Consider the following 213186-nt stretch of genomic DNA (forward strand, 5'->3'; position numbering starts at 1 on the left):
AAAAACTGTTAGTTCCAAAAATGCAAGCACTGCTGTGATAGATGAAGGCTGCAATATGGTAGAGAAGTTAAGATTCATTTGTGTCAAAGCAAATGGCTGGCCAGCAGCACACGGCTGTACAAACAAGTCCTTTGATCTCCAGCCCTGACATGAAAGAAGTTTGCCCTTCGGGAGTCCACTGGGTTATAAAACTAGTTAACAGGTTTTTGCTTAGAAAATACAGCTGGTTTATGACGGGGTCATAAAGCTAGTTTTCAAGGGGGACCGAAGAGCCAAAAAGAGATAATGAAACTGGGATCAAAGTGTCTTAGGCAAATCGGAGAGATAGGAACAAGGAAGATGACAAAAACCAGATGTATGGACCTTTGTGACACCAGGGTCTGAAGAAAGCACTGAGTTCAGAGATCTTCACACTAGATCACACACACACACACACACACACACACACACACACACACACACACACACACACATAATGATAATGAGTTGTACCTTTTCTATTGGTTAAGTGTCAGAGAAAGAGGAGGAGAGAGACACCTATGCAGAAGGGTATTTAATGTCATGCAACAATTGTAAGAACGAGTATTCTGTTTGTCCTGTACCTGGGACCAGACTCCCTGCATATTTCAATAAACCTAACAACTGACTGAAGAAAAGGACTCTGTGCAGTTTCTTGAATCTACTTACTCACCATCCTCTTTTTTAAGTTACATCAGTAAGAATAAGAAAAATTCGAAGCTGCATAGGTTGAAGCGTAAACACCCCATTTCAGCTACAGATCCAACTGGAACCATAATCAGAGGCAACTGCTAAAAAAAAGATGCCTAGAAAAATTTTAAACAAACTGTTTTATAACGTATTAATGCATTTTCTTAATTTATCTGTGTATGGCTTTATAATTAAGTTTTAACATGTTCACTGAGTTTAAGAATTTAATGTTAAAATATGTAACATAATGCAGTCAGTGTGATACCTCGAAAAAAATGCTGAGCCAATAAAAAAGAACCTTGTAGAACACAAGCATGGTTGTGTACTGCAGTAGTTCAAAGTAACAATGCAGTTAAAATGGAAGGCTAATTTTGAATGCCTACCCCATTACCATTAAAGATTGTACAGTATTTATCGAAATTACTCATGACTTCAAGGTAATGTTGCATTTTACCCTCTGAAAATACATTTTACTCCTAACCATTAGGCTACACTGTCTCCTGTTTATACTTTATACTTGTACAATACTTTCTCTGGTGCAGAGTAACAGGAACGTCAGCTGTACTGTAGGTGGGAAATGTACATTGTTGGGAGTGAAATATTTTATGACCAACTAGCATAAAGCCTTTTCTTGAATATACATATTTAAAGAAAATAAGTGTGCTATTAATCTACTTATGTTGCACTTATGTCCATGTCATAAATCAATATTTAGCGTAACAGAACAGATTGTGTAGCATTTTTGTTTAGTTTAATACAGTATACTGACCTGCTCATCTGCTTACATGGTAATTTAGATTTGAATGGTGAGGTGATTTTAGATTGAATTGATTTCAGAAAATAAGGTGCCATCTAGTGTTCAACTCTCAATAAAAGAAATATATATATTGCACTTCAAAAGGGTATCTAGGCAAATACTAAGTTAATAAATAGTATGTCACAAGGAAAGGTTAACATAATTAAATCTCTTCATCGGGGACAATTAATGAGTGAGGGGAATTTAACTGAAGTACAAAATAATATTTGTATAGATAATATTCATAAATATGAACATCAAACCATTCCACACTGATTGTCTTTGAACCCTTTAAAAACTCAACACAACGTATTGAAACCAGTATATTATATTATTCGATAGAATAGTATTTTGAATGGCTCTTACTATTTTAGCTGCCCTATGTGCTACCATTGTATTGCTATTTAATATCAATTGGAAAGGATATTAATATGTAAAAAAGTGTCAGGGGATTTTTAAAATGGAAAGACCATGGCAACCATTTAAACTCACTCAAGGGAAGAAAGAAAACCTGTTCTGGTGAGGAGTCTCTCTGAATTTGTAAATTCAGTAGCAGTAATTAAAAAAAAGAAAAAGAAAAGATCCACATCTGATATTATTATTTATTTATTTATTAGCAGACACCCTTATCCAGGGCAACTTACAATTGTTACAAGATATCACATTATTTTTACATACAATTACATTATTTTTTTACACATTATTTTTACATACAATAACCCATTTAACAGTTGGGTTTTTACTGGAGCAATCTAGGAAAAGTACCTTGCTCAAGGGTACAGCAGCAGTGTCCCCACCTGGGATTGAACCCACGACCCTCCGGTCAAGAGTCCAGAGCCCTAACCACTACTCCACACTGCTGCCTAAAAACAATAAACAGCATTTTATTTTGCCAGTTCATGTTTGTTGAAATTGACAGAGTCGTTTCTAGAGTAAGTGCATGCACTGTAAATGTACTACTAGAGAATGTAAATTCCTTGCCGATCCAATGTTTGTCCTTAAGGGGTCAGTCTGTACTTGTATAAAAATCTCTGCATGTAAGACTACTATGGTTCAATGAAAAGGGTTAGGGTTGACTTTTGAGTTTATTTTAATTAATTCAGTACCACTACTGTACTAGTTGTTTGGACCTCTATTTTAAGCAGATTTTATGTCAAAGTCTTATGAAAACTAATTCAGTGCTTTCACTAGACTGCATGTACTAATACACAGCACAGGACAACAACATGGGGGTCAGTTTTAATTCTCTGATAGAGGGGTTTTCAGTCAGGGGCACGTCTATGTATACGGTTATGAGGGTCATAGGGGATACGCAGGACGACTCAAATGCAAAAATAAAAATGAAAGTCAAAATAAGTAATCTTGAATTGATTTTTTTTAACAGTATTATATATAATCTGTAAACCACTGTGCATAAATATGTAATTTTTGTTTAGCAGCGAAAAGTTTACAGTCTGTGGTTTCAAAATTATCATTCACCTGTACGCATGCGTGATTTAGATTGAGCTTTCTGCTCTGATATTAGGCATTGTTACATTTTAATAACAGCAATAGCAGCTGGTTGAATGGTTTCCAGTGTTTGATAGAGTATATCCAGATAATCCTGTGTATCGTTTCTCGAGTCAAAAATATATAAAAGTCTTACTTGCAAAAGAAAAACGATGGAAGAAAACACATAGCGCAGATTATTTTGGAATATTTACAATCACTTTGCCGAATACAAAGCGAATACAAGTGTTCTGATTCTGTGCATCCAAAGACTTGTAATTCAGAGTTTTAAGACTTACTGTTTGGTATTCTGTCCTAAACCAGCAGTCTGTCAGTCCCAAACTGTTGTGCCATAAATTATATTAAATCAATGGGAAAAATTATTCTGCCTTATATTGCAACTATGGTACTGTACAGTAGAGTGAAAATGGTAAAGGGGTACTTGAGCTGAAACCTTCAGACAGAAGGCAAAATAAATAAATAAAAAAAAGGTTGAAAACCACTGATCTAAACAGCGGTGGATCTTAATACTGCCACTCTTGAACTCCTTTTGCCCCAGGGGTGATTTATCAACCTGCTATTTAACATTACAGCTCATTTAAAAACAATCCAAGGAGTCGATATGGATCACTTGAGAGTGGTATATCACTACCTCAGCACAGGTGAATATCCTGAAAAAGCCACCAAAGAAGAGAAGAGGGGTATCAGAAAGAAAGCCAGTACATTTGTTTTGAAAGGTAAAAAAAATAGAGAAATATTGAAAATTAATATTAATACATTATAAGTTATGGAAGCCGTCCTGTATTTTTGAAGATGTACATAGACATTTAAATAAATGATAAACGTGTGTGTGTGTAATATATATATGTAATATATAGGGTGGCCACATGTACAGCAGCAGCAGGGATGTAGTGACTGTGGACTGTTTACCATCGCAAACAGCCTCACACTCTGCATGGGTGGAGATCCAGGTAAGTTATGATTAAAAGCAAATGCGTGATCATCTTTTTTCTTGTTTTGTAGATGGATCTCTTACTCCTTTCCCGACCTGTGAGAGAACCCCATACAGGATTGCACTGGAGCTGATGGTGGAATGCGGGAGGTGTGGTGAATGGTTCCATGGCCAGTGTGAAGATCTACAGCCAGATGACCTCATAAGTATGCAGGAGTGTATGTGCTCCATTTTCAGAGTTACACACATGGGTAAGTATGGTAAGTAAAGGCGTAACAGATTTATTTTATTTTTTTACTGTATATGGTTTTTTGTACATATTATACTAACACTCCAATGTGGTAATGCCTGTCAAGCAACATTACCATAATTTACAGCTATTTACATGTGTATTGTTAATAAGACTCTTTGTCTTCAGTGTTTATTTGAGCGCACAAACTACTTATTTTGAAGAATTTATTTTTTTCAGCAGACCCTGATTCTGTATTGATACCTTTTTATTTGGAGAAATATTGCAGATGCTTTTGCACTTTCATTTTTAATTGGTATGGTAGTCTTAGTTTCTGAGCTACTGAATTATTGCCTGACTTGAGTATTTCCAGGGCAGAGATATCAAAAGTAAACTGGATGTCAGTTCTAACACCAACCTTGTTTAATGTAGTTATATTGAACCAGCTGGGGAGGGGCTGATTCACTGTATTGAAGTGAAATTGTGCCAAATAAGGTGGGTGTAACATGATATAAAAGTACAGTAGATGTAATTCTGAAGTAATAAACAACTTCACATTTTACATGTACATGTTTCAGACATTAATGCTTCAATTTCAAATTCGATTTCCATTCCTATTTACTGATATTAGACAATGACATACTATAAAAGTTAAGAGTATGAAATGTCCATATGATTTACTGATAACACGTCACTATAAATTGGTAATGTCATTTTTAGACAGGCAACCTCTTTAAAGTCCTTCTTTTTTTGTGGGTTATGTGAGAAGGCATTTTAAAGTTCTGTTAAACCTGCTCCTAACACCCCACTCCATAGGTCAGGACCTTGACGTGGTGAGGGGGCTTTTTACCAAACCTGACTTGCAGTATAGTGTTTTGTTTTTTTTCACTAATGCTTACGCATTAAGTTATGCATTGTACTTGTTTTATTGTGAAGAATACAGAAAATAAAGTTTGCTACATTTTTCAACATGTGCCTTTTTTGTGAATGTCTTTCTGGTTCGGACAACTACACCTGATACACAACTCACTAAAATGATTAAGTGCAGATTTCTGCTCGCCATGCAGTGCTCTGTTAAGGGTTCCCCAGCACTAAGACTGGACAACTCTGACCTACATTCACTTCTACTCTAGCATTTACACAAATCTGACATCCTGTATGCTTCATTAGTTAAGAGCCTGAATTATACACACTAAAGTCAGGGACAATATGTAGTGGTTAACAATCATATTGCTTCTAGTTCCAAATTTGTACTTTTGAGTGTTTGAAGTTATGGAAGAAACATTCTTATTTTATAGCATATGATATAATTTGGCTTCATACATATTTAACAAATGCATATACAGTATTACCGATAACAAAGGAACAACAACCAATCTGCAGACCTGCTTTGAGAAATGACAGGCTCCATTCCAGGATGAAGCCAATGATCTGACAAACAGTGTAGGAAGTGGCAACACATACCATGAGGGTGTATTACTTTATTTTTTAATGACAAGTTATATGGTTAAACTAAAAGAAATTTGTTTGCAGATTTTGTGCAAGACCATGCATGAATAATGCTAAAGATTAAATCTTTTGACCTGTTCATTCCTTTAATTTATGACATTCCCTAAATATTTCTCACAATATACACTGAAGCTACTGTATAACCTATATTAATCATACTGCCTTATTGGTGTAAATAACAATATTTGTTGATCACAAACTTATTGGCACATTTTCAATTAAAGTCTGTGTAAGTTAAGGTTAGTCTTAATTGAGCTAGTCACTTAACACTATTCATCAATTAGAAACCACTACTTATCAATTTAGCAATATTATAAAAAAAAAAAAACACACACACACACAGAAACTGAAGCAAAGTAGTTTGTGCACTCAGCACAGCATGGTCAAAACAAAGGAGTTGGATCCAGATGTGAGAAAAGCACTTGTTACAGAAACTACTACAGTAGCAGGGGAATCGATATAGAGCGTTGTGGGGAAAAAATCGTAATACAAAAATCCACAATTATCAAGTATTTGAAGACTAATTCAACTGAAAGGATGGAAAGAAATGGACGTCCCAGGAAAAGTACGACTATGGCATAAAGAATTGTTTGAGCTGCTCGCAAAAATCCACCATTAACAGCCAAGGATTTAAAGAAACATCTGGTATAGCAGTGTATGAAATAACTATACAAAGTCATCTAAACACAAAAGGCTTATACGCGACCTTAATGGTAACCACATTTCACAACAATAAAAAAAAAAAATTTGAATGATCTTTAGTTAAGGGTGTCAATGATTTTGTCTGCAACTGTATGTGTAATCATGACAACTCCCTGATTGTGATAAGTATAGCAAGACTATAAACATCAACATGACTACCCACAAATGTGTAGAAATTATTACCAGACTATACATCTAACTTATTGTTTGTTATAAACATTTTTTTTATTTGAAAAGTTACAATTGTAATATAACGTTTGCGTTACAGTTGTGATCATTTAAGCTGTTCAACGTTATTATTATTATTTATTATTATTATTATTATTATTATTATTATTATTATTATTAGTATTTATTAGTATATATATATGTATGTGTGTGTGTAAACAATATTTAATGTATTTTATATTTCCTGTAAAAGCTCTTATGTAATCACGTAAAGAGCAATCAAATAAAATACAACCATTTATGATACAAAAAACATTCTTAAATATTAAAAATAAATATAATAATAATACGAATAAATGTAAAAAAAAAACACGCAAACGTAATTTTCAGTAAAACAAGAGCAATCAAATAAAATACAACCATTTATGATACAAAAAAACACTGATACAAAAAAATAAATATAATAGGAATAAATGCCAATAAAAAAGCAAACGCAACTTTCAGTAAGTAAAATGCCAATGTTTTACCCTATCCTCTCCGCATCACGAAACCTAATCGTCACGTGACTCGTACGGTAATATGTCACATGACTCGGGGGAGGGACAAATTTGGCAGGGGGCGAAATTTGCCATGACACCGGCACCTCTTCAGCAAGAAAGTTAAAAATGTCCGTTTTGCAAGTTCTTGCCTGCGCTAAACAGGGACATTTAATTGCTTTACCATTTCAGCTACGTACCATAAAGCTGGGGTTCCAAAACTGTGTTCCAGAGGTGGGCCGCGACACAGTCCCGGGTGGGCCGTGGGAGCAATGGCATTCTTATGTATTGTTTTATTATCAATAGCGAAAAGCAGGCGTCGGCAAGGCATTGGCGGACTATCAATCAAAGCAGAAATGCACAAATCAAAGCTAACAGATTGCCTACCTGTAGGCGGGATGTAGAGCGAGAGCTCTGACAATAGGCCAGTGTTAAGGTCATGTGATCGCTCTGCTAGCAGATGTAAAAAGTGTGTTCAGTATTAATAAAATTACAATATGTCAAATCTGCTACCAAATAATATGTTTTGCAAAGTATACAGAAAGAAAAAAGGCAGCTACAGGAGTTTGAATGCATTTGTACCGGGGCTCAGTTTTGAGGTGCTGGAATGGGTTTTTCTTTTTTCTTTTGTAGAAATGTTTTCATTTTGCACTTGATAACATTCTTAAAAATTCAATTGATGCCTATGATGAATACATTTTTGTGACTAATTAGCTACTAACATTTAAAATATTGAGTACTTTGATGTAGGTTTCAATATTAACTACATCAAGTTATTAATCAAACTGATAAGTCTTGTTACATACCAGTAATTGATTTTGGATATACTGCTATTTTATTGATTACTGGCTCGTTCAGAGTCGTCTTAAAATAACGCTAGAATATGTTTTGTTGGAAAATAATAATACAAAAAAAAGTTTTTTGACGGATTCAAATTTCGCTGCAGATGGATTTATTTTCATAAGTTTTTTTTTTGTTAAGCGGCGCAGCTCCGCTCCAATTTTTTTGGGGGGGGAGGGGTGGGATGTTGCAAGCCAACTGAATGTGATTTTGCAAGTTGTATTTGGTTGTACAGAGTATTGGCTCTCATTTCCTTCTGTATTGTGCACGTTTGTCTTTTGTGCATGACTCAGTGTTCAGAAATTAGGATTTAAGAATTATGTTTTTGTGCACGTTTTATTGGTTTTACTCAAAAATGATTCCTGTTCAGGTATTTATGAATGGGAATAATAAGACACATGCACTTTCTTGTTTGATGACCAAGAAAAATAACTGCATTTCTAAAAATTTCAGTTATATAAAGGTAAAGGTAAAAATTTCATTTTAAAGGTTTGATAAAAACATCTGTTTAGTTTTGTCAATTTATTTTATTTACTAATTTTTTAATTTATTAATATTTACTATTTTTTTTTCACTTCACTACTGTCCCAAACTTTCTCCATTTGGACAATATGGCTCTGACTGTGGTTCGGTGGAGCCCCAAAGCCTTAGAAATGGCTTTGTAACCCTTTCCAGACTGATAGGCATCAACAACATTTTTTCCGGAGGTCTTCAGGAATTTCTTTTGTTCGTGGCATGATGTGCCTCTAGAACCTGTGTGCTGACAACTTCACTCTGACGGTAAGGGCCAAAGTTAGTCAGATTTATATTGGGCAGGGCTGGCCCAAATCAGGCCTGGTTGTTAACCAAAGTACTCAAACAGCTGACCCTAATTATCCCTTTAATTGGGTTGAGTTAAATGGGGGGGGGGGGGAGGCAATAACTTTTTCACACCTGAAGATTGCATGTTTGATTACCTTGCACACCAAACAAATGAAAGAAGCACCAAACTTTAGTGTCATTTTTTTTTTTTCTCAGACTCCCTCTATATACTACTACAACCCACAAAAAAATCTGACCAAATACGATGTGAAAAATGTGCAAAAATGCAGAAAATCAGACAGGGCAAATACTTTTTCATGGCACTGTATTTGCAGGAGCTACTGACTGCATATCTTCTAAATCGCACTTTTAGTTCACAGGAAGCGGGCTGCTGGTTATTCCTAGGGTCAATAAAACTAACACGGGAGGTAGGACTTTTTCTTTTAGAGCTCCTAAACTATGGAATGCTCTGCCTTTGTTCATCAGGGAAGCTGTGACAGTTACAATATTTAACCCTTTGTGGTCCTATGCCGGACCAGGTCCGACATTACAATTTTTCCTTTCCCGGTCCGATGTCAGACCTCTGTCAGACATCATCAAAAAGACGCCAAACATAGGTCCCTAGTCGTTTTTTTCTCCAGAAAATGCCTAGAAAAGCTTTCAATGGCCGAGTGAGGCCGATAGAAGCTGAAAAAAAAATAAGGCGGACCTGAGCAATATGCAAATTCCCTTCACCACAGACATAACACGGACATAAACAAACAAGATAGCTGCTTCTGTATCCAGCACTAAAAGAATATCGCAGACATTTGCCAAGCTTTTTTGAGATGTTATAGTAATAAAGTAATTACTTTGATAGCATTATTGAGCAGTTTGGTGATAAAACGTGATTTATCAATATGCACTACTATTATTATTATTATTATTATTTATTTCTTAGCAGACGCCCTTATCCAGGGCGACTTACAATTGTTATAAGATATCACATTATTTTTACATACAATTACCCATTTATACAGTTGGGTTTTTACTGGAGCAATCTAGGTAAAGTACCTTGCTCAAGGGTACAACAGCAGTGTCCCCCACTGGGGATTGAACCCACAACCCTCTGGTCAAGAGTCCAGAGCCCTAACCACTACTCCACACTGCTGCTATGAAGAGATATGTGATACATTTTTATCTTAGTGGGTTTTAATGTAACTTATTTGCTACTTTTTTAATTTGTTATTTGAATGTGTTTTTATTTGTGGCAGATAATATGTCTGGGAACTTCTAGTTTTCATGTATTGTGTTTTTACTTATGTACTGTACAGTGCTTTGTGATACTTCGGTATGAAAAGTGCTATATAAATGTAATAAATAAATAAATAAACTCTCAAATCATATCTAGCTGGCATTCAATACCACTATCATCTCTCATATATCTCGTCCCCTCCTCTCTCATCTATCCCTGTTGTTCACCTTTTCTTAAGGGGGTGGTGATGAGTGGCCCCATCTTTCCTGCCACAACTCCTCCAACCCTTCCGATCCTCTGTTCATCAATGCTAACCATGATATCATAACGCAAAATTGTTGTTCTACTCATCTTCCTCTCTCATTTCTAAAGCCTCAATTCTATTCCCCTCATTCCTTTCATATAGATGTGGCAGCTAAAGTTAATGTTAACCAGTTCCTTATGAAGAAAATGGATCTTACATTTGTTCTTCACTTCCTGATATTTATTTGGTCCAACAGAATATTGCTAGTATGCCCGGAGTGAGGGCCATCTCTTTGCCGGGACCATTCAAAGGTATGCCCGCTGAGTGGATGAGAAATTGTCACTAATTATCCTGTGTTTCTTTTACTAACCCTTATTTGTATTGGTGCCGCAGATGTGGGGAGCTGGTGGCCCTCTTTTGAGGGCAAGTGACGATCACTTCCCAACCTTAGGCCCAGCTGAGCTGGCCTTGACCTCCAAGAGGAAGTTTCTCTGAGAGCCAGAGGGGACACCCAGCCAAATCTATTTTAACAATCTCCCTATCATTCCATGTTCCCCCTTGGGAGGGCCAGGGGGGAAACCTGTATTCTCTACTAATAACCTGCTTTCATCTATACCAGTGTTCCTCTCTTGCCCCTTTGTATGTTCATTTCATTCTCTCTTTTAGAATTCCTGTCGCCCCACGTGGCTCTGTCTCAGAGGTCTGGCTGTCCGATCTCCAGAAGCGTAGGCGTTCATTGTTAGTCGGGGCGACTTCTAGTCTTCTCAATTGTATCATCTATCACGCTCTTCATTTTTCCAATGGGGAAAGTAACGTTTACTTCCCAGCCTTGGACGATCGGTTCGGTCTCACCTCTGTGAGGGTCGGTTCTCTGTGAGCCAAGGGGAAACCATGTAATCTTTCTAAAATCACAAGCACATAATTCCTATTTCAAGTCCCAGGGTTTACTCCTTGCAGCCCTTGCTCCTGTTCTGTGAATTGGTCATCCAATATTAAGCCTAATAGGGGTCTGTGAAATCAATTGAGTCCATCTTTAACCCCAAAATTAATAAAATCTCCCATTGAACCTTTCATAAATGCATGTGATTTAAAAAAAGGTTTGTGATAAATTAAAAAAAAATGGTTCTGTAATTACCTCTTTTTAAATTTTTAAAGCTATCTTGTTAAATTCTGTTTGCAATTTCTGCTGAAACCTTTTTTTCCCTGATTATGCTTTTGTTTTTACTATCAGTAAAAGCAATACATCCAGAATATTGATATCATAATTACTGCAGCTGTTTCTTCCATACCTGTCTCAACAAAATATTTGATCTGGTTTCTGGAGGTTGGGTGTCTCTTTGATGGCCTGGTAAGGCCTATAGATTGCTGTGAAAGAGGTTTGATTTATTCCTAAAAAATAAAAAAATCGTCTTCAGGTAAAGTCAATCAAACAGTTTATTCAGGAATCAAAAATGCAAACAGGAACAAAGCAAATCCAATGCGATATACATCAGTGATCTGACACACAGGCCTCAGTCAATGGTGTTCTGAGCTGGCATCAGTGTAGATTTACTGAGCCAAGCTGAGCTTTCTTGGTATCAGAAATGTTGGCTTTCTTATGAGCCGGCATGGCACAGAGATCTTAGTTTCTGAGCTGGCATCAGTGTAGATGTTAATTTCTGAGCCGCCATCACTGTAGATGTTAGCTGAGCCAAAAAATTACTTCGTACAGGACAGATATACAGCTAGCTTACGTAATTTCCTTGACCAAATTTGGTCTTATTTCCCTAGCATGATGCATGGTGTGAGACAAAGCACACTGAAAGTTAACATTTGCGTTTCTTCTTCACTTTACCAATGTTAGCAGAAACCCAGATAACAAGAAGTTACATTTAAGAACAGGCAGCATACCCATGCATCACAAGGTTGAACAGTAAGGCTGGTGATTGCAAACTGCTGATGTGAACCAGTTATGTACAGTGTGGCAGAGCAGGGCTCTGCCCTTAGAAATACTGGCAGAGAAGGAGTTAAATTCTCCTCCCTGCCCAGATTGATTGCTTCAGGTGGGAGCAATCAACTAATTAATTATTCAATTAAGGACTGAGCCACCTGGCATAAAAGGAGGCTTCAGCCTCCCATTAGGGGAGAGTTCTGGAAGGAGCAGGAACCAGTGTTTTGTGTGTGCTGTTTTTCTGTTGGTTTGTGTTTGAATCCAGTGAAGGCAATGCCCAGCCTGGAAATCTTTATTTTTGTAAGTTTTGCTTTTTGTTTTGTGTTTATTTTATGTTTAAAACATTTGTTTGGCCCTTGTGCCTATTTATTTGATTATTTTTGTTTATTAAAAAGCTTTATTTTGAACTTTATACTGTCTCTGAGTCTCACCCTCTGCTAATCCTGTCACATACAGATTAATTTTTTAAGCGATTATTAATGCTGTGTTGATTCAGAGCTTACAGTAAACACAGGAAAATCACACAATGTTTACAGATTCAATGAGTTTTCACTTCATTTAAATGGGAAGCATAAGTAACGGGTTGTATAATGAAAAGGAACAAAGGCTGATGAAACAATAAGAGCTTGTGCAATTTAACTGGAACAATGTGTACACTGCCCCACACAAGGTGCGTGGTTATCAAAAAAAGCCTACATGTTCCAGTTGTATAGTGTGTTATTAAAGCATTATGGTACGAGAGGGCGTGGGTTACCATGGATATTGTCATTGCTTGGTGCAAACAACCAAGCAGTGACAATATACATGGTAACCCACACCCTCAAGTACCTTAATGCTTTTATTAAATGGATTTACTAATGTAAATATAAATAAATACAAGAGAAATAGATCGTTTCTGAAGATTTATTAAGAAATTTGAAGGATAACCTTCTGCAACAGGAAATAGTTCCTATGATTTATTGTTACTCAGGTAAGATTTTTCTTTTGAGTTGCAATTTTGTGTTCATAGACATTGAATTGAATGTTGCCGTTAACTGTATAATTCTTATAATGATTGTCAATTGTTGCAGAAGGGGGCGTTCAAGTGCAGGAAGGGGGTTTGCTTTCATCTGATCTTATTTTTTTGTTTGGCGATGCTGTGGAGTTTTCCTCCGTCAAGATGTTGCTCCAGCGCTTTCAATTTTCTAACGACGGTTCCCAATAACACTGCAGGGAGCTCTCCGATCTGTGACCATTGACGGACATAATTTCTCTCGCTTACAGTTTCGGACTATGCCATAAAACTATAAACGGATATTATGTAGCTCTTCTTTTGTTAGTTGTGTGAATTCAGTATGTAATATTTTTTTTTTCAGACAGCCAGTCATTAAAGCATTTAACAGCCCAACTGGTTTGTTTGGTGGTGTTCATTTCATTTCTAGTTTTTCCTAGCACATCAATGTTAGAGTTCTGTACCTCAGCGTGACGGTTTCACTTTCTTTTCTTCGCTTTCGGGAGACTTGCAAATATGAGCCGATGAAGCTTCTATTTCTACCCATTTATTGATTGTCATCGGTGCAAACAGCTCAAAAGTGATGCCTTCTGTGGTATATTCCATGACTGCCAGGTATCTTGACAGGTGTTTTTTTTTTGTTCTTTTTGTTTTTTTTTTTGTTTGTTTTTTTTTTACCGTTATTTCAATAGGCGCAGTGATACAGTAGTGCCACGAGTCTAGTGATTTACCCAACAGTTACTATACCGGTGATTATATCACGGCTTAGAACCACTGATTGGCCAATCGGCATGCAGCATTATAACAATCCGTTTTATATTATACATACCGTGACACTTACCTAAATTTATAACATGTCACTTTTAACAAAAATTAGAACCAGTTTTAATAAAATCCTTACAGCTGTGTTGTTTAGATAAGTGTAGCAATCTTCACCGTATCATCCTTGTGCCCTGCCTAAACCATGAAGGGTAAATAAACCTCTGTGAATTAGAACACGCAGACTATGATCATTAAAGCGTTTCTTATATTGCAGTAAAAACACACAATTAGCATGCCACAGTTGTTTTATTGGAGAACCTTAAATGCAAATTTGCTAACAAATGGGTGATGTTGACAAACCGTGAAGCAACAATGTTGTTTCCTTGATTGTTTTATAACCCATTTATGGCTGAAACTTCTTGTTCATTCAGATGGAAGAACAATACATTTCTTGCTGAACATAACCTAGTTAATATACTGTACATTGACAATTGTAAAACAAATTAGTGATAGTAGGATTAGGGCTTATCAAAGACCAAATATACATTTTTTGGACAAAAAGTTAGCGAATGGCCTTAAAAGCCGACAATGTGTAGCTCCAAGAACGTTTTGAGTGGCAAAAACGATCTTGTCCAGTGATGAAGGGTTCTATGATTTGAACCATTGTATCAGGTCTCTTGTTGCATACATCTGCTGGTTCAATCCATCAAGACCCGAATTGTGTTTTCTAATGGTGGTTTTACGAGAGAGATGGTCTTGATGGAAATGTTGCTCAGGTCAATTCAGTCAGTGTGTTGAGGGATGAGTGGGTTGCACTGGCACCCACTATCATGCTGCTTATGATCCTCTTGCCTTCCCTTGATTGTTGTTGAATTGTTGCACACAACTCTAACGGAGCTAATGTGTCTCGTGGATCACATGATACCGTACATACATTTATTGCAGAATAGGGGATTAATATAACAACAGTACAGACTAAACAAGAAAACATTGAGATTGATGTTCTTATTGATTAAATGCATACCTGTAAGAGTTTTCAGCAATACATGCTGAAAACATTAACTTGAAGTTATGAAACATGGTAATAACGATAAACTACATAGGGAGCCTGCTATATAAGGGACAGTTTAAGTATGACTAAACATGTTTTATGTTTTTTTAATGTCTCTGAAGTTAAGAAGATCTCTGTAATGAGGTAGTTACTTTAGTGGATAGCTTTCTAAGACTAAGACAGAAGAATAATAAAACCAGTGGCATTTACAGGAATCATGCTTTTATATTTCACACTAGGATTTATTTTGTCTTTGCTGCCGGATTTAAAAAAAAATTGTGATCTTTAATCAATTCCGAATAATGACATGGTGAGCATTCCCAAAGAAAATCATGGCACCAAGTTTGACCTTACTTTTTTAATATAGTATTCAGTCCTTATTGCGAAACCTAAGGTGGTTTAATAAAAAATAAACCTGGAATTTCCCTATTTAAGTAGATTAATTTAGTGGAATCATAATATTTTCTTTTATGATATACAAGTTAATACTGTATGTATAGTTATGTTTCCACAATGCTTACTTGTGCAGTGCTGGCTCTCTTTGTGGCTGTGTCTGCTATTTCCACATTCACAATCCCTCCACTTTGTGAGTCTGTGACAGAGAGAAGGAATCTGAGCTGCAAATCTCCCTCCCGACCAGAAAGGGCGGGTCGACTCGATGGTAGGTGGCAACCAGAAGTCGGACATTTTGGAGGAAGCGCATAGCTGCGAGATTGCTAAACAACTCCATTGTGGTCAGCTGCGGGGCAGGCAGCGATTGGATAGACCATGGCGCCGGGCTGATTGCAGGGAGGAGTTTGGCAGTATAAAGGGGAGCTATGTGAATACGGCCCCTTACGCTGAACGGATTAACAAGCCAGAGTGCTGTGTTGTTTTGTTTTTGTCTTATTTTGCAGATGAGGATTAGGTCGGGAGCTGCCACCATGGAGCCAGCACAAACCCCTGAGCACTACCCTCACGGACACACACCACCATCCCCTGTTTGGAGAGCAGTTTCGTGCATGGAGGATTGGAATTGGAGCGTGTGGTTTTTCTGTTCGGGACTGTAACCCCCCAATACCATAGTTGGTAGAGGGGCGGATTTATTGTTTTATTGTTTAAAATACACACTGACATTTTATAAAGTTAAATACTGTCTGGACATTCACTTGTTATCACCCGCCCCACTCACATCCTGTCACAGGGTCCAAACCATGGCCTCTATGCTCCTAAACACAGGCCTTACCAGTTTGACAAAACAGAAAACCACATTAAAACCAAGCTTGGACAGTTATCATAGTGTGTGTCACACTCCTTTGGCTTGGATTCCTTCCTGCAGTCACTTTGACTGCATATATTTCTGGCTCAAATCTAATTCATACCCAGGCTGGCCCTTTTCCTTAGACATTAATTAACTCCATGAGGACCTTTTTGTTATTTGGTCAGATATTGTTGTTTCTGTTTTGCTGTTATAGCAATCTCATTGTCAAAATGACTGTATCTATCAATCTTCAGAGTCAGTAACTGAACACAGAGAGCACAAATGTACTGGCACAAATACATGGCCGTGTTTTAATAACGGTGTCTCATCTATTAACTTCCTGCCGCTTCTGCCACATGTCTTGGTTTTAAATACAGGAAACACATTGAGTTATCCGTGGACTAGCCAAGTGGATTTTGATACAAATTGTGAGAAAAATTATTAAATTTCACTGCTGGAACAACCGGAATAAGGTCTCTCAGAATGATTGTAAACATCATAAAAAGGCAAGAGAAAGGTAAAAACATTAACACAATGACAATAGAAATGACATACGTTTTAAATGTTAAAAATCTGTCAGGTTAATTGGGATAGTGGACATGGGGTGCCTGGATACAACATTTAGGGCCATATTCACAAATGCTTTATCACATTAATTGTTTTTTGCAAGTTTTGTGACATTAGCAGTTTGTTTTTCCTTTTACAACTAATTCTTAGCACTCTGATGAATTTTCAGCAAAGGTCATCCCAAAATATCACTAAGTATGTTGGCGATGCAGTGGATCAGATGCTTTAGCGCAAAGGTGCTACATTTATTATTCTTTGAAATTTCCACACAAAAAAATGATTGACCTCACTGATTATGTAGGCAAGCACAATAAAAAAGACTGAGTACAATCATAATAGCATGCTTCTCATCTAGTGAGAGTCTTTGCAAGTTTGTGTGGTACTAAACTGAATAACATATTGCAATAGCTGATCCCTCATTAACAGCCCATAATCATTTACTGTGATCAATTCACATACAAATACCAAAGTTACAATATCTAACCGGGCTTATTACCCACGGCTGTTACCACTCAGCAGATTCAGAGGTGTGTGTTCTAGTAAGTTGTTACACATCCCTGTCACCTCCGTTAAACCACATGCTTCTGAAAATACTATTTTACGTCTGGCTTTATTTAATGTTCGATCTCAAATAAAGCACCCCTGATCAGTGAATTTATCACACACTATAACCTTGATATTTTTAACCGAAACTTGATCGAGGCTTCTCCTCTAAATTACTCTTTTCTTCAGAGTGCTCGTCTTACTGGTCAGGGAGGTGGACTTGCCACATTCTTCCGCACTGAACTTAAAATCAAACAAGAAATCTTGAAGGGATATTCATCCTTTGAATTACTAATGCTAATTATTGATAACAAATTACCTGTTCTTATTCAATTGTATATCGTCCACCCAAGTCTAATTTACTTTTTTTGACTGAATTTAGTGATTTATTTATTTATTTTAAACATCTATACTGTCTGTTCTTTTATTGGGTGATTTTACTATCCATGTGGACATTGATACTGATTCTAATGGTTCAAAATTTTTGAAGCCATTGGTTTCTCTAAATTATATACAGCGTGTTAGAGGTCCTACTCATAATCGTGGGCATACTTTAGCTCTAGTGATTTCTTGTGGTTTGGATGTTCAAAATATAGTAACTTCTGACCTTTCTATTTCTGATCATCTTGCAATTCATTTTGAGATTAAACTACCCTTAATTGTAAAGAGCCAGGCTCGTATAATAAAACTCGGGTAGTTAACTCATTAACAGCTACAAAGTTTTGTGAGGCTTTTAATTTATTGCCAGTTGCTCAGGCTGTATCATTAAATGAGTTAGTTGACACCTATAACACCTCCATGACTAACATTTTTGATACTATAGCTCCAGTTAAAACACAGAGGGTGTTTTCCAAAAGAAGCACTCCATGGTTTAATGATTTTACTCAGAAACTGAAATGTGATGCTCGTAAATTGGAACGCAGATGGAAGAATTCTGAACAGCATGTTCATTATCTTGCGTGGAAAAGCCACCAAGTTAAATATAAGAAGGCTTTGTCCCAGGCTAGATCTTTACTATTCTAACCTGATTGAAAAAAATAATAATAATCCTAGATTTCTTTTTGAATCTGTAGATAAATTAGTAAATCCACCTTCTATTATTTCTACCTCTAATATTCGTTCAATTTTCAGTTGCCCTGAGTTTTTAAAATTATTTCAAAATAAAATTCTTGACATTAGAGATCTGATCTTACAAACTCCTTCTATTATTGACCTTTCTACCTACTTTGAATTAACTAGACCTGATAAAGTTAAGATGGAGGCTTTCTCGTTGGTTACTTTGCAAGAGCTGACAGCGTTAGTTAGGCATATGAGACCAACCACTTGTGCCCTTGATCCTATTTCTACTAAACTATTAAAATATGTATTTAATGTTGCTAATAAAAGCATTTTATCAATTTTAAATTAATCTGATTTGTCAGAGGTTGTCTGTGGTGTTCCTCAGGGTTCTATTTTAGGTCCCCTGTTGTTTTCATTATATATGTTGCCATTAGGTGATATTATCAGCAGGCATGGAGTGAATTTCCATTGTTACGCAGATGATACTCAGCTGTACTTGTCTTTCAATCCAGACAATCCGGGGCGCTATTAGCTGCTTGCTTTGCGGACATAAAGTGTTGGATGTCACAGAAATTTCTTTTGTTGAATTCTGATAAAACGGAGGTCATGCTTGTGGGTTCACAGCACCAATTAGAAAATGTTGATTTAAATAAAATAGATCTTAGCAGCCTTTCCTCATAACTAAAACTTGAAGCAAGAAATTTGGGGGTCATTTTTGATCCCGTTCTATCATTTGAGTCCTGTTCTATCATAGGAAAATTACTAAAGCATCTTTTTTATCATTTGAGAAAAATAGCTAAACTTCATTCTATTATTTCTGTATCTGATGCTGAGAGGCTAATGCATGCCTTTGTTTCATCGAGAATCGACTATTGTAATGCACTTTTTTCTGGGATTCCAAAGTATTTGGTGTCTCGTTTGCAGCTGATTCAGAATGCTGCTGCAAGAATTCTAACTAAAACCAGAAAAGCTGAACATTTTACTCTTGTTTGGCCTCCTTACACTGGCTTCCTGTGCAGTTTCAAATTGATTTTAAGATTTTATTTTTAACTTATAAAGCCCTTAATGGATTAGCACCCAGTTATTTACAAGAGCTGTTGATCCCATACAATCCTAAGCGGAATCTTAGATCTCAGGATGCAGGGCTCTTGGTTATTCCAAGGGCAAATACAAATAGTATGGGAGGAAAGGCCTTTTCTGATAAGGCACCTACATTATGGAATGCTCTGCCTTTTTTTGTCAGAGAAGCTAGGAGTCTAGCTGTTTTTAAGTCAAGATTGAAGAGGTATTTATATACAGGTGCTATATAAATGAAATAAATACAATAAATAAATAAATGATGGACCCAGATTCAGTTAAAATGTGTTTGCCCACTGACGATGGGAAGGAGAATGTAGAGATGGGAGCCCAGCTAACAAGATTTAAGTTTTGCAGGTATCAGGCTTTTAAAGACTGTCACCCACACCTGTGAGCAGAAACTGACTTACTGAGAGCAGAAACAGACCCAAGACTGTCACAGCTACTGGAAGCAGGCTGATCTTTGGGATACAAATTGAAAATTTGTGAAACTGCAACAAATATTGTAATGACTGTAATGTATTTTAAAGAATATACAAACATTAGAAAATATTATTAGCAGATCTGTGTAAGGCCTGTGAGATGGAGTTTATTGCATTGAAGGTCAGGCTGACCTGCTGAAAGTTCCAAACCTCCCTTATCAGGCAAAAGCATATTTTTTAATTAGACTCAGAGTCTCAAAACATTCTGATCCAGCAAGAGCAGAATGGTAGAATCTATGGAGCACAGTTAAAATATGCTAGAAGCAATCGAACTAGGTTTGATTATAGTAAGAAAAAGCAAAGGCTGTCTTAAAACCCGCTTTGACTGGATTTTGTATGAACAGTGAAGAAGGTCAGACAGTTCAGTCACTATAACACTTATTACATTTTAAAACTTCAAATTAAATGAGTCTGTGTGATTTTCTTTATTATTAAAAAGTCATCTGGATACGTTGCAAGCCCAGTGCACGAACAATCCACTACAGGAGTTTTAAACATCTTATGTCCTCCTGAACGTCTCCCCTGAGTTTAAGAGTGTGCTCAGAGCATATACATAAATAAAAAGAGTACGTTGCGAAAAATTCTTGACAGTCTATTGCTTTAAAAAGTTTAAAATTCTGTTAGCCTAAGAAGTTTCACACAATTAAATCTCTTTTTTATGACAAATGTTTATTGCATCTGGATTTACAATTCAGTGACAGTGACACCAACAGCATCTAAATCTTTAGGACTTTGAATTTGTACAGAGCAACATTTAATCACACTTTTAGTGATGTGTTTACTGTTTGTGTTAGTAGAACTTTATGAAGTAATTGAAAAACATCACACTCCACCTCAGCAATGAACAACAGTCGTAAACCCACAAGCTACTAACCTTCGAGTCATTATCTTGTCAAAACTTTGAAATAGTTCATAGTGGATTTTGGCATTCATGATCAATTGAATCGTTATACATACAACATTTTATGTTGGTTTCAGAAAGTTGTGACATTTTTTTACTTTACAATTCTAAATTATAACTATCAAGTTCATGAGCATATCAGTAAAACCATGCACATTTTAAATTTAAAGCATATTTTAAAAAATGTTTTATTGGTATACAGATTCTTCTGCTACACTGAACTTTTTCTGTCTGAAGCGGTTATGATGGGTTATCTATAGAGGGCAGAGTGTAGCAGGGGACAGGAGTCTCATTAAACTGTTGAGACTGTTGTTTGCTTCTTTCACAACAGCATAGGTAAGTTAATTAGTATCATATTCAATCTTATTCATTAAAAAAGTTTGAGCTTTGAGAATAGGGCTCATGCATTTTATTTTGATAACCTCAACATAAATCTATTCCTATTTATTTATAGTAGCCTCCAGTATATTGTACATTTTTGTAGGTACTATTGACAACACTTTAAGTGCTTGTGACAGGATTGAAAGGAGTCCCTGTTGTAATTCGCCCTCCCGACCACCGGCAGCGCTGTGTAGGGTTGACCGTGATTGGGTCAGGAGGCTGAACTCTGACCATACAGGAAGTTCCGGGTCAGGCGGCCATCTTGGCCCAAGGTGGGACCATGTGGCCGTCAGGTCCCATCATTGCAATCAGCTGTGCTGTTCTCATCGATTGGCTGACGTGAGGCAGCGTGCTGATTGCAGGGGTGGGACTTGGCAGTATTTAAGCAGTATGGTTTTGCCATTCGGCCCCCCTGTCCTGAACTGAAAACACGTGCTGTGCTTTGTTGTTGTTTTGTTTTATCAAACTGCTGTAATTCGCAGAAGCTTGAAACTTAAGGGACTTTGGTGGATTGCCGCAGTGGAGGAAACCCAGGACAAGCCAGTAATCCGTGGAAGGGGGCCAGGAGGCGGTGAGAGGAAACCCACTGCAGGAGCACAGAGAAACCCAGTGCTTCCTTTATTGTTGTGTGTAACGGGACGTTTTTGTTTATTCTTTTTATTTGAAACCTGAGTTTACCATCGCTGGTATTCCAGGTGGTTTTCTTGTTTATTTTCTGGAATACTGGACTGTTCTATTTTTGTTTGTTAAAATAAAATCCTGCCTGTACCGTTGATGGTACAGGGCTCCAAGGACTAAACGACACTTCCGGCTCCTGTGTGCTGTCATTTCTGGTCCTTCCCTAAAGCTCCACCCACTACCCTCCCACAGTGCTGTATTAAATAATGTTTTGTTAAGGGTTGTTCATTAAGGGCAGCAGTGTGGAGTAGTGGTTGGGCTCTGGACTCTTGACCGGAGGGTTGAGGGTTCAATCCCAAGTGGGAGACACTGCTGCTGTACCCTTGAGCAAGGTACTTTACCTAGATTGCTCCAGTAAAAACCCAACTGTATAAATGGGTAATTGTATGTAAAAATAATGTGATATCTTGTAACAATTGTAAGTCGCCCTGGATAAGGGTGTCTGCTAAGAAATAAATAATAATAATAATTAAAGCCCTTTTGATTAATGAAATCAATCCTGCAGTTCTTGAAAGCTATTTAAAACTGTTTTAGGAGAGTTTTTTTCCTCAAAACACTGTTAAACACTCTTAAAAAATAGTTCTAAAAAGCATTCCTTAAAACATTCAATAGTTTTGTCAATAGGGTATACCATAAGACTGATGCTTTCTTTTGATTATAAAATTAAATAGTCTCTTTTTTCCATTCAAAATCTATAAATGAAGACACTATAGTGTAGGTGTATTGAAGACACAATCATCTACATGCTTTATAGAAATTTGAATAAAGATCCAGTAAGGTACAAAAAGTGGTTCAAATTTGTTTTATTTAATATAATCTATAGACTTACTATATTTCTTTCTTTCTTAACCTTTGTTTAATGTGTATATAAAATATGTTAACACATACCCTAGAGGGGCAGGGTCCACAGGAATGACATGTGGTTACATTTATTGTGATTCAGGTACTAAGGCAGCAATTGTATTCCCTCCCACACCAAGTACCATTCAGCTGCACAGGAAAGTGCATCGCAAAGGTTGCATGAACACTGGTGCTATCCGCAAGCTCTTGAATCAGCAGAAATCAGCCATCGAGGGCTGCCATCACGGCTCCTGTCTTAAGAATAATTTTCTCTGTGGAGAACAAACCAAGAGCCCAGGATGGGGAAGAAATCCAAGAAAGGATGCAATTTTAAAAGCTGTTTTAAGAAGAACTGGCTTCTTATCACAACGGTGGTTGCTGTGATTTTAGGTAAGCCTTTTGTTTTCAGCATGCAGTGCATTAAAGATGCGCTATTGTCTCACACATGCTGTGGAGATGGCTCTGTTTTCTTATATCCATCATGGTTTATTACTGCAGTGAGGCAAGGGCCCCTCAGCATCTCCCTGCATTGAAAGCCAGGCTGTGTGATTAAAGGGAATGAATGTCTGAATGGGTTTGTTCAGCTGTTCCGCACTAAGCAAGGGGGGCTGAATCAGAAAGCAGCATGAATCTAATACGAGCTTTAGACTCCGCTGACAATCTGTTTACATCAATGATCCATCCATCCTGATCCTATTAAACACTGCTGGAATTAAAATGTAGTAACATCAGTAGTTGTACATTACAGGCACAAAGGCGCAATTCTATCTATCTATCTATCTAGCTATCTAGCTATCTAGCTATCTAGCTATCTATCTATCTATCTATCTAGCTAGCTATCTATCTAGCTAGAGCCTGTTTACTGTACCTGATACAATTAACAGACAGGGGGTCAGAAATATTTTTAAAGGAAAGAAAATAAGGAGTATTACAATTATAATTAAGTTTAGGACATTATATCTTCTACTAATGGGTTTTAGGGTATATAGATGTATTTATATCTTACTCATGAATATGGAACAGTCTTTGACAATTGCATCTGTCAAATAATTGCTTATACCATACACACCTTAAAGCCGCAGTAGAATTTAATTTAAAAAAAAAACAAAAAAAAACTGTTGCAGACTTATTACTCCGGTACAAAAGACCATAATAATAATAATAATAATAATAATAATAATAATAATAAACTTTGCAAATGTTATTACCAATTATGTAGTCATTTAGTCTGGAAATGTGAGTCATTTCATTTAGAGTTTTAGATAAAAGAAAAGTGTCAAAGGTCGTTTTTTGTGGGTTAAATAACTACGTAAACTTTTTACTTATGTTTCAGTTTTGGTTTAATAGTTACTTTAATTTAAACTATCACAATGCCAATTCAATTCATTAAAACAAAAAATCCTGTATCAAATGTATATTATCTTTAGAACAGTTGTATGTATAATATTCAAACATCACACAGCATTATCTCGTATTTGTGTTGTATTGAGTCTAATGCATAGAGACGCCTGGGCAAATAGTAAATTATATTGTCAGTTTATGTTTGTTTCATGTTAGGCATCTACCACTATAAAATCTGTGACAAATGCTACTTAAAATAAGTAAAATCTTTTTTTGTTATTATTTTATTTTATTAATTTTATTTTTTTATTTTTTTTATTTTTACTTTCAGGAGAGGATCACAGTAATGGTAACACAATGTATTTGTACAGATCTTCCGCACTGGTACATTAGCAAACGGGAGTCATTGAAATTGATTACCAGTGGGTATCGGTTCAAATCATTGCACTACCATCAAAATAATAAAATCATAAAATGTTACAATAAAACGAGAGCTGCAATAGTTTGAGCCAACAGATGATGTTTACCACCTACCACTGCCCTCCGTCAGCCAGTTTGTGACCACTGTAGGTCTTCTTATTTCCATTCTCAGATGTGGCCACATTGACTCCAATCTAAATTACATGCTCTGGCAATGTTAGCTCTCCAGTTTTAACACATGTATCCACAAAATAGGTGCAAAGAAAGCTTGGGACACTTAGGTGCCTAGTATATTTGAGAGGAGGTGCTTCAGCAGTTTGAGATAGAGAAAAGAATGCAAAAGAGTAGGAAGGCCAGGAAGTTAAACCAAACTGTTTTAAAAAAGGTTATGCTTCACAATGATCAGAGTTAATGTTTAACAAGATTAGGCATTGATTATAATTGTAACTACTGTACAGTGAGAAAAAACACTGCTTCCATTTACAAGTAAACAATTGTGTCATACTTGGCATGTGATACTTTACTCTTCACCTTACAAAAGACTGTCTTAGCAGTATGCAATTACATGAGTGTATAGTATAGGGTAGCAAGGCAAAGGAAAACATGGAAACAGACCTAGTAAACAGAAAGAACTTTCTGTGCAACAGGAAACACACTTTGTGAAATTGCAACACAAGTGAATGCAAGTAAACAATATGGTTGTCTTTCCAAGCCAAGTACCCCAAATCACACATACTGGATTTCAAAAGTCTGTTTAGCCAGTCAGATGTTTGCTCTCCATAGTGGCGACCAGTCACAATATAAAATGCTTCTAGATGCATGCGGCATCTGTCACGCACAACCAAACCGATCCAAACATTTAAGTGCTTGTAAATAACACAGGCAGACAGGAATCAATAGCAGCCATCACGGAACTTGCTCTGCGTACTGTGTATCCCAATATTTTTTCTGCAAACTCATCACAGCTCCCTCTTACACATAAGCTGTTTCAGTTTGAATCAGCAATAATAGTGTTACTTGTATTGTAACGCTTGAAATGTTTTTGCTTACGATTGTAAGTCGCCCTGGATAAGGGCGTCTCCTAAGAAATAAAAAATAATAATAATAATAATAATAGTTCTACAGTAAGCTGACATGATCAGTCGTGGATACAAAGTATTATGATAGCTACTGTATATTTTGCAAATGTTCATGTATTGAGTGAACCTCTTAAGTGCTGCTCAGGTTAATCAAAGGAAACATTTGCATTGTTGTAACGTGTCTTTGATGGTGTTGTGGTCTATTTAGTTTTAAGCTTGGGTTCCATTTCCTACTTTATTTTCACATACAAGTCAGATGCTAGTTGTGTGTCTGTATTTACATTTCAGCACTTTTGTGTTGTAGAGCTGTACGTGCATTTAATTCAGTCTTAATGGCATCATGTCTGCAAGCATAGATTCCCCTCCCAGTGTCATCATCCAACTGAACTTGAAGAGTGGCATCACAAACACAATGTCGTAAATGTACAATGTCAGAAGTAGAACTGCTAATAATACAGTAGTGGTTGAAGCTGTCCCCGGTAACCACAAAAAATATTATGACAAGTGCAATAACTTCACACAGTGACAATAAATGTCTTTCACGTGCATGTATTTTGGTATAATATAGTATCACTCATACTGTAGATCAATCCATATTTTTTTAAAATGTTATTTACAGTAATGTAACTAAAACCAGATAATTTATATATATATATATATATATATATATATATATATATATATATATATATATATATATATACTGTATATATATGTACAGTAAGCATACCTCAGTCTAAAAAATAAAATATACATATATAACCAAAGCAGCGTACACACACTCATATATTTAAAACAACATTAATGCAATTATAGTAAAACATATATTACTTTGTAGACAAACTCATATGTAGTAAAGGCTGTGAAGTATTTTTAAAACCAAAGTTAATTCTCTCTCTCTTTTTTTTTTTTTTTTTTAAGGTATTGGATTGGGTGTCCTAGTCCGTGAATATGCCAAACTCTCAACCCTGGACAAGTTCTACTTTGGATTTCCTGGAGAGATATTAATGCGAATGCTAAAATTAATCATCTTGCCTCTTATCATATCCAGCATGATTACAGGTAATTGAAAATCTAACCAAGCATAAAACAAGATACTGATTAAATAACATTGGTGGCAGGTGGAATAGATCATTTTATTTTATTTTATTTTATTTTTTTACTTGAATTATGGTCAGTTTTACTTATGGTTTAAGATCAAGGCCAATGGTTGTTAAAATTAATTGTATACCAAAATAAATATATCTCTTAGCTATCTTTCACTCTAAGCTTTTTTGGTAATATCTTCAAAATGTTATTCATGTATAACATTTTTCTGTAATCAATTATTGGTAGACAATACGTAAAGCTCAAGATCAACATTTAATTTTGTCCCAAAAATAAGGTTCAACTGGACTTTTGACTTGCTCTAATTTATACTTTGAATCACTAGATTAAATTTAAAAAAAAATAAAGTTCTGGTTAAGAGAATGGAAATTAGCAGAACCAAATACAGTTTGAGTGAACTAATGGCTTGTGGGTCAACCAAATATATCCAGCGTAGCCTAAGAAAGGAATGTCAACATCTTATCATTTACAATACAATGTTACACCAAATTCCTTTATTGGTTTTACCTAAATGTTCATATCATGTTTGTATCTTGGTCTGCTGCCTCCAGAGAGAACATCATTAATTTTGCCTTTATCTACAGGAGTGGCTGCTTTAGATTCATCAGTTTCTGGCAAAATCGGGTTACGTGCTGTTGTCTATTACTTCTCAACAACAATCATCGCTGTTATCCTAGGTAAGCAATGGTTTTATCCTTCAAAGTATTTCCTACCACAACCTCCCAATAAAATGAGAAAATCCTCCACACCCAGTAATGCAAACACAACTATGAACTGAAAGAAACAAATCAACTACTCTCTGAAAATATCCAGTACAATAACATAATGATAATGAACAATTAAGGTTTGCTTGTGTTTCAGAAAGGAGCAAGTTACCTGCAATAGACACACACACAGCACACAGCACACACCTCACTAAATCATCATTGATATACTTTCCTTGTCTTTATAAACTACTACTGTGACATCTGTATTGAGTATCCAATGTTGATATTAATTTTTTAATGTACCAGGGTTAATACTATGAAGTATGTGTGTTTTATATTATTATAAATTATATCTTTGGAGAATTTCTTGAACAATGACCACAATCATGTTCAATAAAGATTGTTGAGGCACCCATGTTAACAATTGTATTTTTAAGTTTGGCATGTAACTTTGTTTGATCTCATTTCAGGAATTGTGTTAGTGATGACCATTAAACCTGGCATGTCTCAAAATGCAGCTGACATTGACAGAACTGGCTCGACTCCAGAGGTTAACACAGTGGATGCCTTGTTGGACCTAATCAGGTATTAACTGTTTTTTATAACTAGGTATTGAGCTTTCAATTGATTATTTCTGAGGAGCGCTTAAAACACTGTAATAAATCACTCATCTTTTAAAAGTAAGTATTTGTTTTGAACTGTCTCAGGTTCTTCATTGAAAAATCATGAAACCTGTTAACTGTGTAGCAGTTATTGTTTTGAGATTCAGGTTTTATTAGGGAGCTCCCCTAAATCCCTTGTTTAGAGAGATACAGGGTATTAATGCTTGTGACAGGGTAGCCGTCTGCCGTGTGGGTTCGTGCATTCGCTGCTGAGTGACAGACAGGAGATCGAGACAGAGGTTGAAGTTGATACACCCCACAGGCGAACAGGATTTATTTACATATCATGTCAACACACTGAACAGCTCAAATGACACTACCAGCAATGGTAGCGCACGAAGCACATACAACACAGTGTATGAAAACTTTGGTAGGATCTACAATATCTGAACTAATCTTTTCTGTTCAATAAACTAACGATGCTGAAGAGGCTGATCATGGTGGATAAATGGATAGGGCGGCTATATGACAGGTGGATACGTGATGGATTACTGTATATATTACTTGTTATGACACACATGCATCAACATATGAAATTAACAGAATAAGTAACATAACAGTAATAGGCGAGTGTATGTTAATAAACTATAATAATAAAGTAACAGACAAACTAACGTTAATAAACAAACTGTCAAACTAAATTAACACAGCACCCCTACACACGTTAAAAAATGCAGCAGCAGCTCTAGATTAATTACGAATACATGTACAGGAGCAATATTCAAGACAGAATGGTTAAGCAACTCACCAAAACGGAAAACATCAAATTGCTCTGCAACTTGTGTCTGACTGAAGATTTTTTTCAAGAGCTTGAACAATTTCCAACTTTGTATTGCAAGAGAAACAGCGGCGCATTTCACCATTTGTTTACATGCCATTTTGTAGCGATGAGGTGCACTCGTGGAAATCAGAATACAAAACGAGGCATTGGTAAATAACGGTGGTTCTGGAAACATTAAATAAACCAATCAGTGTTCCTCAAGACACTCTCACAATGACAAGTCAAAACTGAAAAGATTGAATAAACCATTTGAATTTAAGTTTGATGATGATGAGTTATCAGGTTACAAAACAGTACTGTATTGGAGCCATAAAGATGTTCTTTTAAGTGAAGTTCCTGTTCCTTCAGGCGGAGCATTTACAATAGGAAAAATCAGTTTCACCACAAGGGTGCTCTCTTAGTCAAAGTGTTCTCTTAGGAGGTTTTCCTATACGCAGAGACTACTGTATATTGTAATGTAACAGGACCAGACACTGCCCAGAAATGTACTTCAAAATTAAATAAATAATCAAAGAATTAAGGAGGCGAAATTTGTAACCACGGACCTGCCATACAGTGTCTCACCCTGGGCGTCACACAGTGGAAACAACAGTTGGACAAGCCTGGTTCCCTACTTTTTCTTATCAGGATGCTTGACCAGAGTTGATGCCTCTATGCCTTGACCTGCTGTTTTTCAAAGCCCACTCCTCTGTTCTAAAACTGACCACACCCAAATGGCTCCATTATTATCCTTTACTAACTCCTGCGTCTTCTGACTGATGTCATAGCCCAGCCACCTATAGAGCTGTTGTATTGTGATTGTAATTTAAAAAAAAGACTAATTTATATAAATAAAGCAACAAACAATGCCATGGTTGAGTTAGCATTGAATTATATTGCGGCAGTGTCAAGAAGGACACAAGGCAAGGTTTCAAGACTAAACATTTTATTTGTTTTAGCTTCAATTATTGCTTAACAATGCTGCTGTCAGCCACATCTCACACTTCTACTAGTCGGCTGTTTCTCTCTTTAGCTCCTTTTCTTCGTTCTGTTCTCCTTCTTTCAGTCCGACCCTGGTATCCAGCTCCCACTCCCTTTTATAGGGGAGCTGGAGGGAGGCAGTACCCGCTCCAGCCAATCCAGCGCTAGATACCTCACCTGGCTGGAAAGTCCCAGGCTGGCAGCTGTGGGGAAATTCCCCAGGCCAATGATCCAAAGAACGTTCTCTCATTCACTCCAGCGTGCTGACCATGCCCCCGATCCGCAGGGCGTCCACTTCCTGGTTGGTGACAATCAGTCAGCGTGCTGGCCCCGCCCCTCTCTTCAGCCTACCTCAGGACCTGCCGTTACAATATATTGAGGGCTTTTGGTTTTCTGTGTTTTCGTCGTGTTTAACTTTCCTTTTAAAATGACTCTGAGCACTGTTTAATATGTTTTGGTTTCTGAATTAAAACTGAGAAATGTGTTAATTGTGAAATTAATTCATACAGGACAGGTGTAAAGTAAGACAAAAGCACCGAAAAAAAGAAACCCTACGTGTGTGTGTGTGTGTGTGTGTGCAAGTGCGTGCGTGCGCATGTGTGTGTGTGTGTGTGTATGTGAGCGTGCGTGTGGGGGTGCATGTGTGTGTGTGTAACTCTCAACATGGAGGAGAGGGACAAGGTCTCTGAAAAATTAGAGGTAGTCTGTTTTTATTTATTTTTTAAAGAAAAAACCTTCCAACTGAATGTACATTTAAAAATCTACAAAAGCAGTACAGATCTAAAGGTCAGTCTATTAATTTTCCCAAAAAACACTGCACAATACTACACTCATACGGAGAGGCACTCTTGGTTACCAGAGGCGCTGGAACAATTTTTATAGTAGGGGTGCTGAAAGACATTGAACAAAACCGTAACCCCTGTATATGGTGGAAACCATGCAAAGTCAGGGGTGCTGCCGCACCCCCAGCACCCTTGTTGGTTACGACACCTGAAAGCTAAACAAAACAGCACTTTAATTCCTTTATTGCAGTCCCGATCGATCTGTCCTTGCTCCCCCGTTGCCAGCTGGTTACAAGCCGGTTTCGTCCCGCTAGCTTGCGGTTGCTTTTTATCCCTCTCTGCCAGCTTCAACCCCAGGCCGCTCCTGCTCCTCCCCAGTTGAGCTGTTCCTCTTGGGGCTTCCAGCCCGGCGGTTGAGGTGATGAGAAAACTGTCCTGGTCTCTGCAGTTGTACTGGACCGTCACCTCTCCCTCTTCTCAGCAGCAAAAAACAAGGAGGAGCTGAAATCCAAACACAAGGTGTATGGATACTACGATTAGAATTGGCTACTGACGGTTTTCTCCTTCAGCAGGCAATGGCAAAACAATATAATTTACTTTGCTGTACGCGGTACAAATAGCACACATGCCAGTAGCCCTGGCTCTTCAAATCACTTGTTGATCTGATCAGACATTAATGGTCACAACACTACTTGCTTCCTTTCGTTACATGTTTTACACATAAATGACAGTCCAACACAATAATACTTCCCATGTGTTTACTGCTCCTGTTACCGGTCTGGTGTTCTGTCTTCCTGGCGGGTATCACTCCTACCCCTCGGGTTCCTAAACGAGCTGCTTGTGTTGCTCTCGTAGTTGCTCCATGCTTCTTTCCTTTTTCTCCCGTTGCTTTTTTGCTGTGTTGTTTGCTGTTGTGGGTTTTCTTTTGAACTGCAGGCTGCGTCCTCCGGCTTGGCAATCTCCTGGATACCACCTCCAACCCTTTTTATAGGGCTGCCTATTACCAGTGGCGGGCTCAATTTACAAGGCCAGGTGCCTGTGATTAAACTCTAAAGAAGCTCGGGGCAATCACTTTGGTGACAATGAACTTATTTGTTATATTTGCAATGAAAAACAGGGGGATGGACTTGGGGTCGAATGCACCAACGTGGATTAAATAAAACTCTAGTTTAATGCTAAACTAGGGTTAGTTGATCTGGGGTTATGTTTAATCACAGTTACATTGCACCACACAAATTTTAACCAGGATCAGTAAATCTTGGATAAAGAAGGTAATGCTAGATTTCTGATTAGCAATCAGTCATTATATGTATACACCGTATTTAGCAAATATAAACGTAAAAGCAAATGTAAACAAAAAGAGTTCAAGCATAAGAAAACATTACAGTCTATTCATTTTACTCATTTATACTATTTCTCTGCTCAGATAATGTTTTAAATTAATAATCAAAAAGCAACAACATAGGCCCCACATGCAGCCTGCGGCTTTCCTGCAATCCTTAACCCGACCGGGTTGCCCTGCATTCATTCCGAATTAACTGTAAGAATAGCTTTGCTTTACTTTAAAATATTTATTTTAGTGCGAAAGTGTTTATTGGCTACCTAAAGTGGCAAATTCTAATATATTTATTTCATTGTCCTTAATTGTGATGTTTCAAGCAAAAAAGCTACAAAGTTATGGAAAGTATTAATTTATTGGAGATGATAAATTTGGAATGAGCATTAATTTAAGGCCGCTCAAGTTTGTTATTTATCAACACCTGTACATGCAGGGGTTAATTTGTAAACAAAAAGGTACCGATTCTTATCATTAAGGAAGGGATAGCATTTCTTCTGCCATATTCCACCGTGATTTACAGTAGCTTCCATATAATGCGCTTCAAGTTCTCCTCTGCTCGTGGCTTGTTTCATGCCTTATTGCTTGTGTCAGTAGCTGCCTGCTGACCTTTGCCTAGCCCTGTTTTAGTATAAAATTCAGATTTAAACAATACCAGCAGTGGGCCAACTAATCTGATGAACAGGAGCGATAAGCACTATTTTTTTTTTTTTTTTTTTTTGGTGTTTCGTCATTTGGGTTGTGAAAAAAATATATAGTATATTTTCTTACCCATTGATCTCACATGCTAAAATATATTGTTACAGAACACTTGTGTCATTCAATTCATGGAATAGAATTTTTTTTTAAAAATATGTTATGTACATAGAGTTTTCCAACTAAAAAAACTTTTTTTTCATACGGTTCATTGCAAATTGTATAATTCTCACCTGGTAGACAAAAAGGTACAGGATCTAGGATCCGCTGCAATCACATAACATGCGACATACTATTTTTATTGTTTCCAAAAAATGTACGTTTGTAATTGTACAACATGATATATAAACATGACATAGAACTTTTGTCTCAATTTCTTTTCGCCTTTATTCAAATGTACAATATTCCTCATCGTTGTAAAATTCAAATGGATTCAGTCTGTCTAATTTTTCTTCGTGGAATTCTTTGCTGTAACTCAATCCAGTTGACGTATGCTGCCATTATGTTCAAGTTTAAACCACCTCCAAGGCAGGTTTAAATTGTATCCATCTTTCACATTTAAACGTGGGTTAAAATTAGTGGTGCAATGTGATTCTGTTTAAATCTTTTATGTTTAAATGTTTCATCTTGGATTAAGTTTAAACAGGTATTACGTATAAAAGCTGGTTTAAAGTTTTGTGCAACATGGTTCAAATATAATCCTTGATTTAATCTGGGTTAGTGGTTAATCCACATTGGTGCATTCAACCCTTGGGGATCGAACTGTTATTTAATGCGTATGTTTGATAAGTGTGATTGTAAGGTGAAACATCATGACATCACAGTTCTTAAACGGGCGATTTCATTTTTACTTAGAAAAACATTTTTATAAATTATTACCCATCTGCAAAATCCCCCCCCCCCCCCCCAAAAAAAAAAAAAAAAAATCCTGGCTACACTACTGGGTTGATCCATCTGGTAAAATGACAAGTTGTAATTGAAGTAATTTCTAAATTGATTCTACAAAATCAAGTTCAAATTTGCTTCTGGAAGTGCTCCAAAACGGCTCAGAATGCATCGCATGCAAGCTTTGGGGGCCTGGGCAGCACCCAGACTCCCAGCCAAAAGATTGGGTTTGCCCCAAGAGTTTTAGTCAAAATGATCATTGGCCACTTTCAACCATGTGTACAGTACATTTAAAGAAATAGTTTCTGCAGTAAATATTTCATTCTTTTTTTAAGGAACATGTTTCCAGAAAATCTTGTTCAGGCTTGTTTTCAACAGGTAAGGTATTTATTTGTTAGTGCATGTATGGGATGGGTTAGTTAAAAATCAATGATTTACAGTCATTGTAAATGCTGTATAAAAATAAGAATACTTTTTTAAAATTGACCTTATTTTGAATACCAATAATAAAAAGAGCCAATTTGAGCAATGTAACAAAATGAGCAACACCAAGGTCAATGTACAGTATGGTCCTAGAGAAAAACAAATAACTGCCTTGAACATAAACCTGTAGACCTTGCGTGTAGAAGGTTCTTGTGATTTTTATTGGATTTAGAGAATGTTCAACAAAAGTTTGGTATAGATCATTCAAATAAGTAAAAAAAAAGTATTGTGGTTCTTAAGGCCTCTGTTTATCAAGGTGTTTGACACAGTGTTTTGTACGGCTTTCACCTACAGTACAAAACAATGCGTGAAGAATTAAAATCTGAACCTGTAGTAAACTCAACTGCCATGTCACCTGTGACGGTTGTCATGACAACTGCTTTACAAGAGGTAAGATTTATTTATTGTTTGATTTATTTATTTAATTTGAAGCTCTCGATAATTATTAAACACCAAATGGTCTCTGGATTAGCTTTATAATGGATAATGATACATATCTTTATAGCAGTACTTAGCTAACCAAGGGTTTACAATCCAATGTCTTACCTCTTATTAGCGAGAACAACCTGATCATTGCTCCCATAAACTGTTCATTTTTGTTAATGTTTTCTTTACATTATTTTGGGATATGCAGATTTTAGGGACACCACACATTAGCTTCCGGATTTTTACACTCACTTTTTCCTGATACCATGACTTCCTTTGGTAATCAAAAATGTCTGTAGTCTGAACAGAAGGGTCTCATCTCACTCTGATAGAACAATCGAGACTAAAAGAGTGAAGCAGACACAGGAAATAATACACAGTTATAAAATAAATAAATGAATACAGCAAAGAACAAAACGATATTCAGCACAAAGTTAGAGCTCAGAATTAATCTGAGGCCTTGTTTATCACTTATTTAAAGTGAATAGACAATATACACATATATTATAATCATAGTCTAGCTGAACCTTATTTAATTCACTAATGCATGTTTCTTTAATCACTTTTCTTATTACAGTATAACTTAGTTTTAGGTTAGTCCTAAACAGACATCTCTTAAACATATTTGGGTCCATTCAATTGATCTAAACAGTGATACTCTTAATACTTGTCCTTTAACTAACTCAATAGGACCCATTCATTTTACAGATGGAAATGCATTGAAGAGACTCACATGCACCATTTGTCATCATGATCTTGGTTCTCAAATTTGAATTATCTTACTGGTGGTATTTTGATCTGGCACTCTTTAGAAAAATGTAATAGACCATGTTACGTACCATGGCATCTCTCAAATATTACAATACATGCTTTCTTTAAAAAAAAAAAAATCTAATCTTTAAATTATTATTTACTGCTACACATCGTTATGTTGTTCAATTTTAACTTTGCAGAATATAACCAAGAACTATAAAATAGTGGGCCTGTATTCAGATGGAATTAACGTGTTGGGACTCATCGTTTTCTGTCTCGTCTTTGGGATTGTTATCGGTCAAATGGGAGAGAAAGGGCGTGTTCTGGTGGACTTTTTTGATGCAATAAACGAGGCCACCATGAAAATAGTACAGATCATCATGTGGTAGGTGGACTCAAACAGATTGGGAACTCTGCAGCAAACAAATTTTTTAATAAATACCATGTTTTATACAGTATATCTTTTTTTGCATACTATCTTAAACTACCTCTGTTACCACCCATCTTTCTTAACTCCTCTAACTTTTAATATGTGTTCATAGTTACATGCCGATTGGAATATTCTTCCTAATTGCTGCCAAGATAATTGAAGTTGAAGACTGGGATATCTTCCGGAAGCTAGGGATGTACATGGTGACTGTGTTGACCGGGTATGTAACTTACAATGTTAATGTGTTCTAGAAAATGCAGTATTTTTACAGAGTTACAGAGTCTACCCCCCACCCCCCTCACCCATAAACAAGACAAGGCATTTTCAGTAAAGATTAAGAGCACTACACCCAATAAATCACTAATCTGAACAGAGTCCAACTGGATCAGATAAGTCTACTGTAATGCAAACTCTGAGAGTAGCTGGAATTGGCTGAAGATACAATTAAAACTCCCACACATTTACTTCTGAACTGCCTGTGACACAGATCCAAAATGATCTGTCAGGTGTGTTTTGGGGAAGAGGGGTAAATGGATTCTAAATGTGTATTTAATCATACTATCTTTGCTCTCTTTAGCAATAAGCTAAGATAATGAGTGCTGTTAAGTAGTGACTGTAGATTTGTCAAACTTGCAAACCACCAGTAACCGCTTTCTTAATTATGACGAGTAATTCCTCTCTTAATTAACCTTACAATAGTGATGGTAACAGCAACTGCCATGCAGCTTTCGTTCAGCCCCATTTCAGTGCTGTTATCATAGTTTGGGATTGCATTCTGATTCATCCTAATGCTTCCTTTAATGTTACTTCAATTGTTCAGTCCTAATATGTATTACAGTCACATTGGCTCTTCTCTATGCTCCACATTATGTCGGCTTAAAGTCATTACTGTCAGCCTATGGTTTATTTTATTGCCGGGTTAAATGTATTATGGACCTCAAACACATATGAAAAAATGTGTGATTGGGCCATGCAGATAAATAACTTCATTTAATTTGAGATGTTCTTTGAAAATTGTGCTTATAATAATAATTTAAAAAAAAAAAATCATTGACAGCACAAATCTAAAATGATTAGGCAATTTTTTAGCCACTTAAAATGAAATGCTAGCAGTAAATAAGTCAATACTGTACTAATTACATGCATTTTTTGCTGTAGTTGTTATCAAAGTGAATTTTTTCAATACTGTTACATGTACTTTTTTCCCCCCATCAGGCTCGCAATTCATGCCATTGTTTGCCTTCCACTGTTATATTTCATAATTGTGAGGAAAAATCCATTAACATTTGCCATGGGGATGGCTCAGGCACTACTGACAGCTCTCATGATCTCCTCCAGGTAAGCTGGAACAAATTGGAATTGTTATGTATCTTGTGCTGTATTTTGATGCTCACGTTTTTATCATTTGGGGAAAATTTCAAAGTTAAGGCCCATGTTAACCAGAAAAAAAGGCTGAGAACGATGCTTTTACCTTCTCAATTTGATTGACCATTTCTTGGCTTTAGCTGGTTTAGAATGCTGCTGCCAATGGCTTACTCACACTTTCATATCTCAACATCACTTCAGTGCTTAAATCTTTGCCTTGGATTCCTGGGAGTTTTAGAATTGATTTTAAAGTTATGCTTATTTTTGTATTATTATTATATGTTTTTTTTTTATTATTATTACAGTTCCCACTTGTTTGAATTATAGTGGCAGTTTATTTAGTAGCATATAGCAGTGGTGTGCAAAGTGGGGGGCGCGGATAGTTATAAAGGGGGACGCGACTATGACTAAAGAGGCAATTCTGTAAAAATGTAAGTGTTTTTTTTTTTAAAGGATAGAACATTTTCAATAAATACATAAATGACAGCTAATTAGTCCAAGTTATTACCTTTCAAGTGAGCCGTTGACGGTCACTCTAGGGCTTGTAGAACCAGAGAAATGATGTTTGAAGTGGCGAGTGTCAGTGAAACTGCAGTGAACAGAGACAAAATGGCCGCTTCCATGTATGTGGCGCCAAGTGTAAAAAATAAAGCACTAATATTTTAACAGTGTTTTTCCCAGATTTAATGTAAATCATGTATTTAACCAAAAAAAGTTCTGGTTTAGCTTAATACATAAATGTTAACAAATACATTCTTAAAAGTTTCGAAATGTGTACATTTTTTTGGCATTGCAGTATGCAGAGGAGGCGGGGAAGCGGAGACATTGTCTCTCGGAGAGTAAGGGCAGCTCTGCAGCATACAATGCCAAATCAAACGCTTCAATGGGCTCATTTAGCTTCAGATTTAGCTGGCAAAATAAATATTTATTTTGTGAAAACCCAGATTTATTTTTTCAGATTTAATTGCAGAGATATGTTAGGTAAATATTGAATTGCCAAGTGTAAAAAAAAAAGATTTATAGACTGGTTTAAAATGTTGAATTTATGATCTTCGTTTTCAACATTTATAAATTATATCTGAAAGTACAATTTTGAAAACTTGTAAGAATGTTTGTTTGGACCTTTTGTGGGTAAATCTAGAAGAACAATACACGATTTACATTAAATCCAGAAAACAAACACCTGTTAAAATATAAAGTGTTGGGGCGGGGGTATGAAATATATGCTAATGTAGCGGCTGCCGTGATTAGGGCAAGGGAAATTTAAGAGGTATGACACATGCCCGGTTTTTGGGATGGAACCGCATAACAGTCTCTTGTTTTGATTGGTCCTTGTCTGTCACAGGAATATGACATCAACACGAGTGGGAAAGCTTGGAGGCGAGAGAGAGAGAGAGAGAGAGAGAGAGAGAGAGAGAGAGAATTTTGCTGTACTAATATAACAAACTATGGGTGATTATTACTTTATATAAATTATCATGTTATGCACAAATGTAAGAATTGGCTTTCTGTGGTGATCTACTTTTTTCTATCCTGACCACTATTACAGTTTTGTTACAGGATGCATAAGATTATCTGTAATGTAATCACAGTTTTACATATAAACTGCTCTTTCTCAGAATTTGGGACGTTATCTGAAAACCAAATCGGCCCAGAATTTGGTTCGTAGCTTGAGAACAGTGGTTATCTATATGTACAATTGTGATTACATTAGCGATAAAATGTAATAATGGGCAGGATATATTTCCAATTAAAATAAATCACGCAAACGATTATAGATATATGCTATTAGAAAGAAAAAAGTATATCATCACAGAAAACCTATTCTTACATTCGTGCATAACATGATAATTTATATAAAGTAATAATCACCCCTAGTTTGTTATATTAGTACAGCAAAATACCACATTATATTTGAATTTAAAGATTCTGGAAAGCAGATCTCTGTCTGTCTCTCTCTCTCTCTCTGATCGCAATGTTAGCGTTTCCATTTTTATAGAGCTTCTTAACTAGTCATTGCAAAAAGGGAGCTACAACCTACATTCTACGTGGTCCTAGTGTCCCACATGCCCCCCCCCGATAGTTTTTGGTACTGTATGAAAGTGATTTGGTGATGCTGGCCATTTATATTTAGCAGTGTCTCATTACCTGAATTTTGCCCTGCTCTGGTGTTCTTAGGCAAAGCTTATGACGTTGTTGAAAGTACTAGGCCAGTGTTTTACTTCAGGATTTATGTTTGAGTAATATAAATGAATGCAAGCGGGCCAGCTTTACTCCTCTGTAGTCCCATTTGAAAAATGGTAAATGCCAAATCGCGACAGTGTTTCTTGGTATAGTTTCTTATTGTATACTTTATTAAATACTTTAATTTAAACCTGTATTCCACAGTTCAGCAACTTTGCCTGTGACTTTCCGATGTGCGGAAGAAAACAACCGGGTAGACAAGAGGATCACACGCTTTGTGTTACCGGTGGGGGCCACAATCAACATGGATGGAACAGCGCTCTATGAAGCAGTGGCTGCCATATTTATTGCACAACTTAATAATTATGCACTGGATATTGGCCAGATTGTAACTATCAGGTAAGGGATCAAACATTAGTTAAGTCAGGGGAATATAGTCAGACCATAAGATGCCTGCATTTGAATTTGGCCAGAAATTCTTCCAGCACCAGCATTGTTGCAAGAGGAAGCTTGATATAGGACCAATGATTTATGACTCTCTAAAATACCAGTTTGAAAATATATTGCTGCAATAAGGACAACACGGGATACAGTAAAGGTACTGTTTCTTGTAAAAACTGCAGGGTGTAACACTTCTGTGTACCACAGCACTGCAATCCCTCTTTATACCATGCAGGATAATTGTTTATTGAGTATTCTGGACATTATATTATTATTATTATTATTATTATTATTATTATTATTATTATTATTATTATTATTATTATTATTAATCAATAGTTAATGCATAATTTCTTCAGCCAACAAATTTAACAAAAAAACACATTTACTAACCATGGGATGGGGTTAACTCAAAATGCCACCACCCACCAAACAGACGTGCTGTGAACTATTCACTATTTATTTAGTTTATTTTGTTACCATTGTGCTTGTTTTGGTTACAGTATAACAGCAACAGCAGCTAGCATTGGAGCAGCAGGAGTCCCCCAGGCTGGTTTGGTTACCATGGTGATTGTCTTGTCTGCAGTGGGATTACCAGCTAACGATGTCACACTAATCATAGCAGTGGATTGGCTGCTGTAAGTCAAACCTTTTTTTTTACCACAACAACATTGCACTTACATGAACCTTTCAACCAGATCCTCTGAAAGCACTGAACACATTTTAGCAGAGCAAATATGATTAAAACCTAGTAGTTTAAAATTAATAAGAGACATCAGCAGCCTACAAGTATGTATATATGATACTGCAGTAGCATTTTGCTGTTTCATCTTGCATCTTTTATTAACACTTCCAGCATACCGTAGTTAGTTTTTTATTCTGTGAAGAAGCAATATTTTGGACAACGTTGTGCATGTGAAATATTGTGGTTAACTAATGCTACACCTTTCATCAGTGAAGAGTTATGCAAAAGTGTTCAACATTTACATTCAGGACTGTCTTGAGTAAATACAACAGAAAGCACCGTTTCATGTATATATTTCATAATATTTAGCTATTTAAAGTTAATTCACTCCCTTAAGGCAAGAAAGAAATACCTTTTCAAGAGATATGTTTTTAAACAAGATTTAAAAATAGGAACAGACACTCCTTGTCTGACCAAAGGTGGTTAGTCAGTAGGCTAGGGGCTAGGTAAGAGAATGCCCTTTTGCCCCTGGTACGCATTTTAAACCTTGGATATCACAGAAAACTGGCATCCTGTGAGTATAGTGAATGGCCAGGGATATATGGCGACAAGTCCCAGTTAAGTTAGTTCAACCTAGTTACAAGCAGCTGCAGGGAGACTTAAGAATTGAAGTGGCTCTGTCAGGATTGTGCTGTCTACTATGATATCACAAGGTTCATATCCTTTCAGGGATCGGTTTCGGACCATGATAAACGTGCTGGGTGATGCATATGGAGCAGGTATCGTGGAGAAGCTCTCCAAGAAGGAGCTGGAAAGGATGGACCTCTCATCTGGTGTGGATGTTGTCAACCCTTTTGCTCTGGAACCAGCCCTAACAGACGAGGAGGAACATGAGAAAAGGTCCTATATAAACGGGGGCTTTATGGTGGATAAAGCTGACTCTGTTTCATTCACAGAGACATCTCAGTTTTAGTGAAAAGCAAGTCAAAGTGATTTAGGATTTATACATATAAAAGGAAACCGGCACCAAGATGCTAATGTTATTATTGTTTTTCATATTTGGCAGTAATCAACTTTAATTTCAGTGCCACCATGTGGGAGGATTATAAATATGACTGAATGTAAAACAGCCCCAGGATCCTTCAGTAGATGTATTATTATATATATATTTTTTAAAGGGATGTGAATAAAATGTAATGCACTGTGCGTTTGTGCCAAAAAATGTAGGGGGTTTCAGCAGACACCAATGCTGTAAATACAGGTCCAAAATGTCTAACTCTGTTGAAATTCAAATTAGATGATAGCTGAGATATAACTGTAGGTTTGTGGTCATCTGTCTGACAGGAACAAGGAGGACCACATAAACTTTTCAGAAACCCTGATTCGGATAGGAGCTCAACTAGCGAATAGATGTGAAACGTTTCATGTTTCATTTACAATCCGATGAGCCTCACATCTTGTGAATACAATTGTAACTGTTTTCACCACCTTCGATATACACTCTCCTCTGATATTCCCTTTCTGCATAGTATAGTGTGCCAAAAATATGGATAATTTCAAAATAGAAAGTTTTTGGTGTTCGTTATACTCAAACTATACACCCAAATCTGACCGGAAGCCTGCATTTCTTCTCTTCTGTAAAACAGATTACGAATGAGTTATAATGAGATAGTATTAGTCATTTGCATAATTACCCCCCCCCCCCCCCCGTTTGATTAATTGGACATAACAAATGCAACATAAATATGCTGTTTATGGTGAGGATATTTAAAATGTGATGCTGTCCAAATAAAAATAGATACCTTGAAGTATAAAATACAGAAACATATAACCCAAAAATCATCAACAAAGGGAGGGACCTATGATAATATTGCTAGTTCTAATAATATGCAGGTGTTTTTTTTTCTTTTCTTTTGCAGTACTCCTCCTTTAAGTGACTAAGGTCCTTGACCGATTGTGATGTCACCATTTTCTCAAGCAGGTGATGTCAACCATACCAATATTGTGAATAAAGTAGGGTGAAAACTCAATATGGTATGGTTGATGTTATGAATGTGATTTGTTTATGATGGGTCATGGAATATTTGTAGTTGGATTTGCTAAAGTCTCATCAGCAGTCTATAATTATGTACAAATGATACTGCAGTAACATTTTGCTTTTTCATCTTGCAGACCTACAACCACACTAGGTATACTGAATGTTGTTTGTACAGAACTAAGCATATAATTGGACAAAACAGTTGTCAGACATTTCATTAACACTTGCAGCATAGTTCTTTTTTTATTCTGTGAAGAAGCAATATTTTAGATAATGTTGTGCATGTGAAATATTGTGGTTAAATTGTGGTTAACTAATGCTACACCTTTCATCAGTGAATAGTTATTCAAAAGTGTTCAACATTTACATTCAGGACTGTCTTGAGTAAATACAACAGAAAGCACCGTTTCATGTATATATTTCATAATATTTATAGTATCTGATGTCATTCTTTTAAAATGTGGACACTCCTGAAAGCATAACCTAATCATAATTTTTGAGCGGTTTTGGGATCTGTAAAAAATAATGTGCCAAATTAATGTAAAACATTTTAGATCTTGTTCTGCTCAGTATATTTTTTAAATAAAGCACATAAATACTACGGAACAGTAATTATAAATGTGTATATTTGGTTTGTAAAATAATAACTGACTGAAAAAATGAGCCCTGTAATAAACCATAGAAAATACCACAAACTGATGTTCTGTCTTCTTCATTTAAACACACCTCTATCCAGTGGCCCACAAGCAGTTGTTCAAATATAAAGATGAAACAAACAATCTTCTGCTACTTCAAGCCCCATGTGCAGCAAGACATATCCCTCCTATTCCGTTTGTATTCATAAATCCATACACAGATTTAGAAACTATTTTTTGGCTGACAAGTATCAGCTTCTTTGCTTTCATTTGTCTTGTGAGACTAAAAGTCTTTTTCTGATTATAAAGTTTTTATTGAAGACCATTTTTCTCACTGTCTTTCAAGTGTAAATCACTACTTTCTAGCAGGACATGTGCAATTTTCTGGAAAGATGACTTTGGTCCACTTCAAACAATCCAGCCATAATTTTCATTTAATACCCCACTAGATACAAACCTTAAGATGCTTCAAGGTCAGGCTGCCTGATCTTGGCCAGAAAGCGGCAACGGCCCAACAGCTTTGATTAGTATTAATCATTTTTACACAATAACTTTAGCCATATCTGCTTGGTTTATCACAGCAATAATGTATAGCGAAGGGAATAGAGTTGTCTCCCAGAATGGCTGAGAACAGCTTTATTTTGTATCATTATACAAACTATCCATTAAATATTCCAAAGGGGGTTCAGTTACTTTCTCATCTCATTTTATTTTAGTTAATGCACAAAAATGTAGTGATCTATATATTGTCTCAAAATGTTAACACTGCTACTAAAAGTAAGTCAATAAGAAAAAAATAACAATCTGAATAATCTTAATTAGCTTAATTTTCACTTTTTTTATTTTTGGGACAAGGGGTTCCATTTTTTGCTCTTTGGCCATAAATAATTAACTGAAAGTTCACAACCTTACTCCATATTATCAGTTTTTCTTTTTTTCTTGTTAGCTGTTAATGGGCATATGTGAGACTAATTAATTGGCAAAGAATAATTGCTGTAAACCCATATATTACACAACGGAGCATGCTTCCAGAAACATATTTTGAGTGAAAAAAGGAAACGTGAAAAAAAAAAAAGTTATATGATAATATGGTGAGTGAAATAATAATTGCAAGTTATTCTACAGAGATATGGGAGTGGGAATAAGTAAAGCACATTCAAGTTTGACTTCCTGCTATGGCCTTTGCAGCCAGTGTATCAGAAGCAGCCAAGCGAGCGAGGCCCAACGCACCAAGCAATTCTGAATGTAGCGTTGCGGTTTCATTATTTCAGTGTTGTAGAGTATAATTAGGGATAAACAATCACACATTAATCAAAGTGATATGCATTGAATCTATAAATTATAATAATTAAGTAATAAGTATAAACGTCAGGATGTGAAACAGATCAAAATTTCATATTTGACTAGTTTATAAAAAACTAATAAAAAGCTTAGAATAAACAATGACAAATATATAAATATGCATACAATATTTTGTTATGTCTAATCGTATTATACTTATTACAGAAATTGAGGAGGGAAAAAAGGTTTTGTGCTACTGTGTCTTTGTAACCTCCAAATAAATATAAAAAATAATATAGCATTTATAGTGTTACACTTATAAGACAAATTAATTTACTTTAACATAATCATTTAATTAATATATTTTGGTCTGTTGTAAAAAAAAAACAAAAAAAAAAACACATTACCCTTTTAAAATGACTCCTACATGTTTTACTGCACTGGGGAAACTGCTCAGTCGCTGCCTTCCACTTTTGACAGGTGGTTTACAGTGAGAGATGGTCTTTTTAGAGGCACTTATTGTACAACCAAGTTGGCTTTTTGCTATTTTAACAAAACCATGTTGCACACGTTCACTTTTTTTATTAACAGTGATGCTATTTTAATATAATCTTTTTTTTTTTTAACTATTGAAACTCAAAGTTAGTTCAGCATCAACAGTAAATCCATGATTAGTTGATTTTTGCACATTGAAAGGCTTTTTTTTTAATGGTTTCAGATATCTTTAAGTTAGGTTAAAATTGATTAATAGAATTAATTTGAGTTTTTTTCTATTTAAATTTATGACAGTGGGGTGGGAGGTGGTGGGGGCCCCCAGCCAAATTTCTCTCGACCGGCCTCATTGTCACCTTTCTAAAGAAAGGTCTGCTTGCACATTTCTGAGAAAAAGACAGCAAGCGCAATTTTTACACAGGAATGTGATCAACACTGGATACGTTCTCAGCATCCTAATTAAGATATATTAAGTTGTGAAGTACTATTGAAATGCAAGGCTTTTCACATTCAATTGAAACAATATTAACCAACAGGTTTAAAGAATCTCTAAACTGCACATTTGCATTTTTTAAAGCATACTTTCTGGGATATAACATACTTTTGAGATTCATATATGCATATTGGAATATTCTACTGGTATGTGTGGAGAAACCCCTATTTGCATTCCATAACCACACAAATGAGTTTGAGAGGCAGGTTAACACATAAAAGCTTGTTAAAAATCTTGAATGCTGTTATGTTTAGAATTTGAATACTGATTTTAAAATGTGAATTGGCTGTGTCATTTTATTGCATTCAATACAATATTATTTAGTCGTTTTTCTACTAAATCAAATAGAAAATGTGCTATGTTCAGCAATATCCATTTGGCTCCTTTAACAATAAATTATTTAATAAGCATGGAGTTTCAATACAGTTTTGCAGAGACAGCAATTCCTACCATACACACGAGTATAAATTATAATTATCGTACAGTTATTGTGCTCTTGGGGACAAATCAAGTTATATGTTATACAAATCAAATGAATATGAAATACAATGCAAGGTATAAATTCACTGTATGACTTCCACTCGCCATCATCTCAATTAAGCTTTGTTGCAATGCCGTACTGATGTTTAACATTAGCAACACATACTAGCCAACAACCTGTGTGAGAAATATACTAGCTTTTCCTGTGTTTGTGGTGTGTCACAACACATGGCACATTATGCCCTGGTATAATTTTGTCTATCACTGAAATTATTTGATGTACTGTAATGCTTATTTTTTAACACATATCAACTGTGACAGCCAAGATATTTGTGTTTTAATTCAAAGCATTAATGTGCAGTAAACTGGCTTTTCTATATTACTGGGAAGTACTGGCAGAAGATAAATATTTACTGACATAAAAAATATAATTTTAGCATTTGGGTTATTAGAGTAACCAGATGGGTGCTTGCCTAACACAGCGATTCAAACCAATTTGCACAAACAAATGATTATGTTCTTATATCTACTTAGTGGCTGAATTTTGGGATGTTTTGGGGGAATGGTTATTATAACAATCTGAAACTGTTTGGGTCCCCCACCATTATGGCGTTATATATCAATCCAACAAGGCATTACAGTAGAAGTTACAGTGAAAGTCTTCAAATATTTCATATTACGTTATTTGCAATGGTCCTTGCTAAGATATAATTATCAGTAATGATGGACTGTTTTGATTAATAGCAAAACTTAAATAAGTCAACAAATTACATCATTCAATAACCATTTGGTGGACTACCAATTACATTGTATAGTTTAGTAGTACTCGGTATTGTATCACAATAAATATCAAGAAGTATCAAGATTCATTGATACACAATTAATTGTTTTACCCCTAACCACATAGGGACTCAAAGCATGAATATAGACCTGTTCCATTACAATTTGTACTATTTCAACCATGAAAACAAGAACAATATTTTTCAAAAAAGAACATGATTTTAATGAACTAATTACATGAAACACACAGTTATAAATGGTGACATTAACACACAGACAAAATTTGAAAACAATATAAAAAGGATTCACCTCTGTCACTCCAATTCTTAAAGCCAATATACAAATATTGTAGTTCCACGTTACAGTTTACTGCAGTAAACATTTACAAGGGTATTTGGTATCAGTGTAACAGACTGCAAAAAATACTCACTAATGGCTTTTTGGGATGAAATCCCTATTTTTCCATACATTTGCAATTTATAAGTGGGTTGTAAAGCATGTAATGTATTTTCTTAACAACACTAAATCACAGAATCATTTGTTAAGTACTGTGATATGTTACAAATATATTTTTTCGTAATATCAAGCTGAGTCATTGTTGTTACCACAATGCAATACTGCTGAGAGGCTTGACAGTCTGTGTCTGATGAGAAGTGTCTGTCAGTGCAATAATTCATATGCACTTTTCATATCTTAATTTGGCTCCAAATACATTTTAAATTCAAAACGCCGTTATTTATTTTCATTCCAACCTTTTAGCTGTTATTGAGGTAGCAGTTCAAATCAATGCTGTAGCAAGACTAATTGCAGGAGTTACTGTTGCAGAGAAATATTTCTTAATTTGTTTTAATTTTATTTCAATGTACCCTCCTGCCAAGTTACAGCTGATACGGTTTCCATTTCCACAACATATGGTGTATGCGGCTCTTGTGTTTTTAATAGTATTCTATCCTGTACTATATAAAGCAAATTTACTTTTTTGTATTAGTCGATATAAACATATACAAACCGAAATCATATAAATTGAAAATTTGTAATCTATAACACAACAGATACTTCTTACTTTTTCCACATTTTCCAATTAACAAAACATTTCCATATTTGATTAGCTTTTTGTAGAATCAATGCAGTATTTTATTAAACAGTAATTGGACTACAATTGCATCATTTTCTTGATAGCTGATAATGCAGGATTACATTTTCTTATCCAATGGTTCTTCCATTCCAAGTTTTTCCTGCAAGATTCGAAAAATCTGCATATTTATGAATCTATTATGTTAATCTTTTTCTTACTGCTTAATTTGAACAATAGGTTGGAAATGTTAGGGTCAGGTCATAACATACTTATGGAAATAGCAGTGTTACTAATGCATGGATTAGTTTTTTTTTTGTTTGTTTTGTTTTTTGTTAACAGAGCGGAATACATGATACACAAAGATATTAAGTTCCTATTAAAAGCTGTACAAAACATAATTCATTTTCTATATATTTGCAAAATCAGGAAAACTGATTCCATACTGAAGTCCTGCGATGCCATTACATTTATCTTTGGCTTCCTGGCTAAATGATAAAATAGTAGATTTGCTTCTGGGGCATCCTAATTTACATTATCTCATGTGCACAAAAACACTAAATATCATGCAATTTTATAACATGTTTCACGATAATTCAGGACAAACTCTTGAGTAGTTAAAAATGGATTGTACAGCACACAAGATAAAAAGGGCAAAAAAGTTTGTCTTTACCTTATGAACCTTAATATCTGTTTTCCATTGAGACGTTGAAAGGGGATATTGACCTCCTTTCAAGGACTTCAGCTACCTCAGATTCTGTAGCCCCCTAGAAAATGTGAGCATATTAAAGCCATGTTTTAAACCACAAGTTCATACAGTACAATTAAAATATTGAGAATAGGGGATCTACTCAATTGATCTAAACAGTGGAGGATCTAAATAACCCCATTGTTTAAATATTACATGTTTACTTACTTATAAGAACATAAGAACATAAGAAAGTTTACAAACGAGAGGAGGCCATTCAGCCCATCTTGCTCGTTTGGTTGTTAGTAGCTTATTGATCCCAGAATCTCATCAAGCAGCTTCTTGAAGGATCCCAGGGTGTCAGCTTCAACAACATTACTGGGTAGTTGGTTCCAGACCCTCACAGTTCTCTGTGACTGACAGAGACTGACACACACTGTTAGAGATGTTGTTATTTTTACAATGATTTAAAACGACAGTGGTGTTTAGATGTGCTGCCCTTTATAATAACTGAACACAATAACATGAACTTATAATTCATAACATTTTACTTTATACTGTAACATTAAAATAATCTTTTGTGTCAAAAACACAGAGTTTCTTCCAAATGTGAATTGCTGCATTACTAACTGAATAGCAGACTCAAGTGTGAGTTAATATTATATTTTGTGCTCACTATTTAGTTAAAAATCTAATGGGAAGATTGCATTCTGTCTGACTCCATATCCCTACATCAAACTCCTCTCAGTGATACTTACAAAGGAAAGACGCTGTCTAGCACTGTGGGTTGTTAGAAGATTTCTAACTCTGTCATGGATTGATTCCCAGGTATTGTTAGAGTCTGAATTGAACCTGCACAGTAAAACAGAATGTATTAACTCATTATTAACTCAACTGCTGCAAGCAATTAGAACATTTTAAAGTGTAGCTATTCTTTGGGCACAGTTTGTAATATGTTACTACAATCAAAAAGGGCAAGTAAGATACTTTCATTATTTATGTGCCCATAAATGACAGAACTGCATGAATGAAAAATGTATACACACTAATTAAAATATTGTGTAATGTGCAATATTTCACAACCAATTATAGTGCTGGAACAAATATCAGAATATTCAAACTAACATTTCTTAACATGTATTCGAAAGCATACATCCATGTCGGTGTCAGTTGACAGTTGATAGACATTAGAAATATGTATCACAATGTGTTTTGCCTTGCACCGGTTAACCACTTTCCCAGAATTTGCGCAACAGTTTTTAAAATTGCAATTGAAATATAACTCTGTTTGATGTGTAGGACTAATAAAAAAAATAGGATCAACACAGCTGCTCTTTACCCTCTATTTAAAAAGTTTTAGCCAGCAATACGTAAACAGACCAGATTAGGTTGCTTCCACACAGTGATCTCTACCTTAAACCACAGATGCTCAGATGCAGGTAAGTCACTCAGAAATGCCTCATGCTTTAAAACACTGGCCCAACTTGAAAGAAATGTTTTGTTACGTGGAATGTAATAAATGAGAACTAAAACAGTGAGTTTCTTTTCATTCTCCAACACCCCCTTTTCCAAGTTTATTTTATTTCAAGAGTTTATTTAACTTGACTGTATTCACTTGCTTGTTCAGCTAAACAAGGAATAAGTAAATCGCAGTAATGGCAGTATTACTTTATGGAAATGTGTCTATGTCCAATTTTTTGCCTGAAATACACACAAGAAAAATCTGTTAAATTTAAACTACTACATGTAATCCTTTGTTTTGTAGTCAATTCAGTTGGATAAAGTAAGATCTGCACAACCTATTCTTACTTCTGGTATATATATATATATATATATATATATATATATATATATATATATATATATATATATATATATATATATATATACAGACGTGCTCAAATTTGTTGGTACCCTTACAGCTCATTGAAATAATGCTTCATTCCTCCTGATAAGTGATGAAATTAAAAGCTATTTTATCATGTATACTTGCATGCCTTTGGTATGTCATAGAATAAAGCAAAGAAGCTGTGAAAAGAGATGAATTATTGCTTATTCTACAAAGATATTCTAAAATGGCATGGACACATTTGTTGGTACCCCTTAGAAAAGATAATAAATAACTGGATTATAGTGATATTTAAAACTAATTAGTTTCTTTAATTAGTATCACACGTCTCCAATCTGTAATCATGTCTGTATCAGTCATTCAGCCTATTTAAATGGAGAAAAGTAGTCACTGTGCTGTTTGGTATCATTGTGTGCACCACACTGAACATGGACCAGAGAAAGCAAAGGAGAGAGTTGTCTGAGGAGATCAGAAACAAAATAATAGACAAGCATGGTAAAGGTAAAGGCTACAAGACCATCTCCAAGCAGCTTGATGTTCCTGTGACAACAGTTGCAAATATTATTAAGAAGTTTAAGGTCCATGGAACTGTAGCCAACCTCCCTGGGCGCGGCTGCAAGAGGAAAATCGACCCCAGATTGAACAGAAGGATAGTGCGATTGGTAGAAAAAGAACCAAGGATAACTGCCAAAGAGATACAAGCTGAACTCCAAGGTGAAGGTATGTCAGTTTGTGATCGCACCATCCGTCGCTTTTTGAGCGAAAGTGGGCTCCATGGAAGAACACCCAGGAGGACTCCACTTTTGAAAGAAAAACATAAAAAAGCCAGACTGGAATTTGCTAAAATGCATATTGACAAGCCACAATCCTTCTGGGAGAATGTCCTTTGGACAGATGAGTCAAAACTGGAGCTTTTTGGCAAGTCACATCAGCTCTATGTTCACAGACGAAAAAATGAAGCTTTCAAAGAAAAGAACACCATACCTACAGTGAAACATGGAGGAGGCTCGGTTATGTTTTGGGGCTGCTTTGCTGCGCCTGGCACAGGGTGCCTTGAATCTGTGCAGGGCACAATGAAATCTCAAGACTATCAAGGCATTCTGGAGCGAAACGTACTGTCCAGTGTCAGAAAGCTCTGTCTCAGTCGCAGGTCATGGGTCCTCCAACAGGATAATGACCCAAAACACACAGCTAAAAGCACCCAAGAATGGATAAGAACAAAACATTGGACTATTCTGAAGTGGCCTTCTATAAGTCCTGATCTGAATCCTATCGAACATCTATGGAAAGAGCTAAAACTTGCAGTCTGGAGAAGGCACCCATCAAACCTGAGACAGCTGGAGCAGTTTGCTCAGGAAGAGTGGGCCAAACTACCTGTTAACAGGTGCAGAAGTCTCATTGAGAGCTACAGAAAACATTTGATTGCAGTGATTGCCTCTAAAGGTTGTGCAACAAAATATTAGGTTAGCGGTCCCATCATTTTTGTCCATGCCATTTTCATTTGTTTTCTTATTTACAATATTATGTTGAATAAAAAATCAAAAGCAAAGTCTGATTTCTATTAAATATGGAATAAACAATGGTGGATGCCAATTACTTTTGTCAGTTTCAAGTTATTTCAGAGAAAATTGTGCATTCTTTGTTTTTTGTGGAGCGGTACCAACAAATTTGAGCATGTCTGTATATATATATATATTTAATACTTAATACTGTGTTACATGTAATGGATTTAATTACGTCTCGCAAATGATCAAATATTTCAATACTGAATTTTTAATGGATATGCGAACATGAAAATCCATGTTCGTCTCAGAATTAACCAATTATAAATAATGCCACGTCCAACAATACTTCAGACCTGATGTTGATTAACATTATATCTAAACCATAGCACTTTTCATTTTATTCTTGAATAACTCAAAATTTGGTAGGGGACAACATTAACATGGGAAATTATTCTCCTTTATTTTGTGATGAAGTATGCTCAGCTTGCTTAAGGCTAAAAGTCCAATAAGGAAACTTGGATTAATTATCCTTACAACACAATCTGGAGAAAATGATCTCCAATGACATTGAGAAACAGATAATTCAACATTTTATAATAACCTATTCCATGAAAGTGACTGAATCACTCATAAAAGAAGGCTAGCATACTTGACTTTTATGTGTATCTTACATGAAGAAAACAAAAGAGGCAAGAGGCTATCTCTGTAATTTTTCTGAAAGCTACAAAGAGTATTTTCCCTTCAGTTTGAATAGCTGGTTGCCTAGATGTGAAGTACATGATGCAAATGAACAATAACTCCTTCATCATCAATCAAATTGTATTCACAGTATCAACAGTGGGAAAACCAAATATAAAGACAGCTTTCCGACTTGACCTACCTTTGCTTTAGAGGTGACCGGTTCAGTATTGGGCTTGGTGATCGCAACAGCATTGAGGCAGAGGTGGGGGATCTCATGTGGTTTCTCAGGGCCAAGCTTGAATTTGTATTCAGTGTGTAATTAACCAGATCATCTGTATCCGTAGATGCCAGACCATCAGCATCCTGGGTGCCCCTAACACTGATCTCCTGTAAACAATAGTTATTATTTAACAAGCATCAAACGTGGCATGTACAGTATGTGAGCAAGGCTTAGTTTTTTTTCAGTGTGGTTTTGTTCATAAAGTTTAACTTATATATATATATTTTTTTTTTTTTACATTGTAAAAATACTAAGATCTTTGCTGATTTGACAATAATGGATCAAGCCACTGAAGATAAGTTTCAAAACAATGCAATATGCTAGTTTATTATGGAACTTAGGGCAGAAAAGTTACAAATAACATCTCCATTAAGGAATATCTGAGAATTGAAAATAAAAGTAACAGCAGTCTGATGAAATCAATTAGATACTAATGCTCTACTTGATACTTTTTATGCTTGAAACCTTTTATTTAATAATTAAAAAGGCATAAATAAAAGGTCATAAAAGTAAAAACAAACAAACAAACAAAAGCATACCACAGCATTCTTTTGTCTGTGACTTCCAAAAGAGATATCTAAAAATAAAAGACACAAATATTAAAAGATCCATAACTATTCTGCCAGTCCTACATTAAGCAACTCACTACCTCCCAACTTAAAGCACTGGTGATAAACTCATGACTTTTATAACAGGCTACATAAAAAAATGTAAAAATGACAATTACTATAGATATTTGAAATTCAAGTATTTTAACATAATTTGAGATTTTCAAAGGTAAACTTGATAATGTAGTACACTAGAATAAATACCTGTTTAATACTGCTCCAGAAAACTGAAATCAAGTCACAGTCTCCTGATTGAAAATAGAACCCATTAAGTAGTACAGTAGAATGAAATGTTATTGTGGCGGGGTGCCCTGCCCATGTGCGTATTTTTGGGTTATATGCTGTATGTGGTGTGTATGTATTGGTGTGGGTTATCACGGGTGATTTAAAATATATAGTTGTATTTAGGCACAGGGATTACACAGATAAAGTGTGTATTGCTATGTGGGCACAGGGATTGCACAAATTAGTTCACGTGCTGGGATTCAAGCGAATTATTAATTAGTAATTGAGTCCCAGCACAGCTGTATATATAAATACACGGATCACTCACTCCGGGTTAGGTTTTCGGTGAGGAGAGAACAACAGAGAAAGTAGGGAGTAAACTTTAAAACTGAAAGTAAACAATTGCTACTCATGCTGGCTTTAAACCACTTGTTCGATTTAGTGTTCACGTTGCTTGTGTTTTGTCTGTTTGGATTGGCCAACGTGCCGTTTTGTTGTTCAGTCTTATGTTTTCTGTTTAAACCTTTTTATTTTACAATTACCCCAGCACTGCTGTCTGTGTCCACTGTCTTCCTGGTCTGACATCACCCATCCTCAAATCAGGAAGGATTCCTTTTTTTTTTTCTTTCTAAAAGTGTTTTTTTTTGTGAAGAAAAAGTGTTTTTTTGCTGAAGAGGGCAAAAAGGAGTGTTTAAAAAAGAAGTGTTTAAAAGAAACTTGCATGCGGTGTGTTCAGGCACAGGGTGGTATTCTGCCCGCTCCAAGAGGAAGAGGAGCGGCCTGCCCAAAGACCAAAGAAGGGGAAGAAGCCAGTGCCAGCTCCAGAGCCCCCACAACAGCAGCCGGAGGAAGTGTTTCCCGGGTGCCAGACCTGTGCTAAGCCTGGGCATTCCACCACGTGGTGCTACTTGTATCCCCCCTTTCAGCCACCGTAGTTGTGCCACATCTGCGGGGGTAGGCACTATGTGGCCAACTGCTCTGTCCACCACGAGGGGGAGGAGAAAGGAAGAGTGGGAGGCCCCGCATCAGTCCCCAGCGAAAATAGGAGAGTTGCACCAGTCCCCAGCGGCCGAAGGAGAGCCGCACCAGTCGCTAGTGACTGAAGGAGAGCTGTATCAGTCCCCAGCGACCGAAGTAATGCCGCACCAGTCCCCAGTGATAGAAGAAGACTACCAGCTGCTCTCGCCTCCACCGTTAGGGGGAGACTACCTGTTGCTCCCACCTTCGCCGCCAGGGGAAGACTGCCCGCTGCTCTCGCCTCCGCTGCCAGGGGAAGACTACCTGCTGCTCTTGCCTCTGCCACCAGGGGAAGATTACTTGCTGCACCCACCTCCGCCGCCATGCGAAGACTACTTGCTGCTCCTGCCTCCGTCGCCATGGGAAGACTTGCTGCTCCCACCTCCGCCGCCATGGGAGGACTACCTGCAGCTCCCACCTCCACCACCAGAGGAGGTGAAGCTACCTCTCCAGGATCAGCTCCCTCAATCGCCTCCCAAGAGCCTGTAAAGCCTGCCCCACCTAGGGCTGCCGAGCCTGCACCGCTTAGGGCTGCCGAGCCAGCATTGCCTAGGGCTGCCGAACCTGCAACACCCGGGAAGGCTAGTTGGTCATCGCCATAAAGCTGTCCACCTTTCTGCTGCCGGCGCTGCCACTGGCAGCATGTCCACTGCCACCTGCATTTGCTGGAGGAGCCAGCCTTGGTGCTGTCAGCACATCCGCTGACAGCATTGCCGTTGTCAGCCTTGCTGATGCTTTTAAGGGGGAGATGAACTTTAAGGCCATGTGTGCTGCGCACAAGGGGGGAGATATGTGGCAGGTTGCCCTGTCCCTGTGTGTATTTTTGTGTTATATGATGTATGTGGTGTATATGTGTTGGTGCACAGAGTGAGGGTTATCACAGGTGATTTAAAATATATAGTTGTGTAACAAATACACTCAGCTGTAGTATATTTTTACTCTGTTCCCACTCCTCTTCCAGATCAACAGTAACCACAAGACTATAACCACACCCTTTGCTTTATCACATTGTATTTAGGCACGGGGATTGCACAGTCACTTAACGTGCTGGGATCCAAGTGAATGATTAATTAGTAATTGAATCCCAGCACAGCTGTATACAGTATACAGTACTGTGCAAAAGTTTTAGGCAGGTGTGAAAAAATGCTGTAAAGTAAGAATGCTTTCAAAAATAGACATGTTAATAGTTTATCAATTAACAAAATGCAAAGTGAGTGAACAGAAGAAAAATCTACATCAAATCAATATTTGGTGTGACCACCCTTTGCCTTCAAAACAGCATCAATTCTTCTAGGTACACTTGCACACAGTTTTTGAAGGAACTCGGCAGGTAGGTTGGCCCAAACATCTTGGAGAACTAACCACAGTTCTTCTGTGGATTTAGGCAGCCGCAGTTGCTTCTCTCTCTTCATGTAATCCCAGACAGACTCGATGATGTTGAGATCAGGGCTCTGTGGGGGCCATACCATCACTTCCAGGACTCCTTGTTCTTCTTTACGCTGAAGATAGTTCTTAATGACTTTCGCTGTATGTTTGGGGTCGTTGTCATGCTGCAGAATAAATTTGGGGCCAACCAGATGCCTCCCTGATGGTATTGCATGATGGATAAGTATCTGCCTGTACTTCTCAGCATTGAGGAGACCATTAATTCTGACCAAATCCCCAACTCCATTTGCAGAAATGCAGCCCCAAACTTGCAAGGAACCTCCACCATGCTTCACTGTTGCCTGCAGACACTCATTCGTGTACCACTCTCCAGCCCTTCGGCGAACAAACTGCCTTCTGCTACAGCCAAATATTTCAGATTTTGACTCATCAGTCCAGAGCACCTGCTGCCATTTTTCTGCACCCCAGTTCCTGTGTTTTCGTGCACAGTTGAGTCGCTTGGCCTTGTTTCCACGTCGGAGGTATGGCTTTTTGGCTGCAAGTCTTCCATGAAGGCCACTTCTGACCAGACTTCTCCAGACAGTAGATGGGTGTACCAGGGTCCTACTGTTTTCTGCCAATTCTGAGCTGATGGCACTGCTGGACATCTTCCGATTGCGAAGGGAAGTAAGCATGATGTGTCTTTCATCTGCTGCAGTAAGTTTCCTTGGCTGACCACTGCGTCTACGGTCCTCAACATTGCCCGTTTCTTTGTGCTTCTTCAAAAGAGCTTGGACATCTGGAAACCCCTGTCTGCCTTGAAATTTCTGCCTGGGAGAGACCTTGCTGATGCAGTATAACTACCTTGTGTCTTGTTGCTGTGCTCAGTCTTGCCATGGTGTATGACTTTTGACAGTAAACTGTCTTCAGCAACCTCACCTTGTTAGCTGAGTTTGGCTGTTCCTCACCCAGTTTTATTCCTCCTACACAGCTGTTTCTGTTTCAGTTAATGATTGTGTTTCAACCTACATATTGAATTGATGATCATTAGCACCTGTTTGGTATAATTGTTTAATCATACACCTGACTATATGCCTACAAAATCCCTGACTGTGCAAGTGTACCTAGAAGAATTGATGCTGTTTTGAAGGCAAAGGGTGGTCACACCAAATATGGATTTGATTTAGATTTTTCTTCTGTTCACTCACTTTGCATTTAGTTAATTGATAAATATAATCTATTAACATGTCTATTTTTGAAAGCATTCTTACTTTACAGCATTTTTTCACACCTGCCTAAAACTTTTGCACAGTACTGTATATATGCACGGATCACTCACTCAGGTTTGGGTGTTCAGTGAAGAAAGAATGGGACACAAAGTAGGAAGTAAACTTTAAAACTGAAAGTAAACAATCGCTACTCATGCTGGCTTTACTTTGTTTTGAGTTTTGTCTGTTTGGTTTGGCCAACGTGCCATTTTGTTTGTTCAATGTTTTGTTTTCTGTTTAAGCCTTTTTATTTTACAAGAAACCGGCATAAGCAGTGCTTTCATTACCCCAGCACTGTTGTCTGTGTCCACAGTCTTCCTGGTCACAGTTATTAAGGGTTTTTAGAAAATGTTTTAAAATGGTAATATAATTCTAGCTGCTAAAATATTTAGTAACTGAGAATTTGTATTAAGTTTAGCAATACCACCGCAAACAGCTTAGGCATTAAACACCACTGTGATGGTTTTATCCACCGCCCTGGCACAGTTTCCAAATACTTCACATCAAAGGAATCCCCAGGGGTACTCAACATGGAACATGCTATTCTGTGCACAACTTTCATTATATTATAACCAACACATATCTGCAGTTTCAGAAAAAAAATACTCTAGAATGTATATAGAGTATACACACACAATTGTGATTTTCAATTTGTGCCTATTCCCTGATTATCTTAATCATTGCAAAGTCAACAGAAAGCGATAGCTGCATTATTAATAAATAAAAGAGAACACAAAACAAACAGGGCCAACGTTAAAGAAAACAGGAAGAATAATAACTATTGGCTGCTTGGCAGTGAAACCAGCCAATAAGCACATCAGTCAAATAGAAGTAAAAAACAATAAGCAAATACAAAAGCCCACAAACTGCAATAAACATGTGGGGGATGGGGATATCAATACTTTCTGTGTTGTTTTGGAGTGACAGGACTAATAAAAAATAAATGGCTAATTCAATTAGAAAGGCAGTCTTGTACAACCCAAAAGGTTGCACTGCAATACTTTAATAAATACATTATTTAATAAATAAGACATCTGTGAACTGCAATGAAATAATGCTCCCTATAAAGCCATTACTTAGCAGAACAGTGCAAACACCAATCAATAGAAGGGGTTTTGTGTCCTGCCATCCTCGCTGGCATACTGCACAGAAAAAGGAGGCTTGGGTAAGAGATGGGTAAGTTATAACTTGAATCAATAATAGTTCTGGGTCCGTTTTTAAAAAGTGACTGTTTGAATCTGCACATGTAGCGCTGTAATTGGCAGATAAGATATTTGTCAGCAAACCTACCACCACTAAGACGTGACTTGGTTGAAGTGCTTCTTGATCTTGATATAAGTAAATCTGGAGATAGCCTTGGCGGTGAGTCATGTTTGCTGATAGGCCTGGAGCTGTCAACCTGACAAAAGAAAAAAGTAAGTATGGAACATGTCCTGCAGATTTGATGTCAAGTTAATTATTTTTATTGACATGTTCCAGTAAAATGTTCTGTTAATACACAAAAATAGAGAAATATTGAGTGTTAGTGCTCACTGAAGTGTGTCAAGTTAAAGTTGTTTTTTTTTTTCATTTTGAGAAAACATACTGCAACCAAAACTAAATTACTACTACCAGTACTCCTTAACAGCTTTTGAAAAGGCAAACTGACCTTTGACTGATTACCTACATATTGTCAATGTGATCACTTATCAAGTTATTTTTTTTTTTTGTCACATATAGATTTAAATTATGAGGATATAGCTTTGTTTTGATTGGAGTGTCTTACAAGGAGAATTACATAATTCTACTCACTCTTACAAACATGCGCTATGAGAAGCTACCTCAGACCCTTTTTCTAATACTGTTACCTACATGTACCCACTGGATATGCAGAGTGAAGCCAGCAGAATGTTATGACCAAGGCAGTAAAGACAGCAAACGTTGCAATCTTTTTAAAAATAAGAGCTTATGGAATGGTTAGCGAATCTTCTAGGCCCTTACTCTGCTCTGGGTGAGAGAAAAGTCTATTAAATTCTGTATCTCCTTAAACAAGAGACCCTCACAGGATGTTAGGTGCAGTATGCACATTAGGTGTATTTGTTACATGTATGATCCATGATAGTGTATCTGAACCAAAAGCTAATGTATAGCTCTATCCCAAGAATTAAGCCATTTGTAAGCCTATTCAGAGCATCAGAATTAAAAAAGAATTCACAGTATTTGAACAGTATTTTACCCAAGAAATGTGTGTAAAAGGGAATTGAGTTTTCTCTGTTAAAATGCTTTTTGTAAGAAATAAAAAAGCCACACAAACAATTATATAGGAACGTTCTCAAGACTGGTACCGGTTAACTGATCTGTTGTTGAGGTGAGCTATTTTTCCTTGAGAGGTCTGCTAAAAAGAGTTAGACATTTTTTTTTTTTACCCCCAAGCTCTTTGAAGGTTAACTATGGAATCTAATATTGATTTAGTGGCTTGTTGAGGCATTACTACAAAACCATGACTCTATAGTTGTACCAGTCAGTGCAGAGAAAAGGAATAATACTTCTTATCATGAGGAAATGAATATAAGGGCTGATGTACATCAATATGACAAGCAGCCAATGTCAACAGCCTGGCTAACTGTGAGATTACTTTACTTTGATGAAATAGTAAGAATTATAGTTAATTTTATTTCATTATTATGTGACAGTAACTTGAAACAAAATTCAAACTTGTAAGTGTTGATACTCAGGGTCATAAATGAACATCAAAGAACATTTAATCTACTTTCTTTAAAGACAATAAACGGTTAAAGGAAAATGGTTCTACTTTTATCATTACTAAATCACAGTCCAAACTATGAAATGTATTTAATATTGTATGGAGGCTGCGACTTTCAGAATCTCAAAATTAGACTGCCTTATTTTTAACGATCATGGACAAATAGTAAAACTGTGGTATTGCAAAGTAAATAATACATTGCACAAACATGATTGGCGGCAGCAACAAGGTTTGCAAACTTCCCCTACGGGGGTGCTTAATAAAGATAATAAAAGTCTAGAGCAAGCATGAGGAAGGATTTTTTGCACTTATGCATGTTTAAAGTTCCTGGTAAAACTCCAGCAGGTGCTGCCTGCACACACTATCACAATGCAGTATTTCAAATTGCAGATTGTTTAAAAATATACACTCCCCTGATCTCGTTTTACATAGAAGATCTGTGAAGGCCGAGACAGTTCAGAAATAGAAAAAAAATGGAACATTTGTAAAAATGCAGATAAATCGGTAGTTTCTGTGACGTTAACAGGCCATACAGCAATGTTAAAGGAGCTGAACGACAAGAATGTTGTTGACTGCATACAGGATTATAGAAAAATGTGTCCATGTGTATGACCAAACACTTTTTAAGCCTAAAAACACTGCTTTTTACTTACACACCATTTTTATATTGACTACAGAGTAATGATCTTTCAGATAGTAAACTTTACTGCTTTATTTCAAATTGCAGCAGTGTGGAGTATAGGGCAGCAGTGTGGAGTAGTGGTTAGGGCTCTTGACTGGAGGGTAGTGGGTTCAATCCCAGGTGGGGGACACTGCTGCTGTACCCTTGAGCAAGGTACTTTACCTAGATTGCTCCAGTAAAAACCCAACTGTATAAATGGGTAATTGTATGTAAAAATAATGTGATATCTTGTAAGTTGCCCTGGATAAGGGCTTCTGCCAAGAAAATTGGGATGGCTATTTGGGTTGTCTTTATCTTTTTTTTATGGCACACTTACTTAATTTTGCACATTGATTTATCACCTCAGATAGATTACTAAATGTATTTAAGGATACATTTCCAATACATTCAATACAATTTGGTATCCAGATAGTTTACTAGATTTTTTTAAAATGCCAAAACAAGTATAACATGTGTCATAAATATCTAAATAAACAAACAAACAAATTATACATGATTAAACACCATGGCCTCTAACTCACAATATCTATAGTATGATGATGCTATCTACTTTGTAGTCCCTGCTTTTTCCCTGCTGAAGTATTAAGCATAAGAGAGAGACTTGTCTGTCAAAACTTCAAACATGGGGTAGTAGTGGACAATGGCATCTAAACAGTGGCAAATTTTAATACCACCAATGTTTAGATCATTTACAGTGCCATGAAAAAGTATTTGCCCCGTCTGATTTTCAGATTTTTATCCCTTTAATTGGGTTGAGTTAACTAAGGGGAGCAATAACTTTTTCACACCTGAAGATTACATGTTTGATTACCTTGCACACCAAACAAATGAAAGAAGCACCAAACTTTGGTGTCATTTTTTTCTCTCAGACTCCCTCTGTATTCTACTACAACCCACAAAAAATCTGACCAAATACAATGTGAGAAATGTGCAAAAATGCAGAAAATCAGGCAGGGGGCAAATAATTTTTCACGGCACTGTAGATAAGTCAAAGGTTATGATAATCTAACACTAGCCATTTATGTGATTCTTATCAGCATGCTTGTCAGTAAAAATAAAGTATGCAAAACACCAGGCAGGTTCCTTTTTTGATGATTTAAACATCAGCAGTGTTTAGACATATCTGGGTAGACAAATTGATTTGACTTTCCTATAAAAATTAATAAATTTCCCATGGACCAATATCAGCAAAAATCTGTTCTGAAAACTAAACAGGTACACCGGACTCATGTTGCTCATTCTTGGTGGTTGACACCTTGATCATACAAAAAAAGAGTTTCTCTTTTGGGAAGCACAGAGCTTCTTTGAATATACTGAATGTTATATATATATATATATATATATATATATATATATATATATATATATATATATATATAATTTACAGAATGCTGTTTTTATGGTATGAACTAGATCTGTACTTACATTGGGAACCTGAAAGTGTGATCTGGCGTCCTTGTCTGAATTGAACTTGTGAGGCCCCAGGTTGAGCTGAGCCAGCCCCAGTCTGTTCAGCTCAAAATCCTCTGCCACGCGCTTGTTAGCGCACAGCGATAAAGACCTGGACCTGGACACATTTGTCTGCTTTTTGGAATTCTTTTCAATACAACAGGACACCCTTTTCTTCCCTGGTGATGCACTTCTATTTCTGGATGGTGTGGATGATCCTGACCTGTGTGCCTTCCGAATGTTTGGTTTTCTTGGAGCTACCTAGTATATTTCAAATTAACGTAATTAATATATTGTCTCTACAATACCATTATCAATTGGTAAGTGATTATATATATATATATATATATATATATATATATATATATATATATATATATATATATATATATGACCATACATTTTGTGTATGGTGTCTCTTATTGTATATAGAAAAGAAACTGCTATTAAACATAAAAAGTGCTGGGGGTTTTTTTGCCATATTTTCTATGCACCGGGTAAGATCTTGTGTTATAATCTCGGGATCACAACATTTCAAACTGTTATGTCAAGAACACAGGATATTTATCTTGTCATCTCGACATAACATTTTTATTTTTTTCCCCGTCCTCAATTAGCCACCATACAAAAGAGTAGCCTCTTACCAAGTGATTACTTGCACAGACACCTTTCTCTCTTTTGAATGAGCATTCCTTAATTGTAGTTCTGGTTGAAAATTCTAGTTTAGGTGCAATTCCCTAGAAGAAACAAAAGTGAGAATACATGAACTAAAATTGCGCTGTAATGCAGCACTCTCGAACACTATTATATTAAAAGTTTACAGATACTACACATAGAGACTGATGTCCAGTAAATCAAAATCATATTTTACAAAGTCCTTGTTTCATTTCTTACACTCTAGTGACCTCCAGTGGCTTATGGCAGTGCATAGTATTGTTTCCTCCAAGAATGACATAACATAAATCACTGCTTAGACAAACTGACAAAACTGTGTGATTGTGGTTTCAATTTGCAAGGCTCTCACATTGACTTATTTTAAAATAAAAATACATCGTTTTGAAATTTGTTATAGTATCCAAAACTTTCTTACTGGGAAATTTCGGGTCCGGCTCATTAGTACTTCTCTGTCCACTCCAGGATAGGTAGGGGCCAGTTTTGGCTCTGGAAAAAGAAAGCTCCTTGCATCTTCTTCATAAGATGCCAATGTCTCCCCCACTAAAATAAAGAACATCATTATCATTTTTAATAAATTGTTGCTGTTTGATCCTTAGAAAGTACTGACTGTGCAGCCAATCCTTCATACAATTTAGTCCAAACAGTTACGATCTACTGTCATGAAACCAACTCTCAATTATCTGAGTATGGACAGTATTACAGTTTTAATATTTTACTGGCTTGGGAATTTTTGTGCATATTTTTCAAATGGATGAAATCAATACATGGGTGTTAAGTAAAGATTTGTTGTATACAACATCCTGTACTACTTTAAAAGGCATACTTACAAAACTACAGTACAATATATCACTGACATTTTTTGTAGTTTTCAGTAGAAATGCTGCTTTTTTAAAACATAAAAATAATTAAATGTATTTCAGTCACATAATATACTAGCCATTAATAACACATAGTGGGGTGTATGCAGAGCCATAAAAAGTAGATTCGCTTGAGCCACGCCCACAGCATGTAGAACAGAGTATCATAAGAAACACAGGGCTATGTTATCAAAACTCTTTAGTCCAAATGGTCATGAACGTGATTTTTTCATAAAGGAAAAACACTCAGACATTTAATTTAAGGGCTTGTAAGTAAATTTAAGTTGATTTTTCTCATTTTCACTTTTAATAAAATAAATTGTGCTAATAAAAAACAAGCTTTGAGAATTTGGCTTCACTGCTGAATTAAACAAGGCTGGTCCAAAGAAAGCCTTTAATAGCTAAGGTTACTAGTGCCTCCCAAGATATAGCCTAACTTTCAATTACTCAGCCAATCAGGTATCGATAACATGAAAACAGAGATCAAAAAAGGTGCAATAGCTTCATCACATTTAGGTAAATGGTTCTGAAGATCTAGATGGAGCCTTCATTAGCCCAACCAATCATAGGTCAGACATTGTGCTAAATAACTATTTGATAAACATACCTGGAGGAAATAACTGTATTAGTTCACATTTTGCAGTTTCATCTATTTAAAAAGACAAAGAAAAAATACACAATTAAAATAGACACGCAGTACAATACAAGTAGAGTAAAATATCTACGAGTAATACAAAAAACAGTACATCAATTCTCCAAAAAGGTGTTAACAATAATGAATTTCCGTTGTTACGCAGATGACACTCAGCTATACTTATCTTTGGATCCAGGCAAGCCTTCTTATTGGGATGTTATTAGCTGCTTGCCTTGCTGACATCAAGTGACAGATGTCACAGAGCTTCTTAATGTTGAATTCTGACAAAACAGAGGTCATGCTTATAGGCTCACAGCATCAACTAAAGAATATCAATTTACATAAGTTAGACCTTAGCAGTGTCTCATTGGAACTAAAACTAGAAATGAGAAATGTGGGGGTCATCTTTGATCCTGATCTATCATTTGAGAATCACATTAGGAAAATTACTGAAGTATAATTTTATCATTTGAGAAATATAGCTAAGTTTAGACCTATTATTTCTGTACCTGATGCTGAGAGGCTAATGCATGCCTTTGTTTCCCCAAGAATTGACTATTGCAATGCACTTTTCTCTGGTATCCCAAAATGGGTGATTTCTCGCTTACAGCTTGTTCAGAATACAGCTGCTAGAATTCTGACTAAAACCAGGAAAAGTGAACACATTACCCCTGTTTTGGCCTCTTTACACTGGCTCCGTGTGGAATACAGAATTGATTTTAAGATTCTATTGTTAACTTAAAAAGCCCTGAATGGATTAGCATCCAGTTATTTACAGGAGTTACTGACCCCGTATCTTCCGAATTGCTCTGAGATCGCAGGATGCCGGGCTGCTGGTTATTCCTAGGGTCAACAAAATAACCACGAGAGGTAGGGCTTTTTCTTGTAAAGCTACTAAATTATGGAATGCTCTGCCTGTGTCGGTCAGGGAAGCTGGGACCATTACAGTTTTTAAGTCATAATTGAAAACTTACTTTTATAAAATGGCTTTGTCTTAGTGGGTTTTAATGTCACTTTTATATTGCATTATTATTATTATTATTTGTTTATTTAGCAGGCGCCTTTATCCAAGGCGACTTACAGAGACTAGGGTGTGTGAACTACGCATCACCTGCAGAGTCACTTACAATTACGTCTCACCCGAAAGACGGAGCACAAGGAGGTTAAGTAACTTTTTCAGGGTCACACAATGAGTCAGTGGCTGAGGTGGGATTTGAACTGGGGACCTTCTGGTTACAAGCCCTTTCCTTCAACCACTGGACCACACAGCCTCCTGATGATAATAATAATAATAATAATAATAATAATAATAATAATAATAATAATAATAATAATAATAATTATTATTATTATTATTATTATTATTATTATTATTATTATTATTATTATTAATAATGGATGTGTGTATTTAAGTATATTTATCTATGTATGCATGTGTGTGTATATGTGTATGTGTATATATCTATAGACAGCACATGTAGAACTCCTCTTTTTTTTCCCTCTGGACACTTATCACTCTTCCTTAAATGCGCTTTACTTGCTCTTATCTGCCCCCTATTTTACTGCATTTAATCCTGTACTTTAGAGTACTGTAATCTGTCACAAGTGTTATTTAATCTGTAGTATTTTGTATTTAATTATATCCTGATGTAACTACCACTGACACTGTTATCTGCTCCGTTAATTAATGGTATTTTCTTATACTTGCTAGAACCAAAGTCATTGTGTTTTTATCTTGCTCCTAATTGTATTATTACTTGTACTGTGATTCTTGAAATGTATTTTTGTTTATGACTGTAATTCGCCCTGGATAAGGGTGTCTGCTAAGAAATAAATTATATATATATATATATATATATATATATATATATATATATATATATATATATATATATATATATATATATATAATACTGTTTGAATGTGTTATTTAAATAGTATGATTGTGGTAGATGTTTTATAAAGGTTTTGTGGTTAGATTATTCTACTATGTACTGAACAGTGCTTTGAGATACTACTGCATAAAAAGCACTATAAAAATGCAAATAATAAATATTTGAATAACTCCCAAGTATTGCTTATTATAGTAGTACTCTTAGTTACTTAAAGTTACAAGCAAATGTCTTCCAAACTGCACTAAAGTATGTTATACATTTGTTGAGGTGAGGCAGGGTCACGGGGAACCTTTTTTGTATCTTGAAGAATGTACTGAACCCGTCAAGCATTGAGGCTAGATCTGCCCCTCTTAATCACTAACTGATTGATTGTGTTCACTGTTAAATAAAACCAAAATCCTACACATTATAATCTACTTTTTCATGTGTTTTGTTCAACAGGGAGGAGGAACGTAGATTTTTAAGAGGGGCGAGTAGATTTTTCTAGAATTTTGTCCCTTGGACAAGTTTTTTTCAAAAATTGCACATCCCTGATACTATGTATTAATGGTTTTATATTTATAAAGTAATATATATTTCATACATACATTCTAACTGCTCAGCTACATCAGCAGGGTCCATCACCATCTTAAAAACCTAAATATGAATACAAAACAAACAAAATACTCAGACAGCTGTGATAAGCATACACCACAAAACAGGAATCAGACAGGTATGATAAACAAATAACTCAGAAAATAAGAAATGTTATTAAATAACTTTAATTCAGAAAATGATTTGTTGGTGTGTCAATCACTGTAAAATAACAGCAAATAATATTACATACCTTTTCAAATATCATCTTTTCATGAAAAAGCAGTGGGAATACTGGCAAATGACATGCTGACTTCCTGTACTGTCCCATGATGCATACACTGAGATAGACGTCATCTTTGTTTGTCAAAAACACACCTGGGCAAGTCACCTAAAAATAGAATTGAAAGAAATGTGTTTTGCCGAAATTATTATATTAATTTACAAGAAAGGAATTTATCTGGATTTATAGCTTCAACAATGGAGCGTTATTTCTTCTTCACCATATAAATTAGGTGAATACTATTTTGTGCATTAAAGTAAACATGTCCTCCATTGCAAGAGGGGTTGGGGCTCAGGAACAAGGGATAGGACCTACCTGTAATGCCCATGGTTTCATTCTAGCTGTTGTCCATTAAAAAACCAAATACGAAGCAAACTCTGAATTGGTTGCAAGGCTTTACTATTAAAGAACAGATAACGCAAAACTGTGCAGGTTTGGTGAATTTTCCATTAACACAGAAAGACACTGAAATCGTGGTAAAACACAGGCAACCATGGCAAATCACAGATAAGTATTGTAGTATGGTAAAGTAATGTACAATATAACTATGGTAAGGAGTGGTTAATAGTATATGCATGGTAAGAGAATATTGCAAAAATACAATACGGACAGTGCAAATTTACCGAGGTAAAGATCGGAGGGTTTGTTATTATTTATTTATTTCTTAGCAGACGCCCTTATCCAGGGCGACTTACAATCGTAAGCAAATACATTTCAAGTATCACAGTACAAGTAATAATACAATTAAGAGCAAGATAAATACAATGACTTTGGTTCATAAATGCAATGGTGTGTTGGTTTGGGCGATCGTTAATTGCATTTTGTGGTACCATACAGCTTATGTAGACTTAGTAGCAGATACTTCGGTATAAAAATGTTGTAAAAGGTGTTATAACCTGTGCAAGTCTGTTACTTCCAAGTTGTAGATAAAGCTAAATGCCCAAATTAACCTCCAATAACAAAATTAAATATAGCGTCGCAAGTTTCATAGCTAAAGCTAGCAAACAACCAGAACAGCTTACTGTACTTTGCTCAAACATCTTTATTTAAGTATTTTTAGCCGTTACAAAACACATTAAAAACTACTAAATAATATGGGCTATAAACACAAATAATGCAAACGTTTTGTCTAAATCCTGGTAAATTATAAATTAGCCTCTTACCGCATGAAGCTGGAGTTCAACAACTACCTTCACTGCTTTCTGTGGCATGTTTCAGGCAAGATTTTTAATTATGTGTGTTTTTTTTTTTAATTTTATTTTTTAACTCATGTATATTTTTAGCGTTTACAGCAAGTGAATGGATATAAAAGTTACACACACAACTGTGCCCGCCGAGGAGACCGCTGTTTTGAGGAGCTTCACGTTTCCATAGAGACTCGCAGTGCACGTTCTAACCCTTTGACTCACTCGATTTCTCCCAAGTGATACACTTCTGTTTCTTTCTGACAGGGGGCTGCATTGAAGCAAAGTGCGGTGGATGTGGAAACTTGTTGAAAGTAAACCAATGTGAGAACAGGAAAAGTTGGTACAAGATGTAGACAGGACCCTCATTTTTCTATTGAAATTATAAACGAATAATGCATTATCCACATATTCACATCTGCATAACATCAACATTTCTTGCCAGTTTGGAGGGCAATCATTTTGGCATTATTGTACAGAAAACTGTGTGAGCAATACCTTCACTGGACCATGGACAAACTAAATAAATAAAAAATCACTATATGGGACCTCTGTAAATATGTATAATTAATGTAAACAGATGTGTTTAATTGACTATTTTTAAAAGTACTGTATAACTATTGGTACACATTCAATCAAACTCCATTCCTGCACCCATTTTTGTAAATTTTGTTGCTGAATGTTTATTTCGTTATTTTTATTTATTTATTTTATATGAAACGTGACTCCTAAAGAATAACATATATGTTGATTTTTTGTCAAAGTTTTAAAAGAAAATCAGTGAGGTCAACCATCAATAAATACATTTAAAAAAAAAAAAATCTGAAACAGTGGGCCATTTCCATTCTGAAGTACATCTACCCTGATTCTTAAGTGTTGGTGAAAACAAACCTGCCTCTTTTGTGTCTGGTTCAAGTCAGATAATTATGTATTTACAAGGATAGCTTCATAAAACATTTACCCTGGTACGAGTTCTAAAATTAAATCAACACATTCATGTTACAAGGCATCAAAAATGCATCAAAAAGTTTTAATTTAAGACCTTCTCAAGCACAGTTGTTTCTTGCTGTACCTCTAACATACATTGCACTTTATTAGGAACTGTACCTAAGAATGCACCGGGTCACCATTTCCCTGATAATTTGTGTCTTATGGGATGTTAGTCCATTCAGTAATTATTTTGCGCCACGATTGGTGCAGTGAGGTAGGATGAGGACCATGATGACGAACGAGTCATTCAAGTTCATCCCAAACATGCTTAATTAGATCGAGATCTGTGGATTGTGGTTATCATGAAAGATGATCTCTGTCATGCTCTTTAAACCATTTCCACACAATGCTGGTAGATATTATTATTATTTATTTCTTAGCAGACGCCCTTATCCAGGGCGACTTACAATTGTTACAAGATATCACATTATTTTTACATACAATTACCCATTTATACAGTTGGGTTTTTACTGGAGCAATCTAGGTAAAGTACCTTGCTCAAGGGTACAGCAGCAGTGTCCCCCACCTGGGATTGAACCCACGACCCTCCGGTCAAGAGTACAGAGCCCTGACCACTACTCCACACTGCTGCCCCACATTAGCATCTTGAAAGTACTTAGGGCTACAGTAATGCTTAAATAAACTACAACATTTGTAATCAATGCAATCTCCTACACCGAGATGCTGCAAAAAACAATACTAGGTCCCATTAAAGTAGCCAGATAGTGTATATTATAATTTTGTTTCCTTTTACAAAAAAAAACCCCTGCAAACTTAGCAATAGGATAAATGTTTTGTGAATATGGCCATGTGTTCTAACATATACCTATCAATCCATTATTGAGTAACAAGAATAAAACTCACATATACCAGGGAAAGGGTATCTTAGCAACCAAAGAACCGATGAAGTCCAGAATGTTGGAACTGTTGTCATAAGCAACAGAGACTGCGGATAGCTATCATTTAATAGGGACTAAGTGCCTCCCTTCTGTGTTCTTTCAAGGTCTACATCAGGTATTATTGAATTAATTTGTTATAATATAATCTTCTGTATTAATTCATAAGAAGCACTATAGATTAAATAATACATAATAAGAACGGTGCATAAATGTCTCCGTTATCAATAGTCTAAATTATGGACTGTTTTGTAACTTTTAGAGGACAAATGTTTCCCTCTTCAGTGTCATCAATAGTGTTTGAAGTTATGGATGAGTCTGTAATCAAGAACTTTAGAACAAAAAAAAGCCTTTAATATGCTACAGCTGTACATTGTTTTTTCTTCGAGGGAATTTATTCAGTTCTCATCTAAATTGGTTTGAATTTTTTGTTACAAGTCATTGTACATACTTTACTGTGCTTGTAGGTTGGTTTGACACCTGATTATCAACAAGAGAATCCCATCACACAACCTATTAAGTTATAAACTTTGCATGGGTTTTTGCTATAGTATGCTATAGTATATATATATATATATATATATATATATATATATATATAGCACCTTTCATAGTGGACCACCATCACAAAGCACTTTACAAGATAGTGAGGAACAATACATAATACATTTAATACAAACAGTAAAAAACTATGCAATATACATTAAATACAAACAGTAAAAAACAATGCATAATACATTAAATACAGAGCTAGGATGTGAATTTTAAACATTGTGGATGTGTGTGTCATACAGAATCATACAAATAAGATGGAGTGAAAAACCTGAAATAGCAATTTAGACAGCAGCTAATAACAGATATCAAGCTAAAGAGCATTGAAAGCAAGAGAACATGTGGGTCTCGAGAGTTGGTTTGAAGCAAGCGACTGTGGGAGCTACACGCACTAAAGCTGGGAGAGAGTTCCAGAGAGTCAGGGCCATGAAGCTAAAAGAGCACTCTCCGAGTGTGGTGCACTTTCGCTTGGGTATAACAAGCAGGCCAGAGTCAGAGGACCTCAGCTTGCGTGCAGGGAGATAGCGGGTCAGGAGGTTGGAGAGATATTCTGTGTGATGAAGGACCTTGTAGGCAAGCAGGAGAATTTTGAAAGTAATCCTGAACTGAACTGCTGTCCAGAAGTACACCAGAAGGCTTTGTACAGTGGGGAAGGCAGCAGCAGACAGTTTCCAAGGTTCAAGGCAGCAATATTGAGATTCTTGAGTTCAGATTTTGATCCTGCTAGAAGAAGTTCAGATTTGTTAGTGTTGAGCTGAAGAAAATTGATAGACATCCAGGCCTCGATGTCTTGGATGCAAGCTGAGAGCCGGACAATGGCAGAGGGACATCCAGGGTCTAGTTTTAGGTAGAGCTGGGTGGCATCTGCATAGGAGTGAAACATGAGGCTATGTTGGCGGATGAGCTGACCCAAGGGAAACATGATGTTGAAGAGAAGAGGCCCAAGAACTGACACTTGAGGGACACCGCAAGTGACCAGGATTGTGTCCCACTGCTTCCATCATAAAAAACAAACTGCATTTGTCCAGATAGATAAGAGGACAGCCAGGACAGACATGTTCCAGAGATCCCAGCATACTACTGAAGGCGGTCAAGAAGAATGCTATGATCTATGATATCAAAAGCAGCAGTTAGGTCCAGGAGGACAAGAAAAGAGGAAGCAGCAGCATTGGCATTAAGCAGGAGGTAATTTACAATGCAGAGCAGAGCAGTTTCAGAACTGTGATGTGGCTAGAAGCCAGATTGCAGAGATTCAAGCAGATTGTTATCTGTGAGATGTTTCATCAGCTGGCTGGCTACAGCCATTTCAAGAGTTTTGGAGAGAAAAGGAAGATTGGAAATAGGACAGAAATTAGATAAGACAGTCCGGTCGAGGAAGACTTTTTTTGAACAACGGTGTTACTCGGGCAGCAGGAACCAAGCCTGAGTCCAGGGATAGGTTGAGAGTGAGACACAGAGACGGACAAGATTTGTCGGCCAAGGGTCCAAGGGGCACGTGGCAGTAGTTGATTTCAGCAATATGCTGGAGATATCACAAATGGAGAGAGGAGAGAAGGAGGAGAGAGCAGGAGGGGCAAACAGAGGGGAGTCAAGGTGGTCGAGTACTATACTGGGTGTGTGGCAGGAGAGCGTAGAATAGATGGTGTCAATTTTGTTCTGAAAGAAAGGTGAAATCATGACAGGTAAGAGAGAAGGATGAATGGGAGATGAATTTATCAGCAGCTGGATGCAGGATTTGGTCAGTGATTTTAAAGAGAAGTATTTCACCCTGGCAGCAGTCAGCGCATGCCTATAGCCACTGAGGTGATCGGTCCAGATCTCTCTGTGAACCCTTAGTCCGGACAACCTCCACTTGCACTCAGACTTGTGGCAGGTAGACTTAAGCAGTCAAGGGTATACCATGGGCAGTTGCGAATGTTCTTCACTGATGTGGTTGTGAGTGGAGCAACTGTGTCAATGATCTGGGTAAGGGTGGTGTTGTAGAGGGTCACCGCATCATCGACCGTAGACGGGAGAGTACCAGTCAGAGGGGAAGAAGAGTCACATTCAGATAGTATTGTAGGATTTAGCAGATTTTTGAGACGGAAGGAACAGTATCAGTAGTAGCTGAAGGTGCGGGAAGATTAATTTTGGCAGTGATTAAGAAATGGTCAGAGAGAGAGATATCTGAGACAGAGAGATTGGAGATGTCAAGACCCCTGGTGATGAGCAGATCCAGAACGTGTCCACGAGTGGGGACGGTGACAGATTGAGAGAGCCTAAGACAGTCCAGGAGCGTGACAAAGTCGGTCACTAGAGGAGAAGGCGGCAAATCGACACGGATGTTGAAATCACCTCGGAGTAGAATTTTGTTAGTTGAAGTGCAGATTACGGAGAGGAATTGCGTGAACTCTGCAATAAAAGCAGAGTTATTCTTTGGTGGACGATAGATAACAGCAAGGGTGAGGGACATGGGAGAGGGGAGCTTATAGATGAATAGCAATAAATTAATAACACCACAAATAAATAAAAAAAAACTGTAATTAATTACCATAAGCAAGCCACAAGCTGACAACAAATCTTGGAAATCTGACCGAGACAAACCAATTCCAGCAAGGTCATCTTGCTCTCTAAGTGCAGCATTGTTCTGAAGGCACAGGTCCATTGAAAGGACATTGAATCATGTGACATTGATAACAGGTAGAGCCTTAATAGTGAGTGACTGACAATGGGGAATCGAAAAGTGATCCGTTTCTAATTGACTTAAGAGAATGCTTTGCTAGAAATCTTATCCCTTCCACGATGAACACTTGTGTGGACATAAAAGACAGATAATCTCCCTTTTATTTGACTCCTCCATGTAGGACTCTTATTGTACCTTGGTAAACTAGAGTACTGTACATATATCATTTTAGTTCTGTAGTTGTGAGCAAATTGTCACAAAAGATCCAGCTGTTACATTCCCTTAAACCTGCTTGACAAGAAACTATGGACATTTGATGAGTAAGTAATATTGAATGTACTGTATGTTCACTGTTTTTATCTGTATTTAAAGTCTAAGGTTTTTTTTTTTAATCTTTAAAAAGTAACATTACATGAATTAATTCATTATGTTCCCTGAAGCAAGTCAAGAATGATATCTGTGGCTGCAGAACTACCTCCAATACGCAGAAAGGAATACGTTTAAAATTCTTGGTTTTTTTCATTTTCAATTAAAGGTTTCTCTCATAGATGGTCAGCTTTAGGGGATCATTCTAACACAAAAACATAAGACATTTTGGGCCCATAACTGTCCCTTATAAAAGTTTATCACAGTGTTTTTGCTCAGAGATTGTGCACTTTTCCAATGATTTTCCCATGGTTATACTACTGGTATGCATTTACTATAGTTTACTATGTTTTGCCATGTTTTTTTTTATATATATATTTTTGAATATCTTATACTTCTCTGGCTTTTAAAATGCTTAACAATGCTTTGTCATGCTTTCACTTGGCATTATTACGCTTTGCGATGCTTTTACAGTAGTACATTTTTTTAAGGGGTTAGTCCCAGAAGTAACTGTTTCTTGAATGATGCCATTGTTTTGTCCATTGCAGCCACCTTGAATTGTGTTCTTGTTTAAGAATGGATTGTTTGCTTAATGTGTCCTTTGTTCTGTAGTTAGTTGGGTGCTGTAGCTCGAGAAAGACACTCCACATGCACTGAAATGGGGTGGTCACGGCCTGAAAGCTATACTGCAAAGGCCAGTATATAGGAGGCTGAGCCAAGAGTACCTATAAAGGAAGGACATACAGTATCTACATTATTATTTGTTTTCAACTTTATTTCTTCAGCAAGACATGTTGCTTCTTGTTCTCAACCTTGGTAACAACAAACATAGAAAAGGTTCTTAGCAACAGAGTAAATCACTGCTGTTGTCCATCATGTCGACTCGCATTCATATTAAAAGGAGTCTGTGTTCCCTTTATCATTGTGCATTCTAGCAGCAAAGTGTGTAGACAGCAGCACTGACTTGTAGAACATTTTATTAATTTGCCAAGTGTCCAGCTAACTTTAATTGTTTGTTGGCTTCAGAAAACGGTTTGATATAATTTGATATTTACAGTCAAAGAAACCCCAGAGTTACTGTTTATTTAGAACCCTAGTCTAGATCAGAATAATAAATCCACACTAGTATTTGTCTGGTGAATGACATTTTGAAAATCAGCTCAAACGCACACACAAAAAAATAAAATAATAATAATAAAATATATATATATATATATATATATATATATATATATATATATATATATATATATATATATATATATATTTTAATGTCATTCTCATTCTTAATAAAAGGCCTTTGTTCATTTTAACTAGGATATTTATACCTGCTGAAAATGAAGAAGTCCTGATGTGTAAAAGCATTGGAAAGACGATTTACAATCACCTTAGAAGATTGGAGCCGAGACAAGTGCCTTTGATAATGAAGTCGGCAGTGTGCACCCTGCCTAGCGTGGCTGATGTGCGCGCACACAGCTCCCGCTTCGGAATGAACAGCAACAACAGCTTCTTCTCAAGAAATATCCCACATACTCAGAGAGTCCGCCACATCAAAGGTCAGTTTTAATTCTACCACAGTAATATGTACACACTGACACACTTGTGTTTAAACAGTGTAAACTAATTCTGTAATTATTTTATATTATGCCTTAGAAAATGGAAAGAATAGAGGGAGCAATCCCATTGGCTAACAAATGTTCACATTCACCTAGGTAGGGGTGGAGTGGAGTGAAGAGTGACATTTATTTAGTGCAGTAACACAGCCCAGGGTGTTCAATAGGGTCCAAAATCCACAGGCTAACAGCACTTGGCTTTGCCTTGACAACACACCTAGCCGTGCAGATATTTGACCATATTTGAACACCCTGTTGTTTGTTCTTGCTTTCATATTTCCCCATTGCAGTAATTGTAAGGCATGACTTATTCAATGTATTATTAAATCACACTTTCACTTAAATTTCCCTTAAATTACATTTACTTTCGCAATGCATGCCTTTATAACTGGGACATCTAGCCTTGAAGGACCATTTATTTTAACACAATAAGGGAAAGTGGAAAAACTGTGTGTATGAACTATCTCAGAATTTTTTGAAACTTTAAATATAAAAGCAAGGTTAAACAAATCTCCACAGTGACCTGTGGCACTCAAAATTGTCCATCAAGCAAAGACAACTTTTATTTTTACATTATCAAACTTTAGAAAAACCTAACTTAATTGACAGGATGTTCCTACAATTTAATTAAGCATTGAAGAAAATTGAGGAAAAACAGTTGGTTTAAGTAACAAGACCAACACAATAATTTACATTACTATTTTATCACACCTGAATAGATTATAAGATTCAATTGCATTTTAGTGCAGCTGCCTTGGCAAATTATTGGGCATATTTCATGTACATTTTTAATACTATGTGTTTACAACTGCATCCCATAAATAATAAAAAGAACCATAACAACCGTTCCTTGCTATTATTGTCTGCTTCATCTAGCAGTCCAAAGTCTTAAGGCTATCTGAAATAAAACACTGATACTGTTTAATTCAGGTCTAAATGACAAACCGGTCTGCTCAGTGAATGACGAAGGCATCTTTCCAAGTCTCCGTTACTGTCTGGGAAAGCCCACATCGACAGAGAGACATCTTCTATTTCAATACAAACTACCAGCCTGTCTACTTGGGATTAACAGCACCCTCTACCCGATCGACACCATCACAGGTCTCCAGAATTTCCCCATAAAGGAAATGGACTTTCCACCACAAAAATTACGTGAGTAGGACAGGTACTTAAAATATGGAGATGCTAATCCAGCTAGAGATACAGTAAAAGTAGGAATCATACTTAAATGTCTGTAAGGGGATTCTGCACCATCTGTCATGTGACTGTGTTGTAATTCTACTTAACAGAAGGTACAGTACTAACAAGATCAGATACCTACGAACGTTGACAGAACCCCACTCCTTAATGTAGATGTGGTACTTATGGTCAAAAGAGATATCTTTGGTATTGTGAAACTAAAATTGCATTTAGATATAGATTACACTGGGCCATACTTATTGAGAATCACCATATAGGCCATTTATCCATAACTTGTACACTGTTTTTTTTTTTTTTTTTGTTAAAATGTCAGTCAACATTTCAACTTTGCTGGAAACAATGAGCCTTTGCTTATGTATGAAGTTTGTTATGGGCATCTGATTTCTTTTATGAAGTCTCAGATGCCTGGCTAGAAGAACTGAAGATCCTGACTCAGAAAGCAGGACTGGGCTTGATACAAAAAAAGGAGAAGAAAAAGGTGATGCCAGTGTTTGTAAACTAAAGGATAGATTCCACACAACTTGAGGGTGGCATTAGTTTACATCCTAGCATTCACAACATCTTTAGACCCGTCGTATAATTCACCTCACTATCACATTTGAGTCATTTCATTCTAAAAATATATGTATTGTTTTTTTGTTTGTTTGTTTATTTGTTTTACTGTAAAACGAATGGCAAAATACCACAAATTGTTTTTGGACCTCTCTTTGAATGATTTAAATCAATTGGGTTTAACTAAAGCTTACTTAGAGAACATCTAGCACTTTGCATACTCCAGACAAGCTCAAAGAAAGCCAGGTAAAGGCATGTGACAAGGATGGCTTGTGGGTGACGTCAATACAGAGACACAGTACTGTGAGTGCAGCGCTGATGTGTGGATTTATTATAAATAATAAAAATAAACGAAACACTAGACAGAACACAGAACACAACACATTATCAAAGTAACCGGCGCAAGGGCCAAAACAAAAGGACTACACAAAACACTCAAGGAGTAAATAACACAGCACAAACGCACAGCACAGAACACGAGAAAAACACTCACCACATACCTCTAACACCAACATTACCTCTAACACGATAACCATTTCACCACCCGTGATCACCTTATTTATACACCTGTGGCTGGAGTCTTAATTCATTATTTAAGCATTTATTCAATTGATGGCACTTGCCCTGCCACACAAGACAGATTCAGAGAAATATGTTATTAACACACAACTGGAGCCCAATAACTAAGAAACACTTAGAATGACTGCAAACATCGCAATATAGTAAGGGCGATGTAAAAATGAAAATAAAATGACAATGAAGCTACTTACTTTTTCAAGATTTTTCAAACAGGGTGCTGCAGATTTAAGGTCTCTCTCATTATCTAGTTTCAGTCACACAGTTAGTTTGACCTTAAGCACAGAAAGTGTTTAGATGCTGTACCATAAGTTTAATTTTGAACAATGTACTAAAAAAAAATAACAGTACATCCAGAAATTAAATAAAAACAACCACAAAAAAAGCTTAAAACCAAAACATTTTCATTTTGATGCTAATAAGAATACAAAAAGTGGATTTTTTTAGAGCCTTGGTTATGTTTACCTATAGATATAGTTACAGACTTTCAGGCTGCTCAGGTGTGGTATTTGTTATGGCTGATAGTTTTGTGCTATGATAGTAAAATGCTGTATTTAGCTCTCTTGCTGTTAAGGATGAGACTGCCAAGACACAAACTCAGCATTCCCCGATGACAGTTTGTCTGATCCACCCCCCATTCCGACTCCCAGCAAACCAACTGACCAGCTACCCATAGCAGCTATCCAGAATGTGTGAAGCCTGATCAGGAATTAATGGTGAGTGTACACTTCCTCTTGGGATACAAAGACAATGCAATTAGTTTCATCTAGTGTTTAAGCAAGTGCAACAGCAAAGGCAAATGTTCTGAGTGGAATAAAAAAGTTAGTCTTTGAACAAAAAAGGGCTCATAGCCAGCTACCCATTACTGCAAAACTAGTCGCCTGGAGCAATTGGTCTTGCTTAATACAATGTACTGTAAGTCAATGCCTACACAAGTTAACCACAACATTTATGTCAATCAAGGTGTATATGAAAATATATTTTAAATCAGTCAAAATACACAATCAAAGAAAGTTTGTTTGGTGCCATCAATGGTTCTTGTTTTTATAATAGGTAATTTTATGCATGTAATATTGGTTTAAGCAGTTTAGCAATGTTATGGGTGTGTGTATGTTTACTTTGTCAGGTCCTTGATATGTTGTGCCAGATTCTGCAAACAGACTCTATTGTGGAAATTCAGTACTGGCTACTTACAGCAGGGTAAAGAGGTATGGTTTCCAAATCCAACAGTATTAGCAGACATTCCATTACATCGAACACTAATTGAAAAGTGGTATGTTAAATGCAGTGAGATGTTATTAAACTATTAGTATATTTGTTAGTTCATACAGTGCTTATTACAGGGATTGCTCAAACTTAAAACACTTGCTATGACACTTTCAATCAGGTGTAGGGTCACACATTCCTCAGTTATGAATATGGAAGCATCAGTAATTCGTAGTCTTGAATATGAAAACCTTACTGAAACAACAGTCATGAGAGGAAATCATGGTCAAATAAATATGTCAGTATAAATGTGTGAATTAGAAGACCAACAGTTCTTTGCATTTACCAACATACTTATGTTTTATGGAAACAGTCAATTTCTCGGAAGCATAAACTCGTGCCATTTTGCTTTGCTGGCTTATAAGTTTTCTCTCATAAATTGCTATGCTTCCCATTATGCCTTGTGGTGTCAAAACACAACAGGGATGGACATTATGACTTATGTTTCTGTTCAGAAAAGGAATTGGTGCTGAACATGATCCATGCAACAGTAGCCAGCGAGCTGCTCTAACAGCAAAAGTATGCAGAAGAGAAACGGCTTCTTACAGCAATGTTAGAGAATGGTGTTGCCACGTCACGTGAAAGGTGAGTAAATATCTACTGTTGTTAATTTATGCATTACAGAATACACATGCATGTATTTATAGATCAGCTATGCCCCCCTTAAATCCACCTGCTTCTCTATAATAATATCTAATAAAAGTGCAAGCTCAAATAACAGGTATATCCTTGGGTATATACTCATGAAATTACTGAAAACAAGATCCAAAATTAAATTTAGCTTCACAAATAAAAGTTTAAAATAAAGCTGTTTCTAAAAGACAAAACATAACAGTTCTACAATGCCATGCCTTCCAATTCTCTTTGCAGGTTCAAATCCAAGAAGGATTCTGGTAAGTATTATTTTTACTTTTGTCTGCTTTTTGACACCAAATTACATTGATGGTTTCAACATTTCCCTCTACCTCTACATTCCCCCAGCCAGCTGACTATTTGAGCACTGTTTTATTGTTGAATATAGTATATTGTTTATCAAATTCTTATTGATCGAGAAAACGTCTAGCAAACTCATTTGTCCTGAGTCCACCTGTCTGGTATTCATGAATGTATCAGGCTTTATTAATGGGGATATATATATATATACATATACATATGAGAGAAAGAGAGAGCTATATGACCTAACACGGTGAACTCATTGGTTATTGACATTGTATGTTTTTGAAACAGGTAAACTGCTTAGCAGTCCCCTTCTAGCTAGTTTGGGGGAAAAGTTTAGTTAGTGCTCCAGAGCCTGAGCAGAGGAGGTTCTGTTACAATATATACAGTGTGTGTGTGTGTGTGTGTATATATATATATATATATATATATATATATATATATATATATATATATATATATATATATATATATATATATATAATCAAAGGGAAGTAATTTTAGCTGCAGTGGTCAAATGGCAACATTTGTTCTGCTATTTTGGAATTAAAAAAAAAAAAAAGGTTTCAAATCTATAAAAATGGGTCTGTGCTGTTTATTCCTGGTTTCAGGAAATAATTTTTTAAAATATTTTTTTTCATTATTTTCCCCAAATATGATGTTTTATTGTTGAACATCTCTACAAAAGAAAATTAACTACTTTGCTAACAAAAAAGCTGGATTTTTAAGAGAAAAGAGATGACTCCAACGAGAGACCAAGAACAGCCACTCCACAACCCAGCCGACCAGCAAGATCCCTTCAGAACCCTCACTAAAATCTGTCATCTGAATCTCTACCACAAGATTGGAGTGCCTCGCGGCAAGTCAAAGCCTTCATTTCCAGACTGGACTCTACAAAGGCAAGCCTGGGAGAACACAAAGCTGGCCAACCCATAATGTATTTGGCAGAGATTTTAGACATTAAATAAATGTTTACTTTAAAAACAGTCCAGCAGTAACATCAAAATGTACAGCTATGGCCAAATGTTTTGCATCACTAGAATATAAGGTTTGAGGCATATATACAGTGCCTTGCAGAAGTATTCACCCCCCTTGGACTTTTCCAAATTTTGTAGTGTTACAACCTGGAATTAAAATGGATTTAATTGGGATTTTTACCATTTGATTTACACAGCATACTTAACACTTTGAAGGTGCAAAATATTTTTTTATTATTATTTATTTCTTAGCAGACGCCCTTATCCAGGGCGACTTACAATTGTTACAAGATATCACATTATTTTTTTTACATACAATTCCCCATTTATACAGTTGGGTTTTTACTGGAGCAATCTAGGTAAAGTACCTTGCTCAAGGGTACAGCAGCAGTGTCCCCCACCTGGGATTGAACCCACGACCCTCCGGTCAAGAGTATAGAGCCCTAACCACTACTCCACACTGCTGCCCTTGTGACACAAAAGTTAATTAAACAAAAAAAATACATTTGTTGGTTGCATAAGTATTCACCCCCCTGAGTCAATACTTGGTAGAAGCATCTTTGGCAGCAATTACAGCTGTGAGTCTTTTTGGGTAAGTCTCTACCAGCTTTGCACATTTGGATCTTGCAATTTTTGACCATTCTTCTTGGCAAAATTGCTCAAGCTCTGTCAAGTTGGATGGGGACCGTTGGTGAACAGCAATTTTCCAGTCTTGCCACAGATTCTCAATCGGATTGAGGTCTGGGCTTTGTGGGCCATTCTAAGACATTCATGTTCTTGTTTTTAAACCACTCCAATGTAGCTTTGGCTGTGTGTTTAGGGTCATTGTCCTGCTGGAAGGTGAACCTCCGCCCCAGTCCCAGGTCTCTTGCAGACTGAAACAGGTTTTCCTCTAGAATTTCCCTGTATTTGGCTCCATCCATCTTGCCCTCAGTCCTGACCAGTTTCCCAGTACCTGCCGATGAAAAGCATCCCCATTACATGATGCTGCCATCACCATGGGGATGGTGTTCTCAGGGTGATGAGCAGTGTTGGCTTTGCACCACACATAGCGTTTTGCGCTAAGGCCAAAAAGTTCAATTTTGGTCTCATCAGACCAGAGAACCTTTTTCCACATGTTTGCTGTGTCTCCCACGGGATTTGATATGGGCTTTCTTCTCGCCACTCTTCCATAAAGCCCAGCTTTGTGGAGCGTCCGGGTTATAGTTGTCCCATGGATGGTTTCTCCCATCTCAGCTGTGGATCTCTCCAGCTCCTTCAGAGTTACCATTGGCCTCTTGGTTGCTTCTCTGACTAATGCCCTCCTTACCTGGTCACTGAGTTTTGGTGGACGGCCTTCTCTAGGCAGATTCGCGGTTGTGCCATATTCTTTACATTTTTTAATAATGGATTTAACGGTGCTCCGGGGGATGTTCAAAGTTTGGGATATTTTTTTATATCCCAACCCTGATTGGTGCTTCTCCAGAACTTTATCCCGGACTTGTTTTGATAGCTCATTGGTCTTCATGATGCTGTTTGTTTAGATATGCTCTCTAACAAACTCTGTGGCCTTCCAGAAACAGGTGTATTTAATCTGAGATCATGTGACACTTTAATTGCACACAGGTGGACTCCATTCAACTAATTATGTGACTTCTGAAGGCAATTGGTTGCACCAGAGCTTATTTAGGGGTGTCACAGCAAAGGGAGTGAATACTTATGCAATCAAGACTTTTCAGTTTTTTATTTGTAAATAATTTTGAAAAAATATATGTAGATTTTTTTCCCCACTTCGACATTATGGACTATTTTGTGTACATCAGTGACAAAAAATCCTAATTATATCCATTTTAATTCCAGGTTGTAACACTACAAAATGTGGAAAAGTCCAAGGGGGGTGAATACTTATGCAAGGCACTGTGTATATATATATATATATATATATATATATATATATATATATATATATATATATATATATATATGAGAACATATTTTAGATATTTTATTTAACATCTTTTAGTCAAATAAACTACACATTACACATTGCAAAAGTCTACAGGAAACCATAATAGAAGTACAGTATTTTTCAATTTTAATCAGAAGGTTTCATTGGACTTTATGAAGGAAAATGTGTTAATTTTATAGTGTGATTGAAAGCTTTCGGCCATAGCTGTATATTAAATTGCATCCAATGTTTTTGTTTTGATTTCATGGATACACACACAGTAAAATATAAATATAAAACAACCAGAACTATTAAACACTCAATAGTCCTGAATTAAGAAATACTAAGAGACACTCAAATTAAATTCAAACGTGATTAAAAAAGAATATATATATATATATATATATATATATATAAAGAGCACAAAAACATTTGTTCTCCGTCCAGGTATACACTGCAGGGTGAGACTAGGTCTCCCAAATCACAGTGGTTTGAGCATGTCAGGTATTACAATGAGCTCTTTTAAACTTGTAATAGGTTGCTATCGAATGGATGTTTTATTTCCATTCCCACAGGTATATATGTGGATGCGTACAGTGATACTTCTATTACCTTCATTACGTGGGATGCGTGGCCACTCCACAAAACACGATGTATTGAAATTCAAGCACACAATGTTTTCTTGGATTTTTGTTTCTATTCTTGTGACCCTTGTATCTTGCACATGAATATAGATATATAGAATAGAAAATCTGTGTTTACTTTCATAATGTTGGGGTAACAATAGCTGTTATAATAGCTGTTATAACAAAGCATTCCTCCAAAATGTGTCCACTGCCCAAGATCTGAGTATAATCAAGCACACACAAGCATGATTTGCAGTGGGAACACCACCTAGTTTTCATAAATTTAAGGAAGGTGTTACATACGTAACATCCAGTAGGTGCTGCTGGTGTATAAATGTATTGTTCATTATAGTACTATAAAACAAGAAAATTACACGAGCAAGAGATGTTTGCTAATTTTGCGTTTATTAAAAATCTGCAAAATTAAATGTGCCGTGAAATATATTATTCATACATGTGCCGTACATCAAAAGAAGCGCAAACATTTATTGCAGCAAAAATGGACATTGAAGGCCATTAAGAAATTAAGTTGCCGCAAAAAAATCCTGTTTTATAGTACTTCTGAACATTTACATTCCAAAAGGTATTTTTAATGTAAAAAGCATTTAGACTTGTGTTTTACAAAAAAAACACGTTGATAAAATTAATCAATTTAAATGCTTTTTTCATTATTAATGGTCAAATGAAAAGTTTCTTCTCAAGGTAGTAGTTTCTATGCTCTTTTCTGATGCTATCTTTAAAAGAAAAAAATACACAGAGAAATACAATTAGATTAACATTATGTTGGTAAGCTGTGGGCTTTTATAGCATTTCATATACTGTATAAGTTTATTTTCACAAAGAGAGGGGGAGGCATGGCAAACATGATACAACAAACTGGCATATGTGAATTTACATTCAATGTGGATCACAGCACTGTAACTATGAACTTCGTTGTACAATGCACAATTTCTATGCCGCCATCTTGTATGTAACTGCACCATGTATGGTTAGATTTTTGAGCAATAACCATGTACAGTATTTATTTGAAAAGCACAACACCCAACTCTATGCGGACATTAAAGTACATTTAAAAAGCCTTTGTTTTTTTCCCCAGGTGGGCTACGTTGAATTTCCTCCTTCAGTTGGCTCGTTTGAATTGTCTCTAGCACCCAAGTCTTTCTTGTCTTTGTGTATGTGCTCATCTTGCACAGCTGTGTTCTGCTCGATTGTCTCTCCAGTTTCTGAGTCGCTATCTGAATCTTGTCCCCCATCAGTCACTTCTTTCTCTGGTTTTGTTACCTCGGGAGTGCCTTCTTCCTGTCCTACTGGAACTGCCCCTTTCCTCTGAGGCAGGATGGTGAAAAACGCCTCCTTCCAGTCTCTCTTCTCCAGGTACGCAAGGATTATCTCAAATACTAGGAAAGGAAAACTACATTATATCAACACTACATTATATCTGGCAAATGTTTTTGCTCAATAAATCAGGACTCTACCACTATATCAAATGTATTTTGTTTTGGTCTAAAACAGAATACACAAAACAGCTTTTCTCTCATCTTCTATGTAATGTCCTATAATAAAAGAGCAAGTAGCTCTTTTTTTCTGACGTTTGCAATCAGTCTGCATGCTTTTATTTCAAACAATGACTAAAATACCGTGTACCTTATTGTGTCATAGTGTTTTCAGTCAGGAGCTGCTCTTTGGTTCTAGTGGCCTGTCTTAGACATTTGTAACCAAGGCTAGATTAGATTAACGTCATTATAGAAGTATGAGCCAGCGCCATCTAGTGCACAGCTGTGTATTTCAAGATCAGCCAAACTGTTTTTTTCCCCCCCCGAAGAGTCTCACTTATCTGTTAAAACACTGACATATCAATGACAAGCAACTAGAACCGAAGAGCTGTAATTGCCATAAGAACCACTCCAATTTATTGCAAACAAAAAAAGTGAGGATACTGAAAAAATAAATTAGAAAATATAATTGGAACCTACTTCAGTTGGTTTATTTTCAGTTTTTTTTTTCTTAATACTCATTTGGGCCCTTGTGAAAGGATGTTAAAAGTGCAGTTATTAAATGTTCTGTTCATCCTGACGAGTGGAAAACTGTCCAGATCTGTTCTAATTATAATTTGCCAATATAAAAGCATTTAAATAACATTTCAAATGTGTTCGTTAACGGCAGCACGAGACATCACACCTGGCAAAATTCAAGAACTGTATGATACACCAACGTTGATATCTAAAATGTAAGATTTTAGATATCAACAATGAAATGTCACAACTTACCATGGTTAACGGCCAACACTTTCCGGCTGTTCATTTTCACAAAGTTCCCAAGAGGAAGCTGTGCATGCTCAATCCCTAGCTCCGTGGCTCGTTGGTAGGTAATCCCCTATATGCACAAGATTCAAACATACCATTATATTTATAAGACCGACAAATTTTTAAATCTGAAAGGAATTGCGTATAGGACACCTGAAACATAAAAGTTGAGGCATCCTACAATTATGTTCAATTTTACACCAAATAAAAGGTATATATATATATATATATATATATATATATATATATATATATATATATATATATATATATAAAAAATTATGATTTCCATTACATGAGTAGGTGTTAAATCTTCATGCTGATATTGGACTCAGCTCTCGCCAAGATAAGCACCAACTAAGACATAGCTTCTTTTACTGTAAACTAATGTGATCCATCTACATTTCCTTCCATCTGATGACGTAGATATCCTTCTGCCTGGTGTTGATGGCTGAAGTGTAATGCTGGCTCCAGGGATAAGCCTATTTTGCCTCCCTGGCACATCAGCACACACAATGGCTGCAATTCTGGCTCCAGGGATCAACCACAGTGAGACCTCCCTAGCGCATCCTCGACAATCCTCGACAACCCACCTCCACTGGGTAAACCTGGACTCTCCATCCTCGCTGTTCCACTTCAGCAGCTAGTTGAGGATACCGAGTTTCTTTCATCCACAGCATCCTCCCATGGCACTGTTAACTCTACCAGGTGAACAAGGCGTGCTAATCCAGGCCACAAGACAATATCAGGTCGAAGGTTAGTGGTGGCAGGTGGGAAAATAAGCCGTTGTCCAACATCTGCCAGCATTTTCCAGTCTCTAGCAGCTTCCAGTTGTCCTTTTCTGGGTGGTTGCTCCACTGGACGGAGGAATGTTGTTCTCCATGTGTCATATATTGCTGGAATTGGTGGCAACCTGGTGGTCATGCTGCGCTTGTCTTCCAATGCTAAGGACAAACATCACAGCACCTGGTCATGATGCCAAGTAAACCGTCCTTGGCTGACCCACCTTACATCCTGTCAAAATGTGTCTTAATGTAGCTGGCAAGGAACACAAAGGACACCACAGATCCTCTCCTACCCATAGATTAAGGTCATGTGGTGATGGGAGAACATCTTATGTTGACCTGATGAGGAAACTGATCCTCCTCTGTTCCATTGTCCATGATCTCGTCAGCTGATCTTGCGTTGCTCCACACTCTCCCATCGTACATCCTCCCTGCTTGGCCTGGGAAACCGCATTTACCTACGTCATCCTCTCCTCCTGCTTTTGCACCTCGTTGACTACCAGCTTCCCCCGTTGAGCTGGGGCTGCTTTGTGCCATGTAAGATGACCTGAACTGAGACCATGGCCTCCTCTTCCATGCTGTACGTGCCCCAAGATACCACTGATACGAAGGACAGCCTTTGCATCTTCCACAGCTTCCTTTGCTGCCCACTAATTATATATACAGTATATATATACAGTATATATATATATATATATATATATATATATATATATATATATATATATATATATATATATATATGCTGTAAAGTAAGAATGCTTTCAAAAATAGACATGTTAATAGATTATATTTATCAATTAACTAAATGCAAAGTGAGTGAACAGAAGAAAAATCTAAATCAAATCCATATTTGGTGTGACCACCCTTTGCCTTCAAAACAGCATCAATTCTTCTAGGTACACTTGCACAAATCAGGGATTTTGTAGGCATATAGTTAGGTGTATGATTAAACAATTATACCAGACAGGTGCTAATGATCATCAATTCAATATGTAGGTTGAAACACAATCATTAACTGAAACAGAAACAGCTGTGTAGGAGGAATAAAACTGGGTGAGGAACAGCCAAACTCAGCTAACAAGGTGAGGTTGCTGAAGACAGTTTACTGTCAAAAGTCATACACCATGGCAAGACTGGGCACAGCAACAAGACACAAGGTAGTTATACTGCATCAGCAAGGTCTCTCCCAGGCAGAAATTTCAAGGCAGACAGGGGTTTCCAGATGTGCTGTCCAAGCTCTTTTGAAGAAGCACAAAGAAACGGGCAACGTTGAGGACCGTAGACGCAGTGGTCGGCCAAGGAAACTTACTGCAGCAGATGAAAGACACATCATGCTTACTTCCCTTCGCAATCGGAAGATGTCCAGCAGTGCCATCAGCTCAGAATTGGCAGAAAACAGTAGGACCCTGGTACACCCATCTACTGTCTGGAGAAGTCTGGTCAGAAGTGGCCTTCATGGAAGACTAGCGGCCAAAAAGCCATACCTCCGACGTGGAAACAAGGCCAAGCGACTCAACTATGCACGAAAACACAGGAACTGGGGTGCAGAAAAAGGTAGCAGGTGCTCTGGACTGATGAGTCAAAATCTGAAATATTTGGCTGTAGCAGAAGGCAGTTTGTTTGCCGAAGGGCTGGAGAGCGGTACACGAATGAGTGTCTGCAGGCAACAGTGAAGCATGGTGGAGGTTCCTTGCAAGTTTGGGGCTGCATTTCTGCAAATGGGGTTGGGGATTTGGTCAGAATTAATGGTCTCCTCAATGCTGAGAAGTACAGGCAGATACTTATCCATCATGCAATACCATCAGGGAGGCATCTGGTTGGCCCCAAATTTATTCTGCAGCATGACAACGACCCCAAACATACAGCGAAAGTCATTAAGAACTATCTTCAGCGTAAAGAAGAACAAGGAGTCCTGGAAGTGATGGTATGGCCCCCACAGAGCCCTGATCTCAACATCATCGAGTCTGTCTGGGATTACATGAAGAGAGAGAAGCAACTGAGGCTGCCTAAATCCACAGAAGAACTGTAGTTAGTTCTGCAAGATGTTTGGGCCAACCTACCTGCCGAGTTCCTTCAAAAACTGTGTGCAGGTGTACCTAGAAGAATTGATGCTGTTTTGAAGGCAAAGGGTGGTCACACCAAATATTGATTTGATGTAGATTTTTCTTCTGTTCACTCACTTTGCATTTTGTTAATTGATAAACTATTAACATGTCTATTTTTGAAAGCATTCTTACTTTACAGCATTTTTTCACACCTGCCTAAAACTTTTGCACAGTACTGTATATAATTTATATATATATATATATATATATATATATATATATATATATATATATATATATATATATATATATATATATATATATATATATTGGTAAAGTATGGGGTAGAATAGCATAAGAGATATATTGGTCCCTGTACTGCTAGGAGCGTATACCCCATGTAACACTGCAGGTGTAATGGAGATGGAGAGATTTAGTTCAGTTAGTAGTTCAGAGGGACAGAAAACTACATCTCCCAGAAGGCAATGGTCTAATGGGGCAGCAGTGTGGAGTAGTGGTTAGGGCCAAGGACTCTTGACTGGAGGATTGTGGATTCAATCCCAGGTAGGGGACACTGCTGCTCTACCCTTGAGCAAGGTACTTTACCTAGATTGCTCCAGTAAAAACCCAACTGTATAAATGGGTAATTGAATGTAAAAATAATGTGATATTTTGTAACAATTGTAAGTTGCCCTGGATAAGGGCATCTGCTAAGAAATAAATAATAATGAGGCCAATTGGGCATAACAAATTAGTTAATTGTATAGCTGGTTACAATTAATTAGAAAAAAGTTGGTATAGAAGACCAGTTCAAACAGTCCTTGGTTGTTGTTAGCATGGCGTGTGGTTGCAGACACTGCTAAAGGAACGCCAGTGAGGGACCTACACTGGATATACAAAGCTAAAACTAATAACAGCCTTTTGGTGTAAAAAAAATAAGGGCAGCAGGAATTAGCCCTCTCCTTTTATAGTCAGGGACTAAATGGGTGAAATCACCCAAGTTAAGGTAGAGCTCAGAGAGCGCTAGGTTTTTGTTTGAATTTTGTACACAGTGTTTTTGTTTGCATTTATTATTGAATAAAAAAAACACTTATTCACATATAACGTGTCAGTAGTCTGCCTACAACCCAGAAATTCTGTGACTGTGTGAGGATAGCAGCCTTTTCAAAATTATTTACAAATAAAAAACTGAAGTCTTGATTGCATAAGTATTCAATCCCTTTGCTGTGACACCCCTAAATAAGCTCTGGTGCAACCAATTGCCTTCAGAAGTCACATAATTAGTTGAATGGAGTCCACCTGTGTGCAATTAAAGTGTCACATGATCTCAGATTAAATACACCTGTTTCTGGAAGGCCCCAGAGTTTGTTAGAGAGCATATCTAAACAAACTGCATCATGAAGACCAAGGAGCTATCAAAACAAGTCCGGGATAAAGTTCTGGAGAAGCACCAATCAGGGTTGGGTTATAAAAAAATATCCCAAACTTTGAACATCCCCCGGAGCACCATTAAATCCATTATTAAAAAATGGAAAGAATATGGCACAACCGCGACTCTGCCTAGAGTAGGCCGTCCACCAAAACTCAGTGACCAGGTAAGGAGGGCATTAGTCAGAGAAGCAACCAAGAGGCCAATGGTAACTCTGAAGGAGCTGGAGAGATCCACAGCTGAGATGGGAGAAACCGTCCATGGGACAACTATAACCCGGACGCTCCACAAAGCTGGGCTTTATGGAAGAGTGGCGAGAAGAAAGCCATTGCTGAAAAAAACCCATATCAAATCCCGTGGGAGACACAGCAAACATGTGGAAAAAGGTTCTCTGGTCTGATGAGACCAACATTGAACTTTTTGGCCTTAGCGCAAAACGCTATGTGTTGTGCAAAGCCAACACTGCTCATCACCCTGAGAACACCATCCCCATGGTGATGGCAGCATCATGTAATGGGGATGCTTTTCATCGGCAGAGACTGGGAAACTGGTCAGGATTGAGGGCAAGATGGATGGAGCCAAATACAGGGAAATTCTAGAGGAAAACCTGTTTCAGTCTGCAAGAGACATGGGACTGGGGCGGAGGTTCACCTTCCAGCAGGACAATGACCCTAAACACACAGCCAAAGCTACACTGGAGTGGTTTAAAAACAAGAACCTGAATGTCTTAGAATGGCCCACTCAAAGCCCAGACCTCAATCCGATTGAGAATGGCAAGACTTGAAAATTGCTGTTCACCAACGGTCCCCATCCAACTTGACAGAGCTTGAGCAATTTTGCCAAGAAGAATGGGCAAAAATTGCAGGATCCAGATGTGCAAAGCTGGTAGAGACTTACCCAGAAAGACTCACAGCTGTAATTGCTGCCAAAGGTGCTTCTACCAAGTATTGACTCAGGGGGGTGAATACTTATGCAACCAACAAATGTCTTTTTTTGTTTAATTAACTTTTGGGTCACAGTAAAAAATATTTTGCACCTTCAAAGTGTTAAGTATGTTGTGTAAATCAAATGGTAAAAATCCCAATTAAATCCATTTTAATTCCAGGTTGTAACACTACAAAATGTGGAAAAGTCCAAGGGGGGTGAATACTTATGCAAGGCACTGTGTGTATATATATATGAACTAGAGCATTTAGGTTACACATTTCACCATAAGCCCATGTGTTATGATGACATCATATCTCACAAGTGTCCTTCTTTATAGTCCATCTTTTGACCCCCTGTGCCTTCTGGTTTTCATTTCAACTGAGCTCTCAAATCACTTAACTAAACCCTTAACTTATAATTTGCGTAATCAGACCTTTTTTGCTTGTTTTCAGCTCTTAAACAGTTGTTCAAGTTACTTATAAAATGTTATTGCGAACTTGAAATCTGCAGCTGCTTAAGAGCTGAAGTAAAAGGGTCTAATTAAACAGACTATCACTTCAATTAAGTGTCTAGTTAAGTAATTGAAAGCTCAGTTGGAATGAAAACCAGAAGACACAGGGGTCCCTGAGGACCAGGGTTGAGAACCACTGCTTTTATATAACCCTTGGTGTCAAATTTAATCTAGATTTTATGGTACTGCACACATTAGATTAAGTTCACTGGCAATTTAGGGAAAATTACTCATGTATCTAAAGTCTCACCTTTACACAGTCATACAATTACTCATCTGATCTCCACAAGCCACAGTCCCTAAAGAGAGGGTTGTAAACAGCTATTTATTAGTAGTGAAGTCAGTCACACATGTAACTCGAGCCCAGCTGCTGCACTTTAGAACATTATTAATTCATAAGCGCAATAATCCTGGTATTTTGATTCACGCATTCACATTTCATACCTCTACCAAAACGTATTCATGAGCTCAGTGTTTCATCACTATTTACAAATAGGGATCCAATCTAAATTATGTTTGAACTAAAATATTATTTCCTACCCTATTATAGTGCTCCCTCTATAAGGCAGCTGGATCATGGCTTCCAATTACCTGATAATGCCATTACAATAGCACTTGCTTTTTTGTTATAAGGTGGAACACAAATTGAACCTCTTACCTATGGCTCCCGACTACAGCGTTACAAAGGGGAGCACTATATAATGCAAGTAAATACTCAATTCATAATTCACTCACTTATTCACATAATAAAACAGATGATGTGGACAGCTTCTGTTATGTAGTAATATCACAACTTCTTTGGAAAGTCCCCTGGAACTCAATGATAACTGTGACTGCAGTAACGTTATTAACTATAGCAAAGCTATTAAGAGTACTTTTTGCCCTTTGCGACAAAGGATAGAAAAGATCAGATATCAATGCATCTGTCAGCCATCTGGAGGCAAGACGGCAACAGTAAAGTGTTGAAATTCCTGTTTATGACCCCGCAGTGCGTAAGTGCAATACCTTGTGGTGATTGTGATCGACGAGGCCTCCTATAATGTATGCCTTTGTCTCATCAAGCTCATTCAGCACATTGGGGGAGTCAGAGGTCAAATATACAAGCTCGTCTTTCTTCAGGACATCGTTGTAGTGCTCCGACTTCACATGGATGTCCTTGAAGACATGCAGAGGGCAGGGAGTTTTTTTTTTTTTTTAAACAACTAGTAAATAGTCCAGTTTATATATTTTTTTCAGTTAATAGGGCAGGCAAGGAGTTTGTCAGTGGTTTACTAAACAATTTTTGAAAACTCTGACAAACAACCTTCATGAAAGCAGAATACAACACTGCCTATTTAGCTAATCTAAACATTGATAGAAATACAGCTGCCTTTTGAATTAGGCTTAAATAAGTACCCTTTCAAAGACAAAATACACTAATAATACACATACCCCATTTTCAAGATCTAACATTATATTCTGATCTGTTTTATGACTGTAGTTCATTTTTTCTGACTTATCTATCTCAAGGTAATGACTCCAGCTAACACTTTTATTCTAACTCGACTGTTTTCAGAACATGTAGTCAGATTTATACACTGCAGTTCTCAAGCTGATTTTTTCCCCTGTATGACCTCCACATATTTGCCTGTGCTTTCACTTTGCATGTGTCTAAAGCACCATTACATACAGTCTATACTTCATACCTTCCAGTTCACCCATCCTTTATCATTTTCATCCATGTTCTGCTTTAACTGTCCACCGTGACTAGTTAAAAAAAACTAGAAGAAAATGTAGAAAAAACATTATTTCTATAAGGGTATGGTAATTTGTGTCTAGATCAGATCCACATTAAGGTTCAGAAAATAGGATTATGCAGTTTCTTAGATTCAAATATATTGGTTTCCATTTTTAAATAAGTTCAGTGATTCCTGTGTAGATGAGAGACTAAAAGCTCTAAGACTTTAGGATATTCTCAGACAGTGTTTCAGACATACCTGGACAGGGTGCAGAGCCCTACGGTTTTCAGCATAGCACCTCTGGATCTGTTTGTGAAGCTTCTTCACATCCTTTGAAAAATAAAGTGATCCGTGTAGTTTTACATATATGGATACTTTCTACACACTTACAGGTATTTAGAAGATATATTCACAAAGCATTCACCCCATGGTTTGTAAAGAAGGAACCACTTGTTTTGGTGATACTAGTCACAACAATGAGCAAGCTTGGCTATACAATTCAATGTTAATGTTCACCTAAGAGTGATATTTCAATATATGCATCAATTAGTTTGGCACACAAGTGAGCATTAACACTAATTGAATATTAGCACTATAAAGAGTCATACAAATGTGCATAGATAATTTTTGTACAGCAGGTAGAGCTCTCACTTTGGCCAGTTCACACCCATCACCTGTCAGTCACACTTGCCTTGAGCACCATCAGGCTGTCAAAGCTGCAGTCTATGACAAGCCGCGCACGGCTGTGCACAACCTCTTTCCTGATGCGTTTCTTAGCACTACAGTCTGCACCCTCCTCTCCCTGAGTCAGGCGCTCCAGCTTTCTCTTTATCTTCTTTTCCTTGCGCTTCTGTCTTTAAAATATGACAAAACAAAAATGAATACCCCACAGAGTTTTCTTATAAAATGTTAAAAAGAATGCATGCTATAATTGATAAGGATGCATGGGACGTGGGCTGATACCACCATGAATGAAGTATTTTATGCTTTATTTACATAGGTCTGATTCCCCCATTACAGAACAGAATTTTTTTTTTAAACTATAACTAACTATGAAGATAACCGAAACGTAAGCCATCAGAAATAAAAATCGACTTACTTATTTATTTCATTTATATAGCACCTTACGTCATAGGCCCCAAGGTGCTTTACAGAAAATATAATACACACAGCAGAATAAAACATTAAAATAGCATAAAAAAGATAATAAAAAGACTATTTCAAATAAAAGTAAATACATTTCCACTCATATTTATGATAAATGATCAGATGTGTATTTTACAAAACAAGCATCTAAACACTTAAGAGGCCTCTCAATACAAAAAACTCACTTGCGGAGATCTCTCTGTTCCTCCCACTGCTTGTGTCTCATTAGCTTCTTCATTTGCCTTTTGGAGATGGACTCTGACTGCCCTGTTTGATCCCAGTTCAGCTCTGTCACTTCCACATCCTCCAGTACACTGGTTTCCTCACATTCCTTTTTATCATCACTTAACTTTTCTTCAGGACTCATTGTCACTAGTGGCTGTGTATTACCTTCTGTTTCTGAAGACATGTTGTTTCTCATTAGAATCTGAAACGTGGCAAAAACATAGAAACCAACAGGACACCTTATCAGGTTAAATTAAATCTTCTAGCACAAAAAATAGTGACCTAACACCATTTGAATTGCCCCAGACTAAAGGTGAGTTTGTATTTTTTATGGAAGAAAACAAAACAGATAGATAGTTAACAAATAAAGAATAGCCTACATAAGAAAAAAATCTATGCATATGTAATTAATCAATGAACAATTGTATTTTATGCTACTGCACTCTCCCCTCCACCCATTCATTTCTTGAGGTATGAGTTTTGAGTGTCACTGAAAAAAAAACATACTTTTTCTTAGTCTTTGCGATTGTAAGAAATGACGTGGATCAAACCAGCGACTCCCTGTTAACACTTTTATAATTGTAAAATAATGTACCGTAGATTAACCCTACGTTACCGCTACAGCAGCACGTGAAGCCATTTTTAAACGAATAAATTTGAATCTCAAAATTGTAACAAGTCTTCCTTTCCCTCCATGCACCAATACGAATAGAAGAAACTATAACCTTTTCACATGTACACATTTACTGAGGTCAAATTAAACGTGTTTTGAGTAACTGAAATAACATTGGACTCCCATACAAACCAAAACTTAACTAACAAATTGATTATAAGTGATAACATAACATAAACAACGCTTAGTTGTGCTGTAAGCTGCAGCAGACTTTCTATTCGTGTCCATTAGTTTTGCTGGCACAAATGTCTTTTGATTTTATAATAGGAGTACATATTTACAAAGCTTAAACTAGTGAAAGTAAACTCACTATGATAAGTTCACTATAGAAAGCGACACACATACCTTACGCTACAAAGCTAATTTCCCATAGCAGAGCTGCACATGTGTGTCGCAAAAAACAACGTCATCAAGAAGCGTTGCTGGGGTTTTGCTGCCATATTGATAAGGTCAGCCTGCAGCACTATATTAATAGTTACTCTTCTCTTTCGAGATAGTACAAAACACTTGTTTTCAGGTAAATTTACTACCTCTAGAATACATGTTTATTCTTGTAATAATAATAATAATAATAATAATAATAATTTATATATTGCAAAACCCTCATATCATTTTTAGTTATTATGTTACACTATAGTAAGTGTATTTAAAACCTAAAATAGTTGTGCATTAACGGAATATTTTTACTAGATATGTTTATAAAAACAATTAGAAACAAAACCAGTAATAAATAACTTCAACTTTTGATACGTATTGCATTGCAGCGTGAACGCGTGACGTCACCAGAGCTACTTTGACCCGACTGCTTACACAACAGTACTTAAGGAAGTAGGTGAAAGGTTCATGGAATAAACTGTAAAACAATTTCCTCAATGCTGAACTATCAATTTTAAAAATAAAAATTGCGATTCTTATGTATTAGTAAATGGTCAGCTCAAAAGCTGGTTGAATGTAGTAAAGTCATAATAATGTAGAAAAATGGGGATACAAACAAGACTGAGACAGATTTTCAGTACTGTATTGTGAGGGAGCTAATCCATAACTTTTCAGATGTATTTGTAAAGCATCTTAATAGAAATATAACGAACTGGCTTTTATTGACATAAAAGTATGGACTTTGTTTAAACAACAGCCAAGACCGGTACAACCAGTATTAAAAAAGAAAATAAAAAAGAAACAGGTTCAACTACGGCTAAGCGATGAGATGAGGGTGTTTTTACTTACTTATTTATTATTATTATTATTATTATTATTATTATTATTATTATTTGCATCGGGCGGGGTGGTTACTTAATACAGCAAATACATGTATTCAAAATCTCACATCTCCCAAGTTTAATCATTTACCTGAGCTCATTGTGTGATCTAGTACGTGTGCGTGGAGTTTGGAATCTGACCCCCACTCCATCTAAAGACAAACTATTTATTGCTGTCGATCTGTGAGAGGCTGTCTGCTTTGTATTAGCTTAATTCTGAAAACGTCAGTTACTCCAGGGTTTGTTTTAAATGAGCTGCTAGATAGTTGCAATAATTTGAAATCCAATAACCCTAAATATGCTAAGGCTAAATCTGATTTTCATCTGCATATTTTTTATTCAATTTTCTGCTGCTGCTAAAGGTGAGTATTTCTTACGTTTCTAATGATAGTAAACCCAGTGAGTGTAACTCAGCTGTACAGTAGCATTCAGGTCACATGGTTTATAGTCTTGCCTTGGTTTGCCAATATTGAAGTTTTGTTAGTTCTAGAAATGTTGGAATTACACATTTTAAAATATAATGTAACACGTCAATAGTGCATGTTAATGGTCTGTGTTCTTTATTATATTTTGCAATGGAAACATCAAGTTTATAATCCCATTCATGCTGTTTTCCCATTCAGCTTTTTTTTTTTTTTTACTGCTTCTTGAGTTTTCAGGTTTTCTGTCGATTTTATTTGTGAGCTGTCACAGATTTAAAATGTAGGCCTTTGCTGCTCGTACAGGAAACTAATTTAAAGGATGTAAGCAGATCACTGTTGTCCACTCAGTAAATATAGGCTAATATTGGGGAAAGGATGCCATAGTTTATAGGTTATATTGACACCCACATTAAACTGGTCAAGCATTACAAAATCTGAATATTTCACAGGTGGTTTTGAAAACTCAGTTTCTCATTACAACACATAAGGCCCAAGGGTGTTTTGTCATTATCTCTCATTTCAAATTGAGGAAAGCTATTTAGTTCAGTGGAACCAGCATTATACAAAAGTTTGAACTACAATGCATAAAGTGATTAGGTACCTGGAAGCAACAACAACTTTAGCATCAAAAACATTATCTTTGAGATAATTTGGATATTCCAAAATGAAGTGTTGAAGATGACTTCAACAGAAAGGCAAGGCTAATGAGTAGCAAGCAGTCCTTTACGAACAAGTTACTGTATACTGCCTTTAAAAAGAGTTACTGATGCCCTTTGAAAGGCCACGCAAGCGCAGAGGTACACTGGTTTTAAACATTTAAACCAAAATGTTTAAAATAGGATTTGAATAAGGGTTGAGCTGTGTATCTGTTACAAATGTAAGTATCGAAATTGTTAGTATAGTTTTCATGTTCTTCCCAATATCTTATCAATAGCCCTTGCATATATTTAACAAGTAAAAACAGAACTATTGTCTGATGTTTTAAAATGGATACCCATGACAGTTAATCGAAATGTGCTTTTATGTCCATTTGTTTTGCATTAATGTCATCCTTGTTTTCTCCCTACCGTGCAAGTATATGACTTTATATATGAATATGAATAACACAGTGATGGTTTTTGTAATTGCAGACATGGTTTATGGGCTTGTTAGCTGTGTAATTACAATAAGAACCCATTCAGAATGTTTGGTTGTGAAAAGAGAAACTTCAATAATTACATTTTAAATAAATGTCTTCCTTTTGAAGTTTCAGACCAAACGTCTGGACCAAGACTCAACAATGAAAAACTGTACAAGTACAGCTATGCTGCTGAGGTGCTGTTGGACAGAGCCAAAGGGACGGCCGAGGAAAGCACAGGTTATAGGATTTCAACCAGCGTCAACGTCAACTTAGTTTGGAGAAATCCAAGCAATAAAGATGAGCAGCTCATCAAAATATTGGTATGTGTTCTGTAGGGAAAACAGGGCTTGTTGAAATGCAGTTGTATTTTGCTCTATTTGACACAACAGTAGTGCAAAAACCCGGCTGCTGCTTACCCTGGTGGGGCATTGGCTGATCAACTGTGAATATACTTTGTATCATAATCTGGGGACATAGGAAGATACCTGTACGTCTGTCTTTAAATCAGTTTCATGATACTGATTAGGGAAGGGATGTACAGTATGTTACTAACAAACTTGTTAAAGTATATCTAATTCTGTACTAGTATCCTATACTAATTCCATTAGAAATGAAAAAAAACATGATCTTTTCCCCAGAAAACATCTTACCCTGTCATGCGCTTTCTCTTAAAGAGGAGAATGGTTAACCTGTGTTCCTGTGTTGCTGTGTTCACTGGTCTTCCCTCTAGATGAGTGACGTCAAGATTGAAAATGTGAACAAACGTGACGACAAGAGAAACATCTTCCTGGGGTCGTCTGCAAAAAGCATCCTGGGAAAAGACAATCTGGCAGCTCTAGAAAAACCACTAATCCTTCACTTGAACTTTGGAAAGGTATGGAAATCTGGAAAATGTATCCATCTGTAAAAGTATTATTTTATTCCTAATAGCTGTGCTTCAGAAACATTTGGTTGAGCCTTTCATTTGTTTGTTTGTTTATTTATGTATTTATTTATTTATTTATTTTACTTGTTCATGGCACAACTATACTTATTTTGGTATTTGTAACTGACACATTTTTTTTTTTTAATTAACTTTATTAGTGATAACTTTTTAGGGCAGGTGTATTGTTATGTTGATATGGTTGGGTCTATGTGAGTTTATAGAAGACTGCAGTCTACTGTCTAATCTCCTTATCACCTATTAAAATACAATTGTTATTGTCTTGGACCTTGCATCAGTAAAGGATTAGCTCTTGTATACTGATATTTCTAAATGAACCAGTATTGTTCTAGTGATCTAGCAGGTTGTGTGCATTTACTCTACTGATTAAACAGCCACTGTTTATCTCAGGTTATTGGAGTACTCTTATCAAGCGTGCACCAACAAAACAGCAAAAATAAAAAAGTTAACATGGCAGTTGTTAATGTATTTGTTATCACTTTACAGAGGCATTTAAGGAGAGCATAAAGGAATGTCACATGATTGGTGCTGAGAAGGCACAATTCCACTTTGATGTAGTTTTGATAAGAGTCATAAAAATGACAAAAGGATCAAAAGGAAACCGTTGTTAAGAAGGACATGATTTATCTAGGTCTTTACAACAAAATCCAATTACTTTTGTAAAAGGAAGGTGAACTGTTAACATTACAAAGCTGGAAACAGATAACTTCATTACGTTTCTCTTTAGGAAATATACCATTTTTAATTAAGGCTGCTTTATCAGTAAAGAGTGTCTTGCCCCACTGGTAATTTTTATAGTGTGTAGGCAAATGTCTCTTTGAAAAAATACATAAAAGTTTGGAACAATGCAAATTACGTATTTCTATTAAGTATTATAATGACATCACCAAACATATAGTGTGTCTTTAAAGGTGTAATTCCGATATGAAGAACGTATTGCCCCAAGGTATCCAGTATCCAATAATAAAAACAGGCCAGCCGCAGCCCTATATAGTAGTACTCCATTAAGGCTGGCTTTTCTATATAAAAAAACTTCTTCCCCCGGAATAATGCCAAGTGTATCACATTGTATGGTCTTATATCTCTTAGGAAAAGTAGTTGAGATTCGCAGACTAGACAAAAAGGACATTGCATTTGCAGATCATTAGTGCATGTGCTTAAACAGCATATTGTCAAAATATATTGCATAGGTTCTTACCTTACACTGCCTTCCTGTGACATATACTATGTGTGTGTGTGTGTGTATATATATATATATATATATATATATATATATATATATATATATATATATATATATATATATATATATATATATATATAAAATTTAAAAACATACAAATTCAAATCACAGAGAGTGTATCTCTCTCTCTCTCTCTCTCTCTCTCTCTCTCTCTCTCTATAGATAGATAGATAGATAGATAGATAGATATAGATATATTTAGTGGGAGTTATTCTTGGCTTACTCTGATAAGGCCAAGTCTCAGGCAGTAATTGTGCGTGCTGCCGCCCTTCTTTAAATAATTTATATAAAGTGCGCCATTTTTAAATAGCATATTTACACATATAACCATGAATAAACTAAAATAAAAGAGAATAGATAGCGTCTCGCTTTGTTTAAATTTGGCAGATTTGTCAACACTACTGTTTTAAAGATCACTCATCTCCAGTACAATTATCCAGAGAAAGTGGATTTGTAACTAAGTCTACTACGGTGCTTCCCATGTCTGGTGAAATTAAAAACTATATAGAGAGAATTAAATTCTAAATTGAAATGTATTATTTTATTTATTTATTTTTCTCAATAACAGTCGGCAAAATTCAGTGCTCATGAGTGCTCATGAATGATTGGACAGCTGTCAGATCTTTCACTTTCCCATTGGCTACTCACTCGCCTTCACTTTTCATGCAGAATACTGTAAACGGCCTCTGCTTCCTTATGATTGGACAGTTACGTAAAACTTGGCAGATATTCGACTATCTTGTTGGTTAAACTTACTGTCAGTACCTGCAAATGAAACAGACACAGTTTATGTCCCACCCATGGGCTACCGCAGAGAAATTGCAGATATTCAATTGGTTGATCGTATCGCAGAGGCCCTTCAGAAAAACAAAAATATGTCGAGTACGTACAACAGACACACTGTCAACAGACTGCTGTGACGCTTTTGTTGGAAAATGTGTTTAAATTTATTGCTGAACACATTTAGTTTTTTGGTTTTTAGTGGTTTTCATATTATTATTATTATTTCAATACAAGGTTTGGTGTCTTTCAAAAGTGTATTTCATTTTATTTATTCACAGTATAGGCATACGAAAGATCGTTGAAAAGCTAATTTGGAAACTAAGAAATTAAAAAAGGTATATATATATTTTTTTTTAATTTAGAAAATAAATAGTTTATAAGGGACTTGAATTTTAAAATGCAGTTCCACCATGAGGCTTCTTTTAGCAGTAAAACTGACTTGTTTATCATCTTTTTTTAATGGTCTTATTCTTTTGTTTATTATTCTTATTATTTACTTACACTACTACTATTTTAGTCTTGTTATTTTAGTTTGTATTATTTGTTTTTGTCTTTCGGAATCCCTGGAAACAAAGCATTAGTCTTAGCTTTGGGTTTAAAATAAATTGAATTGAAATATCTTTTTATTTGTTTAAGATTCTCTTTCTATTTTTGCTATTTTTATTAAGAAAAACTATTCTACTTTGTTGCACTAGCTTTAACACGAAGTAAAGGATGCATTCATTAAGTCCACGTGGCCCAATAATGGTTTATGATTGTTGATGTGTCCTGGTCTTTGCTTTTTGATCACTTTTTATCGGAAGCGCAGTGATGCAATGCCCCCTGGCTGATAAAAGTGCAGGTTACACACTTGGCGTATGAGAACGACACTGTGTCACTGAATAAAGTCCACAGCAATGCACAAGGTGAAAAGAAAAACCTGGGTTGCTGGACCCTGAAGTTCAAAGTTTAGGATATTGAGCAGTAATATGTGCCAGGATTTCTTGGAGTGATCCTCATTTGCGGGGGAGTTATGGTGTGTTAACTTTCCCTTCCAGTGCAAAGTACAACTGTAAAGGAGCATCTTTAAATACTGTATGCCTGCATGTTCCCAGTGTCCCAATGATTGTAGCCAATCTATTTTTTTTTTTTTTTTTTTTTGGTTAAATCACGGACAGCTCCTTCATATGTATGAATTAACTTCTTATGGTCATCCCATGAACATACTGTCGGCGGCGCCTAATCGGGATACTGATAATCGGGACGTATGCTTAAATGGGATACAACTCTGGAAGATGGTTCTTCCCAATTATGTGGCTTAATTTGGATAGAGTATTTTCAAATGATGAACCGAGATCACTTTTTAGAGCAAGACAGGTTCGTGTAGCACAGTTCAGTGAGTACGCGATTACCGCTGTGACTTGTTTCTCAGGCTGCTGTTGGAAAGAAAGTTGTCGTGTCAACATCGCAGGTGCCTCATGTAGAAATAAAAAAACAACTATTTTCATTTTGTTTAGCAATAAAAAAAAAAAAATAATTGACTTGTATTTTAATTTATGTATTTAACATTTCATCATAATGTGATGTAATTTCATTATTTTTCTTTTCATTTAGAAACAAAAAAAAAAGTATGCCTATATTATTTACTTGGGACAGCCTTCAAGATATTTTTACATCTCCTGAGGCGTCTCGATAAGCAGCGCCAACTGTATCATAATTAGGGGTCTACCTAAATCGCGATTTTGTGGAAATTGGGAAATTGAGGGGTCACTGCAAAATTCACCTCTTTAGGGGCTAATGCATAACGGACAAGTAAGGAGAGGAAAAAAAAGAAACCACATTTAAATTAACAACTGCACAACGCAAGCGACGCAAACTACATGTTTTCCTTCTGTAGATAGTTTTTTTTTTTATTCCTTCGCCGTCCTGTGTGCATTGTACTTAGACAAATAACATTTCTAAAATTTATAAATAAATACTCCAAAGCGGTTAACATTCTTGTTTACTGTTCAAATGACAACAATGTTTTAATCAGCCTATCAGTGCGTCTGTACTGGCTTTTCTGTGACCTGTACTGTGCAGGAGGGGGTGGGACAAAGTTGGTGCTGCATTGTTTTGATTTAGGTTGCTAAAATCTAGTTTTCAGCATTGGAGGTAAAATACCAGAAATGGACGACAAAGCAAAAAAAGCAAAGTATATTTCAGCTGATGATCGTGTCAAGATATTTCCCAAAGAAACTGTATTGACTCGGTACTAATAAAATAAATTATTGGATGGGACAAATAACATGACAACGAATGTGCTGCATATATTGCCTTTATTAAAGTATAACAGATGCCCTTGTTTTACCGCGTTTTGGGACTGTTTCTAATCGATGTCCACATCTGTATAACTTGGCAAAGCTTTGCCTTACACTTTTTATCACTAGTAGTTAGGGTATTTGAAAGGGCTAACAAGTGTACCAATTGATTACACATTCAGACAATCAGGTATTGAGGTATTATTGTAAAGCAACTAGACTTACAGCTATTTATATTAAAGATAAATACATACACAAATACTGTACATATTTTCACAACCAGTTTCACAAATACACACATGACTAAAACGGCGTCATTATTATTATTATTATTATTATTATTATTATTATTATTATTATTATTAATAATCCTATGCGTAACATTCCCCCTTCTCATATATTGAATAGTTTGCTCCAGAATCAGCTCGTCTCACTGTCTTACTGCAGCTGCTTAAGTGCGAATGAGACTGAGGTTTTGAAATATAAGTGCATCCGTTTGCAAAAAAAGATGTGTAAGGCCACACACACCCTTTATTTGCTTGTTACGATTGAGTTTTATCTTTTAAATAAATGTTTAGCTTATTTTATCTGCATTATTTCTTATATATGGGTCTAAAATAAGAACTGTTCCAATTATTACATCTAATTGTAAAAATGCTGACACCTCAGCACAGCGTTGATACAGGTTCCCTTCACCTCTCTTACTCATTATTCACACCTGTTGTTCCAGACTGGAGGCACGCTCTAGTCAAACTTTTCAAGGGTTTCTTACGGTTATTGTATTCTTTGCTTGTTTGTATGGGTTATACACATGTATATCTCCATATATTAATAGGAGTAAAACAGTTCAATATTCTACACGTGAAGTATGGAAGCGGTGCTCTCCCTGCCCAAGAGAAGTGGGGGGTGGGGTGGGGGGGGCGGCGCTCCCCCGCGACCCCCAGCACTACACCCCTGCTTCCAACCAATTCAGTGAATGCAGAACATGCAGTCTCAATGTATGGGCAAGTCCACACAGACAGAGGATGTCGGCAGCAACTGCTGGGAGGTGTTGCATGCTTGCCTTTAACAAATGACAGCACTCTGTTTTAGTAAGGAAGTAAGTACCACTATTTTTAGGCTTTTATAGTGCTCTGAAATATTGTCTACTTAGGTTTATTTAATGTTTAAACAAGTCAGCGTAATGTCTGCGAAATCCTAATTTTATTCCATAACCTACCCGCGAAAAATACGTAAATTTACCGCGATTTAAGTAGACCCCAATCATAATTTGTAAACAGTCAAGAGGCAACACATACGTTCTAAGTACTGCATTATTCAAAAGTTGAACTTACATATATCGTAATCTACTGATGCATGATTATAGGTACCGTATTCTTTCAAATTTAAGACGTCCTCTAATTTAAGATGCAGCCTAAATTTCCCATCCTCAATTAGAGGAAAAAATAAAACATCCATTGAAGCTGCATTTACAAAGATAGTCTCAATTACGCATATAAGGAAACAAGGTACGTTTGTACATATGGAGGAGGCGGTTTGCAGCCGTCTGCTTTCACACAGAGCATTACAGTTATGCGCTCTTCTCATTTCCAGCTGTGATTACTCACACATGTTTTTCTCCCTTTTTGTGAACTGTGGTATTGCTTGGCATTAAAAAAAAAACGGTGGTCTGAACAGCATTTCTGATCTCTCCAAGCTGGTACTGTTTGTTAGAACTGAGCCTAATAACGAAACGCTGAAATTGTAAAAGCTTCTCTTCGAATTCATCAGGAAGCTAATGACGCTTCTTTGAAAATGGCTGCCTGTATTTCATGGGTGATTCGAGGTCGGGCACTTTTTTGTTCGTCTTTTCTTGGCAGCCAGTCTCATTGCTGTTTATGTACTCGGGCAGTCACATCTTTTGTTGGTGATTTTAATACACACATCATTATACTCGAATTTAAGATGCAGGCCTTTTTTTTATTTATTTATTTATTTATTTTTTTTTAAGAAAAATTCGAAGGAATACAGTATTCTAACCCCACAAAGCTTTTACACCTTTTTTTATTTGCTTTTTAATTTTGAATGATCTAATACTGTAATTTTCTGTTCTTGCTTCCCTATACTTTTCTCTCTGCACTCACTGCACTTAGGATGTATAAACCAGTACCATAGCACGGGTCACAGCCTACCACAGTGCAAATGTAATCTGTGGTTTCTGCTTGTTTGAAGGTCAAACGCTTGTATTCCTATCAGAAGGAACATGCAGTTATTAGGAACATCAAGAGGGGTTTGGTCAGCCTCTTTCAGTTGCAGCTCAGCTCTGGCAGGGGGGAAGAGGTCAGTAACGACAACTTTCACTTTAACATTTAACATATTTAATTTGTTCTTGCTTACATTTGTTCTAAATGGTGTTTTAGTGTATATTTCCAAAAATATTCTTTCATTAGTATGCAATACCAAATTGTAGTGGTCAATAAATGTTATGTAAAATTGTTAGATATGACCCAAGTAAATTACAGTGAGTGCATGAGTTTGGCTTGCAGTCAAGTATCCCACGCTAAGTATTCAGAAACCCATCACACCAAATATCTATTTTAATGAATCGTCTTGCAGTCATGTATTCATAAGCTTGCACTTTCTCCATGGAAAACAGGAGGATGTGTCTGGAAAGTGCAAAGTTAATTACCAGAGTCGTCAAAACCAGGTGACTCGAATCAAGGAACTGGACAGCTGCAAGACTGCTGACACAGGCTTCACAAGTCACAGCAAGGTCAGTGTTCCATGGAAAAGATTAACGTTTTAGTACATTGACGTAGAAAAAGTGAGTTGTGAATGGAGAGATTAATAAAAGTGAAACTATATAGTCATTATTCCTGGAAAATCTTACAGTGGACTGTTCCTCTACAGTCACGTAAAATTCCCAGTGAGACAATACCTGTAAGTTTACAAGTTGTTAATTTAGTTAGCAGTGTAAAATATCCTGTGGTGTGTCAACCAGTTACCATTAATTATCAACCAGCTTCAGTGAAAAGCCCTCCTGTTGTCTTTGCACTGCAGTTGTTGTTTTTATTTGCTATCGTTCCACTGACGGCTTTTCTTTTATCCCTTCTCCCACTTTCTAGGTATTGGGAGTTAGCAGCAAGTCCACATCAGCCACTGTTTTTACACTGGAGGATGGATTCATCAAATCGGCACACTCCGAGGAGAATCACCTTCTGTCTTTGAATGTGCGACAGGCTATCGCAGCCAAAATTGTATCAAAGTAAGGAAATGTCACTAATAATTGGGTGGGACCCTGGTAGAACAGGCTTGCTGCTTGTAAATATAGGCTATATAAACACAAAACTAATTAGTAAAGAATAAAGTTTAAAATACAGACTCTGTGGCACAGCAGGTTGATATACAAGCTTGGGGCCTCAACCGTATTTGACACAGTTGGTACCAGGCATATTTGAAAAGGGGGTTTGTGTTTTTTATCAAGAATAAACAGTTTTTCCTCACTTGTGTTGCATTGCTTTGAAAAATAAAAAATAATATATATATATATATATATAATATATATTTTTTTTTATCATGCAGACAAATGTTGCAGCTGGTAAAGATTGAAGCTGGACCCAAAGAAACAGCTGGAAAAGAAGTGAAGAGCATTATCAAGACTTTGGACCCAAAGTATGTGTCCATTCCCCTGGCAGCTGAAACAGTCAAATCAGAATGCAAAGGCTGCCCCACTGTAAGTACAACACTAACGATACAGCTGGTGTCTTCCCTAATGACACACTAAGGACCACCCAGATTTTTAAAAAATCTAATTTTCCTAAACATCCATACAGGTCTAGAGTGTTGAAAGAGCTAATATGCTAAAGATTTCCCAGGATGTATTTTTTTTTTCAAGATTAACAGAATTTACACATTATCTGAAGGTGTTTGTAGCCTGGGACTCTATTAGTCTCTCAAATAGATAATTCCTGCTGAAATGGACCAATTTATGGGGAGCTATTTCCTGTATTTGTGGTTGATGATACATAAACCACATATGAATGAGAAAATGGTGCCAAGACAGGTGTCGTGTGCATACAAAATAGGAGCTGTGTAAGACATGCTCCACATAGTCCCAGGTGTTTAAAGATGGGAAATATCCCACTTTTCCAACAAATAAATAGTTAATTAAGGTTGAGTAATCCCTGTTGGTCCACTTAAACTGCAATGGCTCATATGTAGTGGTGAGGTTGTCATCACTTAACCTGTTGGCATTCTCCTGTCATCAACTTGCTTAGATTGAAGCTTCACCCTCTGTATTACTCTATACAGTTACACAAAACTTTTATGAAAAACTTAGCTTGACTACAGTACCTCAGGCCTCTGTTATGGTTCTATTGTTGGCATTAGAAACCTGAACAGTCTTGCTTTGTGTATAAATAGAACTGATGGCCATGCGCTCTCTCTCTCTCTCTCTCTCTCTCTCTCTCTCTCTCTCTCTCTCTCTCTCTCTCTCTCTCTCTCTCTCTCTCTCTCTCTCCCTCTCTCCCTCTCTCCCTCTCTCTCTCTCTCTCTCTCTCTCTCTCACAGCTCTGGGAGCACTGGCAGTCAGTCAGTAAAGAATTTGAACCCAAGAGCCTCTCCAATTCCACAGCCGCCAGAAAATTCCTCTCCCTGATCCGGACTATGAGGAAAGCACAGAAGGAGGAGATCCTGCAGGTGCTCAGAAGTGCAAGCAGCTCTGTCCTGTAAGTACAGCAGCAGTATTATCATTACTACTGAACACTGATCTCAAATGTAAGTTTACATGTGATCTCCTACCTCTTGCAGCCCTCCATTAGTGGACGCAGTTACCTCAACTCAAACCTTGGCCTCGCTAGAAGCTATCCTGGAGTTCCTTGATTTCTCCGATGAGGAGGGTCTTGTGTTACAGGAGAGGTTCCTCTATGCCTGTGGCTTTGCTTCTCACCCCAATGAGGAAATGCTAAAAGCATTGATGGTGAGCTTTGTTATTGGAGGGTCTGGTTTTTGCCCTGCATTGGATGGAACTCTAGTAAACTTGTCCCAAGTTCACAGAGTGAGTCTAAGACTAAACTCGGATTGAACCCAGCCCTGCAGTCAGTTAGTAAGAGTTGGGAATGAAAACACGCATTAAATGGTTTTCTTTCTAGAAGAAGGTTGGCATGGTAATTGCAGCGTGACCAGGATAAACCACTGCAGGTCATTGCAGGAATTTCCAAAGGAGAACTTTCTGTGCTGTGATCCAACCACTGTAACACACTGCCTCCTCCAAAATCAGACCAGTTACACTATGTTGAATTCATCTTGCCATGTTATCTGTTGTATGCTATATTGTTTCAATAATGATGTCACCCCAGTATTATAAGTTTTACTAAACCCTGAAGCCACAAATATGAACAAATACAAGTTAGGAGGGAATTCTCATTTAGCCTCCTGTGGACATATGGGTGTTGGCCATTTAATACTGTGTGTTCTTTCTAACATGCTGTACTGTTCTTCTTTTCAACAACAGGGCATACGGAATGGGAAAATTAGCAGCAATGACATCAAGGAGTCTGTTGTAATTATCATGGGAGCCCTTGTTAGGAAGCTTTGTCAGAAGGGAGGCTGTGAGCTTCCAGTAAGTTTGTTCAATTGGATACTTGTGGTCAGGGGGAAAATTCAGACGATTGTGAGAAGATTATATTCTGATAATTTGCTTGCAAGTGTTCTTTTTTTTTTAAAGAATTCTCATCAGAAATTAAACTTGTTTTAAGAACCATACGTTTAAATTGGCCTACAAAAGCACTACTGAAACTTCTTAAATTAAATGCTACAATTAAGGTATTATGAGCTGTTTATAACATTAGCGTTCTGATCAATGCATTTTATAACTTGTAAAATGACTTGCAGATCTAATTCATGCTTATCTGGATGTCAGTCTCACACCTGACAGGCTATGAAAGCATTATGGAACACGTCTACCACATTCTCAATACTTTTGACCGCTGATCATTTTTTTTTATATGTCCAGGGTAATTTATCAACTAAGAGAGTGCTCATTGTCTCCCGCTTGAACTGTTTTTCAGAACAATTTTTGTCTAAATATCGAGTTCCAGTACAGTATATGAATAAATTGTTGAATTAAGAATATTATAATGAGGACCAAATTACAAAACAAATACACACAAACTTAAACTTTTTTCTTTCCTATTTAGGCTGTTGTGGAGACAAAGAAGTTGATTTTAGAGGGCCCAGACAGCACTGAGGTGGAGTCGGAGATCCAGATGTACCTGCTGTCTCTGAAGAATGCACTCTTACCTGAGGCTGTCCCTCTGTTGACAAAGTATTCCGAGTCAGGAAGCGGGACCATCAGCAGTATTTCCATCGCAGCCCTCCAGAAGTATGATGTTTCCTTGATAACAAAAGAGGTACGATACCTTTTGCTGTTTCATCTGACACTGAGGAGCAAATGGCACGAAACTAACTATATGATTAGCTTTTTCCAATAATCTTTTTGTTTCCCCATTTCCACAACGCCATCTGTTTACACGCTGTCATTTGGGTCATTTGGACTCTCCATTGCCTTCCTGTCATCTAATTTTTCTTCTCCCAACCAAATTAACAAATCCTGATTAAAACTTACAAATTGCTTTTGTGTTTGTGTGAAAAGAATATGACAGACAACTATACAATAAATCCACTGATCATGTTGAACATAACCTGCTGTTCACAGTGTGGCTTATTTCACTTTCCAGGTCAAGAAGACCCTGAACCGAATCTATCACCAGAACCACAGAGTCCATGAGAAGACTGTCAGGACAGCTGCAGCGGATCTCATTTTCAGCAGCAACCCCACATACATGGAGGTGAAAAACCTGATGCTCTCCATTGGATCCCTGCCTCACGAAATGAACAAGTACATGCTCTCCAAGGTCCAGGATATCTTGCATTTTGAAATGCCAGCAAGGTAAGGTACCGCCACATAGAGAGCACCTCTAGAGAGACAAGGAAATAGTGCTCAAAGTCTTTGCTCAGTAGTTTGGTTGCCGTGCTTAATTGCTGGCAAGATACTGGTGTAACAGCTGTTTTTACAGTAAACAATCTGTGTGCTGTAGGGCAGTGGTGCGCAAACTTTTTATATGCATGTGCCCCCCCCCCACCGACACTTTATTTTAGCAGGTGTTTGTTTTCCAGATTTAATGTAAATCGCATATGTTTTTCTAGATTTAACCACAAAAAGTCCAAATTTAGCTAAATACATAAATGTTAACAAACACATTCTTACAAGTTTTCAAAATTGTACTTTCAGATATAATTTATAAATGTTGAAAACGCGTATCGTAAACTCAACATTTAAAACCAGTCAATACATTTTTTTTTTTTTTTTTTTAACCTTGGCGAGTCAACATTTAGCTGACACATTAAATCTGGGTTTCTAACAAATAAATCAGTGAATTAATTATTATTATTATTTTTTTTTTTTTTTACACTTGGCAAGTCAATGTTTAGGTAGCATTTCTAACAAATAAATCTGTGAAAAAATACATGTAACTTGAATCTTTTTTTTTTTTTTTTTTTTTACACTTGGCAATTCAGCATTTACCTAACAGATAAATCTGAAAAACATTATTGTTCAGCAATTAAATATCAAAAAAAAAAAATTGGGGTTTTCACAAAATAGATATTTATTTTGCCAGCTAAATCTGAAGCTAAATGAGAGCATTGAAGCGTTTGATTTGGCATTGTATGCTGCAGAGCTGCCCTTACTCTCCGAGAGACAATGTCTCCGCTTCCCCGCCTCCTCTGCATACTGCAATGCCAAAAAAATGTACACATTTCGAAACTTTTAAGAATGTGTTTGTTAACATTTATGTATTAAGCTAAATCAGAACTTTTTTTTGGTTAAATCGAGGGAAAAAAAGACATGATTTACATTAAATCTGGGAAAAACACTGTTAAAATATTAGTGCTTTATTTTTACACTTGGAGCCCCATACATGTAAGCTGCCATTTCGACTCTGTTCACTGCACTCTCACTGACACTCCCCACTTCAAACATCATTTATCCGGTTCTACAAGCCCTAGAGTGACCGTCAACGGCTCATTTGAAAGGGAATAACTTGGAGTAATTGGCTGTCATTTATGTATTTATTTAAAATGTTCTATCCTAAAAAAAAAAAAAAAAGTTTTAATTTTTACAGAACTGCCTCTTTAGTCATAACTGCGCCCCCCTTACTGACTCTCCGTGCCCCCCAGGGGGGCATGCCCCACACTGTGCACCACTGCTCTAGGGGAATAAGGCCAGTCAGTTAATCTGATCTTAAAGGTCTCACTTACACTGTTAACCAGGTGAAACAGATGCATATATCAGGGTGTAAAGCTGATTTGATAAGTGATGTCCAAATGTAAAGTTCATTTGGTATGACAAAATTACGTGTTTCTGTGATCTTGGTCGTAACCCCATTCTCTACTGGAGGAAATAATTTGCTCACAAGTGGTTTGTAGTTAAACAGGTTGGTACCTGTATCGTTATTGTAAACAAGCAAAAACCTAACTCCAATTTGGAGTGCTAACCAGTTCTTAAACACCGGAAAGTTACACCGTTTACCGGTAACCAAACACATACTCTTGAAGTATTACCATACCTTTTCACAGTCGTGTTTTCTGAGTCTCTGTTCATGCCTGGCCATGCTACCTAGCAGCGTTCTTGGAAATGTAGTCTCGTTATGTAGCATCACAACTACATTTTCCTTTCACTGAGGATACGGGCTGTGCAGTAACCGCAAACCAACATATTTTCCATCGACTATTTTACCCAACATTCTGTTACAATGTAAAGACACGTTTTTGACGTAAATACTGACACTGGTACTTGGTGCATTGTGCAGAGAAGAGAGATGTAAAGCTTCTTTAAAACTGGAAAAAGTGTTGCAACAGAATATTTTATTTTGCGAATATTGACACAAGTAATACACCTTTTCGAACAACTGTGAATCGGCACTAAAATGTTTTTGTTCTTTGTTTCAGTAAAGTGGTTCGGCAAGTGATGAGGAACATGATTGCTTACAACTATGACCGTTTCTCCAAAGTGGGATCATCGTCTGCTTTCTCTGGCTACATTACACGTATGTGACCTCTCCCTGGTTATTACCATCAATAAACCAAGAGGCATTCTACATTCTGTTTCTGCAGTCCCCATGCAGGATTGTTTATGTTGGTTGTGTGTTGCAGGTGATCCGGACACGACTGCCACCTACAGTTTGGACATCCTTTATTCAGGCTCTGGTATCCTGAGGAGAAGTAACATGGACATCATGACTTTCAGCAAGGACACCCAGCTTCATGCAAGCCAGGTAATAAACAAACAGGGTGATGTTATTTTTGGGGAAATTAGTTCTTCTTACACATACGTCTCTGTTAATTGATCCAGCCAACAGGGTAGTCTTAAAAACTATATGAAGTTGGCTAGCTATGTTGCTTAGTGCTGGGAAACAGATCTGAATATTCAAATGAACATTGCTTGACATGTATTCCAAGGCACAAAATCATCTGTGTCCTCCAGAAATTATGTAATCGATAGAAATTAGAAACACGTGTCAAATCACACCGATTTACCACCTTGACAGAATTCGCGTGACAGTTTTGTTTTTTTTTTAAATGGGTGAGCTACCAAAATTGTAGGTGCTGCTTCAGATTTGGGAAGCGATTTCAATTTTGGTTCATTTCTCAATACAGATCAGGGATGTCAATCCAAAATGCCTCAGGTTTTGCAACATTGGCCCAGTTTGCAAGGGGGAGTTATGGATAGTGATCAGTGTTATGTTTTTTGTTTTATGTTGTAATCCTAGTTTCTGTTATGTGAAATGTAAAGAAACAAAATGTCTCTTTCATTGTACAACACCCCCTTTTCCCCATTTATCACATATATATATATATATATATATATATATATATATATATATATATATATATATATATATATATAATATATATATATATATTTTGTTTAGTCTTTATTCAAGTTGAATTTGACAGTTTTCACTTAGTTGTTCATATAGCTAAAAAAAAAAAGTAATGCTATTACTTCATGAAAATGTGTCTTTGGCAATGTGTCACTTGTTTATTTACAAAAAAATGTGGTGTCTACTTTATGTAATGTTTTTGTCTGAAATATATACTTTTTTTTACTTTTTGGCATTCTTTGGTTTTAGTTCGCAAGGGTAAAGAACGCCTTCACAACCTATTCTTGTTTGCATAATTTTCTGCTTTAATACACTGTTTATACAATGGCTTTGATTTACTTTCGGCAAATGAATGAATATTCGAATACTTGTCTGAATCTTGAACCGATATCCGACTATGAAAATTCCATGTTTGTTGTCGCTACTGTACGTGATTAGCCAGTAAATATGGTCCTTAAGTGGGTTAAAAAAAAGTTAATTTCCCCCTATCAAGGGGGTTTCAATCCATTATTGATGACAACTAGGAAGCCATTCCACCCTAACCAAGCCCCAGTGTTACTCCTTCATCAACTGGCCAAGGACCACCTTTGGCTGGTCGATCAAGGAGCTCAAGCAAGGTGACCGGCTGACTGGATTGAGTGGTAGTAGTAGACAACAGTTACAGGAGCGTCAATAATGCAGCCTGTAAAACAGTTACACGTGTGTGTTGTGTAAACGTGTAATTGGAAGTTATGGCAGCGCTGTTCCCTGAACACTGTTACTTGTATACTTCAGGTTGTGATTGAAGCTCAGGGTCTGGAATCGCTGATCGCAGCCACTGCTGATGAGGGGGAGGAGGACCTGGAGTCCTTCTCAGGGATGTCTGCTGTGCTCTTTGATGTGCAGCTCAGGCCAGTCACCTTCTTCAAGGGTTACAGCGACCTCATGTCCAAGATGTTCACAGCAACGGGGGAGCCCATTAATGTGGTCAAGGGTCTCATTCTGTTGGTGGACCACTCACAGGTAGGCACTCTATAACATTACTTTATTTTACTGTGCTTGAAATGGTCATACTTTAGGAGTTCACTGCTGGATAGAATCCTCCCTAGGTTGACTTCGTGTCTATTCACGGTCATATCCTGTGTATCCTTTGCTATTCCCCACTTCATCCTGACTTTTGTGTTCCCAATAACCAGGCCAACACGACAGTTCCTTTTCTTTTTGGATTAATTTTCTTTAATTGCAACATAGTACATATCACATATGCAGTCACTTGTACATGTGATATACGTGTGATATAATTCCTTCATATCCCTTACAGCAGGTGGGAATGCTTCTGACCTATATAGTGTTCTAACTTTGAATAATCTTTGTGATTTCAGGTTTGCAGATGACAGTTAATAATAATAATAATAATAATAATAATAATAATAATATGTAGACTTTAATGCAGGCTTTCCATTCATTCTACATGTGTTGGTTACTGTATAGAAATCTGTCTTCCTCTAATTTGGCGGACGTTCCCTTTCATTTGAATTTGATCCCTGCTGGTCTCACCCCTGTCTGGTATTGCTGTGGCTGGTAAACAGAGCTGAATCTTATTTAAACTCCCCCTTCCCACCCTACCAGGTGATCCAGTTACAGTCCGGGCTGAGGGCCAGTGCAGAGTTCCAGGGAGGGCTGGCCATTGACATTTCAGGTGGCATGGAGTTCAGCCTCTGGTACAGAGAGTCCAAGACCAGTGTCAATAACAAGTAAGCTGCCCACTTGGTCTAGTTTTCTCTTTCATAACATTTTTATTCAATGTACTAAAATTATAGATTTTTACTTAAATATATAAAGATACAGTAGACAAGATAGGACCATTTGTGAAAAATGTAGGAAAGTTACTGGTACTTTTTAAATGCATCCTTATTTTTTTGTGGTGGTGGCTCACTTGCCAGTACTAGAGATTAAAGGTTGCTGTGCATTTGCCTGGTGATGGGGGTACAGTGGATTCTTGCACACGTTTGCATTTTTCATTTTATCGAAACATCCACTTATCCAAATGTGATGATACATTCATACGATAATTACCTTTAAAATACACTGCATTAAAAAAAAATATTGGTGCACATGCTACAGAAAGATATTGCAGTCTATATCAGGTGAAGGAACTTGACATTATTGGCCCTATGAAACAGTTAAAATGTCTTTCCTGTTTCGTAGGGGAGCCATGGTTGTAACTGGCAATGTTACAGTGGATATGGACTTTGTTAGAGCTGGAGTGGAAGTCAGCTTTGAGACTGAAGCTGCACTGGACTTCATCACAACAGTGAAATTTTCACAGTACCCGTTTTTGGTGTGCATGCAGATGGAAAAAGCTCAGTTTCCATTCAGGTAAATTATTACTGGTCTCCTATATGTCTTGATATTATTAAAGTCTCCTGTTTTAGTTTTCAAAATACTGAAAAATAATAGACTAAACCAAGTCACTTTTGCTTCACATTAATTCATGTAGAGTTGAACTATAAAACGCAACGGACTAGATTTATCAACACCTTTACAATAAAATGCAATTTGCCCCATTTTTCTGTGAAAGAAAAATAAAATTAATGTTACATTATTATTAACCAAAAACATAGGCATACACTTGAGTCCTGAAGTTAACCATTTGAGTTGTGTGTTTTATAAGCTTAGCAGTTTAAAAAAAAAATAATAATTCATATGAGTTCATATGGATAGTTCATATGTTTAATTCAAATGTCTGTCAATTTTCAGACAATTCCTGACCAAGTATGAAAGCCTGGCTTCTGGAAAACACTACATCTCCCGTAAAGGCAGGAGAGAAATTGTGCCTGGTTCAGAATTCCCTCTCCATCAGGAAAACTCCAACATGTGTAAGAAAGTGTTTAGTGAAGGGTCAGACTGGTAGTGATACAAAGAGAAAACGCCGGAAGAGTGGCATAGGGCTGGCAAGCCGCTTTAGTAACTAGTGAATTAAGATGTACACTATTCAAACGATGTACATGCAGTGTTTACATATTTACAGCTATTTAAAACTTTTGTAAAGTAAAAGAAATATACAACACATTGATATGGGAAACATTTATTCTGTTTCCTATAGTTTGAGACCTCACAAAAAGAGATGACCAGTCTTAAACTACACAACAGTGCTGTATGTAAAAAATAAAAATAAAAAAGGCTTTCTAACTCCTAAGTAGTTTAACTTTATGAGTAATACCTGACATTCCCCTTTTGCTGTGCATCATGTGGTCAGATTTTATATATATTTTCATTTTGTATTATTTGTTGGTAGGTCTGTGGAAAAACAAGGGTTTTGTAAACCTGTTTTTTTTTTTTTTTTTTAAATAAATATTATGGTGCTGTGTTGGTTAGAATCTCAACTCAGTGCAGCTTCCTTTTTTTAAAAGTTGTCTACTGTAGGATCATCTTTGTCAAAAAGAAAACACAGTAAACTAAGTTTTCTAAGTGAAAGTCCGAATTTTAAGTTTCGATGAGTAACAGTGGATTTTGTCATATTTATTTTAATATTGTATGTTAATCCACTGTTATAAACAGATTCAAATCTTGAATCCTTAAAACATTTCAAATGAAATCAAACTTTAAAGAAAGAAAGAAAAAAAAAGATAATCCTTCACTGAAAATAAAACACGTTGCTTATTTGTAACTGATCTAGCCTTTTTTTGATCTGCAAGAATGTTTTCTCCCCTTTTCTTTTCCTGTTTCTTAAAGTGACTGTTCAAAATGCCAATGACGACCTGATTTATGACATGGTGTTTTTACAGAGATTGTGTTATGCCCTTAACAATTGGTATGTGTAGTCACAGGTGTGACCCAAGAATGCCTATGTTTTTAAAAATGTTTAGCTTTCTTGAATGTGTTTACATCCACACTATTGGCACTATGTACATTTGAGAAGTTCACACTGTTATTTATTTCTGATACACTTGAATAGTGATAGAAAGCATGGTGGCACATGTATAATATTGTTTGATTACCCTATTGATGTAGTTATTGGGTATAAACTGTAACACCGTACAGAAACTGTGCCTTCGTGTTGACTGGGATAGAATTATTAAATTAATTGTGTGGTACGCTTTAGTTATGTATTTGAACTCCTCACCATGGTAATACATTTTTGTGGACAATATGGGGAGGGGACAAACAATATTGGAATTACATTATTCAGATTCCCAGTGTGCTGGTTGCTATTATGACTGAACCAGGTCATTTTTTAAAATTAGCCTTGAAGAATGGAGGTGTTTTTTCAGATTACAAAGTTAGATTCCTGCATCCCGGTTGATTTTTAGCATCGTCAGGATTAACTTTACTGTGATGCTGACCAAATTCTATTTATTATTATTTTTCACAAAGAACATTACTGAATTATGGTGAAGCTGACATTGCGAAAGATTAGATAGAATAGATAGGCACTGTAGATAGATGGGGTGGGAAAGACCTCAAAATAAAATGATTGCCCTGGTAAGATGCAGCATTTTAGCAATTTCATTATTTTCCAGTTGTTTATACCATGTTATATTTCTTTCAGGTACTTTATGTACATTTGTTTTTCTCTCCATTTTTAAGTGAGACATTCCCTTATTCCAAGTGTAATCAGGAAATAAAGGAACAATTGAGTGTTGTGTGATTTCTGTTTTTTTCTGTTGATTTATTATTATTTATTTTAATTTATATTAGTTTGTGACAAAATCATCGTTGTGGTTAAACTATCCAAATAAGTATATGCCACAACAGGGCTATTGTACAGTACAACATGCTGTAGTCCTGTTATGTTTGAGGTCATGTTAACATTTTGGTCAGGGTGTTAATATTTAACCCTGCAGCAAATATGAATTCTGTATCTCAAAGGATAACAGATATGTTTAGTGATGGGGGACACAATGTCAATGCTATGAGCCTCAGAAGGTAACGTGTTTATAAACCTGCCACTGCTACAAATTATGTTATTATCACTGGACGTTCATCTTGAAATGTATTTCATGTTGGCATACAAGAAACATGTTCTTGTTACCTTGGCTTCAGACCAAATGGTTGAGAGAGATATATTATCTATCTATCTATCTATCTATCTTGGTTACATTACTTTTTTGTATTTTGGAAGATTGAAAGACTTGGTTCAGAGCTGTATTCTATGATTCTCTTATGTCAAGTTTCAATACGGGTGTTTTAAATAGTCTTTATTGGTTGTCATGTCAAAAGTGTGTATCTAGCTTAAATTTACTTATGATCTTTGCACATCATAATCCAGGTAAAGCAGGTGCTTCCATTGTATCCAAGATAATGTCAACACAAGCAACACTAAAACAAAAAAACATGGTTGCAGGATGTGCCTTAAACATTATGAGAAACATAGATACGATATTGCCAACAAGCCGGATAATGGAGGCTGAAATATTAACATCACACAACACTGTGCCCATTCAGCCAATGACCTCAAGCATTGAACATGCATTACCGAATAGCACAAAAAGTCTCACTGGGCTACTCCTTTTACAAGTGGCCTTTAAGTTTCTGTGTATTTTAATTGTGACTGTCATTCAGTACACTTTCCTTCCCTCGCTAACAATGGGAATTGACAAAGGTAATGGGTACATGAGATTTACTCACCACAAGTTGCCCCGGAACTACAGGTTCTGAACCTCCAGCTGGGAGAAGTCATCTTATTTGTTTGGTATTTAGTTAGGACACAGGGATTAACATAAAAAGTGGATGCCATTGGGTTTTTAAATGTCCACAATGCAGACATAACCTATTTTAAAAAGTCTTTCAACAACACAACCCACTAAAATTATGTTTGGGAATTGATTGAATTGGTTCTGGTCCAGTTTGGAATGTCACCCAACAGAACCACAAAATGTCCTTCCATTTTATTCAGGCTTCAATGAAGATCTCCAATCCCAGATCTCCTGAGCTCTGACAAGAACATAAAGTGGTAGTTTGACAGCATAAGTCAGTGGAGGGTATAATAAAATCGTGAGAAATAATTTCTCTGTAGATTATTCAACAAGAGAACTTATAAACATTTGCTTATGTTAAAAAGTTCTTTGAAAACAGAATAAACAATTATAAGCATTGTTTTATTCAAAATGGGCTTTAAAAACAGTTAATAAAGCATTCCTTAAACAGTTTTGTGAATAGGGCCCAATATGATTAGATTGAGATTTATTATATTATTTTTTTTAAAAAAACAAAGTCTATCAACATGTACTGTGATAAAGATAGTTACAAACTGCACACAGCTGTAGTTTAGCAGAAATGTATAAAAATGTGTAAAGTAGTAAGATTAAATATGATTTTAGCTGTCTCAACATGCCATGGTGTCGTATGCATTCCTCCTGTTGAGGAAACAAATGAACTCAGGCCCCGTTTATATATCATGCATGACTTTAGTGTACACTTGTTGTCTGGAGGCATCTCAGCACGACAACTGGACTTTAACAGAGATTCCTCAGGAGCTTGTGCTAAGCAGCTGGGACTTAGAAGCTACATACACAAGCATAGTGCTCCCATGGTTACTGAGAAACAAGCCCATTAAACTTCCAAATTGAACTTTACTGCAAGAAGGGCACCGTATCAAAGCACAGGCAACACAATCTAGAAAGAATCAAAAGGCTGCCTAATGAGAAGAGCTTCCTTTCACTTAATGATCTCGGGTTGCCCAGCTGCTCAGCCTTTTTTTTTTTTTTTTATATATATATATTAATAGTCTACACCATAAATTATTCCTGGGTGATTTAGTTTGGAAGACCCATGTACTGACTGTTTCATATTCACCTAAGAGGTGAACTTTTACTTTTAAACCGCAGTTGATGGACCATATCAGAGTCCTAATAAATGTGTGCACTGATATAGGAAAAGTAAGCCGTTTTATTGGACAGCTTTCCAAACATACAAATGCTTGCAAAATCCATTAATATCTGCTACCAAAGGATGTATACAGGTACATACATGTCATTTTTACAATATCTTTGTCTCCCGAAAGTTTTTTCATGTGCAACACTTTGCTAGTGCAATTTTCCAACCACAGCTCCTCTTAATATCTCCATCTTGTCATTGTTTTTTTCATTCTGTTGTAGCAGTGTAATAACATTGACATCTTTCATTTATTTACCACGGTGCATTCTCACTTCATCACATTCCACTTTCCTGTCACAGATGGACTGTGCAGTACACCGCTCCCCTCCCCAACTCACATCCTCCACATAACTCTTACCATCTCCACATAGCTTTTACAACTACATCCCCAGATAGCAAATTGTAAACACCCGACAGCGTACAGTTCCAGCAAAGTAAAATCAAGTTTCAACATCCGAAGGCTAGCATTAACATGTTAAATACTTATACAAAATGATACTAGTAGCAAGTCGAAACTAAAGAACTAGTTGGCTTTAAAGTCAGAAAAAAGGAATGAAATACCAGCAAAGTTGATGCCACAAAATTTTAAAAACTCACTCCTTCAATACAAATGATAGTTTACCAATGTAACTGGCTTGATTAGCAGCATGCAAACCTTGACACAATTCATTGTTGAGTTCAATTTCAAAATGAAGTGTTTCTCTTTTACTTTTGCGTTAAGCTTTTGCAACCCTTGTGACTACAATAAAAACCTGCTACATTTGTACATAAACAGGGGAAGTAAAAGGTGTGCAACAGATTTGACATTGACATACATTACCTGAAAAATGTACGAAAAACCACTGAACAAATCTCACTTTTAATAACAATAGTGCTTGAGAACAAATATTCCATATATTGCAATTAACTTGCACCTGCATTCTAGCAGGTAATAACACTTGTTGTTACCAGTATGTAAATATAGATGTTTTTCAAGTGAAACAGCCAAAGGAAACCCTGACAGAGAAGTTCCTATGCAAATCCACAAATTGTGCTATGGGGTTTTGCTCATAAAGCACCTCTTTAAAATATATAATGGTGTAACAGTTAGTTTTAATCACAGACAACACAGATAATCAGTTTTACTTGTATGCAAGTGTAAGTACTGTCCAGCAGTTCCTGATACACAGCTTTGTATTCAATACAAAACAGCAAACTATGCTTACTAAAAAATGATAGTTATATGGATCAGTCAGAAGTTCTTATAAAAATAGCATTAGAGTCATCAATGGTTTTCAGAGCAAGCATAAAACGCAGAGCTTAAAAAGGGAAAATTATATGTGGTAATAAAAAAACATTCTTGTACTATCAATTTTACATATGCTTCGTTCAAAATAAAATATCCCTCAGCCCAATGAGTAATTTAAAAGTGATTCGCCTGTGTGTATGTATACAATCTTCATTCTCAATTATTTCAGAACAGTTCAGCACATCCAATAACCCTCACCAAGCTCACTAGAGGCTGTTAAGAAAGACTTGCTTTCTTCTTCTGAATGTTTTCAAAGAACAAAATTCAAATTGCCAAGAAATAAAGCCATATAACTGTTAGCAGCCTACAAAACCCAAAATACACAACTCAAAAATGAATCTTCAAAATACATAAACAATATTTTAAATGAATATGATTATACTGAATTGTCACAATTAAAAATTCAAGATACCCCCCTCCCCCCCTCCCCCGGAAAAAACAAAACAAAAAACAAACATGATAAAACAAATAATACAAGCAATCCATCAAATCTTAAAACAAAAAGAAAACAAAAAGATGAAATACATTTCAAATGCTTGGATTAGAGATTGTTCAGTAGTTTAAACTGTATTGACATTAAAGACCACAAGTAAATTACTGGGGCCACAGCTATGATGCTTTAACCAATAGGAGAGAATTTGTTTTGCTTTCAAATAATTTAAATAGAAGATATTTTATACTGATTTAGCCCCTTTCCCCCTTGTCATCCTCACTGGACACTGCTTTCCATGAGAAAATTAATTGGTTGTTTTTGTAGATGCACTGAGATATGCAACGTCTTGTGTTCAGCTATGACCTGACCCCAATAATGGGAATTTGTGAAGTGGTTTGTTAAATTATTAACCAGTGCTGGTAGGGTTTAGCCAAGGCAGTTTCTATCACTTGTTTTGGCAATTTAGCTAAGGCACTTGTTTAACAGCCCAGTTCTCTTCTTCGAGACAGCATCATTGCATCTAATGACCACAGACATTATCTAAAACAATACAGTGCCCCTAACACTAGGAGCTGTGGATGATGCGTTGTAGTCCAGAAGGCAGACTGTTCCTGGAGGGCTTCCATCTTCCAAGTATTGACCAAGCCTGTCTCTTTTTAGTTTCTGAGATCCAATGAGATCAGAATCCAGGGAGATGAGGCTGTAACACTGGGAATATGCATGAACCACATATGAATCATTACACATGGTGTTCAATGCATACCAAATGTGTTTTTAATCTATACCTGGAACTTATTCATATGAATTCCAATCATATGAACTGCCTATTGTGTTGTGTCCAGTACAACAATATGTACCGCACAAATACCATAGGAAGTAAATAACTAAATGGATTTAGAACATTCTGTCTGTTCTGTGGAAATGAAAGGACCTGAGGGGCTATTTCGAGAATGAGCCAGGGTGTTAAACCACACTGTCCTAGTTAAATTCTAATACTAGTTAACAAATTCTGGTCTGGCTAAATCCTTCCTGTGCACGACAAGCTTCATTAAAAGGTTTTCAAACCCTCAAAGCCCAAACATAGAATAGGACACCCCTGGAAACAAGCTATTGTATCTCAGTGGATATATTCCCATAGAGACATTACTTCAAACAGTGCATGACACAGGCAGATACTTACATTGGGAACAACTTCTGGGACATGGAAATACATATATTTCCTGTTATGAAGAGGCTTTATAAACTAGCACACTTAACTGTAGTTTATATTAACAGTAACTTATAGTGAATTTACTGTAACTTTTTGTGAGCATGGAAATATGCAAAAGGATATGGGGGATCACTTGGGGTTACACAATTTAAATAGAGAATTTGTTGAGATCACAATATAATTAAAATGAGATCTTGGCATTTTACTGTATTCTTTGTGGAATTTAACATCAGTTTTTAATATATATATTTTTTTAATTCCTCAAAAAGCCATCATAGTAGAGGTCCTCCATTTTAGATAGGAGGGAGATTCATATAAAGGGAATTTGGATAAGGGTAAAACTTAATAAACCTATCTGAAAGCATAACCCACACTATTAATGTCTGCAGGTGCCATGCACTGTTCATAGTTATAACAGCTGAATCTGTACAATTGAATCACAATAAATATCTTCACAAACTCTTTTTATAAATTGCAGCAATTGTTTCTGAAGAATATATATTTTTTCTAACTGCAGTTTCAAAGTGGGGAAAGGGTTTAAAATCAATAAATCTTCATATTATGTTTTTTTAATATTTTTATTAATTAAAATTAAACAGGAACTGAAGCTGTACTATTGACAGATTCTTAAATAAAATTAATATTATGCTCGCTAATGAAAAAAAAAAAACAAGACTGATGTTTTACCATTAAGATAGGACTGAAAAAAGATACTTTAAAAAAAAATAACTTAAATTATGTTTTTATGATTAAAAAAAAAGAAAAGAAGGTTGGTTTGGTAAGTCTGAATGGTACAAAATGTTGCCAAGTCAATTGAAAGTCAAGATTGTCTTTCAAACATATTCTTGATTATTCATACACAAAATGATCAGGGTTCACCTAAATACTTAAAGGCAGAACAAGGTGATATAATTATCAGATAAGCAGTAGTCACAATGCACAGTTTCAAATATTTCTGCATGCTGCAAAGATTAACAAAAAAGAAATAAAAACAAATTGAGGGGTATTTAGATAAATAAATCAATCTGACAAAACACACAGCATTCGGTTGGCAGCAGTGGTAATAAAAGGTATTGTTTTAAATCTCTCTGACAGTACCAAGCCGTCTTCATAATCCAAAGGGGGTGGTTCTTCATAACTTGCTCCTGTATAAAATAAAAACAAAAGTCATACCAATGTGAATACTCTTTGTGGATTAATTACATACTAATTCACACTAACACCATGTTGCCCCTAATGTTTGTTTCATTCTCACAGGAAAACCTTTTTTTTATTTCAGTTTTGGTGCTTGTGAATTTAGTGCTAAGGAAAGGGTTGAGACAATCACACTGGCTAGGCTCAACGATAGAACAGATTTAAGAGACCGGTGAGCAGGGACGCTGGAACTAGGGGTGCTGGGGGGTGAAGTGCTGTGCACCTGCTTCCATCATATACAGGGGTTACAGTTTTGTTCAATGGCTTTCAGCACCTCCACTGTAAAAATTGTTCCAGCGCCTCTGCCTGTGAGTGCATCTAATGCTGACATGACCCATCTCTGCCATTGCATTCTGGGCCTCTATCAAGCACAAACTACCAGTTCTGTCTAATTACAGACTAATGGCCCAGAATTAATTTTACTTGTTAACTATGCAGATTTGAAAGACTGTATTTTAAAAGTAATCTAAAATCCAAGAAAGCAATTCAAGTGTTTAAAAACAAAGTCGCTGTTCTATATGTCACTGACTTTTTATTACAGTTTTCATTTTCAATATTTTCTTTATTGGAGCTGGTGCAGAGAAAGGGAGTCAGGGTCACATACTTGCCTTGATCACCCTCAATGCAGACATTCTCATAGTTGGTGTCACTCAAAACCAAACTATTAAGACCAGTAAAAAAACACAAAGCTTTACTGCAGCTCTGCAGGGTTTGAAAATGTAGCCAATATCCTTCTAATTTCTTATGCTAACAAAAGCAGCCTCATTGTGTTCATCTTTGACACAGAGCAAGGTTTTTAATTGGGGGCTGAACTACAGTTTGCCGGTCCCTGTTCACCAGTAAAGAAGATGATTTGCATATGGTGCCTCAATGAACATGAGGACGTGCCTCTTAACACATGAATAGGTGATTAGATAGTCATATATACTCACCATTAAAGCAGAAAACCATTGATACTACGGTTGTGATCACTAATAATAAGGTGCAGGGGGTTGGCCAACAGGAACAGCGTAAATCCAGCTTCAGCATAACCAATTTGTCTTTGCCAATTTCATGTACATCTTGAAGTAAAAATGACATTGTACATGAGAAATAAACAAATGGAGAATTCTAGCAGTATATTTTACATTACACAGTACTGTTGGGAGAGCTTACAGCACAGATGGGGACCTGCAAACTGTAGGTGTCCCTAGTTTTAATATTTGATGCCAAGCCATGCTATAGTTGACATTTTGTTTTTTTGGTGCTTAATACCTCTGTTATATTGGGAGTATCCATCATAAAATAATAAAAGTAATAACAAAAGCTCAAAATATCCATGCATGGAGTAGCTGTGAGGGCTTTTATTCTAACAGTAAAACAAAAACAAAAACAAAAACCAGAAACAAGATATGTTCAACACACTCAATTGTGAAGACTCCAAGATAGTGTGATGTGTGTGTATTGCACCTTTCAAGGAAATCCCGGCTTAGCACAATATATAATTAACCATGAAAAAAGGTACATATCCAGGATAAAAAATGTGTATATGTTGTATATTAACCAGAGACAGAGAACCCCTTATTCTGTTCTTAAACACCAAACCATTCCACCTAAACAAAGAGAGGCATCACCTGTTTAAAGAATGAAAGCAGGTGTCAGTATCAAACATAAAGTGTGTCATATATTCATAAGAAGGTGCCTACCATATGATAACAAACATTAATCCAGTGTCTTGAAATCCACGTGAGGGGCCTAATCAATCACTAGTCAGAACTCATATAGAAGTAGGTCACAATAGAGCCCCCAGGACTTACAGCTTTTAAGGTATTTTAGGACCTTGCTGATTTACAGTTTCAGCCTCTCCCTCTCTCACAATCTTTCTTTTTTTTTAAAGACACCCTATTAAAAGCTGACCTTGTGGCAGTGCTCCACAACAGCTTGTCTGATTACTTACAGCAGCTGTGGTGCTTTCTGCATCAGCACAACAAATACTTATTCATTTTCACACTATCTGAAAGATGTAACACCCATTTTCCAATGTATACAATTTACATTTAGTAACTGACAAAAATCCAATGCAATTAGCAATGTGAGAGTACAGTATAACCATGTATTTCCCACATTAGTCAGGACCCATGAGTGTGCATCGGTCAGTCTGCAGTGATTAATACTGATTTTGTATTTTCCTTTTTTGTCTAATGGGCTAATTATAAACTGTATAACGATTTATTTAATACAGATAACATTTTCTATGGCTGTTTATTTTACAGCATGCAGGTCAGGTTTCACAGACCCTGGTTAACCCTAATCATGCACACCACCTTATCTAAATTAACATTAGCTAGTTCAGGATTAGTGCTAACCAGGGTCTATGAAACTCATCAGAAGAGTTAGAGAGGGAGAAGGATTTTTCAAGATTAACAAGGGAAAAGATTCAGTTTATGCAATAGCGTTTCGACCATCTGCGTAATACATTGATGTGAAAACAGACCTTCGCTGTAATATTAGCCCTGAATCAAGCTTGGTGCTTATTTTCGGTATGTGGCTATATTTAGATATTGGAACAATATAAACAATATACTTTGACTTCCATAATATTGCAAAGTTGTGTGAATGCAGAAGATGATTCAGAACATTTTATATTTTTATTTAAAAAATATGAATATAAAAACAATCATAATAACATTTTCTAACCTCTCATTAACATAGCTGTTATATATTTCTGTTGATAATTTAATATTCGACACAATCATTTTCACTTTAAAATGTGAGTCCTAATGCCTAAACAACTAAATGGAGCCACATGTACAACCATTCTCAGGCAGACTTTTTGGTTTGTTGGAGAAGCTTTATAGGTCAGGTCAATATACATGAATTGGAAAATAATAAATATCTATTGGGTATGTTCAGTGTGCAGTTAGTGATTAAAGCACATCAATATATTATTAAGACCAGGTGAAGTACTGTATGTTTAAGACACATATATGATCCTATGTTTAAGCACCGTTACTTTCTGTCAGGCAGGAATTACACAGGCGATCTGTGTTACATATGGTATCATGTTTTATATTCATGAAGAACTTCACAGGCTTATTTGAGTCCTAATGACTAAAGGGCATAATCTCAAAGGATTTACGCGCCTCATAAGGGTATTTACGCGCGTGAAGAAGGGTTTAAGTGGGGTCGGAGTTGCTATTCGCATTCTGGAACGAAAGTGAGAAAAAGCGCGAACACATCTGGAGGACAGATACGCGCTTCAGGGCGCGCAGGAAAGTATGCGTGGTTTAGCTTAAAAGTATGCGTGGTTTTGCTTAAAAGTATGCGTGGTTTAGCTAAAAATAGTAGTTCCCACAGATACGCGGAAGATAGTCACATTCTGAAACCGCAAAAGACGAGGAGACACCAAGCGTAAACTATCCGGCCTGAGAGAGCAGGGGGGCGCGCGTTGGAGCTTCAGACTAGCGGCCATGAGTAGTAAACACAGTTGAAGCTAACCACAATTATGATTAAAGGTAGAGTGACAAGATGTCCCAGTTTAGCCGGGGCAGTCCCGGTTTTCCACCAAAAGTCCCGGTTTTCAGCCACTTCATGTAGCGCGACACACTCTAAATAAATGTTGTCAAAATAACGTAAACAAACGCTTTTAGTTTATGGCACCTGCAGTGAAAACTAAATAAAATAAAAAAAACAGGGTACTAAGGTAATCAAGAACATTATTTTTTTAAAGTGATTAACACAGGCGCACATGCTTATTCCTCAGTGCGTTTTCATTTAGTTTATTTTCAATATGAATATATAATTGTGTGTAATACGGTAATTTTGAAGCTGTTCAGTTCTGGCGGGATTTAGCCCAGACAGAGCACCACGAGGTTCCAAGCATCCGAATCCACCAGGTTAACCCCATCAACAACGTCAATAAATAGAGCTTCTCAAGGAGTAAAAAAAAAAGAAATAAACAAAAATGCCAAAAACGTAAATGTATTTAAAGATTTTATTATTATTATTATTATTATTATTATTATTATTATTATTATTATTATTATTATTGAACTCAATATAAAAGACTGCAATAGCAAAATATGCTACTTAAACTAATTAGCTACAAATACACCCAGGAGTGTACTGAAATTAGCTAGCTGCTTAAAAAAAAAAAAAAAAAAAAAAAAAAAAAGATAGTACTAAGAGTGAAAGGATGGCTATTTGAATAACTATTGAAATAGCCTATATTTAAATGGTTTAATCAGTCTTATCAATTATTTAACAATGTGTCCCGGTTTTGAGATTTGAAAATCTGATCACCCTATTAAAGGGGAACTGTACTCAAAATAACAAGGCTCTCTAAATGCTCTGTATACACAACAAATGCGTCTCGCTGCGCCAATTGTGTTAAAAAGTCAAGCGTTTGGCCAGTGTTTCAATTTTTTTGTCAGCTTTCTGCATCAGCTGGAAATGCAGGCCGCTGCCATATTGGATCCTTTCTGGCGCCGCTGTTACATCATATAATTGACAGCCACCCACTCCAGTGAACGTCGACAGGGTGAATTATGTCAGAATGCAAAGGAAAAAAGGAAAAACAGTAACAAAAAGTATTTTTGTGTGCCTAAGCCTTTAAACCAACAAAGGGCGGCCATAACAAAACAATGGCTACATAATACAGGAACGGGACACACGCTCAATAGAATAAGAACATAAGAACGTTTACAAATGAGAGGAGGCCCATCTTGCTCGTTTGGTTGTTAGTAGCTTATTGATCCCAGAATCTCATCAAGCAGCTTCTTGAAGGATCCCAGGGTGTCAGATTCAACAACATTACTGGGGAGTTGGTTCCAGACCCTCACAATACTCTGTGTAAAAAAGTGCCTCCTATTTTCTGTTCTGAATGACCCTTTATCTAATCTCCATTTGTGACCCTTGGTCCTTGTTTCTTTTTTCAGGTCGAAAAAGACCCCTGGGTCGACATAATCAATACCTTTTAGAATTTTGAATGTTTGAATCAGATCATCGCGTAGTCTTCTTTGTTCAAGACTGAACAGATTCAATTCCGATGGACAACACGACAGTGGTGGCGTATGTTAACCACTAGGGTGGCCTGCGATCCCCGGGGTTGCATCGCATGGCTTTCAGGCTACTGACATGCGGGCGACACATATTCCCGGAGCAGTGAACTGGGCAGTGGACCTCCTCCCTCAGGTAGTGGAGCGCATTTGGGAATCGTTTGGGAAGGCGCAGGTCGATCTCTTCGCCTTGGCAGAGATGACACATTGCCCCCTGCCCCCAGGTGGCCCAGAAGAAGTGGTTCTCGACCCTGTGCCAGCTCTTACAAGGCCACCCCTGGGAGATCCTGCTTCGCATGGATCTCCTCAGCCAGGGAGAGGCACTCTTTGGCACCCGGAACCGGGCAGGTTCCAGCTATGGGTCTGGCCCCTGAAAGGGACCACTGATTAGCCCTAGGGCTATCAGATGCAGTTGTGGGTACACTGCAGAACGCTAGGGCAGATTCCACTAGGTCGTTGTACACCCATAAGTGGAAGTATTTCCAGACTTGGGGTCTGACCAGGAGTCATGACGCAGTCTCTTGCCCCATGCTGATTATCTTACAGTTCCTGCAAGAACTTCTTGATGCTGGTAGGTCACCGTCCACTTTGAAGGTGTATTTAGCGGCTATTTCTGCATGCCATGCCCCCGTGGATTCGGTATCTCCAGGTGCGCATGTTTTGGCTACCCGATTCCTTAAAGGTGTGCGGCAATTACGTCCTCCAAGGAGGACTGTGCTCCCCGAATGGAGCCTTGATATTGTACTGGAGGCTCTCACGAAGGCCCTGTTTGAGCCCATACACTCCATAGTTGAAATATCTGTCTATGAAGACAGCCTTCCTCGTGGCTATCACCTCCGTTAAGCAGGTCAGTGAGCTGCAGGTGCTGTCAGTGCACAGCCCCTGCATGCATATTAGGGATGATGGTAGCAAGGTGTCACTGTGTACAAACCCTGCTTTCCTCCCCAAGGTGATCACAGCCTTCCACATTAATCAGTCTGTGGAACTGGAGTCCTTCCATCCAACCCAGTTTTCAGCAAAGGAGGATGAAAGATTGAATTTCCTCTGCCCAGTGCGGGCATTGAGATGCTACGTGGATAGGACAAGAGCTCTGTGTCAGTCAGACCAGCTCTTTGTCTGTCACGGGACATGGACCCTACAGCCCCTCCCTAAGCAGCGTCTGTCACATTGGATTGTGGACACAGTCTCGACTGCGTATGATGGTGCTGGCTTGCCCCCACCTGGCAGGTTAGCTGCACACTCAACTAGAGGGTTGGCTACATCTTGGGCCCTCTTCAAAGGGGCCTCGGTGTCTGATATTTGTACTGCAGCTAGCTGGGCTATGCCGCTAACTTTCTACCCCCTTAATGTGGTAGATCCTGCCCTGTCTTCGTAAGGCACGAGGTTGCACGCTCACACCACTAACCCTGGGGTTATGCGGTTCTGATGCGTCCCTCATATGCTGCCGTTCCTTCTCCCTCACGACGGCCCTGGTATACATTATCCCATACATAATGACGTTGGTGCTCGTCTTCGAATTGAAAGGGAACATTAGGTTACTCACGTAACCCTGGTTCCCTGAAATAAATGTAAATTAATTATGCATTTTCTATGTAGTGGCTGGTCATTTTACACACTGCCTGATGCAACCAAGGAGGTGGCGTCGCAAAAAACAAATTGAAATCGCTGGCAGGCATGCACAATTTGTGATTTTTTCTGATGTTTGACCTGCTCTGGATGCATAAAGTACAGCGGCAATGGGGCAAATCAATGATAATATGCGAAAACATGCATACATTCTCTCTCTCTCTCTCTCTCTCTCTCTCTCTCTCTCTCTCTCTCTCTCTCTCTCTCTCTCTCTCTCTCTCTCTCTCTCTCTCTCTCACTCATACTCTCCTGATTCTCTACCCACCCCTCCCAGGATCGCTACTATATATATATAATTTTAAAAAGGAAAACTGCTGTGTACCTGCAAAATCAAAAAGAAAAAGGTAATGTACACAAAAATGTGAATAATTGATTTAATATATATATATATATATATATATATATATATATATATATATATATATATATATATATATATCAGGAAATTTCGGACTGCGTCCTTCTTTAGCTTGATTTTTTTTCTAATCAATTATTCATATTTTTGTATTCCTACATTACTTTTTTCTTTGATTATATATACAGTAAATAACACACACAAGATATTCCATTGGTTTGTATACAATGTCCATGCAATATCTTTTGAAAACAAGACAGCCCCATAAACATTGCATTTTTTTAACTGTTAGACGAAACATTTACAGAATACGTAAAAACTGCTACTACAACCATGATTAATTTATTTTTAATAGCATTTTAATTAAATTATGCCAAATCATATTTTTATTTACAATGAAGGGAACATACAATGTGTCGCCCAAATGCCCATAATTTATTACATGTACTATTTTCTTTAAATTCATTGGTTCTCATTTCATTTTCAGGGATCTGATTGGCCAAATTAGTACACGTAGTAATTAGAATTACAACACGTACTAATACTAAGTCAAATGAGAATGTGTACTAAATATTTGAAACGCGTAATAAATTTTTGAGAATATACCCCTAAACAACTAAATGGAGCCACATGTACAACCAGACTTTTTTGTTTGTTCGTTGAAGAAACATCAAAGCCTGTTATAGGTCAGGTCAATATACATGAGGGCTTTTGTATAGCTATTAAGTCTTAAAATGAAGATACTTTTGTTTCTACCTTTAGTGTTGCACAATTCCTTGTGCTTGAGCAGCAATGTAAGAAATAATGTTGGTTAAAAAGTCACAGTACTTTACTACATGAATGCTGTGACACTAACTTTCGCAGTGCAACTAATGTACTGTCTGCAACTTCATAAATACCTGAGTAGGGTACTGATAAGAAAGAAGACATTACATAATCCCATATAGTGTTGTGCTGAAATGCTATAAAACTCTTTTAAAAGTTTATGTTTTGTTAGAACCGAATCTGTGAAAAAACACATACAATAATTGAATATATGAAAAAGTTATTCATGCTAGATCTTTTGTATGAATATTAAGCAATGCTCTCTACCTAATATGTTGCTGTTTTAACTTTAGAAATATTAAATTCAATGAAAAATGTTTGGACTAGAAGTCTTTTTCAATATCTTCAAAGACTTCTAGTCAAAACGTTTGTCATTGAATTCCAGTTTATTTTTGCATTTCTAAACCCAGCACTACTGAGTGTTTAATAGTTATGGATGATATACAATATCTGTTTTGGACTGGAAAAAAAAAACATTTCACATTTATACTATATATAATTATAAAAAAATGTCTTTGTTATTTTTGTATATATCTTTTACATTTTTGATACTAGTATTAATGTAAATTACGTTGTAGACATTATAATATAAGGATGTGTTTTTGTAAAGCGTATAGGGCATTGAGTGATAAGCTTCAACAGTTTGAGACTGTATTTTAACTATATCTATAGTAGGCATAAAAATGGGCTACAAAAATACAACTGTAGTGAATTACAGTAGGCTTTCACAATAATGCGATTGTGCATGTACACATTCAACAGCAACAGCAATAATATAATTAAACATTTGCATTAAAAATATAACAACAGTATAGATATTAACAGCTGAAAAGAGAGATTCATTGTTTGGTAGGTATTCAATTCTAGATTATTGTTATTATTGTAAAATAATTGACGACATGCATAAGTATGTTAGAAATTCTTCCTATGAACTATTTATATTTTTCAGTTGAATCTATTACTTAAAAAAATAGGTGTGAAATGAGGCTTCTTAAGCCCCTTTCATACTGGCATGCTCTACCCATGTCTGAACCTACCCGGGTCAGGACCTGGTATCATGCGGGTCGGGTACGTGATTTCACACTGCTTTTGATAAAGCAGGGTTGACCTGGGTGACAGATGCAAGTGAACAATAGGTGTACCAATGCCTGGAAATCAGCTTTTTACTGACGCTTCCATCCAAGCTTCTCTGGATTGAACCGTCGGCCCAAATGTTGATAGAGCAAATGTTTCTACATCCCTGCTGCAACGTGGATCATGGTGTGTCTCAATCAACACAAATATGGCTAAACAGAATAAACAAAAATGTCCTTTTCAGAAGTGAAACCGTCAAACAGGTGTGACTGTTTGTTATTGTGTCGGCTCACAAATGTCCGTCAAGCATTTTGTCTCGCTCAACTCGGGTCAAAGCGTGTCGACCCACATCCTGAGATGGGTCGCTGGGACCTGGGTTAACCCGGGTACAACCAAGGTACGTGGTTTCGCACTACACAGGATTGTGACCCGGGTAGTCAGGACTCGGGTCCGGACCCAGGTAGGAGTGCCAATGTGAAAGGGGCTTTAGATTCTACAGCTATGGCCAAAAGTTTTGCATCAACTGAAAGAATGTTGCTAATGATGAACTAATGTTGCTTCATATGAGTCAAATGAAACCTGCTGAATAATGTTACGTTAACATATTCAATTACATCCCCCTTTGTAGTTTTCCATACTTAATGAAAAACTGACCAAAATGTGACATTTTGAATTGAATATAAAATACTGGCTATTATGGCTTGAGGTTGACTTTAGCGATATTTTTTTCTTTGATTACATTATGTTAAATATAAATATATAAATTATGTTCATATAGTTTTTTATTATGTCTCAAACCTAAAATTCTAGGTAATGCAAAAGTTTTGGCCACAGCTGTATAGGGATTTGTCATTTTAAAAAATTGCTTAAAGGAAAAAAATCTTGTGGTAATAATATAATAAAATGTAAGGAAAAAACTGTAAAGAAAAAAAATCTACTGTAAGAAAATGTTTGCAATATTGTTCCCCCAGTGACCAATTGGTCAAGTGTTTTACATGACCTGTTATTGCTTCTAACATGTAACAAAAATGTTCAATCAAATGTACTTACATGTCGATCTCCAGTGATTTACCTGTGCTCCACAACAAAACGCATGGTAGTTCCGTCAAAGGAAGGTGGGGCGATTATTCTTGGACCTTGCTGTGACACAATACTAATCACAGGTTTTCCATCAGAGAATGCTTTTGACCCCCCGCTTGTTATGTGCTGGCTGGTAGATGGTGCCTGTGCAGATTTCCCAGTGGGGATGTAGTAGGGGCTTTCCATGTAAGCAACATCTCCCTGTTGCCCCAAATGTATCACTTCTTTGCTGTTCATTTTATCAATGTCATCTGCCTCTGAATGAGATGACAACTGTGTCTGCAAAGTCCTGGTGGGCAACACAGCGGTTGTGGGCAAAAAACCTGGGTATAGCATGTACGTGGCACCATAAGCTCCAGAACTTAATGCTAATGGTGAGATAGGCATGGGCACTGGGGCCATTGGCTGCTGGGGCATAGGGACATCCACATACTGCCCTGTTTCAGGATCAAAAAGCCTCTTTGTAGCAGGTTGGACGGGGGTATCTACAAGGTAATATTGTCCAGTTGTGGGATCCAGCAGCATCTTCCTTTGTGTCTGCTGTAACTGGTCTATAGGTGGCAGCACAGATTGTGAAAAGCAAATCACCTGAGGCTGTGTACCAGACATTGCCATTGGCAGGGAGTGATGGTAGATGGTGGCAGTAGGGGTATCTGGGGACTGTGTCTCCATAACAACGGAAGATCTTTTGGGGGACTGGCTGCTGTCTTCTTGTCTTCTAGAATCAGCTGGGTTGAAGTAGCTCAAAGTACTGGTGGTCTGGGGTTTGGCTTCTGTGGCTGCAAAGGTGTACACAGCATTTTGCTCTTGACTGGTTGTGGTAGGTTTGGCTTCGCTAGTTTGAGGTTTAACTGGTATTGTAAGGTAGTTTTCTGAATCTGCTGTAAAGGTTGAATGAGTCTGCGTTTTTTCTGCTTCACTGCTACTTTTCTCCATTTTGGCAGGTGCAGCTTTGGCTTGTGATATTTTAAAGGACATGGGGATTTTAGTAGATTTGGGAACAATGCTTTTTGTGCTGAAAGGTGGTTGTGAAGAAGTATAGGGCTGAGGCAGTTTATTGGTGACATTGATACTGCTGCCTCTGGAGGAAGTTTTCTGGTTGTTAGTAAAAGTGAAAACATTTTTGTTGGTGAAGGCTCCACTTTGCTGAGAAAGAGATTTGGGCACTTCTTTGTCCTCTTTTTTAAGGGGAATGTGAAACATTTTCAGGTTCTCTTTGACATCTTTCTTCCGCAAAAAATCGAACATTGACCCTGCAGCTGCAGTTTGACTTAACTTTTCTGCAGTTGGATAAGAGTTTCTCCTGATCAATCTTTCTGCTGTCGATGGACTTACAGTCACATTCTCCTCTTCTCGTTCTGCTGTTGTTATCGCCCACTGCTCCTGATTGCCCTCTGGACCCTCTTCACTGGCAATGAGTGACAGCACATGACTATCAGTAATTGGCTGTGGTTGGGTTTTGCGCTTCCACTCGTTTCTGTCGAAAACATACAACTGTTCCATGGTTTTAACAGCAGCTCTGAGTTTTTCCAAGGCTGCCTGATTGGCCATTTTTGATTCTGGTTTCTTTTCCCCGGGTTCGATAATTATTTCCGGTTTCTGTTTAGCTGACCTGGTTTCAGTTTTCACCCCAGCAGGCCCCTCAGACGTTTCGCTTTTCTGTTGCTTTGATGCAGGAACCAAGGGAACTCTGTCTGTTGTTCTGTAGACCAGTATGGTTCCTTTTTTGGCACCCTCTGCTGGAGGAGTAGACACTCTGTCTGCCTCCAAAATACCCTCAACTGGTCTGCGTTTTGATGGTGTCACGTTGCTTTTTGTATTTACTGACTGGCACTTTATTACTATAGGTGAAAGTGAGCCCTGTTTTCTGAAATGGCCCTGCTGGATAGATGTCTGCTCTGCGTTCTGATCAGAAGCAGAGCCTTTGGGGTCGTTGTTGTCCAGAGAAACGAAGTGATACGAGCTTTTAACCAGCTTGCGCACGTCCCTGACTTGATGAATCGGTGTTTGGAGCTTGTATTTCTTGTCCCTTATGTCTCTGACCGTGAAATGGGGCACTTTTTCCGACGACTCACCCTTTAATGCTGCAGAGAGCGCTTGGCATTTGAAGTCATCAGCTGTCTTTATCAGGTTGGCCGCATTGCAACCTATATTGGGAGTTAGCAGCTTAGCAATGTTGAACGGGTTGCGTTTGTTTTCCTCTACGCTCCGCAGGCTTATTTTGATTTCAGGTGACTTAGAAGTTACCAAGCTTCTGTCTGAATCAGCTGCATACAAGGTGTCAAGGCTCAGAAGGTTGCTTCCATCTGCCAGATCTGTAACTGCCCTGGTTGAATATTTGATGTTTGGCTGTGTTTTTCCTATTCCATTCTCAGTGGAAACAAGCTGAATGCTCGGCACAAACAGATGAGACATTTTAGTTGATTTGCTGCTGCTCAGTTGGTGCTGCAAACGCGTCTTATCTGTGGAGGTAGCCGATTTCCCTGTAAGGGTTTTATCATCGTTTTTATATTCCTTTTGAAATTCTAGCTTACCGTCCCTCCATGATCTAAATGCGCTATTGTGGCTACGAAGTAACTTATGCCTGGCTGCATCAGATGCTCCTTTTTTGGTATCAAACCCCGCATCAAAGGAGGACTCAAAATTAGTTTCTGGTGTAAGAGTTAAAGTGTCTTCCGAGTCCTTGACATCACACGGTTTGCTTTCCACAAAATCTTCTATATCATTCAATGAAACAATTGTGAATTCAGAACTCCCTTCTGAGAACCTGGAGTTTTGCCTTTGAAAACCACCTACCTTTTCTTTCGGGAATTCGAACTCTTTACAAGACAGACCAGGAGACAATCCCGGAAAGGAGGGTTCAGATATCTCTCCTCTTTCCATTTTGCGCTCCTGTTCAAACTGCATTTTCTTAGAGATGACATTTTTGAGAAGGCTTGTGGCGAATTGCGCTTTCTTGTGTGGATCTTCCATGGCTTCCCCTGCTTTGCAAGTTTGCTTACTGGTCTCACCCCCCGGCTCGCTTGGCAAGGTGTCTGTAACTTCATCTGTAGAACGCGATCGTGCCACATTTTCTGCAAACTTTGCACGCCTTTCGCTTCCAGGGACACCCGTTTTAACATTGCAACGAACATTTAAAGTTTCACTCAAAGTTATTACACCTTGTTCAATTTCTTCTTTCACTTGTATTTCATTTGTTGAAGAAATGCCGCTTTTGCTATCTGCAATTTTTCCATTTAAAGCTATGCTTTTACTCTGAGGTGGATGTATATTGCTTATAGCCAAATTCTTGTTAATTTCAAAAGTTGACGCAGAGCTCTTATGGGAAAACTCGTTTTGCTTGCTTCTTTGGGTCAGATTGCCATATTTTAGGTCAACAAACGTTGACCACTTGTTAATCCCAAGGCCTTGTTCTGATAAAGATGCCGAAGAGTCGCTGGAAGTGCTAAAATTAATTGTGTCAAAATAAGGGCAAGCTAAACTTCTGAATGCTCTGGCAGTTAAATTACGCACTTCATTGTCAGCATCATCCAGCTCACTGACAGCACTCGATGCGCCACTGGAGTATTCATTGGTATCTTTCTTACCTTTTAATTTACTTCCAAAGTGTAGACGTCCTGGAGCTGCAATAAAACATTTCGCACGATCGCTGATTTTCTCTGTTTTAGCACCAGTGCTTTTTAAGACATAGCGGCTCATGTCTCTCTCATACTTGGCATCAAAACCAATGTTTTCCTTTTCTTTGACGTTGTTAGGCTCATTTATAGCCCTGGAAGTCGTTTTGATTGACAGGTGAATCTGGCCTGCAGAATTCCCACTGCCGTTTTGGTTCTTTGACAGACTTTCATCTGAGCTAGCGGATTTGTTCGTGTCATATAGATCGCTTTCATGCTTAGTGCTGACTGCTGCTCCACTAGTGTGCTGAACTGTATTATTAGATTGAGCCTGATTGCTTTCCACATTTACACAATCACTATCCTCTATCTGTGTCCCTTCCACAGTTTCATCACTGTCAAAAGAGGCATAATCCACAAAGGAATTGACCAAGTTGTCGTCCTCAAAATCCCAAGAAGACCTCTGCCCAAAGTCATAATCAACATCATCATCTAACTCACACAGCTGTATTTCGTGAGTTGAAATATAGTGGGTCTCATCCTCATTGTCGTTTGATGCGTAATCGTCCGACTGCTGGGTGCTAGGGGGTTCTTGCTCATTCTTTCTATTCAAAAAGATATCCGTGTATTCCAGTTCATCGTTATCGTAATCCAGTGAGGGTTTTGCCTTAGACATTTTAGGTGCATTTTTTGTTTCAGTTCCAGAGATGATGCCCCGCTTCTGAAGCGGCGTTTCGTTATTGGAGATTTCAGAGGATGAAGCTGATTCAGGAGAGCCAGGGACATCGTCAGCGAGAAACTGTTGTGCTCTGACGCCCGGCGAAAAATCTTTATTATATTTACAGTTCATGGTTGTGGGTTTAGCTACATTGCCATTCATTTCTCGGTCGTCGGGGCTTTCATTTCCAGCAGTGGAGGTGCCGTTTTTACATTTAAATATTGGCAGCTGGCTTCCTTCACCAGTAAAAGTAACTTTGACAGTTTTTGCGCCTTCCGATTTCATATCAAGAAGATCATCTATCTCCACGTATTTGGATTCGTCCTGTTGCTTCCCTGAATTACAGATAGCCTTGTCTGGAAGTAGATTTCTGTAAGGAGCATGGTCGCCCCGGTAAGTCAGAGTTTTCTGAAGCGCTTCCATTATTGCCTTTTCCACTTAGCGGTATTATTGTTTGTGACCTGGGACGGTAAATCAGTGAAAAGAGAGAGAGAGAGAGAGAGAGAGAGAGAGAGAGAGAGAGAGAGAGAGAGAGAGAGAGAGAGAGAGAGAGAGAGAGAGGTCCCCAGGAACCCCTACTTGACTCCCTGAGGTCTGGTTGACTAACCAGAGTCTCCTGGTGGTGTTCTTGCTTTGCTGTGCAGCTCTTGTCGACAGTTGTTTGTGTGGTGCTCAAGGCTGTCAGTTTGAATGCCTTTGGTAACAGCAGCAGAAATTGCTTTACCCCCCACCCCCCCTCGCCACACAGAAGTGAACGCAAAGCATATGGAAATTCTTATTTTTACAGTATCACGTCATACTTCAAGCTCTTTTAAAGAAGCCTGCAATGACTAATCTGGATTAAGTATAGGGTACAAGCCGCTGTGTAGTGATAATAAAAAAAAAAACACATTGTTAGTAACACACGTGAGTGATACTAACACTCAATCGGCGTGCCAAATACACGGAAGAAATCAGTTTATAAGTGTACCGCATTTCCATTTTACATTATACTATTAGGTTTTCCACATTGATTGTGTGGATGTAAACGATGTTTACGTCTAGTCACTTGCATGAAATACTATGAATCTATAAATATAGGCATTAAGATGACGACATGTTACACAAAGCTATGTGAACTAAATTGTTATGGGAAGGTTATTTTACTTGTGTATACTACTGTACATGTGATGTTCAAGTAAAGATTAAGCAACAGCAGTTGGTAAACTTTCAGCAATGTACAACCTTCAAAAATGTTTATGGATTTAATAAGTATTAGAAAAAAAACGATACAAAGTTAAATACATTCCCCAAAATATTACCCGTCCCCACTATTTGAAAGTAAAAAAAGTACCATCTTCAATTGGGAAGGATATGGCATGTGTGATTAACAACCGCAGGCACCCTGTAAATTCCTAACACCCTCCGTTGCTTTCTATTTCCATATTGTTATATAGTATCTAATTAACGCACGTCCTTAATGAAATGAGAAGATAAGAATTTGCCCCGGAGACGGCGAGGGGTTTCCATGAAGTGCACGCAGAGGCAGGAGATGCGACGATGAATGTGAACACGTTTTATAGCGACTTTATAAACCACCAGCTGAGAACAACTATAAACTGTACAAAGACTGTGCGTCAGTTATGCCGTCTGAATAAAGCCTATTTAATCTGTCACGTTTGTTTATTATGGGAATAACTGCCAGCTGAGAACAAGTGAAACATAAACGATAAAAAAAACAATCCACCTGTGGGAAGCACGATTTGCTTCCTCATTTATAGATTTTACAAAAAAAAAAAATGTTCTTTTTACATTTTTATATATTCCCTTCATAGGTGGTAAAATACTGTTTGTGTTAAAATAAGTGGCACGCTTTAAATGATTTCGTATTACATTACTGGGCCTCTTTTAATAGTGCTGATAATCCAGAAAAACACATGTAAAGTACCAAAAAGCAGCCACACATTTTACCTTTAGTGTTATATTTTAAATATCTTTTAAATATCTCCTAAAATATCTGCATAGTCCAAATTGAACTTTAAAATGTATACGTTCTGTATAATACCACAATTGTAGACTAGAGTTCGGTCAAATTGCTTTCATGTATGAGTATCAATATTTTGTAATCTCTTCATTTAGATTATTTGTAGTAGATCGATGCCCAGACAAATAAAGAGACGCACACTTGTTTGCTGAACAAGAAATGTGTATTGAGTTAATCTCTAATGAATTTTTAATATATATATATATATATATATATATATATATATATATATATATATATATATATATATATATATTCCTTTTGGATCGTCACTTCCTGCCCGTAGGACTAGCCATATTGAACAGTGTTAGACAGCAACTGTGAACTGGAGCAGAAGCATTAATGGATTGGATTCACGACATTACATTGTTCATGTTCAGCATGCATTAAATGAGATGTGCAGGTTTGTCATTCTGCCATTTGGAACGAATGATGGACATGTGCAGGTTTGTCATTCTACCATTTGGAACGAATGATGAAGACTTACACATTTGCAACAGGGCAAGATACAAAAAACTGAGACTCTCACTCCAGACATTTTTATAATATAAGCACCGTATTTATTACTTTGGCAACATACGGGCTGAATACATAACCACAAAAAACAAAACAAAACAAAAAATCCTATAACTGCCAGGCAGTTTTACGGCTTCCAAGCTCAGTAGCAATTGGAAAGTTTGGCAAGCTGTAGCATTGCAGCACAAGTGTCAGCAACAGATCAGTTTTATGGAGCAGTTTCAATTCAAAATACTGCATTAGTTCATTATCTCACAATGCTTTATAACTTTAAACACCATAGTAACCATGACCCTATCTACACACTGTAAGGAGTTATAAGCTAATTTTACATTTAACCGTAAGGAGAGGTCAAAGGTCACGATCAAGGTAATTTTTGAATAGAGCATATATGGGTTCCTGAATGAGTTGTATATTAACCATAACCCTATGTGCACTGTAAAGAGTTATAAGATAGTTTTACATTTGACCTTAGAGAGGTGAAAGGTCACAGTCAAGGTGATTTTTGGATTGAGCATATATGGGTTCCTATCTGTGTTGCATAGTAACCATTAACCTATCTGCACTTTGTAAGGAGTTATAAGCTAGTTTTGACTGAAGATTTTAAAAGGTTTTTAAAGAAATGCGTCAGATGGCCATATTAGTTTACGCACAAACACCATTTTTGAAAAAGTCAGTTGTATTGACACAGAGATGATGCTTGTCAACTTTGGAGTTAATCAAATAAACAATTTTTCAACTAAATTGGTTTTAAATTTAAGAAGAATATGTAGGTTTGGTGACCATCTTGATTTACAAAAGAACTCAATTTTGCCGTATTTGAATTCCATTGTCTACCAAGTTCAGAGTTAGTTGGTTAAACGATTTACAAACAGAAGCAGTTTGATGTTTGAGGTGTATTTTGGCGAATTTGGCGGCAGCCATTTTAATAGTGAAATCCAAAAAAGGTCTGCACTCAAATTAGAAATCATTTTTTAATTTATTTTAAATTAAAAACATTTTTAGAAAAAGGCTTCTTCAGCGAAACATGTTCATGACTGAGAACTGCACATTTTTCTAAAAATGTTTTTAATTTAAAATAAAGGAAATCATTTCTAATTTTTGAGTGCAGACCTTTTTTGGATTTCTTTATAGTTTATGTTTTGGTCTACACACCGTAACAATTATTTATTTTTACAAAGCGCAGGGTTATTTTGCTTTTTTTGCCATTTTGATAGTAAAATTTATCGCAGCAACTTCTGCTTCACAAGCTTGAAGCGGGTTTGGTTGCTGGTGACATATGCAAAGTTCAGATCAATCGGTTCACCGCTTCCCAAAAATAAGATTTTGAAAGTTTTTTTAAGGAAATGCACCAGACAACCATCTTGCTTTACGTACAAACAGAATTTTGAAAAAGTCAATTGTATCGACACAGGGATGATGCTTGTCAGCATTGGAGTTAATCAACTAAACTGTGTTCAACTGAAGCGGTGCTAAATTTAAGAAAGAAATAAAGGTCTAGCCGCCATCTTGTTTTATGAAAGAACACCATTTTGCCATATTTGAATTCCGTTGTCCCCAGGATGACACCTACCAAGTTAGGAGTTAGTTGGTTAAACGGTTTGCAAACAGAAGCAGTTTGATGTTTGGGCACATTTTGGCGAATTTGGTGCAGCCATTTTGAGAGTAAAATTTATTGCAGCAACATATGCAAAGTATCAGATCAATCAGTTCACCGGTTCCCAAGAAGAAGATTTTGAAACGTTTTTGCCAAAAACTGCGTCAGGCCGCCATCTTGGTTGATGCAGGAGCGCAATTTTGCATCTTAACAGTAATCTACACGAGATGATACCTGGTAGGTTTCATGTTGATTGGTTACACCGCGTGCGAACAGGAGCAGTTTAAGGTTTTGGGAGGAAAAACAACAAAAATAAATAAATAAATAAATCTTTACAATAACAATAGCTTCCCAAGCCAGCTTGGAAGCCTAATAAAACATCTCTGTTTATACGGTTATTCATGTTAAATGTGCTTCATGCTGCATGATTCTTTGCGACATCTATGCTGTTGTTCTCGACAAATGTGTCTTTCACTTTGCAACATCTGTTGTTGTTGTTTTAAAACATGGCATCCAAGCAGGAGAAAACAGAATTTGCAAACTCTGCCAAGGAAATATTTCATTGAAAAGGAGGAAGCACAAGTACTTTGCTAAAACATCTTCAAAACAAACATCCCATCCAACTAGGCTACGTTAAAATAAGTATGTTTGTAATTTATTCATTAGTTAATTTGTAAGTTTAATTTCAAGCATGGTTAATATAGATGTTTGTAAATTATTTTTGTTTTTCACATCAGTTTAGCTTATACTGTAGTGTTTTAATCTACATGATTAGTATGAGAAAGGCATTACTAGTACACTTACTTAACGTGCTCCACAAATATCTTTTATTTAACCCAAAACAAAACAGATCAACATTTTTTAAGTGTGTGAGTAATGTTTTTCTCATGCTGATGTAATTTTGTGCTTTGCACCTACGCATTTTGGAGTGGGTATGCTTTTTATTTGTTAAAATAAAAAATAAATGTTTACGTTTTTCAGTCAAACTATATTTGTTTATTTTTTAAATAAAGGCTCTTTTTTAGTCTTTTTCATAAAAAAAACTATATCTGTGCAAATAACTGTTGATAAAGCATTCCGTATTGGAAGCCACAATATTATTATTAATGGATCACAGAGTTATCACTGACATAAACCAACAGGATGTTGTTATGTTGTTTTCTTTCCGATTTAGTTCTTTCCGATTTAGTTCCCAGGGTCCAACACAAAGTCCACTGTTGCGGTGCTTTGTCCCGACTGCCTTGCTGTTACTATATATATATATATATATATATATATATATACAGTACTGTGCAAAAGTTTTAGGCAGGTGTGAAAAAATGCTGTAAAGTAAGAATGCTTTCAAAAATAGACATGTTAATAGATTATATTTATTAATTAACTAAATGCAAAGTGAGTGAACAGAAAAAAAAATCTAAATCAAATCCATATTTGGTGTCACCACCCTTTGCCTTCAAAACAGCATCAATTCTTCTCGGTACACTTGCACAAAGTCAGGGATTTTGTAGGCATATAGTCAGGTGTATGATTAAACAATTATACCAGACAGGTGCTAATGTGTCAATATTCAATATGTAGGTTGAAACACAATCATTAACTGAAACAGAAACAGCTGTGTAGGAGGAATAAAACTGGGTGAGGAACAGCCAAACTCAGCTGACAAGGTGAGGTTGCTGAAGACAGTTTACTGTCAAAAGTCATACACCATGGCAAGACTGAGCACAGCAACAAGACACAAGGTAGTTATACTGCATCAGCAAGGTCTCTCCCAGGCAGAAATTTCAAGGCAGACAGGGGTTTCCAGATGTGCTGTCCAAGCTCTTTTGAAGAAGCACAAAGAAACAGGCAACGTTGAAGACCGTAGACGCAGTGGTCGGCCAAGGAAACTTACTGCAGCAGATGAAAGACACATCATGCTTACTTCCCTTCGCAATCGGAAGATGTCCAGCAGTGCCATCAGCTCAGAATTGGCAGAAAACAGTGGAACCCTGGTACACCCATCTACTGTCCGGAGAAGTCTGGTCAGAAGTGGCCTTCATGGAAGACTTGCGGCCAAAAAGCCATACCTCCGACGTGGAAACAAGGCCAAGCGACTCAACTATGCACGAAAACACAGGAACTGGGGTGCAGAAAAATGGCAGCAGGTGCTCTGGACTGATGAGTCAAAATTTGAAATATTTGGCTGTAGCAGAAGGCAGTTTGTTCGCCGAAGGGCTGGAGTGCGGTACACGAATGAGTGTCTGCAGGCAACAGTGAAGCATGGTGGAGGTTCCTTGCAAGTTTGGGGCTGCATTTCTGCAAATGGAGTTGGGGATTTGGTCAGAATTAATGATCTCCTCAATGCTGAGAAGTACAGGCAGATACTTATCCATCATGCAATACCATCAGGGAGGCATCTGATTGGCCCCAAATTTATTCTGCAGCATGACAACGACCCCAAACATACAGCGAAAGTCATTAAGAACTATCTTCAGCGTAAAGAAGAACAAGGAGTCCTGGAAGTGATGGTATGGCCCCCACAGAACCCTGATCTCAACATCATCGAGTCTGTCTGGGATTACATGAAGAGAGAGAAGCAACTGAGGCTGCCTAAATCCACAGAAGAACTGTGGTTAGTTCTCTAAGATGTTTGGGCCAACCTACCTGCCGAGTTCCTTCAAAAACTGTGTGCAAGTGTACCTAGAAGAATTGATGCTGTTTTGAAGGCAAAGGGTGGTCACACCAAATATTGATTTGATGTAGATTTTTCTTCTGTTCACTCACTTTGCATTTTGTTAATTGATAAATATAAACTATTAACATGTCTATTTTTGAAAGCATTCTTACTTTACAGCATTTTTTCACACCTGCCTAAAACTTTTGCACAGTACTGTATATATATATATATATATATATATATATATATATATATATATATATATATATATATATAAAATCAATGTACAATTATTATTAATGATAACTAATTACATAATATTTATCAAACTGTTTGGACAGTTACATATTTTAATAGAACATTCAAACGTGTTAAGTAAAACACCTGGTGTCAATTGCAGCGTACCAGTGATTTAGTCCACATCAAGTGAACTATCCTTCACAGTAAGTTAATCCACTTGAACAGGATCATCACGAATCTGATTTGGTACGCTGCAATCGGGATCTTGTTTAGTCTGATTTAGCAGATGATCCACCTGTGACGATTAACTGCAATCGGGATTAGAAAATGTACTAACTTTATTCCAATCAAGTGGACTAAACCTGCTTAATCCACCAGTTAGACACATCAAGTGGACTCAATTTGGTGCGCTACAATCAACCCCTGTATAGCAGTGTGGCAATGTGCCCCGCCCCTGTGTGCATTTCTGTGTTGTATGTTGCGTGTGGTGTGTTAATGTTGGTGTATAGATATGGCTGCACGGGATATAAATGGGTGTGTGCAGCACGAGTTATTTAAAATGTGTAATTGTATTTAGGCACGGGATTGCACATCACTTCACTAATCACTAATATGCGAGCACAAGGTTGCACATAATTAATTCACGTGCTAGGATTCAAGTGAATAATTAATTAGTAATTGAATCCCGGCACAACAGTATATATAGATGCATGTTTCACTCACTCGGGGTTGTGTGTTCGGTGAGTGGAGAACGGGTGTGGAGAGGAGTAAAGTGATAGTTGTTTGTACTCACCGTGTTTGTTCGTCCCGGTTTGTTAGTGTCTGTTCGTTTTGTTTGTCTGTTTTATTTGGCCTCAAGTGCCGTGCCCTGTGCTTTGTTCAAACCTTTTTATTTATAATAAACCGGCGCAAACAAGCGTCTTCATCATTTCACCTCATCTGTCCTGTCTGTGTTATTCATTTCCTGGATCTGACGGCACCACTCAGCCAGCCGTGTGACAAGCAGTCACAAAGATAATAAACACAAATAATAATAACAACAAAAATAAACATAAAACCTACATCATAATCATAATAGCATAATCACTGTGGGTTTTAGCAAATTAAAAGGACCACAGCTTTGTTGCAGCTTGTTTTGCTGTGTAACTATTATCTTTCTAACTATTAAACAACAGTTACAAAAGAGATTGCGGTAGGCAAAATATGACAAATAATAAATTATGGTTGGTCCATGTCACAAGCTGGCTGTAAAAAAATAAAAAAATAAAAAAATGTGATGAGTTAGCTTAACAGGCTGGATTGCAATGTGTATCTGGTTACAACATAAAAGGGGACGAGTGGACTTTAAGAGTTTGCACATGCCCTCTATCTGGTTAATTGTGTGCACACAGCCCTGTATGGGGAGGACTGTAAAAGGCTGACAGGAACAGGAAAGGGTGGTGACCAGGAAGAGAAAGCACCCTTGGAGCAGAGGACTGGACTAGACTGGACTGGACTGGGCTGGGCTGGGCTGGGCTGGACTGGCCTGGACCAGCTGCAGTTGGAATTTAACTACTGGAGTAGTGGAAATATGTATCTGGGAAAGAAGTATTGGTGTGGTAAAGTTGCCTTAAGAGGATTATACATTGCACTGTGCACACGTAGGGTACAGGGGCATTGAATTTAACCAACAAGTACACAACTAACCTTACACGTGGCTTGTGTTGTTTGTGTTGTTGTGTTTCAGCCGCTCACTGGAGACAGCTACCGTGAAGCAGGGGAGCAGCAGACAGGGCCCTGGCAGGAGAGGATTGTGGAAGTTTGCAGGCTCACGCTGACAACACAAGAAGTTAAGTAACAGGCTGTGCCGGAAGGCCTGTTTCATGGGGTACTTTAGCTATTTAAAGGGGTGAAGCATGTGAGAATAGCTATCCTACTAGATCATTGCAACCACACTCACGATGATGGACCAGCAAGTGGGTTCTGGAGCAACAACATTAAAGAGGAGCATACTTGCTACCGCAGCTAGCATAGCCAGTATTTCCTGCTGCACCCCAGGAACGTTCAGGACCGCAGCAACATTCCATCAACTGAGGAGCGATTTATTGAAGGAATGGTATTTTGGTTATAGGGGGCGCTAAAATCCAAGTAATCCAATCATGCTATATGTTCAGGGTGTGAGACATTGCATCCCAGCCAGAAGGAGTAAGTGCGTGTGGTTGATAATATAGGTTATATAATATTTGTTGCGTCGGAGGGAAGGGGGTATTTTAGGACTTATTGTGTTGTGTAGGGAATATATGTTGGCACTATTTTATGGGATTTTAGGGGGGATAAATTGGTAACATGTTATCAAGCAATTCATCAATTAAGCTTTATTTTATATAGCGCCTTTCATGGGAGAACATTATCATAGAACACTTTATAGAGTATAATGCTGGAATTGTGGGTAAATTGGTGGATGTAAACACGTAGTAGGCATTAGTAATTTATTACCAGCCTTATTTATGGTACCATGGTTTATTTCTGTTTGTTACCACTGTGAAAACTTGGGGGGAATCATTTACCAGCATCGCATATTAAATTGCAGGATTATACCTGTATTATCTGTAAAGAAAGAGTGGGGCCTGGATTTGAATTGCATTTTTACGATTGAACTTATGGATGAAAATAAAATTGTCTTTGCTGAACTGACCTCCTTTGTGTTTGGTGTTTATTGTGCTTGTTGCTGGGTTGGTTCTGGGTTATGGTGGGATCCTTTAGTAGTGGTGATAGTAAATCAAATTTAGTGCCACTGCTTCAGAAACAGACCTGTGACAGTTAACTTAATTGTTTTAGTGTATCAGTTAATGTGTCACCAGTGGTTTTCAACCTATGGTCTGCGGATCGATTGTGGTCCATGAGTGAACTCCAGGTGGTCTGCAAACCACTCCCAAATTCAGTTATGCAGAAAACCCAGTTTCTACAGAATCACACATACTATTACTAAGCAACACAACAAACAGCTTCAGCCACGTGATATATAATTATAAGATATGTATGTAGTCTGCATTTTCCCCTTTATCTGTTTTCTTTTATTACGGGTGTGTTTATAAATTAATATGACAGCTCCCTTTGCAATACCAAGCATCGCCTTCAAAGCCGCCATTAACTGAAACAGCTTCCTAAGGTGAAACAAATAGTAACCAAATAACTTACACATTATGAAGGCACATTTGTCTTGTCAAAATTACAGACTTATCCTTTTATTTATTTTTTTAGCCAGCATTATTTAAAAATTGTTTTTACATCTAGCATTCAAATAAATGAACATCTTTCTAATCTGTGCTCATTCGACTGCTTGTGTTCACTGTTCAGGGGGTGGCAGAAGCCTTTTCGCTCCGCATAAAAGTACCACACACTGCATTGGATATTCCTAATTCTGTTGGAAAGACTACATTAAAAAAGCATTAAAACCACAGTTTTAGTACTTTTCATTTTCAATAATATAAAATGCATGCTACAGTGTTGCCAGGAATATAGCAATATACCTATATCTCCATACATTTTTGGATAGGTAAGCTACATACAGTAACCCCAATCCTTTTCAGGTGATTAAATCATTTATTTAATTTCCCTGAATAAGTAAGAGTCTTAGTATAATTTTAGCTATCCTCAGATTTGACCCTGTTCCTGCCAATTGCTGCACCAACAATAACAATTCATGTGCAATGTTTCAATATTAAAAACCCTTAAACATACTATTTACATATGTATATATTTTTACTCAGGAAGGGGGCAACTTGCCCTAGTTGTGCTTACACTTGTGCAGGCTAATCACGGTAACGTGGCAGTTCTGTAAAGAGGACAAACACATGTGTTTATTTTAAATGAAGACAATTATTTGCTATCTGTTTAATTTAGGGCTTTCACTCATTCTAACTGACCAATTAATATGCTTTTGTTTTTCCCCATGAAACACAAAATCAATGACCTTTCTTACACCGAAGCCACGACACTTGGGTCCTTGCCTTGTTGATTGAACGTATTTCACCGATGACATGAAAGCAATACTTTTTTCACAACTGTACTGCAGGTTACACGGGTTTGCTTGCAATTAGTGCACTGTGTGAGATCAGATCCTGGGGGAAATTTTATACTCAGATTTGAAGCCAAATAAGCACTTTCCAATTCAGCACGATGAAAGCTTGGATCAAATCCTACTCAATGTAAGCTTGCTTCAGACTTCTGCGTCTAAATATAGCACAGATCAACGACCATCATTGTGATCTACTTACAACCTGGGCATGGCTGACCTTTTTACAGTTGTTCTGTAGTAGCGACTATCAGCTTTTTTAATACACAGAGTTTAGTATATGAAAAAATATACATGCATTACTTTTAATTATAACATGAACTTTATATTATGATTTGAGGGAAAACTTACTTAACCATCTGTGTGTGCAAATGTTTAGTTTCTATCACATGATTTTTTTCTTCTAAATCTATGATTATTTCTTTTCATTATATTTAAGGTTGATGTACATTGAAGCACATTTCCCATGGAATTTACCTGCAGCAGTTAATGAATCAAGGAGAAACTTATCAAATCATCTTTCTGAGGACTAAAGGCAATTTACATCCTCAGTGCATGGCATGAAGGCTGTGCCCTACCCATTCCCTGTCTTTGCACGAGTGCATGTAGTTGCTACTGTCCGATATGAATACTTTCCTGAAACAACAGCTGTCTGAAAGTGTGGAATTACATTATAGATATTCTATCACACTGCATTTATTGGTAAAATAAATGAATAACTAAATAAATGTGTAGTAAAAAATATTCACAAATCAAAAATCACAAAAACCGCAATCCAGACATTAGCAGTATCATTTAGATTGGCACTAGATAAAAACAGAAATGATGGAGATAATAATTAAAACTGAACAGACACTATGATTACCTTTGGTGCATTAAAAACATTAAAAAAAAACACAATGAAAAATTGATTTTTGGCTATTTCATACTGTGGCTGCAGGGAGTTTGTTTACAATACAGATAGAGCAATCAATAGGCTCTCATACTTCGATTCTTCGTGTATGTTGAACTGATTTTGTCTGTGGCCAGGGGAGGCATTAATATACCTCTTATTGCCTCCCATGGTTTATTATTAGCTTTTAAGCAACTAGTTGACTATGATGGTAGGTTTCAAAATCTCCTCACAGGACAGGAAAACATTATGCCCATTATCACCAGTGGACAAACAGGAAGACCGGAAGGCAGTAACATTTGCTAAGAACTTGATATACATTAAAAAATAAAATAAAAATCATGCCACTTGATCAGTGACACCATTCTAACACTATCAGCTTTCTGAGGAAAGTGTTTCAGCCTGACTGAGACTTGTACTGTAGCCCTGAGTGCTGCGCTGTATAGTACTGTGTAATTTGCTTGATATTTTTTACTTTCTTTATCAACTGTGCATGCAGTTGACAGCAAAACAAGTACGATTAGCTAATGAAGGAATTCATATAATAAAAGTAATTTACTGCCAAGAAAGACCACAGACATTGTTTTTACCAATAGACCAATAAGCATTCTTCACAAAGTACCAGTGATACAAAAACATCCCCACTCTCCACAGTTTTTTCCTCTTTGGATAGGAAGCAGTTTTTTTACAAAACCATATTCAACACCAAACAGTTTAACAGTTTACCGTGTGCTAACTCAGCAATCGCAAAAACAGATTATACAAATTTTAAAAACTGTTTTAAAATTGATGGAACTTAGAACCACTAACAATATCAAATTTTCATATTTTCAGTTGCAATTCTGGAAGACAGTTTTTATGTCATATACTGGATTACCTCTCATTTTACATGACAGACCTTATATTATATTTCCCCCTAGCTGTCATTAACTAACACTGCTTTCACATATTTATAAGACCCAGGTGTTCATTTGGCTCCGTTTGTTTGTGATTTCTCTCCATAGTAATTAATCCCAGTCCCAACTCTTGTTTCTTTGTCATGGCAACCAGATGAATATGTAATATCTGTTGATGTCCAGATATGTAAAAGATTGCAACAGTTAAAGAGGAACAGTGTCAATACACCTTTGGTACTAAGGAGTGCATCTGTAGTGTGGGGGGGGGGGGGCAGACAAGGGGCAACTTTGTATAGTATGTATAAATATAGAGAGCTAGTTGTTAGAAAAACAGAAAGAAACTGTCAAAGCTGCCAACACAAAGGGCTGGGGTTACTGTACAGTGCGTTGACTGCTGAACATTATCAATGTGCAGCTGTCAATTGCAACAACAGCTGTCTATTTTTCATTACAGGACACCTTCCATTACAAGAGCTTTCAGCAACCACTACAATATGGGCTGGCATGTCACAAGCTGAAGCAGCGCCCCAGCACTGACTACTCTGAAATGTATGCATAGATCCAAGCCAGTGTCCTGTGTTGGTGCAAACATGCTAGGTCTCCAGTCCCAACCCAGCAGGGACATTACACAGCTGTCTAACAGCACAAACACCTTGTAAAGCTTTCACTGGAAAACAAAGCAGAAACTAAGCCTCCATTTGAAAATACACCCCTGCGCACTGTACTCCTCTCACCCTGATATCCATCTGTTAAGGAAAGTTGATAAAGGGTCATGGAAGCTGCTGCAGCATGCAAACTCGTGCAGGTCACAGAGTTCAGGGATCTTAGCATAACCCCCCTGTCAATATCTCCAAACCACTTCACAATACAGGCCAAACAGTCAGTCTGTGCTTGTGAGATGTCCAGGACCAAATGGCAAGTCAGGTTTGAGATTTTGCTGCTCAGTGAGATGTGAGGGGAAACTGACATTTCTGCCGAAATCATGCCATTGTGCCATTGTCACTTACATGAGCACTGAAGTCTAAATGAACACAAAGAAGAAAGAAACGAAGGGCTGTCCTTGTTTGTGTTTATGACAGAGGTGGACACAGCACATATTGGAGGAGCACAATTTAACATGTGTAGCTCCTACTAAGAGGTGATGGGGGTACCTCCAGTGGTATAAATAGGAATGAGAAAAGAAGAGATAGAACCTTCTCCAAAAGTCTCTGATAGCGTTGCCTGGACATATTTTCAGAACTTCATTCTGAAAAGGGCTTTAGTTTAATACCAGGCCACTTTGACCCCCAATGTATATATTTACCAGTTAACATATGCTGTTTGGACTATCTAATTCAGGGGTGTCAAACTCCAGTTCTTGAGGGCCGCAGGGTCTTCTGGTTTTCATTCCAACTTAAGCTCTCAATTAACATAATTGATCTAATTATTTGTTGAATTTGACATATTTAATATTTTTCAGGGTCTTTTACAGTTGATGGTTTTAAAAATGCACTTGATTCAAGGTACACTACTTATGAAACACTTTGAGGCCTGAAGAGACGTGTTAAATGTGTCCAGTTAATCAAATAATTAGACCAATTAAGTAATTGAGATCTCGAGTGGAACGAAAGCCAGAAGACACTGCGGCCCTCCAGGAACTGAGTTTGACACCCCTGATCTAATTAAATGTCCAGCATGTTTGGTTTGTAATGCAATGAAGACGGTCCTTCTGTCTCCAGATCTCTTTCAACCGTCACATTAGAGTTTGTTCATCTGTCATCAGGAGTATTTTACCCAACCTGGCAGAGGTGGCAGTACTTCAGAGCACATTTCAGCACATGCTTTAATTACAATCTGTACAGAGCACGTACTGTATACATGTACATAATAATGCAAACAAAAAGGGCAATGCAATTTACTGCTACTTACCTTACATTTTTTAAATAAGTGGAGCAGTAATTAACTATTCTAGACAGAAATATGGTGTTTATAATGAACAAAGTACTGACTGCCAAGTATATATAAGTAGAACTTCTCAAAAATCCACTAGTTTGTTTGTTTCTAAGAAAGATTGAGAGACGTATAACTTCTTAACACCTTGTTTGATTGATCTGAGAATTTGTACCATTATTTGTATAAAAAATAAGCTTTAGGATGAACTGAAGCTCAGTGTTTTGAGATCACTAAAGGAGTTTAAAGAGTAAGAAGCGAGGTTACGAAAAATATAGCGCTACACGTCCCACGTGCTGCTACAACTGTTTAAATAACGTACCTGTCATTGTTCTTTTCATTGTTAACATCTGTGAAGGGGTATACCACACCCCTGTGTGTGTATTATTTTGTGTTTGTTGTGTTATTATTTGAAATGTATTGTTTAGTTAATAAAACACAATGTTTTTCTTATTGTTATTTTGCAGCATGGATGGGGTTAAAATTCCCCATCTATACTAAACTCGTGTAGAATGTGACCGTCTCCAGATTAATTAATTCATTTCTAATTTGGAGATGTCACATGTATAAAAACCCACAGCTGTGACCGAGCAAGGTGCTGTGTTCAGATGTAGAACGAGAGCCGTGAGTTACAGAGAATTAAAACATAAATTAATAACAATTGCTGCCCATGCTGGGTTTATACCAGCACGCTACCTGTTGATTTATTTTACTTGGACATCGTGCCTTTTGTTTTGTAAAAGTGTTTTCATTTGTTCAGATATTTTATTTGTTTATTAAAATGCACAAGCAGCGCATTCATACCCCAGTGCTGTCTGTGTCTGTTTATCTTCCGGGTCTGTGACGTCACACCATACAGCCAACCTGTCATAACATCATAAAAACTTTTACACTTATAACTTTAACGTCTGTTTCAAAGTTCTTTTCAAAATGTCCACTCTAGTGCACGGATAGTGTAAGGATTATTGCCTGCATTGTTAATCAGGTAACACAGCAATAATGATCCATGATGTGGTACGGAGCACAAAAGCCAGAGCACTTATGTTTCTTTTTTTAATCGCTCTTCCTGCAGTGATTTAGAGAACAGATCTAAAACCCCAGTGCACTGGAGCGGCCATTTTGAAAAGAGCTTTGAAACAGACTTTAAAAGTTATAAGTGTAAAAACCTGTCAGAATGCTAACAATGAAAAGAAAAATTACAGGCACTTTATTTTAACTGTTGTAGCAACATGTGGGGACGTATAACACTATTTTTCAGAACCCCACTACTTACTCTTTAAACATAAAACATCTATGTCGGAGAGATGTGGTTTGTTTTGGCGATGCTCCTAAATTGTGTTTGTCACTTGTTTATATTGGTTGTCTTTATTTGAATCTGTGTTTTGTTTTTTGTTTTTTTGTATGTGTCACAAGGTAGGCTTGAGTGGCAAGGGTGGTGACGTCACAGACCAGAAAGCAATGTTCAGGAGGCACGGGCCAAAACTGTGTGGCAGCGCAGCATATTTATTTAACAATGAAATAAATATGTTTCAGCCCGTGGGGCAGCAGTGTAGAGTAGTGGTTAGGGCTCTGGACTCTTGACCGGAGGGTCGTGGGTTCAATCCCAGGTGGGGGACACTGCTGCTGTACCCTTGAGCAAGGTACTTTACCTAGATTGCTCCAGTAAAAACCCAGCTGTATAAATGGGTAATTGTATGTAAAAAATAATGTGATGTCTTGTAACAATTGTAAGTCGCCCTGGATAAGGACATCCGTTAAGAAATAAATAATAATAATAATAACGAAATAATTAATAGCAGATAGGGGTTTATAACGGAGGCTTGCCTCCTCTGTGGAAGAAACTGCCCCGGCTTCTCCAATTAAATCACATCATCTGCAACTGCTAGTCCAGCAGTTAATAGCAGATAAGAGTTTATAATGGAGGACTTCTCTCAGCGGCCAGAATTGCTGTTAAAATAGGAATGTTGACTAAGGTTTGGGTTAAAATGAATTTTTTTCTTAAATTTTAGACAATCATTTTATTTTGTTTTCTTGAGCATTATTATATTATAATGCTACACATCATTTTGAAATGTTGAGGAGGCACTGCCTCCCTTGCCTCCTCTAAGGAGCCTCTACTGATAGATATATGACACGTTTATTTAAGTTGTGAAAACAATCAGAATTGTAAATTTTTGGTAACAATATACATTTTCATACCCTATACTGACGTTATTGATTAAAGCATTTTTTATATGATAAGAAAAATACATATTACAACTAGTGAGAAACAACTTAGGTTAATTTAAGGACCAGTATCTTTATGAGTAATATTACTGTTGTGCTTTCCATTAAAAAGGTGAACAGTTTTGATGAACTAGGGTTACAAGCTATGGCTCTTCTTGAAAAAGAGGACAGAATGTCAAAATAACACTGGGGCCTTATCTTTTTATCTAAAAAAAAAAAAAAACACCATCAATAATATACAAATGACTTCAAAATAAGGCCTTGAGTGTTTGTTTCAACATCCTGTCCTGATTTTCAGGAAGGCTCTGCCCATTGAAGAGGAAGCAAAATGACCAGTGAATCCTACAAGACTGACAGATGGTATGTAGTACCAGTGATGTACAGCAACAGACCTAAACCCGGGCCTAGAAAGATTGTCTAGCTGCTACATTCCAGCAAGGCTGCCAGGAGCGCTTGCATTTTCTGCCTTCTCTCTCTTCAATAACTGCCCTGGTTGTATTTTACTGCATCCTGTTTCAAATCTGTGTAGTTGTGAACTGCAGCATTTCTTTGATTTTTAAGGCTTTTCTATTACTGAAGCTTGGCAAGGCAAGGCTTAAATTACTCCCACAAACAGGATAAATTTAGTCTGCTATTTAAAATGTGGGCCTGTCTGTGCACGTATGAAGAGATAAGTTACTTTTGGTTGATGAATTAAAACAGCAGGTGTTAAATTATGGCAGCCATTCATCAAAAGTGACAGTGAGTGTTTATGCAGTCCAGTCCAAAGCATGTACAACACTATGAGGCACACATATAACAGTAAAACAGCTACATTTTTTATCCCCTCCATAAGGGCTGGAGAGGTGTATACAATAAACTGATAGACGAACAAATTTATTTTTAATCCCAGTCACAATTTCTGTCCTAGGGCATTAATTAATTGGTACCAGAAAATGTCTGTTTATCATTTGATTTTCGTTGATAGATGAAATGGTAGCCTTATTAGTTCACAGATAAGACAAAGAGAAAGAGATGTGATTATATTGGACTGACTAAACAATAATCACAAGCTTTCAAGACCTCAAAGGTCTCAGGCTAGTTTCACACTTTTTTTGTCGAGCCCAGCGGAGCCCGAACCGTTAAACTCTGGCCTCGCAAGATATCTGGTACTGGCTTGGTACTGAGCAAAGCTGGGGGCGGGGTTAACTCGTACTGTCCAAAACAATAAAGTCTACCAAAAGATTTCACAGGAATTGAGAAACAGGACTAAACCACAGCGCGAAACAGTGTTGTGAAAAAATAAAGAAAATAAAACAGAATTACAATAATAATAATAATAATAATAATAATAATAATAATAATAATAATAATAAATAATAAAGACCATTACAATAAAGCGGGTCAGACCGCAAAAATAAATAAATAAATAAATAAATAAATAAATAAATAAATAAATAAATAAAATGTATAATTTAATGGACGCTGTTCTTGGTCACAGACCTTCAACGACAACAAAGGTATTTCTCCTTTAAATTGTTAACGGTGACAGGTGTCATTTAAAATGTAGTAGGTAAATTCCCGTTTAATATGAAATGACTGATGACTCCACTCGGTAGCAGTTCAAGAAGCTTTAATACAATACGCAAGAGAAGAGCAACAGCGGTTACAGGAACACACTCTCAAGGCAGCAAAATATTTATACTGGATTAGCATAGCAACAATAGGCAAATTAACACGACAGCATGATTATAGAACTTTCTCAGAGACGAAGATTCCCTTATAAGGGGTTGTTGTTAATTATGCAGTTTTGCCTCAAACTAGACATAACAGCGTCCTAACTATATCCCTTTTATCAGATGAGAAACACATTTCAAACAGTTCTCACTAGAACGTACTGTACACCACACGATAACGCACTGTGCTCAGAACACCACACAATCGTCCTTAACCCTTTAGATACCACATCACATATTTCCTGCCTCTTCAAAAGCAAAGACAAAAAAATACTGTGTGTTAACGGCATGTTCTACTGCTGTTTGTATTCCATCTATTTTTTCTAATGAATAAAGTGATCAGTAATTGCGCATGTTACCTTGTAGTTCCGTTATAAACCAGTCCTTAAAAGAAAAAAAAAGATACATATATTGGAAATGTGCAAAGTATCTGAAAATCACATTCAATATGGTCATTCAAAAAAAATACCGTATATTAACCTTGCATGTATAAAAACAAGTTGTAAAGAAAAATATCTTTAAATATGTAAGATTTTGTTTTTAATAGGCCTATACTTTAAATGTATTTCTGTGTGGTCCAGTGGTTAAAGTAAAGGGCTTGTAACCAGGAGGTCCACGGTTCAAATCCCACCTCAGCCACTGACTCATTGTATGATCCTGAACAAGTCACTTAACCTCCTTGTGCTCCGTCTTTCGGGTGAGACGTAATTGTAAGTGACTCTGCAGCTGATGCATAGTTCACACACCCTAGTCTCTGTAAGTCGCCTTGGATAAAGGCGTCTGCTAAATAAACATAATAATAATAAAATAATAATATTTCTCTGAAGTGTTTACCAACATGTTTCAAATACTATCTGTAACGTTTTAAAGTTATTAGTAGTTAATCTAACTTTAATAATATTAAATTAAATTATTCGGTTTGTATTTGCATTCAGCAACATGTGAAAAACAAATACAAACAAGAAGTTGTTTTTATTTTCTCACAACACAACACACACTAAGCGCTGCGCAGTGCTTAATTTGTGCCGGGGCTTGAACCTCTGTGCGTCATATTCCCAATACCTCTAGTTAAAAACCTCTAAAATGCTTTATTTTTAAATTCTCAATACAGTTGTATGAAGTCTGTGCGCTAGAGAGACAGTCTGCTGCCACGTCTGCCTACTTTAAATTACATAACGATTTTTCAGTTTGAGTGCTTTTGACACTGGCTGCAACTCGCTTGTCGTTTTTTATACACAAATAAGCTTACTTGATTTGGAAAACGTCATGAACGATACAAGCAACTTCTTACACTAATTGGTTTGATTAAATGACCACACAACAAAATATGAATGCTAAAGATGAATTTCAACAAAGAACAACGACAACTTTTTAATGAAAAAAAAAAAAAAATACTGTAGCCTACTTCAATAGGATCATTAGCCTGCTATATTATACTAAACCAAAACAATAAAAAATAATACCTATCTGGTTGTTGCCTTTTTCAATGAATATAATTTAATTAATAGAGAATAAAAACATACTAAGATAACAACTACCTAGCCTAAATTTAATTAATCGTTTTTGTAATACCAGCGGCTTCTTACATACACATCACTGACAATATGTACTGTGGAAACCAATGTTGGGGTGCGTATTTTTATTTTTATTTTTTTAAATCAATGTCGTCCTTCTGGAGTCCTCTGAATGCCTTTATTTTTTTTAAAAAAAACATTTAAATGCAAAACCATAACAAAACATGTATAAAGGCTTTTTTAAAAAAAAAAAAAAAATGTATTATTTGTCCTGCGGTTGCCTTTAATTATTTTTTCTGCACGTACTACTACTTGTATATAATGTACAATCCGTAAATGTAAACATCTAAATAACACTAGTACGTACAATACTCTTTGAAATAAACGTGAATGTACGGTTCTTAAGGCGGTATTATTGTCATTGCTTGCGCCCCGGCACCACTTCCTTTACAAATTAAGCAGTGGCGCTGCTGTTTAGTCACATATTTCTCAATTCTTGTGAAATCTTTTGGTAGACTTTATCGTTTCGTACATTACAACCTCGTGATCCATTCTAAAAACAAATCCACACCACTCCTCTGTGGCCTGTGTCCACTGAATTTGACGTCACATTCCACAGTGCAGCTTCTGCTTTGAACAGTAGTGCTAACACACCCGAGAGCAGAATAATATACTCTTTAAACAATACGCAACATACATGGATTACGAAATGACCTCAGCCACATGCTCTCTGTGGGATGTTAGGCAATGTAGACATGGCCCTCAGAAAACAGAACCCTGAGTAACAAGGAAATCATCCATTTTGAGCCTTTAATCGAACCCACAATTGCTGATGCTCCAGATACTCAACTAGTGTAAAGAAGGCCAGTTTTATTGCTTCTTTAATCAGCACAACAGTTTTCAGCTGTGCTAACATAATTGCAAAAGGGTTTTCTAATGATCAATTAGCCTTTTAAAATGATAAACTTGGATTAGCAAACACAACGTGTCATTGCAACACAGGACTGATGGTTGCTGATAATGGGCCTCTGTACACCTATGTAGCTATTCCATTACAAATCAGCCGTTTCCAGCTACAATAGTCATTTACAACATTAACAATGTCTACACTGTATTTCTGATCAATTTGATGTTATTTTAATGGACAAAAAATTTGCTTTTCTTTCGAAAACAAGGAAATTTCTAAGTGACCCCAAACTTTTGAACGGTAGTATATATATATATATATATATATATATATATATATATATATATATATATATATATATATATATATATATATATAGTGCAATTAAGAAGATAGCTGATACATACTTTAACATAAAATAATACACAATATAACTTTTACCTTTACATTTTTTCAGTGTGGCTGTTACTGCTCAGTACAAAGAGCTTTTGGCCTTGTGAGATACTCACAGCCCCCCTCATAACACAGTGACAGTGCGGGTAGCTTCACAGGCATTTGAAAACTGCCAACTTGGTGTGAATTTGAGCATGTGTCAGATTGTAAATTGACTGAAAAATGTGGGAGGAAAATCACTGAATCGGATCAATTCAAACAAAGCCTTCCAGGCCTGTGAGTTAACCTGCCACTGAATAGAGACGACAGGATCCTGTACGGCAGGATGCCATGGCAAATTAAATTTACAGAAGCACCCATAAAGTCACTGTTTTACGTTGTTTTACTTTTTGTCTGACGTGTGACATGCCAGGGCTGTTTGTGCCTTTAAAAAAGCATAGAAGATATAGTGAGCTGTCACCAATACTTTGGGAAATGTGAAGCATCCCTGCTTCTTGCCTGCTGGCTCCAGAGTATCTATTTCACATGTGTGAGGAATATTAACCCATGACCTCCACTGGAGTGTGTAGGAAGCACTGAGCAGTAAGAGATTCTGAAATGGAAAAAAACATTCTGGTTTCTATTGGAAATATGTTTTTTTTTTTTTTTTTTAGCAGACACCTTTATCCAAGGTGACTTACAGGTGTCACAGGGCAGTACAGGGTTACAATGCAAGCTTAATACATAATACAGTATAGTTTACAGTAAGTTTTAAAAGATGTCACTATACACATAGGAAAACAGAATACAGTCTAATTGAACTATTTATCTCTGCAATTGGGAATGTGCAAAAAATGTAGTTTGTGGCAGCAATGAGTGTGAAGCTGTGTGTTGAAACAAAACAAATTCCACTGAACTTGGTACACTGTAATACTTTATTACACTAAAATGAAATAGGTCAGGTAACCATATCAAGGTATATGTTTTTTTTATTTTTTTTTTATTACCTATATAGATATATTTTTGTTTTAATTATTATTTTATTGTCCTGAGGAGTTCAAAGTATGGTTGATAAAGCCACAGGTGCAAATCACATGCAAAGTCTATTAAAACCCCTGCTTGCAATGAGTGTTTCTTGGAAAATTCAAATCTCTTGCCACATGGGAAAAAAATAGAAAATGTGAAATAAGAGACTCCAGGGGTCAAAGATATAATATATTAAAATACAAGTAATATTTCCATTCTTGATTTTGATCAGTCTCATTCATGTTGTCCTTATTTCAAAATGAATCCAATTAGATATGTTGCCATTCCATATGCACTTATATATTATTACTATTATTTGTTTATTTAGCAGATGCCTTTATCCAAGTCGACTTACAGAGACTAGGGTGTGTGAACTATGCATCAGCGGCAGAGTCACTTACAATTACATCTCACCTGAAAGACGGAGCACAAGGAGGTTAAGTGACTTGTTCAGGGTCACACAATGAGTCAATGGTTGAGATGGGACTTGAACCGGGGACCTCCTGCTTACAAGCCCTTTTTTTAACCACTGGACCACACAGCCTCCTACAAATTGTTGTTTTGACAACAAAATAACAATATTAACAGTAATGTGCTGGTGTAGTTCTATAGCTGTGCTGGTACAGTTAGTTTCATACTGGCTTGGCCTTGACTGACACTGCTCTGCATCGAACGGACTGTACTGTATTGTTTTATTTGATTTCTTTTGGTGATGTGTATTGATTTATGCTGTTACATCAATGTTGTTTTGTGTTTAATGATGGATGCTAATTATATGTGGTTTTTGACACAGTCTGAGCTTTCTTGGACAGGTCATCAGGTAAGTGAGAATTTGTTCTCAACTGTTTATTATTTATTTATTTATGTATTTTTACCTGGTTAAATAAAGAAAGTCACTGATGATTAGTTGATTTACTACTATGGTGCACACTGTAATGTACATAGTAAACAGTTCCCCTTAGTGGCATAGTCACAGATAAAATCTAATTTTTATGGAGCTAATAATAATGTTAATCAGATTTCAGCAGGGAAGCTCTGGCGTGCAGACCCAGTACCAAATAAAGCCTTATTTTTAAGCTTAGAAGTTCAGAACACAGGGGATAATATAGTAAGACATTACTGATACCACAACCTTGATGTACCAAAACATGGGGAAGCTTTACACTTTAGTTAATACTTAATGGATTGTCTACAAGTAGTGAACATACTGTGATTGGAAAAACAGTATCTGTCTTTAACATATCATTGTCAACTATTATAAATGAACACACTATTACTGTATATGAACACATCTGATCAATCAATCTGAATTTCTATCAGCCCCTGCTCCAGCTCTAGCTGCTTTTAGCTGGCTCTGGCTAAAGAGTCACTAAAACCTCTAATCAGTAATGTGTGTTCTTGACTATCATAGTAACATTCTATTTAAGTTATTTTTTTAAATTGTTCAATCAGGTTAAATGTGTTTTTTATAGAGTGTGAATAGAGTGTGAAATCTGGTTCTAAGACAAATTTCTATGAATCTAGACTGTATTGGCCTTGAATATTAGGGGCCGTCCACAATTAGACATTTTCTGAAAGCCTACAAAGCATGCGTTGGGATGAAAATAGCCATTAAAAAAATGTCATTGATTGCTTACATGTGTTTATATAATATGCCCAATAACTCTAGGAGGGTTGTAACATTGAGACCTGTAGTCTTTACTATTATTATTATTATTATTATTATTATTATTAGTTTTTTATGGTACATTTGTGTACATTGGTGTAATAATAATATACAACACAGTTAACTGTACAGTAAAATACATTTCAATAAGGACAAGAATATATTTAGTAATTGAGTGCTGGGACTAATCCAGGAAAAAAAAAATGTATTTGAAGGGGAAAATATGATGTCAGTCAGAAAGGACAGTTGACAGAAATTAGAAATACGTATCACAACCTGTTATGCCTTTACCACCAGTTTTATATGAGCAATAGGAAAAATAGCACTTTGTGGGCTTTCTATATATCGTGATGGGGTGCTTGATGGTATGCATAATAGCTTGAGATACTGGAGTCTTGCAACTGTGGTTCAAACCAACAGGTATTTTATTTGTTCACACAGTTATGAAACTCTTTCAAAGACAAGGGAAATAAACAAAAATCCTAACTCCGATTTAGAGTACTACCTACACAAGGTTCCTTTTCCTCTATCTATTATCAGGACGGCTAAACCGTTTCCTCGACGTAAAACAAAACAATAGTTTTTAACCCTGTGTCAAAATATACTGTGGCGGTGTCAAGAAGGACGCAAGACAAGGTTTCAAGGCTAAACTTTTTATTTGTTTTAGCCTTAATAATTGCTTTAACAAAGCTGCTGTCAGCCACAGCTCATGCTTCTACAAGTTGGCTTTCTCTTCTCTTTAGCTCTCTCTTCTCTTTAGCTCTTTCTCTCGTCACTCTGTTCTCCTTTTCTCAGTCCGACCCCGGGATCCAGCTCTCATCTCCTTTTATAGGAAAGCTGGAGGGAGGTGGTGCCCGTTCTAGCCAATCCAGAATGGAAACCTCACCCTGCTGGAAGGTTCCAGAATGACAGCTGTATGGAAATCCCCCAGCCCAGGTGCCTCAGTCTGCGGATTGGAACACTCTATATGAAAGGGGGCGGGGCCCCAGCATAACCGCGGGTAACCTTGCTGGATGGAAAACTATAGGCTGAGTTCTCCCGTTCACTCCATCATGCTAACCACGCCCCGACCCGCAGGGTGCGCTCTTACGGGTTATTAACAAGCAGTCAGCACACCGGTCCCGCCCATCTCACCAGCCCGCCTCTTATTACATTACACAGCAGCAATTCAATAATATCTAATTCCGAGATTATATTTTATTACTGATTACTGCTGCAAATCTAGTCCCTTTCCTGCCTAAAAAACTGCATCTTCTCCTTTTGATTTCCACTTTCCATCTTGCTCTATCTCTGTGCTATCCTCCAGTATCCAATCTGCAAACCAGGCCCTTCCCTTATGAAAACATTACATATCCCAATATTTATTAAATGGTTACTTCATAGAATCTATAAAATAATCTATATTTTTCTCTATTGCAGTTTCTGCTTAGATCATTAGTGTGCCGTGATAAATAGATACAAGGAGTATTTACTTTCTACTATTAAAGGTGATGAAATGTGTTAAATAGCCTTTTGACTGTGTGCAATAAATGAAGCCCACTAATCTGCTTTTCTGAGTTTAGTTTAGAAGCTGTCCTGATTGCAGAAACAGGAATTTCTTTCTGTAGTAGTTATTAAGTATGGCAAATAGTAATCCACATAGGCAAACCCTTTAAGTTTTTCCAAATAGTATTTCCAAACTCCCCCTTTAGCATGCTGTAAGCTGATGGGCATCGCTTAAAACGGAAAGGAACCAGTTAAAAACATTAATTGCATGATGAAATTTCCTGCATATTCCATTTTTCGGTACCAATCAATGATCATGAGAAAGTCTTCTTACAATCTAAATTAGATAATTACGCATTTTACAAAGGCTAATTTTTTTTCTGATCTTAGCTGATTCTTTTTTGAGTCAACATGATTAAATCATATTCCCTTTCTGATCAAATTAAATGTTGTCACTTCTTTACTTACAAAAGGAATACTATTTAATCTTCCTTCATATAAGCATTGCCCTATGTAAAATGCACAGCGAAGCTTTCAGATTGTCAGGAGATGCTTTCTCATTATCATTGATTGGTGCTGAAAGACTGCAGAGACCAGGCAGAACATGTCATCATAGAATTGACACATTTTTAACAGGTTCCTTTATGTTTTAAGTCAGGGTTTCCCAAACTTTTTTACCTGAGGCCTATTATATGTAGAGTTTTGCATGTCCGATACTACAGCCGTGATGTAATAGGGGCCTGCGTAAATCAGGTGACCGCTGTTGTTCCTAAGGGGACAGCATGGGCTAGGAACACAGAGTCAGGCAGTCTAATATAAAGCTATGTGTTAGTGAGTGTTTGCTCTTACATTTAATAAACAAACAATGTTTGTAAGTACAAGAGTCTTGCGTCCTACCTGACACAACAAGGCCCACCTGTTCAGCTGTATTAGGCACTACGACCCACTATTAGCACAAATGTCACATTTAAAAACATTTTAAATTACGTACCTTTATATAACTGACATTTTTAGACATGCAGTTATTTTTCTTGGTCATCAAACAAGAAAGTGCATGTCTCTTATTATTCCCATTCATAAATACCTGAACAGGAATCACTTTTGAGTAAAACCAGTGCAACGTACACAAAAACATAACTCTTAAATTAAATCCTCATTTCTGAACACTGTGTAACTAAAACGTCCAGCCGTTACCTCTCAACTGTCATGCACAAAAAAGACGAATGCGCACAATACAGAGGGAAACGAGAGCCTTGCATAAGTTACTTTTTTCGCCACTACTCTGTGCAACCAAATACAACTTGCAAAATCACATTCAGTTGGCTTGCAACACACCCCCCTCAAAAAAAAAAAAAAACGGAGCGCAGCTCCACCACTTAACAAAAGAAAACTTATGAAAATAAATCCATCTGCAGCGAAATTTGAATTTATATTGTTGTGTATTTAAAGTTACGGCCAATACACCACGAAACATAGGTTTAGGACTAGGTTACTGTTATGAAATAAACTTCGTTTTAGTACCTACATTTATCACACTTATGTGATCGGGCTGTAGCATATAATGATGACGTCTATTACGAGTTGCGCACGCAGCACGACCTTGTGTGAGCTACGCTGTGGAAGCCTTTGTTATGCAGCAATACCCCTCTCAATGTTACCTCTGATTTGCGAATTTCTACTTTGATTGACAGTCCGACAATACTGCCTTGCTACACTTTATTTTTCAACAGTTACAGCTGCCGCCGGCGCCTGCTTTTTCCTATTAATAGAAAAAAAAATAAAAAAATACATAGACTGTTATTGCTCCGGCGGCCCACCAAGGACTGTTTGGCAGCCTAACTTTGGGCTGCATACCACAGTTTGGGAACCCCTGTTTTAAGTGATGCCTGTCTGTTTAAAACATGTTGATAAGGAAATTTGGAAATAAAACTATTTGGAGAAACTTAAAGGGATCAACCCCAGCCCCAGCTCCAGTCCCAGTCCCAGTCCCAGCCCCAGCCATTTGATTCCTGACATTTGCCTCTTGCTGAAGGAAAACATGTTTTTATCAATGTATTGTTTTTGTTCTATTAAAGTAATAGCTGTGATAAAATAAAATAGCTGGGTGAGGATTGACTCAAGGAGAGGTGAGGACTGACTCGAGGAGGGGTGACGACTGACTCGAGGAGGGGTGATGATTGACTCAAGGAGGGATGAGGACTGACTCGAGGAGGGGTGACGACTGACTCGAGGAGGGGTAAGGATTGACTCAAGGAGGGATGAGGACTGACTCGAGTAGGGGTGACGAGTGACTCGAGGAGGGGTGACAAGTGACTCGAGAAGGGGTGACGAGTGACTCGAGGAGGGGTGAGGATTGACTCGAGGAGGGGTGATGACTGAGGATGTCCTAAAATGGACACCGTACACCAGTTCTTTTTAGCAACCTGGATAAACCCACCCACAATTCTATGTAATTGGTTGAAAATATGAACGTTGACTGTTCAGTATTTCTTACTCCAGATTTGCACGGCGCTGTACAGCTGCTTTTTAATGCTATTGGTCATTCAACCTTGCCTTTAGCCACATCAAATGTCATTGTACTGTAATAAGTTAGGTATGATAGTAACACAGCAACCTGCATGAAAATACAATATTCTGTTACTGGCGCAACGATGCTCTGGGGGAAAAAACGAGATGAAATAAGCGTCCCAAGAAAGGTTCTGGGGACACTGGGACCAGTGTTCCAAAAGTGGGACTGTCCCGTCCAAAACGGGACGTCTGGTCACCTTACCAATGCCGTAGTATTCACAGTTGACACAAACTTGTTATACATTCAGTTCAGAGTTGCGCTTCCACTTCCAGAGCTCTCCTACACAACCCACACCGAAGCTATCACACCTAGCAGTCATGGGTCCACTGAACCAGTGAACCGGGTTTGTGGCACGGTTCATGCTTGTAACCAGAGGTATTGTGGGATAGAGGTTTCCTGGCCATGGCGATGCAAGTTTTACAACTGTTTCTGTAACCTTTTCAGAATTATGTAGCTTATTTTTGTTTTTCTGTAAATAATAAAAACATTACATACAAATAATATATATATTATATACACACGGCTCAAAATGATTGATTGCTTGAAGTAGATGTTGATCACAAATTTTTAAAAAAAGGTTTCACATTACTAGCCTCACATTAATACAATTAAAGCACTTGGAACAAAATACCTATACTTCGTATACATAGCAAGTCAGTCTAACACTTTTGCCTAGAGACGTCTAGAGATATATTTTGCATTATGTATCGGTATTGAACTTCTGACAGACATATCTGTGACATCAGTCAGTGTTATATACATAACCAACCTGTTGGTTCATCAATACCCATAACTGCTGCGACTACATTTTCAATCTCCGCCATTTTTAATGACCAGGTCCGTTCTTGCGTTGTGGTCACGTTCACGGATTCTTGGTCAAAGGCCGCTTAACCCGGTTCTGTTGCGATCAAAATGCGAAAAAGCACCCAGTTGTACAAATTGGTTAACAAGTAGTCATTTGTAAAATGTACCCATCAACCGTTCATTAATTATTCAATCCAATGTAGTTTCTGGTGGCAAAATGAAAAACAGAGACATCTACTGGTCAGAATTGAATATTACAGGGAATAGTACTGTTGTCATTCTGAGACTGCTTTGTAGCACAGAGCCACGCGGTCCCCTATTTACTTCTGGATGTCAATAAAACAAGTCCAGGATTAGGCTGCGCACGCAACACTAGCTGCCAAATAGTGATCTCTACACACATGTGAAGTTGCAATGGCAGGAATTTGTCACGTTTTCACTTTTCACGTTCTCTTTTATTATATTATTCGCTCTGCACACACTCTTAACTCAGGGGAGACGTTAAGGAGGACAGAGATGTTTAAAACTCCTAGTGGTTTATGTTCGAGCACTGGACGAGCGGTGTGTCCTTAAAACCTTTTTATTTAATCAAGAAAATCACTCAGACTCATTTATTCAAAGTTTTACGAATCAGAGCAACATCAGCGCTCCTTCGTTTTATTAAAATGCCTTTAATATTGGTTTAGTAGTTTGCGCATACTACCAAAACCCGAAAACATGTAACAATAATTAGCAATCCTAAGTTTATTACAAGCTTCAGCATTTAATACTTCAATAACATAATACAATTAGATGTATTCAGTGCAGCCCTCAGGCTGGTTAAGCACAAAGCCTACAAGCACCCACTGCTATGTTATAGCACATTCAATATAACACCCTCAATACCAAAACATAGTTTCAAAACCTCATAGCAATATAACCAATAAATGTGAGATACAATAATACCATTAATATGCTTACCTCCTATTATAAGGAAGAGTAGCGTGAACAAAAGAGAAGGACTGTTCTGTGGAGATCTGCAAAGGATGGACCACAAAGCTCTGCCAAGCTTGATTGTGGTGCTCTAGTGTGATCAACTCAGGGTTTTTATACAATTTTTGTCCCATTGCGAGCAATGAGAGGCCCCAATTAGCCCCAATCATCAATCCCCATGGACAGTCCTTATCTCTTAGCAAACAGTAATCTATAAGGAATTCAACCAACTCTTCAGTCCCACTCATATACCAATAAATCAACACTGGCCCATGATCTCACCCACTCATCCTTGCCCCCTCCTTTATCCGAAGAATTCAGGTAAAGCAGAGTTCACAAAATCCTTGCTGTTTTGATTCACTACTTAATATGTGTGTATTACAAAAAGAAGTGGTGTTTTAAATATATGCAACACCAATCTAGGAAAAGTGGTGTTTTTGAATATATGCAACACCAACAGTTTATAATATAGCAGTTTATAGTTTATAATGGTTATAATTGATTATATGAACTTGGCTTTCAAAAATATATTCCTTCATGTCATCTCACTCAAATTAGTTTCCTTCTTTCCTTACTGGTGTACGTTTAGCCAGTATTATAGGGAACTTTTATTCTATATCTCTTCTAGTATAGAGTTTTTTCCTTTTATGAAAAACCCAACTATTTTACTGAGCTGTGAAGTTGTAATGCCTTTCTCTCCTATGGGCCCCAATTGCCTGAACTCAATTGACACTTAGATGACCCTGTATTTTTCAGCTATATTCATACTGGCTAAATCCAGTTCGTTAAAGACATCTCCTCCCTTGCCAAGTTTGGTATTGATGGATGTTTCTATAAATCTATACCTATATCTCATATGCCTCCTTTGCCCTTCGACTAGTTATTTTAGGTGTTAAGACCATCCATTCTAACTCCCACATGTGCAGTCAGGCCTTCGGTACTATAATCCTTCTGATAAGAAAATTCCGGCTTCCTCCCACCAAAAAAGGCCTTCCAGCAGCTAATATTAATCTCTCCAAGGGCAGGCTGATAGAGAGTTCAAGAAGACAGGTCACATAGTTTATTCTTCTAAAACCTACCTCCTGCTTTTTATTCTTCATTATTTATTCAATCCTTTTATTTTGTATGTTCTACCACAACTTTTCTTTATGCTGCATCTTTTAACTTCAAAGTCAAACTAGTACGTTACTTCTTATAGCATATGGCTGCTAACCTTATTACTTTCTGCTAGCAGCAGTATGTCAGCAATATTACAATAGGATTTTATTCAATTTTTCTGCTCTCTATTTGTGGTGTATCTTCTGACAATGCTTATTTTTCTTAAGTTATAGTCTGCTTTTACTCTAGGTTGTTCTTACTCACCTACTTATTTTAAAACTGAATTACAAGCAGAAACCTACTCAAAGCGAGGTCTTTTAATCCTTTTCTGTTTTTCTCTTTCCCTTAAGAATACTTCTAACTCCTTTTCCCTTTATATTCAGAAGTTATAATTCTTGAATGTAAGCACACAGTAATTCTTTTCATTGAATTAGGACTCAGTTTTTAACTGCTCATCTTGATAGAAAACAGCTTCAGGTATGCTATCATATTAAGCAAAGTGAATCATATGATCTTATACATAAAAATTGTTCATAGTATTTCATACTAACAATAATTATCACTACCTATGATTATATGTTACCACAACAATCTATACTATTTAAAGCAAACATTTTAACATGTATTTATTAGTATAGCATTATTCTGTATTTAAGCTGAAAAAGTATTAAAAATTCCAGCCCTCAATTCTGGAGCTGTGCCTATCTTGATAAGAGACTGCTCAAGGCCGGCCAGTGTATCAAGTTGTACCGGATTCTGTTATACGGTTTTACAGAGAGAGCACTTTACAGTATTTGTTACAGACTAAAGATTATTCAAACATTACAAATGGTTACAGCACATATCATCTCATTAATACATTTCATTTTTAAATCATCCAGTCCATGTCCAATGTTTCAGCTCGTTCCCAGCAGGACTCCACTTCTGTCTTGGGTTCAGCTCGGGTCGGCTCTGCAAACACCACAATACCTATTTTGCTCTACATTATTAGTGGGCAGACTTAATACAACTGAATCTGAATCAATCGAGGAGCCGTGAACTCTAGCCACTGAAATTCTCCATGCAAAGGAATCCAATTTCTTACTACACATAATAACTGGTTCGGGGTCACCCGTGACAAATTATTTAAAAATATGCATTGTCTGCTTTATGTTTTTACCTGAAATGCACAAGATTTTTTTTTTTATGGTATGGTATCCTTTGTTTATTAATTCACAAGGATAAAATCAGGCCTTTCTTACTTCTGGGTTATTTTTCAACTTTAATAGTGTTACATATAATGACTGTGAACATGAGGTACCATGATTGTTCCAGCAGTATAATAAATATATGTTAAAAAGATGGAATCAGTGTTCCAGTACAGTATCTATCAATCAACCAATACTTTATTTATATAGCGCCTTTCATCCAAAAAAGTATATTCACGTGTCTAGAAATGAAAGAAAAACAGTTTTCAATTTTGACTTAAAGTCATAGACTGAAGTAACACTTCTGATATGAGGTGGCAGTGCATTCCACAATCTGGGAGCACAGTGACTAAAAGCTCTCTCCCTTCCTTTTTGTGCACACTTGTGGGAGGCACAGAAGGCCTGCATCAGCTGATCTTAAATCACAATAAGGTATAGATGTGACTGGAAGCACCTTTATATAATCTAGTGCCATACCTTTAAGTGCTTTATAAATCAGAAGTAACGGTTTTAAATCAACTCTAAACTTCACTGGGAGCCAGTGCACAGGAGTTATACGGTCTCGTTTTTCGTTCTGCTGGGAAGCCTAGCAGCTGCATTCTGTATAAACTGCAAGTGATTTATGGCGTGACCCGGAAGCCTAGCAAATAGAGAATTGCAATAGTCGGGAAAACACAAAAGCATGAATTAGTTTCTCAGCATCAGACAAAGAGAAATTACTTAATGTTAGCAACTTTTCGCAACATTTTGAAACTTTGGTGACATTGCAGATATGCAACTCAAAAGATAAATCAATCAAATAAGATTGTTCACTTCTGTTTTTATGTTTGGTCAAATTGATCAGATTTATTTTTTGAGATTTTGTTGCTTCTAGTTGCTGCTGAGAAACAGAACATCTGTCTTATCAGAGTTTGACTGAAAAAAAAAAAAAAAAAAAGTGGAGCATCCACCTCTTCACATCAGTAAAGAATTTAGCTAATACAGCCGAGGATGTAGACTGTGTGTCATCGGCAGACCAGTGAAAGTTAACACCATGTTTATGGATTATCTCATGATATGTCTGATGATACGTATTACTATGATATACATTATACATATCACACACTACACTGCGGATATGACAACTGCCTTGATTTTGTGCCAGTTTTCACCTAGCTTTTATTTTATGATTCAGTCACAGCCTCCTGTTAATGTTTTGGATTGCATTTGAGTATAATCTTTCCCTCACCGTCGTCTTTCTACGCAATTATGAGGACCCCTCTCTATATGCCTGCACTGGTTTTCATAATGGCTGCAGATACCGGATTACATGATTGTAGTTGATAATTTTGGACGTCTCCTTATAGCAACAGAAATATTACGTACATCAAAGTACTTCTGTGTTTACATTTAGTTATTTTATATACTTATTTATTATGTTCATTCAAATGTTTGAACTGAATAATTCAGGAAGGATTTACCATACATATTTGTTCTTTACATTGCTCTCTCACTACTTCAATACACATTGCTGGGCTCTAATACCGCAGTAAAGTTTTATAATTAAATAATAATAAAAAAAAACCCTCTTTCCAAAGAAAATATTTTAAATTGCACATTAAGTAACCAAGCATTAGAGGGAGAAAAACAACTACATTTCCCATAATGCTTGGCAGCTGCGTTTTTTTTTTTTTGTTTTTTTGTTTTAACACAAGCATTCTGAGAGGCGTTATTTAAACCAACTTCCTCATTTTTAACATTATAACTGTTAGTCCTTAGGCTAGACAACGGCACAGTTAATGTCACCAATTACAACGATTGCTCGGGGAGTTAATGATTAAACTTAGTTTTAATTAGGCACGTGTCGCTCTTCTGGTGCAGGTGAAGGCACAGCCGAAGAAGTGTGGTCTAAAGGAGAACGATGAGTGAATCTGATACAGCAGGTTCTGTGCGCAGTGACACTTCAACTCAAGACGACCATGAGGATGAATTGGAATTATTGGGGTAGGAACTAACAATTTAAAAATCCATAAAAATCGATACATTACATACATATTTAGACTATTCAGTAATACAGACATCTGTGTAGATTTCCATAGAACAATCCTATAGATTTAAACAGAATATTAGGTTACTGTTGATTTTTGTACAGAACATTCATTATATAAAGCAATCTATATTTTCTAAAGAAAACCAAATATTTTTTTTTTAAAGAAAAAGATAGGTAAGTCCAGTTTAACAATACATGAAACAAGTGTTGAATATGTCGTCTGCACTACTGCTGATACGAGAAAAAGCAATGTCTACTTTTTTTTTATTGTTGAGATGACACCGTAACTGTATTTAATTTTTTTTTTTAAATGGTAACATTTCTTTACAAGTGCACAGGGAAGTGTTTTTTTTTTTTTTTTTTTTTTTGTTTTGTTTTGTTTTGTTTTATGTGGGAACATGGCTATTCACGAAGCTGCGGCTGCAATATGCTGAAGTACAGTACAATATAGGAAATGTTGCCATTATTGTAAAAATGGCGCTGTGCCAGTTTCAGCGACTTGGACAAGTTAATTTGGAGTGTTCTTGTAAGTGTAATAATAAGGAGGGCTGTGTGACGTTTCTGCATACACTATTGGCACATTGTTTTAATAAATGTTGTCCAAGAATGACTGTCAGTGGACACGTTTAATTGGTTCCAGCTGCAGGTCAATTAAATACGTCAGTAGTAAATAGCCCTAGGTAAATATTTCTGCTTTCTGTATTGGGGTCAGGGGTTTGCTGTGCACAAGGAGGAAAATATCTAGCTTCATGCTTTGAAACGAGTGAACAGACACGTTAACTTAAAAAAGGAACAGACAATCAAAATCCCCTTTTCTGTGGTTGTTTTCATTGTTTCTTGTTTGTTACTGTTGGCCCGTAACTACAAAGCAGCTGTAACGGTCCGGAACGGTGTTCCGCCTCTTCAGGATTTCGTTCCTCACCATCAAATATAACGTAAAAACAACCAAATACAGAGCACCCGCTTTGACTTTGCTAAATATGACGGGAACCCAAGTAACACTCACGTTTCTGTTAATTGATTAAATATTTGAGATTTAGTTCTTAAAATACACAAAAGTCAGTTTGCAGTTCCAGACACATCATCTACATACTGTATGTTCTGCATTGACTTTAACCATTTTTTGACGTGTCCTGGTGCCCTGAACTAAACATGGCTTGCGTTTATTAACAGCAGATGTTCTCAACAAATGCTACACAATTTACAGATCAAATACAAGAAAAAACAGCCTGTTAACGCAACTTCTGTGATCCAGTCTCTACGTTCTATATTATTTTGCTGACCTGTGCTTTCCAGGAATAAACTAGCAGCCAGCAGTGGTTGTTCTGCCAGAGTGTATAAATGTAATTTCAATCACATAAAGTAGCCAGACAGATTAAGCCACACACACCCACAGTATAGGACTCCTGCCATTTGTTTTGTAAAATACATTTAAAGTAAGCCCACTATAGGTAACATTGGGAGTCCCTTAAAGTTTAGTACAGCAGCACATAGTATTAACATTGCTGGCTGCTGTAGCTCTGTCAGGGTTAACTGTGTTGTCCAGTATGTGGGACATATTCCCTGAATATGATATTAATACATGAACGTGTATTAATGATATAACTGGACTAATTAATGAAACTGCTGTGTCTTAGGAAAAAGAGCAAACTGCTGTGTATTAACACTAGAAGGACCGGAGATATACTCATACCTACAAGCCCCGCTTAAATATAAGTAAATAGTATAACGAACAGAGAAACAGTCGGATGTTTTTTTTTTTTTTGTTTTTTTTTTTAGTACGTTACATAAACATCTGAAAAACTGAAGCATATATATATATATATTGTGTGTGTGTGTGTGTGTTTATATATATATATATATATATATATATATATATATATATATGTTTATATATATATATATATATATGTTTATATATATGTTTATATATATATATATATATATATATATATATATGTATATATACACTACCGGTCAAAAGTTTTAGAACACCTCAATTTTTCCAGTTTTTAGTGAAATTTACGCAGTTTAATGTCTCAATGTACTCTGAAATTAAAGCATAGAACAAATAAACAATTGGAGATAAAAAGAAAATCATGGAATCGTTCTGTTTAACAAAATTTAATCTAAATTTTTGACTCATCAAAGTAGCCACCTTTTGCAGATATAACAGCCGAACACACTCGTGGCATTCTTTCTACAATGGAAATCAAATATTGTTCGGAAAGTTCTTCCCAACACTGTTGCAGAAGTTCCCACAAATGTGTTGCACTTGTAGGTTGCTTTGCTTTCACCCTTCTGTCCAGTTCATCCCAAACCAGCTCGATGGGGTTTAAGTCTGGAGACTGTGCTGGCCATTCCATGATTTGAAGCCTACCATCTTGTTCTTTTCTTCTAAGGTAGTTCTGACATAGCCTGGAGGTATGTTTTGGGTCATTATCTTGCTGTAGGATGAACCCCTGACCAACTAGGCATATACCAGAGGGTATTGCATGGCACTGCAAAATGCTGTGGTAGCAGTTTTGGTTCAGGGTGCCACTCACTCTGTGCAAGTCGCCGACTCTGGAGCCAGCAAAAGAGCCCCAGACCATCACGCTTCCTCCTCCATGTTTGACAGTTGGTGTCACACACCGAGGAACCATCCTTTCGCCTACTCGACGGTGTACAGAAACCCTGCGTGATGAACCGAAGATTTCAAAATTCATCGGTCCATAAGACCTTCTTCCAGTCTTCAGTAGTCCACTGATGGTGCTTATGAGAGCAATATACTACTTTCTGCAGTACAATACTGTCCAAATAATGCTTAAGAGGGTGTAGTAACACAGTCTGTTCCAACACTGCTTTTATACAGACAGAGGGTTTGTAAGTAATCGACAAAAGTTGGGACACTTTTAGGAATTGTTAGCATCAACTTTCAAGGCTTAATTTACTTCCATTGCTGCAGAACAGCTGTAAGTTGTTAACCCATTACTTGTTCCCTGAAAAAAGGCCTTTTTGTATAACTGAAATGTACATTATTTTTCAGTTTTTGGTAACCTAAACTTTTTTTTTAAACCTCTGGCAGTTTACTGCTTACCTTTGTACTATTTCATGTTATTCACTGGACTTGAACTGCTTAAATTTCAATAAAAACTGGAAAAATGGGGGTGTTCTAAAACTTTTGACCGGTAGTGTATATATATATATATATATATAAACACACACACACACACAAACATTTATTTTACAAATCAAAACAAGAACATGTACGTAAATAAACATCTGAACAGACATCGGTTTACAACATACATATTTATAAAACTGAAACGATAGCATACATTTTTAACTTTTCAACATAAATCGGTTTATTATCAGATGAGCAAAAGCAACTGAACAATGTAGATAAATAAACTTAGAAAAAAACATTTTACAGAAGGGCACAGCACAAGAAGTTATAAAAAAAGTCTAATTTATTTTTCTTTTTTTCTTTTTTTTTTGACAAAATGGTATTCCTTTACCTTGAGTCTAAGGCTGTTCACAATCAACACAGATAATGTGCTTCTCCACGCCACCTTTCTGCACAGGGAACAGCTGTCCAAAGTTTTATTTTTATTGCACTTGCCAACCTGGCATTGGCGTCTCTTGTGGCTCTCAGCGGGGTTGCCAGCTTCAGCTGTGGGTACACGCTTGGCAGTTTCTCTCTGTTCCAAATGCTTCTTGCGAAGTTCCTGTGCTAACTGTAAAATATATTCTCTCCTTGGTAAATTCTGTGCATTCTTTGTAAAGTACCCAGGAGTTGATGGCTGCTAGATCCAATACATTGTAAAACACCTCAACAGACCACCTTTGGGAGCCAGCTTTCACAGAATACTTCAGTGCCATCTGATCCAAAGATCAATTTCAAATTTTGTTGTGTTGTAAAACTCTATGGTCTCTGGTATTTATTTTCACTAGTCCCAATGCTAATTGACTGACCAAAGCAGCGCAGCTGGCAAGCAGGCGCCAGTCTTTCAAAAGGCTGATTGAAAAACAATAGACTGTCAGCCATTCACTCAGGCAGATGGTAGAGACTAATCGAATTACAGCTAAACACAGTGAGGACTGGTAAATAAAAATAATATTAGAATACCGTTCTGTATAATGAAAATACAATTGTTTTATGTGTGGCCGTCAATGTGACTGCTCCTGGGAATAATGTAATATATCTCCTTTATTTCTGCACCCCCGCGTTTCATGCTTTGTGAGATTATTTAATACATACGGACAGAAAGGTACACGAACGCACAGCCCGTATGTGTTACACGACTGGAGAAAATTACATTTTAATACCAAAAACCGCCAAAATGACCGCCGCGGGGCTTCTAGTGTTAAGAAAAAGGCCCCTTGGTTCCTGGTAGGAATACTGATCTGAAGATGACCAGGGCTAGGAGGGGACTGGGTCAGGCTGAAAGGACAGTGAAGAGACTGCAAAACTGCAAAAACAAGCGGTTTGGTGCAAGGAAGATATAAAATATAGATGTCAACAAGTCCCAACTGCAACAACAAGCTGCTGGATGAAAGGAAGCAGACAAAGGACAAATCTCAAAGATTTGTGAGTTAAAAAGCAAGATACACAAATGATCTCATGAAAGTGGCTACTCAGCAGAGTGAAAAGACTATAAATCATAGGCGTAGGAACCACAGGGGCCAAGAGGGGCCAGGCCTCACCAATATTTTGTTTTGGGGGGCCAGATTATCTTTTGCCCCCCCCCCCCCCCCCAATAATCACTGGAAACGAAATCTGTTGGGTGCCACAAAAATTGGCTTCACAATTATTTATTTCTTTTTAACATTTTGCTAGTCCCAGGGAAATAACAGTAATTTGTTGATGCACAACTTAAGAACAACCAAAGAGAGTGCTGTAACAAGAACAGAAATCACAACACGCCTTTTTTCACTAGCAAGGAAGTTGTCTTGAAGATGGTTGCCTGGCAACAGTTCAATGAAGAGCTAAGTTATGTATTTTGCTATTTTTCTTAAGAGGAGAATATATAGAGTACTAATGTGAATAAGCCTACATGTAAGCCCCTTGCAGATGAACAGTAAATAGCTCTGAGAATGTTTCATTTTAAATGACCGTAATATAATATATATTTTTCTTTTTGGGTGATATTTCAGAAGACGTTATGAGCCTAATTTATTAATTAAGTTACTGTCACCGCAGATAAGATATGGTGTCACAAAAGCAGTTTTAAGTACTAACTGTCCCCGCAGATTTCCTTAGTTTTTTTATTTGCCAAGTAAGTCATCATTATTATGAATATTATGGTGCCTTATCCATGGCGACTTCCAGGGATTTTCAAGCATTAAAATTATTATACACTCGTAAGCATATTTTTCATTCAATTTTTTCTGTACTAATTTCAATATTAAATGCCTGAAACACATTTACAAAATGTAATCAGGTTGATCATTAGATTTTATAAACTGTGGGTAATTATACAATTTCATACATGACATGTTGTTACAGATAACTGAAATATGGCCCAGTAGCAAAGAGGCAGAGGCGATGAGCAACAAACCTTGTTTAGCTTTGGCATTAACCATCTTCCTACGCCTATGTAAATATCCAAGTAAAACTGAACATTTTGCGCTCAACATCGAATGGTAAACAAGATGCTGTCACTCTGCTAAGCAAAGCTGCAACTCCAGGACTCTGCCTGAAAATGGACCCAAGAAGAGGAAGCAAGCTGCAAGCGAGTCAACGACCACAAGCAACGAGACTGCGGCCCGGCTGGAGGACTGCCGGAAAACTTACAGAGACTGTTATCAGACAAACCAGTCTGGGTCTGCTGTACACCTAAAACCACAGTATCCCAAAGAAACTGTGCCCTGCTACCTGTGTAGCTAAAAGATTCAGCGAAGAGGACTGAACGGATGGGCACTGTTGTGGATCCTTTACCGAGGACTGAAAACTTTGTTGCAGCTGTTCATTGATTCTATTGAGAATTGAAAACTTTGTTGCCGAGTTTGATCCAATGTAGGATTGAAGACTTCATTACGGAGAGGAGAGTTTTTGTACTGGACACTTCAACAGATTAAGGTTCCAAGCCAGCAGACCAAAAGTCTAAGCTTCAGGGAACCATTGAGTATAATTCCAGTTGCATTTTCCTTTCATGGAACTAAATTAATGAATTGTATCACATTCACATAGAATTGAACTGTTAATTACTTAGTTTGCACACTGCATGTGAATGAACTTTTAGCGTAACTTGATGAAGTAACTATAAGTAATCTACCTCATATTGTTGTATGAAGAATTTCTTTAAAAGTAAACTTGCCATATGTGTAATCTATATACCATTAATAAGCTTAATGTGATGTATTCTAAGATTGTCTGCATTATCTCAGATTTACTCTGTGCTTGCATGAGGGCGTGTGTGTGTGTGAGCGAGTGACTAGCTACGTCACAGCGTGCTTGCTGTTGAAGCTGCTGCTGGTGTGTAAGGAGACAGGTGGTGTCATATTTCAATTGCCTCCTAGTTAAGTTAAGGCAGTGAGAGTTTTTGAAGTGTGTTTGCTTGGAGATGAAGAGATTTACTTTATGACTTTTCTGATTTCTGTTTATTATTTATGTATTTAATAAAATACTACTATTGATTAACCATTCCTTGTGTCTGCGCGTGAATGTGTGTTCATAGTAAATCCTCGATCTTTGTAACACATCAATTAAATATTATTAATAAGAGAACTAATCAACCCAGATACACATTAAATGATCAATTATTGAATTGTTCCAACAAGTAGAATTCCTGTGCACAAATGTTCTGTTTATAGCCAGTAAGAGCTTAAGCTCTGTAAGACACAATATTTTACACGTGAAAGGTATGGGGCAGAGCTTCAACTAATGTTCTGTTTATGATATTTATGTATAATAACTGGCAGCATTTTTTAATTTAATTTAAACACAACTATAGGAAACTTTGCACTTGGAGTAAAAGTATAGTTTTTAGAGTTAGTTTTTGAAAAATGTCCTTCATCGTTACCGTTATTCCCAGGTGGTTCCACCATGACCTCTCCCGACACGCCACGGAGGCCCTTCTCCTCTCCAACGGGAAGGACGGGAGCTACCTCCTCCGGAAGAGCCATGAAGGTCCCAACTCCTACGCTCTTTCTGTCAGGTAAAGTACCCAGCATACCCATCGTTTCAGAAATGAACACGTTCTCTTCCTTTGAGTAGCAGAAGTGATAACTTCGCCACACAGTGATAGGAAGGGCAACTATTGCTAAAGCTAATGGAAAGGTTGAATGTTTTTTGCATTTCCTAGTGAAAATGTAACATTTTGATAAACCTTTTTACAGAGATAGTTTTTTGAAAAATTTAAAGAGTATTTGATTCCCTTTAAATATTGCTGTAAGTTGTAGTAATGCTTTAGTGTTGAATAACCAACTAAATTAGCCCTATTAATAACACACCCCTCTTTTAACAGAATCGAAAGCCATACTTAAAGGGTACATAAGGACCTTGTTATTTTATTGTGTTACATGTTCCCTTATGTTGCTACAACTGTTTACGTCATACACATCATACACATGGGACGGGTCATAGGCAAAAAAACACTCATTATCATATAATTGACGTATCCCCCCAACTCAACACCACACGATGGTAAAAATAGACATAATGAAGCATTCTTACCTTTGTATACGTTAGTGATCAGCAGATGTGTCAGCCGTACAAAGAGCACAGCGTGTGGTTCTCACTAACTCTACTGTGCAGAATAAATGTTTTTTTTTCTATGGGTAAATATCAGGACTTTCTTCTTATGCATCGGGACGCGGGACATTTGCTGGGAAATCGAGACTGTCCCGACCATATAGGGACTGTTGGCATGTATGCCCTAACATGTAATTTATAGTCTTAGTGGGAGATGTGTACTTACATACCATGCTTTGTTTTTTTCTTTTCCAGAGCAAAAGATTCTGTCAAACACTTTCAGGTCACACGGTCTGGCACCACTTACACCTTTGGGTTTAATGAGTTCCAATCAATTAAAGAGTTTGTCAGCCACTTTGCTAACCAGCCCCTTTTAGGGAGTGAAACTGGTGAGTACAACCCCCTCCCTGTGTGCTTGTATTTGTATGTAGACCTGTAGTGCAGCAAGATACCTATATTGAGTTTATATATATATATATATATATATATATATATATATATATATATATATATATATATATATATATATATATATATATATTCCAGTCTTTCCTATTAGGTATTAAACAACACAGAGCTAAATAGATTAATGTTTTATATAAATGTATAACAATTTTTATGGGTTGATTTTTAACATTTTACATCATAAAATAGTGATGAGAGAATACAAATAAAGGAAATGAAAGGGAGACTTGAGCTGTATAGAAAGTAAGTAACAAACAAGAGCTAGAGGGAGGAAAAAAATAAGTTGAAAATGAAAATAAACAGAACGGAAGTGGAGAGCTGACTGTGAAATCAGCAAGGGTTGCCAGTGTAGAATGTTTCAGTAGATCCACAAAGTGTATATTTTACTTTCTGTAACCTGAGATATTGACTAGGATCCCTAATTCATTGAACATACAAGCCATCTCCGAACCAGGCTAAATGTGGTTGTAGACACAGGCATGTCAATGTTTACTAGATGGGTGGGATCAATGGGCAGTTGTACATTTTGAGAGCAACCAGGATCTGGGAACAGTAAGTGCCAATAAGAGTCAGGGACCTGCTTCAGTTTGTAACAGGTTTAGATCTTGGCTGGTCTGACCTTGATTAAGTGGATGCAGTGCAAAATGATCCATTTTATTGGCAGGAAAATTGTGTAAAAATGCACTATAGCATTCCAATAGCATTGTGAGTGGTTTCTTATATTTCTTCATTTCTCATTTATTTACTGATTTTGTAATGCCTGAGTGATATTAGTAAGTATTTCTTCATCCATTGTACATTGCATGTGTGATCTGCTTTTGATTGTCTAGTTTCTAATCATAGCAAAAGCAGGAAATCATGCTTTGAAGTAGCTTATACTATTTGTCCAGTGAAAGCTTGTGATTTACTGGTCTGCACAAAATTTGCCTCTGGTGTAAATTTGCCTCATATAAAAATAAAAAAACCCAGCAAAACAGTTAATGTAATCAGTCACTGCTGAAAAGAATGCGTATTTATGGGTGATTATAAGTTACCTATGAATACCACTAAAAAATGTTAACACCCAACAAAATAAAATGGAGACAGATTCCTAATATATTGGCAACCCACAAAAAACCCTTGCATAAAATAGCAAAAAATATAAATTAATTGAAAAAAGTATAAACAGTAAATTATCATAATTTGTTTTACTAAAGTTGTGCTACGTCGGTTATTTAGGATGTTTTGGGGGCTGCAAATATCAATTTAGTTTCTTAATCTTAGTAATGATCTTGTCCCTTATTGTGATTAGCAAAAGGAAAATCTTTTATTTTACTAAATGTCTTGAAAATAACCCCTTCAGTTATGAACATGTCTAGACATTTAACAAACTATTTCACTAAATACATTTGTTAACTGACTGAAACTGAAATGTGAAAAACTGTTTAATCTGGTTCAAGTATGAGGAGATATGTGTCAGTCTACAATGCAGCACAGGCCCCTGGCTGGGAGTTGTCAGTGAGTGTGCCTCTGTTCTGTTGCAGGAACTATTATTGTACTGAAATGTCCCTATCCCAGAGAAGTGGAGGAGCCATCTATTTATGAGTCTGTGCGCGTCCACACAGCCATGCAAAGCGGGCGCACAGAGAATGACCTAGTTGCCAACGCTGCCTCGGTAGGTTTCCCTTTTGCAGCTCTGTGGTTGGAGTCATTGTGAGCAGGCTTGTGGTCTGTGAATTGTTAAACTTCTTGTAACAAAATGTTATCACGGAAAGTGATTTATTTAAATGGAGGGTGTTGTAGAGGGATATTAGTAGGCATTGAAGTACAAGGCTGATGCCATAGCCCTCTTACGGGGTCACTGGGTCACCAGTCCTTTGTTGACATCAAAGTGATGTCAGGGGTCTCGCCTCATAGCGTGTCTCCTTTCAGGAAGAAAGGCAAATCCTGGACTCACATATCCTTTTATTCCCTTTAAGAAATATTCTAAAGCTGAAGTATCCTGTGACCTCACTTATTGAATAATACAGTGACAACTCTTGCACTTCTCACCTATCTCTATATGACAACATAGCCATCCCTGGAAATGTTTTATATCTCTGGGTCACTTGTATCCTAAAATATCTTCTCTTTTCTGTGGGGAGCAAGCTGGGGACAAAGGAGGGCCATCTTATGAAGCAAGGAGCAATAATCAAGGTAAATATAATGTGAAATCAAGGTGAAGGATTTCCAACAGGGGTGACATAGAGCTGTGTTTCCTCTCATGTTGAGTAACATCAATGAATAAATAAATGAAGTTTTTTTTATGACTTTTGCTGGTTATTTTTGTAATATAAATAAGTTGTGTATTGGCTAACACGTAATGACATGAATGTTTAATTAATTAAATTCATAAAGTTTACATTGTATTAAACCAATACATTTGAACCTATAAAGAGCCTTTATGATGACCAATGGCATGACCCTTACTTGTCATTGCATTCATTATACTTTGCTCATAGCTTTAAACACTGAATAATTGGCAATGAATACTTACAACATAGAAGACAGCAAGATATCTTCAAGTTTGTGAACATGATACTCTAATGCAATAATATGTACCAATATTCATGGCAATAGGGAATAAGCATGCTCCCAGTGTTCTTGAAATAATCCTTGATATGCTTTTAAAACTTGCCAGTACTTCATTGAGATTGTTTTAATTATTATTATTATTACTTTTTTTTTTTTTTTGTAGAACTGGAAAACTAGATGGTTTACGTTGAATAGAAATGAACTAAAATATTTCAAAGATAAAATGGTAAGTTTGTTTCTTTCTAAAAAGGGGGTATTTTTTAATGCAATACTCTTACTTTCCACCAGATGCATAGTTTTGCAGGGGGGCAGATAAATGGTTTACCAGCCTTGGTTCTGTGGACTCTTTAGCGGTCACAGAGATACTTTAACCTTTAAACTGTTTCAAAAAGTCACCAGGAATTGATGAATGAAACAGAAAATGATAGAAAATGAACTGTTGTTTCACAACCATACCTGTTGCTTATTTAGACCAGTGCATTAAGCTATGTATCTGTTTTCTTGATTTAGTAACGGTTAAGTGTAATAAGGTGTAGCTTAGATTAGCCTGTAATAAAGAAGAGCTTAACATTTGTTTTCTTTCTTTGAAGTGTGTAGAGCCAATTCGTACTTTAGATTTAATGGAATGTACAGGCGTGCAGTTTGATTACTCTCAAGAAAAAGTCAATTGTTTTTGGTAAGTAGTCATTGTTTAAGCTTCATAAATATTAATATAGAAAAATATATGGCTTGGATTCCATTTTCAGACAATAATAGTAAGTCATGTGTCACCGTGCAAAATTGAGGGAAATAACTTTATACATTTTGAAACATCATTTAAAATGGGAAGTGACCTTCCCTCAGTGGCAGGTAATATTTTCATGAGTTTAAATTTCTTGGTTTGTAGTGCAAAAAAAAAAAAAAAAAAAAAATTAAATATTGGAAACTATATTTGAAAAGACATATTTCATTATTATATTAGATTTATTATTTTGTATTTTTACATTTTTTACTGATCAAGATAATATTGATGTAATGAGTATTTATTGATACGTTACACCACCTCATTTCCAACACGGACTGTACCAGTAATGCATGTCACCTATGATTCAGTACTGTCTGTAGCATTGTGACGGGGTACTCCCTGCCCCTGTGCGTACTTTATGTTTTGTGTTATTTTGTATTTGTAGTATTATTATTTAAAGGTACTGTCGTTGTTGGAATGTTGTTTTGTTGTTAATTATTTTACAGCAGTTCAAATCCCTCATCCAGCTAAAAGACATGCATAATGTGACCATCTCCAAATTAATTAAACAGTTATCAATTTGGAGATGGTCACGAATATATAGGCTTGCTGCTTCGATATTAATCGGTAAAGCTCGTTAAACGTCGAATTTCCAAAAAATATGAGTTTGACTGAAATAAATTTATATAAGATAAACGTTGGTAAAACCACTCGCTATTTTTTATTTTATTACCAAAAATAATCATTTAGAAATCATCTGTAGTTTGTGTAGTTTTTATACTTGCTGTCTGTCTCGTCTCCGTTCCGCTCTGAATGGCTGGGGGTCGCTGTCAGTCATCTCAGTGGTCCGTTAGTACTGTAGTTTTACCCTGATCTGACAGATCTCGTTGACTGAAGCTGGTTAGAATGCTCTGATTTGCCAGCTACAGTGCCTGTCATTCAAAGCGCCTACTTTGAAATTAGCTGGTTAAGGTGTACGTAAGCTTTTGCTTTAGGTATACGGTGACAGTTACTAGTTTGATTTGAAAATGGGGCACAAGAGAAAAACACTTAATGAATGTTGTGCAGAATACCCTGCTTGACGGCTGAAGTCTCCATGGTAGGACGAAGCGGGCCTGTCTGCCTCTGAGTCCGACTGTGCTGAAGCAGGAGAGGGGGAGCTCAGACTCCGAATAATAAGTGCAAGTTCGTTCTGTTCAACTATCTAATGATTTGTTCTGTGCATATTATTTTTACTCGTAAATTTATGCTATAACGGTCTGTGTAATGCACTTTTATATGCTGCGCTTACTACGGTTTATTTGAGACACTTTTTAAATGTGTAGCTCAGCTGTGACCAAACGTTATTTCAATTAGAATGTTGGTAACCATGGTTTTGTTGCATGTTGAATATGATAAAGGGATTTCACTAAATGAGACATTTTTCAATGGCATAGTCTTTTTTTTTTTTTAAAAAAAAGCATAAATATCGATTTCACCCATTCTCTGCTTGAATTGAAAAATAAAGATCGAAAAAAACGTAAATGCTTTCTCAAATAAATATCGATATTAATTGTCGATTAAAAAAAATAAAAATGGAATAGTAGCAAGCCTACGTACATATAAAGAGTGGATTAGCTGCTCATCAAGGTTGGTGTGTTCAGAGTGCACAGCGGGAGAGAGACGTGAGTGAAACAGAAACTAAAGATAAAACAATTGCTACTCATGCTGGATTTGGACCAGCATGGTATTTGTTTGTTCAGTGTTTGTTTGCTTTATTGTCTGTTTGTTTTGGCCATCAGCCTGAAAGTCCAAGTAAGGACCACCTATGCTTCCATTCTAACCTCTAAATCACTGGAATTATTAATGTCTACTTTGCTACACTGTTTTCTGTATGTAAAAGCAGCTATTGTTGTAACAGTCTCCAACTGACAGGCTTATTCTAATTTAGAATTATTTCAGTCTGGCAGAATATTTGAACTAAAATGGGGAAGACAGAAAGAGAAGATGACACCCTGTGATATTACACTATAAATGTTGTCAAGACCCAGTTTCCAATCTGTTATGATCTCATTATTTGTGTGCAGCTGTACAAGTACAAACCATCTGATAGACCTTATGAACACAAAAAATATTTAAACTTTTCATATTTTAAATTTAAACTTGACAATTGTAACTTTTTTGTGTTTAATGTCATGTTATTTAAATGCGAATATTTCACTATTTTCATCACTGTGCAGTTTGTCTTGATGCATACAGTAAATTCAGCTTTTCCTGCCGATTAGAACATTGTTTCCTGCGTAGTAACTGAAACTTGATTTGCTCGAGACTCATTCCATATTGATTTAATTTATGCACACACCATGCACACATTGAGTGTAATCTGGGGTGCAGTCTGTTGTGTACATGTTGCAGCTGTGTTATTGAGTGACAAGCTGTGACTAAATTTAGTCTAAAAAGCTTCACTTCCCCTTGCTGGTATGAGGGCAGTGTCTCCTGGGAAATAAGCAAACAAGATTTACTGCACCAGTGGAATATGTACTCTAAAGCACAACTTTTACAATTCAGTAGTTAGTTTTGGATAAACAGCAAACATCTACATTGTTGAAAATATAGTAATACAAACTACATGTTTTAAAAAAAAAAAAAAAAAAAAAAAACATTTTGTATGTACAGATGTGTTCTTTTAAAATAACAGTTTAAACATTTATTATAATATAGAGGAGGGTTCGAAATTGACAAAATAGCCTTGTGCTCTTTTTTTTTTTAGTTTAGTATTTCCGGAGAGAACATTTTATCTGTGTGGAAAGACAGGCGTGGAAACTGATGAGTGGATCAAGATTTTACGATGGAAATTGGTCAGCACTTTCATATTTTCTTCTGTGGCTTTGTCTGGGATATTTTTTTCTAATCTGAAAGTAATAAATTAAAGTGGCACTTCCAGTCCAGGTCTTTGTTCTGAATCCAACCATGTCCTCTATCATCAAATTGAACCAATTAACCTCCTGACCAGGTCCGAAAGCACTGAAGCATAATATATATATATATATATATATATATATATATATATATATTAAACCAGGAATGGAATCAATGAGAGTTACCCACACTTGGATTAAACTGTGCTTGCCATTTTGGATGGCTTTGATAAACCAGTACAAATGCATTGGCTTTTACTATCAAATTGGAGGGTAAATCTAGTAATTGGGATGAAAATAATCAGTTTTTTCATAATTTAATATATATATATATATATATATATATATATATATATATATATATATATATATATATATATTACTTTAATTGAGCTGTTATATTATGTTAACCTACCGTACCATGCAGTTTCAATACTTTAAAATGTATTGAATTAACATGTAGGCCATGAATGAATATGGGTATAATGATTAAGGAACGTCCATTTATTTTTAAACTATTTACAAAGCAATTACATTATTGCCTGCTTCAAATTTGAGTATTCCACTTATAAAATTTATAAAATATTAACTTATAAAAACTTATAAAATAATAACTGGGAATGGTTACCAGCAATCAAAATAACTCAAGGACCAGAGTTGTATTATGTAATCAGGTATTGAAAGCATAAAGTTCTACAGACACCAATATTTCATTCTTGCATATATTTAGCAAAACTGCACAATTTACAACTCCAAATTTCTTGTTTTTTAAGAGAGGGTTGGTTAAGAGTGCAAGAAAGGGAAATGGAAAGAAATCTGTTTTGTTGTGAATGTTCCTTTTTCTAAAGTGGTTATTTTGTTTTTCAGGCGCAAATTAAGAAAAGCAGATGACCCAACATACCAAAATAATTTATTCCGATTCTGCCGAGATAAACAGTGCACTGAAGACGTTTTGCTAACAGTGTGAATATGACAAGTCTGTTGTACTTGTGAAGATGATGAAAGGGACTTTTGCAGTTTCTTTCCTGTGCCGTTTCTTTGATTTTTTTTTTTTAAATGAATTGTTGTTTCTAAGAGTTAACAAAGCCAACTAATGAAGAAGATTTAATGACAACTGGATTTGTTATTTATATTATTCTTTGAACTTGGAGTGAAGACACTGCGAATTAGTTTTCTACAAACACTCATCGTAAGGTTAAAACATGGAACAAAAGTATACAACACCATCTGTTAAAACTAAACACATGAACTAAATATATATCAACAATCTAACAAGTCCTTTACTGGGTTGACCCAATTTTGTCAAAATACACCACAAAGTCATACATGATGTGAATGTGACACGTAATTTGGCAGGATAAAGTGAGTGGAAGAAAAACACAAACAGATGTGACAGGCATCGATAACTTTAAATAGTTGATCCTAAAGTTTACAGTAATATTAAAAAATAATATTTAAAAAAAAAAAAAACAGACTTCTCATCAAAATGTTTGTGTAACTTTATTACCCAGTTTCCTTTTAGAACTACGGAATATACACTCTGTAAAGCACAAAGATAAACAGCACACCAATAAGAGACTTGTGAGAATGCTGTCACGCAAATGGGTGGTAATATGTTCTTTACAGCCTTGGTTATTACCCCTTTAAGTTCAGTTTATTGATCAGAATGGTCCTATCTGCTCTGGTGCAGAACTTCTCAAATAATACAATTTGAATTGATATAGTGCTTCTCCTGACAAAGTCATACCACAGCACTGCAGAAAAAAAAAAAAGAAAAAAAAAAAAGAAAAAAAAGAAAAAAACAGGCTTCATTAAAACCTAAGAATTTACCACATATGACTATCCTATACCCTCTTCATTTTTTTTATATACCCGAGGCATTCAAAAATAAACTATGACCACATTTGTAGCTCAGAAGGGGGGTATAATAAGCAGATTGAAAACGTAATGCTTGGACAAACAAAGACTGTAATTATCTCTAAACCTCAACAGGTCTTAATTTATCAGTGCATATTGTGTAGTTTTAGTTTTATGACCAAACCTGTTACCATGTGAACTTATTTACATGTAGAGCTGCTGGTACCTAAAATGAAAATTAATAGTGAAAAATATACAATTACATTTCTGGAATGTCGCTTTTGGCATGACATAAAATTACATTTATTATTTGTGTTCATGGGGCAACCACTCTAGATTCATAAATTAATGAATGGCTAAACATTTAAAAAAAACAGTTATGAGCCAGTTACCTTTAGTTGATCTGGATATGTATATAAAAGATATGAACATCTTGTGTTGGTTTAGACCCTGAATGTATAAGCAGTGTTGTGTTGAAATTTTATTGGTAATGTAAAAAATAAATGCTGGACATGTTGCATTTCCACGGTCTTAAGAGCATACTTAGTATCTTTTGAAATATATAATCTGTAAATTGCTAAAACAGAATATCTCAACTAATATAAAAGCTCTACCGAGAGGCCATATGCTTCTTTTTATTTTTTTTTTATGGTGTCTGATGGAAATAGTGAAGTAGGTCTGGTACCTTAGGGACAAGATCTCATTTTAAGTTCTTACTTCCTGTGGTTTTTGCCACCTACTGTATGCACACGCTTTAAGGGTGAAGTGGTTTATTGCACTCAGGAGCAGAAGAATGAACTTGCATTTGATCTGCAATACTGAGGGTCCAATTGTACATGTGTTTCTTCTTTTCTTTTCTGCATCGTACAGTGTAATGTACAATATGGTATACTGCTCAGCGGAGTCTGACACCATTTACTCTGTTTCCTCATTCCCCTGCTTTGAGTTCAGAGACAACCCAGAGTGCTAAAGAGCCAAGGGGCTTCTAAAAATTAAATCCTGTGTTTTTATATACAAGTGGCTTCTCCCTGAAGAATGACTATTTCTTCATCACTGGTACGAGTTAAAACAGTAAAATAAACACAATTGTGACTCAAAAATCTATATGAATATATACAGGTATACATACTCTGCAGAATTAAACTTAATAGGCAAGTATACCAAGTATCCCACAATATCTGATTAGACAACTTTTCCAGTGTTTATGATATGTATCCTAGCTTGCAGTCCAAAACCAAAATGTTAATGTTTTCGTTATGTTGAATGAAACTACTTATCTACAGTAGGTTTACCGTTACATTTCCATTCAAATTGATCTGCTAGAAAAAAATAAGGTCACAATATATATTTTTGCAATGGCACTGGGAGCACACTTAGGGGCAACAAGGGTATATATATCCAACATAAAAATGTGTATGCTACAGTAACATTGTACAACAAATGTATATACATTGTAACATAGGTTTCCAACCCTTATTCTAAGTAATTTAAAATCTGGAAAATTAGGCTGAAGTGTGTGCGATGTCTGGGATGGAAATAAGACTCCCATAGCAGTTTGAGCCACTCCTGGTTTTACGATGAGTTTAAGAAGACACATCTGATCTTGTTACCTTTACACTGTGTTTAATCAAGTTCATATTAAAACCTGGAATGGGTGAAATGGCTATTCAATATGAGTCTTATTTCCATCCCTGGATGTTCAGCTATAATCCATTCTAAACCTTGGAATTACATTCTTAGTTTTCCTGCCCCAGTTCAAGGCAAACTATCATTGCTGCAGATGAACACTGCTAGAAAAAAATATACAAAATGGAATACCATGGTGAATACATGATGCATTATAAAGATTCACTGAATCCATTCTTAAACTTCCACGACTTGGCGCAGCTCCTCAAATAACAGAACAAGATCTTTCTCCAAGTTTATAATCAATCCTGTCCAAAAAAGAAAAAAAAACGGGGGGGGGGGGGGTCAAACTCACATTATTAACAGGCTGAAAAACTCAAAAACAAGAGGAGAAAAAACAACATATATGCTGGCTTTACAGTTTATAAAGTGTGTAGTGAATAGACATACCTGTGTTGGCACTGCTGCTTGCTATGAAGCTGATGACCAAGGGCAATCGATTGAACTGCACAATCTAAGGGGGAAGGAAAATTAAAGTAAAAAGTTACACACCAATATTAAAGCTCACTGTCCACGATGTGGTATATAAAGCTGGGTGATGTCATTACCTGGTACGTGTTGTAGTAGCAGATGATACTCTTGTTTTTAGAGAGACCAAGCTTACTGCCTTGGTCTGTTGCCAGTGCAAAGGTGGAGAGGAAGCCAGGTCTCAGCGCATACTCAGGAGCATTGTCGTTAGCAACTAGGGAAAGAATAATACACCCATGTCAGTGTCTGAGTAGATTGTTTCAATGCAGAACACAAAATTAAGTGGAAAATGTAATTATGTTTACAAAGACATGCACACAGACATTAAAAATAACCAAACTAATTGAGATTAAACAAGGTCATTTTTACTCACACAACATAACATCCCAATAGCTTGAAACTCATGCCAGTAAAGCAACACTTTATTATGGACAAGTACCTTATCTACAGACGGCTGCAAAATGTATCTATTAAAAGAACATGTCATTGTTAGATGTACCTTTAATTACTGGAACACCATCTCTGTCAGAAACTACAATGGCATGAAGACCTTCAACACTACAGAAATACCAGGAAGGAAAAAAGTTTAATTTGGATCACTAGAATATACTATTATGGATAATAGTAAAATGCAGTAAATACTTAAATAATTCTGACAACAAATCTGTTGATGTGGCTCATAGGTAACTGTTCATTGTATATTAACAGCTGAATTCGCAGACCCCAGTCAGCAACACTAATCTTAAGACTGTGTAGCTCTCGATATGGACCCACTAATCATGGGAATCCAGCCACAAGTCAAAATAATTACTGTATATACTGCTGTTTTTAGTTGTAGGTGGCCTACATATTACTACTGAACAAGGGTCATATTTTGTATTTAATCCTAACATTATGCACTGTAAATAGATAGCAAAGTCAACCTACCTTGGCAACTGCTTATAAAGATACCTTTTTAGGTCCTGTCAAAAAAGAAAAACACATTAGATTTTCTGGGCTGGTTTCACAGGCCCCGAATTGAACCAGTCTTAATGTCACCTTAGCAAAGGTAGTCGAGTATGCTTTTTCGTAGCTGGAACGGATTTTACCACAGGCTCAAAGGGACCTTTAAAATGATAACTGTGAAGCGCACTGGGATGCCTTGACATGAAGATCGCTAACTATAAACATGGACTGTACTATTACTTATACTGTATTAGTTGATAGTATGTTAATTTGTGGCTTAACTCAGTAACGTTCACTAAGTTTTACCAAAACAAATAACTGTTGTATAGTACTGTATGTTTGATGTGTGGCTGTTGTACTTTACTAGCAGTGGTTATAATGCCACGCATATTTACATGTTTAAGCTAATGCATCCAGTTTAAAACTAGTTAGTAGTTTTATTGTTACTTATTTTATACTGTATATATTTCTGACAGTCAGATTAGACCAACAGTTTTAAAAAGAGGTTGGTTGTACTGGTATGTAATTCTAGTTTATAGTAATGAAATTACTGAGGACACTCAAGACCGTAACCTTTACATGCATGAATTTAGTAAAAACAATCAATAGACTTACATCTGCCATAGCCATATTGTCCGACGCTTTAATCAAACTCCAATGTTAGACCTACAAAAATAAATACCTGTCATATATATATATATATATATATATATATATATATATATATATATATGTGTGTGTGTGTGTGTGTGTGTGTGTGTGTGTGTGTGTGTGTGTCCGATTAAAGTAAAGGATGAAATATTTAATCACACACGGTTTAGTATAATAACTTAAAAACACGTTTCTTGAACAAACTGGGGAAACTCCATTCACAACAGGAAAACATTAAATGAATTACATTTTAAAAGTAAAGTAAACATTTCTTACCCACTCAATCTATTTATTTATTTTTTTTGCTTTGCAAATATTACACCAACTGTCTCTGTTCCTGTCAGGGCTCGACCAAAATATCACATGACACTTACACACAACAGGAAGTACTTCTTACTGACCTTGTTTTCAACTTCCCCTGCCGTCCGGTCCAATGCTGAGGGAATGGGCTAATTTGCCATAGAATATATTTGTGGGACGTGCCCTAGTTTTCCCGTATTATCGCGATTACAAACATATTTTATATACCAATATACTCAACCGCTGATTCTCTATAGCGGATTCCGTCATGTTGCGCGCAAAGGGTTATGGGATGCAGTGAAAGCTCGGGAAAAATGCTTCCCGTGCCAAATTTTGCAGATTTTTGTTGTTAAAAAACGCATCAAATTCTTGAAGTAAATTTCACGTTGCCCAAGGTGTCTTAAAGAAATGAACAACATTGGCAAATTGACAACTAGTTATTATTAAAAAATGCTATTTTCTGAAGTCCCAAATGTTGCATATGCACAGAAATGCACATCAGCACAACCAGTAGTGTAGTTTTGGCTGAGCATTCAGAAGAGTAAAGCTGAAGACTTTTGTTGTGAAGCTATAAATCAAAGATATTATACTGTACAGCTTCAAACAAACTTCCATGCTATTTTAGAGTTTATTTTTGCAACAATTAAGAAGCTCAATCGAAACACTGAAAAGGTATTTCACGACAAGAATAATGTATTGTAACGTTGAGTGTCACTAGGAGCCAGATGACAGCAGCAAGATCTTGTTCACTAAACAGCAGACTTTATTTAGCAAGGTCAGCACACAACAACACAGTCCTGCAAGCTTCCCCTTTATACAGCAAAACAATGTAACCTTTAGACAGAACAAGACACGTTATTGGACCCCACAAATCAAACGAGGGACAAACACAACTGGACAATACTCACAAGATTCATGGGGTCACGACTCACTCACATGCACAGGCACACAAGACATACAAAACACGCAACACCCACACAAAAAACAATACAACACATAACACTTAGTAGATCGCTACAGTATTAAAAAGATGCTACCCTTGCTTTAATATTTTATCTGCATCTATATGGTAGTGTATTTTAACTCAATAAAACTGTACATTAACAAATGCACAATTCTTATACATGAGAATTGTCAATGTAAGACTTTCTACCTCAACTATTTGACTGTCAAATTAGACATCGTTCTACCCCTACCCTGCTGGCAATATTAGTACAGGTCCTTAATGTGTGAACACAGTAGCGGAGGCAGGCGCACAGCCATCGGTACATACATAGAACTTCCAGTTTATGGTATCGTAATCTGGAGATAGAGAGGTACTGTAGGATTCGTCTAATTCTATTATTTTTATAAGTCTTAGTAAAAGCAGGTTTAATATTACTGAAATTAGTACTTTAGCAGACACTTACCCAAAGCGACTTAAGAGACTAGGATGTGAACTATGCATTAACTACTGCTGCAGTGTCACTTACAATAGGACCTCAGTTAATAGTTATGAAACTTGGCCAAGTGCATCACAGGGTACTAGACCTCCAGCTCATTGAGAAGAATTCTCAGTACACAGTAAATATATTGCATTTCAAACTTTCATAGCGAATTGCTTATCCAATTGTGATGAACCTTGAATTAATTAGAACAAGCTGAGTGCATCATAACATGAAGGACTGTGCAAGTGGGTTGCACATCGGTGAACCGCATATCCGATTTAAAAAGTCTGATCTTGAAAAGTACATTTAGCACAATTTGAGTGCATCAATCCAGGGATGACGACACCTGTCCACTTTGCATTTTTACATGCACATTTAAAAAAGAAAATACCAAAATGAGGAATAAATATTTATTTTCTTAAGGCTGGTTAAAAATACATACAAGTTGTAACCAGTATAACCATGTACACAAACTGAATGACAAACTTAATTAGTTCTTTCAAACCAAAAACATTTGTGCATACACGCAAAATACAACTTCTCCCCCAGACCTTCTCCATCTCTACCCAGCTAGCGGCAGTAAGAAAATGTTCCTTTGCAGAGGCGGAGCTGGATTAATAGGAGATGTGTAGGTATGCATCCTCCTAGTTCTTTTGACTCCCCAGCACTCGCTGCTAAACTCAGCCCGTCATCTGATGTTGGTGGTTCTCGTCTCAAAGTTGCCCAGGTCAGAAGGATATCTAGGTAGGGGTATTCTCAGGGAACAAGGAAAAAGACCTCACAGTCACATCCTGGAATAAGGGGGGAGAAAAGCAAAAGTTACAGTTCAGAGTATTTACACAAAAACAAAACATGACACCATAAAATTCCAGGATACTAACCTTGGCTTTAATCATTACACAATTTCCCGCCAAAATGTCTCTTATCCAAAACACAAACAGCAGCACTGCCCAAGACACTAGCAACACTCACACAGCCAATCAAGTTCTGCAACAAATGACAAAAAACAAGTTAAGACACTAGAATGACCAAGTTTATACACATACCTAGAACAACCATGAGCTATCAAACTTTATCTGCATATTTAAAAAAAAAATTATATATCAATAAAATGAAAGGACAAACAATTGAATACAAGTTGTAGTTTTATATGACGTTCCTGAATAAAACATCTACACAACCGAAACATGGTCAATAAAAATGGACATTTGAACAGAAATGTGTTTAGACATATTGCATAAAAGCGCAACCTCAAAAATGGAAACATCAGGGGGTAAAACTGGAGATTCTAAATTAAAATAAATAAAATAAGTGCCAACTTTATGTACCATTTATTTCGGGAACAAACAAAACAACGTTTAACTTGAACTGCTATTTGGAATCCTTTGTTTTGTAGTTAATTAACTGTGGTAAAGTGAGGCCTACACAACGTATTCTTTACTCCTGGGATATTTTTCAACTTTAACGTGTTACATATTGTAACGTCTTGCTGTAAAATAAAGGCACACACACATGGGCCACGCCCTCCTGCTGCTATGCTATCTCTGCCTGCATTGAGCAATATAATGGCTAGTCTTACTTTTTGAAAACAAACTCACATTTAAAATTGAGAATATCCAAACAAACATCCTGTGCTCGTCCCAGCACTAATCAATGCACACATTTCCTTTGCAAGTTGGGCCAGTGTTAAGTACGAGGAATTTCCGAGAAGTACCTACATCTTTATCTCCCAATTACGACTTCCCAAATCTGAAGCAGTATCTGTGGCTTTAGGTAGCTATCACTACAGGTATGTGTGCACATCTTAATCTAGTCTGCTTACTTTTTGGCGTCTAAAACTTTAAGAGGGTAAAGAGCAGTTTGTCGATCCTGTTTTTTTTTTTTTTTTTTTTTAATTTTTTTAATTATATATCAAATCACACAAGCAGCTCTTCACTTGTTTTAGAAACTGCAAAAGCACGTTAGATGAGGATATGGACTTCAAATACATGCCAAGAAATGTTCATTTAAATATTTAGATTTGTCCCAGTACTAAATCAAAATAGACAAACAAGTTCATCCACTGCAGAAAACAACTGTTGCAGGAAGAGATCTATTAACAGAAACCATGAAGTACAAATGTCCTTTTTTGACCAAGGTTAAGAAAATTAAAAACAGTTGCTCCATAATTGGTGATAGATCAAAATACTTCACATCAAGGATGAAATGCTCATTTGTGATAAGGTGGTATAGCTTCTTTAGATGCCAACTGGACCCTAGTGTTTTACTGCTGCATTTTGGGGAGGAAAATAATCAATCTATCTTCCCAATAGGATATCAAGCTTTGTCCAGTGTGGTGGGTATCAGGTAGGGAGGCCTAGCCTGAAATGGAGAACAAAATGGCACTTACTCAGCAAAACTAGTTCAGAGTTCCATGAGCTGTTCATTTCCAAGGACCTGTGGTGACTGCGGCGTCTGGGTCTTTCACCTGAAGACCTCAAATCACCTCTTTCTGGGAGGGGCATATGAGAAATTACAGAAGCAGTTAGGATTATGCATCCTGTCAAGAAAACAAATTCTAGTACTTACATTAAGCATTAGTCTACATTTAGCATACCTGCCAAAAGTCTCTTATCCAACCCAGTTCCAGCATCACCACACTAGCGACACTAACACAGCAGGCTAATCAGCTTCTTCAACATAGAAAGGACAAAAGCAGCAATTTATTCAAGATGTGGTGTTAAAGTAGGAAACATATAGCCCGATTTATCAAAGACAAAAGATGACAAGGGGTTACGTTTCAGGCACAACTGAAGTTTGTTTAATGCATTTAAAATAAAACTTTACACCAGCTATAAACTTCATAAGGGGGTTAAAATCAGGACACAGGCATGTCATGTCTCCAGGAAGTTAATTAAAATCTCTTACCTGTCATTCAAACCAGAACCAGCCCCGTAGCACTGTTCAACCAGCCAGCATAAATTCACACAGAAGGCCAATCACCAGATCAATAACACTCCAAATATCGCCTGAATTCTGGTTGCTAGGGTCTCAGGCCCACCTGACCTGGAACTTGTCTACAGATTGTCCTGCAACCAAAGACCAAAAGGCTGACTGGCTTACCTTTAAAGGCGTTTTTAAAATGTCCTTTTGTTTGCATTAAGAATAAGTACAAGTTTACGTTTAAGATTGTATACACTTGCATATTAACATTGCATTAGATGTATACACTCTTAAAGGGACATCAGAAGAAATTTGTGTATAGTTATTCAAAATACTTCCATGCAACCGTGGATTTAAAAAATAGAATAAAAAAAATGCTTCCGCTGCGACAGCTTCCTAGGCCCTAAAATCAAAATTAAAACTACAAATAAACTCCGTCGCTGCTCGACAAATAAAGATGGGTGTAATATATTATATATTATAATATATATATATATATAAATAAATTACATGTTATGTCTCCAATTATATTCAGATAAACAGTGTATAATAAATTACAGAGAAAGTTGATGGTATGAGAATAACACCAATTTCTAGGACAACTGAAACATTATTTCCAATTATTTATTAATCTATATGGCTTTGGTTCCCCCAGCAAAGACTACATGATCAATTATGAAATGTTTCCCAAACTTAGGTTGAAGCAATTGGGGAACCCCGCGCTTGAAATAGAATACCATATCAAATGCATTTCTTTCTGAATTTTTTAGAGCCTAATCACATTTATGCTACGACGGCCTACACAGTGCAAGTAACAAAAAAATAATCAACATTAGTAACACACACAAAAAATACTTTTTCCAGCGGCCCTGCTGAATCCAGCACAATGTTTTGGGTCGCTGTACCATCGCTATCATCAAACAACCACAGAACTACTGCAGCGATAACCCTCTTCATGATGCTTCACGTGGACTACCGTGTACCTACTTTTTATATGGTTCAGTAGCGCCATCTGGCGACTACTCCAAAGACATGCTGTCCTAGCATTAGGGTTGCAGTATCAGACGAGACGGCTGCGACACAAGTTCAAGCTGTCGTAAAGTGCTGCAAAAACAATGTAACTGGCTAAAGAAAATATTACATCAAGAATACATTGAATAGGTATATAATATTATGCAGCGAACGCATAATACAAAACGTATTTCAGAATTTTTTTAGACATATTAATGTTGCCATTTTACGACACTGAGAATGATTTAGGGTAACTGTGCCTAGTTTATGGCAGGGGAGGTAACTAGCTCACCACGTGTGTTCGGTTAATGCAGCGTGGTTCCAGAGCAGAACATCCGGCTGCAGAGACAGGCAGGTCCCTGATAAATAAGGTAAAGTGAAATAAATGTTTACACCGTATTGTTGATTAGGTGGTGTGTTTTTTTAAGTAAATAAAACCTTGTTGCTTTAAATTAATTGTCTAACTAATACAAACCATTACATAATATTGCGCTTTATTTTCTTACCGTGTGTAATTCCAAAGAGGAGCGGTGAAAACACACGAGGATTTATCTCAACTGACTTCAGTTTTGCAAATGTTAGAATATTTCCTAGACATCGATCACGAATATTAGTAGTTTTACAAAATGTAATTAGGTCCTGTTTAACACACACACACATATTACTGTTTTTGTTGTAAGTTTGCAAATAAGGTGTAAATAAGGCGACTACAGTACCAGGGGAATTTTAAAATAAAATGTTGTACCTTGAATTACATTTAAAAAAAAAAAAGAAAAAAAAATACTAGAGGAACCACGCATGTCTTTCTGTAGGTGTGCAAAGTGTGGATGTGAAACCGAATGCTAAAGACGTGCCGTTTGGAATTAGGTACCTGCAAACCTGCAATCTTGTGTGTGTAATATATATATATATATATATATATATATATATATATATATATATATATATATATATATATATAGATATATATATATATATATATTCTCATTATAACCAGTTAACACTTACAATCAATGCAATTCCTATTATATTACAAAGCAAGACAGGTATATTTGTTAACACTTCTTGTGTCATGTGATGTGATGCTTAGTATTAAAGTCAACTACTTATTTTGTCACAGTTTTTGCTCCGCCCATACTAAATTTTTTTAAGAGAGTTTATCTCCTGGTAAATAAAAGAAAACAAGCGCTGCCTCAGTGATGTCCTCTGTGGTGCTCCTGAATGCACTATATTTTCGGATCATTAAATATGTTTGAACTAATTATTTATCAACAGTAGCAAGTAAGAGTTTTATTTTAATAGCCAATGCAATTTGCACAGATCAAGTGTTTAAAAAAAATAAAGAAATAAGAGAAAAGGAAGAGCAGTGTCTTCACATTGAGGCAAACAGGACACTGACAAAATCAATATATACTTTAATTACAAATCTAAAAAAAAAAAAACAACAACTTTGTATTAGAATAATTAGCTGTAGTTATGCTAATAGTACCCGCTTGGTATTTATACTTCAGTTAAACAGACATTCTCTAGAAGCTGAACTGTGATGTCAAGTCTGCCATATTCTTGTATTTAAGTTAATACCATTTTTCTCCCACTTACATTAGATAATGTATAACCATTTATTTATTTTTTTAGTAGACGCCCTTATCCAGGGCGACTTACAATTGTTACAAGATAACATGTTATTTTTACATACAATTACATTATTTTTTACATACAATTACCCATTTATACAGTTGGGTTTTTACTGGAGCAATCTAGGTGCTCAAGAGTACAGCAGCAGTGTCCCCCACCTGGGATTGAACCCATGACCCTCCGGTCAAGAGTCCAGAGCCCTAACCACTACTCCACACTGCTGCCCTCTGATATTTGACATTTAGGCACAATGATAAACCTTGGATAAAAGTTCGAACTCTTACACCTCTACTGATTTATGCGTGCTTCATTCTAATCCTTAAGGGTGGTTGTCTCTTCCTTCCAGTTTCTGCGTTTTAGGACAAGATGTCTTTCCGAGGCGGCGGTGGAAGGGGAGGTGGCTTCAGTCGAGGAGGTGGATTTGGTAGTCGAGGAGGTGGATTTGGTGGCCGAGGTGGATTTGGCGGCAGAGGGGGCGGCTATGGAGGCCGGGGTGGTGGTGGGGGCCGTGGAGGCTTCAGACAGGACTACGGGCCTCCAGAGTATGTAGTGGGTAAGGAAGGAATTGCTTTTCATACCAACTGTGGTAAACTAGCTTGTTTATCACATCAGCATGCTGCTTTTGACCAGTTATTACTGCTTGCTTTGAGACTTGGGCTGAAGGTTAAATGTCTTGCCCAGCGTCACTGGCTCAGGGATTTGAGGTTTGTTTCCCCTTGCTTTGTGTGACTGAGTCTCTATTTTCACTGTAATTGATGTACAGGGATGGGTTAGTTACTCTAAATATGTGGTGTTGAAAACATTGTTTTTTATTGTCCCAGGATTAGGAGAGTTCATGCACCCCTGTGAAGATGACATTGTGTGCAAGTGCACTGCAGAAGAGAACAAAGTTCCTTACTTCAATGCTCCCGTTTATTTGGAAAATAAGGAACAGATCGGAAAGGTGGACGAAATATTTGGACAGCTCCGGGGTTTTGTATCCTTTAAAAAAAAAAAAAAAAAAAAAAAAAAAAAAAACACCTCTCCAGTTGCTCTTCGATTGTTATATCCCTCCGGATTAAGTTTTTTGCATCTAAAGCAATACAGTGAATAGTAAGGAAAGTGTTAGTACTTGCTGTATACCACCAGGAGAAAGTTTTGGATACCCTGATTAATGACTAATCTTGGACTACCATACCTATATAACATTGTTTTAAGATTTAAGAGCTAATCTGGGACTGTGAATCCAGATGAATGTCTTTCATAGATATGCTGTAGGTCATTCAACTATAACTATACTGTAGGTAGTTCAGCCATACAAATAAAACAATCAAGATGTGCAGAAATAAATCAAGGTTTTGACTTTATCAGTTTTGTAAATTTCTTTGACAAGCGTTTGACTAAGAGTCTTTATTAATGACTTAAGTTGAAACATTTTTCCAAGTCATTTTCCTAGTTTCTTTTAGTATTTCTTCATTTTATAGGTGGCGTATCTATAAAACTGTGACAAAATAAGCAGTTGACTTTAATACTAAGCATCACATCACATGACACTGGAGATGGCGCATGCTTCTATCTATAATTTTTACTTTTAAACCACAACTGTGAAATTAACCCAGATGTTACACTGTGATATGTTTGCATTTAAAATAATTGATTTCCTTAACTAAGAATGCAGTACTTTTCGGTCAAACTCTCAGAAAATATGAAGGCATCTTCATTCAACAAATTACAGAAGGTCAGTTAGAGGTGAATTTATTTTCAAAGAGAAGGTCTTGCATAAGGATGCATTGCTGGATCAGGATCACTTCTATATGTCTTCTTGTTTACTGTTTGTTTATTACACCTGTTAAGAGCAGATCTTGCTCTTGATTTATTGTTTTTGAAATATAAACACCATTTAGGATATATACATTTTGTAAGTTTACAGGGAATTCTTGCAGTATCACTCTTACTTCTGTGCTGGTTTGGATATGTGTCTTGTTATTAACATAGATATTTCTTTGCAGTTCTATATAGACCCAGCAAAGTTGCTTCCCCTGCAGCGCTTCCTGCCTAGACCGCCGGGTGAGAAGGGTCCTCCGAGAGGCAGGGGGAGAGGTGGCAGAGGAGGCCGAGGAGACTGGGGTGGAGGCGGACGAGGGGGTCGTGGAGGTATGAGGACTGACCCTACAGAAACAAGCAGCTGCTAGAAAGTACAGCGGGTCCATTGTTTAAACAAATAATTGGATTTGCAAAAGAGGCGGCTTCATATACTTCTAAAGGGAAAACCCAGATTGGAAACTAGGCCAATCTTACATCGGCTTCATAAAGATGTTCTAATACTGAATGTGAAAAAATGCTCTAAAGTTTGGTACATTCACAAGTTTATTACAGTGTGTAAACTGAATGTACTTTAAATACGGAAAAATGACTTGCTGTAAATGATGACACCATAATAGTCATTTATACAGTGCAGAATTGTAATGTAATGGTAGACAGTAGGGGAATTAATGCAACGATAACAGCCACAGATGTATGGATTCCCAGTGTTTTATTGCATTTACCTATTGTCATAATGGATAACCATTGGAGGCCTGCCTGAAGATCTGCGTTGTTTGACGATGCTCATAACCATCTCCTTGCGTTAACACTAGACCCGCCGCAGCTCTGCTCGTACCTTAAACCACCGCCGGCAGTCATTATGATGGTACATTTATTAAAATGAAAGACAAACTATTGGATACAACTCAAAAGTTTTATTCAAGCACATCATATCAAACATCTGCACAGCCAAAATGCTGTATTTACATTAACAATTAAACATAAAAGGGTTTATTTTCTAACTTCCCACATATAAAGCACTACTTCAAAAAATGAAAAACTATATTAAAATAAACATTTCAAAAGATACTAGTGTGTAAACAGGTATATGTACATACATAACTGTAGAAACGAAAGTAACATGTTTATTTCTTGCATGTGTGTCACTCACAGTACAGAATCCAGGTTGAGCTGCTGCATTATGCTGCATTGCAGTTTTCTGATCGAAATGTTTCTGCCGAAGCGCTGTGGCTAGCTTCAAGATAATCTCTTCTACTGATATTTTCCCCTGTGCGTTTCTTACACAAACCGAAGGAATTGATGGCTGCCAGGTCCAGTAACGATATCAGGCTTGTATATAAAAATAAAATAGAATATTGTAGTTTATATTCAAAATAAAAACGTGTTGTAAAAGGCAGTCAAAATGACTGCTCTGGTGGTTCTAGGTAGAGGGGATTATAACTTTATTTTTGCGATCCTGCCTTTCAAAAGCCATCAGGGTATTTAGTACACGTATTTAGGAAAAGTCAAGAACGGACAACCGCGTATCTTTCACACACGCAGAGAAATTTACATTTTAAAAGAGAAAACTGTCAAAATGGCTGCCATTGCGGTTCTAGTGTTCATGTAATTTGGTGTTTTCTCAGGTGGTTTCCGCGGTAGCAGAGGCGGTGGTGGTGGAGGAGGCTTTAGAGGCGGCTTTAGAGGAGGAAGAGGTGGAGGTGGTGGCCGAGGTTTCAGAGGTGAGTGTAAAGCTAGTGATATGGCCACACTGGTACCTTTAGTGCATCATCCACCATTGAAAGCGGAAGCAGTGTTGCTCTGCTTTATAAATGAAAATATTTTCGCACAGCCAGATTAAGAAAATATGTCAATCTGGTGCTGCTGATTGTATAAAAACTTTATTAAACTGGTCTGCAAGAAAGTCAAAACAGTAGTTGGGATTACTGTTATTGCACTAAGCAACTGCAATGCAAATTGCACCTCCTGAGTTTTGTTCACACATGAGCTTGTAAATACTATTTGGTAAATGTTTCTTTACTGAATCTTGTACTAATTGGTATACAAATGTGCATTTTCTTAACTCCTAGGTGGAAGATGATGAAAACAGGAAGCGCGACCTGCACTGACCTGGTTCTAGTTTATGCAGCAGCTGTTTGGCATCAAAGAGGCTGCAGCTCATCTGTTGGTTTCTTCATATTTGAGAAAGTGCTTTTATTATAGCGACAGTGACCAGTACATGAAAACTATTTTAAACTGCTTGTTACTTTCACATTTTGTATGAACATTCCAATCAGGGATGCCTGTGTAATTAATTAATTAAATTAATTAATTCGTTTTTTTGGTTGTAGCCTACTTTTTTTAAATGTATTTTTAATTGAAACCATTCTTCATATCACAATCTGTGAGATGTTGGCAAATACTATTTCAGGCCCCATTTTGGTGAGAGATTTCTAAAGCATTGTATATAACTGTTTTTTCAAGTTACTTTCTGAAGTAAGTATTGCCTGGAATGATATTGCCAAAATGTACTGTACTGGGATTTAATACAATAAACCCAACCATTAAGAAGTTATTTCTTGAAGTAGTAATTGTATCCACATAGGTACTTATGACACACTTCCTTTTTCTGGATGGCTGTTTATTCAGTTGTTGTGAAACTTGGTATATTAATATTTAGCATAAGTAATTGAGAATATCCCATCATGTTCGTACACCTATCCATCCATCTGTAGGTTACATTTGTTTGTCATGGAACTTGGTATTAACATTTTAGTTTAGGTTATTGAGAATATAAAATTCTTGATCTAGGGGAGTGTCGGTCTGACCGTACATCTGACCATCTATATGTCGCACTTACATTTGTTGCATGTATCTGCATAATCGCTTATCCAACTTTTTAAGAGTCCTTGTAAAGTGAAGTTTGTCAACCCGCCATTGCCGCACTTAATGAAGTTTAAAAATGTAGGTTTGGGAAGAAAGGACTGTCCCCTATACACATTACATCATCCAATTCTTGCCTATCGGAGAAATATAAATCGACTGGGAACTTACCCTAATATTGTGTTAGATGCATTCATATCCCTTCACCTCCCCCAACTCCACCCTGTAACTACCCCATAAGGAGTATCTGTTAGGGGTCTTGCCCCTTCTAGCATGTCTGGTTTAAGGCACCTGTTCATTTTTGTACATCATATAATGGGGGGTTGTCCTGATCTACTAAATTACAGCTAATATTTTATAAACCATTGAAGCATTGTAGAAAATATCACTCTTCACTTTAACCTGTGACCTAAGGTGGCCGACATATTGGGGTCACATTAATTTTTCAATTCTAGATGATAAAGACGTCAATCTTGAGGTAATGGCTTCATAGTTTGTTCTTGACAGTTTTTTTGCAAAGCTGCCACAGTGTCAAAGCATTGGATCTCAGAAACCATATAAGGTGGTAATTCAAATTTACAGATTTATTTAAATATGCTAAATGTGTTTATGACCACAAAATGTGTGTTCTAACTGCATTGAGACAATACATAGAGTTATTGTCTTAATGCTTGGTAAACAGCTGTATCATTTGATTTTCTCACTCAAGTTTTATAATTGGTATTGTCCAGTAATGTACCATTTTCACTGCTGCATTGTGTTGACCTCTGACCATATCAGTGATACAGACCACATGCTTTGACGGGGTGTTTATAGTTGGTACACTGCTGTATTCTATGATTCTCTCAGTAAAGTTCCATTACAGGTGGTGTCCAGTGAACATTAACTATTTCAGTGCCACACTTTTTTTAAAAAACATTGTTTTTAAATATCAATGTTACCATTTTTTTTACATGTTTCTATTTTACTTCATGTTTACAAGCTATTTGATTGGATACAACATTTCCCTTAGAATATGCTACGGGGGATGCTTTGTTTTTGTTCACAAAAACTCCCACTTCTAGTTTAGCTTAGGTTATTGAGAATATCAGATTGTGGGTATCTGCCTCTGTAGAGCCAAACCTTGTAACTAAAAGTATAATAATAAATGACCTGTAAGGAGAGGTTGTTCTCATTTTTACCTTATGTGATCTCTTCCAAAAATCTCTTTAAAAATACTAAAAGAAACTTAAATACAAAATGATTTTGAATTCAGGTTTCGTTTAGTATTTCTAAAGCCTTATAGAGAACCTAAACATGAAACAGACTTTTATTGTACAGGTAAAAGACAACCTATTTTAAGGGACCACCAGATGAGTGGCAAAAAGGAATCCTATTTCATAATATAACCTAAAACATGACTGTGAGATACAGCTGGCTATAGCGGTCATCCTTTATAACCTTAAGGAAAAGTAGCATTTAAATACCGTTTACAGAAAAATCGCTGCAATGTACGTTGTGTTATGACTAAAATATATCTTTTTTAAAATAAGAAATTAACATGGGTATGTCGTTCTACTGCTTGAAGAAAATGCTAATACTGTACAATCAATTCCGTAGTATAATAAAAATAAGCTGCATATACTAAGTTATTTATTTATCTATTAATTTATTTGCCACATGTCGAACAGTATGCAATGTGGTATCTACAAACTATTACATAAGGACTTATTAAGCCCCCATCCCTGGTCCCTTCCCAATTGGGAACAATATCAGTTTATTTTTATATTTTTACTCTCATATTTTACTGTTGAGTGAACAATTGAAAGTTATATTTTGTATATATGTTTTCAACAATGATATGTTTGTCTTCCACAGATATAATCTGCTTTAAATATCTTCTTTGGTATGGCAAGTATTAGACTGCTGACCATGATTACAATTGACCACTACTTTATATGCAGACCCGATAGTACATACAGATAGTGGAGAAAAAAATGGAAACACCTGGGTAAATGAGGGACACCAAGTATATTGAAAGCAAGGGCTACCACACAGGTGTGGCTCATGCATTAATTAAGCAAATAACATCCCAGCATGCTTAGGGTCATGTATAAAAATGCTGGACAGGCCTGGTTGCCTATAATTATGTCCAGCATGGCTGCAAGAGGAGACCTCAGTGACTTTGAAAGAGGGGTGATTGTTGGGGCGCGTTTGGCAGGAGCTTCAGTGACCAAGACAGCTCAACTTGCTGATGTTTCACGAGCAACGGTGTCTAAGGTGATGTCGGCATAGACCTCCGAGGGAAAGCGATCATCAGCAAAGGGCAAAAGTGGGCGGAAACGCATATTCCAGGATCGTGATATCCATGCATTAATTTGAAGTGCAAGGCAAAACAGGCGAGCAACTGCAGATCAATTAACTGCAAATTTCAACCTGGGGCGCGAGCAGCCAGTTTCATCAAAAATGGTCTGCCGAGAACTCCACAGAGCATGATACCATAGTGGCCCAACGCCCTATTAAGTGACTTTACATTGGTGTTTCCATTTTTTTGTCCACTACCTGTATATAGATATATATATATAGAGAGAGAGAGAGAGAATACATATAAAGAGATGTTTTTGTTTTTTTATTTTATATATAACACCTACTCTGTTTAATTATTCCAACCTGGGTTTAAAATATATTTCCCTCAACATCAAAAACATTCTTTTCAGTAGGTTGGATTTGTTTGATGTATAGATGTGTGTTAACAAAATACTATTGGATAAGGATTGTTTAGAGAGTTCATTACAAACGTCTAAGTCTACAATTTTAGATTCAGTTATTTCCATTTAAATCCAAGCTATAGAAAACAGTTAAATGTAACAGTCTCATATTTAATTTAATCTTGACCTCTCTGTTGCCAAAAATCCCAAGCAGGTTTCTGACACTCTGTTTACCTGCCAAGGTTAGTTTTTTAATTGATATGAAACTGTACTGTAAGCACTTTTCCAAATTCATCGCATTAAGTCATGTTTTGGCCGGATTCAAGAGACGGCTCAGACTGGTATCTCTACAAATAACAAAAAAGCTTACATCCTCATTTTTTTTTATAACTAAGCTCTCATTATTTTCTTATAATATAATGAGGTACATGCTCCTGTCTTTCTTAAAGCACCTTCCGTTGGTTATCATTCAAGATTGATACACAGCGAAGACAAATCCCGCTTTTAAGAGCCAACAGCAAACCCTGCTTTGAGGTGCCAAAGACTAATCCTTATCTCTGAAGGTCTAATTGCCCTTCCAGTATTCTACTGTGTGTCTGAGACTGACATTTAATTATTTCACTTTTAAACTGTACAGTTTTCCTGTAAATAAATACCTCAGTTTATTACTGCAGTAAAACTTAAATAAATGCAACACTTTTTAGTTTTAAATGTAATTCTGTCCAACGGTTGCTTTTTCTTTTGTAATACAACAGACTACATATTTAGTTTTTAAAACTATGAACTCATTTTCAGTTAATTAAATGAGGTGCTTGTTTCTGCCAAGGTTACAGGCTTCCGCACGCGATAGCTCTCATTAATTTAAAGATAGGGGAAGCCCTATGTTTAAGTCTGAAAGATGCTTTTGCCCGATAAGGGAGGTTTGGAACTTTCAGCAGGCTGGCCTGACCTTTTGATACAAGGAGCTCTCTTTTCAGATCTTGCACAGATTCACTAATAATATTTTTCTACTGGTTATACTAGAATAAACAGGTATATAGAATCCTATAATATTCTTATAGACTAATGCAGAGTACATTATAACATTTTTTTCTGAACAGTGTGCTTAATACTGTATTTAATATTTCTGCTGGCTTTATATTCTTTAAAACACAGTACAGTTATTAAAACATTTTAACACACATAAATGTTCAATTTGTATCCCAAAGATCAGCCTGCTTCCAGTAGCGGTGACAGTCTTGGGTCAGTTTCTGTCAAAACCACCACAGGTGTGGGTGTATGGCAAAGTGGTTTGTAGTGCACAGGTGTAGAGGTGATGCAGTGCTTTGAAACAACAGCCCAACAACAGTTCACTGGTAAATAACAAAGCTTTATTAAGGCTTTAAAATAATAACACTGACTATACACAACGATGTATATAGTCAGTATGACTATGATATGATATGACTATGACTATGATAATAACAATAAATATACACTTTAAAACACCTACACAATTACCAGTCCAACAGTGAGTTCTCCAGGTGCAAGTGGTGTTGTGAATATGTGAAATAGTAGTGCAGTACAGTCCGGGTTTGATGCTGGTTGAATAGCGACAGCTCCCAGATATTTAGCCGTCTACAGTGAAAAATAACAACAGTTAATGAGACAGACAATACAACACTTAAAAATCACGATTTAATTTCACTCCTCACGGTTATTCCGTAACAATAACAAAGGCACAGATTGCTTGGCCACACACCTGATATACCTTCAGTCACACCCCCCTTTGGTAGTGAGTGCAATCACGTCTCGTCCAATCCATGACTGACACATCGCCTAAGGCACTAGAAGGCGCTGACTTCTAGTGTTGTGGCGTCGCCCCCTTTTTGGATGGACGACTTCCAACTGACCCTGAAATTAACTGTCAAACCATCCAGTCCGGGGCACATTGTTCCTGTTATACCGTGTCCTCACAGGTCAGGAGGGAGATTGTTGACTCAGATTCATTCGTTCTCTGTCACAGGGTGACAGTCTTTAAAAACCTGATACCTGCAAAAAACTTAAATCTTGTTAGCTGGGCTCCCATCTCTACATTCTCATTCCCATCATAAGTAGGAAGACTTCAAAGAAATTAAGCTGGTTCTATCTAAGAGCCACCCATCTCTGCTGCATACACCTTTCACTCAAAAAAGGTGCTTGCACCTTGTACAAGGGAAGAAGGGTTTTAGGGTCACTCCTGACAATCTGCTCTGGCAAGTTGGCTAGCATTGGTAATTTAATATGCTTTACTGTGCTTGTCATGTTTCCACTGTGCTTAACAAGCTTTTAATATTATTTTACCATGCTATGCTTTACCATGTTTTACTTTGCCACAGAGCAATGTGTAATCAATATAGAGCAATACAATCCCTGTTCTTTAAAATAAGTTTTAGCCTATGTGTTTTAGCCAAAGCACATTTTTTCAAATTATGTTAGATGTGTAAGTCGCTTCCTGATCAATTTTTAAAATCAATTTAACCACATTTCTAGTGCCCAATTCAGAGTCTCCTCACTAGTGCAACTTATTTAAATTTCCACTGTCAAGTAATTGCCTCTTCTCATCTGCCAAACCTTAGCAATGGAAGTTAAGAGCAACAGAACCCTGGAGGCAAGGGCCCAGCCAGGGAATTCATTCTCCGCCTGGACTTGTCAGTAAAGTGATCTAATTTTCCTTCCCAGCCTATGCCAATGCAGTATTCTCTTCGGGCCACCAGACAAGATAGACAATTCAGAAAGGATTTGAACCAACTGCCCTCAATACAGTGCTTTTACAGGATAAGTCACTAGGGACTCATGCGTAATTTTAGTTTATTTGTTTTTGCACAATATCTGTAAGGGTTCGACAATATATAACCTGTTTCATTTTTTTTTTCAGATGTCCATTGTGATGATAGTAATGTTTCTTGTGGCTTGATCACCATATTCAGATTCCAGCCCCCATGTCCATAATTGCTCCCCTGTTTGCTAAGTCTTCCACCTTTTATAACCCTTGTATATATGTGATTGCCAATAAGTTGCCAATAAGTTCTTTACACCTTTGTAATTACTTAATAACATTAGGTATATCATTTTTTTTAATGGAGAAATCAGATGTTGAAACTTGGTAATAGTTCAGGTAGTATTGGTACAGCCTTTAACTAAGGGGCTATATTATTATTTATTTCTTAGCAGATGCCCTTATCCAGGTCGACTTACAGTTGTTACAAAATAACACAATACAAAGTATCACATTACAAAATATCACATTACAGAATATCACATTACAGATAAGAGCAGTTATAAAGAATACAGTAAATAATTACATGTTGGGGCTCCCTAGGGGGCGGCGCACAATTGGCTGAGCGCTGCCCGGGTAGGGAGGGCTTAGGTCAGCAGGGGAATCCACTGCTCACCGCACATCAGCGACCCCTGTGGCCGATAGGGCGCCTGTGGTTCTGTGTTGTGTTTTAAAGAGGGGCAAACTTGTAAACTTTGGGCACTTAAATATACAGGTTTTTCCTTTTACAAGAAGATGTTTTTCTTGGGCAGGTCGTAATGAAAAAAAAGGATTATTTCACATTAACCAACCAAAGCCAATGCAGTTGTTTGGGTTTGGCCATCAGTTTTTTTAACATTCCTAAATGATAAAGTTTTATTTTGATTTCAGATTTTGAAGAGCGATCCTTGCAATGGTTTGCTGACAAACTCGTTGGCAGATCACTATCATTAATGCCAATGACTATCTCTCAACTAACATTAACACAATAAGAATATATAAAAAAAACATTTCTAAATACACCTGGCTTAATCTTAAGTTTCTTTACCCATTTCACTGCATCCTTTATTGTTTGACTTTTTTTATCTTTGAAACATCATATCAACATTTTGTCTTCATGTTGGTATGCTGGTAATACAGCCTCCACTGCTCTCTTTGCTGGACAGATTACATATTTCACATTCAGCCGCCCCTCAGCAAAGCAGGACTTGGCCCTTCCTGTCCTTTCCTTTGTTCCAACCTTACCTGTCCTTAATTAGACACAGACCAAAATGAAGGTTTGCATAACGTAGTACCTTCATGCTTCAAAGTTAAGAGAATACATCCTAAATTAAAAGTTCAAATGCACAATGTTATATGGTGGGAATGGCTCTCACTGCCTCCTCGAGACCCACCTGTTTAGTCTGCACTTGTAGATCTCTTGATCTACCCCTCCTACTATGCACTGGACTTTCCTGACCTATGTACCACCTTAAAGGATCCTCTGCTGATGCACTGTCCTTGCACTTATAACATGTAACTGTAGATATAACCTATTGTAATCCTACCTTGTTGCATTCTATTTCATATTTTATTTTCATAGTATTATTTGCACTTACTGTAATCTATACTGTATATAAATATGAATCTTGCATTGTAACCCTGTACTGCCTTGTAACACCTGTAAGTTGCCTTGGATAAAGGTGTCTGCCAAATAAATACATAAATAAATAATATAAAACATTACCTCATTTTCTTTTTCACTTTAGGAAGTGTGTATTAATGTTTTAAGGAAAAGTTTAGGATCAGGTTTTGTACATTTCACAATTCTGTTTAGCCTTTGATATTGTGATCTTTTAAGGATGCTGTAGTTACAGTGGCTTGCTATGGGGTCACTTAGCTGTGTCTACAGCAGCCCAATCCAGCTGGCTGCTTCTAGCTACCAGGGTTATTTTAAACACATACGCAATCTGCCATTGTGGGTGAATGTACTATTAATGCACTATGGAGATGTGGTTTTCAGTTCTTGTTACGTGTGAAATTAATTCAGTAGTGATCTAAAGTTAGCTCTCAGTGGAGATCACAATAGAATGCATCACAACACAATTACTGCACATCCACTCACAAATTAGATGAGTTCGGATAGTGAACAGCTCCCACTTGTGCTGTTCATTCTCAGTGGATATGTAGAGGGCAGTGGGGGGTACAAATGTGAGCAGATCAGTTCCATACAAATAGCCAAACTATAAATCACCAGACTTTCATTTCAAATTTCATGGAAATGACTTTACCTTAAATATGTCTCAAGTGCGCCATCTGCTGGGATTTCTACAACACACCTCTACTAAAGAGTGTGTGACTCCCTCACTTGCAAATAATGTTTATTTACGTGATTTATTTTGTGTTACTAACTTCCTCATTCTACAGTATAAATCCATATTCCAACCAACTACATCAATAACTTTATTATCTTTATTTCATAGTTGTTTATTTTTTGGTATAAATCATGGAGGTCCACTCACCAGCAGTGGAAGGGCCAACTTTGGCCATCCCCGGTATAAATATTTAATAGTGTTTTTGTTAAATGTGTGTATATTACATGAACCCATGAAAGGTACATGTTGAGTCTTGTTTTAATTGGAGATCCAATCAATGAATTATTCAATTTAGTCTAAAAGGTGTGTATAAGAGGCTGCACCAGGCCTGTATGTTCAGTCCTGTAGAGGCTGGGGCTTCAGAAGGAGCACCACAGGGTTGCTGCTAAAAGAATCTAATAGTGTCATCATATATTATTATTTATTTCTTAGCAGATGCCCTTATCCAGGGCGACTTACAATTGTTTCAATATATCACATTATTTTTACATACAATTACCCATTTACTGGAGCAATCTAGGTAAAGTACCTTGCTCAAGGGTACAGCAGCAGTGTCCCCTACCAGGGATTGAACCCACGACCTTCCAGTCAAGAGTCCAGATCCCTAACCACTACTCCACACTGCTGCAAATATATTGTTTATTTGTTTAAAAATGTAGTTTTCCTTTATTTCTGTCAAGTAAAAGTTCTTAGTAGCATCACGATTTCAACGGCTGTCTAATTTTCTTTTTACCTGATCATTTTCATGTAACCTTCACAAGGTGGATTCATTCAAAATCGACAGCAACGCTGGTGCTAGTTTATCAAACATCCAAATGCAGGTGGACGTGTCTCAGACACACCACTGTCTAAACAAACTCACAAAAAACATAACCCTTGCTTTGACACACACTATAGTATTTGGGTTGCCATGAATATTGCATTCCCCAACATTATAGCCAAGAACAGGTATGACGAGACCCAC

The 213186-nt window shown here is 36.8% G+C and overlaps 8 protein-coding genes and 1 long non-coding RNA gene across 24 annotated transcripts; 4 read left to right on the forward strand and 5 right to left on the reverse strand.

Annotated features, from left to right (window-relative positions):
• The first annotated feature begins 22831 nt into the window (after positions 1-22831).
• Positions 22832-42965, forward strand: LOC117420413 (excitatory amino acid transporter 3-like). Of its 2 annotated transcripts, XM_059030506.1 has the most exons (13): positions 22832-23099; positions 26471-26611; positions 27241-27333; positions 27834-27948; positions 33801-33843; positions 34243-34338; positions 35328-35512; positions 35670-35777; positions 36773-36895; positions 39311-39505; positions 40051-40185; positions 40962-41132; positions 42152-42965. In XM_059030506.1, the coding sequence occupies exons 1-13, from the start codon at positions 23009-23011 to the stop codon at positions 42171-42173; spliced, it is 1518 nt and encodes a 505-aa protein (XP_058886489.1). In that variant the 5' UTR covers positions 22832-23008; the 3' UTR covers positions 42174-42965. The 2 variants fall into 2 exon arrangements, with proteins under 2 accessions (XP_058886489.1, XP_033889756.2); XM_034033865.3 differs by having other exon boundaries at positions 22833-23099; positions 40962-42965.
• Positions 42966-46630: 3665 nt separating this feature from the next.
• On the reverse strand, positions 46631-68183 carry LOC117421099 (spermatogenesis-associated protein 6). Of its 5 annotated transcripts, none has more exons than XR_009329548.1 (13): positions 67944-68183; positions 66751-66888; positions 66512-66560; positions 64003-64044; positions 62954-63078; positions 62508-62600; positions 61840-62124; positions 58280-58388; positions 53046-53083; positions 52426-52613; positions 48950-49043; positions 48177-48627; positions 46631-47666 (listed from the first exon to the last, which is right to left on the reverse strand). XR_009329548.1 is itself a non-coding variant. In XM_034035037.3 (13 exons), the coding sequence occupies exons 1-12, from the start codon at positions 67989-67991 to the stop codon at positions 48187-48189; spliced, it is 1293 nt and encodes a 430-aa protein (XP_033890928.3). In that variant the 5' UTR covers positions 67992-68183; the 3' UTR covers positions 46631-47666; positions 48177-48186. The 5 variants fall into 5 exon arrangements, 4 of the variants coding, with proteins under 4 accessions (XP_033890928.3, XP_033890930.3, XP_058886497.1 ...); XM_034035037.3 differs by having other exon boundaries at positions 48177-48270; XM_034035039.3 differs by lacking the exon at positions 61840-62124 and having other exon boundaries at positions 48177-48270.
• A 15687-nt stretch (positions 68184-83870) lies between these two features.
• LOC117421221 (tRNA methyltransferase 10 homolog A-like) lies at positions 83871-95320 on the reverse strand. 5 transcript variants are annotated; one of them, XM_034035330.3, is made up of 8 exons: positions 95214-95320; positions 94156-94397; positions 93516-93678; positions 93083-93154; positions 92792-92866; positions 92112-92261; positions 85371-85476; positions 83871-84500 (listed from the first exon to the last, which is right to left on the reverse strand). In XM_034035330.3, the coding sequence occupies exons 2-8, from the start codon at positions 94389-94391 to the stop codon at positions 84205-84207; spliced, it is 1098 nt and encodes a 365-aa protein (XP_033891221.2). In that variant the 5' UTR covers positions 94392-94397; positions 95214-95320; the 3' UTR covers positions 83871-84204. The 5 variants fall into 5 exon arrangements, with proteins under 5 accessions (XP_033891221.2, XP_033891222.2, XP_058886532.1 ...); XM_034035331.3 differs by having other exon boundaries at positions 94156-94369; positions 95214-95306; XM_059030549.1 differs by having other exon boundaries at positions 95179-95228.
• Positions 95321-95470: 150 nt separating this feature from the next.
• Positions 95471-117467, forward strand: LOC117421220 (microsomal triglyceride transfer protein-like). Of its 2 annotated transcripts, none has more exons than XM_034035329.3 (18): positions 95471-96486; positions 97793-97986; positions 98397-98540; positions 105126-105233; positions 105550-105666; positions 106019-106158; positions 106476-106626; positions 107463-107620; positions 107703-107871; positions 108406-108513; positions 109091-109303; positions 109631-109842; positions 111903-112000; positions 112107-112228; positions 113612-113839; positions 114446-114570; positions 115025-115195; positions 115577-117467. In XM_034035329.3, the coding sequence occupies exons 1-18, from the start codon at positions 96423-96425 to the stop codon at positions 115728-115730; spliced, it is 2676 nt and encodes an 891-aa protein (XP_033891220.2). In that variant the 5' UTR covers positions 95471-96422; the 3' UTR covers positions 115731-117467. The 2 variants fall into 2 exon arrangements, with proteins under 2 accessions (XP_033891220.2, XP_058886527.1); XM_059030544.1 differs by having other exon boundaries at positions 95663-95696.
• Positions 117468-119687: 2220 nt separating this feature from the next.
• Positions 119688-169113, reverse strand: LOC117421152 (uncharacterized protein C4orf54-like). 3 transcript variants are annotated; one of them, XR_009329562.1, is made up of 3 exons: positions 168196-169113; positions 124753-124881; positions 119688-123771 (listed from the first exon to the last, which is right to left on the reverse strand). XR_009329562.1 is itself a non-coding variant. In XM_059030571.1 (2 exons), the coding sequence occupies exon 1, from the start codon at positions 138569-138571 to the stop codon at positions 133805-133807; it is 4767 nt and encodes a 1588-aa protein (XP_058886554.1). In that variant the 5' UTR covers positions 138572-138626; the 3' UTR covers positions 119688-123771; positions 133787-133804. The 3 variants fall into 3 exon arrangements, 1 of the variants encoding a protein (XP_058886554.1); XR_009329561.1 differs by lacking the exon at positions 168196-169113 and adding an exon at positions 133787-138626; XM_059030571.1 differs by lacking the exons at positions 124753-124881; positions 168196-169113 and adding an exon at positions 133787-138626.
• Positions 169114-172175: 3062 nt separating this feature from the next.
• LOC117421363 (dual adapter for phosphotyrosine and 3-phosphotyrosine and 3-phosphoinositide-like) lies at positions 172176-188308 on the forward strand. Its single transcript, XM_034035670.3, has 9 exons — positions 172176-172475; positions 179541-179663; positions 180455-180588; positions 182188-182318; positions 182792-182839; positions 183381-183443; positions 183808-183893; positions 186691-186778; positions 187706-188308. The coding sequence occupies exons 1-9, from the start codon at positions 172393-172395 to the stop codon at positions 187727-187729; spliced, it is 780 nt and encodes a 259-aa protein (XP_033891561.3). The 5' UTR covers positions 172176-172392; the 3' UTR covers positions 187730-188308.
• Positions 188309-188322: 14 nt separating this feature from the next.
• Positions 188323-192975, reverse strand: LOC117421364 (ragulator complex protein LAMTOR3). 2 transcript variants are annotated; one of them, XM_059030594.1, is made up of 7 exons: positions 192847-192975; positions 192410-192460; positions 191777-191811; positions 191349-191407; positions 190930-191063; positions 190772-190835; positions 188323-190629 (listed from the first exon to the last, which is right to left on the reverse strand). In XM_059030594.1, the coding sequence occupies exons 2-7, from the start codon at positions 192422-192424 to the stop codon at positions 190559-190561; spliced, it is 378 nt and encodes a 125-aa protein (XP_058886577.1). In that variant the 5' UTR covers positions 192425-192460; positions 192847-192975; the 3' UTR covers positions 188323-190558. The 2 variants fall into 2 exon arrangements, with proteins under 2 accessions (XP_058886577.1, XP_033891562.1); XM_034035671.3 differs by lacking the exon at positions 192847-192975 and adding an exon at positions 192722-192836.
• Positions 192976-194568: 1593 nt separating this feature from the next.
• Positions 194569-198254, reverse strand: LOC117421470 (uncharacterized). Of its 3 annotated transcripts, none has more exons than XR_009329571.1 (6): positions 198082-198254; positions 197080-197240; positions 196769-196844; positions 196562-196663; positions 195054-195159; positions 194569-194963 (listed from the first exon to the last, which is right to left on the reverse strand). It is a non-coding gene; the product is annotated as an uncharacterized LOC117421470 (long non-coding RNA). The 3 variants fall into 3 exon arrangements; XR_009329570.1 differs by lacking the exon at positions 198082-198254 and adding an exon at positions 197939-198058; XR_004663488.2 differs by lacking the exon at positions 198082-198254 and adding an exon at positions 197950-198038.
• A 105-nt stretch (positions 198255-198359) lies between these two features.
• On the forward strand, positions 198360-204097 carry LOC117421047 (H/ACA ribonucleoprotein complex subunit 1-like). The gene is made up of 7 exons (XM_034034916.3): positions 198360-198476; positions 200087-200293; positions 200562-200716; positions 201398-201457; positions 201729-201873; positions 203169-203264; positions 203613-204097. The coding sequence occupies exons 2-7, from the start codon at positions 200107-200109 to the stop codon at positions 203621-203623; spliced, it is 654 nt and encodes a 217-aa protein (XP_033890807.1). The 5' UTR covers positions 198360-198476; positions 200087-200106; the 3' UTR covers positions 203624-204097.
• Positions 204098-213186: the final 9089 nt, after the last annotated feature.

Source organism: Acipenser ruthenus, chromosome 1, assembly GCF_902713425.1.
Source record: "Acipenser ruthenus chromosome 1, fAciRut3.2 maternal haplotype, whole genome shotgun sequence".
Lineage (NCBI taxonomy): Eukaryota > Metazoa > Chordata > Actinopteri > Acipenseriformes > Acipenseridae > Acipenser > Acipenser ruthenus.

Bases quoted from the DNA above. Each gene is read 5' to 3' on its own strand.
- LOC117420413 (XM_034033865.3), top strand. From the start codon at position 23,009: ATGGGGAAGAAATCCAAGAAAGGATGCAATTTTAAAAGCTGTTTTAAG. The intron at 26,612-27,240 runs GTAATTGAAAAT...CTTTATCTACAG, and splicing joins CATATCCAGCATGATTACAG to GAGTGGCTGCTTTAGATTCA. The intron at 27,949-33,800 runs GTATTAACTGTT...TCTTTTTTTAAG, and splicing joins GCCTTGTTGGACCTAATCAG to GAACATGTTTCCAGAAAATC.
- LOC117421099 (XM_059030514.1), bottom strand. From the start codon at position 67,991: ATGCCACAGAAAGCAGTGAAGGTAGTTGTTGAACTCCAGCTTCATGCG. The intron at 66,561-66,750 runs GTATGTAATATT...ATTCATATTTAG, and splicing joins AAAAGATGATATTTGAAAAG to GTTTTTAAGATGGTGATGGA. The intron at 58,389-61,839 runs GTAAGTACAGAT...TTCTTTTGTCAG, and splicing joins CACACTTTCAGGTTCCCAAT to GTTGACAGCTCCAGGCCTAT.
- LOC117421221 (XM_059030549.1), bottom strand. From the start codon at position 95,211: ATGTGTGTCGCTTTCTATAGTGAACTTATCATA. The intron at 93,679-94,155 runs GTGAGTTTTTTG...CATATTTTAAAG, and splicing joins GAACAGAGAGATCTCCGCAA to ACAGAAGCGCAAGGAAAAGA. The intron at 93,155-93,515 runs GCAAGTGTGACT...TATTTTTCAAAG, and splicing joins ACAGCCTGATGGTGCTCAAG to GATGTGAAGAAGCTTCACAA.
- LOC117421220 (XM_034035329.3), top strand. From the start codon at position 96,423: ATGCTAAGGCTAAATCTGATTTTCATCTGCATATTTTTTATTCAATTT. The intron at 106,159-106,475 runs GTAAGGAAATGT...TTTATCATGCAG, and splicing joins GCAGCCAAAATTGTATCAAA to ACAAATGTTGCAGCTGGTAA. The intron at 107,872-108,405 runs GTGAGCTTTGTT...TTTCAACAACAG, and splicing joins AAATGCTAAAAGCATTGATG to GGCATACGGAATGGGAAAAT.
- LOC117421152 (XM_059030571.1), bottom strand. From the start codon at position 138,571: ATGGAAGCGCTTCAGAAAACTCTGACTTACCGGGGCGACCATGCTCCT.
- LOC117421363 (XM_034035670.3), top strand. From the start codon at position 172,393: ATGAGTGAATCTGATACAGCAGGTTCTGTGCGCAGTGACACTTCAACT. The intron at 182,319-182,791 runs GTAGGTTTCCCT...GTGGGGAGCAAG, and splicing joins TAGTTGCCAACGCTGCCTCG to CTGGGGACAAAGGAGGGCCA. The intron at 183,894-186,690 runs GTAAGTAGTCAT...TTTTTTTTTTAG, and splicing joins GAAAAAGTCAATTGTTTTTG to TTTAGTATTTCCGGAGAGAA.
- LOC117421364 (XM_059030594.1), bottom strand. The intron at 191,408-191,776 runs GTAGGTTGACTT...GTATTTCTGTAG, and splicing joins CTTTATAAGCAGTTGCCAAG to TGTTGAAGGTCTTCATGCCA. The intron at 190,836-190,929 runs GTAATGACATCA...CTTCCCCCTTAG, and splicing joins GCTACTACAACACGTACCAG to ATTGTGCAGTTCAATCGATT.
- LOC117421047 (XM_034034916.3), top strand. From the start codon at position 200,107: ATGTCTTTCCGAGGCGGCGGTGGAAGGGGAGGTGGCTTCAGTCGAGGA. The intron at 200,294-200,561 runs GTAAGGAAGGAA...TTATTGTCCCAG, and splicing joins GCCTCCAGAGTATGTAGTGG to GATTAGGAGAGTTCATGCAC. The intron at 200,717-201,397 runs GTATCCTTTAAA...CTAAGAATGCAG, and splicing joins TTGGACAGCTCCGGGGTTTT to TACTTTTCGGTCAAACTCTC.